Source organism: Paramisgurnus dabryanus, chromosome 9 (assembly GCF_030506205.2).
Source record: "Paramisgurnus dabryanus chromosome 9, PD_genome_1.1, whole genome shotgun sequence".
Lineage (NCBI taxonomy): Eukaryota > Metazoa > Chordata > Actinopteri > Cypriniformes > Cobitidae > Paramisgurnus > Paramisgurnus dabryanus.
In genome coordinates this window covers 18,818,454-19,062,246 of record NC_133345.1, presented here as the reverse complement: position 1 = coordinate 19,062,246, position 243,793 = coordinate 18,818,454, and the positions used below count along the sequence as shown (strand labels likewise).

Below are 243,793 nucleotides of genomic sequence, written 5' to 3'. Positions count from 1 at the left end.
TGACCGCTTGCGGAGGTAATAAATAATTAATTAATATCCACAGACATTTATTTAGATATTTTAGCAAAATAATGTCTATCTGGGAAATGTTAATATAACTTAGGGTAAATCTTGTTAAAAAATGTGGCTGTGCTTTAGCCTTCAACCCCGGTAAGTGAACAGCAATATAAACGTGATTTTACGATTCTAATGATAAGCATAAATAACAGAAAAACGAATTTAATTTAGCGGTTTTAATTCCACAAAGAATTAATTCATGGCTGTTTCATTCATGCAAAGCTACGTCGTTATTGGGACCGGATTTTATGGAGCAGCCAGCGTGACTCTGTGAGTTCGTCTCTATTCTTGGACAAGCTGCATACATTGCTTTTAATATATCAACTTATTTAACATAACACACATTAATGCACAAATAAGATGTGTTATAAATGCCTCGTATGCAAAGAAAGTATACTCAAAGTCCTTTAAATGAAGTCGCATCACTCCGCCGTCATATGTGCTGTGCACGCTGCTTCTGCTGCTGTGAGCTCCTCTCCTCAGGATGCGTCCGGCGCGCAATTCTCAATTCTCTCGTTTATCGGTCAATCCGATATTACAAAACCGATATCCGATCATCGGAAAATTCTCACATATCGGGGAAAATATCGGAAAACAGATATATCGGTCGATCTCTAGTAAGGGGAATAGAATATACAGTTTGTGCAGCATAAAATGCATTACGTCTATGGAATGTCCCCACAAAACATGGAAACCAGAGTGTGTGTGTGTGTGTGTGTGTGTGTGTGTGTGTGTGTGTGTGTGTGTGTGTGTGTGTGTGTGTGTGTGTGTGTGTGTGTGTGTGTGTGTGTGCGTGTGTGTGATTAAAATCTTCCATGTTAAGTGTGGCATACAGTAAATATGCGTGATACATACTGACAAGGCCGGTTTCAGTTTTCACCGTAATATTATACGTAACTGATCATATCAGAGCTTTGAGCAATGTTTAACAGCAACAGGTGACCTGTCACACTCAATGGAGTAGTATGTTTTACATGATTGTTACGGTGGAACAGGTTTATCTTTCTGAAAAGTCTATGTTTCGATGTTGGCGTTGAAACGAATTTGCATTCTCAAAACAATGTAGTTTAATATTTCCCAGGGTCTTTTGCATGTAATTTGCCCTTAATCAAGCCATTTTGTTTGCGACATGCCTCATCATCTTTGCAGGCGCACAACCGCTGATATACAGGCACATTCCTGTCAGTGTTAAGCTGTTTTTGTTGATTATGATTAGTCTGTTTTTGAGCATAGTTGAATTCGAGCTCCAGTTTTTAATTAGGCATTGGTTTCAAGCCCTAAGCCTCTACTTCCTACGAACATAAAGCAGTCACACACAACTATATAAATCATGTCTGGTCAATATCATCTCACTGCAACAGGCAAATGGGAATATAAAACAGTCTAAACAACATTCTATTATTTTACATACTTATCTTTATTTTACTGCATCATTTTCAGTTTTATTACACTTCGTAATGAGAGAATCTTAGAATTCTGAAATAAACCCATTGTTTATAAACACAGCCGAGCATCTGTAATTAAAGCACGGCTAGAAAGTTGCCATACAACCCGTCCAACAGCAATAAAACGACAGCTCCGCACAGGGACGTGAATGTGGGGGGAATTAAAAAATTCTTCAGTTTTTTCCATTCAAGGCTTTGTTTACAGATCATGAGAGGCTTCTTTTGTCTTAATTCAACTGCTCAGTGCATGCAAAGTACACTCAAACATAAATGCATACACATGCATGGAATTCCGGTGACGCAAGTAGCGCAAAACTACGTTCCCTCACTGTTACCGTGACAACCTGCCTGGGCTTGTACCGTGTATGTGGAATGAACAATGCTCTCGATGCGAGATCAGTTGTGGGGAACGGGCAGCCGACGTTTGTTCTCGTCACCTGTTACTTCCTCGTCTCCCCTCCATCATGCCGACATACCATCTCACATGTGTTTTCCTAGCAATGTGTGGTCCCTGTTAGAGAAAATGACACAAAAGCAGACTCTTTATTATTTCTCTTTGTCGACCACATCTCTCAACTAACTCCTCTGAGAGGAAAACCTCAATGATATTTTGGAAATATGATTATAGGATTTGAGGTTGGAAGTTGGAGACGGTTGACTTAGGGCCTTGGGTGTCCTGGTTTGTCCTTGATTAAATTAGTGGTCTGTTCCTTTTTTCAATGTTACTGAACACACTCAAGATCTCCAAAGGGCCTTTTAGAGTGACAAAAATATGCCACAATCCAAACCATGTCATGTGTTTTCTTCTTGCTAAGGGGTTTAAATAGTGCTGCCTGTGTGTGCCTCCATTGAAAACTGTTACCACTGACTCACACTGAGGAATGTTTGTCAATGTTCAAGGCTGAACTGAGATCCCTCAGGTTAGGGGAAGTTGCAGTAATAAACAACACCCAGACAGGCTAACACTTGACATGGCGTACATTGTGCACAACACAGGCCAGGAATATATTTAGGCTTTTGAAAGGTAGCTTAACCCTGAAGCTTTTGTAGGAACTTCCATCATTAAGTATCCTAAACATACACTACTTCATAATATAGGGAACGATAGATATAGAAAGTTTTACTATTGCTGTGAGAACAATCAGAGATTGATTTCAGTTTCATTTAAATTACAGAAGTCAGTTGACCTAAATAAACATCAATAAATAATACATGAATGACTGCAGACAGGTGCTTCGAACACTGGAAATATTATTAACTTTTAAAATGACTGACAGAGGTTGCATTACTAAAACATTACGTTCAAATTAAATTTATGCATTATGCAGATGCTTATATAGAAAGTGACTTACAGTGCTATACAAAGATAAAAAAAATTGTCAGTGTGCGTGTTCACTGGATTCAAACCTGTAACTTTTTGCGCTGCTAATGCAAAGCTGTACCCTTGAGCTATACAGGACCACTGCTGTTGCTATTTTAATAAAAAACATTTTTTTTAAAGCTTCTGTAATGTAAAATATTTTTGAAAATACATACTGAATCAGATCAAGTACCTACTCATCAACCATTAAAACTAGTATGACTATGGGTAGTGTGTATGAAATTCGGACGTACTACATCTGGCATGTTGATACATCACGTGACATACGTCGTCATACAACAATAATTGAGACGTTAACTTGGATGATGTTAAACAATCGCATTTTAATGACAAGGAACAGCTGTTCACCTTATGTATTTACATTTGAATAGAGTCACATATTCTGACGTTTTTGAATATTATGATGCCTCTCCTTCTTATTCTTTTTTGGGTGTCTCCTCTCTCCAGGGCTCTGGGAACTTTTCGCCTACTGTTTTTCGAATACTATGAATTCCAACATAGTTCTCGCCTACTGCTTTTCGCCTACTATATAGTATGAAAGTGTTGAAGAGTGTTTAAAAAGTTAAAAAGTATTCCAGGTGGCCACCATATGTAGTTGGAAGAGAAAATGAGTGTGCAAAGTTGTTATCAAGGCCTAAGATTGCTACTTTGAAGAATCATAAATATGTATAATTTTAATTTATGTAACATTTTTGCTTGCTGCCTTACATATTTTGTGTCGTAATGACTTAACGTTCATTCTAAAATGTGAAAAAATTATAATCATATGTAGGTGTAAAAAAGGTGTGTCCGGATGTTTGCTTGGTAGTAAGTGTATAAGTAGGAGGATAAAGTAAGTAAGGCTACTATTAATAGCTCTAAAGAGTTTTTCCAAAATGTGTATATTTTTTCAGTAAACATGCACATTGTGGTGTGTCTCGTTGATTTACAATGTATGTTAATACGTCACAGATTCTTCTGAATCAGTCTGTTGGCATGTTTATCATCCCTGAATCTTCTTAAAACAAGAAGCTGTGATGTAACAGCTGACTGTACCCTACAATTTTGTCTGAAGAGATCATTTCCTTTACAAGAGATGCACCAAGACACCATAATCCTCTTTCTGTTTGACCCTCCCTTCTCAGTGTCTCTCTTTAAATTTTTTCCCATCTCTCTCTCTTTTTCTTCAGCATGTGCAGGGGTGGGAAAGATGAGCGTTATGTACAGTGTACGGGCGTATACATTCCTGTAGGGCTCAGCATCCTGTTCTAGTCTCCACCTCCAGCACCAGTTTCAAGCTGTGCAGCACGTACACCGGCCCCAGCTTCCCACCCACATCTTTGCACCCTTCCTCTGGGCACCGGGCATATTGCAGCACCTCCCATTCCTCCACTCAGGAAATGGTACCATCGGGCTTGTCGCAACCAGCAGCCCACTACAACTACAAGCTAAGTGTTTGTGACGATGCCCAGATGGGTCTAGCTTCTTGAAGGTGGGACCTTTCTTAAGTTTGACCCTTTTTACCACTTTAACTTTCTAATCTAAATTTGTTTATGGGCTTTTGCCTTGATTTGAAAAGATAATGAAGGTAGAAAAGAAATCAGAGAGATTGGAATCAGGACATGGCACATACTAGACTTACACGTGTCCCCATGAGCTCAGTTGTGTTAAGCATGCTGGTGCATATAATCATTGATATGATAAAGAAAGTTTGATTTATTTTGTATTTCACCTATTCTCCTATCATTTATCCATATGCCACATATATCAGTGCCATTGTTTTGTCTCAAAATGCATACCAGTATGGTAGATTTGTTGGCAAACGACTTAAATGTCCGATGATAACTAAGGTATAGTCCTGGATTAATCTAAATCCTGTCTGGGAAACTGACACAATATGTTATTGATGATGTCAAATCTACACACTGTTCGAGAAACCTATTTTAGAAATGTAGTAGATCAAGACACTTCCAGGTAAATAATTATATATAACTTTATGTTTATATCATTGCATTATGCAGTGTAATGTTTTTATATAAAATTACTTTTTTGGGCATGACTTAGACTGGATATTAAAGAAAATCAGCTATGAAGATCCATAAATAAAAACTTCTTTAATACTGTTTAAAATTTCAGGGTAAAAATGTAGGATAAAAAAATGTAGGATAAAATGAAAGAATATTTTTACAAATTTTATGCAAACTTTAAAGATGCTACTTTAAAGATGCATTACATATAACATAGCTTTTATTTACATTACTCTGTTATTCCATAGGTTGGATGAGTTTACTATTATTATAAATGTGGAAAAATATATAAAAAGAATGAGTCAAGTAGAATTTATGGTCTTGCGTAGGTTCTACACCGTAGGCTGTGAGTAGCTCTTTATAGCCTGACACACACCTCTACAAAAATGTGACAGCACGTCGATTCTACATGGACCACAAGCCCTGTGATTGGTTCGCTAGAACCCCTCCCGTCACGTCTTAACTAATACCAGAAAATGGATCATATAATGCCTGCATTAATATCTCTTTAAAGGTTACCTGTTAAAAACAGAATACAATTTAATGTCCGTTTCTAAAGCATTGCACGATCAGGCGCCTGAGTACTTAAAGGACATGTTAATTTCCTAGCAGCCTCAATGTCTTTTCGCTCCTCTCAGACTTTGTTCCTAAACGGCCCACTATCTCGGCTGAGGGGTGCTTTTTTGTTGCGGCTCTGGCACTGAACGTGCAACCACTTTCTATGAAATCATCTGCAAGCAAAGACATTTTTCAAAAGAACTTGAAAAACAATTTATTTAATCAAGCTTTTAGTGTTTGAATAGGTTGTGGAAGTGTGAAGGATTGGGTATGTTTTCTTAATGTTATTAATGCATGTTTCCATCCGTTTTGAGTATGCCAGGCACTCTGGTCCATTTTAATGGTTTGGAAAGTGCTTTATAAATAAGATTGAGTTGAGAGTTGAATCAAAACAAAAATCGGCATTGCATTTCCTAATAAGGGTTTCTGCTTACGATGGTAAACACCAATGTAGCCTTTGCATAGAACTTACGCAGAACTATAATAAGCCCTTAAGTGGCCCTAAACTTTTGATCAGTGGTGCATGTATCCATAGGTCTTCAATATAATTTTGCCCATGCAGCATTAGACTTAAATGTAAGCCATGGATATGTTGAGTGAGCAGTCACCATAAAGCAGGTAAATGGAAGCAAAGCTCTGCTCTCAGAAGAACTTGATAACCCATTGGCCTGTGGATAAAGCAAAGCTATATATTCATCAGTCTACACCCTCAAAAAGAGTCCTTTCTTAGATAACCCTGCTCCTAACCTCCCAGCCATTCTTACCCGCCGACTGACCTCTTCTGAAATCCAATTAAAGAAAGACACAGTAATAGGTAGATAGGTGAAAGAAGGGCCAAAATCCAGTATACTCATCTTCGGAAGAAGAAATGAGATAAAATAGAGTAAAGGACACTAGATAAGGAGGGAATGCAAGATGAATCGGAAGTGTGCAGGGCATAAAATCCAGGAATTTGACCATGCGTGGAGAACTGGACCTTAAAGCTATCTTCAGGACAGAAAGCAGAGGTCAAGCGGAGCAGACTGCTTTTAAGGTCACTCTAAGTTCACCCAATCTCCCTTCCCATATTTGGTTCGCCCCTGTTGCTCTTAAGGGCTTATGGCAGAAATTTGAAATGATGGAAAAAGTGAGCTGGAATGTTCATTGGTTGCAGCTGGGCGTCATTGGAGCAATATGGAACTGGGTTAAGCAGGAAGTACGGGGATTCAACATTACCGAGCTCTCTGTGTGCTCGTTCCTGGCTTAACCCTCCCTGAAGCAAACAAGAAGTCAAATATTTAAAATCAACACAAGAACTCAAATATCTTAAATCACACACATTCTTTGCTTGTCTCTTCAAGACACACCTTACACAAACACGCGTCTCTCCAATGCGAGAGATTTAGAAGTCATTTAACAAACAGGCGGCTGGATAAATGTTTTTAAGGCATGCGTGTCACATCATCAAGTGAAGTTCTTCAAAGCTTTGACCAGGAACTCGAGTGCTTTAGGAGGACGAGATAGGACAGCAGATAGGTTGGGGGAGAGAGGTGCACGGTAGGTGTCAAGTATCTAAAAAGAGAACAAGCATAGGAGGAAGTTAGGAAGAGTAGAAGACCTAATTTCACAAGTTCCTGTTTGCAGGGTCACATCCCAGCAGGTTGTAATCAGTGATATTCCTTTAGGGGAAACCCTATTTGCTTTTCCTTCACTGACTGTCCTTTTTCTTTCCCCCACCTCAGTTGTTCCAGCCCCGGGACACAAAGCGATAAGGGCTGTATGCCAGTGATAATTCCACATGGGCAGTCAGGCAGACAAACAGCACCTGGCTTTTCTATGGGTTCCAGAGTTGGTTGTTAAAACAGCTGACAGCATACAAAACTTGCATATCAAAAACTAATCCATATGAAAGGACCAGCATAGCTTGTCACCGGCATCTATTGTGTGTCAGATGCTGGTGTGCCCCACTAAGCTGTTTCACTAGCTTAACCAGGATGACATCACAGCTTTGCTGGTCTACCAGGAAAAACCAGGAGCATATGCACAATGAATTTAATCTCGAGAGTAACATATTGCATCAGAAGGTTGAGCGGTGTGCAGAATTCAGGAAGAGAAATGAAGCATGGATTGGGAATTGGGGAGGGTTTTAAAGAGTACATCAACTGAGAATTGGGAACCTGTGCAATGCCCGCAGTTGTTTCCTAAATTGGCTGATATTAGGGTTGGGCGTGTGTTCTCTTGCTGCCTTCACGCTTTGTCTGCTGCTCTGGGATTCATTAAACATGAACCTTAGGAACCCAGAACCCCTGGAGAGCGAGTGATGGTGTTGGTTAAGACAGGTGGGACACATACTTTTTCCTTTACAGAAAAAGCTTGTAATCAAGTATAATTTGGCCAATAACGGCAAACTGTTCCCCCTATAACAAGTAAATCGCTGCTATTAAATGTTAGCATCAAACATACCAGTTGAGCCCCTTTTACGTGACTTCCTCAAAACACCACTTCGACTTCCACATGAAAAGCTTACCAAAAGACTTTACAAGGTAGTCGTGTATGGAGCTTAAATTATATGAACTGTTATGTCTTAAACTTTAAAAGAAACTTCCGCTGAACATGACGCAAAAATAAAGCTCACGTTTAATGTTTTCTTTTTATTGTTTTCAGTTGCTCATTGTTACATTGACTAACATAAATAAACAATTTATTTATGAACAAAAGGCACACAGTTCAAATATAAACAAGAAAAATCATATTTACAACTTTCACAAATTAAGTATGGAACGCGGATGGCAGCAATAAAAGAAACGGTGAGTCTTTTGGAAAAAAAAAACAATGTGAAGCTGTAACAACAGCCCCGAGTCCGAGTGGCAAGCCATTAACAGGCCTTTAACTAACATGGATTTGAACCCGCTGTCAGCTATGGAAGCCACGTCAGATACACACGTTCGCACACAAGATTCACACACTAAACTGTCCAGCACAGAGGGACACCATGCACGCACATGCACGCACATACATACAATCCCCATTTGTATTCACAGGGGGATGCGAAGACGGGCACTAAATGGTCACACATTAACCCTCACACCAGCGAGGGTGGGAAACTGGTTGTTGCTCCTATGCTCTCCATTGTCGAACGTATCCCATACGGTCCATGAGTTCCATTCGCAGTGCAGGAGCACAACCCTCCTCTTTTCGTTTCTATCCGTGCCCGCAGGTTTAGAGTGCAGCTATCCACATGTACGTCACTCTTCAAATAGCTACTGTATTTCCCACCTCTTCATATTGAATAATAAAATATGGATAACTCTGATCATCATTAAAGATAACAAAGATCTGTGGGTCCATCCAGTTATCCACGCACGAGTCGAACAGGTCACTTGAAAGGTCTCTTGGATTCAGCGGAGGTGGTCGGCGCATGGAAGGGTTGCCCACCGTGAACTTGCCCGTCAAGACTTTGGCAAGAAACATGTAGTGCACGCCACGGGGCGACCGTTTGGAAAAGTTATGGGAATAGACGGCCTTGCGTGCAAAGTAGCTGCCCTGGCCAAACATGGTTGCGTGCTTCCCGCAGACACGTGGATCGAAGTTGTGCTTGCAGATGCCCTCCACCACATCCTGGGACGTGCCATGGAACAGGTGGCGCTCGTTCAGCATGCGATCCATCTCCGACATACGCCGTGACATGTACTCCTTCTTCCTGTAATGAGAAGAGAAAAACAGATGCTTTAATGAAACATGTTTATCAAATAAGGGCAGACAAAAACAAAGACAGAAGTCGAGTTCTGGGAACAGACAGATAGTGTTTGACTTTGAACATCAGGATCTAAAATTAGCATAGAATAACATTGGCTAACCCAACCGCAGCATAATATGTGGCTTACCTAACTGTAAAAATGAAAATGCGACATGAACGATTCAAATTAAATGAGAATTACATCACAATTATGCATTTGCCAGATGCTTTTATCCAAAGCGACTTCAATCCATAAATTGTTTATCAGTATGTGTGTTCCCTTTACGCTGCTACCACAATGGCCTGCTACAAATATGTGCAAAATTCCTCACATTAAGCCTCCAAAACCACAATATAAGGAACATGAGATTTAACTATAGGTCATATTTGTAACAAGTGCAGTTTTAAAGAGAGATGAAGACAAGCAATTCGCCTAACACCCAAATTTACATTTTGATGCCAAGAGTTACCTTTAAGGGCTTAAAACTACTTTCCCTTCACAATATCAGAGCACACCAGCTGTCTTCGAACAAAAACAACACAACAAGCTGAACTCCCGAGTGCTTAGCTTGTCATCTGGTCGAGTTGAAACAGAGAAGTGCAAGGGTACCAAAAGGGTGAATGAACAGATGAGCACCAGGGACCCGAGTGAACCCAGTCAGCTACAAGGCTCCATTAGCCCAAATCTGTGCCTCTGGTGTTTCAGGAAGGGAACGTAAGGTCATCTTGGCTGAGAGAAAGCCTCTGATCAGTAAGAGTACCCATTGTGACACTGCCTGACCTCCAATGACCCTACAGCCCTTCTATAGACCCGGTCGTCATGGCCATTGCTTTATTTCCAATGCGCTGTCACGCAGGACCTGCAAGCAGTGACCCTATGAATATCAGTGTCTGTGTTTTTTTTTCAGTTTCTCCCATCGTTCCCACTGAGCTTTCCTCAGATGCATACAAATCATCATTCATGATCTCCACACCCAGCTCATTGGCAAGCAAATTAGTAGTTTTTATCAAACTACTACAATATGAATGTGCAAAAAAGATTAATTTGATTTGCTATAGTTTGACAGCTTTATTGCATTGAATTTGTTAATGATTTCTTAGAGACCCATAGGAAATAAACAAAATATACACCTGTATATATGACTTTGCTTTGTATTTTTAGATGCTTTTGGGTTTTAGTTTTACATGTTAATCAGACAGAATATGCTGAAATAAAGCTGAATGTCAGATGTCCGTCTCTGCTCGGCCACAAAGACAACTCAAATACCTTATATTATTTTTCCGAACATTTATACATTTCCAAACATATCTACACTTCCCTCATAGACCACAATCGCTGTAGTAATGCATTATTAGACATGAGGAACTTAGAGATATGCAAGGATTAGCTAATCTTCGGCATGCTTGAGATAACAGCATGTGGCACGCACGCACAAGTACACAAACACACCTCAGTGAGTCAGCAGCGACTCTTTCCCCCTGACTCACCCCTTTTCTTGTCCTTTGGTTCATAACTGATGGTATGAAACCTTGTTTCTATGGCAATAGCTTATTAAAAAAACAGTAGCACCCCTTTGTGCACTTCCTCTTTACATGATCGACATTTCACACGCTACAAGATCACCTCATCTATTCACCACAATCACATCTGTTTCCGACCAACAAAAACTTAGTAGGAACCGTTAGCGTGGTTGACACCTAACAGTGTGCAAACAAACAACATCAAAGCCTTGAATCTTACGTATGGGTGTGGCTAAATTAAATTCTTTTACAGATGTTTAGAAGAACAGATTGTCCTTGATAGCCTTTTTATTGTCCGATTCAGCCACTTTGTGATCTCACTGTTTACTAAACATTGCTCTGGCTCCACATAACAAGTCAACCAAAAGCATTTAGATGGAGAATTTGCTACCGTACCGTTTGTACTTCTCCCAAAGGAAAGGGTTTTGGACGCGGAGGATCTTGAGGATGCGGAATTTGGTCTCAGAAACGGTCTTGTGGAAGAGGCTATACACGGTCCGGTAGCTGCGGTCGTCCCGGGACACGGGCACCTGCAGAAAGTCTTGACTGGAGTTTACGGGTAACCAGGTCTCTGGGTACAATCTTGAGGGAGCGCCTAATGTAGGAGACAGAGGCTGGTTTCCAGAACTTTCCAGGGAGGAGAGAAATGCTGAGGAAAGGCCACCGAGAGTCCTAGAGAAGACGGAAAAAACATGATGCTATTAGGATATTAAGCCATGATGTGTAGACATTCACAAAGATAAAAAAAATCAACAGTTAGCATTCGTGACAATTTAAACTAATTTTATGGTTTGAAGAAGGTGAAATGTTTAGAAAAACAAATTCATATGTTTTATAAATGAATTCATATTTTTTGCCTTACTGAAAATGGAAAATGACGATAGTAAAAAAGAAGATTTGATTTAATATAAGTGATCAATGTGAGATAAATACAGTCCAAAAAGGCAAACACATAAAACATTTTGGTATGTTTTAGTCTAATTTACGAACAAAGAATGTTTTCGATAAAACTTGTTTCCCATTTTCTTTCATGAAATGCTTTTATGGAACTTTAGAATCTTAATGTCTTTTGATATTTTTTGGTATTACTATTTTTATAATTACTATTTTCCATGTTTAAAATAATAATAATAATAGCCCTAAAGGTCATAGTGATTTGAGGTCAGGGTTACAGAAAAAGTTCACCCAAATATTAAAATTCTCACTTATCGAAAACATGAATACTTACTACTAGTCACGAGACAAATGATAACCAATTAGATTTGGTGTTGTTGATGTAAAAAAGCTTAAAACAGGAATCATATTCTCTCACAAAAATATTGCTTTGTTTTAAAAGAATTCAAAAGCTTTGTGCTTTTTGAGCATCACCACCGTATAAGAAGATAACATGACTGCATTTTAATATCATATACATTTGGGATGACATGAGGGTGAATAAATAATGAGAGAGTTTTCATATTTGGATGAGCTATCCTGGTGACCGGACTCATTTCATTTCTATTAGGTAGACATGATCCATTAATGACTACTACTGAATCATCTTACAACTTTCATGTGCTATATTTGCTTGTTCTCTCTCTCTCTCTCATTACTGGAACTATAGCAGTTTATTCATCATATATTTCTGAGAATCACTAAGCTAATAAATAAAGCGAGCTGTGAAAGAGATAGCATGACGGCTAGATAAGCATACACTTTTGGGAAACCAACGGTTAAGGGTCTGTTTGTTTAAGACTGTTTGTGTGTATATGTGTAGGAGGGAGATTTATGTTGCTTGCTGAGCATTACTCAGCTGGAGCGGGCAGCGGTTCGGCCAAATTGTCAATCGTACAAATGAGTTCCACCCCGTGCTAAGGACAATGTGTTCCTGACGCTGCAGGAGACTTTCAAATGGCTGGACCAGCATTGCTGTGGCCTACCTGACAACATGAACCAAACGATAGGAATATGGGGCCTCATTTATAAAGCAAGCGTACGCACAGATTTGATCGTAAAGTGTGCGTACGCAAAAATCCATGGCAAAGTCCATATTTATGGTCAGGTCAGGCTCTGAACAGATGTACGCACTTTTGCTTGTCGGATTGCTTTTTTTGGAAGACATTCTTGCTGCTCGAAAAGGATTTAAACATTGAGAGGTGCTCTTTTATCTTTTATAGTTTATATATATATATATATATATATATATATATATATATATATATATATATATATATATATATATTTATGTACGCACTTTTGCTTGTCGGATTGCTTTTTTTGGAAGACATTCTTGCTGCTCGAAAAGGATTTAAACATTGAGAGGTGCTCTTTTATAGTTTATATATATATATATATATATATATATATATATATATATATATATATATATATATATATATATATATATATATATATATATATATATATATATATAAATAAAAGAATGCATATAATTTTTGGCTATAATTTATGGAAGACATTCTTGCTGCTCGATAAGGATTTAAACATTGACATAAACAGTGACATTAGTCATAGGCACACATATACACATATAGATATACACACACATATAATTTTGGCTATAAACTATTTTACTTTATACAGTAAGCATTATTTACATATTAAGTTTTAACTATTTAAAAAAAAATTGGTCATAATGGTGGTGCCTCTCATTATAATAAAAAGCAAATCTGTAAAATCAAGAATTAAGTTTAAAAGGCTAAAAAACAATGCAAAAAATAGATCATTTTACTTTTATTGACAGAAAAGTCAAAACTGCGCAGCACAAAAAAGTACTCACAGCTTTAGAGACGTGTAGACATAAAATGTTCATACATCTCTCAAACTTCACAGGCAAAACTGATTCAGTTCATGAAAGACAGGACAAAAACCCTAAGCTAGCCAGAAATCTGATTTTCAAATGGTCACTGTTTGACAAGTCTGGAACCCATTTTCTTTTTTTTTTAATCTGCTGCTTTCTAGATTAACTTTTTACCCCGTAAATAAGCACACGTCACATTCCAGCGGACAATGGATGATAGATGTAACAGAGCATTCTCTCCATATGATAGATTTATGAGATTTATGATAGACTGACCTGTGACTTTTAGTTTACAAGCTGGCGTCGTAGAGTAAGATGAGCAGGAATATTATGTTTCAGAAAAGTGTTTTGGAGGCACAAGCAGTACTCCGGGCAATTATAAAGAGATCTCTTTAAACCCTTCACTGATGGGAATACTGCAATATGTCCAATATGTTCTTTGTACGCATTGAATTCGTCTTTCTAAAATTCAAAGGCGTCAAGGTTTCGGTGAACGTTCAGAGGATTTTTTGTAATGTTGTGCTCCTATATATATTTAGTGAGAAAGCTGGGGTGTCTAACAAGAGATCTGGGACATTCTGTACAACCACAGGTCATAATGAACCTTGAATATCCATCTGAAGAACTTTCAGTATGTCAGATGTGGGGATGTATAAGGGGCTTTTTTTAAAAGATACTCACTGGAGGTAAGGTGTGAGCATGATGGAGGATCTGAAGAGCGGTCGTTTTTTGATTTGCCGACGAAAACCGAACACGGCGTTTTGCTGGAAGCCCTCACGAATGTTCAGGATGTACTGATTCTGCAGCGTGATGAAACGGACCTCCTTTAGGCCGCGACCACTTGCCTCTTCAATCAACCGAACCACTGGCTGTGAGATGGATAAAGAAAGGAAATGAGTTAGTCAGAGCACGGAAGAGAAACAGCCCACTTCAATGTGTTTCGATTCCCACTCAATTCATCCGGTCAGAATGTATCCATCAGAAGAGATTTTCAGAGGAAATAAAGAGCTCGATTTTCAAAGGCACGCTTACGTAATGTTCTGATTTCAGGAGTTTGTGAGCAGAACAGGACGTCTTCGACTGTTAGCTCACACCAAAAATGAACACAAAAACAAAAATACAGTCTAACTCCATAAACCGAATACCTGCCACCAACATTAAGCTGAACGCTTTTAAAGAAAAGACTAAACAAAACCTACAGTATCAAGAAAATAATACTGTCATTGAGAATAATGTAAAGTAAATCAAATGTAATGTGAATTTGATAGAAAAATATAAGTGATTTCAATGTTGGTTTTGAGGTTAAATGTAACATGGACTTGTGTATAGTGCAGCTAACTGTATCACTCCTGAATTTTTATTAAATCCTGATTTTTTATTTGATCGAGTGCTTATTACAAAGGAAGAAAGCGAATGAAAGGATTGGCATGCCTCACCTCCGAGTACTCCCTCCAGCCAAAGTTATCTCTACAGTAGTACTTCCACATAGTCAGGCAATTGGGGGTGGGGGTTGTATTTGTGGGTGTGGCTTCAGAGCTGGAGGGCGTGGATAGACGCCTGATGAGGTCAAACTCCAGGTCCAAAACTTGCATTTCACCGAAGTCCGTTGTAAACACTCGACCCCTGTACATAAAACAAAATGTAAACATTGTCAAATCTAAACATGTGCGCTAACAAAAACATCCATTGTATAGCACAGTAAGTCACTTTGGATAAAAGCAAATGCCAAATGCGTAAATGTAAATGTAATTTAAACAGAATATGTTATTCCAGACAATAATAACAAATTTCCAGGCCCACTAAAACAACCACCCAACCTAATTTCCACAAAATTCCTTCGGCTTATTGGAAAACTCCCTGCGTTGGTCTAGGTTGCTCTTTGTTGCCTGACAGTGCGTTAATGTTCACTGAATCTTGAAAAGCCCAATGAGGGGTGAGAATGTCCAGCAGACAGGGGATGTATAGAAAATGACCCCTAACTTCTCCGTATGTGCAGACCATGGCTGTTTTAGGTCACCCTCCGGGGGTGGACGGGTCACTAATAGCAGTCTCATCGATCACACTCATTCTCTTATACAAAGAGAAGTCAGGTCAAAGGTGAAACGTCTGGGCAGGAGTGGGGCAAGTAATGGCAAACACAATGGGCGTTCCACTTATTGACCTAAACTCTAAAGATAATCAGGCAAGCTTTAAAATAGACATGGCTTTTAAATTTATAATATCAGAAATGAAACATCTAATACAATAGTAGTCCTTTACTGACCTTTAAATTCAAATAATTGACATTGAATTATCCATCCATAACAGTTTGTACAGACACGGCTTATTATTAATGTCCATTAGGGAACCGAATGGGTCAAATGAAAGACAAAAATAAACAGAAGAGAAGCACAGATAACTGGTAAAAGATAACTGATACTGCTAAGTGTACTGAACCCAAACTGTCAAGAACACTTAAAAGCAATACTTTGTATCATACAAGCAAGTTTGGATGGATAATCTCAGAAAGACAGCAGATAGATGGAGAGCTCTGACAGGATGGGTGGACTGAAGCCTAAGAGAAACACTTGCAAGCGAACAGACGTGATGTAGACTAAACACAGAGTTCAGAGCAGAGAGAGGATCTCAACAACCTCCCTGATACATACACACTAAATACAATTAACTGCATGAGACTTTAACCACCCTTCAAAACATGACAATAGTAGACTAAACACAAGTACTGTTTGAACAAAACAATCTATGTTGCAATAAATTAAAAAAAAATGAGCTCTATCAAACCTCCAGGATTTCACTCCTTTTTATGGACTTTGCTTGGATGTTAAAATATGAAAGTCAAAAGTCGGTACCGAGTCATATTTCACACCAGAATGAATAATATAGATATTTTAGATGAAGCAATAAAGCTTTGAAAATTTTGAAACCATGATGATTAGTTACACTGTGGTAATATATTTATTACTTTTACCCCTCAATCTCACCATCTAATCCTGATACTCAATAGTGCAGGGTGGAAAAATAATATTAAATTTTTATTTATTTACTTTCATTTAAATAAACTGTGTATAAAAACACTATTTATTATACAGAAAATATGCAAGTTTAATAGGAACATTTATCTGCGTTAAAATGCAGCCTGATCTCATGGGAATTCATCATTATTTTACAATATGGTAAACTCATAAGAATTTGCATAATGTGAATCATACAAAAACGTAAAAATATTAAAATAAACCTTTAAATCAATAATGAAGCCCCACCCCTAAACCTCTGAATCATACAAAAACGTAAAAATATTAAAATAAACCTTTAAATCAATAATGAAGCCCCACCTCTAAACCTCTGGGCGACCGCAGATCCTGCTTAAAGTCGCCACCATTGTTTTGGAATATTGTGTTATTATCTGTGAGCTTCCTTATTTTTTAAAAATTCATGTGCCCTCATAATCTTTAATGAAAAACGCAAATCTCCTCCCCTCCTCAAAACAATCTTTCTTTACTTCTGGTCATATGGTATGGCAGGTGGGTGGGGCTTGGGAAAAGATCGCAGTGATTAGCAATTAGCAACACGACACAACGTCATACGATTCAATCATTCAATCTCGATGCACGAATTTAAATCCAGCCCTGCCTTATTTAATTTCAAAAGCCGATTTCGCTCGGATATACATCACCACGGGGAAAATAAGAAAATCGCTACTTCCATTTCATGGTGACTTTAACTGTTTGAATAAAACAAATTCATAAATCAATGAGTACAAATTCATATGATTTAGCATAAAATAGTTTTGAATTGCCATGAGATTCACAAAAAAAATCATTTTTATGGTGAAATATATCCTAGACATTTCTTTGTCACATAAATCACCCTTTTAGCAGGTGGGATGATGGGAAACCTGTGGAGACTGATGATAAAACACTCCTCATATTGCAAAGATAAAACCAGAGTATCTGGGAGAACAGACTGCACATGAGCTGCCAAAACAGGCATGAGAGACACAGAAGTGAGACTGTGAAGAGCAGATAAACAAATGAGGGTTAATCATGTTCCCTCACTCACTCGCACAGTGTCTTTCAGGCTTTGAAATCCTGCCAAGAGACACCAAATCTGATCTAAAAAAATGCATGACAAACAAAACCAGGCCCAGACTTCACGTACGTGAGAAACAGAGACAGAGAGAGACCAAGAAAGAAAAGAAAAAGAGAAAGATGCTTATCAATGCTTAACTGACCTACTGAATTGAGTCAGACCAAAACACGCGTACAGTATGAACCAGCCAACATTGACACACAGCCAAAGTGGACTTCATGAGTCTCTCACACACACATATGATGATGACGTCTGATGGCTTCCCAGCAGCCGTTGCCAAGATAAACCCCAGTGTGTTAACAGGTTAAGAACCTTCCAGAAATCCATCCAAAAACTTTTACCATCTATCTGAACCCCTTCAATTCTCTCTTTCATACACAGTGTCCTCTCAACTGGAACGCTACAGGCTTACACTCATACACGTCCAGATCCACTCAAAATCAGCATGTCCGGGACACCCTGTATTTTACAAACAGTCCTGGGCACAAAAACACACATTCTGCTCTAGGAGAAGCAGCTTTGGGTTCAGCCATCATAACCCAACAGAGACCATACCTCTACGCAAGACACCAGGACGCATTACAACAATTTCTTTCTTTTCCTTTAAACGCCATACCAGCTATATTCATGGCGAGAATAAAGTGTAATTAAATAAAGTAAGACTAGAAAAGATGTTTAAAATTCATTTCCTCTAAAAATCTTAGAACTTTGGATTCACTTGATTAAAAAAATATTTTCAAAAGTATCAAGAGAATAAAAAAGGTTTCTCACCATTACGCCAATTTAATCAAACCATCAGGCCAAGGAAAGATAATACCAATCTAATAGACAAACGTAACTTTGAGGCATTGACGTTCTTTTGAATGCTAGAGAGGAGACTAAATCCAATCCAAATCCAAAATGTATACACACCCAGTCACAGGAGAACAAAATGTGTCTAATTTGTGTAATGTTGTGCCTGGAAAAGTTTTATTATCACAGGACTGCAAGCAAGCATGGGGAAGATCAACTGGGAGCTGTGGAAAACTAGAAAGCGCAAATAACTTTGACAAGGATAAACACATGCATCTTTGAAGCCTGAACCTTTCTGGAAAGTTAATGGGAGTATATAGCTTTCGTAGCTCAAAAGCTCATATTTTATACAGGAAAAAGTTTTTGCAGGCTTTTCTAAGAAAAATAATCTAAGAACCAGACAATAGAATCTCATTGGTGTCTAGTATAAGACATTAAAGAGATCTCATTTGTGATTTCTCTTTATATGGGAAGCGCTAAATATAGTCGTTTTTTAAGATGAAAGTGCTAAGCTGATTGAAAAGGTTTATTTAAACTGTTTCAGGATATTTAAAAAGAAATCTGCCAATTTTCCACAAGAGCTGGAACTAATGTACAACCCATACGTATCATTCTCTCTCTGCCACATCCCAGAAACAAAAATGATCTCGCTAGCAAAACAAACTTTTAGATATTCAATGATGCGAAACTCAAGATGGGGCAGGGCTTTCATGTTTCTTTACTGAAATGCTGCCAGTCATTGGTTTCACAACCCAAATATTCTTCAGCGGGAATCGTTCTGTTGCTAGTTTCACTTCTGATTCTTGATGACTTGCTGAGTAATGCCAAATCATCTGCACCCAATACAGCAGCAGAGTCTAAATTTCTTCAGGGCTCAGCAACTGAAAGGTTCACTGGATGTCACTCTTTTGCACCATCTGCCCTTTTTCATATGATGCAGAATCATTTCAAAATTGCCTGAGTGCCTAAAAACCTGTCTTGAACAAGAAGCCATGTGTAAATACAATGGTTTCAGGCTCACCTGATCCTGATCTGAACTGTTTATTTTGAGTGCTAAGTAAAAATAATATTGCTGACGGGCCGTTAAATTAAATTATTCTAAAAAAATTGCACACCCAAGGTAGTAATGCGGCATGATGTGAAGCAGGTGTGCATTAATTTTAAACAATTCAAAGGACCGGAGTTAATTATTCAACTTATATGCTTAACACAGACATTGCTAAGACATCGCTCTGGGTTTTTTTGGAGACATTTGACAGGTCAGGTGTGTGTTTATTGAAAAATAATAAATGCATATAAATGCATAATATTTCTCAACCAATCATAACAAAGCGCCATGGTATAACAGAGTGAAATGTGAGTCTCCATAAAAAATGGAGGATAAAGTAATGGAACAAAATTATTTTAAAATGTTGGACTATAGTTTAACTCAGCAAACTTGATGATCAACCAGTCAGTTGTTGGACGACAAGCTGACCATGCACTTAAAAATGGCTGGGTTATTTTTGACCCATAATGGGTAAATATTGGACAGAACACATGCTGGGTTAAAAATTACACTAGGTTGGGTTTAATGGGGTTTAATAAACCAGTAGTTGGGTTAAAACAACCCAGCATTGGGTCAATTTTAACCCAGCTGTGTGTTCTGTCCAATATTTACCTATTAATGATCAAAATTAACCCAGACATTTTATATTGTGGTAACCCATCACTAGCTATTTACAGGAACAATCACTTCTAGTGCCAAGGAACAAAATAACAAAGACAGCCAGAGAAAGAAACAAAAAACAATAAATGGTTTGGGAAAATTTTGAGGCTCTTTATAAAGTGTCTTTGTGTTCTTGCTTTCCGCAACGCTCGTTCTTTGTCCAGAACTCTCTGCTCGTAATCCGGTACAATAAGGAAAGAACAGGGCATTCTGGGATTAGGGAGGAATGGGTGGTTATAGAAGTGACTGCACAGTGAAGTAAAGAGCTAAGACAACATGAAATAAGAGAGCTGAGAGGATTACACAACATATCAGAACTCTTTCTCTCTCCATTCTATTTAAAGTGACAAAACCAGCAAAGCCGTTTATGACGTCATTTCTCAGACGCCGATTATCCAGCAGTGAGAAGCAAAACGGCTTCAATTTCACAACACGGTTCGCTTTAACACAAACACATGCACGTTTGTGTGACACTGAGATTGTGTTACCTTTTCTCTTTTGGGTGTGCATCAACACACACACTCATGTGAGGTATGCGATACCTCGCGCTTGGTGTTTTCGCACACACAGGTTTCCTGACAGACTGGATTTCACAGCGGCTCACCCACACACACTTTTCATTTTCAAGTACTCGCTTCTTTTTCAGGCCTGGCACGCTGAACTAAAGTCGGGCCACCTGTGCGCAAGGTAACCATAGCGACCGTTATCCGAGAAGGCGCCTGACGGGCCGAGTAATAGCTTGTTGATAACAATAGAAGACCCGGCGGCCCCTTACCCTGCCTCGCAGACAATGCTCACTCATCCTACACCATAAACCCCGAGACAGCTTGAATCCTGTCATCCTCCAGGGTATAAAAATAACATTCCAGACGTTAAATTAAGTGCAAAGACTTATTCACTGGGCTCATCGGCACGGCGTACTTATCAAGCCTCCAGATTTTCTAGTCCACACATGCACGCGCACATTTCTGGAAGCGAAAACTACTGTGAAATGCAAAGCCGCTGTAGAGATAATGTGCGAGAGAGGACAGAAAGATCAATAGAAAGAGAGAGAAAAAGAGACAATAAGCAGGGCGAAAGATAGAGAGGCTGTAATTAAAGCCATTAATGTGCATTGAGGGAGACAGAGAGAGAGAGAGAAGAGCGGTTGATAAGCCAGTTTTATCTCTCTTTATCTTCCTCTCTACCTATGAGGTGGAGTCATGGGTGAATAACCTGTTTTGCTCTTCCTGTTAGCCCTACTGTTTCTTTTATGTCCCCCTGACCCAATCACGAGGCTGCGTTCATCGTCACGGTGACCGTGACCTGTAACCGCTTGATGATTCAGTGGTGTCAGGTGCTGAGATCAGCTAATGTACACACATAAACTCCTTTGACCCGACTCGGTAAGGGGTAAAACGATTGAGGCAGCTTCTGTGACTAACTACTGTTTCTGTAGCTCAAATAGTGGAGTATTGCATTAGCAGGACAAAAGTCATGGGTTCAATTCCTAGGTAACACACAAGTCGCAAAGGATAAAAGCTTCTGCCAAATGTATAAATGTAACGAAACAGGCAAATTTATATTAGAAAATGTAAAACTGGATATTATTCAGATATTGCTGAATATAAACATTTGGACAAGTACAGAGCGTGTGCTACTTACTGCTACACTCCACCTGAAAGATAATGCTGACAGAAGATAAAGTGTCTTCCTCAGCAGTGTACACTTAAAGAGATAGTTCACCCAAAAGCAAAAATAATGTCATTAATGACTCACCCTCATGTCGTTCATCTTCGAAACACAGTTTAAGATGTTTTATATTTAGTCCGAGAGCTTGTTGACCCTTCATTGAAAATCTACGTACGGTATACTGTCCATGTCCAGAAAGGTAATAAAAACATCATCAAAGTTGTCCATGTGACATCAGTGGGTCAGTTAGAATGTGTTGAAGCATCGAAAATACATTTTGGTCCAAAAATTAAAAAAATGACGACTTTATTCAGCATTGGCTTGTCTTCCGCGTCTGTTGTGAAGCACATGCCAAAGACTAAAGTCACGTGACTGCAGTGACGCGGATGACGTGTTATCCTGAGACATGTTTGCAAAGTTTTTTTTTTTTACTTAGAGGGTGCGTCTCCCTCAGACTGTAAACGAAGCATGTGCGCACAAAAAAAAACAGCTGGGGCGCACCAGATAACACGTCAGCCGCGTTGTACATCATCTGCGTCACTGCGGTCATGTGACTTTAGCGTTGTGCATGCACTTCACAACAGAAGAGAAGACAATGCTGAATAAAGTCGTAATTTGTATTATTTGAACCAAAATGTATTTTCAATGCTTCAACACGTTCTAACTGACCCACTGATGTCACATGGACTACTTTGATGATGTTTTTATTACCTTTCTGGACATGGACAGTATACCGTACATAGATTTTCAATGAAAGTACAAGGTTTCGGACTAAATATAAAACATCTTTAACTGTGTTTTGAAGATGAACGGACGTCTTACGAGTTTGGAACGACATGAGGGTGAGTCATTAATGGCATTATTTTCATTTTTGGGTGAACTATCCTTTAAGCCTGGAGTATAGTTTTTTTTTTACATGAACGTATTTGCATGCTCGAACGCACATCCTTTCAAAGTATAGTTTGTTTGACTGGTACGTCGTGTACAAAGACTGTGTACTATGCATCTCCTTGGCTAAATACTACATTCTCTGGTAGGCACATAACCTATGCGTGCAATGTACGCATGCACTCTTCTGATTATGAAAATTGCGTAAAACGCACAACACACAGACCCTACGCGTAAAAGAAAATGACAACAAGCTTGCTTTCACATAGTGTAATGTGTGGTATTAATTATTATTGGCAATAGAAATATTACTGACCACAAACGTATTAATGTGTGGTATTTTCTTAGTTAACCAGTAACCACCATGTGCTGGTGGGAGCAACAATGTTTGAGGGAAGGTATCAAAATCTACAACATGATCTAAATCTTCATCTAAAGATGCAATGTGTACAAGGCCAGTCAGTCATTATTGACTGGCAGTCTCATTAACACCGGTTCAACTTGATCAAATGGTTTCAACTCTTCTTTGTTACTGAAATGAGCCGCTATCTAGACTATCTGCAAAATCATGGGAACTTGAGCCCAGCTGGCAGACCGAAAGGCTATACAGTTCTGCTTTTCTGAAAGATCAATCAGTATTATGCAGATTTCATCAGCTTTAAATGCACACACGCACAGCACGCTTAAGATCAAATCAAAATCTGTCAAATATTTCCCATCCAATATATCTATCCATACAGATATATATGCAGTATACCATATAAGTTTAAAATTTGTAAATTAACAATCAGTAGTATTTTCAAATATGTTGAATATATGTACAAGTATGTGCAATAGTGGAATCAATGTAAAAGGGAAAGAAACAACAAAGGAGAGAGAGAGAGAGAGAGAGAGAGAGAGAGATCACACACACGAAGTGAGAGGGATTAGCAGCTGTTTAAAAGCTTGTGCGTCACTGAGCGTGCCCAAACCTAAAGCTTCCATTGGGACTGGCTTGTTTCACACACTGCAAAACATAAGCTGCATTTTTGTATTGTTTTCAGTAAATACATAATCATCCATATAAATATCCTTTTAACACTATATTGGCAAATTGTTTTCCAGTTCATAAACTTCACTAAGTTAGTCTAGATTTATATTTCACCTAACAAACAACAATTAACTTATCAATAAGAGAAGAGCGACAAGAAAATAAACTTCACTCTGAAAAGTCGTCTTAATGTCTCATGATTTTTTCTTAAGGAAGCTTTGATATTTTTTACAAGATAACAGGACAAAAATAGTGTTGTTTTCCAGTTCATGAAAGACATCTGAGAGACACACACATGCTCCAGACAGCAGTAAAATAACACCTCTGGCATATCTGTGGTCTCAAACGCTCCATTAGGAACAGACAGTTCTAAATCCAAAAGAAAATAGAGGCGGTAAAGAGATATTTTATATTTGTATGCTCTGCTGTCCCTCATTCCAAACGTCTGTATGATCGTCTTACCTACTTAATGACAAACGAATACAACAACTGACTTCTACGTGCTCAGCGTGAGCTACCCGCATGCCAGCATTATTCACACCCAGCGCGAGCGTCACAGTCTGAGAAGAATTAAACACACACACACACACTCACATATGAATGCATGCACCTGATCACACACTACTAACTCTGAGATAAGACCTCACCTCTGCGGGTGGTAAATTAACTCAGCAAACAGATACTTAAACACACACCAAACACAATGACAGCTGTACTAGTATCGATAACATCTAACTAATGTTTAAGTTATGTATTATTTATTACACATAGGCTACTAAAAATAGACAAAGACTCTGACTATAATGCTGATGAATGACAGTAATGGTTAATGGTAAAACCAGGTGACTTTTGGACATCCTGTAAGTTACTTGGCTTATGAGTAAGCACTCATGATGCACCACTGACATCACCAGACTCTCAGCCAAGAATAACTATTTAGCAAATGACTGTTCTCCATCAATGATCTTTATCCGAAATATCTACAGGGCCATGGCAAAAATCCACAGTGCCAAATTTGTATAGACTTTACAACCCTCCTAGTTTCTGGATGTCTACCTCGACCCTTATATGCTTTAAGTGTAATTTATAGTTCTGCGTAGGAACTACTTTTCCTGTGATGGCGGTAAATAGACTTGTGTTGCAGCTAGGGATGCTGAACGATTAATCGCGAATAAATAAAAGTTTTTGTTTACATCATACATGTGTGTGAACTGTGTATAATAATTATGTATATATAAATATGCACACATACATTCATAATTTTAAGGAAAACATATATTTATATTTTAGGTATTTATATTTATATATAATAAAAATTATACATAAATATACAAATGTATATACACATGCAAACATTTCTTAAATATACATGCATGTGTCTGCATTTATTTATACAAATTTATTATATACAGTTCACACACATATATCATGTAAACAAAAACTTTTATTCTGCTAAAGATGAATCGCGTTTAACCGTTAAGCATCCCTAGTTGCAGCTTGAGTTGTAAAAAGCGCTCCTCAACTTGGTCCATGAAGGAGCAATACGTATGAGAGCATGCGACAACGGTTTTTTGACCAGAGGAAGGGGTTTTAGCAGACCAATCACACCCCTTGCGGTCCGCATAAAATAGACACGTTGTTACATTTTTGGAGAGGTGCGCGTACGTAGTAGGTTTGTGTCTATGCGTAGGCTATGCCGTATAAACGACATAGAAGTATACATTGAACTTAAGATGCACAGACTAACTCTAAATGGTGGTCAAACTCATTTTCACATAAAAAAAATGTATGTAAAAAGTTTAACTTGTAAGGTAAGGTAAAATACTGCAAATCATTGAAATATCGAAATTTCCCCCACTTCAACTAAAGATCTTTGTCTTTTACAACACTACCTTAATGAGTGAGAAGTAACATTCAGCAGTAACACAATACTTATAAGAAAATTCAGCTGTAATAAAATCATCTGATGACAATGACAGCAATAAAGTCTCTGGCAGTTCAATATGAAGTACAAAGGGCTTTCCATTCTTCCTCTTCAAGGGAATAAATCAACCTCAATCAATGCTCTTGACTTCCCATTTTTTGGTTTTCGTTCGTGGCAGACATGCTCAGAGGAGCTGAGGACAGTAAATGCTCTTGTTTCCCTCCTGCTCTCTGAACAAGAAGTCTCCAAAAAGTCTCAGGATGTTCTGGAGGCCACAAACTAACAGGACGTGCACTACGGTTGCACCATGCGGGACCAAGAACGAACTGTTTGTTCAGACAATCCAGCCTCTATTTGGCTTTTGCTCTTTGTCTCTCTCAGCAAGAGAAGAACACATAAACATACTTCAGCTGCAAATTTTTGCAGCTTTTGTTTATGTTAGAGAACACATTTGAGACATACAGAGAGGGGGTGGGAACGAATAAACAGAACAATGAATAAAATAAGAAAATATGCTGAGATTGTATCAGTTTGTACTCGGTATATATATATACTATGGTTGTACACCATATATACACACCATACTCTAACTTTGATATTCCAACGTACGTGTTTAGGAAACACACAATTTCTTGTTTTTGGTTTAAGTGTAACAGAGACTAAATAAGGAAGGGAACCGCATGAGTTAATATGACGCTAAAGAATGAGAAGTCAATGAGACCTCACCCATGAGAATAACTTCACTGCACGAGATGTTATCTCCATTCTCACACACATGCAAACACCTTGGTTTCATGTCACCGTGCCCTTGGTGCAGTAAGATTGTGTGACAAACACAATCATCTCACCCTCAGCTGCTTCCATAGAGACCAAGCCTTCAATATCAAGAGTCACAATTCTCATACATTGTGGCACAATGGCACAACAATCCCAAATTTACTAGCACCTGCTTACACATTTGTTATGAACATCTACAATGATGAATAAAGATTCTGCTTCATAGATTACTGAAAACCACAGTAAAAGCCTGACCAGTCATCACATGTTGCCACAGCATTCAAGCAAACAGCAGACCCAGCTAAAGTCATTTAGTTGAGATTTACTGTTTTACCCAAAATCATCTTACAGTACATAACGTAAAGAACATTCTGTGAAATATAACCTTGTTATCTTTTATATTGACTAAGGTCAAGGGTTAGCCTGGTTAGCCAGACCTACATCAAGATGTAAGGTCTGGCAACTCTTCACACAAACGGCTCAATGCAAGGGGCGGGATATAAGGTTGTCCCTCAAAATGCCTCTGCACGCAATAGGATAGCGCTATGATGGATCAGAGCAACGAAGAAGGTGACGTAGTTACCGTAACCAGTCGGCAAAACTCCAAACACATCTTTCTTGCTTAAAAAGGACTTCAGTAGGGTTTATTTGCCCTTCTCTCAAAGAAAAACATAAGTCTAAGTCCTCCAGAGTCGCGGCCAAAGCCGCTTCAAAAGATAGCTGTTCGCCAGCAGCAGCAGCCATTCTCTGTTTTCAAGTAGGAACCGTTGCAGCTCTGTCGTCATCATGTTAAGCCCGCCCCACAGACGCTACACACGATGTAATTGGCCTGACCAAATTTTGGTTTTTGGAGCTGTTAAGTGTATTGTGAGTGCCTAGACTAAACCCTGGCAGCAAATATATTTTGCGGCCGCTAGGGTGCGTCTAGATTTCTAGGCTAGTCAAGGGTTGAAATAAAGTAAAACCAATGACTGAAATGAAACTGTAATGCCTGTATTTTACAGACATGGTCACAAATATCAAACCAAGTGGCATCTTCAAACAAGCGATGGTTGGTGTTTTCTTAGAATTAAAGGCACTTTTCTTAGCTATTATTTCAACTACTCCCAACTAGTGAGTTTTCATGTCATTCCAGTGTATGTATACACCATGCATTAGTCAGTTTTCCTCAAAATCACACAGGTGTTATAGCAAAGCAACCACAGGTGCAGTCAGTCACGTTTCACTAAGCCTGACTATAAAGAGTGTACCAATGCATTTGTCTTCATTTTCAACAGTGTAAGCTCCATTGTTTCAATTTTTTTACCTAACAGACCTCTTTTTGTGCTGTGTTTCATTAAAAAAAACCTTGGTTACATTCATGCATGTTTACAGGTGGCTTAAGCCTCGGCCATCTGTCATACAGGTATACACGTCTGTCCTAAAACATTATGTACGGGCATCATTTGTATACAGTCATCTACAGACAGAGCTGGGGGTTCAGCAGATATGGGTGTGGTTTTACAGGCTCTCTGTGGGTCCGAAATCCCAATCAGCAGGGGGTAAATGGTTGGCTTAAGCTATTAACATAAAACAGGTTTTTGTGAGCCAGTTTCTTTAGAGCAGCCTTTAGCACACATGCTAAACCAGCCTGCCCTGCAGTGTAATGCATGTGGCCATTCGATCTTTAAAACTGAAAGATCCTCTAAGTGGACCCTATCCATTTTACTTCTAGGCCCCCCATTGTCGACAACAATATTTAAGAGCCCCATCACAATTTCTACCGAATAAAATATTCTACAACCTGGTATAACTAGAAATATGTGTTAAAAATAACTTTAACTTTTATTTGAATGCATGTTTTGTTTTATTCTAAATAATTACAAGTAATCTTGAGACTCCTTTGGAAGTCTATTGGGCCCCGGACCACTGGTTGAGAAACACTGCAATAAATAGGCAGCTGTCATATGGGAAAATTTAAATGACAAATCAACAATAGTATTTGTCTGAGGAAGTAGTCATGATCTGTGTCATGGTGAGCATTAAAATCACTAGGTCATTTTTGCTTTGTCATGACCAAGTTCACTTCCTTTTGGAAAGGACTTTTGCATACACATCGCGCTATGGACCTAAATGGGAGTCTGGCAAACAAAAGGGCCCTTTTTGTTTAGGCAAAAATCCTCCTGGGTCGAAACTTCCACAATTTCCTCTGACACGTAAAAATGTGGTAATAGAAAGTGCAGTTGGTAGTGGATAAATCTTCCTGTTCCTGTATATCAACTGGCATAGCATTGCGTTAATAGCACAAAGGGCATTCAAGTCCCAGCTAATGCACATACTGATAATAATGTATATCTTAAATGCACCTTTGGATAAAAGCGTCTGCGTGTGCATAAATCAAATAGAAAATGTATTCTTGAATTTGCATGAGCTGGCCCGGTACGTGCATGAATAGTTCTCGTTTGCGCGTGAGTGTGGGTGGGTGCGTGTGTATAATCGTGCGTGTGTCTCTGCAGCTAGTTCATTTGCGTGTCTCTGAGCAAGTCTGCGTGTGAGCCCTTCTCTGTCTCTGCAAGAAGTGCGTGTGACCGCCTGCGCGCAAGCCGCAGTGAGTGGGAGCGCGCGTGCGTATGTGTGTGCGTAGACCAAAGTGACGGGTCACGCAAGTTCAGGGTTTACAGCTGTCAGTACGCTTCCACATGTCAGCCTGGCCAACGGAAGGCTTATGTGAGAGAAGCAATCTCTAGTCACATATATACCTCATCCACAAACACGCAAGTACACACAAAACTTCCTGTCACGTACTGAACTTCACTATCAATGCATCCCTAGTGATTATAGCAGCCTGAGAGATCTCAACTGATATAAACATTTAGGCCTACATTTACGCATTTGGAAGATTGGCCTTACAATACCAGTAAATTATAGTTTTATCGGTTCCTGTAACTCAGTTGGTAGAGCACAACGCAAAGGTCATGGGTTCGTTCCCCAGGGAATCGAACCTATAACCTAATGCAATACTATTGCAATTGAGCTACAGGAGCATAACAAAACCAAACTTTGTTTCCTTTTCTTTTTATAAATGATCATAACCCATTATTGTATCATTGTTTATAGTAAGGAAGGGAAACCCAGAAATACTTACAGAAACTTAAGTCTGACATGTTGGTTGTCAGGATTGCAATAAAGCCTTTCCAGTTGTTCTTGGGAATCATCTGCTATGCTCTGCCAGACTTGCGTGTCTGCTCTGCGGATCTGCCAGTGGTAAGGTAAAACGGTGTGATGATGCGCGCAGTCGCTACCATAGACGCAGACGCCCTGGAGAAAATCCACGCAAATCGATATACCGTCCCCTTGATGCGTGTGATACTGGAGCTGGGTCAGAAGTTCAAACACTAGATCCAAAGAGGCCTCCTCGCTTTTATCCTGAAAGATCTCGCCTTTCAGCGAGCCCTCTTTGATGGCGAGGCAATTTGCACCCTGCAAGGTCTCCGCGGTGTAGATGTCATTTAACTTCGACCCCGAAACGTCGGAGGAGGGCGCCGCCACGTCGCGCTCCTGGGGCTGGAAGCGTCCCTCATTAGCGTCTATTGTAACGCGCTGAATATCCGTCACCTTCTGCTCCCCAGGGAGCTCGCTCGCGGTCACATCAGCGTCCGTGTCCACAGCCATGAGCCCGGACACGGCGCCCTCATCCTCCTCCTCTTTCAAGCACACCTGACCGATCCTAGATTGCTTCTCAACGGCTGCCGTGCATATATTCCGCTGTGGTCTCGAGGGGTTTCGCGGAACAAACACGCCGTCCACTGACATGAGCGCGTCCGTGTTTAATAATGTACTTAAAACAGGGTCCTCTAAAGCGCGCAAGCATTTCGCGTCCAGTTTTCTTTGCGCGTGCTTCTTTTTAAAGTAGGGTTTCCTTAATGGGATCTTGTCGGAGAGTCCCATCTGGTGCTCCGTGAAGTCTCCGCTTCCCACGGGCAGAGCTAACGCGGGATCGGTGGTGTCCACAGTCTCCTGCATGGCTCAGAACCTTTACTCCACCGACACCTATTCCAAAAACAAAGAGACATGCGTAAAACGACACATCAATCTGTCATCAATATGTTTGGTGTTTTGCTCAGCTTACTTATTGTTAGGTGACCAATCAATACGTTTAGCTATAGGTGTAAGCTGAAACCTTTCCTTTCTCGAGAAAAGAGAGGAGGGAGGGAGGTGGCATACAGAAACAGAAAGTTTCTTTCAAGACCCCCTCTCCCCCCAAATCACCAACGGGAAAGGAGCATAGTGATTTACATAAATCCATTATTCTAAACCAACATGTAATCTAGTAGTATCCTCGCGTACAGCATAGTTTAAATGCCCCCTTTGCAATTACATCTATAACGCAAGCCAAACGATCTCTCGGGAGTGTTTTGATGCCTTGATCTAGATACACGGAGTTGGGAGCGTACGTGCCAGTTGCCAATAGCTGCTCGTTCCAGTATGCACGTACTAGCTGTGTTAAAGCGATCCCGGCGAGAGCGCGCCTGCCCACTGCGGCGCCTAACCCCCATTCTTCCACAAATACACAAGTAAGCTTATCTTTCGCCGAAACACACACAAACACACAACCACACAAACATAAAACGTTAAAATATTCTCCGATTTCAGCATTTTCCCATGCGAAATGCAACAACACCGCTGATCTTTTTCCGGAGATTGAGGTTAACGTTCCATAATTTCGGAGCTATTCCGAATATACCTGTAAAACGTCCCGACTTTGATGGTCCAGTGCAAGCCCGTATCCTGTCCCGGTGATCCCGTGCTCCTCTCTCATACAGGACAGGGCAGTGCGTTAACAAAGCGCTCATTCACAGCGCGATGCGTTCCCGTCCGTCTCCAGTAGCTTCTGAGCGGCTCGCAGCTGTTGCGGAACACAAGCGCGATAAGACTCGCTCGTCCAATCACTGCGCGTCTCAGCGCTGAGGGGGCGGAGCTACTGCCAGGAGACCGGAGGAAAAAAGCAGGAAGTTGTGCGATGCGTGCATGTGTTTTGACTCACCCCACTAGTTTGCTTACGCCAGAATTCATCAGGTGTTGTAATTATAGGACACGGGCTGGTTCGTGTTTTTAACATGCAAAAGACTTTCAAAGTTACCTTAGTGCAGTGTTTCACAACCAGGGGCCCACTAGGGGGCCTTAAGAACCTCACAAACATGTCTCTTAAACATAAGATAAAACAACCATGAGCTAAAAAAAACCCTTTAAAAAAATAAGTGTTTGTTTATTTAAATATATATATATATACACTCTAAAAACCGTTGGGTTAAAATTAACCCAACTTGGGTTGTTTTGCAACCCAACGTTGGGTTAAATATGGACCAACCCAACACTGGGTTATTTTAACCCAACAAGTTGGGTTGTACAATCAACCCAACCAGTTGGGTTGATTTTTTAACCCATCTGTTGGGTAGAAATAACTTTTTGTTGGGTTGAAACAACCCAACGTTTGGTTAATGTGTTTAAAGCTGAAATTTTGTGGTTTAAATTGCTTTCATACCTTTCATTGTGGTGTCTATAAATAACAAAGCATAGATTTAATTGAAAAAGCATATTTATTGCACATGAACAATAAAAGAGTACATAGCCCTACACAAACAATCAACTTTCTAATAAAAAAAATATATTAGTATTATATCTCACAATCTAAAATGACAGATACCCGGTTAACATTACAATTAGATCAAGTAAAAAGTTGTACAAGTAAGGGATAATGTATTGGCAGCATGTCATCACAGAAAAAAGCCCCAACAGTTTCTTCAGGAGAAATGTCACAAACACATTGGTTTAATCATTTGTAAATTTAATGTCGGATATGTTATTAATAGACATTGATATTTAATTTTTGTGTAATATAAAACTGTACCTGTCAAAATGATTTGCAGCATTGGAGTTTTTAGTTTTGAGCAGTAGTAGAATGTCACGACTGGCCAATCAGAATCTAGCATTTTAGAGAACCGTGTAATAAGAAATGGTTAATGTAACACATAAGATCAACACTAAGTTGCACAAACAGTCAATATATGATCAACATGAGTTATCACCCTAGCATGACAAATAACTACACAGACTTCTTATAGAAAGGGATTCCGTTCTTGGGAGTTCGTAAACAACAGTCTTCAAAAACACCCACACTGATGTGCACTGCTTAGTAAAATGAATGTCCAAAACATAAAAAAAAGTTTAAAGCATGTCAACATCACCAAGGAGGGTGTATTGCTGGAGTGACTGTCTGTCAAAAACAACGAAGGCTTGATGGCAGAGATCGTCGTCTTCCAATCCAAGGACAAATGGGAATGGTTTTGTCACCTCAGCCTCTCAGAAGAATGCAACCATGTTGGTCCCAACCTGTTGAAAACAGACAAACACTTGTTAGAATGCAGGCAAAGACGCTAAATGCATGATGCAGCATTATTATACAAAACCAAACAATTCATATTTCATACACACAAATGTAGTATCTAGTTTAATTGTAATGAAATGTATACATTTCTGTTTTATTTCAATAACCTTACAATATACTCTTTGTTCATGCCAATAACTCAGATTCACAGTAATTTCAGATTCTGCCACGTCACTTTACCTGGCAGTAAGCCCGATTTTTTAGATTTTGCAACAACCTGCATACTTGCCCTTATTACTTAATATAGCCAACACTTTATTAGCATATATTATGTAATGAATACAGGGCTGGACATTAAAGGAATAGTCTACTCATTTTCAATATTAAACTATGTTATTACCTTAACTAAGAAAAGTTGATACATCCCTCTATCATCTGTGTGCATGCACATAAGCGCTGGAGCGCGCTGCGACACTTCGATAGCATTTAGCTTAGCCCCATTCATTCAATGGTACCACTCAGAGATAAAGTTAGAAGTGACCAAACACATCAACGTTTTTCCTATTTAAGATGAGTAGCTATACGAGCAAGTTTGGTGGTACAAAATAAAACGTAGTGCTTTTCTAAGCGGATTTAAAAGAGGAACTATATTTTATGGCGTAATAGCACTTTTGGGAGTACTTCGACTCGCCTGAAAAGTCCGCTCCCCTTCTCCCTCTCATAATGGGAGAGGGAGGGTGTTATTGTGCCGGGTCGAAGTACTCCCAAAAGTGCTATTACGCCATAAAATATAGTTACTCTTTTAAATCCGCTTAGAAAAGTGCTACGTTTTATTTTGTACCACCAAACTTGCTCGTATAACTACTCATCTTAAATAGGAAAAACGTTGATGTGTTTGGTCACTTCTAACTTTATCTCTAAATGGTACCATTGAATGAATGGGGCTAAGCTAAATGCTATCGAAGCGCCGCAGCGTGCTCCAGCGCTTACGTGCACGCACACAGATGATAGAGGGATGTATCAACAATTCTTAGTTAAGGTAATAACATATTTTAATATTGAAAATGAGTAGACTATTCCTTTAACGTTTGTCCCTAAAGTTAATGTTTTAGAGTTGCGAGTAAAAGAACATTTTCCTTGGCCGAGTTTTAACTCTATTCCTACTTGTAAACATGTCTTCTTGCTAGTTCACAAACAAAATATTAAATGTTTTAGGTTGCTTGCAAAGCAAAGTGTGCAATACTTCCATTACTTACATAAACTTAAGATTTTCTTCCCACTTTTGTAGACATGAGTTGGAATATCATCATGGGGTTCTGTAGAGAAAAATGTTTAGGTTAAATTAGTAACTTTACTGTCATAATACTCAGCAAACAACAATTGTATTCCCAAGTGTACCTGTAGGTGATTTGTTGATGCTCCTGGTTCTTGGCTGGGAAGTTGCAGGATTCTGTCTGTAAAATGCAGTGCCCAAGTTTCAAATAGCTTTTCGGCATGGTCAGGGAATAACACAGAGAAGTCTTGTGAACTCTGAAAATGACAAATCATGCATTCATTTTCAATAAAACTTTAATGTAAATTTATGCGATAATGAATGCTATATGGGCTAGCTTGTCAGTGAACTACGGCTGCGTGTAGTAAATGGTACTTCACCTGTTTTCAGATGATGGCAATTTACTTCTAATCACAGAACCGGCTTTACCGATGAGATGGGCTTGACAATTGTATACAATTAAAGAGATAGTTGGGCCAAAAATGATATTAAACCCATGATTACTCACCTCCAAGATGCATACGTCCATCATTTTTCAGACTAACACATTTTCAGTTATTTTAGAAAATGTTTTAGATCTTTCAGTGAATCAAATGTAAAGTTATGGGATCCACTCCTTCAAGTCCAAAAATATTTGCATCCATCCTTCACAAAATAAATCCATATGGCTCCACGATAATAAACAAAGGCCTTCTGAGGGTAATCCGTGCAGTGTTGTTGTAGAAATATAACAAAAATAACTAGCTTCTGCTAATGGCGCCATCTTGGTCGCGTCCGCATTTAAGATTAGAGCTGTCCTGAATACAGAGGAGTCTAAGATGGCGGTATTACTGGAAGCTAGTTATTTTTGTTTATAAAGTTTAAATATAGATATTTCTACAAAAAAAACGGCACGGATTACCCTCAGAAGACCTTTGTTTATCATCGTGGAGCCATTTGGATTTCTTTTGTGAAGGATGGATGCACATTTTTTGGACGTGAAGGAGTGGACCCTGTAACATTACATTTGATTAACTGAAAGATCTAAGACATTTTCTAAAATATCTCAAAATGTGTTTGTCTAAAACATGATGGACATATGCATCTCGAATGGCTTGGGGGTGAGTAAATCATGAGTTTAATATAACTTTTGGGTGAACTATTCCTTTAATCGTGCAACCTTACTACTTTTGAAAATGACATACTCACAGCAAAATAAGCAGGGATTCTTAATAAAGAAATGCTTTGATATGCCTCATTGTATTATAAACATATCACTTTAAATAATAAAAAACAAGTGCATTTTCATGTTACCTGTAAATAACTTTGTAAAAGCTGGTATCAGAACCTCAAAGTGACATTGTTTTAGCTTCTCCAGGAGAAAATATCCATCTTTTATCCATCAGGGTCTGAGGAAAAGAGCCAAAACTGTGATTTAAGTGGGCATCATCAAAAACATTTGAAAAAGATAAAAATGTCTGTAACTTACAGACCAAATGAGAGTTCACACCCTGTCTGTGAACTCAAGGCTAAAGTTTCATGATCTAAACATGATATTAAAAGCATCAGTTTGATTTCAACTTTTACAACAAACGATTATTTATTTAAAACGTACACGTTTCCTCCTCATATTAACTTTATCTGTTTTAAACTGAATTTCTAAACCATTAGAATACGTTACATTCTAACGTTTCTAAAATTATTAAAAGAAGCCATTTTAGACATATTTCATAAAACGTTTGATCAAACGAAATATTTAAATCATTTAAAAGCAAGCATATAGATTTACTGAGCATTACAGACTAGCCAACGGACGCTAATAAAACTTTTAATAAGAGTTATGTCTTGTGAACCATCATTTTGCATACTTTTGCATTCAGAAATAGTTTAAATGATTAAAAACAATGACACAAACCTTTTCCTTCAAATAAATCAAAGAGAAGTCGATGAAAAACCGTTTATGAATCCTGAGGTGATGTTAAATTCCCGCGTCAGGTAGCGTGCTGTGGCAGGAGGAGTCTGACGTGTCTGTGTGGGGGAAGGGAGAAGTTCTCTCTGGGGAAGAACAACACTGACACCCGGTGGTCGCGCCGGTAACATTCCGACTGTTTGAAATTAAACTTTAAAATTGGCGTTCACTTTACAAACCGACTGCAAATTTGAACATTATACATATATATTCTCGCCTGAACTTATGTTTAAAATACATTTTGTGGACTAGAGAAAGTAATATTGAGAAACAGCTATATGTATCTATTAAGTTGGCTCTGCTTCAAAATTACCCAACATATAACCCAACAAGTTGGGTTACACAAAAACTACCCAACACTGATAAAACAACCCAACAAAATAACCCAACTGGCTCAACCCAGCAGTTGGGTTGAAAAAACAACCCAACGTTTTTTAGAGTGTATAAATAACATATTTCTAGAATACTTTATTGGGTAGAAATTAGATGCCGACTGTTGGATAAAGAGGGGCGTTGGAGTCCAACAGGTTAATATTCATTGCCTTAGTCATTCAGTATCAGTTTGTGAGACTTGAAAACGCAAGTGAATTATTGATGTGCTTTTGAGATAAACATATGTATCACCATACTGTGACAATGACGTGACTGAAATTAGGTGAAAGGTTATCCACTGCACTATCAACCCAACCTGTATTCACGGCAAATAACACACTCCTGTTTTACATGCTCACGCATACAAACTGCAAATGAATGCCAAAATGATCACCCTACGCAAATGAGGACAGTAAGTAAACATACACCTGACCTGAGGGTGGTGGAACAAGTACAGACCAGTCAGACAGAGGATGGTATCAGACAGAGAAATGTGTCGTCACTTTATTTAAACAGATATTTGCTGCTCTGTAAAATTATATCTGCCATTGAAAGGGAGTAAAAAGACACGAACGTATAATTGGGTGGCTACGCCTCTGTGGCCAAGTTCACATTGTACCTCGCCCAAAACACGTTGTGTATCTTGTGTATAGACATGTCGGTGCGAGCCCTCCCTCACAGCGGAATCTACAGTGACGTGTGCGCGTTCCCATGGCTCTGCCCTTGAGAGAATTGCAGGAGGATACGCACTCTTATTAATGATCATTCGTTTCCCCTTTGGGATTTTATTTAACTGCTAACCTGATATATAAAAGCACACAACAAAAAATATTACCACGCAACCCATATTTAATCACAAAAACAATGCATAACGTTTTCTAATACCATAATTAAACAGTATAGACGGGAATATCTTTAATCAGAGTTTAATGGTTGATTCACAAATGATACACAATTACTACACACAAAAATGGGACAAGCACTTAACTTGTAGCTATTAATTTGGGACTAAAACCACTTAATGTGAGGATTTCTGGCCTAGTACCGTTTATGTTGTTCATCCTCATTTAAGGCTTTATAAACATGAGGTTTATATACCCGTGCACGCTATGCCACAGAAACATACAGGCCTCTTCTTGTGGATTGGTGTTTAGGGCATTAAGGAGTATAGTTACTTGCCAGAACACTCAGAGAAAGCCATTATGTTGCAAGACGTTGCTTTTGTGTTAATCTCTTTCAAGAACCTGGGCTTTTTTAAAACCTCAAAATAATTTTTTTTGGCCTACACGTATAATTCCCCCATCTGGACTCTGTAAGTGTTGTGTGAAAGAGTTTTTTCTAAAATCTCATATTACAGCTATGCTTGGAGTATGTCTGAGATGTCGACCTAGTGACCTTGTCTGACTCGAGTGTCCGTGCGTCTAAAAGCAAATGAATGACTGTTTGAAGGCATTCTACAAAGAGATTTTTTTCAAGCCCGTGAGTTGCATGGGATTGCAGTGGGGGGTTTATGAAAAGAGGCGGAGATCGAGAGGCAGGTGGTGGTGGCAGAGCTGACCCAAACAAAAAAGCTTCCGCAGTGATTTAGCCCAGGGAGGACAGGAAAGAGGGAACAATACCCTGTTCACCCTCCCTCTCATTGCCCTCTTCTCTCATCTGCACATGACCAGGTCACCTAGTGTGCACTCACAATGTGCTGATCAAAGCCCTAGGTTTGCTTGTTGAGGCCACCAGGGATGCAGGAAAATTGAGGGTAGAGGTCACCTGAAACAGCATCAGAGCCAAAGTCATCTAGATCTATTCTGTTTCTTCCTCAAATGACGTTGACTTCCCCTTTGGGGCTTTATCTCTTTATCCTCTAGCTGAAGGTTTCTGCTTTGCCCTGATCCCAGAACGGTTTCTGTCGCCGGCATTTTTATTGAAATTTTAGAGCAGAGGTCTCAGATCAGTGGAAAAGGGCACATTTTTCCAGCACCAAAGAGGGGAGATGGACATGAGCCAACATGTAGCTTTTAGTAGCAGAGGAGAGAACAGGAATTTTAATGACCCCACAAAAACCTGCCCAGCAAGTTGTCATCTCACAAATGCCACAGATGTCTCCAAAGACAGCTCAGAGAACTAAAAAAAGGTTACCTGGCTTCTGCTCGAAAATTTTTTTGGGTGTTTTAATTCGCTATTGAAGTTCTTAATGCCTATTGTTCAAAAACAATTCATTATCTTTCAAAATGATTTTAAGAGTTAAAATGAACTGCATATCTGGAACATCAGGTAATGGAACAGACATGAGGAAAAAAATGCTAACAGAATTCCCAACGTAAACAAAACAATTCCTGATGACACATTAACCCTAGCGAACATGTTGACAAACCTCCTCTGTTATCTCTAAACCTTTACACCTGCAACAAAATGTACACACAACCCCATAAACTGGAGTATATCTGAATAATACTGAGACATGTGTGATATTAGGCAAATATTTAATCAGCAGTGACTAACTGTCTGGGTGGCACCCGTAAAATACTCATTGTTTATGTTTGGGCAAATGCCATGGCACCTTGGTTTTCAATTTTCCATATGTCATGAACCATTAATAGGAACATTTTTAGACTCGCGATGACTACAAGCGTTGACATGAACATACGTCCATTACTTTACTTTGACTGCAATGAGGCTAAGCTTCGGGGTCTTAAGTTTCCTTTTCGGTTCTGCCTTTCCTTTCGGGCCCCTAGATCCTTCTCTTCTACTTTCATTTCACAACAGTCCCCCTGTGATGGAGGTTACCATAAGTGGATCCTGTTTTTAGTCATTCAAAAGAAACCGTTCCTTAACTCCACCCATCAAAGCCACGTGAATAATGAGCAGCTCAGTCAACACAAACACAGGCTGTGCTTGCAGTATACACAGTTCACTAATACTTAATTTGAAAAAATGTTTTATTAAGCAAATAAAAAGAAAAAGAAAAATGACTAAAGTGTTTTTTTCTCTTTGTTACATTCACCTGTCTTGGATTCCATGAAATAGAGCTGACAGACACAGCAGCGTTCAGGGACTAAAATGTCTCTCGCTTTAGATATCCGAGGAAACTATTTCTCACTCAGTATATTCCCTGGACCTTTGTAGGTCACACCAGGATACACAGACATGAGCTGTCTGCTCTTTAAATCCACAGCAGACTCTTTCTGACAAGAATGATGGAATGGGAACAGAAGACAAGGATAGCACCGGGCAAAAGCGAGATAGGGATATACTGTAACAAAGAAAAATGGACAAACAAGACAAATAGATAACTAACAGAAGCCAAATCTGCACTTTCAAAAACGCTGGTGGTTCCCTTTAAAAACATTTACTTTTGTACCTACACTGAAAAAAATAAATATTGGATTAACTTAAAATATAGTGCATCATTTTTGCATCCATTTTTTAAAGTAAGCATTACATGGAATTTTAAACAAATTATACAATTGCTTAAATTTTCAAGTAAAACTTACTTAAAAAAGTGGATGCAAAAATGATGCAATATATTTTTAAGTAAATCCACTGTATTATTTTTTACTTTTTACAATGAAGTGGGTGTATTTTAGTACCTTAACAATATGTAATGCAATGTGAAAAGTAAAAATAATATTATTTTATTTTATTATTTTAATCACTTAAAGTGAGAATTTTAGGTTAATTTTAAGTTAACTCAACTTCTACGTTTTACAGTGTGATTCATATCTCCCTTTTTTAAGGGAACTATCCCAGAGACAGCTTTAGTACCTTTATTTCCAACACTTGACTGTTAATAACAAATGGAAATTAAGGATGACTTTGGAGAAGATTCAGTAGATAGAGCCAAGAACCTATATTTCCTGGAAGGAAAACAGATTCATGGAATGGTGGGTAAAAAGGAAACTGAATGAACCCCAGATGGTGATTTTAACAAAAATAGGTTGTTGCCACAGCAAAGTGCTCTGGTTGCTTTCCTAATCTCTCTTCGCACTGACTGCAAACTTAATTTACATTTTTACTAAAATTTTTTTTTTTTTTTCAGGACTTGTTTGTACAGAGACCCATGTTATGATCCTAGAGTTTTAAGTGGCATCATTGTAATGATCACAGGATCAGTACAACACATCATTGCCTGATGCATCCTGTGACTGGTTTTGATAAGGTCTATGGCTTTATACACTCAGAGCAACAGCCAGGTCAAGATTGGCGTAATTTAATAATGTTGTACATTTAACATCAACATCTTGCCTCCTGAATCATTACATCACACAAAGCTTTAGTAACTTTCGCTTATCTAGTTGAAGGTCAATCAGATGTCTTCCAGGAAACCCAACTGAGAAAACAATCCTGCCATCTATTGGTGACTTAGGGTTATATGACATTCAAATCTCTGTTCTGTCAGTGTTATTCCTTTCAAGGGTGTTCTGGAGATTTTTCTAAATGGTTCAGTTCCAACCCTGCTCTGACCCACCAGTTTGTCATTTTTAAGACAACCAGAAAACATCGATTTGCTGGTTATTAAACTCCTGTACTATCCTGGAAGCGTGTTTATTATTGGTTGGATTCTGAAATGAAACTCCACAGTAAAGCATTCCAAATCTCTATACCCTTAGGTCGTAAGCAACCCATTTCAACCTGCAGAATAACCTGTTTATAGATGAAAGGAATATCTGCGTTATTCCAAGAACACGCTAACGCGATAAAGATGCCGCAGCTACTGGCACGTAAAGAAAGTGTACGATATACAGCTGCTTATGGCTTGACTGAGCCATATGGCTTACAGATGTAAGCTTGGATGTGTTATTTCTTGTTCTCTATTTGCAGGATAACCGTTTCTCAAAGGGGCTACAGCCAACAAAAATCATGCATTTCTAAAAAAAAAACCATAATCTAAAGTGACTTTTATTGTGTCATAACAGACCTGATTGGTTTTGGAAAATTCATTGTGATTTTCTTGTAAAAGCATACATGTTTTTTTCTGAAACGAAAAGGGCGTCCTGTTGTAGGTTTAGCTGAGGAAAAGGTCAGCCTCATCGCTCTGGCCAACGTGCATTGTGAGGTGCTGGGTTGTGTGTGAAATGTCAGGCCTACCGGTACTCACAACTCTTCGAACCTCATGTCTTTGTAGCGTTCTGTGGGGTATGGGTTACCCAAAATGTACTTAACCCTATAAAATTTCTTCTCTGCCCACATAACTGACATTCCATATTTGGATATGGAAACACACCTACACTTGTCTTGTTGACACAAATACTCATCACTTTCTATTTCTCAGGCACACCAACATTGAATCGAAAGAAATACTGATGGAAATACTGAACTACTCAGAACTGACTCATATCTGGCATGTACAATGTTAAAACCTTTTGTACATAGGAGCTCAGATGCAAAACCCTCAGACATGTTTTCTTGTAAATTAGCATTTTATATCCATCTCTTAATGGATTCTGCCAACAAAACCAGTCATTTTGAATTGCCTGAGGCCATAAAATATTTGATGAATGTATAATACGTGCCTAGAGGGTTTGGTTAATATCTCATTTTTGACGGAAGTGGCATTTAGAGACTTTTACATCTGAGGATGTTAACATACTATAATAACAGCCATTACAGTTACATTAAGATAATTCTGAGCTGTATTTACCGGGTATATCATATTGCATTTACTGTCTGTATATACGCCATTTATATACCATTTACTATATGGCTGAGGCTCTATATTATAGAATAGCGAAAAACAAGATATGGTGCTTTATAGTATCAATGATCCAGTTGCAAAATGTAATTTTGTCATGGAATAAGTGCAAATATAAACATTATAGTTTTTAAATATTTGAAAAATATTTTTTTCTGACCCATATACACCATATAAATATAAATAATAACTGAATAAATATAAATGTCCCTATAAATACATTTAAAAATGTGCTCACATGAAAATAAAAAATAAAGAAAATAAAAATACAAAAATTTAACGTTCACTCTAAAAAATGCTGGGTTACTTTTCACGCATTGCAAATATAAAAATTTTCTAGGTACTTTAACCCAGCAGCTAGGTTTGTTCCTTCTCGACCCAACGCTGTGGTGAAAATAACCCAGCATTTTTTAAAGGAAAACACCACCGTTTTTCATTATTTTACTATGTCCTTACCTCAACTTAGACAAATGAATACATCCCTATCTTTATTCAATGCGTGCACTTAATTTTTGTATGACGCGTTGTGAATGTGTTAGCATTTAGCCTAGCCTCATTTATTCCTTGGGATCCAAACAGGGATGAATTTAGAAGACACTTCCATGTTTTCCTTATTTAAAGACTGTTACACACACCCCAAAAAAATTATTCATTCAATTTACTCATTTTTTTTTAGATAAGTGGTTGCAATCAATTCATTTAAGCTACATTTAAACAATTTTTTTTATTTTACTTTACTAATCTATTTGTTTAAATGTAGCTTAAATAAATTGGTTGCAACCACTTATCTAAAAAAAATGAGTAAATTGAATGAATAATTTTTTTTCAGTGCATGAGTAGTTCATGAGTAAGTATGGTGGCACAGAATAAAACGTGATGATTTGGATAAAAACTGAGAACTATATATATTTTGTGCTAAGAGGCTAACAAACGACACACTGTACAAAGATTAAGTGCATTGAAAAAAGATATTTCACTGAAAAAAATGATTCATTCAATTTACTCAATTTTTTTAAGGTAAGTGGTTGCAATCAATTTATTTAAGCTACATTTAAACAAAAGTTTTTTATTTTATTTTACTTAACTAATCTTTTTTGTTTAAATGTAGCTTGAATAAATTGATTGCAACCACTTACCTTAAACAAATTGAGTAAATTGAATGAATCATTTTTTTCAGTGTAAGTTGAGGCAGGGGCGCCGCTAGCAATTTTGGGCCCTATGAAAGAATAGGGGGTCAGGCCCCCACCATACCCATTTCGCACCAAACATACAATCCAACCTACTGTAGCTATTCAAAATCTTTGTCTGTAATTTAATAATACAGAACTATTTATTCTGCTATTGTTTTGACCACAGTTATCAGTATTTATAGACACCTACAATGTCTGCAGCTAAGATAATTTATTGTGCAATGTAAATGTAATTGAAAAATACAGTACATTAAATCAAATATTCAGAGAAAATGCAACATTCTTAAAGATTAAAGATAAATGTGACCATGCCTGTGAAAACCCAGCTGAAGTATTTCTTTGTGATTTACTGTTTTCCACATAAATTCATCCTACATAATGTAAAGAACATTTTGTGAAAATATAAACTTGATATCTTTAATATTGACTGAGTAATGTCATGTCAGCGATTGAAATCATAGTGAAATTAATGTTTGAAATAAAACTGTGATGCTTTTTATTTCACAATAAGATTTGAGACTTTAGTCTGATTTTAACAGCCAGTCTCAGTGACATACTGTATACTTGAGCTGTTACACACACCAATAACATTGTAACATTTAAAAATGGCGAACAACAACAATGCATCTTTTCTATACATTTACATTATGCCTCAAATAAGACTGGGTCAACAATGCTTGACCAAAGCTTGTATTATAATTATTAGCATTATTTATAAGGTAAAGAACAAGTTTCACACACCAGCAGCTTCAGTAAAGCAAAAATAACGACAGATCATTGAAACTGTGAACTTGAGAAAACAGCTATACTGTTATTAAATGAGTCTTCAGACTGTTTATTAATCAACGGGGCTCTAAAATGAAATGAATGACAACTATAACAGATTACGACAGATTTCCATTGATTGCTTAAACCTGTTGTAAGGTGAGAAGCTTTAATATACAAAACTGGACTAGTTTAGCCTTAGTTGCATTTCAGTTTTATCACAATCAACTCGATTCACGACTGCATAAAAATCCTTCCTTGGCATATTGCGTTATAAAACATTGGAGTGTTTAACCGATTGCATTTCTAGTTTATGTTAATTAGCTTATACGGGCAACGTTAATTAAAACAGCTTATAAGGGCTGACTTCGCGTTAGAATCATAACATAAAACAGGGAACGTAAATCACCTTGTTTATTTTTAAACTGAGGTGAACAGAGCGAAGACTTTACAGTGGAAAGAAAACTGCATTGCTCCAGCGTCACATTGTGTAAACTGCATTTATAGTAAGGAAGCGCACATATGCAGATATCATAGCAAAAAGCAATAAATACACACACCTTGCTCTCTTGTGAAGTTCACGCGCACTGTGAGACCGTGGGTTGAAGACGGCGCTAACACGCAGAGAGTAAAGACGGGGCGGAGCTAAGAGGGCTCAGCTTAAGGGGGTTGCGTTTGCGGCACAGTCTTTGGCTGGGGCCCTCAAAAGTTCATGGGCCCTTAGAATCGTCCTAACTTTTCCCCCCCTTACGGCGCCCCTGAGTTGAGGTAAGAACACAGTAAAATATTGAAAAATGGTGGTGTTTCCCTTTAAAGTGTTTTTTAAAACTCCTTTAAGATCAGATGATTGACATCAACCTGTTTACAAATAAATGCCATATATTTTAGTTGTTCATGTTTTAATTCACAATTCATAATTTTTTTATGTAAGACTTGATGGACATTAAAAACGTTTTTAAATTAAAGATTTAAAATTCGATGTTGGTAACTAAATATTTGATTATAAGCTCCCATCATAACGCCGTCTCTCTCTGTAACTGGTGAGATTTAATTTGTTTTACCAGAGGGAGGTTCCCAGCTTGTTTCAAAACAAAGTAAACAGACAGCAAACCCACCACTGTTAAGAAGGAAGGGGAGGCGCTGGAAGTACAAGTTCATAATGAGGTTTGGGCGGAGAGCTTTCAGAACTCAAGAACAAGGTCAATAAATCTATGACATATATTGATTGTGTAAAACACATCAAATGTATCTCTCAAAAGTAGACAATTCAAGGTCTTCCCATAGATCCTCAGAGCAGATAATGAAGAGAACACTCATTCATCTCTTTCATTGTGGTCATGCCAAACTGCATTCATTTAGTGTATTTAACAGTCTAAAGCAGTGGAGAGGGAGCGGTACTTAATCCGCTTATTACAATCCAGCCAATCACAGAGAGAGGGAATGTGACACACAAGCATGGTCACACACCAAAATAGTAAATCCTTAAAAAGTTTTGAAGGGATTTCCAACCACAATGTTGAGTAAGTGGTGGATAATGAATACATAATAGTTTCTATATAATGAAACTGTATTTATGTAATAGCATTTGGTAATAGAGGTGATATGAAGCAGTTACTATAAATATGTCTTGTTACATCGCTTACATTTGCGAAACTTAAACATTTTAAGTAAGACAAGTACCATCTATAATCAGAATTAATCAGCATTTTATTTTATTTTATTTTATTTTATTTTATTTTATTTTATTTTATTTATTTTATTTTATTTTATTTTATTTTATTTTATTTTATTTTATTTTATTTTATTTTATTTTATTTTATATATCTTGATATTATTCAGATGAAACATTAAAGGTTTTTTATTTTATTTTATTTATCTTGATATTATTACGATGAAACATGAAAGATGGGAGAGGTCTCTAAAATAAGAATACTATATAGAGTTACAACACTGTAAAAAATTATATTGCACGTAAATTTGTACGTTTTGTCAACTTACAGTTTTTGTCAACTTGTCAACTTTCTTGCCTAGTGAGTTGCTATACACAATAAAAATAAAGTTATTTCAACTTTATTTTAATCCAGAAATTTGAAATAAATTGTCATTTTTAATTAAGTTTAATTTAACTGCATGCAACAAGGTATTTTTACAGTGTACTTTTTACATGTTACTTCATATTTTCAGAAGTATATGTTAAGTATTATCAACATGTTGGTCTGTAGCTTTTTCTTGTACCTTTCGTTTTCTTGTTTCCTTATCACAGTAATTTGGTTGTTATACAAACTCTTATACAATGAGCCACACTGGATGAGTCAACCAAGAGACTCTTTGTATCATACTACGGTATCTTAACATCATAAAAAACTATGTACACATGTGTGTGTGTTTGGCCACATAATCACAGCTCACACAAAACCATGTGTTTATCTATCTGCTAGTGTCTTATGTGAATGCACAAACAGTGAAGTCTTTCTGGGCACACAGTCTTTACTGGTCATAATGTCTGGCTAACTCCTTTTAACTCTGTGTATCCTCAGTCTTTGTTCTAGTGTATTCGTCATTTAAAAGCTAAAGAGCAGAATATTTATTTTTTATTTTACACCCCACGCTTTTTGTTTTTTGGGTGGGGGTTTGATCTTCCTGCTGTGTTGTTTCTGGTTTTTGAGTGGTCACACCAAGTTTGTTTTTCCATCTCCCGTGTTCATCACACGCAGAGTTGACGCTACAAAAAGCACGGTGACCTTTCAGATGCAGATAGACGAACGCGCTTTCCTCTCCTGCCAAAATGTCAACATCTACTCTTTTTTCTTTCCCTCTCTTTTGGTGTTTTTTTAACAGCCTTGGCAGGTTGGTCTAACCCTCAATCCTTTTCCCTTTGGCTAAGCATGTAACGTGTACTTCTGAAGAACATTATGACCCCTACTGCAAACAAAAAGGGCTTCACGCGTTCCATTTATTTTGTATAGAACTCCATAACAGGACGTAGTTCCTGAACAACATCACACTGTGCTTTATTAATGGTGCTTGCTATTATAACCTTATTTGAATATAAACCACTAACTATAATTAATAACGTTAGGCATGTAACTTGTGCCACACTGTTTGTGTTCTAGACACGAATCATGCAAATTATCAAGGAGAGCTGTGCTAGGGTGAATTGAGGACAACTGGGCCATTTTGTGCCCTTTATTTCAATGACAAAAGGTAACCTAATTTACCTAAATTTACTTTTCTACATGTCAAAGCTTGTGATATTTGCCATGCAGATGGCAAAACATGCAAAAATAACTAAATATAATCCCACAGACGTACAATAGGTGTGCCACAAGCCTTATATAGAGACCAGAATGTAATGATTTGGGTTGGGATTTTTTGGCTTAGTTCTGTAAAAATCCACCTGGCATTCACATGTAACACCCTCGCAATGTTGTATGAATGTGCAACTAACTACTCAAAACTCTCTGTGAGTCTTTTCTCAGTAAGCAATAACCATTTAACCGCTTAGGTTAACCCAATATTTTGGCTATGGGTAACACACTTTTAGCCAAAATAAACTTGAATTTGGTTACATTATAACTTGCGAGATGATATTTCATCATCTAAACAAAGTCGACAGTGATTACAAGTTGTTTAGTTTTTAATAATTTATTTAATTTCATTTATTTTGTCAGCAATTTTCACTGACGGCCCAATATGTTGCCTTGTTTAAGCCTACATGCATAGGCTGTAGACGGCTATTGGATGTCTTGTAAACACAAAATTGCTTTCCTGGGTTTCACTCATTGTGTCTGTCAAATGCTATTAGTAAATTGATCTAATGCGCAGGTGCACTGCACACATACAGTAAGTGCACACATATTTAAGCAAGCTTAGTAGTGTACACCTGTGCAAAACATTGTATTATTGGCTTAACAGATAAGAGAAGACATAAGCTTCTTCTTCGCTTTATGAATGTTTTCCTTTGTCTTTCTAAACCGCCCACTACAGATCTCTCCTTTAAAATAAACAGCACATTTATCTTTCCTTATAATGCTTACAGGGCCTTTACAGGGCCACATTTTAAAAAAAAGAGAACAAAGGGCGAATCATATTGACATTATGCAGCATTGTCATAAGTGTCATCATATGTGACTATGTAAAGCTGGCGGTGATCAAAATTCTTTTGCTTTCTAACCTAAACATGATGCACATGTACTACACTGTGACCAACATGGATCCGCCCATTTACCACTAATAGCTGCAAATGTGATCGAACAGGATTGAGGACTGTCCGTCAGTTTGACTGCAGATACAGTAACAAACCCTGAAGGTTTACGCCCATGTTATGGCGTAAACGGCGTTCTTTGAATGGGGAAACCCTTTCACCTGACACGTCAACTTCATCCTCACTGGGTATTTTCTGCATTCCTTTATTATTCACAGACATTGTGTAATTCAATCCCCATTTTGCTCACATTCTCATTTCTTCATCTCCACGACTTTCGCAATTTTTCATCTGTGCTTCATTGCGCTTTGATGCTTCTGCTTTCAACACCTACACTGTAAAAAATAATATGCCCCATCTACTCAATAAAATTGTGGCAACAGATTACAAGCAATATCATTAATTACATTCAACAAATCAAAATTGATTTAGATTTACTCTATAAACTCCTTAATATTAGCATATTCAAAAAGCCAAACTGCAATTTGCAATTAAAAATTTTATTAAAATTGAAACAAAAATATTGGGTATACTAGACAAAGATCTCGCACTATACAATAAAAAATATTATGCCATATCTACTCAATAAAAGTGTGGCAACAGATTACAAGCAATATCATTATTTAAATTCAACAAATAAAAATTGAGTTAGAATCATACCATAAACTCTTTAATAGTAACCCATTCAAAAAGGTTAACTGCAATTTGCAATTAGAAATTAATTTCAATTTAAACAAAATATTGGGTATACAGGACAAAGACCTAGCACTATACAATAAATACTATTCAATTATACTATTTTAATTTAACATCATCCATTAATAATATTATTAGTAATGAGTATTATATCTGATTTCAGAATGACAGACAAAGATGAATCAATTCTTATTTTATTGCAGTCAAAAGAACAGGAAAACATCTCATTTTTAATGGTGTATTTGTAACAGTGTACACTTCAAAAAGTATTTTACAGTCTTTAAAGAAAACTGTCCACATTTCCAGACGAAAGGTTCCATGTTTGTGTTCTGTTACTTTGATTCACACCCAGAAAATCAGACAGCAGTTTAGACTTACTGTACTGTAATCAGTTCATAAACTTTGAAGAATCCAGCTCCAAGAAAAGTTTCTGAAACACCTGAAAAGATGCCTGGGATACTGGAGATTCAATGCATAGATCCAATCCAATGAGGATAAAGCCTGCCCTGGGAACAACTTTAAGGCCTCGATAACAATTCCAGCATCCCTTGGGCTTCCACTCCTAGAAGATCCATTCTTTACAATTACAGCCATCACAAGCTGCCCAAGTCCCGCCTCTTCATCATTATCCTGCAACATTAAACAGCAATTATTTCTTAAAACCTTTATACATTTATACAGCTTGAATACTGAAATAATCAACACATTAAACTTGTATATTAAAATGCTTCGAAGAAAACTGATAATAAATTCTCATTAGAATTACAAATAATATCAAAACATGTTTGAAAAGATATATAACCTATATAATTAGGTCACACCATAGGATGCAGTCACATATTTATTTGTTAACCAAGTTACTCATGTGTATATACAAACACATACACTATATACACAATATAATATATACAATACATATTTTTAATAATATTACTCACCTTTTGTTGTGAATATAGTTCTCCCTCAGCAATGTTTCACGTTGCCTGCAGGAAATTGCAGTAAAATTTTGTTAATAATAATGTTAATTTTACATTATGTAGAAAGCTTAAACATTTTAAAAAGATAACGAATATCTTCCTCACCTTTTGTGGAATTAAATGAATAACGTTGCATTTCCCTTCAGTTTTGCTTCAAGTTTCGGAGGGCAGCAGACAAATCCAGTAAGACGTCTTTGTCAAACAATTCAGTCAGCCACGCGAACTTCGCAATTGAACACACAATTAATATACAGCGGATAATAGTTTTACATTAACATTTGAATCGAATACTTTGTGTATATAATTAACACAAAACTAAATAAACCGAAAAAGACCGCAGTAATGTCCAACTTATCTTTAAAACACGAAAGTCCTCAGAGCGAGCGAGTGGATGAAGAGAACCCACCCATTCAGATGAACAATATGATTGGTCAGTTTTTCTGTCACTTAAAATGAGTTACAGCTGGACAACCAATTGCAGGCCGTTTCTGAGTTCGAAGGTTCAGACTGTGCAGACGGCATTCTCCATTAAGCCTGGTTTGTTTAAGTTAACTAAGTATTACATTCGCAAGTCATACGCATATTACAACAATTTACGATTAACTAAGAATAAAAGTCAACTTGTTAATATGCTGAAATAAGACAGTCTTGATGACAAATGCATCCTAGATATGCGACCTCCTAAGGTCCTAAAGCTGAAGTTATGTCCAAACCCAGTTCGTATTAATCCTTTTGTAATTAATATTTACGAATTACAAACAAATTATACATAGAAACACTGCTTATATACTTATAAGACCAAAGATTGCCCGTTAAATTTACCCGAAATGAATTTTATCCACAGTTTAAACACTACATTGACGTCACAGCCAGCTGTGATTTTCAGCCAGACTGGCCGAGGTGAGGCGCCGTTGTCCGGTATATATGAGCCCTAAGCACCGGCTGATTATCTGGAGCTCCCGTCGCCAAAAACTCGAAGGAAATGTTTAAATAGGCGATATCTTTATGAACCAACTGCATATTCTTGTTTAAAAAACATACATTCTCGACTGAAATGTTTTCAAAACTTTGATTTTTGGCACATTAACAGAAATATTTCCTAAATCCGTCTGCTCAGCTCTCACAACCTACATATTAACTTGAACTGGTTTTTCATTTAAAACAGCTCATTTGTATTACGTTGGATTTATTCAGTATTCGCTACATGCGCAGATACACAATAAGAATAGCTAAATCCTTCACAAAAACAATAAGTTGTTTTTATTCCAGTTCTTTTTAAAGAATTTTAACACAAAAAAATTACCAAACTACATGAAAATAATTTTATTAAATAAAGTTTACATATTCAATTTCATCAAATCTACAAGCCTGCAGAATGACTTTTTACAGTGTAGTGTGTGAAGTGTAATTGGGATGAAGACTGGATTTCAAAATTGGCTTAGTGGTAAAAAGTGTTTTTTTAACAAAAGCAGAACGCAGTGTACATACCTAAAATCCTTATAACTAAGAACATGAGCAAGATAGTTGAGAGAGAAAGAAACAGCAGGCCCGTCTGCAACCTTGCAAGCTGAAGTTTCTAAGCTTTTTACAGCATCAGGCCAGATTCTTATAAGCCTGCGTTTAAAATAAACGTTAACAGGTTAGGATCAGTCCACAGTTTGTGTGCTTGGGATGCAGAGAAGGTTTATTATAAAATATGTTAAAAACATAGACCTGATGATAAACAAAATGCTATCTGAAGTACTACGAAACACAGGCCATTTAATGCATTTATTGTATATGGAGAAAATTTATAAAATTTTAAGTTGGAAGGAAAGATTTCTGATTTTTTACATGAATAAAGTTTCTCTGAATTTGAACTGCACCTATCAAATATTTTATTTCATCACAAGATTCTATGGATCAAAGACAACCCAAAACTTGTATGATTTGTCTCCACCTGGTGGTCATCTATTCCTAAATGTCTTAAAAAACTAACAAATATATTACCTAGAAAGGCATTTTCACATTTGCTAGAGTCAGTAATCTGTTTATATAATGACATGCACACAATTTTTCACTTTAGTTTTTGTCTTTCTCCTTCTGTACTTGTTATACACAAAACGCCGATCGGTCTTGCAGCGTCAGACTTCTGTAAAATGACTATAAAATTTATAAAACACGTTTATTATTATTATTATTATTATTATTATTATTTGTGCTTTAATGATTCCTTACCAAAGTTCTTATTCCAAAACTGTTCTTTGTTTGTTGAGATTAATATATTGTTTCATGTTATGCCTTTGATACTTTTGCCTTATGTAATTATATAGACCATTTTGCAAGTTCACGTTTCAGTTTTTTTAACACTACATAAACGTTGGGATAAAATACAACCAAAAGAACATAAAGAACTGAATATAGAAGTTAAACAAACATTTTTAAGACATATGTCTTATGCATTTCGTCTTCCGCACAGTAGAGGGCAGCAGCTCTGTGAATCGCTCACTGCGCTGCCAGCGCATCCATTCTACGTCATTGATTGTGCTGACGCGGCGTAAGCGCTTCATCCATTCGGATCATATACGTGTCTGTCTCTATTCGCCCGAGCCCAGGACCCGAGAGGAGGATAGACTACAACAATGCCACCAAAAAGCAACAACAAACAGCAGTCAGAAGAGGATCTGCTTCTGCAGGACTTTAGCAGGAATCTTTCGGCTAAATCCACGGCGCTTTTCTACGGAAATGCTCTCATTGTGTCCGCAATCCCAATCTGTAAGTCCAGCTCGATGTTCTGTTCATATCCATCTCAGTCGTCTTTATTACTTGTTTATCTAGACAGCACTTTTGGTACTGTGTTTAGGACTAGGTCGTACTTGCTTCTTGCCATTCCCCCCCCCTTTTTAACGATCCATAATATCGTGTAGGGTTGTGCAGATTTGGTCCATCCTATGACATGTGTGACGTGGTGTACAAATATGATCTCATACACAGAAAGACATGACCGAATTATTTCATTATAGTCAATCTTAAGTATAAAAACATAATATTTTTGTATTTAGCTCAGCTTGTGGGTAATTAATTAAACGACAGAATAATCTTGAAGTTGGTTTATAAATCCCATTGGATTGCATCTTTGTCCTTACCCGACTGTTTTTTTTTAAACAGGGCTCTTCTGGAGGATCTGGCATATGGATTTGGTCCAGTCAGCAGTGCTGTATGCAGTCATGACTCTTGTCAGCACATACCTGGTTGCCTTCGCTTACAAAAATGTCAAATTTGTCCTTAAGCACAAGTAAGACTTTTATACAGTGTCTATGCAGATTGGCTATTTTCATTCGACCTGTCGTCTTTGTCCGCTGATAAATCTCAGTTGCTAAACCTCAACTCTGGTACTTAAAGGGTCGCCCAGAAACGTGAAGATGCTGTGTCCAAGGAAGTGACTCGCAAGCTTTCTGAGGCCGACAACCGCAAAATGTCCCGCAAAGAGAAGGATGAGAGGTGCATATACATAATAGTCTTTTACATATCTTTTTGTTTCGCTTTCTAATGTATGGCACAGGGTTTGCTTTAAATTGATTTAAAGGTACTTTATTGGTAACAGTGAGTCTTTCTCGCAGGATCCTTTGGAAGAAGAATGAGGTCGCTGATTATGAGGCCACAACCTTCTCCATCTTTTACAACAACACCCTGTTCCTCTTGCTGGTCATCGTTGCCTCTTTCTTCCTGCTGAAGAACTTCAACCCAACAGTGTAAGCTTAGTATACCTTTATATCAACCTACACCCAGTGTTGGGTCAAAAAGAGACAAAACCAACCATTTAGTTAATTTAATCCACCAGAACATTTTTATATTTGACCCAACAATGGATTCAAACACCTTAGCAGTGGGTTAGGTTTGTCCTTTATGGGTTAAAGAGAACTGAGTGTATTGATCACATCAGGCGTTGTTGTTTTTATCTAATGATTTCTCTGTCGTGTCTTTCACAGGAACTACATTCTGTCCATTAGCGCCTCTTCTGGTCTGATTGCCCTGCTGTCCACAGGGTCCAAATAAGAGACTGATCACATCAGGAGGAGATGAACAACAAACAAATTAGAGGATTATGGGATTGGGTGGGTGAGGGAGGGGTGGTAAGGAATTAAGAGGTTTGTGATCTTTTGGGAGGAATCCATTACTTCATCTGTTAAACTTTCATGAAATTCATGATCAGTAAATGCTGAACGCTTTTTTATGTCTGGTCTTTTTGTTTTGTATCAATAAAAGACAGTTTATTCATCTCTCTCTCTCTTATGTTTTACTAAAAGGAAACACATAAGTTAAGCAAACACTGTTTTACTGTCCATATGCATTTTATTGTAAGCATATAATCTACCTCCATATACTGTTTACATATTTATATTTACAGAAGTCACTGTGGTCATACAGGGAAGGAGATGCAAGATTTGACAAAATACCCTGATGCAGTTTCATAACATCCTGTAAATTTAACACGCCATATTTTCTCTCAAACAATGTTATAAACAGTCATCACATGGTGCAGTCCTAGTTTTTTGTTGTTGTTAGAGATAATTTACAATGAAGTAATGCTCACAGTATTACACTCATGGACCCATGGGGTATATGGGCCAGCCCTAATGCTCATGCAGGTTAGAATCAAGGCACTCTGCACAGAGATAGACTAAAGGTAGCACTATGTACACACATATCATTATTTAAAAGAAAAAAACCACCTGCATTTTATTCAATGTAACATCCATGTTTTCCTGATTGGCTGTGTATATGGAGCCATCAACACTTGTGTTTATTTGCTCATGCCTGATTTCTAAATGCCTGTAAAACACGCAGTACAAGTCACAGCTCTTCTGTGTTCAAATATTAAGGGCATGATAGTATGGCTTTCAAAGAGGTCAAGCTGAGCTATAATGAAAACAAACATGAAGTACACGCAGACTTAATTAGATTTAATCCCATTATATTTTATGAACAAGTCTTAAATCGAAACTTTGGACTTAAAAGCAAACTGAAGAGAAGTTTACAAAAAAGTAATGCATCAAACTGCTGGCATATTATACAATAAGCATGTTTAATTCCAATACTCTAAAATGTGAATTGAGGTCTGTTTATAATACTTTTGCATGTTCAGTAAGAGTTATGATGCCCTCAAATCACTTCATGTCAACTAAAGTGTCCACCACAAAATGTCCCTTATTAAAATATATCAACATTTTTTTTTCCACCAAGTCCTTGCTCCGAGTGTGGTAGCAGACTTGCAGTTGCTGCATCTGAACACAAGAGGGTGACAGATCACACACATCATGAGACACCCTAATTGATGCTTTCTAAAACAGAGGCCATAGTATGGACACTGAGAAAGTTCACAGATCACACCAAAGGGCTCAGCAGCTCAGCCATCTGTAAATAAAGCTTTCCTGCTAGGCGCCATTATTAGATGACACCCGGACACCAATCATAGAGATTCTTGCTGTAGGGTTGATGTGCGAAAGGGCACCAGCAAAGACGGAGGGGAATGCAGGTACACGTTATGGAGCGTAGCACTCTAAGGCTTCAGAGAGGCCAGAACAATGATGTAAAAGCCTCGAAACAGGAACCACTTAGGGCATAGGAACTGTGCACATATCTCTGTCTCCACCCTCGGCATGAACAGAGGCCCTAGGACCGGTAGTCTTTCTTGCCGAATGGCCGGTTTCCAAGTATATGATCGATGTCTGACACTACATGGGACGTCATCTTTGGAAGTACCTGAATGTGCAACAGATGAAAATGAAATTATTCAAGACTTTTGGTACTGTTGTATGGGTGATTCTCAGAAAACCATTGAAACACCACGGCACTAATAATTTAAGCTATAAAATGTGTAATATAGTAATATTAAAAAGCATCAGAATTAACACAATACTGTGTTCTACCTTGCACAATGTGTGATTTCAACATAAGAATTTATAATTTGTCAATTTTATCTCCTTTTCTGCTGAAATTCTCATTACCGCAATGTGTCCGGCTGTGTTTGAACATCCGTTATGTTGTAATTTAATCAAATTAAAACAAAAATATTTAGAAAAAAAATAAATGGATGTTTTGCTAGACTACTTTAGATGACAGAAAAAATATTTACTGAATATTCATGTATAATAATAATGAAGAAAAATTAGGAAAATGATGTGTCCATGCCTGATGTTCTCATCCTCCCAACACTTTTTGAGAACAGTTTAAGCACACATACAGAATTTTAATAAAGTTTGATTTTGAGTGACCAAGCACATGGACCAGTTACTTCAAGATGGCTACCAGGTAAGATCATTTTTTTACAGTTAATTTGAAATATTGTCTTGTCAGAATGCTTACACGACATTTTGATTATCATTACCGCAACAGATGCTTATTAAATGTTAATTTAAATAATAGAAGCATAATACTTTGATTTTAAATGCATGTGCAGAATCTCCAAATTATGTTCTTTCAGGTTTGTTGTTTTCTGACTGTTGCGGTAATGAGATTTTTTAGGACTAATTTTTTTTAATTATGTTACAAAAAGTGTTAAATGATAAGTAAAAGTGTTTAAATTAATGTTCCCATTTACTCCAGACTTTGTTTTTTAATGTCTGGTGGGAAAAGAGTAAATTTAAGCAACTTTTACATTTTCATGCTTGACATTTTTAAAACCAAGTTTCGTGAGAATCACCCGTATATAGTATGAATAAATCTGTGTGTGATGAAATGTTACAATTTCCATGCCTACCTGTATGGCTCCCAGGTTTTCAGTTAACTGTTCTGCATTGGAGGTTCCTAACAGGACAGAGCTTACACCCTCGTTCCTCAGACACCAAGCTAGAAAGTAAGACAAACATAATCTTTAAAAAAGGTCAGTGGATCACAAATGTGCTAGATATTAGGTGGTAAAATAGAGCTAAATTAATCTGGTTGTTTCCAAGAGGTAAGGGTTTGCACCATTATACAAGCAAATAGTGTACTGGCTATACAGTATGCATCCCAGTTTCATTGGTAAGGAGTGTGTTTGCTATCTGTATATGGTTTTGACAGGAGCAGTCTTACCTACAGCAAGCTGAGGCAACGTGCAGCCCAGTTTCTCAGCGATAAGGCTGAGTTCTTTCAGTTTAGCTTGCTGTTTTCGTCCATCTTCGCTGACAATCTTGTCTTTCAGCCACTGGTATGACTTAGAAGACACAAAGCGTATAGGTTGGAGGAAGTCTGAAAGAAAAGCTCTATTTCTCATTTGGTATTTATGCTTGAGAGTTCTAGTCTGTAACTCTGGGTACCTTCAAAGCTGCCCTGGAGGATTCTGGGATACCATTTTCATACTTCCCAGTGATGATCCCGCAGGCTAACGGTGACCATGTCATAGCCCCCACACCTACAGTCATATGCAGATGATAGTATAGCATGTCAGCTATATATAGCTACTGTATATATGTGACCCTGTCTCTAACTGGATTTACTGTTTTCTACATTAAGTTGACTGTTTAAGGTAAATGAAATTGAAAATGTGATTGTGATCAAACTATAATGCTCCTAATCTCATAATTAGATTATGAGACTTTATCTTGGATTTCACAGACAGGTTCACATTTATGATCATTTAAAAAATACATGCTTCATGCTCTCAGTGAAAGGAATATGTTTTTATTTATATAAATGTACAGACTGATGATTGACACCTGCCTATCTTATGGTAGAGCTCAGGCAGCTGGACCTCCACCTTTTCTCTCTGGAAGAGATGATACTCAGCCTGTTCACATACTGGAGGAATCAAGTTAAACTGCCTTGCCACAGAATACGCTTCCTAGAGAGAATGAGAAAGAGAGAGCTGAAAAGGCAATGTATAACATTTGCAAGTTTTATTTAAAAAATAAAAATAGAAAGAAAAAAATGGCAGGGTTATTTTTCAGCCATGTTTGGGTAAATATTGGACAAAACACATGCTGGGTTAAAAATGACCAAATGTTGGGTTGTTATGAACCATGCAGTTGGGTTAAAACAACGCAGCACTGGGTCAATTTTAACCCACCGGTGTGTTCTGTCCAATATTTACCCAACATGGGTGAAAAATAACCCTGCGATTTTTACAGTGAACTAAAAATAAAAAAATATCACCTTTTGTAAAAGCCCTTGGATAAACAGATTTTAAAGATGTGTAGAATATAAAGATTTTTATTAGAGGATATACATTTTAATTAAAATGTTTTCATAATCATCAGGCCAGGGTGTCAGTTTTTGTTTGCATTTAAGTCAGTTTAAAATGAATTGTAACTGTAATTAATTTACCTTGACAACAAAACTATAAAATTTTGTTGGTATGCTTCTATAAAACTATGATATTTTTTGTACTCTACAGTAAAACTGTAATATTTTGGTACGCTACTGTAAAACAATTTTTGTACCCTACTGTAAAACTAATATTTTTTGGTATTTTAACGTATTTTTTGTATGCTACTGTAAAAAAGTTTTGGTACGCTACTGTAAAACTGTAATATTTTTAAAACTAAAATATTTTTGGCTACTGTAAAACAAATATTTTTGTAAAACTGTAATATTTTTGGTACGCTACTGTAAAACTGTATTTTTTGTACACTACTGTAAAATTGTATTTTTGTACTCTACTTTAAAGCTGTAATATTTTGTGGTATTTTAATGTAATTTATTTAGGATGCTACTGTAAAAATTTTTTTGGTAGGCTACTGTAAAACGAATATTTGTGGCTATTGTAAAACTAATATTTCTGGCACATTACTGTAAAACTGTAATATGTCTGGTACTATACTGTAAAACTTTAATATTTCTGGCTACTGTAAAACTGTTATATTTCTGGTACGCTTCTGTAAAACTATATTTTTGTATGTTACTGTAAAACTGTAATATTTCTGGTACATTACTGTAAAACTGTAATATTTGTGGCTACTGTAAAACTAATATTTCTGTTACATTACTGTAAACCTTTAATATTTTTGGCTACTGTAAAACCGTAATATTTCTTGTACACTTCTATAAAACAAAATTTTTGGTACATTACTGTAAAACTGTAATATTTTATACGCTACTTAAAAACTGTAATTTTCTTGGTACACTACTGTAAAACTGTAATATTTTGTTGTATTTTAATGTATTGTTTTGGTACCCTACTGTAAAACTAATATTTCTGGTACATTACTATAAAACTGTAATATTTTTGGCTACTGTAAAACTGTAATATTTCTAGTACATTACTATAAAACTGTAATTTTTAATGCTACTGTAAAACTGTTTTATTTCTGGTACATTACTGTAAAACTGTAATATTTTGTACGCTACTTTAAAACTGTAATTTTCTTTGGTACACTACTGTAAAAGTGTAATATTTTGTACGCTACTGTAAAACCGTAATTGTCTGGTACACTATTGTAAAACTGTAATATTTTTGAATGTTACCTTTTTCATTATTAATGTCAAGATCCCATTAAAATTTTAAAACCATGCATCCTTGTTCTTGGGCAATAGTAGAAACGTCAAAAAATAGCTTTTTTGTAGTCGCAATGTGCCTACACAGTGATATAAAATAATTACAGTATAAAGTGTAAATTAACATATGACCTCTAAGTATAGCCTACTGTATATATAATTATGATATAACTTATGAATACAACACCTGGCAGGTACAAAAATACATACAAAAAACACAAAGCTCTCATGATCCATATATAATGGTATACGTTACTCATTGCACACTGTAATGGCAGCTGTAGGAGGTTGCCCTGTGTCATGACCACTGAACATGTTATTATCACAGTCACGCAAATTACAGGTCATCACCACATCTCCTCTCCAACTGTTTCTGTAAAAACCCTCATTAGGCCAACATTTATCATCCATGAAATAATCCTGTCAGTGCTTAATTACAACATGTCCATTTGGACAAACTTGCCTTTTGCTACACTGCAATTACAGCAACACACAATACTGACAAATCACAGAGGGTTAAAAATATGTGATGTGAGCAATATACACAAGAAAAGAGGACATACAAGAATCTTTCCGGTTTTCCACCAAAGGCGGGTTTGCTTCTTGCATTCTGTCCCTGTTTTCAAGATCTGTGATGTGTTCAGCTTCTTTTCCAGTGCTTATTGCATAGTTAGACATTAAAGTTAACACCTGAATCCCTTGTGTGCCTTAAAACTGATGCTACCAATATCTGTCGAAATACAGTTAATGTCTCCCACTCCACATGAAAGTAATTTCCTTATTCTCTTGGGTTTGATTGCCATGTGCAGGATCCCCATCACAACTGAGCTTTATGAAAAAGCTGTAACTCACCATTATCTCCATTGCTGTCCACCGTGACGTACCCCAATACATGGACATGCCTTGGTTTATGACGTAGGTCATGGCTCTAACAATCTCTAGAGAAACAAAAATTCAACCCAGTGCGGTTAGCAGACATGCAGTAAAAACTTTACTATTAGATGTCTGCTTACAGATATTAAAGTGACATGAACACAAATACACAACTAATAAAACTGGGAACAGGACAACCTATTCAAACAAATGGACACTCATTTTGCATTGAGGAGCTTTATTAACAGTAAAGGTGACTCAATGTATTCAGAATTTGGGTTGAGGAAAGCATGGAAGTATTCAGTAAAATAAAAGAACAGACTTTATCTGATGTATTTGAAATTTTGTTAAAATTTGGTTCAATATAGCTTCATTTGAGAAGCCCCAGCAAGTTGATTAAGGTCTGCTTCACCTGCTTATATGTGAAATCAGTCGATTCAATAAGTGCACTCGTGAGAAATAATGGATGATAAACTACAGGGTAACTTTATATTCCCTTCAGCGTTTACCCTTCAGGTTGATGAAATGGTAATCATGCTCCTGTGCTGCAGGTAAGTAACAGATAAAGTATTAAAAAGTTGAAAAAGAGTACAAGAAGGACAGAGAGAGTCAAGAAAGTGATGTCACAGAGGAACTTTAAAATGCACTGTACACACAGTGAGAATCCACCAAGTCTGGACATTTTACGCATTAATGCAGCAGAAAAAGACTGCATAGCTATCTACCAGCCAATGCCTATGAGAAAAAGAGGCTTTAACATAGCCATGTCATGACATAAATGCAACCAGAGAGAAGTTATGCCACTATGTTCACAAAGATAAAGTACAAATGTACAGTCAGGAGGGTCTTTTAAATTTGTTGGTATTAGATTCTGGTTTACGCACTGGTCCTTAGAGAGATACACTAGACCAGGATAAAATGTACATTAGCATATGAGGTGCATAAACGTTTACTTTATCACCATGAAGATGTAAAACTAATATAAAGAAGTCACGTTAGAATAACTCTAGGGGTACATTGTTAGAAAAAATGGTTAGAATATGTACCCCAGTTGTCACTGGGGCAGTACCCTTTAAAAGGTCTTAATATCTACACTGAAAAAATTAACTTTTTGGTGTAGTAAAATATATTTGATTAACCCTCATAATTTATACATAGTAATATTAACATTTATTTAAAACTAGATTTTCCTAAGTAAATGATAATAAATACACAATTAATTCATGTAAAAAACAAAACTGTGGAATAGTAATTCGTATTATATATTTTCTTGTATTATAGTCACACACAGTCCTAAAATAATTAAGTAAATTTAAATAAAAAACTTTAGCGAGTTCATTTAACTTAAGCGTATAAAATCCATTAAACTAAAACATTCAAGTGAACTGAACTTAAATTTATTTGCATATGTTGTAATACCCACAGTACTTTGCGCCTGAATATTATGATTTTTTTAAAGGTGCAGTGTGTAACTTTTAGAATAATCCCTTGACAGAAATGCAGTATAATCTACATAACTATATTATCAGTTGTGTATAAAGACCTTACATAATGAACTGTTATGTTTTTATTACCTTAAAATGAGCCATTTTTTATCTATATCCATTGAGGGCCCCCTTACATGGAAGTCGCCATTTTGTGCCGCAATGTTTCACAGAAGACCTTACTGGACAAACTTTGTTTACAAGTTGTCCCTGACGCTGACGTGTTTGTCCTGTGGTGGCTACCTTAGCTTCTCCGAAGCCGTGGACCGAGCCGTCCACTAGATGCTGCTAAAATTTACACAATGCACCTTTAAGCTTTTTCACAGAATATGAACTGATAAGAACTTAAACTACTTAAATATTTGTTATTAAAATGTCATAGAGGTTTAAGCTCTTATATTATTGATGTTGTTTTGTTGTAAATTATAATTTTGTAAAGTCACCATTAAGGTGATCAGTTTATTCTTACATGATTTTGTGTGTGTTTTACATGGATGATCCAGTTTATTCAATGACTGCCTTATTTTCAGTCATGAATTTTGTGTTATAATGCCATTTTTAACACTAAGAGTAACTAATCCATACAACACATGTTAAAGAAAATAACAAACAGCAAATACAATCTACCGTACAACAGTAAATAAGATTTATTTAATATTTTTAGGACAGCAATGCTTCAATTTTCAAAAAAAGTAATAGACTTTACCTAAACAATTAAAATAAATCTAACTTCTAAAATAAAAATAATTAAGTGACATTTACTTAATTATTTAACAAATGTTTCATGCATTATTAAGTAGAATTTATTTGATATTAGTAGGTAATTACTTTAAAAAAGCAGTACATTTTACTTAAAAAAGTTTGTGCAAATTGTTACAAGGATTTTTCAAAGTACATTTTATAAGTTTTTTTTTTTTTTGTATAGGTACAGATATGTATACATTTTGTACCAATATAAACCTTTGAGATACTTATATGTATCTTTGAGGTACTAAAGCCCTATTCGGACAGGATTAGTTTTACTGGTGTAGATGGAGTAATGTAACTTTACCACAGGACGTCTGTAATATAATGGTTAATTTGCACTGGATTAGAAATCTCAGTAAAATGTTCAAAAGTGGGAGGGGTAATTATGCAGCGCCGTCACCTCCCTCATCGTCACGTGCACATTAACTTTCTCCCTATCACATTTGCAAAGTCGGCAGACATGCAACAAGGCGCCGATGAAAAAAAATCGACATTGGACTAGGGAGGAAACACTAGGATTGTGTTTCATTTCGGATTGGGGAGAACGTTAGTTTCAGAAACAGATTTGTGCCTTTTTTGTTGCCGCGAGAAAGCAAGTGAATGCTTTTTCAAGCGCGTCCATATTTGAAAAAATATTAGCAAAATGACAGGAAATAAATTAAATTTACATGTATATTTACAGCTGGTCTTTTCGCATGGGATTAGTATTACCTGAGTTCATTTCTCCAGACCTTTTTACAGAAAGTAAAAGTCACCTCTCTATGTAATACTAATCCTGTCCAAATAGTACTTTATATGAACTCCTTATGTGCAAATCTGTACTTTTTGAAAGGGTACAGCCCCAGTGACAGCTGGGGTACATATTATGGCCATTTATTCTGACATTGTACGAGGTTGGCAAACACTGCCAAATTCTGTGGTCGAACGATGTGCTGGGACCTAAAGAAGCGTGTGAAGGGAGGCTTGGAATAAATGGTTGAGTCAGGGTGACTGTGAAAGTACAGTCAGTGAGGTTTTGAAATATAACTAAACCTTGAATGCTTCACAACAACACAGCTCTAAGCAGTACACAGATTAACAGTGAAGCATGCTGATCCTCTTTGAAGGAGTATGACTGAGCTCACAACAACCCAGAGGATGTCAAACGCTCGCTCTGTAATTTTGCTAACCGGCTTCATTTTGCTAATTTCAAATCTCCACCCTCCAGCCAACTCATCAGCATTTCTGATTGGCTAGTTTTTGACTGGTTTCCAGACTCTTCTGCTGTATAAAGAGTTCAGGGCTGTCAAAAAGACGTTCAACGCATTTTTCTTTTTCCTAAGAAACTCTACATTAAACAAGATCATTCTTTCTTTTCAATCTCTCCAGCTTTCTGTACTTCCAATTTATTTATGAAGCACATATTTAAACAACAACAGTGTTTCTCAGTATAATAAATTAATCACAAAGTAGATTATTTCTCAACTATCTCCATCACCTCTGTATATGTTACACATTTAGAGATAATAAGATGAGAACTGAATGTAATAGGAGGCTGATTCAATTACCTTTCTGTTTCCTCATTCAGCTCTTCTGAGAATTAACCTCTCACAATTCATAATTTATCTAATATCATATAACAATTGATGATATACTTGTCTCTGGTACTTAAATCTATTTGAGAGTCTTGGGTTAATGGTCAGGGCTGTAAATAATGTAGAACGACAACCTTGAAATGTTTTGCAAAGCCCATCTATTATTCCCACACTTACAAGTTTTCCCACCCATCCATACGAATGTTGTCCCGAGTCCAAAAACACATTATAACAGTAGATTGGATTTTCAGGTTGACTGCCCTTGAAACTTTGAGAAGAACAGAATCTTAACAAAACCCTGTTGGCTGTATTGTCTACCTTGGGTATGAGTAAAAAGTGAGATTATTCAGTGTTGTTATTGTGATGGTGTCCTGGGGACTGCACTTAATCATAACCCTGTTATCATGACTACATCTTTCAAAGTATTTCAGACCCTAGATGAACACTCGCCTGCAGGACACAAACCCTTTTAGTATGACACACTTACTCATTTGTGCCGCTCTGACTTTTGATGCAGTATAACTTTTGCATGCATACCAAAGTGCTTTAGTTAAGGTCAAAAAAAATTTTTACTTATTTTTTTCAACCTATATCACACAGACAGTGTGTAAAGAGATGACATGAATGTACAGAGTGGAGAAAGAGGAATGGGGATTGCAAAAGACCTTTAGCTGGCAATTAAACATGGGTCACCATACACTGTAAAATGTAATTAGTTGACCTTACTTAAAAAAAGTATGCAAACTCGTTGCCTCAAAAAAATTAAGCAAAGTTAGCTTAAGATTAGTGATTTAGAAAAGCTTGTTTATTTTAAGTGTGCAGTATTAATCTAGTAGTACCACTAACATGCTTTTTTTAAGTTCATGTAACTTTTTTATTTTGTGTGGATTGCTTGATATAAATTTAACCCCACTTAGAATTACTAAATACCTACAACTTAATACTTTTAGTTCTGCTTACTCAAAGAAACCAATTTGGGTCCTTGTTTTGTTGTTACAATCTAATAAACACATCCCAAACATATAATTTAAAAGAACACTCACTTGATTCAGCTGCATTACAACATTTATTCAATGCACATTCATGTACATAACAGCAGCTAAACAAAGTTGTGGTTGATTTAACTGTAGAGAGTTAAAATGTAACTTTTTTTACATTAAAAAAATTGCATTCAGTTAAAAATTGCATTTTAAACTGAAAGTACAACAAATGCTTTTGTGTCCCAAAGTGAGCAGTGAAAGGATTAAAGCAACAAACAAAAACATCACTCCTTGGGGTTTGTATTTGTACTACATTACAACTATAAAAAGCTTTCCTAAAACACAAATGTAAACAGGACAACCGTGGTAGGTTATTTTCTGACATTATCATCTAATAACAACTCTTAATAAAACACGGTGGCTCCATTTCCAACATTAGCATACCTGGATAACATTACAGACTTTAATGGAATTTCTTTTATTTATTAAGATCAGAAGCAAATAAAGTTGCATGAAAGCATCAAACTGTATCTAACAACAGGAGAACATTAATGGCTGCAAAGCTTACAAAGTTCTATCGGACAGCTCTTTAACCCAGAAGACTGTTCTTCAGAGTCAACGGTTTTGGTGGGAGGTTTTTCTTTCCCAGTCCAAGCATCACAGTCTAAATAAAGTTGAGTGTAATTGCCATGCATTTTGGGTAATCCCAAACAAAAGACTTGAGGCAAGTTCTTAACATTATCCATAACAATACCTCCCTCCAGAATGATGGCAGTGGAGATGGGCTGGAGGACCACTAAGCTTTGACCCTCGTGAGGACTATCTTCACTGACAACCATCAGGACACCAACAGTGATGCATTCTAGAGCCTGGTGTCTAATGATACACAGAGAAAGAAAAGATAAGTTAACAGAGTAAATTGCAAGGCACAAGCAGACAGGAAATAAAATAGGTTGGTCTGGATTGTCTCATTTAGAACTTGATGAACTAACATACAGATCAAAAGCAAAATGAATCTACTTACCAGCCAGCTCATGTGCTGCATCAGCTCCTTGAGTTTCTGGCCAACAGTTCCCTTTTTGTTTTGAAAAGTTCGATGAAACGTGGGGCATACTGGTCCAAAGCCTCAAGTCTCCCTCAAGATTCTTACTGGCGATTCTATTAAACTCAGCAAACACCTAAAAAAGTAGAGAGGGGTATTAACATTCCAACAAGTGTTTGGATTTCTAGCCACACACCTTGAATTCATTTTTGATTTGCATAATTTTATTGGTTGAAAACAAAAATAGGTTACCTGTCTCTCTGTGAAAAGTGCTGGCCATCGTTCAACCATGTTCTGTACAGCAGGCCCTTGTTTTTTACAATTTCTTGTCTGCATAGTGGGAATGATTGGTCCATCATTTGTGAAATGAGAGTGCCACGTTTGGTTGTTTTTTCTTCATTTCTTTCACTAAAACACAAAGAAGTGACATTATATGAGGATGATGGGAGAAACCCACACAAATAAGCTCTGGTTAAAATAATAATAATAATTTGGGTTAATGTGTAAGGTAGATTTAAAAAAAATTCTCTCACATCTTAATGGACACAACAATTAATGTTTTAATATTTTTCCTTGTAATAATGTATGATTAGAAAAAATGCAAATGCATTCGTGTAGATGAGGGAATCAAAGTGTATGCTCGTTGTGCACACTCTACATTATGGCCAAGCATGCTCGCTAAAAATAGCATCGGAATACCACAAGCAACACTTAAAACAATTCCACCACTGACTTTAGACATTAGGAACTGCAAAATAGCATCAGGGATTGTTTGCGCCGGAACACGCCTTCTTTTTTTGCGCTGAAAAGCCCAGGGAGCACAAGTTCATTCCTAGTTTACTAACGTGCGTCTGTGGAGGGAAAGTCCGCTGTGCATCAGGTGTAAGATAGGGCTGGCTGCATTATCAGACTTTAAATACCAGAGCTATAGGAAAAAGGAAATCCTTGCAAAAATCTAATTATCAAGCTTTTCATCATTGAACTTCAAGACAAGTGAACAGAGCAGTACAAAAGGTAAATTACTCACTTTTGTGGTTGGCATCTAGGATACTGTAGTCCTGGGTATGATGGACTGTCCACAGTATCTATAAAGACAGTTCAGAAATACTAATTACATCAAATATTTGAAATTCAACATATGCACAAAATATTCTGTATGATGAAATGTACTATAATGATAAATTCATTTAAACACACAAGATATTTACTTTGAATTTCTTAAATTGATTTGCTTTTGTTGTAATCCAATTGCTCTGATGTAAGAATAACTTTTACTTTAACATGCAATAATAACAGTTATTAGTTGAAAATACCTTTTATTGCTGGGATTATGGAATGTGAGGAGGATTGATTACAATTCTGCTTGAGCCTGAAAGAGGACAGTTTAAAAAAAAATACAACAATTTAATACAACCAAAGTTCACCACAACTCACAAACAAGTAACGTTACATGTGAAAACTAACATAGCCCTATAACCCACAGACAGTTCCCCTTATTAAAATGTGCATATTATGTACAAGATGACATTGAATAATAATGTAAGCAACGGAGTATGCCAGCAAATACGTTCCCTATCATAACTGTGTAAAAAAATTTCAGACAGGGAGACACTCTTGTCTGTAACGTGTCTGATCTGGGTACTACACGTGGTAACCATGGAAACGGCACAGCTACGAATATCGACCAGTTTTAAGTGCGAGTGTTAAATAAAATAACATTGTGGGGATATCCCCAATCATATGTCGACACACGTGGTAATCTTGTCTTTGATAAGCACAGACTGTTATTATTGGTAGCTAAATTAGCATTAGTGCTAACTTTACAGCCTAGCTTAAAATAAAATGATACATACATACTTGTTCTGCCTAAACTTATAAAAATCAGTTAAAAGCTCAGAAAACTCACAAACCATCGGGATCAGTCTGTCATCATGCTAGTCAGTACGTTACTTGACAAAAGTTACCTTACTAGGCTTGTTCGACTTCATGCGGCGCCACAAGAACCGGCAGCTGGATGACGTCAAAGTACCGCGAGAATGATTCAAGAAATCTTATTTCGTCTCGCTCTCGCGATACTTTGACGACTTGCGGCGCTGCATAACACTGAAGTTATTCCTGAACTTTAACGTGTCAAAAGTCTTTAAAGTTTCCAATTTTCAACACCGAGGAAGTTGTGGATTGAAAAAATAATAAAGTATTGACCAAGTTTCAGCAAAATATAGCCACGTTATGTCTATAATATAGTTAGCCAGCGTAAGCAGACATTACTACACGCAAATCAAGCGCAAAATACTGGCGCAGACTTACAGATACAAAACGCTGTGCACACAGGTAAAATAGTTACTCACCAAATAAGTGTGCCAAGTACAAGAATCTCGGCTGAAGATAATCAAAAGTGCCGTAGAAGCGATGTATAGGTCCAGCTCCACCTGGTCAGTTGCGGCATGTGGTGAGGTGACTTGTAACGACCGTCTGCAAAATTATGATTCCCGCAACGCCAAGACCCGCCCCACGAAGCACCTTGATTGGTTGGGTTTAGGCATTTCAGAGAGGACTGATCTGCGCATGTCCACATGTCATAAACTTACTTTTTCTATATGAATCCAGCTTAAGTAGACTGAGCTGGTAAGATTTTTCAACCTCAAAGTACAAGTAACTCACTAAAAGCAAGTGTCAACAGCAGGTTGATAAAAAATGATTAAGGTCAATTTACTTTTTTTAAGTAAGTACCATGTTTGCATTTACAGTGTATATGCCACATATTGGAGCATCAACAAGGTCAAATACTTTTTTAGTAAAAACTGTGAAAGATCATGTGTGTCTTCATGCTGTACCATGCACTGCTCTATAAATGCAAAGACTTAATATCTGACAAAAGAATCTCAATAACTCACCCTCCATTGGTGTATTGCTATCCGGCCGGTTGGCAAAGACTACATCTACGTATTCCAGCTGCATCCTCTGCAAGGAACCCTTGAGACCTAAAAAACAACAAAGTGTATTTGTTTGTGTTCCTTTACCAGAGCTGTTGTTGTCATACAATCATAAAAACCACAAGTACTGAGGACTGGGACCAACGCAAGTACCTAAGTACTTAGGAACCTTGTAATTGAAGCATCAACCCTGGTGTTTACCCAACACTTGAAGGTCCCTGTTAAGAAGTCAGCATATTATTACATATCACAGAGGGTTTTTTGAAGGTTCAAGTCCTTGTGACATTGAGACAACTTTAATCAAGCTCCACAGATGAGGGACCCACAGCTGCGTGAGTCTGGTGGACTCTGAAATAATCAAGTCCTTCCTGTCTGATGCACCCGAGTTCACTCATTCTCTCTCTTTAAGGCTGTTACCCTGTCAACATTCATTTGGTGGGAATTGATCGTCAGATTTAATGAAGAAAGTTTGGGACTGATTTCCTTCTTTTCCCATCTCCAGAGATTTACTCTGATGGGGTCAGCATTGTGAGGTTAGCAAAGCCTTCAGAGTCATTTCAGACAGGAAATCACAGTGCTTTCCAGCAGTCAGAGTTACAGGCAAGCCAAAGATCTGAGATTGATCAATACAGCAAAAGGCAGCAGTTTGTGCTAAAAGCATATTTTCCTGTAGCATAAGATCAGATACAGAACAACAGTATACCAATATACCTCTTAAACACAAATAACCACTTTTTTTGCGATATGTATCTACTGGGCAATTTTATTATTTGGTGATTTTAACCGTGACACAAAGTTCACACATCCCAGAAGTTTCACATGATACCACGGTTGATAAAATTCACTGTGAAAATCACGTCATAAAAATTACGTCAGTGGTTATGTAAGTGTGACTGAGTCTCAAAGACTTGGAAAATAATAATAAAAAAATTAAATGAATCAAATCTAAGTGTGCATGCATTTATGTTTGTGTGTGCAGTACAGTCCAAGCAGAACGATGACCGAATCCAATCCAGTGGTAATAAGTATATTTTTGTTTCCATTACAGATTTCCACCAAACCTTTGCAATATTTTCTAAATGTCAATAAAAAAACTATTGTGAAATGGAAGTGTTTCCTTTAATCGATGATATGAGACTAAACATATATTTTCCTCACAATAAATCATGACAACGAATGTTGGATATATATCGCAGCCACAGCACTAAATGTAGTTCTAAATGTAGGTTTGGGAGGAGCCTAAACATTCGGGCCTGTCAATCATCATTATGTGCGTGTATATAAGGCAGCCTACAGGCCTCCAGGTCCAGCAGCAATTTTTCCGGCATCCCTCCTCCTCCCCATGTCCTCCTTCACTGCCCTCTTTCTTCCTCTGTGCAGTTTCTGTTATGGGGGTGTAGAACTTAGGGCTCAAGCCCCAATTTCAAACTGGCCTCTGGTTCGCAAGGAAGGCCCCTTAAAGATCCACTGTGGAGATTTTTGGCAGCATTTAGTGGTGAAATTGTGAACTGCAACCAACGGCTCATTCCACAGCACAGCCGTCCCTTTTAAAATGCATAGAAAAACTACAGTAGCCGCCACAGGACAAACATTTCGTTGTCTGAGACAAAAAATGATGATGGTGATTTCCATGTAAAGGGACCCGCAGTGTATGTAGATAAAAACAGCTCATTCATTTCAGGTAATAAAAACAATGCAGTTCACTATGTAAGGTCTTTATATACCACTGATAATGTAGTAATGTATATTATATTGCATTTCTGTCCAGAGATCCTTCTTAAAGTTACACAATGGACTTTTAAACTTTTTAAAGGCTGATGAAAACGCAACTAATTCAGTAACATAATAATAATATTGTATGTTCACAAACATGCTCCAAATGAAGTCAGCTGTAGGTGGAGAAGTGCAGTTCCCTGGTCTTAAACTAATGGCATGAAAGAAAAAATAAAAGCCAATGGAGAACAGCACAACAACCAATCATTCATCTTCTACCCCCTGTAAATCCTATAATATCTAGGCCGGTGTGCGTATTAGTTCAGTGGCTTCATACAAATATAATTCTCACCCAACAGTGACAATGTCGACGCATTATAATGTAAGCATTTAAAGTTAATACTGCAATGTTAATGGCTCCCATAAATCTCTTCTCATGCATTATTTTGATGTAATGGATGGAGTCAGTACTGCTGGAATGCAACATCACTCTTGTGCCCCATTATTATAAATCTGTTTACTCAGAATTGAAGGCGCTGTGTCAGACGAGATTGAGTCACATTATGCAAAAGAGTTATTAAAGAGAGGGAGATTTATTTTGGAAGGTCAGATGTGCATGACGTGCTTCACATCCTGACTTTTTGCTGCCTCATTGTGTCCTGTGTGCGAGTTGTGTGATGATGTGTTAAATTAGATGTGTGTCTTTGTGTTTCCTTCTGTTAGCTTAGCCTGCCAGAGCGACACTTACATGAAATGCACTTAATTAATGCCCAAGTGTGAATTCAAGCATGTCTCTCTCTCTCTCTCTCTCTCTCTCTCACACACACACACACACAAACACACACGACATTTAACGGGACATGATAAAATCCACTTATATGTGCTTTGCAGCGTACACACCTTTTTATGTAAATTAGCCCTCTAAGTCACAAAGCCTAGAGCTGTTCGCCACGCTGGAACTGAATTTGAGCTATTACTGCCCAAAGTAAATTGATTTCTATTAGGAATAAATGTCTAAGTACATTTTTTATTGGTCATTGCACCAGTAATTTATCAAATGATTATCGAATGATGAAAAGTGTTATAGCCCGGCACAAATCCAGATTCAGTAGATAGTGCAGTTAAATGCACTTTCAGAATTTCAATGAGTCAAACCAGGTAGGTGGATTGCAATGATGTACAGTCACAGTAAAGTACTCCAGATCACAGCATTTTTCACAATCTAGCATTTCCAACTGATCCTTCACCGTGCAAATATTTTTTATTGCTAGTTTTTAGCCTGTTTCGGCTATTAGCTGCCAGCTGGATTGAATACCAGTGTATCAGGAGGTAAAACAATACAGACTGCATGTGCAAATAAGTCGCTGTTAGCAGCAGCCAGGCCCGTATTGGCCATAGCGAGCACTGGGAGAATTCCTGGTGGTCCAGACTGTTTTTTTTTTTTGGCCACGAGGGCCGGTGTTGTCATGCCACTGTGTTGAAGGTTGCTGTCCCTGGGCTGTCAGCACTCACAGTTCCCACACGTGATACGAATGGCCTCTAAAGGAAAATGATCTACAAATCGTATTTTTAAATACATTTAATTGAATAATATTAAAGGGACACTCCACTTTTTTTGAAAATATGCTCATTTTCCAGCTCCCCTAGAGTTAAACATTTGATTTTTACCGTTTTGGAATCCATTCAGCTGATCTCCGGGTCTCGCGCTAACACTTTTAGCATAGCTTAGCACAATCCATTGAATCTGATTAGACCATTAGCATCGCGCAAAAAATAACCAAAGAATTTCGATATTTTTCCTATTTAAAACTTGACTCTTCTGTAGTTACATCGTGTACTAAGAACGACGGAAAATTTAAAGTTGGCTAGAACTTTTATATGGCCGATATGGCTAGAAACTCTCTGACTAGCGTAATAATCAATGACTTTGCTGCTGTAACATGGCTGCAGCAGGTGTAGTGATATTAGGCACTGCCCAAAAATAGTCCACTGCTATTGAAAATAACCAGGGGGAATATGTTCGGGCAGTGCGTATTATCACTCATTTTGAGAGTATAGTTCCTAGCCATATCTGCCTAGAAAATCACAACTTTATTTTTCCGTCGGACTTAGTACACAATGTAACTACAGAAGAGTCAAGTTATAAATAGTAAAAAATATCGAAACTCTTTGGTTACTTTTGAGCGTGATGCTAATGGTCTAATCGGATTCAATGGATTATGCTAAGCTATGCTAAAAGTAGTAGCGCCAGACGCAGAGATCGGCTGAATGGATTCCAAAACGGTAAAAATCAAATATTTAACTCTAGGGGAGCTGGAAAATGAGCATTTTTTTTAAAAAAGTGGAGTGTCCCTTTAAAATACCATATGGTAGGCGATTATGGCAAAAATCATAATTGTTGTATTTGCACTGAATTGGAAATGATATGTTTGAAAAATACAATGAATTGCAAGGCTGCTGAGAACAATGCACTATTGCAGACTTATGTAGGCTACTGAGGGTTTAATTCTATTATAATACTATAGTCAGTCGTGAACTAAAGTGGGCCAATCTAAGGCATGAATCTCTAGGGTCGATAATGAGTCTCACTCCGGCCCTGGAAGCTGCAATTCATTTATAGTGAATTTTCCTGATGAAAAGGAAAACGTGTACCTTCAATAATGTGTTTCCTGGAGAGACCTCTTTCTGTTTCAGCTCTGGGGTAAAAACAAGCAGACACAGGCAGAAGTTTAGAAAGATGTGCTATGGCAAAGTTTTTCTCAGTAGTTGTTCATTCAAGCTTCAGAGCGCCTGTCCTATTTCTGCTAGAACTTCAAATTGTGCAAAACATTCACTCTTCAACTTAACGTTTGTAAAAAGCGCAAATTTTTTGCTGGCATGTTTAAACACCATTTACTATTCATGAGAGAGGATTTGTGAAGAAATGGCTTTTCTTTAGTCTTATCTAACTACCCAGCTGCACCTGCGACGAGACACAGGCTGAAATACTGGAAGATGCTGGGTCAGCTCTTGACCTGAGCTAAGCTTTATAATTGCATTTTTAAAACGCGGAAATCTACAGATGTCAGCTGTAAGTACGCTGCTCTTTAAAACGTGACAGTTATTAAATATCAAGCCTTCTCTCTCAACCAGAAGTGACATTAACCATACAAATGGGGAGTTTACTTACTTTCCACCCCAGTAGAGTTTTGTGGTTATAACCAAACTAGATCGCCTTGAAAACAGAAGAAAGAGAAAAACAAAGGAGATGCATAAAAAAACCCAAAATATACACTTATTTATTATGAGGAAATAAGAGATTGATTAATAAATCGAACAGTCATTCATTACTGTCCAACAATTGTAGTCCTGTTAGTACTGAAGGTCTTTCATTTGTGTTTTTTTGGTTTAACAGTAAGCACAGAACTGTATAGATACCATTACTCTGTGATGACATTTACTGTACATAATGTTCGCCTGGAGCTGGAAGTTATCAGATTCTGGGCCCTATTTTAACGATCTGAAACGCAAGTGCGAAGCGCAACGCGCAAGTGAGTTTGTGGGCGGATCTTGGGCGCCGTTGCTATTTTCCCGGCGTGAGAAATAACTCTTGCGCCGGGCGCAAATCAATAAGGGGTTGGTCTGAAGTAGGTTCATTATTCATAGGTGTGGTTTGGGCGTAACGTCAAATAAACCAATCAGAACGCTATCCAACATTCCCTTTAAACGCAAGGGCGCAAGTTCCGTGGCGGGTTGCTATTATTATGAAGGATTTACCAGGCGCACGCCAGGAGCGGTTCACAGCCGAGGAGACCGACGTCCTTGTACGGGGGAATCCCAAGCTTGCCAGCATAAATCGGGCACGCCGTGTAACAGGAGGTGGATCTGCCTCAGGACCTGACGCCAGCAGATGACATCGCTGCGTCCACCCTCACCGCTGAAAGGGTTTGGGGGCTTTGAAATCGGACCCAAGAAACGCAAGGTCCAACCCCAAAGTAGACTAACAAATCAAGTTCATATACATTAAGGTATCTTATGAAAACATTTAAATTATTATTTACATAAAATAAACGTAATACAGCCACACAACAAACTTATGAAAATATTTTTATCGTTATTTGCATGAGAATTTTTTAACGCAGCCACACAATAAATAAAAACTATCACCACAATGCTTACCACTATGATTCCCCTTATCTCGTGTATTAATATTTTTTAGTGTAACAATTTATGATTTGCTACAATAACTGTTGCATCTGTGTAGATTAGATGCAAAGTGTGCGCGTTGTGCACGCTATACATTATGGTCAAGCATGCGCCCTTAAAATAGCATAATGAACAATGCGCAACGCGCCACTGACTTTAAACTTTTTTTTCTGGTCAGTGGCGCAATTGTTTTTTGAAACTGCAAAATAGCATCAGGGATGGTTTGCGCCGGAACACGCCTCTTCTTTTGCGCTGAAACGCCCAGGGAGCGCAAGTTCATTCCCTAGTTTGTCGACGTGCGTCTGTGGAGGGAAAAACCCGCTGTGCGCCGTTGCAAAATACGAATGATACATGCGTCACTGACAAAGTCAATTGCGCTGGGTGCAAGATAGGGCCCTCTGTCTCTTATCAGTGGAAACTCTTGCTGTGTCCTACATTCACTGTTTGCAAAAAATCATAAATAAATAAAATGGAGCCATAGATTTCATTTGAATAATAAGGAGCATCCTTATGATCAAAGCACCCATAACCTTTAAATTAGGGAACCGTCTGACTTATATGATGTAATCAATGCTGGAGTGAGCAGGTGGACAACATCACTACAAAAATAACAAAGAGCGCCAATTTCATTTGCATCTTGATCTTATATCACAGTGATTGCTACTTCTTTACACACATGTATCAGCCATACCTCCAACCTTTCTTTCTGATGATGTTTCCCAGTATGACTTCAGCTCTGTAACGGACACAGATGTTAATTATGAGTCATGCAGTGAAGTGAATTATAGGTAATTTTGTTGGCACTGAGTCATACTCACTTTCCTGCAGCATACACCTCTGCTGTGTCAAAAAGGTTTACCCCGCTCTCATAAGCTATAGTCATCAGCTGTTCGGCCACCTACAGGACACACACAGAGATATAAGCCTGGCATAGCACCACAGAAAGACTGGACGATTGACTTGACACAGACATCACAGTATGAGTTTTGCTGGTTTACTGGCTACAATATGAACAAAGGCTAAAGGCACATATTAATACCTCAAAGGGATATTTTGGTACCAAATGTATACAGACAGGTTTAAATCACACTGTCTAATGCACACAAGTAAAATGTCATTTAATTTATAATAACTTAACAGTAAATGTTTTGCTTTAATGTTTATTACAAGACCAAGCCAAATCTGGCTCTGTTTTCAAATAAACACTATTAAAAAGATTTATATGGCAGTTTCAAAACCTTTGTGTAACAAATGCTCGCCATCAGGGAGTCTGTGTTGTTTAGAGGTGATTGTTTTTTAAATAATAAAAAAACTTTTAGCAGGTTTAAAATTCTTGCTTGAGAGGCAGGGACCATTCATTCTGACAGCTGACCATTTATCAAGGTTAGAAATTCATTTTGGCTGTTTTAAGCGTTTGGTTATGAGCTGAACTTAAAGCCAATATGGACATTCTCATATTATGTTCAGGGTCAATTTGACCCGTTTTGATTTTTAAGCTGTCGGATAAACCAGTTAACCTGTGATTTTATTCTTAAAATGTTGTGAATTTTTCTCATTTATAGCCATGAACATGCATGCAAAGTTTGGAGATGCTGATATGTTTTGAAGTGTACCAAAATAATTTTGTAACGATTTTGAGGTTGGCGGGTCAATTTGACCCGCATTTTGATTTGTTCCAAAGCAACTGCATAGACCTAAATTAAATGTATATTTTTAGCGTGTGTTGCTTTATTGGTGTTTTACTATCCTGAAATAGGGGTAAAATGCTTCTCCAGACTCTTTTGAGTACTGAAAAAGACTTTTACAGACACAGATGGTAAAAGTGAGCAATAATTTCTATTTACAAAATATATGAAATACTACTTTAGTTACTGTTTTCTTCCAGACATTTTGTCACTTTTTCTCATTTGGGGCCATGAACATGCATGCAAAGTTAGGATACACTGATGTGTTTTGATTTTTTTTTAGCACAAATAATGATTTTTGTTACAATTTTGATGTTCACGGGTCAATTTGACCCATATTTGTTTGTTCCAAGGCAACTGTACAGACACAAATGAAATACATTTATTGTGTATCTGTTGGTGTTTTACTACCCTGAAGAGGGAAAAGTGAGCTTTTCCTAACTATTTTCAGTACTGATAAAGACTTCCTCAGACACAGGAAATTAAATGTGAACTATCATTTCTATTTTCAATGTATATGAAATACTATTTAAAGCAGATTAATTCAGACCCACAGAAAATCCAGAGGTAAATACAGGTGATGCCCCAAATAATATGACACCAAAATAAGCACCATTTGTGTAAAATGCAAGAAGTCAGAAAACACATGTTTGATGTGTGCACTGTATGTAAACAGTGATTTCTTTCAATTTGTACAATGAGCCTCAAGAACAAAAGATGAGCCTGTTTAGGAAAATAAAAGCTTCATTTCATTTCATTTCATTTCACAGCAGTATTAAATTGTTTATTTAGGATGTTTTAAACATAGGTATGTAAAAAACATGTTGAATTAAAATGTATTATGTATTCCGTAAATAATCTCTATTATCACTTTTTGATTTTATTAGCTGAGTCATTTGAGTCTCTCTTGCTTTCTTTCAGGTCCTGGTATCAAAGCAACACATCAGCCAAAACTCTAAACCATGAAATACAATTAAAAACAGTGGAAAGCAAGTCTAGAGATAAGGGACCTTCTTAAATTAATCACCTTGGTGTCTTGCAGAGACACATCATTGGTCAATTCAGGAGTTCACATAACCTTTTAGAGTTATAATGTAAAAAGATTTGGCTTTTTGCCCACAATGCAGAGGTTAGCCTTGAGATGACTTTAATTTCTCTATCCCAGACTGATTCATTAGGTTGGCTGGATAGAGATGCTTAAAGCATTAAGTGAACTTTGTGATTCATTTTACACAATCCATTACATAAATGTCACACAATAAACATTTTTGTCAAGTTGTACAAATTGTCCAGCATATTATTATTATTAAAAATCAAAAACAAAATCAAATGTGAGTTAGTTTCAGTGTTGGTTTAGCCGGTGAACCAAGATATTTACTGTGAAGAAGGTTGATTATCATTAACTATCTGACTATGCTGCTTGACAAAAAATCTTCCAAAGCACATATTCAGCTCTATGACCAATCACTTTGATGCTTCACCTCAGCGCCCTGTGTGATCTTTTGGAATCAGAAGAGCAGTTTTATATCCTCCAGAGTTTATACAAGCTCAACTGTTTATTTAGCAGAAGCAAAAACCTCTTTACACTTCCTTGAATCCACCTACTACTACCGCACACAAACACACACACTTATACACTCTAAAAAACGTTATTCACACAAAGTGCTACCATAAAGTCCTGACGTTGCCCACTGACATCCCAAAAGCCTGGAGAAAGCAAATCTCCTCTGACTGCAGAGAAACAAACTGCCCTGTCACTCAAATGGTTGGACTCAGCCGGCAGGACTCGCTGAGTCATTTGACTGCCACGAGAGAGCGAGTGTTTGGTGTGTGTGAGTGATGATGATGTAGGACAGGGTGACAATGTTCAGTGTTTCAAGCTCTTTCTCCTGACAACCAGCATAGAGTTAAAGGCTGTTTGACTGGAGAGGTTGAGGACTTGTTAACCCTTCCACTGAGGCAGAAGAACAGCAGGGGCTTTTGTATAAACTTACATGCCCTCAGAAACAAATTACTGTCCCTGTTTGTCCAGTGAGTCTTGTTTGTCCTCTGGGTTGGTTTGACTGTCCCTTCCACATTATATACATGCCCATGCACATTTTACACATCTTCTAGAACAAAATGGCTTTGCATTCTGCAGGCTCCTCTTGTCAATTTTGCTACTGTTCCAACTGTGATCTAATGCATAATTTTCATATTTATATACATTTTGTGGTTTCACAATGTTTATTTAATTCTGGTAATTCTTACCTCATCTGAAATCTGGCCTCCGAACGTCACCCAAGTGCCTGTAAAGGACAAAAATAAGCTTTTACTTAAAGTTTTTATGGATCACACTCTCTTTATTTCCAAAAATTAAAATCAAATTATGAAATTTTGTATAATGAGATTTGTCCTCGCTTCAAATCGTGTAATAAGCCAATACATTTTTTTGTGCCGAATGACTGCTTAACACTGCAAAATAATGGGTGCCAAATGTAAAAGGAGACAGTGCTACAGATAACTAACATATAGACGGTTTTATCGGACGCACGTGCGGTGATGCGATTAAACAGGGTGTGAAATGTTTTGAGCTGGTCTACTTTCGACCACATTCAGAGGTAGTCGAAAACACATTAGACGGAATGCTTTTGTGATGTAGACGTTCATGTGGTCGAATATGTTCGAGCAGCCACAAAAGACCGCCTACTCTCCGTCTACTGATATAATGTGTACCGAGCACAATGTTTTTCCACTGGACTTGACTTCTGACTTAAACCCAAAGGGGTGGTTTCCCGTACAGGGATAAGACTAGACCTAGACTAAAATAAATGTAAGAGCTGTCCCAACTGAAAACAACTTGCACTGACATATCTTGAAATTCATCAGTGCCCTTTGTTTTGCCTGAAAACGCACAGGTAATATTTTTGTAAGGCATGTTTGTTAAAACTAGTTATATTTCCTAATTAAACTAAGGCCTAGTCCTGGCTTAAACTAATCCCTGTCTGGCAAACCACCCCACAGTGTTCAGGGTGATCTTTAGGCTTTCACAGATAAAACTGAAGCAACTGCTCTTCGCCTCTTTCATTTTTGTTTCATTTTGCAAGCGTGTGAAAGTTGCATGAGCTTATTTCATAAATTTCTCTGAAATATCTTACATATACATGTACACAATGTTCAGCATGTTCAATAACATGTGCAGCATGTTTAATAACAACACAAGCAGCTGACTCTGACCTAATATTAGTCCGCATCAATTTAAACCTGTCATTTCTCCCGCTCATGTTTAAACGAAAGCAGAAGTAGTGGCCCGTAAACCATCCCCTTGAAGTAATCAGGACAAAAGCGGTCGAACGTGGAAAAAAGAGACAGATTAAAACCCAAGGGGTGAACGTGAATGTGTCTCTTTCATCCACGTGTGATCTGATCAACCAAAACGCATCTTAATACCAGGTATAAACCGCCCCATAATGAAGTGACATTAGGCCAACTATGGGCTACTTCAACTGAATTATGGATCTTCTGTTTAATGACAGCAATTATGTCCAGCAGTGAGAACTTACAGCAAGAAGCTTTACCAAATCCTAACAGCTGTGGATTTAGAGAAAATACTCCCAAAGTGCTGTAAATTCAAGCCAGCAGAACAGAAGTTACAAACTCAGCCAACAGAGCTTATAAATAGCAGCTGCTGTCTGACTCACAGATGTAATGCTGCTGTGGACTGACAGTATAGAAGACCATGAATTTCTAGCACTTTGCTTATGAAACATCAGGATAATGAGAAATGTTCTTCACCACTGAAGCCGATACTCTCTGAAATCCACTGAGTTTTAATGAGCGATTGAGATCTGAACCACAGAGAATTCATCATCAAAACCCACTCACTCAGTACTGATGTGAGGTCACGTAAAAGTGTCTTACATTTAATCACGCTCTTCTGCAAAATCATGCTCAACCAATGATTTGGGAAGGAGTCTTGTCATGTGTCCTCTAGTGGAGATACTGTGATCGAAAATCCTATTTTAAATATTGGCTCGTCCCTTGTCATCTTCACCATATCAACGAAGTAAAAGCTCACTATTCTTGGTTTCTGTTTGTAGAAACTGTGGAAACATGTGTGGACAAAGGTGGAAGTGTTGGTTTTATCTAGCCTAGCTGAGGTGCCTTGCTGCTAATTCATTAAGATGGAATAAAATAATGTGATCACTAGGGCTGTGACGGTCATTATATAACCGTGAGACCGACGGTTATAGTTGAACACCGTCATTAGAACTGTATAACCGGCAAAACCGTGTTATTAAAATATTTTAAAAAAATTTATCATAAAGAATGTTTAAATACTAATTAAAAACAATTGTTAACAGTCTGTGTTATACGCCCCACCGTGTTCTCACGCAGTGAAAAATACAGAGCGGAGCAGACACTGACAACGCGCTGACATACAGGACAGACCAGGTTACTTTTCGGTTACTCTTGAGATTAAACATATTAAACAAAGTCTCACCTTTCAAATCATCTCTTCCTTCTAGTTAATTTTTAGCATCAAATAAACATGAATGACCATAAGAAGGAATGTTGTTTTAACCGCGGAAAGGCGTCAGTACACTCCGCTTTTCAAGTACAAATCCTCCCATGCTAATCTACTAACTCTCCTGAAAGCAAATTCACTGCTTGTCTTGCTGTTAATTTTAAATAAACGTAGAGCAAGTAGCTAATCAGTGTCTTGTTTATTCAAACGGCGTTTACTTCGCAAGCGTGAGCCGTGAACACTGCGTACTGTATGTGGAGAGCGTTTGTCGCGCGAGGCCATTGTCGGCTGCGTTTGCAGCGCATACTGTGCAGTTTAATAACAGTATAAAAATCTCAAGTTCATATTACTTTACTTTAAATGCATTTATGAGCAAAACCTCTTCAAGACGCTTTTTAATCCACATTCTGGTCCATGTAATGACAGATATAGACACAATTAAATCTGTTTCTCTGAAGATTATCAAAATAGATGAGAGAGGATTCATTTATGCTGAGCAGAGAGTGACAGCGCAGTCTTCTGTCAACAGTGTGTTTTTTTAAATATTTCATTGCTTTCTGTTAAATTGCTTAAAGTCATTACTGTTTAAAACACCTGGCATCACATTCATGATTTTATGGTAAAATTACACTTTCGCGTCAATCCACAAGCATTTAAACGAGCAAAACGCCCCCCACAGACGGTTATGTTATGAACCGTCACATTTGACTCACGTCACAACCGTCATCACCAATTCTGAAACCGGCACAGCCCTAGTGATCACAGTTAATAAAAAATCAAGTCATATTAACCTGATCTGTGAACATGATTAGGAAATTCCATACGTCTCTGGATGGTGAAAACAACCCATCTCTCATCGTTCCACTTTCCTTCATAACGTCATATTTCGCCCACCTATGGTGAAATTCTACATATTGTGCCTTTAAGCTTGGCGCACACTGTGGCATGAAGCAAATGCATTTTAAATATGCAGCACGAATCACCACTGTGCTGTGCTTTTCACCCCATTCTTTTAAAAATAAAAAAGACTTATATAGAATAACTATTTCTGGCTGAATGTTTCCATTAAGAACCTTTAACATTCGAACCTTTCTATTTGAATAAGGTTATTTTTGATGGCACAATTACAATTTCTCAGAATCTTTCTTTCGTGTTCCATAGAAGAGCATTTAACTTGTTTAGACTGATATGAGGGTGAGCCAAAATGACAGAGTTTTCATGTGTAGCTTCTTTAACACACGCTTGTGTGACCTTAAATTCTGTTTCCTCCATCTATCTGCAGTATAGAGTTAATCCTAATAGTTTAGATCAGGGGCACTTTAGGCCATTTTTAGGGGGGCGCTACACAGCACATTGTAAAGAACAAATATTAAGAAAATATTCACGTACGTTGCAAATTTTACATAATGATTTCATCATCGTCTGAAAGAGGTTGCATAGTATTTGTCTTTCTGTGGACTGAATAAAGTGTATGCTTATAGACTGGGCTTTCTTTTTCTATTTGCACTGATCTTTTTACTGTGTTGATGAGATTAACTGTGTTGGACTGGACTGCCTTGAACTTGAAAACGCATCTTGTGCGTGGCATGGCACTTCCTTTCCAACAATAGCACGCTTGCACAGAGCTAAATGGGTTAATGTTCACATCTTTTAGGTTTATGGACAAATAGATGTCTTAGTGAGTATCATAGTAAACAATTGATTATCTTAAACATTTTATTGCATTCGGTCTTATAGGCCTCCCTGTTGAAGTCTATGTCATTAAAGTTAACTAAATAAGAAAACAAGAATAGAAAATCTGTCTAACTATAACTTTGCAACAAAGATAAATTCCAATTTATCCTAAATAGGCCCCATTACTTTTTTGCCAAAGATGTTAAGTTTAAGGTGTATCATGGAGTTAGATTTTACAAAAGTTACTGCAGTTAACATGAGGTCTTTGAGATCTTTTGTTTCATTAACATACAGTAAATCAGATGTGGGAAATAGAAAAGTTTCAAATTCAGCCTTACATTATGTTTAAATGCCAGTAATCCATGCAGTCAGTGCATTAGCCTATAAGAATATTTATCTAATGTGGGGTAATATGAAGTTATCAGCATCAGTCATGAGATTCATGCTTTTTGATGCTTTTTGCACATCGTTTTCTTTCATGGACTATGGACACCGTAAAGTAGCCTTGGTCACCCCCTGGCAACCCCATTTATTTCAAGCTCTGCTACTCTTTTTATATAGACCTAATTTATATATATATACACACATTTATTCTATTATACCCCCCCAAAATGAAAATCCTAGAATCGCTCCTGGTTTAGATAATAAATAAATGCACATTTTAATATTTTTTTAATAATTTAATAAGTGCCCTTTGTTTCTATTCTTTGCTTGTCTTTAGCTGAGGGCAGAGATGCCAGTATATGCAGATTCTAAGGAACGGAGTCATTTAAAGAGGAAAAAAGTATGAGAAAAAGAGAGAGAGTGGCAGAAAACCAGCAGGTCAGTGATATGGAGCCACCGTGCTAACGGCAAGAGCACAATTTTAAAAAACAAAGAGCTTTAAGCACACAGAACAAAACAGCACAGAGTGACACACAGTCACAATATAAACACATTTCACACAGATTACTCTCAAAAGATTTGAATAATGCCTTATTTTATAAAAAGCAGACAATGCATCTGAAGGATCTGAATGAACTTTTTGGCCAGTTTCATTTTTTATCCTTGAATTTGATAAAAGCTCAGGTTGCACTTTATTTTACAGTATGTATACTTACCTTGTATATGTTGTACTTACAGACAAATGTGTGGTACTTACTTTTGAGTACATACATGGTAATTAAATGGTATCATTACTGTACTTACCAGTGGTACATACTTGGTAGTTATAATGTAACTCTAGATACAGTAAGTACTTGTAAAGTCAGTAATTTTTGTTATTAATTATCATATATGTACACTATAAGAACCTGCCATTAACCCAGTACTAAATATTTATATTGTATATTCATTTGTAAGTAAAGTAGAGTTTCTTGTTAGTTACAGTACTGTATACCTACACTATAAGTATATATATGGCATTACCCAGTATTTACCTAGAGTTAAATAATAACTACCAAGAATGTACCAATGGTAAGTACATTAATGATACCATTTAATTACCCTGTAAGTACCACACATTTATCTGCAAGTACAATATATTTACCATATATGTACGAGGTAAGTACACATACTGTAAAATAAAGTGCTACCGAAACTCGCATTATAAATAAACTTCTATAACGCTTGCTGTAGTAAAAATGTTAAAGGCGAGAGTTAAGCAGCTCATCAAAATGATTGACATCATAGCTCTCCTCCATCTGCTGTCATGCATAAGGTTTATAAGAGCAGGAACTCTTTATTAACGCTAAGTGCTATCACTCACTCACTCACTTACTTACTCACTTACTCACTCACTTACTCACTCACTCACTCACTCACTCACTCACTCACTCACTCACTCACTCACTCACTTACTCACTCACTCGACACATTACAGATACATTTACTCAGATGTCCCACAGATGTCTCTTGTTTACAGTGTTAACAGTACTTTGTTATCCTCCTTGTTTCTGAATCGCCTCTCGATACAAATGATTTTGATGGTTGAACTTTGAACATCTAAATGAAGTTTCTTCTAAATGGCCCAATAATAGTGCAAAATAATGACATTCATATCATGTATTAATACTAGATTTTGCAATTGACTAATGTCTGATGAAAGCAATCATTTGGGTTCCATTGCATTTTTGCCTAAATAAAACATATTGTTTGTATTTTCAACATTTATTTCATGATTGGTATTGTGAAACTGTTGGCAAAATAAAATACACTAGCTGGATGAATCAAGCTTTTCATGACTCTTGATGTTGTTTCTCATTTAATTACCACAGTAAATCACATTGATCCTAATCGAGCTGTGGATCCAGTCCAGGGCATAAGTGGGCTCGCAAGCTCTTTATCATGTTAAAATCCCTTGCAGCTATGCAGTTTCTTTATCAATGTATAGTCTATCAATCAATTAACTCTATTCCAGAAATAAGCAGTTTAGATAAAGAAATAAATGACTTGAAACTTGAAAACCCTTATAATTTTAATTTGACAATGTATTGTTGTACTGCCCTACAAATGGCTGTTGTTTTGGCTTCAGCTTAAGGGATTTGACGGCATAACAATAAACTTTGAACGATGACATTTATGAAGTGTTTTAAGAAATAAATGTTTCTCGCTGAGCCTTTGGAGCTGAAATGAGCGACATTTAAGGTGAGTAGGTTTTCTCTTAGGGAGTGGGAAATGATCCAAAGGCCAATGCAGGGGAGGATCAAAAGCTTATTCATGTGGACAAAAAGGCACACACATTTACCAAGTGATCTAATTCCTAAAAACACAAGCTGTAGTTTCTGTACATTTGAATTTACAATTTTCAACTGTTAAATTTTTTTCTGATTCAATCAATAAGCAGATGACAGCAAGGAACAAATGTCACAGTAACAAAGAGAAGTAGAAGAGATAAAAATAAGAAAGACAGCATTTCCAGAGAACTATGGTGAATTCTTCTCATCTCATTAGTCTGTACCTGCACTGCTGTTCAACATCTGGAAAATGGGACTAACAATGCCAAGATCATAGGTTCGCTTCCCAAAAAAAGTTGCATACTGTATAATAATAAATTGACTGTAAAGCGTTAAGTGTAAATCTGTATGCTGAGAGCCCTGGCTTTCCCTTACCATCCGACAATCTTTACCGCAGTGTGAACACATGAAGCAATTCCTGACTCTGGCACCAGCAACCTATCTGTGGAAACAGGGGCTTAAAAGTTTTCTCGGGTGTTAAAAACGGTTTGGAGAGAGGCATGCTAGGTATTTTTATGTCTGGATGATTCAATGTGCTTTTTAATGGTGGTTGAGTGTGTGTGAAGTGATCCTTGAAAACAATTTGAGTGGGTATGAAATCCAATCGTCCTGCAGGCTAAACAAAGTTGCTCATACTTGTGGTGTTATAAAGCTAAAGATCAACCAGCCAAATATGGTAAAAACAAAGATATATAATATATATATATATATATACATATATATATAGTACAATTTAAATAGACTTTAAAATACTAGGTAAACATTTGCATAATATGCTTTGCAGTGTTATTTAATATTTAGTGAACATTTTCAGTATTAATATGTTTTCTGCAATGGGACAGCCTTTGTCTATAGTGGGGTTCTTACCCAGACTGGTATTGGTAAGAAGGTATTGGGTTGGTAAATCATCTTATGTCAGACACCTGTTGCCATCCTTGCAGACCGTTTAAATGAAGCCAGACGAATGGCCGGACTCAGATATGCTTGTTGAATGGGGTTTTGTTTGCGGTTTTAATTTCTATTTCTTTTGTGCAGCACTGCTACACCACATTACGTATACAGTACATCCATTCAACCCACATTACACTACTGATGACTGAGCGCTGTATTACATAAATTTTTTTTGTAAAGTTTTCTTTTGTTAATTAATATTTTATTGAACTTCAGCTTTTTTGAGTCTCCCTATTATTGTTGCGTACCTTTTGAGACACATGGTGTAACAGTAAATCTGCTATGCAACAATGCACACTGATAAAAGTGCAATGAAAATAAAACTGATCCAATATATGTGAAAGTTTACATTTTGCATAATCATTTGAATTTTGTTTCTGGATAAGCGAGCAGTGGTACATTACTAAAGCAAAACAAACGGGTTAAAATACATTTAGATTTCATTGTTTTGTTTTTGCTATGAACTCCTCTTGCATCTCTACGGAGAACTGAGTGAAGCTGTCAGCATGTTGGGTTGAAACCCTTCTTAGCTTAATGTAGATTGACAGGATCCCCGGTGTGCTTTGACTAAACATTAGTTTTGCACCAGTTTTGTGCACTTGTGGCATATAGGAGATAGCCAGTTGGCAGTACGATGACCTTTGGATGAGACGACTACCTGGGTGGCTGCTCTATATGATGATACACATATTCTCCTGGACAACTACCTCTGCCAACCTCTAAAGCAACTATCCACTTCATTCAAACAACCCTTCATTGATTAACCGGATTCATGATAAAATTATTTATATTTTATAATAACATACCTGATGATGGGCTAAGCCCGAAACGTTTGTCCTTGTGTTTGTTATGGCCTGTGAACACTATTCGGTATTTTAATACAGTTTTTGTATTTGATTGTCTCTGAGTGCGGTCTCTTTTCTACCATTATACTCATTTACCTTGGAGTTACGCACCGGGCATACAATACAGACATTAGGCGCAGACGCCACTTTTTCTCACATAATAACACACCTGAAATTAGTAAAGATAAATATAGCAGAAATGTGTTAATTAATTAAACAATCATTTTTTGTGAGTTTGCATAATTGTTAGTATACACTCACCTAAAGGATTATTAGGAACACCTGTTCAATTTCTCATTAATGCAATTATCTAAACAACCAATTACATGGCAGTTGCTTCAATGCATTTAGGGGTGTGGTCCTGGTCAAGACAATCTCCTGAGCTCCAAACTGAATGTCAGAATGGGAAAGAAAGGTGATTTAAGTAATTTTGAGCGTGGCATGGTTGTTTGTGCCAGATGGGCCGGTCTGCGTATTTCACAATCTGCTCAGTTACTGGGATTTTCATGCACAACCAATTCTAGGGTTTACAAAGAATGATGTGGAAAGGGAAAAACATCCAGTATGCGGCAGTCCTGTGGGCGAAAATGCCTTGTTGATGCTGGAGGTCAGAAGAGAATGGGCCGACTGATTCAAGCTGATAGAAGAGCAACTTTGACAGAAATAACCACTCGTTACAACTGAGGTATGCAGCAAAGCATTTGTGAAGCAACAACACGCACAACCTTGAGGTAGATGGGCTACAACAACAGAAGACCCCACCGGGTACCACTCATCTCCACTACAAATAGGAAAAAGAGGCTACAATTTGCACGGGCTCACCAAAATTGGACAGTTGAAGACTGGAAAAATGTTGCCTGGTCTGATGAGTCTCAATTTCTGTTGAGACATTCAGATGGTAGAGTCAAAATTTGGCGTAAACAGCATGAGAACATGGATCCGTCATGCCTTGTTACCACTGTGCAGGCTGGTGGTGGTGGTTTAATGGTGTGGGGGATGTTTTCTTGGCACACTTTAGGCCCCTTAGTGCCAATTGGGCATCGTATAAATGCCACGGCCTACCTGAGCATTGTTTCTGACCATGTCCATCCCTTTATGACCACCATGTACCCATCCTCTGATGGCTACTTCCAGCAGGATAATGCAATATGTCACAAAGCTTGAATTATTTCCAATTGGTTTCTTGAACATGACAATGAGTTCACTGTACAAAAATGGCCCACACAGTCACCAGATCTCAACCCAATAGAGCATCTTTGCTGGATGTGGTGGAACAAGAGCTTCATGCCCTGGATGTGCATCCCACAAATCTCCATCAACTTCATGCTATCCTATCAATATGGGCCAACATTTCTAAAGAACGCTTTCAGCACCTTGTTTAATCAATGCCATATAGAATTAAAGCAGTTCTGAAAGCGAAAGGGGGTCAAACACAGTATTAGTATGGTGTTCCTAATAATCCTTTAGGTAAGTGTATAAACAAAACACATATGTTATGTTATGTTATAAAATATACACCCACTGGTCTACTGTATGTTTGTTTAAAAAAGAAACAGAAAGATGAAAAAAGAAAGAATGATACAGATTACGGTAAATATGACTTATATAAACCTGAATATGCCATAAGCCTGCGCTTTGTTGTCTACACAGTCTTACTGCTGGGCACTTAACTTAATTGATGCAATATAACTCATTATTTCCCTTATCTGCAAGAGAGAGACATACTACACTTTCTATTGTGTTTGCATCTCACATGACAGCTGTTTTTTATAGGATGTTAAAAATAAATCTACTGTTTCGAGGCTGTTGTGATGGGACATGAATTGGGGGAAAGAAGATTTAAACCTGATGTAGGCCAGACTAAAACCTGTGCATTTTGGATAAGTAGCAACTATTCATCTTCCTAGCTATTTTTAAATACACATGCACACACAGAGGTGTACAAAAAGATGTACACAAGCATACTGAGTCCCTATAGTACTGTCCTGCTTCATTTAGAAAGCTGAGTCTGCCTTTTGTCGTCTCTGTGGTACTGTAAGCTGAATGGCCTAAAATGGTTACAAAAGTTCAGCTTGTGTTATTTGTAGGCATATATCACACTGTACAGTTCCCAGTCCTCCTTATGCCGACATCAAGAGCCAGATTGTGTGTGTGTGTGTGTGTGTGTGTGTGATCGTGAAAATGCAAGAAAGAGAGTGTGTGTATGTGTAAATGCACTAGGCAGATATTCTGAAGCCAGCATGGTGCTTGACATGATTAATGAACTGTTACACAGAGAATTAAACTGAATGCTCAAAATCTGTGCCTGCTGCTATCTGTCAATCTATTGTAGCGTACAAAGACAAGCAGAAAAAAATACATTTCTTGAAATGAATAAACCAATACTCACCCAGACCGAGGCATGATACTCTCAATCCAGATTTCCCAAGGTTCCTGACAGTTAAAAAGGGAGAGGGAGAGAAAATAGGACATTTTTATCAGGATTGAACATTTCTGTTCTTTTGGGTCAAACTGGTCAATAGAAAGTAATTGATTAGTTCAAACTGTGGAGTTAAAATCTGCAGAAACAATTGCTGCAAGTTGAAAAAAAAAATCCTGTACAGCTTTAAAGGAATGCACACTTGAAAAATGACAAATTGCAATTCTCAACAACCGGGGTACACATTGGTGAAGTTAATGGTTTCCTTTTAATAGCAGAACAGTAGTTTAGAGAATATTGGTGCACATTTGATAAAGTTAGACAATTTCGACTTGTACATAAAGAGCTCAGATGCAAAAGCTGCTAAATGGCACCTCCAACAGAATATAAACCGAATGTTAAAGGAACAGGCCCATAGAGTCACAGCACGCACGGAGATGAGAAAGGTATGTATCGACTTATTTTACTCTGGGGGATGCGGTGAATAAGCTAAATTCCCAAAATGTGGGCATGTTCCTTTAAGATGGTGAGCATCTTAAGACAAAATAATGGCACTGATATATGTTAAGATATGTCAATGCAAGTTGTTTTTAAATTATGCCAGCTCAAACATGCATTTTAGTCTGGGACTACTATAAACCCAGTTCGGGAAACCGCCCCAATGAGTTTTATAGTTTTAGGATTAGAGACAAACTTTGGCAGGAAGGTGCTGACAGAGAAAGAGGATGAGGATGAATGAAATGTAGTGCAGTGCATTATGCAGTAAAAAGTGTATTGTGTGTTGTACTATCAGTGTGAATGTATTCCTCTGCATCAAGGCTAGACAATGAAGGTGCCGATGCCGAATAATAACTGTGACTCGGTGTTGTCAATAATAAATCTGCATATATGACAGATTACACGCACCTACGGTAATGCACAACCGTGTCCAGCAGATTAAGATTTACACAGCACGTTTTTATTTCATATAGTGCCTGCCATTGCCATTCGTTTCCAAGAATCTATCTGACACTTCATAACAACGCTGTTGAAGAGCGTGACCAAAAACATTCAGGACTGCAGGTAAAGAGGTGAAAGGTGGGATTGATTTCCCAGAACCATAATAACTTTTAAATTGTATTTTAGTGACCCCCTCAGAGAGCTATGGAGATACCAACAGCAAGATTGCTAATAATAGAAGCAGAAACAAAGGTGCAATATTATAAACCAAAGAGATTATTTGTCCCTTCTATGTAAATCAGATTTTTTTTCCTAACCAGCCATGCCTGCAAACAAGCCACAGGACATTTTGTTGTTTGCCAATCTCCGTTACATTAAACAACAAATATTTCCTGACTGACTGGGCTCTTTGTGGGCGCAGAAATTGCTTGTCATCGGAAACATGTCACATCAGTCTGCACTGGACACGGCGTGAAAGTGTAAGCAAATCTATCTCAGTAATTTGACGGCAATTTGTCTGTTTGTGGTACATTTTGTGTGCCTTTGCAAGTCTCTGCTTCTAGGATATGCAGGCATTTCTATCTTTATGTATGTGTTTTGTATGACAGGATGGTAGTAGAGAGCTATCAATCATTTAGACAGCGAAAAGCCACGATAATAATATGTTCCAGTCAGAATGAATTAAAACACTGTTTAAATAAAGATTGATTATAAAGGATTGCCAAAAATGACTACACCAAGGACAAGCGAAGCAAAAAACACAATGGTCCTATAGCATAAAATAGATAAAGACATTGAGTTCTAGATAAAGTAATAGCAAGAGAGTTTGGGGCAGCCTTAAATGTAAAATTCTGTGTATTTCCACAACGTAAGGGCCAATGCATACAGACAGCATTAAAGTGAACAAGGTTAGACAATGGTGAATTTATTCAAGCTTTGGAGAAAAATATGAACCCTGAGCATTTAAATCTGACAGTGAGACAGATGCTTATGTTAGCAACTATTAATCACCATTATCATTGCAGTGTCTGTACAGATCTGGTATTGAAGATGTTACTGCCCTAGCAATTCCTTTCAGTGGGACTATACTGATAACTTCACATGTTTCTCAATGGCTATGTTTAGGGGGTGCCACCTACCAGCAAACCATCTCAATGGACATTCAAAACTAGCCCATAGGCATTCCAATGACTATTACCAATACCTAATGAACAAAATCCTTTAACCTGTGGAAAAAAATAACCTTGTGGATGACGGTAACCCAAATTTGAACTCAAAAAAAGCAGAGGACTTGGCAACACTGTACACACCATCTCTCATCGAGTTCATGCTTTATCTCTGGATAAATGTATAAAGTCAAAGCGGAGTTGAAGAAAGTGTTCTTAAGAAGTTTTAGATATAGGCAATTAAAACACAATTTTCAAAAGGCACGAAACATTTTATTGCTTTATGTATCCTAATGTTATAAACGTACACATAAACTCTGCAGAACGTACAGCGTGTGACCCCATTACAATGCGTGTTGCCAATGCTTTGCTATTGCATTTTTCTGTGATGAGTATCATGTCAGACATAAATAAGAGGTTAATATAAGACGTAAACTTAAGCACAATTCTTCTATGAATGTGCACAAGGTGTTTTGCATTCAATTTAGAAAATATAACAATGCACGCGTTTACATGCATACTTTTCTCCTGATGACCGGATTACAGATCAACTACACCACACCTTTTAATACGTTCAAAAATTGCACAATCATATTTATAAAGGTGTTTACATGAATGCTTTTCAATCCGATTGAGCCATTTTGGGATTATTTGGTTGCATGTAAACGTAGCTAGTAAGTACTGATGTCAAACAGCATCAGAAACTAAAAGAGACTGGAGGCATTTCTAACACTACTACTGTAAAAAAAATATCTATACAGTTACTTTTGGCACACATAAATATTGAAGTTTGCAGATAAAAGTTTGATTTGTAGAAGTCTGTGAGTTGGTACTGTGTAGCATATAGGAAAAAGTTTAAAACAGAATTGCATAACTGATCAATAACAGTGTGTCTTTGTGAGCTGCTACTATGAGCAAATAACATGATGTATGATGATGTAGCAAGAGGACAATATTTGGGTCATGGTGAACCTGACCATCCTTGTATTTACTGCAAGCTGGTGTGTGGTTCTGTGTGTGCACATTTGTATATACTGTGTGTGTGTGTTTGTGTGTAAATGTGCCTATTTGCTTCTGTGCCCTAGCATCTGTGTTTGTATGCATGATAGCCACTGAAAATTGAAGTGCTTCTTGAAAAACACACCAGAGTATCTTCTGTACTTAATATGTTTACAGCATCAAGCATTTTATGGTTAAGAACAGCGGGGGTTCTTGACTGCTCATCCGAGGAGCGCAAATTAAAAATATGTGTTCGGAGTGTCATGTTTGTTGCTCATGTTTTTAAAATATGTGTTTTTTGCGTCATGTTAACCATGTGCATGCACTTTTATCATAAACCCTTTAAAGGCGTCTTCAGCAGCAGGCACTTATTTTGACAAGACACGTTATTTACACAGGATCACTCGATGCGCAGAACACATATTTGTTGTGACGAGTGCCCTCGAAGAATATACTTTGACAAGAAATGTTGTTTGAGGACCTAAAAGGATCTTACATGGCAACACTATGGCCACTGGTAACATGGGAGAGAGAATGGTGAAAATCATCCGAAGATGATACTGAGTACTAATTAAAAAAAAAAAGATTGAAAAACAGAAAAATCAGTCTGAAGAAGAGTACATATTTCATTTCAGAAACAGACAGAGAAAAACATAATCATAAAAAGAGGGGGGAAAGCGTATAGGGAAGATTGTTTTGCTCTGCCAGCATTTTGATTTATCAGGGGAGACCCCATCTGTGTCATCAACACAAAAAACTGTAAGCATGTCTCCTATCCGCATTGCAGCTTGTTTCGGTCAAGAACTGCCTATTTAGACAGGAAGAGACTGAAATTTCAAGCAACCAGCTACAGTTTGTTTAGTTTTCATGTGCTACCTGTAGCAAAAGAGATTTAACTACAAAAATACAGACAAGATAAACTGAATCAAGCCAGTTCCATTGAGTTACTTGTTTTCAGGTGGACTGATCAAGAAAATCTTGGCTGGTTGGCATTTTTCCCATATGATGGTCAAAAGGTCTGCTGCTATGATGGTTTTTGTACAATGCATTTTAAATGTTTCCAATTCTATAGATTTTCAGCTATAGAATGACACACATAATATTTCTTGCTTTCTGACGTAATTACGTAATAAATAAACAGCTATGCTAAATTAAAAAGTAATTTGATGCCACTCTTCTTAATTACTTGGGCTTTTACAGAATTTAATTAAAGTTCTGTTTTAAATAACCAAAGCTTTATGCCTAAGTAAAACACTTTAACATCATGGGGAAATGAAAATTTCATTATACTGGGTCACAGAGGTCTGCCTTTAAACCGCACACTACTAAATTAAACCCATATTACTTTGATATTTACTCTGCGGCAGAAAAGATGCTCAGTAGGGCAGATGTGCACCTGTGCTGGGTTCTATAGCAAACATCAATTCATTTGATTGACATCTTTTCATTAACGTACTGATAACCAAATACTATGAGACAGGTTTGTGTTGCCGGCTAAAAGTATGATATCTGGAGTATGATTTTAAGTTACAAATCAATAGGTTTGTCTGAAATTAAAGCAGTAATCCTCAGTGTGCGCTGACTGGATTTGACTGTTATAATCTGGTATAAGTCAACTACATTTTTTTTTATTTAGTAAAATTAATTCTAATCTTGATCCTTAATTCAAAAAAGAAAAGAAAAATAAGATCGAAGTGTGCCTGGGGGGTACCTACCGGCAAACAAGGGTACTGCAATTCTGAGGGATTAGCGAGAGAGTGCGGCTTCATGTTTTTAAATATTGCTTAAATTAATTCAAACTTTTTTAGCCTTAAGTTACTTAGTCTACATATATATATATGAATTCTTATATTTCTTTTTCATTAATAGCTCAGACAAAATAATAATTGCCTCTGGTCTTTATTCAGTGAACTATCAGGTCATGTGTTCTATATCTAAGCCAAATGATGAAGAAAATGTGGATGTAACTATACAGCGCAATATCTTTCCTTTGCAATATACAATATCCTAAAAGGGAAAAATAAGTTGGCATGCATTAATCTTTAAGAGAGATATAATTTCTCTTGGGTCTCATTTACACATTCATATGATGAGCTGTAGTTTCTCTCTCTATGATGAAGGGATGTAGCTACCCTGCCATTACCTCCTTCTACTTCTGAGAGAGTCAGAGCTTCAAACATCACACACATCCAAACTCTCACATGCGTGTGAATGCCGATACACGCGCTGATACATACTGTACTTACAATTCTGCAAGCAATCATAATTAAACTCTGAACAGGACACAGAGAGAAAAAGAAGGTAGCCAAGCAACGTGGGCAGAGGAAGAAAAAAACACTTTCGTGTGGATTTTGTGTTGGCTTCCGGCGAGACTTCAGCACCTTGTGTGGGCGAATGAGTGAGTGAGGCCACTGTAGTTGTGTAAACATCACACACTGGTCATCACATGAATCTGAATGAAAGTATAACACCAGGAGAAAGAGCGAGCGAGCGAGAGAACATGTGTCATGCGTCATGAAATGAGTTTGACTCATTCGTATATATGAGAATGTTTGCAATTAAATCAATTTCTCATTTCTTCTACTGAAACTAATACCAATACATTTGCATGTTTCCTAAAGTCATTCATTTTCTTTGTTTTATGCCTGTGACAAAACCTCATTAATGTGATATAAAATAAGGATTGAACGTATGTGTAGTGGTGCTTTGTAATAAGGTAATGAAATTCATTTGGTTTGCCAAACTAAAAATGTTCAGAAGCATCACGCCAATGTAAATGTCCCCAAAAAGTCAATTTTGTTTCAGTTTTGAGATGTCTTATCAATTAGGCAGTATTAGACACCACTTTGTTGCTATACAGCCTCGTGAAATAATGCTTGAATTGCAGACATTAGACACGTGTCTGTTGCTATTATTTCTTATTTTCACAAAGCAGACAGTTTAACTGCGTATCCAGTCCAGTCCGTTTACGACACTGCGTGACAGCTGATATAAATGAAGGATTGGGACAATACACCCAGCCGATTCCAAGGTGTTTAACAATGTCTTAGTCGGATTTGCATCGGGACATTCCTATTTTCATAATGTCAATGCAAAAAAATCCAAACACCTAAAATGCAAGGTCATGCCAAATTCGGTTCAAAATATGTTTAGTTTATTAAGAAAAAAAGCAAAAGTCAGCATTTGAACCCATGATTTTAACAAGGGCTACCTTGCATGCTAGGTATTATCATACAGTATTACTATATGTTATGCTATTTGAAATCTTGCACAAGAGTAAGCAAAGAGTTGTAACCCTTAAAAAATACAGGTCCATGACTGACTTCTCTTTTTAATTTTGTTTGTTTATTTAAAATTTGCACTGATTTTTTAAAGACAGGGACTAACAATGAATTCTCAATAAGCACTGCTAGCTACAGGCTCTCTGCAAGATAATTAAAAGTTTAGCTGCAGGTTGTCTTAAAATTGATTGATGATGCCTCCTACAGAGACAACGTTCCTCTCAGGTTCAGCTGTATGTAAACAGGGCACGGAGAACTTAAAACTGAACACAGCAAGAGCTTAATAAAAACGAAACTTTCACAGCAAGAGAGGCTGTATTTGACGTCAGGCCATTTATAACTAGGAACTGTTTGTCAAAGTTGATGGCATCTTATAAATATGAAACTTCATGATCTGTGGTGAAAAGCTTTCAAAGTGCTAACCACAAACATTCAAATACAGAAGATCAAGATGATCTTACATGACACAACTGTTACATTAAATTTAGGTATTTAGCAGATGCTTTTATCCAAAGCGACTTACAAAGATTAGAAAACAATAAAAGCAATGTGTCACAGGGAGGCAATAGTAGGGGTGCGCGGGGCAAAAACTAACGCAAGGTTAGTTGTAACACAGACTGTTTACATTGTTGCACAAGGTTGAGCGTTTTGTTTTTCTGGTATTTTTTTGGAAATGTAAAACGTTTTTTAGAAAGTTATAGATGAACGAGTGTTTGGGTGGCATGTAAGTACAATTTTTTATAATTAGTTTTTTTCTGATTCTGAGTTGGGTGTGTAAGATACCAAATTCAATGCTATGTCATATTAATCTGTGTCTTGTTGACTAAAACATAGCATCGGTTTGAAATATGTCTGCAGCTCTTAGCAACTTTTTCTGGTGGGCTTAAAACTATTTTGACCCAGCGGGGTTAGTTGTAACGCTGTGTTACAACTAACCCCTTAGCACTTTCGATATGAAAACCGCTAACGTTAGCGTTATTCTTGTCTTATTTTAAATAGGCTACACACTAATAATTGCTGCTGCCAACAAAATAAATGTGCGTGTCTTATCAAATGTGTGTCAAATTTTTTGTTCATATCTTTAATATTGATTGAATAATGTCACGTCAAAGATTGAAATCATAATGAAATGAATGGCTAAAATCAGACTTTGATGCTCATTATCTAAGAATTTGATTTTTTAAGTTGTAGTATGGTTATTACAGACTGGGTCACATCTAAAAATAAATTATCATAATTGTGCTATTTTTTCTCACATATTTAGACATTTGTATCCATTTATAATTGAACTATTGTTAGAAAAGGGCTGGATGAATGAATACAGTGTGGATACTATAGACATATATATAAACAATATCCACTTCTAAAATTAGTATTGAAATATTTGCCTGCAAACTTAATTTTTAGCAAGTGTTACAACTAACCCCCTGCCTGTTACAATTAACTCCACCTATGGGGTAAGTTTTAACGTTTGCACTTTTGTCACGTTTGAAGAATTTGTCCAAGAATGGTAAGTACTAGAAACAAACTTCAAATGTTCATTTATAGCAGAGATGTGTGTGTTGCTTGTGTAAAAATATCAATAATCAAACTCAAATATTTTTTGAGTGATTGAGCCAAAACCAAAAAGCGTTAGGTTGTGCCCCGCTCTCCCCTACCAAAGGTTTCACTATTCCAAAACAAAACCTGTTGAAAAAAAAGAAAAGAGAAGAGAAAGAAATGCTGTCAATTTCTCTGTCAATTTATTTGTATTCCCTGTTACACCCAAGGAATACATATACTAAAATATATAGCTTGAAGAAACTGTAAATCACATAAAGCCCGGACTATAGGCTGTTTTTTGTGTGCACGCAAACGTACGTGCACAGTCTATTGCACAGCCTTGCAAAGCATAGTTTATTTGACTCGTATGTGTTCGTAGTTGTGTGATGCATGCGCATTGCAACAAAATGCAACAAACCTCCTGGGCTACATACTACATTCTCCTGTACGCGCATACGTGTACAATGTATGTGGGGTTTAATAAATCCAGTAGTGAACATACAGTTAACTGTAACTGTAAACGTTAACATGGAAAAAAATACAGAAACGGACCCTTGTGTATGCATAAAAAACATAGACCATACTGCTGCCCTTAGATAAAAGTGTCTGGCAAATGTATAAATGCAAATGTTAAAATGACACATCCTTAATTTTTTTTCCAAAAATGAATGTACAGCAGGAGACGCCTCTTCTGAAATCAGTAAAGATCACAACATGCTTTAATTTAGAGAAAAACATCTGAACACTCCTGTGGAAAATGTCAAACTGGCTTAGGATATTTATTGGCGATAAGAATAATCTGAGGATGTTGTAACATTGGATATCCATTGAATAAAGAACAATATGTCTTTATCTCCAGCAAGAGCCAATCTTTAATTACATTCTATGTGTTTCTATACACTCTTATTGTGTTGCTGAAGCCACTATAATGAAAAACAGAGGCTCTGGAATACTAAGATTCTCTAAGATAAAAATGATGAGAAAGAGAAAGAAACTGTGTCAGAGGGAAACAACATAAAATAGGCCAGGCCAAATATGTTGTGCAAATTCAGCACATTTCTTTTATCTGCAGAATACACAAGCAATAAATAGTGACAAAAACAGGGTCATGAAGAATGTACTGTAAAAAAAAGGTTGTAAAAAGCTTAACGTATGAACATTTATTATCTACTTAGAAACTTAAAATATCATCAAAAGACAAAAAGAATTGAGAGAAACTCAACTAAATGCTGTCTCATCTGATCATTTCCAAACGTAGTGTTTGCAAACTGTCCGTCTGTTCTCACACAGCCTGACAATGTTTAGCGTTTTGTTGAGTATGCTTTAAATAAAACAGGATAAAAAGCTGAGGTAGCAGTAAATCATATGAATGCTGATTCTTCTTCAAGGTTTAAATAAGTACAGCAAGTTTTATTCAACAGAATGCAAGGTTTTGTGCAACAGAGTAATAAGCCCCTGTGGATCACAATGAGCCTCCTGATGAGAGAAGCAATCACCTGTTTTATCCAGAGCTGTTTGACACTTTGATAATCCTGCAGTTCCTGACAATCTGTTGAGTAATTTTCTACCGTATCTAGCTTAAATCAATGCTACTTATTACCGAGTCAATCAACAACTGGAAAAACAATGATTTTATTGGAGAATTAGCAAACACAACCTCTCATTAGCCTAGAACAAATCTGTCTTTAACACCAATGGTCTTTGGTTTTGTTAAAATCTTTATTTTTCTTATTGGGTCTAAAGGCATTTGGCTTATAAATGTGAACATGCATGTATTCACAAGAGCAAAGAAAATTTTCAAGCTTTTCATTTTGCAATGCACTTCTATATTCCCATTGGGCCGCTTTTCACTTCAAATCAATAAAATGCCATTTAATTAAATGTTGGATCTGTGGAAAAGCCAATTCGAGTGTGACAGGCAACTAAACTGCCAAAGTATAATATCCACAAGCACATATCTAAAAGGAGGAAGGGGAAAATGAGAACTAGAAGAATTCCAGCCATTTATTATTGGTGAGTTTGGTGAATATGATGGGGTCGAAACAGGTCAGGGGAATAAAGCTCAATAAATCAATAGGGGGAATGAAAGAGAAAATGAATGAACTCTGTGAATCTCACTTTAATAGATTCTGTCAGCCCCAAACACGTGGCACAGTACAACGGAGACGGCAGGGTCCCCAAGGACAGAAGATCAACATTCCATAGTGATGAACATCAAGTACATACTATGACCATAGTATTTGTACTACATAGATTTTGTCTGACATCTTTTCTATTTGATTATATGTCTTAAACCCAATACTGCAATTTAGTTTGACAAATCAATAAAATGACCCAAAGGTCATTTAACACATCAACTAGCACATCAACATAATGAAGCTGACATAAGACTTTTCCACTTTTAAGTGTATGAATAGTGGTAAAGCAATGTGTAGTGCAAAAGGTCATGGGTTCAATTTCAAACACAGGTAACACAGATACTGATGAAAAAAACATTTTATTAGATGTGTCAATGTAAGGTAAATACACACTTGTACATGTACACAGATGTTGACGCATGCGCATCTCCTAGGCCACATACAGTACTACATTCTGCATTGCACAGTTTAAAAAATCCGGCGGTGCACATACAGTACGTGCACACTCTTCTGATAATGAAAATTGTGTCAGCACCAGCAGCTTAACAAAACTTGTTTGTTGCAGAAGTGTTCAACAGCAAAATAAATAAATGAACTCATAAATAAAGAAAGAACTGAAATTCGCCCAAAGGAACTTGCATTATTTACCACTCTGCACAGTTGTGAATGCAGTGGTGCTCAATAGACACTTGGACCTGATATCAGCAACATGCTCGCCAATGAGAGTGATGTCATTAATTATTCACAACACTGCAAACATAATGACAACCGTTTTCCAGGAGTTTATTACAGCGATATGACAAGAACTACAGTAAAAGAAACAGCTGCATTTTCAACAGATTCAGCATGTTTAAGTGTGGGTCTGGATCTAAAACAAAACTTTCTGGAGAGATGTTTTCCTTACAGTATTAAATGTCACCCCAATTTGCCCCAATACGGCTCTGGAAACAGTTTATAATAAATGAGGTTGAGGCTAAACTGCTTACCTGGGCTCTAAATAAAGAGGTGTGGGACATTGGGAAATACAAGTTAGCAATATTCATCTACAGAATCAGCAATAACTCACCTACACATCATTCCACCTGGACTTTAAATGAGATTTAAAACATTAACTCTTGACATGTAAAATATATTTTACTCCACTGCCATTTCAGGCTTGTTCAGCTGCTCAGGTTAACACAGGCTGCTTTTTAAAGGAGTTTTACACATCAAGTACTAATATTTGAAGCTCACAGTATGTTTGAAGAACGAAATGAAGCTGGGTATGAGCTTTCCTAACATAAATCCTACCATGTCAAGCAGTGCAACTATGTAAATCCCATAGATGGCCTTCTGTACATTAAAGGTAAATGACTTCCATGTGTCAATCAGACATATTGTATATCAGTGTGAAAATCTTCTCAGCCATATCATGAAAAATATGGAAAAACGGGATGAGTGATTGATGATTTATATATGAGTCACGTGGAACGTATGTACATGCTGGATACATGTGTGTCTTTGTCTGTCTGTCTGTGTAAATGCATGGCGGGTGATTCTCACGAAATCCAGAATTAGAAGGTGTCCAGCATCAGAATAAAAAAAAAACACTTGAAGCCCATGCAAATATAAGATTAAGGTCTGAACATACTATAACCATTATTTTTAGAGGATTTAAAAATATTTCCTATAGAAATATACATTACATTATCATAATCAAAAATTATAATTACAGCAACATTATATTAAATATATGCATTTACAAACTCATGTTTCAGTAATGAGAACTAAAAAGTTTTCTAGGTACTATGACAAACAAAATTTCAACTTTTATCTTGAGAGAAAAAATAAGAACTGCTTATCTGGTTGCCATCTTGAGTGTCACAGTCAATTATGTCACTTCCCAATTTTTTTTTAATGTTAGTTCCTTGAGGGCTTAAACAATGATTGAAAATTGTTGCGGAAGATGAGAAAATTGATCTTGGACACATTTATATTCCTTACTATTGTCTCTACATTTACCAATGATCACCAAATACCACATGTTTCTTTACTGTAAATGTTTATAGTATAACATGCACTGAAGATTTTTGATTTTTAGATTTTTTAATTATAAATATTTCCATGTCAAAGAACCCAAATCCAGTCATGGACACGTTGCGGTAATAAAAACTTTCCCCTTAAATGTGGAAAAAACAACAAAATTGGTTTGTATGATGTCATTTCAAATCATGTGCAAAATAGTACATGAAGAGATGTTTGTAACAGTATGCTTCTTATTTGGACAGCATTTACTTTTTTATCAAAATGTTTCATGACACCGCATAAGTCTGATTTCGTGAGAATCACCCCTTTGTTTTTACTATAAATGAATCATATGATATCTGTTGAAAGATCTATTATTTAGAGCTCTGTGATATTGTCAGCATGGCCCTTAAATGTGTTTGTGTGTGTCTATGTTCTTTGAGGATATTAACACTCTAACCTAATCTAGTCAGCTGTGAAGAGAGTAATGAGTGGAATCTGTCAGGCAAACATGAGTCTAAAAACAGAAAGCTTTTTTCACACTAGCTCTGTGCTGTTTTATGCAAAAATCTTTTTATAATATTAAATTTGACTCTCATTTTTTTTTACTTTTTGGCTATTCTGTATATCACGGGCTCACTACAGCGTTTATTTATATAATATACTTTCCAGTAATTGTGAACCCTCTGTACTTAGGTTAATCTCTGCATTGATTACTCATAAACTGTTGTCTGATCTTCAGAATCAATAGTCAAATAGTGTTTATCTATAAATGTGACATTTACCGCCGTATTTACTATCAGCTTGCATCAGCGTAAATGCCTCTTTTGTCTTTTAAAAACTATTGGCAGTGGCAGAGTTTACTAAAGATATTAGTGAAAAATTTGTGCTGAAAAGAGGTGGACTCAAGTTGTTTTGCGGCTGACCTTATTGCAGCTTCCTTTTTAGACACAAAATTTATGGGAGGAGAGTATTTAAACACGGGGGCTATAATGATATTTCATGCATTTTGACTTATTAACACAGTTAAAGAGTTAAATTTCTCATGCTAAACATGGGCAAAGGTTCAAAGAAAGTACAGTGGAAGTCCTTAAATGGGCACTTTACCCGGAATAGCGCACACACCAACCAAGAGCTTACATGTGTCACCAGAGAGGTGTGTCGTTGTTTGTGAGGAAATTTAAAGCTTGTTTAGCTTCCCAATGAACACAGCATTATAGAAACAATGGATTTAGTTTGGTTTTTTCACAGTAGAAGTGGAGTTATGCAAGTGTGTTTGTTTAACTTCGTTTTTTTTTTTTTCATTAAAATGGGGCGGTCCCTGCGATAAAACAACCGTGTCATGAGTCGCAGACGTTAAGTAAAATGCCATAAAATCTCTGTTTTGTTGGCAATCAACGTGTAAGTGCATATAATATAATGAACATGTGGTGAATCGTAAGTTATCCAGAGATAGTGAGATAATGTTTTGTGTATTTTGCGTGCTCATGACTCGCTAAGCCCACGGTACGCATCAAGGAACTTGGCTTTTTTCGGAAATTAGTGGTACAGCTAATCTGTCTTTTATTAATCCGACAAAACTTAAGACTTTTCGGAGATACGAAGGATGCAATACTACTCTATAGGTGCTCAAGACAAACATAAGATTAGCAGAAACAACGTGTTATGCAACATGATTTGCTAACATCCTAAAAAAAACATATCTTAAACACTTCGCTATTGTTGCCACAAAACTATTGGTAATTTATATGACATTCATGACATTTATAATGTCTGAAGAAAACCAACTTTTCCAGTTTTTTTATAATATTTTGTGGTGCACATTTACAAAAACTACTCAATAATAGCACATACATATCTTACTACTGTATGTTATTTTGTTAACACAAATTGTTTTATATTTCCCAGTGGAGCCTATGTCCCTAAGCCAAAACATAGATTGTCTGTAACGTAGACCTAAGAGATGCTGTAAGCTATTTATTTCTGGAATAGCATGCAGAACCTGTCCCAGCTACCTGACAGATGTCACTGAAATAGATGTCATGAGACCTGTCTCTGTCACAGCCCTGGGCTCAGTAAACAGTAAAACAAATGTGACTTCAGGATGCTATTATTCAGCTGATCAGATTTAGATGCTCCCCCTGCCTGTCAGTCATTTTAAGCATTTTGATTGGCTGACATACCTTGGCATTTTAGAAGTTGGGGTGATATAATTCAATAGCAAACTTTGGCAGAAGTTAGCAAAATAGCTAACGTTACACCCAAGGTGCTAAACTCAAGCACTAAATTTGCACCAATATCACCAGGGGGTTAAAAAGACAGTACAGAAATACTGAGAACTATGACATCTCCATGCAATTATGTTGAGGCGCTAGACGCTTTTGAAAGTATAAAAAACACTGACAGCTTTAGTATGTTAATGCCCAATTAGGTGTAGGATAATGAATGTGGCCCAGGATAAATGTGTGTACTGTATGAGATGTGGATCATTATAAAGAGCTCCGCTCATTTGTTTGTGCTCCTGTCGTTAACTTAGCAAATGCATGCAGAACCGCATTACAATGATGACCATGACGGCATTTGCACTTTGATAAACTATGCTCTTTATATATGGAAATACTTCTATTCATATATTATCTTTGAAGTCTAAATACAATAACTACACTCGGTGCTATATACAGTAGCACCAAAAGTGGTTCTTTGCTTGTAATCATAGAAGAACCATTTTAAGTGCCATATAGCACCGGTGAAGCACCTGTGTAGAACCATATAGTGCTTTGTAGAACCATATGTGGTGCTATAGTGTTGCTATATGGCCCCTATATGGTTCTACACAGGTGCTACACAGGTGCTTCACCGGTGCTATATGGCACTAAAAATGGTTCTTCTATGGTTACGATCCAAAGCAAGTGTTTTGGTGCTATATAGCACCGTTTGTTTTTTTAGAGTGTACTATTTTAATATATAATCGCCATACTACTAGAGTCTATTGGAGCTGACTTAACAATTTTTTTGAAGAGGTTAAAAAATGAACTTTTATAATATTTTAAATCTCCATTATTAATATCATTCATTAAAATAATGTAGGGTCCCTTTTCACATCTTATCATTAAATGCATCATCTTTCATTTTAAAATGAATTTGTTTTATGCTTTTTAAAGCTGGCCTGTCACCATGTAAATTTAAATCCTACCATATATTATGCACAGACTGCAGAGTATTGTTTTAAACGTTCAAGTAAAAGAGCATCATTATTGATTGTTTTGTGTTCCTTTCTTTCATAAAGACAAGAACGAGGATCTATTTAGGTAATGTACAAGTTAAGTGTGGCTCTTTGCACTGTACATACTACTTACAGTAATGATGCTTTTAGAAATGGCTGTTACTTTACAGATGAAGTTGTTGGGGGAGCCAGCTTCAGTTATTTCTATCATCAGCTGCTGCATTAAAGGAAAACGTAAATAAAGAGTTTGGTTCCAAAACGCAATAAAGCAATTTTGACTAACTTCAGTAAAAAGTGTATTATATACCAAGAAAGTGACAAGATGAAAACTACTATTTTCCAAAATCCATAATTAGATTTTCAAAGATTTATTATAAAAACGTATATCTGTTTACGCAAAATGTAATAAACCCATGACAAGTTTTTTTCAAAATGCTATAAATCTATTGAATCAATATATAAATGTGCATTTATCTTTGCCATGTTATATTCAAATAGTTGACTAGTGGTATACACTGATTAAACATTATTACAGTGCATTGAAAATGCGCAGTACTGTTCTTACTAGGCTTTTTATTATTATTATGTTGGCTTGAAAAAGCCAACATACTGTTATTGCTATTAAACTTATTATTATGTTGGCTTGAAAAAGCCAACATACTGTTATTGCTTTTAAACTTATTATTATGTTGGCTTTGAAAAAGCCAATATATTGTTATTATGTTGGCTTTGAAAAAGCCAATATATTGTTATTGCTATTAAACTTATATCTTATTATTCTACCCCAAAATTTCTGACACTAACTCGTCCTAGGGCTTTCAAGCTACATGCACCAAATTTTCCACAGACCTTCAGACTGGTCTGACTTAGTGTGCTATATCTTTTCTAACTGATGGGACCTTCCAAATTCGTAAACGGGGGGCTCGAACACCCCAAAATTTCCATTGATTTAACATTGAGACAAACTTTGACGGGTCATAGCTGTGAGTGAGAAACTTGTAGAAACTTGTGGCTTATCACATTTAAGGAGGCTGACAGGCTGTGTAAGAACATACCTCACAATGGGGTGTAAGCTGTACCCCTGGGGTGTAAGAGGCCCCCAAAATTTCCCATTGACTTATAATGGGGCAGGAAACATGCCCATAAAAGGGAATAAAAACGTCCCAGATTGAATATCTTCACTTTAGAGTGTCGTAGAGACATGGGGGTGGGCTCATTATACTTAGGCATCCAATCAGTCTCTTAGGATCACCCCAAAGCTATTAAGCCACGCCCCTAGCAACAATTTTGGGTACCCTAGCAACATCTCCCATAGACTACCATTATAAAAAGCCCAGATGGATATCTTTGCACCAGAGTGTCATAGAGACATAGGGGTGGGCTCATTTTACTCAGGCATCCAATCAGTCTCTTAGGATTCTTATTGAGGTATTAAGCCACGCCCCTAGCAACCAAATATGAGCACCTTAGCAACATAATAAACAAAGCCTTATATCTCTGGATCTGAACATCATAGAGACATGGGGGTTGGGTCTTTGGGTCATGTTAGCTTCATGCTAGCTCCATGCTAAGTCATACTAGCTACATGCTAGTTTCATGCTAGCTTTATGCTAATTTCATAATAAATCTTGCTAACTTCATGCTAAATCATGCTAACTTCATGTTAAATCTTGTTAGCTGCACGCTAAATAGTGCTAGCGTCATGCTAATCATGTTAGCATCATGCTAATCATGCTAGCTTCACGTTAAATCATGCTAGCTTCATGCTAATCATGCTAACCTCATGCTTACTTCATGCTAATCATGCTAGCCTCATGCTACCTTCATGCTAATCATGCTAACATCATGCTAGCTTCATGCTAATCATGCTAGAATCATGCTAGCTTCATGCTAATCATGCTAGAATCATGCTAGCTTCATGCTAATCATGCTATAATCATGCTAGTTTCATGTTAACATCATGCTAGCTTCATACTAATCATGCTAACATCATGCTAGCTTCATGCTAATCATGCTAGCAACATGCTAGCTTTATGCTAATCATACTAGCATCCGTCTAATCATGCTAGCAACATGCTAGCTTCATGCTAATCATGCTAGCATCATGCTAGCTTCATGCTAATCAATGCTAGCATCATGTTAGCTTCATGCTAATCATGCTACCATCATGCTACCATCATGCTAATCATGCTACCATCATGCTAGCTTCATGCTAATCATGCTAACATCATGCTAATCATGCTAGCTTCATGCTAATCATGTTAGCATCATGCTAGCTTCATGCTAATCATGTTAGCATCATGCTAGCTTCATGCTAATCATGCTAGCATCATGCTAGCTTCATGCTAATCATGCTAACATCATGCTAACAACATGCTAACATCATGCTAATCATGCTAACATCATGCTAGCTTCATGCTAATCATGTTAACATCATGCTAGCTTCATGCTAATCATGCTAGCATCATGTTAGCTTCATGCTAATCAATGTTAGCATCATGCTAGCTTCATGCTAATCAATGCTAGCATCATGCTAGCTTCATGCTAATCATGCTAGCATCATGCTAATCATGCTAGCATCATGCTAGCTTCATGCTAATCATGTTAGCATCATGCTAGCTTCATGCTAATCATGTTAGCATCATGCTAGCTTCATGCTAATCATGCTACCATCATGTTAGCTTCATGCTAATCATGATAGCATCATGTTAGCTTCATGCTAATCATGCTAGCATCATGTTAGCTTCATGCTAATCATGCTAACATCATGCTAGCTTCATAATAATCATGCTAGCTTCATGCTAATCATGCTAGCATCATGCTAGCTTCATGCTAATCAATGCTAGCATCATGCTAGCTTCATGCTAATCATGCTACCATCATGCTAGCTTCATGCTAATCATGCTACCATCATGCTAATCATGCTAGCTTCATGCTAATCATGTTAGCATCATGCTAGCTTCATGCTAATCATGCTAGCATCATGCTAGCTTCATGCTAATCATGCTAGCATCATGCTAACATCATGCTAATCATGCTAGCATCATGCTAGCTTCATGCTAATCACGTTAACATCATGCTAGCTTCATGCTAATCATGCTAGCTTCATGCTAACCATGCTAACATCATGTTAGCTTCATGCTAATCATGCTAACATCATGCTAGCTTCATGCTAATCATGTTAACATCATGCTAGCTTCATGCTTATCATGCTAATCATGCTAGCATCATGTTAGCTTCATGCTAATCATGCTAACTCATGCTAGCTTCATGCTAATCATGATAGCATCATGCTAGCTTCATGATAATCATGATAGCATCATGCTAAATCATGCTACCTTCAAACTTACATACTAACTGCCAGCCAGCCTACTAAACTAAACTTTTGTCAAACCGTTTTAAATGTTCAGGCTACGCTTTTTCAAGCCAACATAAAGTTTGTCTTCAAACTTTAATATCTAGTTGCTATTAAACTTATATCTTATTATTCTACCCCAAAATTTCTGACACTAACTCGTCCTAGGGCTTTCAAGCTACATGCACCAAATTTTCCACAGACCTTCAGACTGGTCTGACTTAGTGTGCTATATCTTTTCTAACTGATGGGACCTTCCGAATTCCTAAACGGGGGTCTCGAACACCCCAAAATTTCCATTGACTTAACATTGAGACAAACTTTGACGGGTCATAGCTGTGAGTGAGAAACTTGTAGAAACTTGTGGCTTACCACATTTAAGGTGGCTGACAGGCTCTGTAAGAACATACATCACAATGGGGTGTAAGCTATACCCCTGGGGTGTAAGAGGCCCCCAAAATTTCCCATTGACTTATAATGGGGCAGGAAACATGCCCATATAAGGGAATAAAAGCGTCCCAGATGGAATATCTTTACTTTAGAGTGTCGTAGAGACATGGGGGTGGGCTCATTTTACTCAGTCATCCAATCAGTCTCTTAGGATCGCCCCAAAGCTATTTAGCCACGCCCCTAGCAACAATTTTGGGTACCCTAGCAACATCTCCCATAGACTACCATTATAAAAAGCCCAGATGGATATCTTTACACCAGAGTGTCATAGAGACATAGGGGTGGGCTCATTTTACTCAGGCATCCAATCAGTCTCTTAGGATTCCTACTGAGGTATTAAACCACGCCCCTAGCAACCAATTTGAGCACCCTAGCAACATAATAAACAAAGCCTTATATCTCTGGATCTGAACATCTTAGAGACATGGGGGTTGGGTCTTTGGGTCATGTTAGCTTCATGCTAGCTCCATGCTAAGTCATACTAGCTTCATGCTAGTTTCATGCTAGCTTTATGCTAATTTCATAATAAATCTTGCTAACTTCATGCTAAATCATGCTAACTTCATGTTAAATCTTGTTAGCTGCACGCTAAATAGTGCTAGCTTAATGCTAATCATGCTAGCATCATGCTAATCATGCTAGCTTCACGTTAAATCATGCTAGCTTCATGCTAATCATGCTATTCTCATGCTAACTTCATGTTAATCATGCAAGCCTCGTGCTAGCTTCATGCTAGCTTCATGCTAATCTTGCTAGTTTCATGCTAGCTTCATGCTAATCATGCTAGCATCATGCTAGCTTCATGCTAATCATGCTAGAATCATGCTAGTTTCATGCTAATCATGCTAGCATCATGCTAGCTTCATGCTAATCATGCTAGCATCATGCTAGCTTCATGCTAATCATGCTAGCTTCATGCTAATCATGCTAGCTTCATGCTAATCATGCTAGCTACATGCTAATCATGCTAACATCATGCTAGCTTCATGCTAATCATGCTAGCTTCATGCTAATCATGCTAGCATCATGCTAGCTTCATGCTAGCTTCATGCTAATCATGCTAGCTTCATGCTAATCATGCTAGCATCATGCTAGCTTCATGCTAATCATGCTAGCATCATGCTAGCTTCATGCTAGCTACATGCTAATCATGCTAGCATCATGCTAGCTTCATGCTAATCATGCTAGCATCATGCTAGCTTCATGCTAATCATGCTAGCATCATGCTAGCTTCATGCTAACATCATGCTAGCTTCATGCTAATCATGCTAGCTTCATGCTAGCTACATGCTAATCATGCTAGCATCATGCTAGCTACATGCTAATAATGCTAGCTTCATGCTAATCATGCTAGCATCATGCTAGCTTCATGCTAATCATGCTAACATCATGCTAGCTTCATGCTAGCTACATACTAATCATGCTAGCATCATGCTAGCTTCATGCTAATCATGCTAGCATCATGCCAATCATGCTAACATCATGCTAGCTTCATGCTAATCATGCTAGCTTCATGCTAGCATCATGGTAGCTTCATGCTAATCATGCTAGCATCATGGTAGCTTCATGCTAATCATGCTAGCATCATGCTAACTTCATGCTAATCATGCTAGCATCATGCTAGCTTCATGCTAATCATGCTAGCATCATGCTAGCTTCATGCTAATCATGTTAGCTTCATGCTAGCTTCATGCTAATCATGTTAGCTTCATACTTAAACATACTAACTGCCAGATAGCCTACTAAACTAAACTTCTGTCAATCCGTTTTAAACGTTCAGGCTACGCTTTTTCAAGCCAACATAAAGTTTGTCTTCAAACTTTAATATCTAGTTATGTTGGCTTTGAAAAAGCCAATATATTGTTATTGCTATTAAACTTATATCTTATTATTCTACCCCAAAATTTCTGACACTAACTCGTCCTAGGGCTTTCAAGCTACATGCACCAAATTTTCCACAGACCTTCAGACTGGTCTGACTTAGTGTGCTATATCTTTTCTAACTGATGGGACCTTCCGAATTCCTAAACGGGGGTCTCGAACACCCCAAAATTTCCATTGACTTAACATTGAGACAAACTTTGACGGGTCATAGCTGTGAGTGAGAAACTTGTAGAAACTTGTGGCTTACCACATTTAAGGTGGCTGACAGGCTCTGTAAGAACATACATCACAATGGGGTGTAAGCTATACCCCTGGGGTGTAAGAGGCCCCCAAAATTTCCCATTGACTTATAATGGGGCAGGAAACATGCCCATATAAGGGAATAAAAGCGTCCCAGATGGAATATCTTTACTTTAGAGTGTCGTAGAGACATGGGGGTGGGCTCATTTTACTCAGTCATCCAATCAGTCTCTTAGGATCGCCCCAAAGCTATTTAGCCACGCCCCTAGCAACAATTTTGGGTACCCTAGCAACATCTCCCATAGACTACCATTATAAAAAGCCCAGATGGATATCTTTACACCAGAGTGTCATAGAGACATAGGGGTGGGCTCATTTTACTCAGGCATCCAATCAGTCTCTTAGGATTCCTACTGAGGTATTAAACCACGCCCCTAGCAACCAATTTGAGCACCCTAGCAACATAATAAACAAAGCCTTATATCTCTGGATCTGAACATCTTAGAGACATGGGGGTTGGGTCTTTGGGTCATGTTAGCTTCATGCTAGCTCCATGCTAAGTCATACTAGCTTCATGCTAGTTTCATGCTAGCTTTATGCTAATTTCATAATAAATCTTGCTAACTTCATGCTAAATCATGCTAACTTCATGTTAAATCTTGTTAGCTGCACGCTAAATAGTGCTAGCTTAATGCTAATCATGCTAGCATCATGCTAATCATGCTAGCTTCACGTTAAATCATGCTAGCTTCATGCTAATCATGCTATTCTCATGCTAACTTCATGTTAATCATGCAAGCCTCGTGCTAGCTTCATGCTAGCTTCATGCTAATCTTGCTAGTTTCATGCTAGCTTCATGCTAATCATGCTAGCATCATGCTAGCTTCATGCTAATCATGCTAGAATCATGCTAGTTTCATGCTTATCATGCTAGCATCATGCTAGCTTCATGCTAATCATGCTAGCATCATGCTAGCTTCATGCTAATCATGCTAGCATCATGCTAGCTTCATGCTAGCTTCATGCTAGCTACATGCTAATCATGCTAACATCATGCTAGCTTCATGCTAATCATGCTAGCTTCATGCTAATCATGCTAGCATCATGCTAGCTTCATGCTAGCTTCATGCTATTCATGCTAGCTTCATGCTAATCATGCTAGCATCATGCTAGCTTCATGCTAGCTTCATGCTAATCATGCTAGCTTCATGCTAATCATGCTAGCATCATGCTAGCTTCATGCTAATCATGCTAGCATCATGCTAGCTTCATGCTAGCTACATGCTAATCATGCTAGCATCATGCTAGCTTCATGCTAATCATGCTAGCATCATGCTAGCTTCATGCTAATCATGCTAGCATCATGCTAGCTTCATGCTAATCATGCTAGCATCATGCTAGCTTCATGCTAATCATGCTAGCATCATGCTAGCTTCATGCTAGCTACATACTAATCATGCTAGCATCATGCTAGCTACATGCTAATCATGCTAGCTTCATGCTAATCATGCTAGCATCATGCTAGCTTCATGCTAATCATGCTAACATCATGCTAGCTTCATGCTAGCTACATACTAATCATGCTAACATCATGCTAGCTACATGCTAATCATGCTAGCATCATGTTAGCTTCATGCTAGCTTCATGCTAATCATGCTAGCTTCATGCTAGCATCATGGTAGCTTCATGCTAATCATGCTAGCATCATGCTAGCTTCATGCTAATCATGCTAGCATCATGCTAACTTCATGCTAATCATGCTAGCATCATGCTAGCTTCATGCTAATCATGCTAGCATCATGCTAGCTTCATGCTAGCTTCATGCTAATCATGTTAGCTTCATACTTAAACATACTAACTGCCAGATAGCCTACTAAACTAAACTTCTGTCAATCCGTTTTAAACGTTCAGGCTACGCTTTTTCAAGCCAACATAAAGTTTGTCTTCAAACTTTAATATCTAGTTATTATTCTTTCTTATCCCCCCAAAATTATAAACACTAACTCGTCCTAGGGCTTTCAAGCTACATGCACCAAATTTTCCACGGACCTTCAGACTGGTCTGACTTAGTGTTCTATATCTTTTCTAACTGATGGGACCTTCCGAATTCCTAAACGGGGGGCTCGAACACCCCAAAATTTCCATTGACTTAACATTGAGACAAACTTTGACGGGTCATAGCTCTGAGTGAGAAACTTGTAGAAACTTGTGGCTTACCACATTTAAGGAGGCTGACAGGCTCTGTAAGAACATACATCACAATGGGGTGTAAGCTATTCCCCTGGGGTGTAAGAGGCCCCCAAAATTTCCCATTGACTTATAATGGGGCAGGAAACATGCCCATATAAGGGAATAAAAGCGTCCCAGATGGAATATCTTTACTTTAGACTGTCGTAGAGACATGGGGGTGGGCTCATTTTACGCAGTCATCCTTTCAGTCTCTTAGGATCGCCCCAAAGCTATTTAGCCACGCCCCTAGCAACAATTTTGGGTACCCTAGCAACATCTCCCATAGACTACCATTATAAAAAGCCCAGATGGATATCTTTACACCAGAGTGTCATAGAGACATAGGGGTGGGCTCATTTTACTCAGGCATCCAATCAGTCTTAATAGGATTCTTATTGAGGCATTAAGCCACGCCCCTAGCAACCAAATTTGAGCACCCTAGCAACATAATAAACAAAGCCTTATATCTCTTGGTCTGAACATCATAGAGACATGGGGGTTGGGTCTTTGGGTCATGTTAGCTTCAAGCTAGCTCCATGCTAAGTCATACTAGCTTCATGCTAGTTTCATGCTAGCTTTATGCTAATTTCATAATAAATCTTGCTAACTTCATGTTAAATCTTGTTAGCTGCACGCTAAATAGTGTTAGCGTTATGCTAATCATGTTAGCATCATGCTAATCATGCTAGCTTCACGTTAAATCATGCTAGCTTCATGCTAATCATGCTAACCTCATGCTTACTTCATGCTAATCATGCTAGCCTCATGCTAGCTTCATGCTAATCATGCTAGCATCATGCTAGCTTCATGCTAATCATGTTAACATCATGCTAGCTGCATGCTAATCATGCTAGCATCTTGCTAGCTTCATGCTAATCATGCTAGCAACATGCTAGCTTTATGCTAGCATTATGCTAGCTTCATGCTAATCATGCTAACATCATGCTAGCTTCATGTTAATCATGCTAGCATCATGCTAGCTTCATGCTAATCATGCTAGCATCATGCTAGCTTCATGCTAATCATGTTAACATCATGCTAGCTTCATGCTAATCATGTTAGCAACATGCTAGCTTCATGCTAATCATGCTACCATCATGCTAACTTCATGCTAGCTTCATGCTAATCATGCTAGCATCATGCTAGCTTCAAGCTAATCATGCTAATCATGTTAATCATGCTAGCATCATGCTAGCTTCATGCTAATCATGCTAGCATCATGCTAGCTTCATGCTAATCATGCTAGCATCATGCTAGCTTCATGCTAATCATGCTAGCATCATGCTAGCTTCATGCTAATCATGCTAACATCATGCTAGCTTCATGCTAATCATGCTAACATCATGCTAGCTTCATGCTAATCATGCTAACATCATGCTAGCTTCATGCTAATCATGCTAACATCATGCTAGCATCATGCTAGCTTCATGTTAACATCATGTTAGCTTCATGTTAATCATGCTAACATCATGCTAGCTTCATGCTAATCATGCTAGCTTCATGCTAATCATGCTAGCATCATGCTAGCTTCATGCTAATCATGCTAACATCATGCTAGCTTCATGCTAATCATGCTAACATCATGCTAGCTTCATGCTAATCATGCTAGCATCATGCTAATCATGCTAACTTAATGCTAATCATGCTAGCATCATGCTAGCTTCATGTTAATCATGCTAGCATCATGCTAATCATCCTAGCTTCATGTTTATCATGTTGGCTTCATGATAAATCATGCTAAATCATGCTACCTTCATACCTAAACATACCAACAGCCAGATAGCCTACTAAACTAAACTTCTATCAAACCGTTTTAAACGTTCAGGCTACGCTTTTTCAAGCCAACATAAAGTTTGTCTTCAAACTTTAATATCTAGTTATTATTCTTTCTTCTCCTCCCAAAATTTCTGACACTAACTCGTCCTAGAGCTTTCAAGCTACATGCACCAAATTTTCCACAGACCTTCAGACTGGTCTGACTTAGTGTGCTATATCTTTTCTAACTGATGGGACCTTCCGAATTCCTAAACGGGGGGCTCGAACACCCCAAAATTTCCATTGACTTAACATTGAGACAAACTTTGACGGGTCATAGCTGTGAGTGAGAAACTTGTAGAAACTTGTGGCTTACCACATTTAAGGAGGCTGACAGGCTCTGTAAGAACATACATCACAATGGGGTGTAAGCTATACCCCTGGGGTGTAAGAGGCCCCCAAAATTTCCCATTGACTTATAATGGGGCAGGAAACATGCCCATATAAGGGAATAAAAGCGTCCCAGATGGAATATCTTTACTTTAGAGTGTCGTAGAGACATGGGGGTGGGCTCATTTTACTCAGTCATCCAATCAGTCTCTTAGGATCGCCCCAAAGCTATTTAGCCACGCCCCTAGCAACAATTTTGGGTACCCTAGCAACATCTCCCATAGACTACCATTATAAAAAGCCCAGATGGATATCTTTGCACCAGAGTGTCATAGAGACATAGGGGTGGGCTCATTTTACTCAGGCATCCAATCAGTCTTAATAGGATTCTTATTGAGGTGTTAAGCCACGCCCCTAGCAACCAAATATGAGCACCCTAGCAACATAATAAACAAAGCCTTATATCTTTGGATCTGAACATCATAGAGACATGGGGGTTGGGTCTTCGGGTCATGTTAGCTTCATGCTAGCTCCATGCTAAGTCATACTAGCTTCATGCTAGTTTCATGCTAGCTTTATGCTAATTTCATAATATAGCTTGCTAACTTCATGCTAAATCATGCTAGCTTCATGTTAAATCTTGTTAGCTTCACGCTAAATAGTGCTAGCTTCATGCTAATCATGCTAGCATCATGCTAATCATGCTAGCTTCACGTTAAATCATGCTAGCTTTATGCTAATCATGCTAACCTCATGTTTTCTTCATGCTAATCATGCTAGCCTCATGCTAGTTTCATGCTAATCATACTAGCATCATGCTAGCTTCATGCTAATCATGCTAACATCATGGTAGCTTCATGCTAATCATGCAAGAATCATGCTAGCTTCATGCTAATCATGCTAGCATCATGCTAGCTTCATGCTAATCATGCTAGCATCATGCTAACTTCATGCTAATCATGCTAGCATCATGCTAGCTTAATGCTAATCATGCTAGCATCATGCTAGCTTCATGCTAATCATGCTAGCATCATGCTAGCTTCATGCTAATCATGCTAGCATTATGCTAGCTTCATGCTAATCATGCTAGCTTCATGCTAATCATGCTAGCTTCATGCTAGCTTCATGCTAATCATGCTAGCTTCATGCTAGCTTCATGCTAATTTCATGCTAATCAATGCTAACATCATGCTAGCTTCATGCTAATCATGCTAACATCATGCTAGCTTTATGCTAATCATGCTAGCATCATGCTAGCTTCATGCTAATCATGCTAACATCATGGTAGCTTCATGCTAATCATGCTAACTTCATGCTAGCTTCATGTTAATCATGCTAGCATCATGCTAGCTTCATGCTAATCATGCTAACATCATGCTAGCTTCATGCTAATCATGCTAGCTTCATGCTAGCTTCATGCTAATCATGCTAGCTTCATGCTAATCAATGCTAGCATCATGCTAGCTTCATGCTAATCAATGCTAGCATCATGCTAGCTTCATGCTAATCAATGCTAACATCATGCTAGCTTCATGCTAATCATGCTAGGATCATGCTAGCTTCATGCTAATCATGCTAGCATCATGCTAGCTTCATGCTACGCTTTTTCAAGCCAACATAAAGTTTGTCTTCAAACTTTAATATCTAGTTATTATTATTATGTTGGCTTTGAAAAAGCCAATATATTGTTATTGCTATTAAACTTATATCTTATTATTCTACCCCAAAATTTCTGACACTAACTCGTCCTAGGGCTTTCAAGCTACATGCACCAAATTTTCCACAGACCTTCAGACTGGTCTGACTTAGTGTGCTATATCTTTTCTAACTGATGGGACCTTCCAAATTCCTAAACGGGGGGCTCGAACACCCCAAAATTTCCATTGATTTAACATTGAGACAAACTTTGACGGGTCATAGCTGTGAGTGAGAAACTTGTAGAAACTTGTGGCTTATCACATTTAAGGAGGCTGACAGGCTGTGTAAGAACATACCTCACAATGGGGTGTAAGCTGTACCCCTGGGGTGTAAGAGGCCCCCAAAATTTCCCATTGACTTATAATGGGGCAGGAAACATGCCCATAAAAGGGAATAAAAACGTCCCAGATGGCATATCTTCACTTTAGAGTGTCGCAGAGACATGGGGGTGGGCTCATTTTACTCAGGCAACCAATCAGTCTCTTAGGATCACCACAGAGCTATTAAGCCACGCCCCTAGCAACAATTTTGGGTACCCTAGCAACATCTCCCATAGACTACCATTATAAAAAGCCCAGATGCATATCTTTGCACAAGAGTGTCATAGAGACATAGGGGTGGGCTCATTTTACTCAGGCATCCAATCAGTCTCTTAGGATTCTTATTGAGGTATTAAGCCACGCCCCTAGCAACAAAATATGAACACCCTAGCAACATAATAAACAAAGCCTTATATCTCTGGATCTGAACATCATAGAGACATGGGGGTTGGGTCTTTGGGTCATGTTAGCGTCATGCTAGCTCCATGCTATGTCATACTAGCTTCATGCTAGCTTTATGCTAATTTCATGATAAATCTTGATAACTTCATGCTAAATCATGCTAACTTCATGCTAAATCATGCTAACTTCATGTTAAATCTTGTTAGCTGCACACTAAATAGTGCTAGCTTCATGCTAATCATGCTAGCATCATGCTAATCATGCTAGCATCATGCTAATCATGCTAATTTCACGTTAAATCATGTTAGCTTCATGCTAATCATGCTAACCTATGCTTACTTCATGCTAATTGTGCTAGCCTCATGCTAGCTTCATGCTAATCATGCTAACATCATGCTAGCTTCATGCTAATCATGCTAACATCATGCTAGCTTCATGCTAATCATGCTAGAATCATGCTAGCTTCGTGTTAATCATGCTAGTATCATGCTAGCTTCGTGCTAATCATGCTAGCATCCTGCTAGCTTCATGCTAATCATGCTAGCTTCATGCTAATCATGTAAGCATCATGCTAGCTTCATGCTTATCATGCTTATCATGCTAACATCATGTTAGCTTCATGCTAATCATGCTAGAATCATGCTAGTTAGTGGTGCTTGCATTTATGCAAGGCATCACTATTACTATTGCTCATACTTATTATTTATTTATATCTTTATTTATTATTCTTATATCTGGACACTTTTTCGGCGCGTAACTCGTCCCACACGGTTTGTCGTAGACCAATAAAACAGGGCTCAAAATGACCGGCTTATTGAGGACACGTCTGCTATGACTTTTATAAGGGATCGGGTGCAGGATTTCCGAAAGGGGGGCGAAAAACCACCCGAAAAATCCCATTGACTTAACATTGCGCCCAACTTTGACGAGTCATAGCTCCGCTCAAGGATTTTATAGAAACATGTGGGTTACAACATTTGAAGAGGGTGGTAGACTCTGTAACAACATGGATCACAATGGGGTGTAAGTTGTACCCCTGGGGTGTAAGAGGTGCCCAAAAGTGTCCCAATGAAAAGTCAATGGGGCAAAATCCCATAGACTTACCATTGCAAAAATTTTGACGGGTCATAGGTCCGAGCCAGGATTTCATAGAAACATGTGGGTTACTAAATTTGAAGAGGGTGCTAGACTCTGTCAGGACGTCCCCCACAATGGGGTGTAAGGTTACCATAGCAACCATTTTGGGCACCCTAGCAACCTATACCATAGACTGCCATTATAAAATGCCCGGATGGATATCTTTGCACCACAGTGTCATAGAGACATGGGGGTGGGCTCATTTTACTCAGGCATCCAATCAGTCTCTCAGGATCCTTACAGACTTACTAAGCCACGCCCCTAGCAACCACTTTTGAGCACCCTAGCAACATAAAATACAAACAGTTATATCTCGGCATCAGAACATCGTAGAGACACGGGGGTTGGACCGTTTTACTTGTGACTAGGGGTGTAACAATTGGGCACATCATTGGCCACTCCCAAGCCACGCCCCTAGCAACCAAATTTGAGCACCCTAGCAACCGAATAAACAAAGCCTTATATCTCCGCATCAGAACATCGTAGAGACACGGGGTTTGGACCGTTTTACTTGTGACTCGGAGTGTAATCACTGGGCACATAATTGGCCACTCCCAAGCCACGCCCCTAGTAACCAAATACAGTACCCTAGCAACAGAGTAAACAAAGCCTTATATCTCCGCATCAGAATATCGTAGAGACACGGGGGTTGGACCGTTTTACTTGTGACTCGGAGTGTAATCACTGGGCACATAATTGGCCACTCCCAAGCCACGCCCCTAGTAACCAAATACAGTACCCTAGCAACAGAGTAAACAAAGCCTTATATCTCCGCATCAGAACATCGTAGAGACACGGGGGTTGGACCGTTTTACTTGTGACTCGGAGTGTAATCACTGGGCACATAATTGGCCACTCCCAAGCCACGCCCCTAGTAACCAAATACAGTACCCTAGCAACAGAGTAAACAAAGCCTTATATCTCCGCATCAGAACATCGTAGAGACACGGGGGTTGGATCGTTTGACTCGTGACTTAGAGTATAATCATATATTGTTCCCCGAAATTTGCCACGGCAAGCACCACTTCACATTTTCTTCAGGAAATGTACCTATCTAGTTATGTTGGCTTTGAAAAAGCCAATATATTGTTATTGCTATTAAACTTATATCTTATTATTCTACCCCAAAATTTCTGACACTAACTCGTCCTAGGGCTTTCAAGCTACATGCACCAAATTTTCCACAGACCTTCAGACTGGTCTGACTTAGTGTGCTATATCTTTTCTAACTGATGGGACCTTCCGAATTCCTAAACGGGGGTCTCGAACACCCCAAAATTTCCATTGACTTAACATTGAGACAAACTTTGACGGGTCATAGCTGTGAGTGAGAAACTTGTAGAAACTTGTGGCTTACCACATTTAAGGTGGCTGACAGGCTCTGTAAGAACATACATCACAATGGGGTGTAAGCTATACCCCTGGGGTGTAAGAGGCCCCCAAAATTTCCCATTGACTTATAATGGGGCAGGAAACATGCCCATATAAGGGAATAAAAGCGTCCCAGATGGAATATCTTTACTTTAGAGTGTCGTAGAGACATGGGGGTGGGCTCATTTTACTCAGTCATCCAATCAGTCTCTTAGGATCGCCCCAAAGCTATTTAGCCACGCCCCTAGCAACAATTTTGGGTACCCTAGCAACATCTCCCATAGACTACCATTATAAAAAGCCCAGATGGATATCTTTACACCAGAGTGTCATAGAGACATAGGGGTGGGCTCATTTTACTCAGGCATCCAATCAGTCTCTTAGGATTCCTACTGAGGTATTAAACCACGCCCCTAGCAACCAATTTGAGCACCCTAGCAACATAATAAACAAAGCCTTATATCTCTGGATCTGAACATCTTAGAGACATGGGGGTTGGGTCTTTGGGTCATGTTAGCTTCATGCTAGCTCCATGCTAAGTCATACTAGCTTCATGCTAGTTTCATGCTAGCTTTATGCTAATTTCATAATAAATCTTGCTAACTTCATGCTAAATCATGCTAACTTCATGTTAAATCTTGTTAGCTGCACGCTAAATAGTGCTAGCTTAATGCTAATCATGCTAGCATCATGCTAATCATGCTAGCTTCACGTTAAATCATGCTAGCTTCATGCTAATCATGCTATTCTCATGCTAACTTCATGTTAATCATGCAAGCCTCGTGCTAGCTTCATGCTAGCTTCATGCTAATCTTGCTAGTTTCATGCTAGCTTCATGCTAATCATGCTAGCATCATGCTAGCTTCATGCTAATCATGCTAGAATCATGCTAGTTTCATGCTTATCATGCTAGCATCATGCTAGCTTCATGCTAATCATGCTAGCATCATGCTAGCTTCATGCTAGCTTCATGCTAGCTACATGCTAATCATGCTAACATCATGCTAGCTTCATGCTAATCATGCTAGCTTCATGCTAATCATGCTAGCATCATGCTAGCTTCATGCTAGCTTCATGCTAGCTTCATGCTATTCATGCTAGCTTCATGCTAATCATGCTAGCATCATGCTAGCTTCATGCTAGCTTCATGCTAATCATGCTAGCTTCATGCTAATCATGCTAGCATCATGCTAGCTTCATGCTAATCATGCTAGCATCATGCTAGCTTCATGCTAGCTACATGCTAATCATGCTAGCATCATGCTAGCTTCATGCTAATCATGCTAGCATCATGCTAGCTTCATGCTAATCATGCTAGCATCATGCTAGCTTCATGCTAATCATGCTAGCATCATGCTAGCTTCATGCTAATCATGCTAGCATCATGCTAGCTTCATGCTAGCTACATACTAATCATGCTAGCATCATGCTAGCTACATGCTAATCATGCTAGCTTCATGCTAATCATGCTAGCATCATGCTAGCTTCATGCTAATCATGCTAACATCATGCTAGCTTCATGCTAGCTACATACTAATCATGCTAACATCATGCTAGCTACATGCTAATCATGCTAGCATCATGCTAGCTTCATGCTAATCATGCTAGCATCATGTTAGCTTCATGCTAGCTTCATGCTAATCATGCTAGCTTCATGCTAGCATCATGGTAGCTTCATGCTAATCATGCTAGCATCATGCTAGCTTCATGCTAATCATGCTAGCATCATGCTAACTTCATGCTAATCATGCTAGCATCATGCTAGCTTCATGCTAATCATGCTAGCATCATGCTAGCTTCATGCTAGCTTCATGCTAATCATGTTAGCTTCATACTTAAACATACTAACTGCCAGATAGCCTACTAAACTAAACTTCTGTCAATCCGTTTTAAACTTTCAGGCTACGCTTTTTCAAGCCAACATAAAGTTTGTCTTCAAACTTTAATATCTAGTTATTATTCTTCTTAGCACCCCAAAATTTCTGACACTAACTCGTCCTAGAGCTTTCAAGCTACATGCACCAAATTTTCCACAGACCTTCAGACTGGTCTGACTTAGTGTGCTATATCTTTTCTAACTGATGGGACCTTCCGAATTCCTAAACGGGGCGCTCAAACACCCCAAATTTCCCATTTACTTAACATGGAGACAAACTTTGACGGGCCATAGCTGCGAGTGAGAAACTTGTAGAAACTTGTGGCTTACCACATTTAAGGAGGCTGACAGGCTCTGTAAGAACATACATCACATTAAGGTGTAAGCTGTACCCCTGGGGTGTAAGAGGCCCCCAAAATTTCCCATTGACTTATAATGGGGCAGGAAACATGCCCATATAAGGGAGTAAAAGCGTCCCAGATGGAATATCTTTACTTTAGAGTGTCGTATAGACATGGGGGTGGGCTCATTTTACTCAGTCATCCAATCAGTCTCTTAGGATCGCCCCAGAGCTATTAAGCCACGCCCCTAGCAACAATTTTGGGTACCCTAGCAACATCTCCCATAGACTACCATTATAAAAAGCCCAGATGGATATCTTTACACCAGAGTGTCATAGAGACATAGGGGTGGGCTCATTTTACTCAGGCATCCAATCAGTCTCTTAGGATTCCTACTGAGGTATTAAACCACGCCCCTAGCAACCAATTTGAGCACCCTAGCAACATAATAAACAAAGCCTTATATCTCTGGATCTGAACATCATAGAGACATGGGGGTTGGGTCTTTGGGTCATGTTAGCTTCATGCTAGCTCCATGCTAAGTCATACTAGCTTCATGCTAGTTTCATGCTAGCTTTATGCTAATTTCATAATAAATCTTGCTAACTTCATGCTAAATCATGCTAACTTCATGTTAAATCTTGTTAGCTGCACGCTAAATAGTACTAGCTTAATGCTAATCATGCTAGCATCATGCTAATCATGCTAGCTTCACGTTAAATCATGCTAGCTTCATGCTAATCATGCTATTCTCATGCTAACTTCATGTTAATCATGCAAGCCTCGTGCTAGCTTCATGCTAGCTTCATGCTAATCTTGCTAGTTTCATGCTAGCTTCATGCTAATCATGCTAGCATCATGCTAGCTTCATGCTAATCATGCTAGCATCATGCTAGCTTCATGCTAATCATGCTAGAATCATGCTAGTTTCATGCTAATCATGCTAGCTTTATGCTAGCTTCATGCTAATCGTGCTAGCATCATGCTAGCTTCATGCTAATCGTGCTAGCTTCATGCTAGCTACATGCTAATCATGCTAGCATCATGCTAATTAGCTACATGCTAATCATGCTAGCATCATGCTAGCTTCATGCTAATCATGCTAGCTTCATGCTAATCATGCTAGCATCATACTAGCTTCATGCTAATCATGCTAGCATCATGCTAGCTTCATGCTAATCATGCTAACATCATGCTAGCTACATGCTTATCATGCTAGCATCATGCTAGCTTCATGCTAATCATGCTAGCTTCATGCTAATCATGCTAGCATCATGCTAGCTTCATGCTAATCATGCTAGCATCATGTTAGCATCATGCTAGCTTCATGCTAATCATGCTAGCATCATGCTAGCTTCATGCTAATCATGCTAGCATCATGCTAGCTTCATGCTAATCATGCTAGCATCATGCTAGCTTCATGCTAATCATGCTAGCATCATGCTAGCTTCATGCTAACTTCATGCTAATCATGCTAGCATCATGCTAGCTTCATGCTAATCATGCTAGCATCATGCTAGCTACATGCTAATCATGCTAGCATCATGCTAGCTTCATGCTAATCATGCTAGCTTCATGCTAATCATGCTAGCATCATGCTAATCATGCTAGCATCATGCTAGCTTCATGCTAATCATGCTAGCATCATGCTAGCTTCATGCTAGCTTCATGCTAGCTACATGCTAATCATGCTAACATCATGCTAGCTTCATGCTAATCATGCTAGCTTCATGCTAATCATGCTAGCATCATGCTAGCTTCATGCTAATCATGCTAGCATCATGCTAGCTTCATGCTAATCATGCTAGCATCATGCTAGCTTCATGCTAGCTTCATGCTAATCATGCTAGCATCATGCTAGCTTCATGCTAATCATGCTAGCATCATGCTAGCTTCATGCTAATCATGCTAGCATCATGCTAGCTTCATGCTAATCATGCTAGCATCATGCTAGCTTCATGCTAGCTTCATGCTAATCATGCTAGCATCATGCTAGCTTCATGCTAATCATGCTAGCATCATGCTAGCTTCATGCTAATCATGCTAGCATCATGCTAGCTTCATGCTAATCATGCTAGCATCATGCTAGCTTCATGCTAATCATGCTAGCATCATGCTAGCTTCATGCTAGCTACATGCTAATCATGCTAACATCATGCTAGCTACATGCTAATCATGCTAGCTTCATGTTCGCTTCATGCTAATCATGCTAACATCATGCTAGCTTCATGCTAATCATGCTAGCATCATGCTAGCTTCATGCTAATCATGGTAACATCATGCTACCTTCATGCTAATCATGCTAGCTTCATGCTAGCATCATGGTAGCTTCATGCTAATCATGCTAGCATCATGCTAGCTTCATGCTAATCATGCTAGCATCATGCTAGCTTCATGCTAATCATGGTAGCTTCATGCTAGCTTCATGCTAATCATGTTAGCTTTATACTTAAACATACAACTGCCAGATAGCCTACTAAACTAAACTTCTGTCAATCCGTTTTAAACGTTCAGGCTACGCTTTTTCAAGCCAACATAAAGTTTGTCTTCAAACTTTAATATCTAGTTATTATTCTTTTTCTGAGACCAAAATTACGAACACTAACTCGTCCTACAGCTTTCAAGCTACATGCACCAAATTTTCCACGGACCTTCAGACTGGTCTGACGGAGTGTGCTATATCTTTTCTAACTGATGGGACCTTCCGAATTCCTAAACGGGGGGCTCGAACACCCCAAAATTTCCATTGACTTAACATTGAGACAAACTTTGACGGGTCATAGCTGTGAGTGAGAAACTTGTAGAAACTTGTGGCTTACCACATTTAAGGAGGCTGACAGGCTCTGTAAGAACATACATCACAATGGGGTGTAAGCTATACCCCTGGGGTGTAAGAGGCCCCCAAAATTTCCCATTGACTTATAATGGGGCAGGAAACATTCCCATATAAGGGAATAAAAGCGTCCCAGATGGAATATCTTCACTTTAGAGTGTCGTAGAGACATGGGGGTTGGACCGTTTTACTTGTGGCTTGAAGGTTGATTATTATGGGATGCCAATTTCCTCCCTAGCAACCAAACTTAGTACCCTAGCAACGGAATAAACAAAGCCTTATATCTCCGCTTCAGAACATCATAGAGACACGGGGGTTGGACCGTTTTACTTGTGGCTTGAAGGTTGATCATTATGGGATGCCATTTTTCTCCCTAGCAACCAAACTTAGTACCCTAGCAACGGAATAAACAAAGCCTTATTTCTCCGCTTCAGAACATCTTAGAGACACGGGGGTTGGACCGTTTTACTTGTGGCTTGAAGGTTGATTATTATGGGATGCCAATTTCCTCCCTAGCAACCAAACTTAGTACCCTAGCAACGGAATAAACAAAGCCTTATATCTCAGCATCAGAACATTGTAGAGACACGGGGGTTGGACCGTTTTACTTGTGGCTTTAAGTGTGATCATTATGGGATGCCATTTTTCTCCCTAGCAACCAAACTTAGTACCCTAGCAACGGAATAAACAAAGCCTTATATCTCCGCTTCAGAACATCATAGAGACACGGGGGTTAGACCGTTTTACTTGTGGCTTGAAGGTTGATCATTATGGGATGCCAATTTTCTCCCTAGCAACCAAACTTAGTACCCTAGCAACGGAATAAACAAAGCCTTATATCTCCGCTTCAGAACATCATAGAGACACGGGGGTTAGACCGTTTTACTTGTGGCTTGAAGGTTGATCATTATGGGATGCCAATTTTCTCCCTAGCAACCAAACTTAGTACCCTAGCAACGGAATAAACAAAGCCTTATATCTCCGCTTCAGAACATCATAGAGACATGGGGGTTGGACCGTTTTACTTGTGGCTTGAAGGTTGATCATTATGGGATGCCAATTTTCTCCCTAGCAACCAAACTTAGTACCCTAGCAACGGAATAAACAAAGCCTTATTTCTCCGCTTCAGAACATCTTAGAGACACGGGGGTTGGACCGTTTTACTTGTGGCTTGAAGGTTGATTATTATGGGATGCCAATTTCCTCCCTAGCAACCAAACTTAGTACCCTAGCAACGGAATAAACAAAGCCTTATATCTCCGCTTCAGAACATCATAGAGACACGGGGGTTGGACCGTTTTACTTGTGGCTTGAAGGTTGATCATTATGGGATGCCAATTTTCTCCCTAGCAACCAAACTTAGTACCCTAGCAACGGAATAAACAAAGCCTTATATCTCCGCTTCAGAACATCATAGAGACACGGGGGTTGGACCGTTTTACTTGTGGCTTGAAGGTTGATCATTATGGGATGCCAATTTTCTCCCTAGCAACCAAACTTAGTACCCTAGCAACGGAATAAACAAAGCCTTATATCTCCGCTTCAGAACATCATAGAGACACGGGGGTTGGACCGTTTTACTTGTGGCTTGAAGGTTGATCATTATGGGATGCCATTTTTCTCCCTAGCAACCAAACTTAGTACCCTAGCAACGGAATAAAAAAAGCCTTATATCTCCGCTTCAGAACATCATAGAGACACGGGAGTTGGACCGTTTTACTTGTGGCTTGAAGGTTGATCATTATGGGATGCCAATTTTCTCCCTAGCAACCAAACTTAGTACCCTAACAACGGAATAAACAAAGCCTTATATCTCCGCTTCAGAACATCATAGAGACACGGGGGTTTGACCGTTTTACTTGTGGCTTGAAGGTTGATCATTATGGGATGCCAATTTTCTCCCTAGCAACCAAACTTAGTACCCTAGCAACGGAATAAACAAAGCCTTATATCTCCGCTTCAGAACATCATAGAGACATAGGGGTTGGACCGTTTTACTTGTGGCTTTAAGTGTGATCATTATGGGATGCCAATTTTCTCCCTAGCAACCAAACTTAGTACCCTAGCAACGGAATAAACAAAGCCTTATATCTCCGCTTCAGAACATCATAGAGACACGGGGGTTGGACCGTTTTACTTGTGGCTTGAAGGTTGATCATTATGGGATGCCAATTTTCTCCCTAGCAACCAAACTTAGTACCCTAGCAACGGAATAAACAAAGCCTTTTATCTCCGCTTCAGAACATCTTAGAGACACGGGGGTTTGACCGTTTTACTTGTGGCTTGAAGGTTGATCATTATGGGATGCCATTTTTCTCCCTAGCAACCAAACTTAGTACCCTAGCAACGGAATAAACAAAGCCTTATATCTCCGCTTCAGAACATCATAGAGACAAGGGGGTTGGACCGTTTTACTTGTGGCTTGAAGGTTGATCATTATGGGATGCCAATTTTCTCCCTAGCAACCAAACTTAGTACCCTAGCAACGTAATAAACAAAGTCTTATATCTCCGCTTCAGAACATCATAGAGACATGGGGGTTGGACCGTTTTACTTGTGGCTTGAAGTGTGATCATTATGGGATGCCAATTTTCTCCCAAGCAACCAAACTTAGTACCCTAGCAACGGAATAAACAAAGCCTTATATCTCCGCTTCAGAACATCATAGAGACACGGGGTTTGGACCGTTTTACTTGTGGCTTGAAGGTTGATCATTATGGGATGCCAATTTTCTCCCTAGCAACCAAACTTAGTACCCTAGCAACGGAATAAACAAAGCCTTATATCTCCGCTTCAGAACATCATAGAGACACGGGGGTTGGACCGTTTTACTTGTGGCTTGAAGGTTGATGATTATGGGATGCCAATTTTCTCCCTAGCAACCAAACTTAGTACCCTAGCAACGGAATAAACAAAGCCTTATATCTCCGCTTCAGAACATCATAGAGACACAGGGGTTGGACCGTTTTACTTGTGGCTTGAAGGTTGATCATCATGGGATGCCAATTTTCTCCTTAGCAACCAAACTTAGTACCCTAGCAACGGAATAAATGTTAGCTTCATTCTAGCTTCATGCTAATCATGTTAGCTTCATGCTAGCTTCATGCTAATCATGTTAGCTTCATGTTAGCTTCATGCTAATCATGCTAGCTTCATGCTAATCATGCTAACTTCATGCTAATCATGCTAACTTCATGCTAATCATGCTAACAGCCAGATAGCCTACTAAAATAAACTTCTGTCAAACCATTTTAAATGTCCAGGCTACGCTTTTTCAAGCCAACATAAAGTTTGTCCTCAAACTTTAATATCTAGTTATTATTATTATTCTTCCAACCAAATTTCCGCAATTAATACGGCTCGAACCGCTTAACTTAGAAACTTCATTCAAACTCTCAAACGTGCGGACTATTCGGGAATAGTGTGCTATGACTTTTATAAGCGATCGGGGGTACGGTCTTTGCCCCAGGGGCGAAAAAGCAGCCGAAAAATCCCATTGACTTAACATGGAGACAAACTTTGACGAGTCGTAGCTCAGACCTAGAATTTCACAGAAACTTGTGACTTGCCACATTTGAAGAGGCTGGCAGGCTCTGTAAGAACATACCTCACAATGGGGTGTAAGTTGTACCCCTGGGGTGTAAGAGGTCCCCAAATTTCCCCATAGACTTATAATGGGGCAGGAATCATGCCCATATAAGGAACTAAAAACGTCCCGAATGGGATATCTTTGCAGCGCAGTGTCATAGAAACATGGGGGTGGGCTCATTTTACTCAGGCATCCAATCAGTCCCTTAGGATCCTTATTGAGCTATCAAGCCACGCCCCTAGCAACCATTTTGGGCACCCTAGCAACATCTCCCATAGACTGCAATTATAAAATGCCCAGATGGATATCTTTGCAGCACAGTGTCACAGAGACATGGGGGTGGGCTCATTTTACTCAGGCATCCAATCAGTCTCTCACCATCCTTATTGAGGTATTAAGCCACGCCCCTAGCAACCAAATATGAGCAGCCTAGCAACATAATAAACAAAGCCTTATATCTCTGGATCCGGACATCATAGAGACATGGGGGTTGGGTCTTTGGGTCATATTAGCTTCATGCTAGCTTCATGCTAAGTCATGCTAGCTTCGTGCTAGTTTCATGCTAGCTTTATGCTAATTTCATAATAAATCTTGCTAACTTAATGCTAAATCATGCTAGCTTCATGTTAAATCTTGTTAGCTTCATGCTAAATCATGCTAGCTTCATGCTAATCATGCTAGCATCATCTTAATCATGCTAGCATCATGCTAATAATGCTAGGATCATGCTAATTTCATGCTAAATTCATGCTAACTTTATGGTAATCATGCTAGCATCATGCTAGCTTCATGCAAATTATGCTAGCTTCATGCTAATCATGCTAGCATCGTGCTAACTTCATGCTAATCATGCTAGCATCGTGCTAGCTTCATGCTAATCATGCTAGCATCGTGCTAGCTTCATGCTAATCATGCTAGCATCGTGCTAGCTTCATGCTAATCATGCTAGCATCGTGCTAGCTTCATGCTAATCATGCTAGCATCGTGCTAGCTTCATGCTAATCATGCTAGCATCGTGCTAGCTTCATGCTAATCATGCTAGCATCGTGCTAGCTTCATGCTAATCATGCTAGCATCGTGCTAGCTTCATGCTAATCATGCTAGCATCGTGCTAGCTTCATGCTAATCATGCTAACATCGTGCTAGCTTCATGCTAATCATGCTAACATCGTGCTAGCTTCATGCTAATCATGCTAGCATCGTGCTAGCTTCATGCTAATCATGCTAACATCGTGCTAGCTTCATGCTAATCATGCTAGCATCGTGCTAGCTTCATGCTAATCATGCTAGCATCGTGCTAGCTTCATGCTAATCATGCTAGCATCGTGCTAGCTTCATGCTAATCATATTAGCATCGTGCTAGCTTCATGCTAATCATGCTAGCATCGTGCTAGCTTCATGCTAATCATGCTAGCATCGTGCTAGCTTCATGCTAATCATGCTAGCATCGTGCTAGCTTCATGCTAATCATGCTAGCATCGTGCTAGCTTCATGCTAATCATGCTAGCTTCATGCTAATCATGCTAGCATCGTGCTAGCTTCATGCTAATCATGCTAGCATCGTGCTAGCTTCATGCTTATCATGCTAGCATCGTGTTAGCTTCATGCTAATCATGCTAGCTTTATGCTAATCATGCTAGCATCATGCTAATCATGCTAGCTTCATGCTAGCTTCATGCTAATCATGCTAGCATCATGCTAACGTCATGCTGAATCATGCTAATCATGCTAGCATCATATTTCATCATGATAACTTTTTTAAATCATGCTAGCTTCACACTAAAACATGTCAACAGCCAGGTAAACTACTAGACTAAATTTCTTTTACATTTCTGTCAATCAACTTTTTGCATTTTCATGCACTGGTAATTCCTTGGGAATTGCATATCTAGTTTTACACTGTCATATTAAGAACACTCTCATTGCTGCTATCATCCTTGGGATGTCGTCGCTGAACTTTTTTGACAGCGATCAGCTGTAAAATGTTTTGGTCCTGCTCAATTTTCGTTGACTTGGAGTAAAATAATGTAAAGTTTTTCATAAGATCCCCTGGGGTCAATGTGTTAGCATGACAGAAGCTTAAAGCCGTCGTGTGAGAACAAGCAACAGCCGGCATTTTTCCGTCGCCAAAGTTACTTTGCCACAGAAAAAAACACCACAAGTTTATCAATGCCATCAAAAGTATTATTTTGTTTTTGTTTGTTTGTTGATCACGAAGTACAAAGTAGATGAGGAAAACCAGGATTTTGTTTGTATTCAACTCGCCGCTGTTGTTTACAATGCGTGCAATGGTGCGCTGTGATTTGTTGAGCGGATTTATTGCATTCTGCAGAGAAGGAGGACTGGCATTTATTACGTTTTGGGAAAAAAGGGAGAAAAGATGACAGAATAACACGATGGATATCAGATATATTTACTTTTAAATACTGACTAGATACAATACTGATTTTGGCGGTTACTAAAAAAAGGCATTTATCGCGTTTTGGAATCAAACTCTTCAAATATAGATGGACTCTACAAGAATTACTTTATTAAAAAACAGAATTAAAATAGCACACACACCTCTCTGGATGAAAAAGCATTATAAGGGACGGTTCACATTTTGTGTCTAAAAGCAACGCTTTCCTCCTGTCCTTCACCAGGCACTCTAAAAAGTCAATTGGTTGCAGTGCCTCTGCGCCTAGAAAAAAACAGCAATACATTCAAAATACTATATTTCTGCATGCAAAAGATGGAAAATGTGAATCGCCCCTAAGAGAACTTTAAATTTAGGAATCAATCTTTCCCGTTGGGAATCTAGAGGAGTTCTTGTGCACAAAAAGCTAGTTTAAATGCCTCACTGAAGAAACTGGAGCTGATAAAATTTTTGATAAAAAACACATTTTAAACAACTCTATTGAACTCTAACTCGGCCATTCCCAAACTGTGGTCCGCCAACCACTAGTGGTCCGTGAGGGTACTGCAGGTGGTCCGTGTAAATGCAAAATGAGAATATTTATATTTTAAGAATATGTATATAAATAATATTGATATAGACCGTTTCAGCGGTAACAACATAAACAAGCCGCTGTCACGGTCCGCACGTAACTTCCGGTAAACTCCGCTAATAATAAATAACAACAAATTCTTTAAACATAGTTTATTTATATAACAAGCAAACAAAACAACACATAGATTACCTAGGAAACCAAAACCTTTGTTATTTTCGACGAGGCATTTGTTCAAGAGATCAGTTTAGCAACCAGTCAGACCATTAAAAAAACGAAACCGGAAGTAAGGTTCGGATCCAGACGTGTATCACGTGCGTCCGATGAAACCATCTATAAGAATATTGATATACATTTTTAATTAAATTGTCAAGTTATTGTGTGATTACTAAAATAGGCCAGTGGTGCTCAGCCGTGACATTCAAGTTCAGTGACGTACAAAATGGATCAGTGTATGAATGTGGCAGCCGTTTTGTGCAGTAAACTTTCTTTTAACAAACCTGTTGTACTGATGTGATGACCAGTTATAGTTTTAGTGCTATTAAGCCTATTTAGAGGTGCAGATTAATTCAGGACTTTGTGTAGACATATTTTATAATGAGTATTATGAGGTGGTCCGTGAAAAATTCTTGATTACAAATAGTGGTCCACACACACAAAAAGTGCCATTGAAGGCATGTTTATAAAAGATGCTTTAACATCTTGATTTAACAAAGGCCTAGTCCTGGCGTAAGATAAGAGCTTATTTTTTTACAAGAAATAAAAAAAAATATATAAGTAAATGAGAAGCACATAGGTGAGATTTTAGGTTGGGGAGGATCTAATTAAGAGATGCTTTAAAGCAGCAAAACACACACATTGAACCATATGAACCCCACTCAAACTTATTAGCCATTTTTCTGTCCCTTTCTCCCCACTGTAAGACTTAAATATCCACCACAATATTTAGAGACCCCTAAGTTCTTGTTGGACTAAATGCAGCTCTGCATCAGCAAACAGAAATTCTCTCATCCAATGCCTCGAAAACCCATCCATTCTCATGAATACAACAGCCTCAGTTCTTACAAGCCTTTCATTTAATATAAAACCCTCTCTTCCATGTCTCTGAGAAAATTATATACACAGTCTGGCTTTTATTCTTTAAATCTGTTCAAAAGTGTTCAGTCAAAAGTGTTATCATACACATTCTCCTAATGCACTGTATAAAAAGTATAAAAAAATAAAATACTAGAGCCATGTGACAATCTTGGTGTGTAACAAACACATTGGCACTAACAGACACCAAATGCAGCTCTGTTTGCAGTCAACTGCCTACACTTGCCTATGGCAGCATTGTAACTAGAACCTCATAAGTGAATTATTTGGAAGACTGTACAGAAAATCTATGCACCGCACAGATAAAACTCCCTACACTCAGTGCACAAGAGACCTGACTCAGAATTTAATACAGGCCATCAGAGAGGAACTATGCAATACTGTAACAAGCATGAATGCATACCACAACCAACTTTATGCTATTAATCTCCTTATCTGTAAATGATACATGCAATGCAGCATAATTAAGCTTTGGAGAGATCAGTCAATTAGGTATAATGTTCACTAAAATGTATATTTCCTCATGCCCCTGGCAACCAATCCTTCATTGGTTTCAAGTCTCTCATGTCACTCTGAGATTTCTTTCTTCTCACAACATTAACTGATTAAAACTTCAATCAATATTTCACCTTCATTGATTTATTCACTTATTTATTAAGTAAGCAGGCATGTACTGAAGAGTAAAGTGTATATTTAGTTAGCCATTATCATAGGATGAACTCTTTTAGGATGATCAGAATTACCATTCACTTTCTTATCAGGGTCTTGTGCATTATTTTAGAAATAACTTTGCAATAACAACACTCACCTTACATGATCTCTTGCTTATTGTGTAACTTTTAGAAGGATATCTTGACAGAAATGCAATATAATATACATAACTATATTATCAGTGGTGTATTAAAAACTGTATTGTTATTAATACCTTAAGGCCGAAGTATAGTCAATTTTGTACATGTTCAAGAGGGTAAGCGTACAGTGCATGTGATGCAATTTTTGTCATCAGAAGAGTGTGCGCGTACTGTACACGCACCACTGGATTATATTGTGCACGTGGGTCGTGTATGCGCTTGCAGAAGTATATTCTGCTGAAAATACCAGCAAAGGCCAGCATAATTCCTATGCTGGTCCATGCTGCTTTAGCTGGCGGTCATGCTGTTTTTTTCCAACAGGGAAGCCACAAGAGGTATTGCAATTTGTTGCAATGTGCATGAATCTAACGCCAATGCACGTGTATGAGTCAAATGAACTATACTTTGTAAGGCTGTGAGTTTGACTGTGCAAGTACGCTTATATGATTAAAAAAACAGACCCAGGGCTCTAAAATTAGCAGTTTTATCTAATCTACATACACTTTAGGTCCCTTTCATGGAAGTCGCCATTTCGCGCCACCATGTAGCCCCAAATGGACAAACTGTTCTATAGAGCGCGTTTTGTAACAACGTTGTCTCAGACGATGACATGTTTGTCCTGTGGTGGCTGCTGTAGCATCTTTATGCATTTCAAAAGGGAAGGAAGAGCTATACGGTACATTGAAACGTCGGTTGCAATTCACAATCTTATCGCTATGCTGCTAAAAATCTACACAGTGGGCCTTTAAATATATTGTTTAGCAATATTTCATTGGATTTTGCTCTCTGTATCTGTGGTGAAATGCAGAGAAAATGCATAAAAACAGGCGCTTACACTGTTATACGCCCGATCTGCATTAGTGAAAAATTTAACATCATATCATGAGTTTTAATCCAACATAAATATAATTTCACATTAGGGTGAAGAAATCTGAGAAATCCTGCTTACGGATGACAGCGAATGGATGGGAAATAAAGAGAGGCATGCAGCGCTACGAGAAAATAAACATGACAGCCTAACATCGCCTCCAGGAGGTGTGAGGGACATGTCCAGCAGACCCCAGGCTGCATCCTGTCACCATCCATAGCTTTAAATTCATTTTGTTTACCTCATTCTAGTCAGGCAATGACAGCTTGGCACCCTTAGTGTATATGTCAGGAAATCAGAGCCTCAGAGAAATGTGAGGACATGAAGAATAACCCGGACAAATCTGATTATGTTTTAGATTAAAACTATCAAACGTTATTAAAACTATAAGAGAAATGATGTTGTAAGCATGTCTTTGAATACTGAATTTCAATTGTACCTAAAATTGCATCAATAAACAATCTGGTCTCTAATATATTTCTTATGTGTTATATATTCAAGTGTTCATTAAAGGAGAAGCTGTGCTACATTATTGTTTTTTTCTCACAAGTGAATTTGCATAATACCGTATGGCTTGGCGTAGTAAACAGAAAAAAACAAAAAACAAATATTGAGCGAAAATATAGAAAAGAAATACAAAACGGAAAAAAAATGTTGGCATGTTGATCATCATAAAAATTTATATTAATTGAGAACCCTTAAGACATTAAGACAGATTTCTGTTTTTAAAAGATGCAATAATGTGTAACCAAGCAGTAAAATTACAACCAAGACATATCAAAGTCTAAATGTTGTCATGGAAACTACTCAGGCTAATTTAAGGTTTTAGCTGCAGGGACATTGGAGGCCACCAAATAACATGATGTTTTTCATTAACATGTTGGTAAATGACAGTTAACAAATGACCCCGTTGCTTATTGGTCTTCATCTGCAGCCAGTTCCTTGAAGTAAATAAAGTGTATCTCTGCACAGCACACACTCGGGACAATCCAAATCAATAAAGAGTAGATACCCTGCTAGTCTTGCAGTTTTAAAAGTGTTTGTAAGTTATTAATCATTTCATAACCAAACTTAAAAGAAATACCAAAAATTACAAAACACCAAAGAGCTCTTACACCAGAAATGCCAGCTGTTCTATGCTCTGTTTTTGTCTAGACGCTTAGTTAGGTTTCTCTACATGTACTACATCATTTAGGTCTTTATATAATCAGGTGTTAAAGATGCGCTAGATGATTTTAACAAATGACAAGAAGACTAAGTGGAAATAAACTGTCATTAATCACCATTTTATATTTGTGTGTACAATTATTTATTCATCTGTTGGGCTATTGGTATGAGTTTGGGTCTTGGTGCCTCTTATTTTAAGCCTCAAGTGCTGCAGTGGGAGGTCAGGTGACTCTGAGTGTTCATGCAGAAAATAAGACCCTAGTGGCAAACAATTTGTGCCCACACATGCAGAGGATCTTGTTTCATATACATTAAGTATAGAAACTGTATATTTACGTTGACAGCATAATCCAGATATTTCGGTCTTGAAGGTATTCAATGAAAATTGATGGAGTTCAAAATAAATCCTCTGACTTTAGACTGCAGGTACATTTACATTTATGCTTTTGGCTGACGCGTTTATCCAATGTGACTTACAGTGCATTTCGAGGTATATATTTAATCATAATGTGTGTTCCCTGGGATTTAACCTTTTGCGCTGCTAAAGCAGTGCTCTACCACTGAGCTATGTATCTTGTCAAGTACAAAAATTTGACACATTGCAAGAATCTCTTATGCAACTGTACAGGTAAGACATGAGATGAGAAAAACATCTAAAATACACTCAATCAATCAATCAATCAATCAATCAATCAATCTGCTATTTAAAGACAAACAGCATTTATTCATAAGAGGGTTAGTAATATGAATCTGATTGGATGATTCTCACAAAATCCAGATTTAGGAGAAAATTTTAAATTGAAGGCAATTTTCTGTACAAATAAGATTAAGGTCTGAACTTACTATAACCATTATTTTTAGAGGATTAAAAAAAATCCTATAGAATTATTTACATTTTTTAGATTATCATTGTTAAAAATTATCATTACCGCAACATCATATTACATTAAATATATGCATTTACAAACTCATGTTTCAGTACTGAGAACTAAAAAGTTGTCTAGGTACTATGACAAACAAAATTTCAACTTTTAGCTGAAGAGAAAAAATAAGAACTGCTTACCTAAAAAATTTCATTTTAGTTCCTTGAGGGCTTAAACAATAATTGAAAATTGTTGCGGAGGATGAGAAACTTGGTCTTGGACACATTTATATTCCTTATTATTGTCTCTACATTTACCAATGATCACCAAAAAACCACATGTTTCTTTATGTTTATAGTATAACATGCACTGAAGCTTTTTATTTTCTACATTTTTTTATTATAAATATTTCCATGTAAAAGAGCCCAAATCCAGTCATGGACACGCTGCGGTAATGTGGAAAAAACAACAAAATTGGTTTGTCTGATGTCATTTTGAATAATGTGCAAAATAGTACATAAAGAGATGTTTGTAACTCTATCCTTCTTATTTTGATACTCTTACTTTGCATTTACTTTATATATCAAAATGTTTCGTGACAAATCATAAGTCTAATTTCACGAGAATCACCCGATTGACTTTTCCTTTCAAATAATTTATTTTAAATGTAAATACATTTTTTTTTTACTTTGTGCAACAATGTGCTTGTGTTAAACACTTTGCATACAAAACTGCCCATCTCTTCAAACTAAGGCCTGTTAAACGGCTCTGTAAACAGCACAAACAGCTGACATCAAGTTGTCTAATATGACTTTGAAGGCTGAGATTTCAGAGAAATGGTATGTGCTTAAAGAACCTTTAAAAATGAAACTCATCTTTGCTCAAGTCTGTTTAATTTGACCTTTCAATAGCTTCTCAGTGAGCCCAGACAAGCTCTTTATTTCTTCATACCAGGGGACTGTGTTTTTTAAGATCTTTGTTTCCTCAGAAGCAATTTAGATAAGGAAAGAATTAGGGGTCTATTTATCTAAGTTTGCCTGATCTGCATTCACTGAATGTCACAGGAAATAGGATCTTATACAAAAGTCCTATTGTTACCACAAATCCTATTAAAGCTTTGTGTATGGTGAATTGAAGTTGAATGTTAACTGTAATCCTTCATTTACAATGTCAAATTAACAAACATACAGACAACACAAACTGATCCTGTTCTGCCTCAGATGTGACTTGATTTGTCTCTGGATCAGTACCAACTTATGAGCTTCATTTGTGTGGACTGAGTCAGAGCTGTTTATAAAGCTGTTAATCCAGTATTTTCGGGAATATTTGTAAAATCTGTCTAATTGTAAAGTGATGAGAGGTTGAAAGTGTTCTGGATGTTATGCACATTCAACTAATAGCGTTTTTTGGTTTCTATTGCAGGTACAATGAAGCCTCTAGCCTATTGGCCATTGTCAATGCAATGTTTACCATGAGTGAGCATGTATGAGCGTGTGCGTGCTTGTAATGAGAGCAGTCATAGAAAACTTCGGCCCAAGCAGATCGCTGTCAGGGCTTTACAATGAAGTCATGATGGACGTGAAAGCTATAACTTCTAGAAACACAATCCTTGTCTACCTGCTGCTCACTCATAGACTGTATGTTGCATCAGTTCGCTCTCCTGCACTTTTAATGCTGTCCTCCTGATGGGCTGTCACTAGCACAGAGATCACTATAAACATACTTTAGAGAGAGAGGGAGAGAAAGAAAGAAAGAGAGAGAGAGAGAGAGAGAGAGAGAGAGAGAGAGAGAGAGAGAGAGAGAGAGAGAGAGAGAGAGAGAGAGAGAGAGAGAGAGAGAGAGAGAGAGAGAGAGCAGGGACAATTTCATATGTTTTTATGTGGTTTTGCTTTATTGCAGCAGGGATTCATAGAAACCCTGGTTTGATCCGATATCTTGGATTCCCCCCATATTCTGCAGTTCATTACATTTATGCGTTTTTATCCAAAGTGACTTATTTGCATTTAAGCTATACATTTTACAGTAGGTATGTACATGGGATTCACAATGTGTCTGTAAGAGCATGCTTTTGACTATATTGGGTATTTATCACAGGGGTACTTTTTTGACAGTCACTTTAAAAACATTAATATTATTCTTGTACCTTAATCGATTTTAATAACCTTATGATTACATTTTCATATGTTTTGATATACTAGCAATAATAATCTGAGCTTTTAGAAGAATTGAGCTTTAATTGTTGTCTAGGGGATTGGTAATCATGGGCTGATCTAAGGTCACAAAATCTCAAGGGACTACTGCAGAGGATCAGAAGAGAAGCGATTACAGCCTTTACGGTCAGATACACGTCACCAACTTCACCGCACATACACAAAAACTCATTTACTCATTCAAACTCATTACATTTGACCTATTCTGTCAGCCAACAGCACAAAGTATGGTCTGATTATGTCTGATTTACTGTTCAATGGCTGTTTGAACAACATATTCAGTGAATGGATCATATTATCTCAAATGTAAGACCCTAAAAATGTACTCTATTTGCTTTAAAAAAAAAAACACCTACTTACACCTACTGTACAAAAACTATACATTTCATTGATCTGTGGGTACCTGTTTTACAGAAGAAAACAAGTGTTTGTCTTTGAAGTTTGTATAATATGTAGAATAACTTGCTCCACCCTTAAATTGGTTTTCATTTTTCGCTTACACCATTGGGTTACTTGTTATAAAGAGACTACTATTCAAACTCTATTCAATTTTCAATGAGCAAAATCAAGTCCAACCTTACATCCTTATTTCTTTGTGAATATCCTGTTTCCCAGTTAGAATTACAGTACAACACATCATGCAAATAAAATAAGTTATGAATGCCGTTTCATGTTGACTTTAAAATAAATCTACAGTACAAATTGGTGTTGTCACTTAGGGGCCGTTTACACAACATTTTTTTCCAAAATCGATGAAGATGTTATGTGGTTTGGCTGTTTGTTTACACAGTTGAAAACGCAAACTTTTAACTCTTTCGCCGCCGTTGACGAGATATCTCGTCAATCAAGAGAAAACGCTTCCCTGCCAATGACGAGATTTTCCGTCTTTCCGCAATACCGCTATTATCCACCAGATGGCGCCCTTCCGCAACTTTTTAAACCCGGAAGTATTGCCCTATGGCAAGCGGCTGCATGTCCGTGTCTGTTTTAAAGATCGCTCTGAATGGGATCTCTATTAAAAGTCCATCACAAATATTGAATTACCTCTGCTTTTTGCTCAAAATGTGGTGTTTTTGTAGAAACCTACCCATATTCAAAAGCTGATTACAAAAGAACCACTGAAGGTAGGATGAAACGTTTTTTTTTTTTGTTTTTTTTGAAAGCAGAGGGTCTGTTCTTTCATTTGGTATATTGTATGTTTATATATTTAAAGAAGACCATTTTCTGGAAGGCATTAAACTTTGGTGAAAATCATGAAAAACGCTGGCGTTGGCCGGCAACTTTTTTTTAAAACGCTGGCGGTGAAAGAGTTAAAGACGCATGTCAAAGTGCACATTTTTTATAAAACTGCTGTCTTCAGTGTAAAATGTATAAATGTGAATCATTGATAACTGTGACGTCACACATATGTCTAAATTTAGTCTACAGGCATGCACTAGTACAACCAAAACAACAATGGTGGCCTACAGGACTGTATTTGTGTCGCTTAAGGCACAATATTTACGCTATGTTTGCAAAATGTTGCGGCATTATAGTCAAGGGTTACTCATCATCTGTCTAAACAAAACTGCTTGATGTTTTCATTGTCTTGATTGTTTGTATTTATTGCTCTGTAAAAGAATGTGTATGTGCACAGACGTGTAGTGTTTCTTTACAAAGTAACATCGCCCTCTAGTGGCCTGGCATAGGTTGAGGATCCACGTAAAGACACAGCATTAGGGGGCGTGCAGACCAAAGCTTTTACGCCCGCGGCCAGCGCATGTTTTCATTTGTTTCCAATGGAAGCTTGGTGTTTTTTCAAATAAGCCAGTAGCTAGCGGGTTTTTCTCGCGCTGTGCTCAGCTCTGAGCGCCGAGAGTTGAAAGAGATTCAACTTTGGGTGAAAAGCTCGGCTTGTCAATGTCAGTTCTCACACACCTGTCCAATCACAGTGAAGGAGGGGCGGGACAAGTATCACAACAACCAACTGGCTCACATTTCAAGTATCACAGCTACCAAAGCGCTCGGCTGGGGAAAGCTTGCGTTCAGCTGAAAACACAGCTGGCATTCGGCGTCCTCCAGCCGTTTTCAGCCGCGTAAAAAGCTTTGGTGTGTCCTGCCCCTTAGACTCTTTAAAGAAGCAGTCCTTCTTTAACTTCAAGGTCTGTGAACATAGTGCATTTTAAATTGTATTAATTTTGTTATTAATACACACAATTTTACACACCTTGGTGTCATGAAATATCTTGTTGTCCATACTTGTTATAGGGTCTGAGGTAAATCTGCATGTCAATTGCTTAGTCAACAGCTGACCCCAAGCTCTGTGTGTGATGTGCTGATTCAGGACATCAGGTGATAGACACTAATGTGATTCACACATTTGCATTAAGAATTGTTTTATGCTGTTGCAAACAGAATCAGACATTACAGACACCTTGCGCATACGTGTCACTCATATACAAACTATACCATATTCCACCAAGATACAAAACACATTCACTGTAGGTAGAAAATACACTAAAATCATTGCAAATAATGCATTAACTAAAGCAACCAAATGTTTGACATAATTAAGATATGTGACTTATTACATCTATATGTTTTTCTTTTAAAGAAAAGAAAAAAAAAATCAAATCAGCTCTACCAAAAGAGGCAGAGAGGAAATGATACAAATGATAACCTAAAGATTCTCTGCACGTAATGATGCATCAGTCTCAGTACTGTCAATAGCAAACAAATATGATTTGTATAACTCTGGGAGCTTACAGAAGGAGCTCATGGTAACAAAGACAGAACAGCGCAAGGGGAATCCTGAGTGGGTCTTTAGTGGGTCAAACCCACATATCATACTGTACACTGAACACACACGCGCACCTTACTGACACTGATCTATTAACTGCAGTAAGTAACAGAACCTGTACTTGCAGTGCAGTGGCAAATTAATCACACAGACCACTGCAATTCAACTCAAGCATCACATGAGACCCTAAAACTGCTTCTGGAGCTAACCTCAGAACAGTTTTTAACAGTTTATTAAGAAACAGAGCCATTGATGAAAAGATCTTTTGACAGAGGTGCAAAGAAGAAAAGAGATTAGAAAGTCAGAAAATAGGAAAGATTTGGGGTAGACATACCGGTACTTCATGCCAGTGTGCTTGCCGGTAGACTCTTTGAGGGAGATGTGGTGACGTGGGGTAAAAGAGCCAAAGCTCCGGGCGATGATGGCAACAGTGCGAAACTTTGCGCGTGCAGCGTTCACCACATTGGGACTGGTTGTGTTCTGTTTCCCATGGTCCCCATTCCGACCCTTCAGATTATGGTCCGTGCAAGCGATTGAGACCTGCATGGTGGCACTTGAGGATGAGGAAGATCAAAAGACGCAGTTTAAAACTCAAAGAGGACTCGTTGAGAGATCATGTGGAGGTCACCGGTCTCTTCCCGTAGATGCTGTCAGAGCGCCAACAGAGAACCTGCATCAATTATTGAGCAATAGGAAAAAGGAGCCGTCTACACAGTCCAAAAGTTTCTTCGCTCTTTGTTTTGGAAAAGTCAAAGATGCGCCGAGGTCAGCAAGCCAGTGAACGAGCGCTGCAGAACTATCCGGAGAAGATGAGGAGATTCCCACAGCACTGAGAAGATCCTCGCATGGTCAGCCACCAGAAGCCCGCCTGCTGAAAGGGTGGGGGGTGAGGGAGGAGGATGAAAGGAGGTAGTGATGTCAAGACCAGTCAGGATACAATGTCATCTTCAATCCATATCTTTGAAGACACTTCTATCCTCTGAGGTCCACCTCCTTACACTCTTACATACACATGCATTCGCTCACTTCTTCCTGATGATAATGTCACTAATAAGCTTCTGCCCTGGTTTTGCTCTCTGTTAACTCCTCTTTGCTTCTTTCATGATTTTTGGTAAGCTCAGCAGCGATGCTTTATCTCTGCAACACCTCTGGGGGAATGAGCAGCAGGCAGACGTCCACGTCTGTTTAAGGCGCTCTCTCTCTCTCCCTCTCTCTCTTTCTCTCGCTCTACCTCCCTCCCTCTTCTCTTCCACTGAATCTCACTCTCGCTGCACTGTGGAGCATTTGGTCTCCACACACACCAAGCGCAGTGTAGCCTATCATTTCTCACACCTGTGTACACACACAGACGCTCAACACGCTTTCAGTGCTAATCTTATAAACGATGAATGCAAAATGAAAAGCTGTTGAAGTATCTGAAGCAGATGAAGCGGAACGGAACAGAGAGAGCTTAACAAAACAAAGCTTTTTAAGAGTGAAGTAATTAATTTTAAAAATACTTTTGATTATTATACTTTTTTTGCCCAGCCTTATGTGGAGATCCAGCTAACAGTAATCCATAAGGTAGTATAAGTTCATTCCCTTTGTATATAAAGCCGCAGCAAAAAATTAAGAGACTAGTCCAGTTTTGATTTTATAGATGTATCATCATTTCTGGATGTATTGTGACCAGTTCAGTCCAGTGTCTGTTGAATTTCATCAAAAGCAAACCTCGGGAGTGACAAAGTCACACAACAGCAAATGTAAAAGACTGAGAGCATGACAAGAACCATAAAAGATGTAACAAAAAATCAGGGTTTTTCCTAAAATACATGTTAAAGGTGTAGCGGAGGATTTTTCTTGAATTTTAGAAAAGAACGGTCTTCTCCACTTTTTAAAAAAATGCAATTACGCAACACTCCTGATTGACAGCTAGAGGACCAATAGTCTAGATGATCCACCTGAAAAAAAAATCCTCCGCAATACCTTCAAATCATTAATCGTTTGTTGAGAAATTAATTTAAAATTTGTTTTCTGCAGTATTGAAGGTCATTTATTGTTATTTTGAATTTTTTTTCCCCATTTCAATTTACAGTAAATAAATCCAAAAAAAATTAATTTTATTAAGAATTTGACTCAGAAATTTTGTTGGTAGTTGACAGAATAAATAGTTGACAGGATAAAACAAAAATTATCTTTTTACATACATACCTATAAATAGTTAATCAAAATACCATCAAAATAGTCTCTTAATTTTTTACATTGCTTTATATTGGCTCATATTTTGTTGTTTTGCTTTTTAACATTCAAAATGAAAAGGACATTTTTTTTTAGAAAATCTGTTTAAAGCTGTCATTATTTTTAAATGTCGCTAATGGGACAGAGATTACACGCTTACATTTTAAATAAAACCAATAGAGCTAAAAAAAAATACAATAAGATCCTACTATATAAATAAATGGGGTAGAAAATAAAGGGTGTTTACACATCTAGGTCATTTTAAAAGAACCAAACCCAGTTCACTTAAAAATCTGACTTTTTCCATGTTTTAGTGCTATAATCATCATCATTCTTTATTTGCGCTTACACAATTTCATAAAAAAATTGTCCCAAGTGCTTCTAGAAAATGTAAAAAAAAAAGATACACCCAATAACTTAGTTTTGGTAAACCATTCTCTGCAAGCATGTAAAAAAATAGGTAATTGAAACTCGGCTCCCTTTGTGATGTTAGAAGGGGATAATACCGCCCCTTAATCTGCACTATCCAACACCAGCACTGCCATTTAGTGCAGAGATCAGCTCATTTGCATTTAAAAGGACAAACCCAAAAATGGCACATTTTGCTCACACCTACAAAGTGTCAATTTTAACATGCTATAATAAATTATCTATATGGTATTTTGAGCTAAAACTTCACATACATACCTTGGGGACACCAAAGGTTTATTTCACATCTTAAAAAATCTTGTGAAATGTCCCCTTTAAAGTAAATCAGAAAAGAAACTAGCCGAATGTGACCTCAGTCCGTTTGATGTTCACAATAGGACAAAAGTAGGTTAAAAGAGGACCCAGTTCTTTTTTTGGTCCTCTTCAAAACTGAAGTGATCTCAGTCCCTTTGTTCACATCACAACTTCATAAGAGCTCAGAGCCCAGCTTTCTGTGCAGTAGTTAATTTTTGATACGTCAAAATTGCAAGCGAAGCAAACTGGGACCTCATTGCTTCCACATGTAAAAAAAATGGAACCACAAAAGAACCCATAAGCAATCCGTACTTAAGCCACTCAATTTCAATTAAGCTTAATTTAAAAGCTGAAATGCTAACTGAACTGATGATCTGAAATGTGTAGAATACAGTATATGACTGCACAGTGCATGCACATTTTTTTTTTCATAGAGCTGAGGAAAAATGTAACCTCACTGAATAAAGCTGTTATTTCTGAGCCTACAAGCCTTCTGACACTATATGAAAGTCATGCCAGCCTTGAGATTAAATGCAACAAATTTTTAGAAATCTTTTCTTCACCTTGTTTTTGGATCTGCTAATATTGCCTACCATAACTCCCTTAACCATAATGTCCAGCCCTCTGCCTCTCATATCACTAGAAAGATCAATACAAGATCATGCACAGCATATGTCGACATCAGATGCTGCTATCCATTAAATCTTTATGCTTGGTTCTTGAATCAATATTAATCAATGGAGTAGTGAACATTTTATGATTCTTACCATTCGCACAAAGTTCACTCATTTAACCAGGAAGCTCTGTGAAATAAACGAAACGTACTCATGGTACCCAGCCGTGTCTATGGTAACCGTGGAGAGTGGAAATATTCTTCCAAAAAGGTCATTTTTTTCCAGCTGCAGCATCTAAAATCTGTTTATTGCTCTGTGAAATTCAGTTAAGCTTCAAAATGTCTTTATTTCTTAAACTGTGTGCTAACTGTTTAAAACTTACTATGATTAAAATGTGGCATCGTTGAGGCATCGTTGCAGTGCATCTAATTTCTCAGATCCAATTTTGCCGCCCCCATGAATCACGGAACAATTACCACACAGGCCAATGGTCTGTCGCGCCCCCAATTTTTTGGATCGTTCTATACACACCATCAAACACCTTTTAACAATTTTGGCACCCAAAACTGAATATTTCCATATTTGAGCATTGCCTGTGCCAGTGACTGGTGGCATTGAGTGGCTGCAGTGTGTTTCGGTGTCTTTCATGTGTCTGTCAGTGTGTTCTGAGCTTCAGGCTGTTGTGTGCTGTTGCTTTGTGGTTGATGGGTATAAGCTGAAAAGCGACATAGAATAAATGAATGGGGACTACAGTAAAATGCTGGATTTTGTTCTGTTATGTAGTGACCTCTACAATTTGTATAAATTTTGGTAAAATGTGGGGGCCATTTTAGTACGGTGAACTCATTGTCATGTTCATGGTGGTCATAAAGGGATGGACATGGTCAGAAACAATGCTCAGGTAGGCCGTGGCATTTAAACGATGCCCAATTGGCACTAAGGGGCCTAAAGTGTGTCAAAAAACATCCCCCACATCATCATACAACCACCACCAGCCTGCACAGTGGTAACAAGGCATGATGGATCCATGTTCTCATTCTGTTTACGCCAAATTCTGACTCTACAATCTGAATGTCTCCACAGAAATCGAGACTCATCAGACCAGGCAACATTTTTCCGTCTTCAACTGTCCAATTTTGGCGAGCACATGCAAATTGTAGCCTCTTTTTCCTATTTGTAGTGGAGATGAGTGGTACCCGGTGGGGACTTCTGCTGTTGTAGCCCATCCGCTTCAAGGTTGTGCGTGTTTTGGCTTCACAAATGCTTTGCTTCATACCTTGGTTGTAACAAGTGGTTATTTCATTTAAAGTTGCTCTTCTATCAGCTTGAGTCAGTCGGCCCATTCTCCTTTGACCTCTAGCATCAACAAGGCATTTTCGCCCACAGGACTGCCGCATACTGGATGTTTTTCCCTTTTCACACCATTCTTTGTAAACCCTAGAAATGGTTGTGCGTGAAAATCCCAATAACTGAGCAGAGTGTGAAATACTCAGACCGGCCCGTCTGGCACCAACATTCATGCCACGTTCAAGATTGCTTAAATCACCTTTATTTCCCATTGTGACATTCAGTTTGGAGTTCAGGAGATTGTCTTGACCATGACCACACCGCTAAATGCATTGAAGCAACTGCCATGTGATTGGTTGATTAGATAATTACATTAATGAGAAATTGAACAGGTGTTCCTAATAATCCTTTAAGTGAGTGTATTATAGTTATATATATGATATTGCAATTATGTCAAAAGATCCTTCTAAAAGGTCATATATAAAATATTTGATAGGGACATGAACATTTACTTTAATTTGCATAAAAAGAACGACCCAGCCAGTGTCTCTTTCATGCCATTGAATACAAGGCAGAATAATAATGATTATCTAATGTATTGCTCATGCTTTGGACCACTGCCACACTAAGAACTAAACTCAGTGATGCTTTAAAACATACTGCTGCCCCTTTCTGACAGTGTACTGTACTGCACACACTACTGATTAAGGAGTGAAGCATCCAGATGTACACTTGTGTTAGATAACACATTTTGAGTGGTGTAGGGCTGTCAACTACCTACCAACCACATTATATTCATTCTACAATTGCCATTGATTTGCATCAGGACCTGTAATGATGATGATAATTACTATGCAAGGCATAAGAGACAGCCTTGAGTAACTTTATCAGTGGCACAGCAGCTTAGCACGATAAGATTTTGTTTCTCTTTTCTGAACCTGCACGATAACTGGCCAGTTTTCCTCTATGGTAGTGCCACCAACGGAAGGGGACAAACTTTGCACTGAAGGTTGAGCAGACTGGATTCTGATAAGGCAGAAGTTTGTATTCATAAATAACATCATGGGAAAAATACAGGAAAATAAAGCAGGCAAGCTAAACATCGACCTTGACCAAAGATGTTCTCTCCCCACAGGAACATGCTGTATATTTTCCATGGGCTGGCATTATATGTACACTGTCTGTCAGAAAGAATGGTATCAGCTGTCACTGGGGCAGTACCCAGAACCCTAAAGTGTTCATATTAGCATCTCAAATGTACATGTGGTACTAAATGTTTACAAATACTGCCCCAGTGAGGTGAGGTGATGGGGTGGAGGAGGGATGCTGCAAAAAAAATTTGTCACAGGACAGAGGTGAGGGACTGCCATTTATAGGCACCTCTTTGCACTGATTGGTTGGATCACATGACATGCTCCTCCCGAACTTAATTAAATAAACTTCATTAAAAATAAAGGTGCTTCACGACGCGATGCCTTTTTCAGTTCTTTAAAGAACCATGTAGTAAAAGGTTCTTTAAAGAACCATTTCTTTCCTACATTTTATAATCTAAAGAACCCTTTTTCATTTTAAAAAATCATTTCTGAAACAGGAGCTTTAAAAAAAACATTTAGACAAAAATGGTTCTTCTATGGCATCGTGAAACACCTTTACTGTTGAGTAATTGCAAAAACGTAAAGAAAAAGCTGACATGACAGAAGATTAAGTCTCTTTTGTTTGCAGGTGCCACTATAATGTTTTATTATCCAAGACTATTTTAAAAGTGAATTCAAAATACTGTATAAAACACTGTGTCTGTTTAAAGTACACAAGAAAAAAAAATGCTTTTCTACTCTGTAACATATCTGCGTGCCAGCATCCTCTGTGATGGTCACCTTGACGTTATTTCAAGGATGGATAAGAAACCCATTCAATTTATTTCTCAAGGCTGCTACAGCCATTCATTCAGCACGGGAATTCTCACAGTAACTACCAGCTGAACATCAAGGGGTTTATGGGATTTGTGAAAATGACAGCATAGGGCCTTGAAAATGTGTCATCTTAAAAAAGTGAAGTCTTCTCGTACATACAGAGTCATCGTGTGGTGCCATGACACCATAACAATTTTTCCAAACAGCAACAACTGTCTTATTAACAATATTCAGGGACAAATATAAACCTTAGAGGGACAACATTACCCTGTCAGTCCTTCTGAGTTCTGGAAAGCCAATTTATTAGCAGACAGCCATACCTCAATGCTTGACTAAACTAATGGGATTACTGAGCAATATTGAAGCTTGTATAATTAAAAGCTCCTTGTGTAATCCCATGGGCTGATGCGGTATTGACTTTTATGCATTCTTTAATTATTATAGATCAGTGGGTATATTGAGTATCCAGTCAGTGACTGCATAAACAAGAAATTATTGTCGGTAAATTATCTTATAATCAATAGGGTGAGTGTTAGTCATTGAAAAATTTGTTTTTGAAGAGACTATGCCTTTTAGTAAAACCAGAACATCCAATAACAATACAAAACGGTTCAAAACGGTTAAATTACACAAACCATATTTCCATAAATCACTGATCTATTCCTGTTAACATATTGTGATATTTGTGTTCATTGTGATTTAATGAAACATTTATGAGACAAGGAAAGGTCATGAATGGTGTGATCATGCATAAATATGCTCTCTACTGCCGCCTAGAGCAATAAATAGAATTTGCACCAGTTATCTAATCAACTTTAGCTATAAACACCCTACAACTATACAAATGCACACTTCTGCAGAACTAGCGGGCTTAGTTTGCTTGCAAGCTTGGACCATTGCACTGTGAAATGAGGAAAAAGAGACAAAAGGGCAAGCAGCATCTCTCTCAGCTCCCCACAGTGTGGGTGGATGGAGAAACACTCAACAGCACTGTGTGATCCTCTAACGCACATTTATATATAAGCACACGCACACTGACACACTAACTGTGCCGTAGGACATGCACGAACATTAAACTCCACGGGAAACGATGTGAGGTGAGCAATGGAGTTCATTTCTGTACAATCTGGGCAAATTTTATTCATCCAGGCACCTCTCCGATGTGCAATATTAGCAGACACTAAATGCTAAACAGCTAAAAATTTCAACTCTTGGCATTTCATTAAACAATTCACAAAATTTCACTTGTTTCATGTGATATTTATGCATAAAAGTTTCCATCTACTGTATGTACTGTATGTGCTAGTGAAAATCTTCACAGGACAGCTACAAATCTTGACTGCTAGTTGACTGAGCCAGCAAAAATAGAAATTGAGTCCTATATCATCTTTATTTCTTGTATATTATGTTTATCGTATTATAAGAATTATTTATGCATAAATGGATATGATGGTGAATTTAACAGAACTCTTTACATCAAAGTCAGCATTGAAAAAACTACCATTACAGTCTATAGACAACACTAAATTCAACCATGTTCCCTAAAGCTATATGGAAGATGCCATAGCATAGAAATCATTTAGGTTTTACTTGCTTATTTTAAATAACCGTGAAAACCTGAAGAAAAAGGAAAGAAGTTAAAGTGTCTGTTTATTCGCCTGGGGGAATAGTTTGTGTTAAACTATTGTTGGAGTGAAACAGTATCGATCAAAAGTGTGGTGCTTTGCAGTAATAAAAACCATTGGTTTGTGAGAAGTGAATTAAAATAAAGACCTATGTATAGAGAAATATACCAAGCTTTATCAATATATTGCTTTGGGAGCTGTTTACCTGCTATTTGACCTTGCATAACTTCACCACCTGTCCCCTGAGACCATTTTCTTTCCTAATCTCTCTCTCTCTCCATCTCACTCCCTCTTTGATGTCACTGATTCTGCAAACACAATCCTTCTCTCGCCGTAGTTAAAGCATTAACACTATCCATTACCAGAAATTCATTATGCAGCTGCGCTGGCATGTTTAAGATCAAAATGGCTTTTTTCATGAAAATAAATATGCACGACAAGACTACAATAACAGTAAAAACAGAGTAATAGAATTGTTGGAGGCCACCATGAAAAAAATGGCCACAACAGCACAAGCCAAATAGATGCAAATAATCTCTTTGGCATCTGATTAGTTATTGTTTATTGGTAACAGATTGTTTTGCTTTGGCTACAGTGTACTGTTGACTGAAATGAACAGCACCTGCACACTGTGTGAAGGTTGCACTCTATAAATTATTGCTATATTTGCTTTCCTGTTGCATGGCAAAACTGCCAAATTGCTGTTACTGCAAATCGCTTACATAACACAAAAACAAATCGCAGCATGAAATTAAGACAGATAGAACAATTTTAACTAATTTTTATGAATAGCTGCAATGGCAGGTGCTTCACATTCAATAAAAACTGTAAAGTGGTGTGTAAACCTTTAAAGGCTGCATATCTGTGTGAGATTATACATTAAAAAAATACTTTATTGCACATTTAAGATTCAACACTAACTGAAAGCACACATAACTGTGTTTCTCCAGAGACTAAATGAATGAGATACAGTAACAGGTAGATGCTTGATGACCGTGTCCTCTGCTTCACACTGCATACTGAAGTAAATCACTCATCAGGTTTGCATTCAGGGATCCTGTCAACCATATCCCATAAACGCACCGCGGTTGAGCGGAGTAAAAAACACAGACTGACGAGAGGTGTATGTGATCTCACTGAGCAATCTCGTGAGTGTAATTACTGATAATGGAACACACAGTACTATAACACACACACACGCACACGCACGCACGCGCGCGCGCACGCACGCACGCACACACACACACACACACACACACACACACATCCAGAGAGATGTGGAGATGTGTAAAACAACACCTGGATTTGCTACAGAAATGTAATCAGAAGTAATAATAGCTGAAAATCATTTACATTGTTCAAATTATACTGAACTCTCAAAAGAGTAATCAGAGCTGTGTAATATGACCACATTGTAAGATATCCACTAAACCAATTAAAACCATCCCCTGCATTTTTTCCATAAGAGCTCTTGTGCTATATTACATTTCTTGTTGTTGTTTTGAAAGTAAAAGCATCTATGTATGAGTAATTATGTGCCGCATTATTATTTGCATTGCAATCTGACACATAACCACAAAGATGATTCACAAAATACACTGCAATTGTAGTGACCTTTAGCTGTTTATGTGCCTTGTGCCAATCTTGCACAAATCTTAATGAGAGTATCACAGTAGGGCAAGGAACAGAGTGTGACAGAAAGAAAGTCAATACAGGTCCCACTATTATAAGCATTGTTGACTTAAGCCCTATTCAAACAGGATTGGTTTTACATGTAGAGGTTGGGTTAAACAATTATCATCCAAGCTTCTTTAGTTCTGTTTGCATGTGCCTTCTCTGTAATCATTATGGACAATATCAGTAAAGATTCAGGTGTCCTTTACCTTCTGTAAAAGGTCCAGAGAAATTACCTTAGGTAATAGGGGGGCGGGGGGAGGGCAAAGGCTAACGAAGGGTTAGTTGTTACATGGACTGTTTACATTGCTGCACAAGGTTGAGCATTTTGTTTTTCCGGTATTTTTTTATGCTGCCAAAAGACGATCTATTGCAGATTATTGGAAATGTATAATGTTTTTCCAGACAGTTATTGATGAGCGAGTGTTTTGGTGGCATGTAAGTTAATTTTTTCATGATGGTTTTTTTTAGGTTTCTAAGTTGGGTGTGTAAGATACCAAATCCAATGCTATGTCATATGAATCAGTGTCTTGTTGACTAAAACATAGCATCGTTTTGAAATATGTCTGCAGGTATTAGCAACTTTTTTGGTGGGCTTGAAAATATTTTGACCCAGCAGGGTTAACCCCTTGGCACTTACTACTAATGTTAACATAATTCTTGCCGTTGTTTTAAATAGGCTTCACACGAATGATTGCTGGCTGCCAACAAAATTAATGTGTATCAAAACTCGTGTGTCAAATATATTTTTGTTCATATCTTTAATATTGATTCAGTAAGGTCAAGTCAAAGATTGAAATCATAATGAAATGAATGGCTAAAATCAGACTTTGATGCTCATTATCTCAGAATTAGATTTTTGAAACTGAAGTATGATTATTACAGACTGGGTCAAATATAAAACAATGTTTTGTCATAATTGTGCTGCTTTTTCTCACATATTTAGACATTTGTATCCATTTATAATTGAACTATTGTTAGAAAAGGGATGGATGAAAGAATACAGTGTGGATACCTGTCTATTAAAGACAGATATATAAACAATATCCACTTCAAGTATAAAGACTAAATAGTATTGAAATATTTGCCTGCAAATTTTTAGCAAGTGTTAAAACTAACCCCCTGCCTGTTACAATTAACCCCACCTATGTGGTAAGTTGTAACGTTTGCACTTCTGTCACATTTGGTGTAATTGTCCAAGAATGGTAAGTACTAGAAACAAACTTCAATTGTTCATTTGTAGCAGAGATGTGTGTGTTGCTTGTGTAAAAATATCATTAATCAAACTCAAATATTTTTTGAATGATTGAGCCAAAACCAAAAAGCATTAGGTTGTGCCCCGCTCTCCCCTACTAATCCCATGCGAATAGATCTGCTGTAAATATAGGCTATATGTAAATATTAATTCATTTCCTGTAATGAAGCATTCAGTTCTGTTTATATAATGTATGTATGTGTGTGCGTGCATGTTATATAGGTCCCGTAAAATTATTTATTAATTACATATTTCCATACAATGATTTCCAGTGAGCAGTGCAGGTCAGGATTATCAATAATTTTGTCTTATTTCCAAAATACAAGATTTGAACCTATATTCCGATAAATAAGGACTTGTTTTTGTCCAAGATCTGGCAACACCAAAAGTGATGATGGGAAGCATGAGCATATAATTCAACAGTGAATGTAGGACAGTCATATTACTAGAGGTCTGACTGTCTCTACCTGCTCATACAGTAGATTTTGTCTTTGAGCATGCATTTGTGTACTAGACAGAAGAGGATGGGTGTATAACCTAATGCAAAATCCATGACGTACCTCAGTAAAGCGGGGCGTGTGTGTTTATCATTCCGTGCAGAGTTGCCAATTTTGCTTTATCATTTGCTGCTAATGTATGTTACACATTAGTAAAATTGGAAAAAACACATACATCACAAAAGTCACTGAGCTATATGATTTTGTCGCAAATCACTGTGCACCCATAAAAAAACATAACCCAGCTTTACCAGTACCAGGGATAATTCCTTTAAAAGTAGCATCTGATTATTATTTTTTTTTTTTTTTTTTTTGAAAGTGAATGCTATACATCTTGCTGGTTAATGTTTCCCTTTACAGTTTTTATCAAATGAATGCGTAGCAAGCCTGCCATAGCCATCTGTATATTTTAATGCACCCACTGCATGCACTGTACAAATAATATTACATTAAACACACACATGCACAAACACACACACACACACACAAACACACACACACACACACACACACACACACACACACACACACACACACACACACACACCTTTACAGATTTACGTGCATATAGTTTTAGGCTCTGCAGCTCTCCTTCAGATGCAAAATAAAGAGATGCATCCATGTTTTACAGATAAAAAAAGTGAGATTGGGTTTGTGAGAGATAGGTGAAACATACTGTACTGTCAAAGGGGACGGAAAGGGCTCAATGTGACGTTGCCACGGCAATGCAGAATGGGGCAGATTAAGTGTCTGTGCATGTGTGTGAGTGGGCGATACATATTTCCTTTCGCTGCATGCTTGACTCACAACAGCATAAATTCTGCAGGCGCTCTCAAAGGCAATGCTCTCATCTGTGATTTGTATCCCAGTTGTCCCTCAGGTCTGACAGCAACAGCCACTGTCTCATACACATACACACAAACGGCTTTAATAGGACAGTGGCTGATAAAAAGAGAGAGGAAAAACATATTGCTCAGTTGATAAAGATGGAGACCTCCCCCTTTTCTAAACACATTTTGCTAGGCCCCTTAATTCTAGTGAAAGCAAATCTAAACATTGCAAAATAATAAAGCGGACATATCATGAAAAAAGGACATATTCAAAAGGACATATAGGACATATTCATGTTTAAGTGCTATAATTGGGTCCTCAGTGCTTCTATCAACCTAGAAAATGTGGAAAAGATCAATCCAGTAACTTAGTTTGGTAAACCATTCTCTGCAAGCATGTGAAAAAATAGCTAATTGAAATTTGGCTACCCTTGTGATGTCAGAAGGGGATAATACCGCCCTTTAATCTGCACTATCCAACTATGGCACTGCCATTTAGTGCAAAGATCAGCTCATTTAAATTTTAAAGGACACACCCAAAATAGCAATTTTTTTCTTACACCTATAAAGTGGCAATTTTAACATGCTATAAAAAAATGATCTATATGACATTTTGAGCTAAAGCTTCACATACATACCCTGAAGACACCAAAGATTTATTTTACATCTTAAAAAAGTCTTTAAAAATGTCCCCTTTAATATGTTTAAAGGAGTTGCATGCTTTTGAAATTCATGTCAGCATTTTGTGGACTCTTGCAATGTGACAGGTGCAAAAAAGCGAGCCCTGAACCTCACTAAACAACTTTAGGTTTCATCCAGTGAAGTCTTGTCATGCAGCGTACAAGCTGTTTTTGTTTATTTGCATGAAGAAAGTTTTAGTTTTGTTTAGTGTTGTTTTAGTATTGCTTTAGATACGAATCAGACATTTTTTGTGTCTTTTTAAGAGAACAGACAGATGGTCTACAGCTTGAGAGATGTTTGGAAACTAAAGTCATTTTCTCTGCAATTTTACTAAGGTTACGTTCACACTTTAGTACACATTTAATTTTACTGCTAGTTAAGTCCTCAACAATACCTTGGGCCAAAGTCATTCCTTCAACATTTTCTTTCCTTTCTAAACATGTTTGTTAGATAAATAATGGTATGGTGATCCTTTCATTTGCTATTTTCTTTCTGTATAAAGACCATACATACAAAAATACAAATATTTAAGAGTGAACATACACATACTCTTTTTTCACTATACATAACCAAAAAATTTAATTAGCATGGCTACTAAGAGTCAGAGGGCCCCCTGTTGGTAAAGGCTAGTATATACATCACTCTGCACATATATTATCACTTGCATATACCTGCTGCTGTTTGCACACAGGCCATTACTATAGAGATATAGTGTTACCTACAATCCTTCTATCAATTTCCACCTGCTCACCTACAAACTTTCTAATGAGTCTAAATGGACACTATTTGCCTCAAGAGGACATTGATGGAGGGTGCTGATCAGACAGATTCTTCAGCCTAAAGCCTTTCAATATAAAAGACCACCACTGATCTCTGATTTCGGTCTGAGCTGCTTTGACAGTTTGCTTGAGGTGAACTCATTTGGTGTGTCATGGGTGTGTTAACATCTCTATTACCATGAGATGGTCAGGCAGTTTATTTAATAATTTAAACGCATAACACACACCCATGCAAACTGTGGTGGTGTGATTGAGGTTTGAATGTCAAAAAGCACTGATGATGTTGAAATAGTAATGAGCTACAAAAGAGATGAATGTAAGATACCACATACACAGAGAACACAGAAATCTTTAACTGGGAAACTACAGCAATGGCTAATTTTAATAAGCAATTGATTATAATTGTATTACATCATATCTGCGCATCTGATGTCTGGTTAGTGTCAGAAGTTACGTAAATAAAATACTAATCCCATGGTTTCATAGTGTGGGAGAGAGAGACTGTAGAGAGGCAGATATATTGGGTGAGAAAGAAAAACCCCTGCAGGTTTGTGCGATCTGAAGCTGATGGTTGCACTATTGATCGTGTTTAAAACCCAATGCCATGACGCTGATTCACATTCCTTTATTACTTATTAAATGACATCTAGCCAGCATTGTTAGTGGACAAAGGCATCTATAATTAATTTAGTCAGAATTAATTAATTTTTATGTAAGATCATTCACATCACCCAGGCACCCACCCATGTGAGAGCAAAGCAAACACTAAGCCAATGTTTCTCATTTCTGTTTAATGACTAAAACAGCAGTTTTTCAAGGTTTACAGAGATAAGTCAGCTACACATATTTTAGACGTATTACCCTGAGGATTGTAAACACTGTAAATGTGTGTGTTTATATGAAGAATCTTAAAAGCTAACTTAAAAATTCTTGAAATTATTTGATATATCATTTATAGTGCCTGCCATGTGACTCAGTTTGCATGAACAACCTAAAGTGTCTCAAGTAGGCTTAAATTTGGGACATGACTAATTTGCTATGTCCCAGTTTGCCAGTGTAGCAAAAGAGTATGCAGGTACTGGGACATTCAAATACATAACAAAAATGACTGTTGTTGAATAGAAACAAGCTGTGGCCATTAATAATTACACATATCTAAATAAAAGACCTAGCAATTTAGCTATTTTTATTAATTATTTTAGGCTGTGTAATTTTTACTCTATTATTATTAACTAACATATTGCACCACACTGAAAAAAATTATTCATTCAATTTACTCAATTTTTTTAAGGTAAGTGGTTGCAATCAATTTATTTAAGCTACATTTAAACAAAAGTTTTTTTCTTTTATTTTACTTTACTAATCTTTTTTTTAAAATGTAGCTTAAATAAATTGATTGCAACCACTTACCTTAAAAATATTGCGTAAATTGAATGAATCATTTTTTTCAGTGCACAACCCATGTATTGTGTGATACTTATCGTGCCGCAAGATTCCTGCCGATACACAGCCCTAGTGATAACACACATTAATTATAGTACATACATGTACTTCAACTTTTTAAGTGCCATTTGTTAAAATTTTCTAAGCCTAACAACTGGATTGAGGAAATTATTGAATCTTTAATTATGACTAGTCACTCTAAAGACAACTACAACATAGTGTGTTTCAGCAGGACTGAATCAGCATTTAAACTTAGTAACTCTCCCTTCAGTCAGGGGTGCAGAGTGACACAGAGTCATGGGTTTATCCCTTATCTAATTGCGAAGACAATTAAGTATTTAATGGAAACACCTGGTGATCGTTCCTCAATCATTTATCAGCTTTCCAAGATAAATAAATTATAAGTGACTGGCACTTTCTGAAGGATTTTAAAAGTGCCTCACGTAACCGGCCCATTTAAAGCATTGTGTTGAGGTAGTACTAGTAGTAAAGAATCTTATAGAATAGATTAGATAGAAATTTAACCGGTGCTGAGGAGACTGAAAAGACATTGTATGTATAAGTTACAACAGTTCCCTTGTCTTTTTATGTGTGCAATAAAGGAGTGAATAAGCAGGCAACTTGATACGACTGTACATCTGGATTATAGTATTATCAATATACTCTTCTGCCAAAGGGTTTATGTGAGAAACAAATTAATTATTGATCATTGGTGCTGAAATCATGAGGTTCAATATTTTTATATATTGCAATTTTATGATATATATCAAAGATCCCAAATTGGCACAGTCTAAACCATAGTAAGACAAAGGTGACCAAATTTTAAAAAACCAACACATTGCTTGTCAAAAGGCAAAAGTAGTTTAGTCTTCTAAGGACAAAAAACTGTGCGGTGGGTAAATTTAGCATGGCCATCTTTTTGACAAACATTATTTACTGACACGGTGTAGTAACAACAACAGCGTTCCACTATAAATGTCTTCAATCGGAACTGTCCTGTCAGTATCATAAGTCAGACAGTAATGGTGCCTGGTCTCCAACTAAAAACCTGCAGCTTGAGCAGAACTGAGGCTGTAAATAAAAACCAGAGAAAGCAATGACAAGAAATAGATGAAATAGATTACACCCTGAAGTTTACTCCAGTCAGTATTAATCTGTGTACTCCCTCAGCTACCAACCAGATATTAATCACAAGTATCACTGGTCCATAACATTATTTAACAACAGGGCCCATAAATATACAATATGTATGTTATGATCCTAGAAAAGTTTTCCCACAAACTTTGTACTGCCTCAGAACATAATTCATAGCACTTTGCACCCACAGAGAAAGATGTGAAATGCTTTTCTCTGAGATCAGCTACATATAATTGAAAAAAAAAAACTGTTTTGTATGCTCCTTTCACATTATTTGTGTTATATAACACTCTGTTTTAATACATACAAGTTGCAATAATAGATCTGCAACAACTCAATAAAAGTTGTGATATAATACAACAAATAAGCTTTAATATCTTTACAGCTTCTGTGTATCTAAAATTCCTTATAGTTGCATAACAAGCATAGCTACAACAACTGTTTCAGGTCATCGACATGTGTAACAGGATGAGTCATTGAACTTATTGGGTTTGAAGTCAGTCATTCACAATCCAATGGCTGTCACTGACTGATGTGGCTCCAAACTATGATGCTCTTATTGCCTCGGTCAAATGCCTGGATGTGACCCTCACAGTCATGAGACACTGTATACGTGTTTATTTGTGTGTAGACAGAGCTTTTAAATAATGAAAATTTACCTCCATGTGGCCCAAAAGAACAATTTGGTAATTGCAATAGACAACTCTTATACTCTGCCATTGATTCAATATTAGAGATGCACAGATATTACATTTTTCGCCCGATACCTATAGCTGATTATTCAGACTGATATCTGCCGAAACCCATAGTTTTGTGGTTATATTAACTTGTATTGAAGATTACATTTTCTGAATGTTATTTATTCATATAATGACAATTAATATTGAACATTATGGGTAGTGATGTGTCTTTACATTTTCTATAAACAGAGTTTAAATTCAGTGCATTTTTCTGTTCTCTTTTGATTGACAGGATATATCAACCATGACAATTTAAAATATCAGCCGATAGCCAATATAGTTTAAAAAAAAAATTTGCAACCGACACCAATTATTGACCGATATATTGGTGCATCTCTACTCAATATGCCCCCCCAGCATTTGTTAATGGATAATTCCGGTATTTAACACTTTGAGTCTCATTATTGGTTTGTTTTGGATGAACTACGGTGATGGACACAGAAATTTTAACAATGGGTCGTGTCTTGAGTTTTTGACTCATTTAGAAGCGTCTCTTGACTGCTTCAGAATGGAAGTCAATGACCATGCACAAACATGTCATTAAAACAACACTTAACGTTCATTTTCAAAACTGTGCTACTCACCGAGTAATTCGTGGTGTTCGTTGAGGATTAAAAACAAATATATTGGCGCAATGTATGATTTCAATCCGTGTTATTTGCTATAGTGGAACTATTTTTTCAGATACCTCACAACCGCGTATATACTTCCGCTCTATTTGATTGTGAAGCGTAAGCACACTCCCAACCACTTGATGGAGACAACCACTTTGCCATACAAGTACGCTCGGTGTCTAGCGTATAGACCGTTTCAGCAGTAACAATATAAACAAGCGGCTGTCACGGTCCGCACGTAACTTCCGGTAAACTCCGCAAAGAATAAACAACAACAAAGTTCTTTAAACGTAGTTTATTTATATAACAAGCAAAAAAACAACACATAGATTACCTAGGAAACCAAAACATTTGTTATTTTTGACGAGGCATTCGTTCAAGAGATCAGTTTAGTAACTAGTCAGACCATTAAAAAAACGAAACCGGAAGTAAGGTTCGGATCCAGACGTGTATCACGTGCGTCCAATGAAACCGTCTATAGACAGTCACAATCGAGCTCAACTTCAAACCTAAAGCTGGTCACTGAACCATCAAATATGGGGAAAATTTCTTCTGAGAGAAACCGAGCGTAAAAACTACAACCACACGTAAACAGACTCTTTTCGGTTTCCCGGCGGCGGAGTGATATATCAGCGAGCAATGAGTCTTTTAAGAGAAGTCAATGGAATTTTACAAAATGCCAAATAAAACACGACAGAAACTGTATTTCGCTACACAACTTGTTTTTAATCATCAACGAACACCACGAAATTTCAGTGTCCATCACTCTAGTTTATCCAAAACAAACCAGAAATGAGACTCGAAGTGTTAAAGGAATAGTCTACTCATTTTCAATATTAAACTATGTTATTACCTTAACTAAGAATTGTTGATACATCCCTCTATCATCTGTGTGCATGCACGTAAGCGCTGGAGCGCGCTGCGACACTTCGACTCGCCTGAAAAGTCCGCTCCCCTTCTCCCTCTCATAATGGGAGAGGGAGGGTGTTACTGCGCCGAGTCGAAGTACTCCCAAAAGTGCTATTACGCCATAAAATATAGTTCCTCTTTTAAATCCGCTTAGAAAAGCGCTACGTTTCATTTTGTACCACCAAACTTGCTCGTATAACTACTGTTCTTAAATAGGAAAAACTTTGATGTGTTTGGTCACTTCTAACTTTATCTCTGATTGGTACCATTGAATGAATGGGGCTAAGCTAAATGCTATCGAAGTGTCGCAGCGTGCCCCAGCGCTTATGTGCACGCACACAGATGATAGAGGGATCTTTCAACTCTTCTTAGTTAAGGTAATAACATATTTTAATATTGAAAATGAGTAGACTATTCCTTTAAATACCGGAATTATCCTTTAAGACACCATGCAGGTATGCTATATAAAAGTAGCTCTGTTATAACAGTCCTATTTGACTGTATATTTATATGCCCACCTACCACCTGTAGCATCAACATCAAGAATTTTATGCCTTATCTATCATCTCTGTCTTTCGAAAACATGTAAGCCAAATCTGGCTCATGATGTCATTTGTTGTCCAGCAGAGTGACCTACAATTAAGTATTTGAAGAATGCAGCCCAGAGGACACATTGTGATAAACAGCCAAGACCCTAAGCTAAGCACTAATAAACGAACAGTAATAAAAGCTAGTGTAAATACATGATTTTGGCAAGGATAGGTGAGAGACCACAGTCATGCTTGTAAATCAGGCCCAGAAAATATATACAAAGATTAACAAGTAAATTCTAGATCACTAGAAACCAAACCCAAACAGAAAATCTCTTTCAAATCTCTCAAAAAATCTTCCTCTTCTTCCATTATTAACAAATTAACGTGCTCCTGTATAGCATTAACAGCGCAAAAGATCATGGGTTTGAACCCAGAAAACACACATGCCAATAAAATGTATACCTTGTAAGGCACTGAAAGTCACTTTGGATAAAAGTGTCTCCCAAATGCACAAAAAAATGTAAAAAGTAAAGGATTTAAAAAAATCTGTAATTTAAATAATATGAAATTCCAAACATAAACTTAATGGATTTTGGGGTAAGCATACACTTCTCTAGCCCTCACTTACTACGTACTGTACCTGTAGGGCATGCCAGTCCTGGTTCGGACAGAATCCTGTAATGACAGTGTGTGAACGTTGAGAAACTCCTCCAGGTGTTTAAGCTCTAGATGGGAGTTGGTATGCAGGCCTCCCCAGCACATAATCGGAGGGTAAAGCTTTACTCCAGAGGTCTGTTTGCTGATGCGCGGCTGCCCCCTCTCCCCGCCCGACTTTTGCCCACCCTTCTGCTTTGGAGTGGGAATCTCAGGGCAAGTGGCTTTGTACAAGTACATCTCTTTCTTTCAATCACGTCCTCTTGTGCCTGAACATGCACAGTCCAAATGTGGGCCCCCAAGAAACAAACTTTTCTTAGTCCTCTAGAACCAAATAGACCTGAATGTCTCCTTCAGCCAGTAGCTTATCACACAAAACAATTATTCCAGAATCCTGTTGTTCTTGTCTTTCAATGAAAGTAAATATCCTCTGGTATAATTTTCTCTCTCTTCACCGTCTTGTCAGCCACATATCCCACTATAGTTCATCGACTTAGTTTCACACTGTAATAAACACCATGGGAATCTGGGACATTTTTTCTGCCTGTATCTCTCTCTCCCTCCATCCCTCCCCCCTGCTCACCCACCCTTTCCATCTTTGTCGCTCCACCACTCTCTCTCCCTCCCTCCCATTTTCATCCCCTACTATTTTCTGTTCCGTTTTTTCCATGCCTCCTCACGTACAGTAAACTGTCAACATTCGACCTTTGACCCTTGTGTACTGTTGGAACTACAACTATGACATCATGTCTGTTCCAGGGAATTGTGGGAATGAGAGAGAGACTTACTTTCCCATATCTAGATACACTGTATTGGCATGATTGTGCATATCTGTCAGCTTGCACCCCTCCAAAATGGAAATCAGCCAACATAAACACAAAGGAGAACAGCAATCTATACACACACTAGTGAAAGACCTAAAAGTGAAAAGCTGTGGAGAAATCTATAGAAAAGCCAGTCAAGCTTTTGTAATCAGTTATGCCTTTTATGTTTATTTTTAGATGACGGACAGGGGATATAAATAACCAAATGAATTTTCACACTTGCAGGCCTTGACTCAAAAACACACTGAGTTCAAAGGGCACACACAAATCACAGATGAGCGGCACGTGTTATTTGTCTCGCTATGTCACTATTCCGAATTGATCATAATTGACAATGTTATAAAAACTAATAACAAAATAATTGACATTTTAAACCTCAATTAATGTACTTTACATGCACAATGATTCAGCATGCTTTAAACAATAAATGTGCACAAAACTTACAATGGTTTACCTAGCTAGTTATTTCTCAAAGCTTTCATACAGGAAACACTTCTCTCGTTTTGCTTTTTCAAATCAAAACTATTTATTGTCTTTTTAATATGCATCTTGGTTCCTTATGCTGTGTTCACACTGCCAGTGATTAGCACCGGACCTAATCTCTTTATTCTATTGAAAGCTTGCGAGTGAAAGTGACCACAGAAAGTTGGCGTGTCCAACTAAGCGACAAAGTTGAGAACAGTTAAACTTTATTAAAATGTTGAGCGACTACCAACGTCATCCGTTTTTTTTTTTTGTCATTTACTAAGAGGATACTTACTTGTTTGTTTAAAGTTGTAACTAGGACAAACAGAATAAGGAACGCTACCTAATTATCTCATTAAAAATATAAGCGACCCTGGTGGCAGTGTGCGCACATCATTGCATTTCTAGAGGATATGAAGGACTTAAAATTTATGAGTGAGGCTATTAACCTTAAAAAATCCCCTGAAACTGATCAACACACAACAGACCAATAAAGCTTCTGCTGAAACTTAGGGAGCATTGTATCTCAAAGATCTCATGTCATTATTTCCATTAAAGATAATGATCTGAATATGGAATGCTAATTGGATTAATATCCAGAACACTCATGGGAGAGAGTTATCATTATCATTTTAAGAGTGAAGGCTGCTGATGTCCCATAAGGTTTGAGACTTGCAGCTCAAGCTGCTATTAAATCTGAACTGTGTGAGACTAATTATTATTGCACACTTCAGTAAACTCAGTTAAAAAAATAATGTTAAAGGGGAAACGTGAAATTTGCAAGAAATGTTTCCCTATAATAAATTATGAAAAGTAGCAAAAATAAGCAGAAATCTATTATGTAAAGTATCACCTACACTAACATTAGGGGTGCAACGGTTTAAATTACTTATGGTTATGGGTCACGGTTTCGGTACAGTTCCATGTGTGTATGTTTATGGGGAAAATGACTTTACAAAAAACCTTCAAAATCAACATTTTCACTTAAGAGTACTTGCATTATTATACTACATGTACCAACATACAGTGCACTTAAAAATGAACATAAAATAGCTTAGAACACTGGGTTACTTTTTATATTTAAGTTTCTATCCAGTTCCTATCTAAGTTATATATTTGTTAACAGAAGGCAATGTGTGCTGTTCCGGTCTCACCTGCGATCGCGTGCTATCAACAACACCCTGATGATGACGGCGCAAGTGACTCGTCATATTAGATGTATTGCCTTGAGCATATGGCACTCGTGCCATGCAAATTTTACACACTTTGGGCCCTATCTTGCACCCAGCGCAATTGACTTTGTCAGTGACGCATGTATCATTCATATTTTGCACCGGCGCACAGCGGGTTTTTCCCTCCACAAACGCACGTCGGCAAACTAGGGAATGAACTTGCGCTCCCTGGGCGGTTCAGCGCAAAAAAAGAGGCGTGTTCCGGCGCAAACCATCCCTGATGCTATTTTGCAGTTTCAAAAAACAATTGCGCCACTGACCAGAAAAAAAAAGTTTAAAGTCAGTGGCGCGTTGCGCGTTGTTCATTATGCTATTTTAAGGGTGCATGCTTGACCATAATGTATAGCGTGCACAACGCGCATACACTTTGCATCTAATCTACACAGATGCAACAGTTATTTTTGCAAATCATAAATTGTTACACTTAAAAATATTAATACACGAGATAAGGGGAATCATAGTGGTGAGCATTGTGATGATAGTTTTTATTTATTGTGTGGCTGCGTTATAAAATTCTCATGCAAATAACGATTAAAATATTTTCATAAGTTTGTTGTGTGGCTGTATTACGTTTATTTTATGTAAATAATAATTAAAATGTTTTCATAAGAAACCTTAATGTATATGAACTTGATTTGTAAGAGTACTTTGGGGTTGGACCTTGCTTGCGTTTCTTGGGTCCGATTTCAAAGCCCCCAAACCCTTTCAGCGGTGAGGGTGGACGCAGCGATGTCCTCTGCTGGCGTCTGTTTAGAGACAGATCCACCTCCCGTTACACGGCGTGCCCGATTAATGCTGGCGCAACGATGGGGATGCCAGCTGATGAGACTGTGGCTATTTCCTCTCACGCCTGTTTAACCTACGCTGATTTGGGCGGGTTTCTCCTATCCCCATACAAAACAACTTCTCTATCTTTGACTGCTCTTACAAGAACGTCGGTCTCCTCGGCTGTAAACCACTCCTGGCGTACGCCTGGTAAATCTGTCATAATAATAGCAACCCGCCATGGAACTTGCGCCCTTGCGTTTAAAGGGAATGTTGGATAGCGTTCTGATTGGTTTATTTGACGTTATGCCCAAACCACACCTATGAATAATGAACCTACTTCAGACCAATCCCTTATTGATTTGCGCCCGGCGCATGAGTTATTTCTCACGCCAGGAAAATAGCAACAGCGCCCAAGATCCGCCCACAAACTCACTTGCGCGTTGCGCTTCGCACTTGCGTTTCAGATCGTTAAAATAGGGCCCAGTGACAGTTTTGTCCACGTTTTTTGACCATCGCTGCTGTAACGTATTGGAAACCCAAAATGTTCCCAGACAGCATAATGAAGCTGGTAGTGGCTCTATAAAGCGGCTTTTCTCCTTTGCTTGCCATGCTGAACAGTGCCGCAACACACACATGTGAGTGAGGTTAGCATTTGCATACTAAGAGTTGATTGGACAGGTACTCTCACGTAAACACACGCAGAGCTTATTCAGAATGCATTAGCGGTATATGCGTTGTTTTATTCACCAAACTATATTAGAGATGCGTGGTCGGACACACGTGGTGCACACGGGGCACGTGCGTGCCGAACAATGGGAAGATAACGGCACTGTTCGATTAAAAATTCAAACTTTGGCTAAATTCTACTGTAGTGTAAAGGGGTCACATGACATTAGGAATCAAATGTTCCTGGATCTTTTAACACATAACAGGAGTTTCACAGTCCTCAACAGTAAAGAAAGCATTTATGTGCTTAAAAAGACTGTTGAGAAGCTGTATTTAGTGAAACTTCCTAGTCAATCATAGAAGTTGAAAGGACACTGAGCCAGGCCGAACGCTTAAACAGGAAACACAAGTCAGACTGTTTCAATTAGATGATAGAAAACAGTATGGAAAAAGGTCATAAATTACTTTAATTTGTGTTTTACAGCGAAACACTTGAGTAATATTGTAAGTACACCTCAGAGAACATAGTAATATAATGAAAAGAAACATGTCATGACCCCTTTAAAATACAAAATAGAATGAATAAGTACATATTAGGGTGGTAGCTGTATAATCAGACACTCATCTGCTTGCTTTTCAGTGTTTCGAGGTCACTGCAAATGATGAGTAATGCATCCAGCACAAGCTCTATTACAGCCCATAGTATAATCGAGATCACGTTTAGATACCGTAATTATCTCTTCTGAAAAAAAAGAGGCTAGGCACGTTTCAAACCAACCTTGTTCTGTAAATGCAAAAGTTGAAATGAGTGTTAATCTGTTTTTGAATTTTGGATACCATGTGTGGTGTTTTATGTTCAACATTTTGTGTTTTATTTGTCATGTTAATTTTTTTCACAGGTTGTAGTAGACTATTAAGCTGAGTAACATCTGAGCACACATGGCATAAAATAACACGCACAAACAACAAATACAGTATAAAAACTGCAGAGTAAAAACTACTATTATAGATTAGAAAAGTACTTAAGTATTATAGTGCAGTTTTGATATGACCACTTAAGATTCAAGGTGAGTTATTCATAAAAAAATGGAGACTTCAATTTGAATAAGTTTATTCTTACAACCTTGCCTCTCCCTGTCACTGCAGGCACATAAATAATAATTATTGATCTTACTCTGTATGTATAAGAACTTAGGTATTCAGATCAGTATGAAAATGTCTCATGTAGAATACAGATTGAATAACTGTGTGCAAAAACGCCTAATATCAGAGTTTCTTAAACAGGAAAGACTAAACTGTTTACAGTATTGAATTTAATTGAATTGAATTAAAGAAAGAGAGGCTGTTTTTCTGGCAATACAATTGAAATTGGCTTCCTGCCTGAAGATATATACAACAATATCACCTCAATAAAAGCAGTCCATTACAAAATGCTTACTGATATTGTAAGAACAGTGCCAACCTCAAAGCTGAAATTAGCATAAAACATGATATTGATGTAATATCCATCCTTCTGGGTTTCTCTAATTTCTACTTTTGTGTCCCTATTTTTTATCTACAGAAACACTTTCAGCTTGAGATGGAGGAGAGTTAAGAGGAGCAAAATTCTGGCATCTAACAGCTGCAGGGTACTGGCTTTAAACTCTTCCATTAACCTCCTCTGCATGCTTCATTTTCCTTACGACATAAGAAGCAAAATCAGTTTGAGGGGAGACTGCTGAAGTTGGAAAAAGTGAAAGAGAGAAACACACAAAGGATGAAAGGATTAGTTGTGGGATTATGATGGAAAAATGACTTGCAAGAAATGCACAAAATTTTCACATTGTAAAACAACTGCAACAATTTCAAGTTGTTTGCATTATTTTAAGGGTGTTTTCTGAATCATCATCTGTTGTATTATGAACTAAGAAAACTGTATATTTCTAAAGTGTCATGTGTAGGTGCAACACACACACACACACACACACACACACACACACACACACACACACACACACACACACACAAAATCATAATTAAATTTGCTGAAAAATGTTTGCATTCATATTGAAATATCTTACATTTGATCGCAGGCTTTAGCATTGTGACAATTCTGAACACAGTTTGTGACATTGATCTTTTCTAAAATGAATGTTAAGGTCTTACTGATTTTATTTATTTTTTTTTCAGAAGAAAGGGCGTTGTGCAATCTCAGTATGAGCATAGATAAGCATGCTGGTTATGCATGAAACGGGAGGGTCCAAGGCCTAAAAATGTAAGGTTCTGAGAAGTGCTGAGAATGATTTCTTAATTTACTTTATAAAGTGAAATAAACTGTTATTAAATAACACCATCCCTAAGAACAAACCTATGTACGTATATCCATTCGGCAAACACATCCAATAGCTCACTGCATAATGTTTTTTCATTATCACAACCACAAAATTATAAAAACACATTGCCGGTTCATTACTTGTGTGTTACTCTCCAGCACACACACACACACACGCCAAAAGCAACAAATAGTGCCACTAAATTATCATCTCAGGAATAAGAAGCCTTGCGGTCAAACCCACTTTGTGTCAAAAACATAGATCTCTAAAATGACATGGACCCCATAACTTCACCTTACTCTACATTCAGGACTCACCGGTAAGGCATGCCAGTCTGATAAGCTACGCTATCTTCCTTGGCTCGGCCACACAGCTTCAAATACCAGCTGGTCTCCATCTCCATGATAAAAAATGCTTTTCTCGCCCGCAGCAGCGCACCCTGCCGGTTGTGAGAATGGACATCTCGTGTGCTCTCTTGAGAGTTGCGGTGCCCACGGTGCCCTGCCAAAGAAGCAGCTGACTGTCTGCGATGCCTGGAGGCTTCCTCAGGGCCCCCCCGACCCACCGAACTGCTGCGAGCTGCAATCATGGCTGGCAGGGCATCCTCCCCCCAGTAGAGGCTGGGGGAAGTCTGGGTAAAATCAAAGTACGCTGAGACTTCTGAACAATTGAGGCGCTTTCTAATTGAGTTAACTTGAGTCAGTTATTAAGCTCGATCTCTTTCAAACTCTTCATACATTTATCTCTTCTTAAGCTTCTCTTTCTATGCGCGTGAAGTCTTCTCCAGCCTCTCTTATAACCTCGCTGTGTGCTGAGGATGAAACCAGATCTGGCTGAGCTCTTGGGTCTGGCTGCAAGATTGGGCAGGGCAGGGATGGGTTGGGCATGGCAGAAGACACAGCCATCAGACTAGGGTTGGGTGTAAGAAGTTTATTTTTCTAATCAAGTCACTTGCCTTTGAGACCACCTACAGTAGCCGATTTGGGACTTTGGAAAAATATTTGTCTGAGTAAAAAGTCTAAGTATAAAAAATAGAGTTTAATTAAAGCATATTTTACTTAATGATAGCACAACACAGATCCCACAAGTTTTAGAAAAACCTTGATACATGTTATTCAGCAAACTTGTGTTCATTTTTTTCAGATTTCTAAAATGTGTAACTTCCAAGTTTAAATGACATTGTGAATCCCACATTCTCTATGTGGTCTCAGTTACAATATATGCTAGTGAACGACTAAAAGCTGGTGAATGTTACATTTCGTGAATGTTTGCATTCAAAATGCACAGCCTTTCTCTTGTGAAAACAAGCAGCAAATCCTTTAGTAAAAAACTAAAAGCTATTTACTATTTTTCGATTTCCTGTTTCAACAGGAAAAATGGCAATGGCGAAAAACTGAGCTTGTTTAGCCATTTCATTTGGTCCTTAACACATAGTAGACCCAACAGCCATATCATAAACTATTTCTGGGTTAACTGCAGGTGCCCTGAAGCTTAGCAAGACTCACCAAACAAACAGACTATTAAACCTTTATATTTTCAGTTCACCTGACTGCAACCATAGCTGTAATGAGCTTTTTGCAAATATTGCTAGTGTAGTAATAGCAGGAGTTTTACTACTGAATATATAGTCTACCTAATAGTGCACTGTAGACTGGTAGCATAAATAAGACTCCTATGTAATCTCTAAAACAGCAATCATATTTTATACACATGCATTCACACACATACACATACACATATCTTAACATCTGTTTCCAAAATTGGTAAATTAATTGGCTAATTAGCATATTATAAAATGGCCAGTTTGAAGCAATTAAAAAATGAGAAAGCAATTAAGCTATGTAATATAATCTTAAAATAATTTGCCTAACCGATGTATGCTTACCTCTTTCCTTGCAATCAAAACCAGTACAAAAAAAATTCCTTTCTTCACTGTCAACTACAGTAAAACTTTCCTCGAAAGTACTTTAAAAAGAATTGAAATCTTATTTCCTGCTTCAGTAGAGGAGCTTAAAAACAACCTGATGACTAAAAACCTCAAGGTTACTGAAAGGACGTCCCAAGACAGGCTCACTTTAATCAGTTTCAGCAATCTGCCAGCATACATGTCAATGGGCGCAAAACATTAGCCCATCAAAGCATTTGTTTAAATTTAGCATGAGCCTCTGCATTTAAACCGGAGACGTGTACTAATTTTAAATAAAATAGTATTTAAGCAGAAAAAGAGTTCAGACGATGTGCAACCCCGCACCTTCATATCTCCAAATATGCAATTATTCGCAGCTTTAGTGCAACCTTGACTCTTATACACTTCACACAATTGCTTAGGAATTAATAAGTAATCAAATATGAAATTCAAAGAAACTCAATGCCTTTCTTTCAGATATTCTCAGAAGTTCACAGGCTCTAAGCTTAAGGGTCACATTTCCAAAGATGGGTGCTATTCTCAAATCTTAATAATTGATACAGGTAATGTCTATCTGGTCTGGCCGTTGATAGTGGATAAGAGTATATGCGTGTGGGTTTAGTCTGGGCAAAAAGGTTTGTGAGATGGAAAGTGAGAGAGGTAAGACAGCCGAAGGAGAAGCTGGCTGAAGAAATTAGACTCGGCTGTGCAGACCTTGGACGTGACACGGAGGGAAACCTGAGTACAGGTTGGTCAGTCTCTGGCACAATGACAAAGGTGAGAACTTCATCGTTCGAGTCTTAAGCAGAATGACTCCTCTCATACTACGGGCGAGAGCGACACTTTAGTACTAAAATGCAAACTTAAGACACTCAAACATGTCATGGACACCCAAATATACAAGGGCAGAGGTGAGAGTAATCAAATGACCATTTAAGTTCAAAGTAACTATATACATCCTCCACTTGAATCCCCAACACTGGTGACCAATGCATCCATCAACAGAGGTTAGGATCGTCTCTGCACCCATTTTGCAGAGCAGATGCCAGTACAGTTGGCGTCCCATAGCTCGAACGCTACAGCAAAGCATGTTACTAAGCAGCAAACATAATATAGATCAAAAATACACACACATATACAAACAGTCAACGGTAGACTTAAAATGCTCTAAATATGTATGATGCCCTAGGCACAAATTTAAAAAACAAGTCTCAATAAAACAAAAACATATCGCGTATACAGTTTCACTAAAGGGGTGCAAAACAATCAAATTCACTCATGCTCATACAATTCCTCCACACACAGATGCACACATTTTTTCATAAAGCACTTAATGAGAAGTGTTGCCCTTGAGACAGAGATAAAAAATGCATGGCTTGAAGTTATTTAATCTCTCAGAGGAGCAGATGAGGGGTAAAAAGGAGCTTGACTTTACTGCCTAATAATCATAGAGGAATTTCAGGTCCCTCTCTTTATCCACACTTGTAAACACTGGAGCGGTAGTTTCGCATACATCATGCAAGACCTATTGACGTGATTACGTAATACATAAGGTCGCATTGGCGTGTCACACGGCTAGTGCAAGACAAAAAGTTGTGGTTTAAAACTATATATGTATATATATATATTTTTTTTATGATCGTTTTTCTAGATAAGACCTAGGGATGTTAACAATTAATCGATCTTCGATTAATTGTCGATAAGAATTCACTCGATAAAACTTAACGATTGTTGAAAAACAAGATCATGCACGTGTGTGCGGCGCCTGCGCAAAACACATAGGCCTACAGTCGGAGAAAAAAAAAATTAAGCGAGCGGGCAAAAGTTAAACTACTAGCTATGATCACAACGATGCTCGATGTCAAGCACACGCATGTGCTTTTTAACGTCATGCGAGACGAGGCTGGCTGGCTGCCAACGCAACGAAATTACATCCGCAGTGGATCTGAGAGGGTCTGATGCAGAAAATGCAAATACGTTTAGGATACTGAAAGCAAAGACCCTCTTAAGGGAAGCCTGCAAGATTAGCATAGCAACGCTGCTACATACACAGAAGGAGACCAGAAGCCGTTTTTAATGAACAGATTAAAATGTAATCTTAAATTATGGCAAAAAACTGTCAAATGTAAACTGTAACTGACTGTCGTTACACCCTGAATGCCCGCAACATATATCACTGATCATCATTATTGACTGGCTGAGGCGCTGCGTGTTTTCTAATGGAAGGTTGCCGTCTCCGTAATATAAGCATCTTTGCTGAAAGTACGTCTAACCCCTCGTTCAGACAGCCAGCGACGTTATCGCTGTGTGTCGCTCGTCTCTTTCAATGAGGCGTATCTAAATCTTGTTGTCATAAACAAATGAGTACCATCCACGCCAGTAACTGACAAGAGAAGGGTGACGTGAACTCCACTGCTTTGTTCTCATTGGTAGTCGCTCCCGAAAGTCGCTCGACATTTGCATAAAGTTAAACTTTTCTTAACTTTCTCGCGTCGCTGGACACGCCCATACGGTCGCCAACGGTCACTGTCGCTCATGTCGTCGGAAGTCGCCAGGTTTCCATTGAAATGAATGAGATCGCGTCGCTCTGCTACTGCTTGTCGTTGGCTGTCTGAACGAGGGTTAAGCTGAGGTGACAACAAGAAAAGTGCCCTTCGTGTGCTTCTTGGATAATTACAAACAGTGTATCAACGACTCGGAAAGCCAGGTAAACAACTTGATAAATAACACTTGATGATAATAAAACTGTTATTTTGACATGGACTTTCACAGTGTATAACTCAAGGCGGAGTTATACACTGTGTCTATTAGTCATTATATTTCATTACGAGATAAGATTAAATTGATGATTTTATCAAAACAACAACTACATTGGCCTCTATTTTAACGATCTGAAATGCAAGTGCGAAGCGCAACGCGCAAGTGAGTTTGTGGGCGGATCTTGGGCGCTGTTGCTATTTTCCCGGCGTGAGAAATAACTCTTGCGCCGGGCGCAAATCAATAAGGGGTTGGTCTGAAGTAGGTTCATTATTCATAGGTGTGGTTTGGGCGTAACGTCAAATAAACCAATCAGAACGCTAGCCAACATTCCCTTTAAACGCAAGGGCGCAAGTTCCATGGCGGGTTGCTATTATTATGACGGATTTACCAGGCGCACGCCAGGAGCGGTTCACAGCCGAGGAGACCGACGTCCTTGTACGGGGGAATCCCACGCTTGCCAGCATAAATCGGGCACGCCGTGTAACGGGAGGTGGATCTGCCTCAGGACTTGACGCCAGCAGAGGACATCGCTGCGTCCACCCTCACTGCTGAAAGGGTTTGGGGGCTTTGAAATCGGACCCAAGAAACGCAAGCAAGGTCCAACCCCAAAGTATTCTTACAAATCAAGTTCATATACATTAAGGTTTCTTATGAAAACATTTTAATTATTATTTACATAAAATAAACGTAATACAGCCACACAACAAAGTTATGAAAATATTTTAATCGTTATTTGCATGAGAATAAATAAAAACTATCACCACAATGCTCACCACTATGATTCCCCTTATCTCGTGTATTAATATTTTTAAGTGTAACAATTTATGATTTGCAAAAATAACTGTTGCATCTGTGTAGACTAGATAAGCAAAGTGTATGCGCGTTGTGCACGCTATACATTATGGTCAAGCATGCGCCCTTAAAATAGCATAATGAACCACGCGCAACGCGCCACTGACTTTAGACTAGTTTTTTTTGGTTAGTAGCGCAATTGTTTTTTGAAACTGCAAAATAGCATAAGAGATGGTTTGCGCCGCAACACGCCTCCTTTTTGCGCTGAACCGCCCAGTGAGCGCAAGTTCATTCCCTAGTTTGCTGACGTGCATCTGTGGAGGGAAAAACCCCGCTGTGCGCCGGCGCAAAATACGAATGATACATGCGTCACTGACAAAGTCAATTGCGCTGGGTGCAAGATAGGGCCCATTGACTCATTTTACAATCCCACTAACATGTTATTTAGACAAAATAAAATCTTTTAATTCGCGTGAGGAAGCTGTCGTTTTTATGCACACTTTTATGTCATTGGCTATATGCCACTGCAGTGAAGGCTTATTGCACTATTACTTTTAACGATTATTCGATTGATTGATCGTTAATTTAAATGATCATTGAATATGGGAAATTGCATAAATTGACATCCCTAATAAGACCCTTAATACCTTGGTTGGGATCGTTTAGAGCCCCTCCATTGAAACTGCTATATTAAAGTGCAACAATTTTATTGCTAAAAAACAACGTTATTTTGTGTATTTGGTATAATACAATGTGTTTGCGTAGTTTATGGTTAAAAAACACATTACATTCCACATACTGTACATTTTTGTAGCTCCAGATTTCACTCTCTTCCTGAAACGCACAGATTTTGTACAAAACTCATCAATTTGAAAAGCTCTGTGTCCCTGATTGGTCAGCTAATCTGTACGTTGTGACTGGCCTGAAAATCTTTAGCCATAAATAAGCCATATTTGATGAGAATCCTAAGCGGGAGGAATTATGATAATTTTGGTCTTGTCTACATCACCAATCCCAGGAAGTAAACTGTTGCCTATAATCTGTGTGTTTGTTGTAGTCCAAGAAAAGAGATTTACATTGGAAACGATATCTTGCGTCATTGTTTGGGGTGTGTACCTTTTGCATATCGTTAACATGTACTAATACAAACTTACACACCAAAGAAAATGTAAAACCGTGAATCGGACCATATGTGCCCTTTAAACTGCATTGAAACTGTAAACTGTTGAGGTCCACTAAGGTTGACTATATGGAGAAAATCCTGAAATGTTTTCCCTTAAAAAACTTTATTTCTTTCTGACTGAACTAAGAAAGACATAAACATCTTGGATGACATGGGGGTGAGTAAATTATCAGTATTTTTTATGAATGTAAAATATTCCTTTAAAAATGTTATTTTTTAACCTTCTGTTCAGCTTTACCAAATAAGGCAGGCATAAACACCCTCTCAGTTTCGGTGGGGGTTAGATAGGTTACTTAGCCTGATATAAATCATCAACCCAAATGCGTGCAAATACTACTGACTCATAGCCAGGAGAGCTTGGAATATAATTGTCTTGGTCCCTGGAGCTCTCATTTATTTCAATTGTGAAGGGGAGAGATTAAAACGAAAGGGGGAGAAAAAAATGGAATGACAGCCTCTTATCCGACAGAGCCTGGGGAACCGTTTTATCTCTGGTGAATATGGCTCAGAACATGCACCAGAGATAGTAAGAGAACAAAGAGAAAAGAGACAAAAAGGCAATGTCCTACTCTCTGAGTACACAAACGCCAAAAGCCTTCCATGCTGAAATGCCTGTCATTCAAAGCCAAAATCACTCACAGATTCTTTTAAGCCAATGGGTGGCAGAGCTTTCATGACAACATGGTGTCTAATTACTTCTGTGCTCCATTCAGGCCCTAAAGAACAGCTGTTCTCCAGATCTTTCCACAAACAAATTTATTCTGCACTCTTTCTCACTTTCACCTACTGTCTCAGAAAAGCCTGCTGAATGTAAGCGATGTACTGGTTAAGTTAGTAAGACATTTTAATTTTGAACTAGGCTTTGTTTGCACATCAATTTTTGAAAATTGTACTGCTAGCAAACAAAATGGCAAAAATAGGCACTTAAGACTTTTGCATATTTTCTTGTCAAGTTTTTACCTTCCTTTTCACATCTATCTCACTGTGTTCCAAAGCCTCATTACTTTAATATGCATCTAACTGCTTAACATTCTCAAAGAGATAAAATAAAGTGTCTGCCATCTGGCTGTCACATCACATCATTTAAGCAACAATGTGGGAAGTGAACCTAACCATCGTTGGGCAGCTCCTCCTACTGGACAAAGACAAACACTCTTTACCATTGATACACCATGACAGGTAACTGAATGTAATTACCGGCTCTACTACTCATCTGCCTCTCTGTACAATGAAAGCTTCTCAAAGTATTTACTAACATATGAACATCAAAGGAACAAATACTATACATATTTCAGATCAAATACTAGAAGTAAGCAAAAGAGCCAGAATGCAGTTATATTAAACTGCTTATTGGCAAAAAAAAAAAAAAAAAACGTTTTTATCACATAATTGTGAACTACAACAGAACTTAATTTCCAGTTTCAGATTAATCGATGAATATAACATACATCTGTGTAAAAATAGCAAACTGTCTGTCAGCATGTTAGAGACCTTTGACAATGCAGTCTCTTTCTGGATCAATGAAGACAATTTATCACCTCATTGTATGAATCATCAGGATTAGCCACATGTATTTACAACACAGTTCTCTATCTGTGCTAACAGATGGTCTTCATAGCTCTGACTTACTGACTATAGAATAGAAGGAATACATTTGCTCACCTGTAGGGCATCTTTAAATTTTTGTGAGCTCTGTCATTTATCATATCTCGTACTCCGACTGTTTTATCTGCCATATTAGATATCCAGCCCACCTGTAAGAGAATGAAATTCAGTGTTGAACATTTTCTGAGGAAAGCAGTGAATCATTCAATAAAAACGTGCTGAATTAGTTTGTATTATTATTATTGTTAGGGCTACTAGTAATAGGGCTCTTTAGTGTAGAGGTTTGTTCTGTCCGATTTAAATAGCAAGCTTTTTTCTTTTAAAATGTTGACTATCTTCTCCACTGGAATAAGCAATTGAAACCATCACAAAATTCAATGGTTGTAATGGTGGTTTTGATGGTTGCAGTGTGTCTATACCCATAGGCTACTAGCTTCTATTTGTGGTATGTTATTTGGTGAAAGGAACCAATAAAACACAGCTGTTGAAAGCATACTTTTAAAACTTCTGAATCCTACTAAATAATAAATACTACATATATTAATTTTGTATTGGTTTTAATTGTAATACACCTAATGTTCATAATATTATTTGTAATGGAAACATTAAAATAGAAATTTTAATTGTTGATTTAGCAGGGCTTAAACAAAACATTGCTTAAGAAAAACACGCGTAATACGTCATATGTAAATGCAACAGCACTACATGTTGTAGAATGCAACTGATGCAAACAGAGATTTATATTTCATGTTTTCATAGCAAACGATTTTAACCAAAATTGAATATTTTTTATCAAAAGTGAGAATAGTTATAATAAGACAAAAATATGAGAAGTGTAAATATTGTTAAAGATATATACCTGCAAGAGACGGACAAAGAGAAAAGTGGTATTTTTAAAGTGATTCAACATGTTTCCGTTGAGTCAAATCAGAGTTTTTGCTATATAGTAAACTTCCTCACTCCAGCAAATGCCGTTTTCTGTTTGTACGCGTATTTGGTGCCGTATACAAATAAATACTAGCTAACTTGTAATCTAATCTTTGTGGTACTATTAAACGTCGTGGCGTATACACTGACTCGTTTGACTCACCGATTGAAGCGTTACTTAATGTGTCGCTGCGCAGACTAGTCGGTGTATGACATCAAACTCCCGCGAGAGCGGTTGGAAAGCTGCGCCTTAAATTTGCCATCAGTTGGTTTAATTGTGAATGACGCGTGTAAATTTTTTATAGGTAACAAAATTTGATTATAAAGTCAAATGTATTTGTATCTGATTTGCGATCATGTTCATAAATGTTTTATAAAAATAAAACTGCTGTCACAAATAAGATTGCCATGTATACACACTTTAAAACGTTCAACTGGCATTGGCTACATATTGTGTCAATCACAAAGATCATATCCTGCCTAAGTGGGCAGTTCTTACAGTTTTAAAGAAGCTGTATGTACGATTTTGACTGTACTAAATAAAAAATACTATAATATATTTGCAGATATTTAGGAAACTAAGTTCAGATCAGTTTCTCGGAAAAGTAATGTGTGGCCAGTTATTATCTTTTTGAAATGCACCTTACTGGTCGGAAGTCTGTTTTTATTTTGGTCTGTGTGATCCTGCCAACTGCCAATTTACCCAAGTGTATTTTGACAGCTCGGTTGCCAGTTATCATGGTTGCTTAAATGAGACTGCAGTGTAGGTCGTCTTGGGTCCAAAGAAATGTACCCGATTCGAAATGACCCAAATTACTTTTTACTCGAACCCGACGTGCATAAATGATTTTTTAAAGAGAGACCAAACCCGAGACTAACCCGAGAAAATTAGACCCGAGTACGACCCGAACCAGTGGAAAGTTTTTTTTAACCCAACTGAATGTAAATGGCACCATGTGTGTGCAGTCAGCAGCCCCGCATGCACCAGTTAGACAGAAGAAAACCCTGGTGGCATCACAACCAATTTGGCCAGCTGCTCCATTTATTACTTTGTTCTCAGACGACAACACCTAAATGTACATTTAAAATGTGTCTCAATGAAAATTTACCTACAGCCAGCCACGCGATGTCGCAAGCGCTTTTGCCAGTGGAGGGGTTGGAAAAGGACATCGACTTAAATGAATTTGATTTGAATTTAGAGTGTGATATCAAGTTCAGCAACTGGCTGCATCAGACTCAGGATATTAGACCCTAATAGTCCCAGATTTTTTGTAATTCACACTTTGTACTACATATTATTGTTAATCAGTTCATATATAGCATACACAATGAAGCTGGAGGATACACCAATATAAATCAGACCTTCTAAAATAGTAGCACGCATATACTTTCTAACACCAACCATTTGCCTTCTGCATCTATAATATGTATTTCATGTTGTAAACACTTCACAAAGAGCTGATGACTCAAGTAAAATCATACCTTAACAGGCCTGTTAGTTCAGCTGGTTTCCGCTCAGTGTTGTTAGTGGTCAGTCCACTGTTGAATAGCCACTTAGCCTTTCTGCCAAGACCATATTCAGGCATTTTGTTTACCCCAGATACACTGTTACTCAGACACACACCCATATCAACTATAAAGGTCTTCCTTAGGCATGCTAGGCTATCCCACGTAGAGGGTGTGTTGTTACACATCCAATTATAGAAAAACATCATCACCACACAAAGCATCTAGAGTGGCGACTGGTATCAAGTGATCCATGCACAGTCATTCTCTCTTGCACACTGTTGTAAAATATTGTTTCAATCACCTACGCTCTTTAAAAATAAAGGTTTTTAAAGGTCACATTCTTCCTGATTCCATTTTCAAACTTTAGTTAGTGTGTAATGTTGCTGTTAGAGCATAAATAATATCTGCAAAATGATAAAGCTCAAAGCTCACTGCCTGCCGATATATTTTCTTTAACAGAAATGCCCTTTTAAAACCTACAGCAAACGACAAGTTTGGACTACAGCCCACTATTTCCCGGTTGAATGATGTCAATAAAAAGTTTTTGACTAAACTCCGTCCACAGGAATACGTCAGTCGCCAGCTTTGGCTCAAACGGCTCTGCTAAGCTAAGCTGCTGTCTAATCACAACACACTAAACAAACTACACAATCAGAACTCGTTATGTATTTCTGAAGGAGGCATTTCATAGGACAAGGAAGACATCAGCCCGTTTTTAGGACAGTGAAAATGGCGCTATACAGATAAGTAAATTGTGTGGAAAAATACAGCGTTTTTTACATGTGAAACATGAACAGATGTTATTGCGCACTGTAAACACAATCAAAGCTTTAAAACACAGGAAGAACTGGACCTTTAAGGGTTCCTTGAAGTGATGCCACAGGAGAACAATTTTGCTTCTCCAAATGTCCTTTCAAGATAAAGGTTCTTAAAGGAAGCTTTCTTTCTTACATTTATATAGCACGTAGAAACTTCTTACATGACAAAGAACCTTTTTTTGGGCAAAAAATCTCCTTTTTAGGTTGTATGGTTTCATAAAGAACTTTAAACATTCACAGAAACCTTTTACAAAAGATTCTGTGTAGTGGAAAAGGAAACTACATACAAAAAAAAAACACAAAAAAAGATTGTTTGACTGTAAAAGTTCTTTGGAGAACCTATGGCAAATAAATAACCCATTATCTTTAAGAGTGTATATTTAACATTTTTGATCTGTGCATATATTTTGAATTGTTTATCAGTTGTTCAGAAAACTTTCTTTATATGTTATTCTCTGCTTTCTCTAAACTCCAGATTAGTAAAGCTAATATATTAAAGCAATAAGCCCCAAGAAGCAGTGGGTTACCAATGCATTTTTTTACAGCTAAGGGGCTAGACCACTGCTTCGTGGGGCATATTGCTTTTATAAAACGGTCACTTCATATGCATAGCAAGATTTAATAAAATAAAAGACAAATAAGTTGTTATTACAATGATAGTACAAATATTACTCTTCCGCCAAACAAAGTAGTTCCTCAGAATCAAGTGTGGCTGAAACAGAGCGCAGTTCCCAAGCAACACAGACACAGCAAAGACAGAATGAAAATATGATTAAAGACTGTTGTGTTTATTTTCATAAATCAACATTTATCTAATTTATACATTAACATTTATATTGTGCAACTGTTTAATTGATTATCAAATATGCTTGGAAGCATGCTTAACTCTTTCCCTGTCAGCGATTTTTTTTTTAAGTTGCCACCCAGTTTTAGTTTAATGCCTTCCAGAAAAATGATCTTCTTTAAATTAACATAAAATATCAAATGAAAGAACAGACCCTCCGCTTAAAGAAAAAACCTTTCATCCTACCTTCATTTGTTCTCCTATCACCTCTGAAATTTTCTGGGAAAAGCTCAGATAATTACATTTTTGTAACTTTTGTAAGAGATCAGATTCAGACCGATAATCAAAACTTACACAGTGCTGAGTGAATGTGTCAGTGTTTAAGTTGAGTAAGATCGCCATCCAGTAGATAATAGTGGAAATGTGGATTTGAGGTAGAAACTCGAGGGAACGTTTTCTCTTTATTGACGAGATGACTCAACAATATTTATTGACATTTATCTGGATATCGCCATTAATTGTGCAATTGTAGAAAAAATAAAACTATTATTAAAGACTGTGATTCTTTTCATAAATCAGTACGTAGCAAGAGTGGCGCAGTGATACTTGAAATGCAGTCTGAACCGTGGGGTTACCGGGGTATTTGATCACGGCTTAGAACACGTTTCAGTCAATCAGAATGAAGAACCAGAACCGGCCGTTTTATAAAAGAAAAAACAAATCACCAAGAAACAAAAATGTTAATTCATGTGGGTGTTTTAATCGACACTAAAGTAAAAATTATAAACAAAGCTGTGTCTGATAAACACTGTCACGTGGTGTTTGGTGTCTGAGAGAGTCATTTTTCTACACTCTAAAAACTGCTGGGTTAAAAAACAACCCAACCATAACCCAACTGCTGGGTCACTATTGGACAGAACACGCGCTGGGTTGGCTTGACCCAACTGCTGGGTTAGACCATTTAACCCAGAATTCTGGGTTGTTCATTTGACCCAACCATTTGGGTACAATTAACACTCTTGCTGGGTTAAATGTTACTCAAGTGCTGGGTTATTTAATTTGACCCAGCCAGTGGGTAAAATTAACACTCTTGCTGGGTTAAATGTTACTCAAGTGCTGGGTTATTTAATTTGACCCAGCCAGTGGGTAAAATTAACACTCTTGCTGGGTTAAATGTTACTCAAGTGCTGGGTTATTTAATTTGACACAACCAGTGGGTAAAATGAACACTCTTGCTGTCCCATTCCATTTGTTTTACTGGACAGAACCTTTTTGTTTTCTAAAAAAACATCCCAAAAATGTACATAACTTCACATAATGTAAATAAATTGTTACAGATTAAGAATATGTGAATAACTGAATTTTGACAAAAATGTCAGATTGAACCTTAAAATTCCAATGTGACAAATTGTTAGATATAAAATAAATGTAACAAATACCCCCTGTAAAACAAAACTGAGAGGCCCCTGTAAATGTGATTTAAATTGCATTTAATTTTTTTTTACATTTAATACAATGTTTTAATTACATTTTTGTATATTTGTATAATACAAAAGTTACAACCCCCATATGACATCAAACAATCCCCACAGACTTCATAACTCTTAATATTTAAACTACTATGATTACCATTTCATTTACTTTACATTTTATTTATCAAAAATGTTCTTAAAAACAAGAAGCCCTGCAACAAAACTTTTTTTTAAAGAGCAGCTATGGTCCGATTCACATTTTTACATTTCCTTTGGTGTGTAATTGTGTATTAGTTCATGTTAACGATATGCAAAAGGTACAAACCCCAAAGTAAACAATGATGCAAGTGATCTCTTTTCTTGGGCTACAACAAACACACGGATCGTAGGCAACAGTTTACTTCCCGGGATTGGTGACGTAGACAAGACCCACATTATCATAATCCCTCCCGCTTGAACTCACAGCCTGTAAGTAAACTCCTGTTGGCATTGCATTGTGGGCGAATCTTTCAAACATAGCAATGAAATAGGTGCTCTTTAATTATTAGTGATTAAATGTTGTCCTCAAAATTTTTACAGATGAGGCATGTCCATCAATCTGATGAATGGCATTCTGGTGAAACTCCCAGGTGGGAAGACATTGCTTTGTGTAGTTAACATCAAAGACAAAAAAAATTAACAACATCTTTCACCATAGAGTCTGTCTCAAAGGCATTGCCTCCAACAATGGCAAAGGTCTGGCAGGTCCTTCTTGGCTCGTCCCCAAGGCACAAAACATGCAACAGTGCTCCAGTCATCTCTGATTTTGAAGATATTCCACCATGTTGGTCCCCACCTGTTGAGTACACACCACAACTTAGTGTTGCCATACACCTGATGATTTAAGTTAAGCATTTTTGTGAAAGTATCAAAAAAATACAAATATAGTAAAAAAAAACTGCAAACATTCATTCTAACTTTTTTTTTAAATAGTTCTAGTAATTAAGTATTATATTTCACTGCTCATATTATGATATTATGGATTATTAATATAATCACAATACATATAATATTATGTTAATATTACAGTGAAACTATAATTAGAAGACAATTAAAAGATTTTAGTTAAAACACCTCATTCAAGCCTAAAGATTGTGCATCCATCCTTTACAAAAGTAATCCAACCGGCTCCATGAGGATAAACAAAGGCCTTCTGAGGGTAATCCATGCGGTTTTGTGATATGGATATTTCTATTTAAAACTTACAAACTAAGATAAATAGCTTCTGGTAACACCACCCCTCTTTCAGGAGAGAGTATTTGCGTAGTCTACGCACTTTTTTTGTGAAGTATGACAAATGCGGAGGCACAGAGCAGCAGCAAAGACTGCAAAGTGCGTACACTCTCAAAGCTAGAACTTTTAGAATTTTCTAAAAATAAAAATGTGATCATCCGATAAACAGATATATGCATCTTGGATGGCTTGAGGGTGAGTAAATCATGGATTTATTATAATTTTTGGCAGAACTATCCCTTTAAAATATACAGCAGGCTATTATGCGAAACATATCAATAACTACAAACATCCACGGGCTGTAACGATAAATCGTGCAAATGCGCGTTTTTTCAATGAATGAATTTGAATGAATTACGGTAAAATGCCGCCACATCCAAAAGCCAGAGGGCGCTCTCATGCAGAAACTCCAATTGTGCCACAGAAGAAGTAGCATTACAAACCCTATTCCAGGAAATGTCTAAAAGAATATTTATAACACCTTTCTTCAGATTGTTTCAGGTATTTTCATGATAATAAAGAATATTTTTAATGATTTTGTAATGCACGTTATAAACGACTCCGACTCAAAATGATTTTAGATTGATGAGGACTTCCTACTGACCAAAACGCCATAGTACACGCACAAGCTGCACATAACACAGAATCGCTGCCTTGCGATTCAGAATCGATTTTAGACAGGTCTTTTTAATAGGACACGCAATTTATTGTTACAGCCCTAACATACACCCTTTTCAAAGTAGAAACACTTAAGCAAAAACTTACAGGTTGCATGTCAATAAAGGACCTCTGGGCCTCCACAGTGGTAGGTCTGAAGACTTTTCCTCCTCCCCTGTAAATGGATGGAGCTAGCAGAGTTGGCATCTTCAGTGCTGTTTCCCCTTTAGCAGCTAAATAATTTTGAGCAAATACAGTGTTTCAATAACATTTAAATAGTTTGCTGTATATAACAATTCATATTTATGAGTAGTAATACTGAGACAACCACAGGCATTATTCAACCAATCAGAAAAGAGAAAAAAATAAAGGTGCATTCACACGGGGCGAAAGGGTCAACGCTTGACTCAAGGCTTGTCTGAAGCTTGGCCAACAGCCAATCACAGTGGCCGCAACACATGCTCTGGTCTTGCATAAACATAATTGGCTGGCTCGCACTAGGTTATTTGCAAAAGGTGATCTGATTGGCTGACACACGCGTTGGCGCTTAAGAAGTTGAGAAATGTTCAACTTCTGCCGTGAGTAACGGCAGTGATGCGAAGTTGGTGGATCCACAATTCAGTTCGGCAAACGCATGACGTAACCCATTAAAAGTAAATGAGAAGCGTTAACACTTTCGCCCCGTGTGAAGTCATCAGGAGCCTTATTTGATAGCCCGCCCTCCCAATCGCACTTCCAAACTCAAATGAGTGAGAGAATCGTGACAAAACTGTAAGCACAGAGGGACCAGTAGATGTTGGGTTATTTCTAGGGGTGGGACAAAAAATCGTCTCTTAGATGAATCGCGATTCGGACATGGGCCGATTCTGAATCGATTCACAAATGTCAAGAATCGATTCTTAAATGTTAGTTTACAAAATAATAAAGTGACGTCATCAGAACCAAAAGGCGGAACTCAACTGGGGGAGCGGTGATGCACACGGACAACTTAAGAGAGCGCGCACTGCAAGAACACATAGCGGAGCTTACAAGAGCAGAAGAGAAAGAACACTTGTAGGACTATACTGCATATATCTCTACATTGAATTTAGGGCTGTCACCATTACTCTATTCTTTTTGAGGAGTTTTAAAAAAATCCTTGAGTACATGTCGAGTACTCCTTAAAATAGCGGAGATGCGGTTTAGTGAAACAAACTAGAAAATTACAACAGTATCAGAAGCATACAAATCAGCGCTACGCTGCCTCTCTCATTCTCTCTCTCTCTCGTTTGCTCGCTCACACACACAGTGCGCGTGCATCAGCTCCTGCGTGAGGCAAGAATGCGCATCCTTGTGAATTTTGGAAGTTAAACACGACTGAGCTGCAGTGGCCTGGCATAAGATTTATAAAAACACATTTGAGAAGAAAGGCGCAGCAACTCAAAAAGACCTGCGTGTTTCACAATTACTCTAAAAGACCATAATGACAATTTCGCGCGTGGAGCAGCAGTTAACTTATGTGCGATCTACCAGCATTGCCTTTGCGATCGACGTATTGGACACCCCTGCCCTAAACCATCGGCTGACTGTTTAGATATAACATGAATATACTTCTGTAAAAATATGCAAATAGTTTGTTATTCAGTCGCTGGGTGCGCTGCATTATATAAATACAGTAATGCTGCCAATCACTGTGTATAATGATGATGATTAGACGCTTAACGTTAGTCAGTTCGTGGAAGTTAATGGCGGTTAACATATAGAATTAATATGTCACGTTTAATTACTATTTTTACTGGTTTTAATGTCTTACAACAGAAACAGGACATATATGTATATAAGAATGACATTATTTATCCCTTAGTTGCATTAAAGTACAGTATATGACAGTTCAGAGGCTAGTAGCAAAAGCGCAAACATTAACCTGGCTTTGAGAGCAAATGTGACGTAATGACGTCACAGATATGCAAATTAGTACGTCAAGAATCGATTCTGAATCGAATCAGGACCCTAAGAATCGATTCTGAATCGATTCATGAGGGTCCAATCGATTCCCCCCCCCTAGTTATTTCAGAAAATTGTTTTGCCCTCTGTACGCAACAAGTCATTTACACATTTAAAACTGGTTTATTTTACACAAAGAAACAGATTATGCGCAATTAATTCGTATTTGCCGCTCATGAAACTGTGTTTTGCACGGCACTGTTTGCAGACCTGCAATGCTTTTGGCTGTATTTCAGCGCAAAAACGTGCCAAAAGGGTAAGCGTAAATATTAAGTGTAAATATTAAGTTTCAGTTTTACCTGTATTATCCTTCAGGCAAGGAAATTCATACACCAATGCCTTGTCACGGGCCTTCTTAGTGTCTGATGATGGCCTGTTATGTAGACAACAGCAGTTGATGATGAACTTTTGTCAAAAAAGCAGCAATATGGTAAGCTATTGCAGAAGCTTGTGTGATCTTACTTAGAATTTACTTAAAAATAATGTTGGTATTTTCATGTTCAAACACTAATGCTGCATACACACCAAACTTGAAGCATGGCGCTCCTAGCTCTTTACTCAAGATTACTTACAAGATTTAACTTTGTGTCCTGCGCATTTTCCACTTGAGTTGAATATATTGTGGCAGATAAGTTTGAAACAAATAGAACATGTTTGCAGCAATCACGCGCAAGTTTGTGTCTTTGCATTGACTTTGTATGTAATTTACTTGCGCAAATCTTTGAATTTGCGTTTGGTGTGTACGCCCCCATAAGACTCGCTATAAAAAAAAGAGAATGGTCAATTATGTTTTCTAAGCATTTGCTAACTACTATATGTTTGCAGGCTTATTTAAATGTAGCTTACTCACGTTTCACCATTGGTTTCCAGCAGATGGGATGCAAGGAGTCTCACAAGGAGTCTTAACGGTTTAATACGGATTTCCTCTCAGGGGTGCTTTCCAAAATCTGACAAACTGCCTATAAAAACAGAACAACAATCAATGTTTTTTATGGTCCATTAGAATTGAAATTTTATTCAGTTAATACCCAATACAAATAAAGTTGATACTTACAAATGCTAAAAAAAGTTCCACTGCCATGGTGATATGATCTGTTGGGGTCAATTCAGTGGATTCTACTGAACCCTGTTGGTGGATTGAACAAAAATCAAGAAAGAATATTTAAAGGGACACTCCACTTTTTTTTTTTTGAAAATATGCTAATATGCTAATTTTCCAGCTCCCATAGAGTTAAACATTTGATTCTTAATGTTTTGGAATCCAGCAGCCGATCTCCGGGTCTGGCGCTACCACTTTTAGCGTAGCTTAGCATAATCCATTGAATAGGATAGGAACTATACTCTCATACTGGCGTAATAATCAAGGACTTTGTTGCCGTAACATGGCTGCAAGAGGCGCAATGATATTACGCAGCAGCCGAAAACAGTCCCCATAGTATCTTTCAATAGCAGGGGCCTATTTTCGGGCACTGCGTAATATCATTGCAAACATGCAGCCATGTTACGGCAGCAAAGTCCTTGATTATTACGCCCGAATGAGAGTATAGTTCCTAGCCATATCTGCCTAGAAAATAGCAACTTTTAATTTTCCGTCAGTCTTAGTACACGATGTAACTGGAGAGAAGAGTCAAGTTTTAAATAGGAAAAATATTGAAACTCTGCTTATTTTTGAGCGCGATGCTAAATGGTTTAATCAGATTCAATGAATTGTGCTAAGTTATGCTAAAAGTGGTAGCGCCAGACTCGGAGATCGGCTGAATCGATTTCAAAATGGTAAGAATCAAATGTTTAAAGCGTCATGAAACACTAACCAACATTTTTAGATGTTTACAGAGTTAGTTGTGTTGCACATCATAGAAGACAATGTTAGTATCTGTTAATTTTGAACATTAGGTCAAAACTAGTTAATTTTTAGCTTTTTTGTGATATTTTTGTCTTCCGGGTCTAAACTCCATATTGCATAAACATTTTAGTACATTTTGACTGTCGGTGTCTCATTATAATTTATAAAATAGCATGTTCTTATCCAATGCAAAGACGTTTTGCTTTTGTGTGCGCGCGTGCATGTGCGCCGTGCGGCCAGTCAGTTGGGGGAGGGGTGTCTGGGGCTCAGGATCGCACATGGATACGGTTCTGTATAGTAAAGTAAATGTGACTGCGCCATTACGCACACTCTGTAAATACGTTGGATGATTTTCCCCGCGATGCTGTCCGGGCTAGACTCACCACCAACTGAATTTGCTCAGGAAAGCTTCGGGAGGCAGGTGGACTTTGATATGTCCTGAGGACTTTTGCTTATCTTCAAACACGCTCTTATTTCAACTATAACAGTTTTACTTAACCTTTGTTTAAATAAAATATTATATTTTCGGGGTTTCATGATGCTTTAACTCTAGGAGAGCTGAAAAATTAGCATATTTTTTAAAAAGTGGAGTGTCCCTTTAAAATCACATACTCTAGCGTGCAGCCGGTGTAACTCTTACTCTACTTTGTGGTTTGATTATCGGACAAAATGGCGCATTGCAACGGGGGCAAATAATATCAGTGTTATGATTGGCTTAAAATAAGTAGCTACTTGTGGATTTAATACGAAACGTGTTTTCGCCTTGTAACTAAATACAAACCAAAACTATGGTGAACATGAACTTCAGTGTATATTTCTGACTGTTAATTTACCTCAGGATTTAACGTGTGACGGCTAAGGGGTAATTTACAGAGCTCCGTCTGGATTTAATATGAAACACGAATTCCCCTTTTACTTTTTTAATTATTCATAGATAAATACGATTTTGTAGTGATTAATTTATAACGTATAACATAACTTACTGAATATTTCAAAAGAATGCAGATATAGCTCGGTCAACTACGACTTAACGATGAGGCATGTTTCTCATAACTGTTGGCACAGAACAAAAAACATTAACCCCACTCCCCCACATCAAAGCATTTATTCTGAACAATAAAATATGCTTTGTACTACGACAACTTATTACAAAAATAAGTAAAATTTCACATTAACTCACCATGAAATACCACCTCCGAGTAGCGTGATCCAGTCAGAAGCGAAGAATCCAGAAAGTGCGGGAATTAATAAACCAATTGCTGGGTCAAAAATAACCCAACCAGGTGTTTGTTTTTTAAAATGATCCTGGCTTTGACAGAAACAGAAAACACTGTCATTAAACGTGCCCCAATCGCTTCCTCTGACAACTATAAGATGTGCCAAAATACTTTCCACACACAACTGTAGTGAATATTATGTTTACCTCCGGAATTACACGTGTGCTAACGGGACGGTTTCGTTTCAGCAACAACATAGGCCGTTTCTCAAGGTTGCAGCCTGCGGAGGTCGCATATGCAGGCTGCATACGTCATCAAGCCTTGTTTATTTAAGTTAACTGAGCATTACGTTCGCAAGTCATAAGCATATTACAACAGTTTACAGTTAATAAACTAAGAATAATAGTCAACTTTATAATAAGACAGTCATAATGACGTATGCAGCTTACAAATACGACTCCAAACACTAACAAATGCGGCCTCCGAAGGCTGCAGGCAGAAACGGCCATAAACAGGCTTTTGTGATCCGAACTTTTAAAACTTCCGGTATATAATTATTAACAAAATAGTCAACTGAGAGTAGATTATGTCTGATAACAAGCAAATTATTTAAAAAATAAATTACCTTAGTTCACACCATGAGTTCACACCACGTAGCTAAGCGTACTACGCTGAAATTGTGTTACTGTGACAACGCGCTTCCGAAACCATATACTATGGATCAAACTTCTGGATTAAATATGAAACGCACTTTATCAAACATAGCCTACATACAGTAACGTTACCCCCATATCTGTGGAAAAGCGAATTAATATAGCAATGCGCTTGCCCCTACCACAACTACAACATTTATAATATAAAAATTGACATGAACTTACCATAAAATACTGCCCGCTTTGAGTGGCGTGCACCTCGCTTCAGAAGAAATGAAGAGTCCTCCAGAAAGTTCGACAAAAAATGGCAGAACTTGCATCCTTTACAGTAATGTAACTTAATTCGAACTTGGCAAGGAACAAATAATAGATTTATGAGACCCGAAATAAAATAAATCCGCCGTTCTAAACACTACAGAGACATCACAGCCAGCGGTGATTTCCAGAATGACTTGCCGAGGTGAGGCTGTGTTGGACGGGTACATCAGCGCAGAGCGCCCAGTGATTGCCTGGATCTCGAAGCTTCGACATCGTCGGAGCACATATTTAAATATACGCTATCTTCAAAAACCGATCGAAGTTTTGAACTTTACACACATACATTGTCGCCTAAAAAACTCTTAAAACTACATTTGGTAATATTTAAATGATAATATTTTAAACATTGTGAAGGCTGCCTTGAGAAACGGCCGGCCAATGAAAGGAAAATAAACCATTTGCTGGGTCAAATTTACCCAACCAGGTGTTCATTTGTAAATTACCCACTACATTTCATTTGACCCAGCATGAGCAACCCAACAGTGTGTTTAAAGTACTCCAAACAACCCAGAATTTTGACCCAGCATAAACAACCCAACAATGTGTTTACAGAAACAACCCAGCATTTTTTAGAGTGTATGTAAAAGATAATCAAGACTAAATGTTTTTATGTAAATGTTTATTTTATGTATAGGATAAAGTAATGCATGCAAAACATGAGACCTTCACAAAGTTTTGCTGTTCAGACCTTCGCATACTGTAGCTCTAAACAGCATTTGAAGCAAAATGATCCCAAACACAACCAGTAATTACTACTACTACTAAATTTACAATTATTTGAAAAAATTATCATTTTTAAATTCAGAAATAAAGTCAACAGCATAGTTTAAGAAATTTCATAAAAATATACTTCATTGTATTATTAGCAAAACTATTAAGAGTAAATCTTTTATTCAGCAAATAGCAACAAATTATTTATATTTTATCTGTTGTGTGTCGCCACAACTGAGAATATTTCTAGTTTGACTAAAAAAGTTTTATTGCTCCCACCTGCTGGCTCCCGCATTATGTTCACCTCTCCAAGACATTTCCAAGACTAAAGATTGCCACTGAACATTTTTACTGAGTGCAGGTTACTTGTAATTTGAACAGCTATATTTGTTATAAAAACATCCCTAAGTACACTTTCACATTATTATGAGGAATCCAATTTTCCTTAATAATTTCCTTGATCAAACTTTGCAAAAAGACTTATTAAAGCATGGGGCAGTTGAAAACAAAATCAACATAAAAGCAAACAATTTTTTTTTGCACTTACATTTTTCAGTATAATTATCTTGGACTTAACTTAAATAAAAATTAACTCGCTTTATTTGTTTCAACTTTATTTTATAAGTTACAGCACCTCATTACTAGTAAAGATAAAAAATCTAAGTTAAAATGACTTAAAAATCCAAGTTGAATATACTTAAAAATGTAAGTGCAAAAAGATTTTACAGTGTACAATTTGTGGGTAAAAAAATATGTTACATTATAGTAAAAAAAAATAAAAGAAATGTATCAATAATGTATGAAAAGACCTCTTCAAAGGACCCGTTTTGGTATTTCTATTCTGTCTTAGATCTGATTAAATTTTTTGTTGAGTATTCTGAAAATATGAAGTCCAATTGTACATTCATCATGTATTATAGCAGATGGATGTTTTCAGGGCCTGTTTTCAGTCCAGAGACACAGTAGACACTGTGGTTCCATTGCCATTAGAAATGCTGGCAATCGATGCAGCGCTTCCAGTGGCAGGTTTATTGCGAGATATTGGTCTGGGAATCATCATCTCCTCTGTGTTTCTATCAGGCTTGATAAGCAACACATAAACCTTCGGGATAAAAATACAAGCCAGCAGGCCGAAGCTGGATGCCAAAATGGCAAAGATTTGCACGGCCACCATGAACTTCCCCCGTGTACTCAGGTAGGCTGGCACAAATGAGATCCAAACGATAAAAAAGACCATCATGCCAAAAGTGACACACTTGCCCTCACTGAAGTGGTCTTCCAACTTGCGTGACACGAAAGCAAAGGCAAAAGTGATCACGGCCAAAAGAATGTCATAAGCAAAGATGGAGCAGATGAAGATGATGTTTCCAGGGTCACATTCCAGGATGATCTTGATGTTCTGGGCGGCCGTGTTCTTCACCGGGTGGGGTGGAATCAAGATCAGCCACACAGTGCAGGCCACCGCTTGAATCAGGGTGCACACCAACATTATCGCCCTCTGGTGCCTGGGATGTATGGGGTCAACGTCATTCTTCTGCGGCACAGCCGGGGCAATGACGGCAGTGTCGGGACTCTGCTCGGAAGCTGCAGCTGCTGCCTTGGCTGCTTTGGCGGCAGCTTTGACGGCTTTAACTGCTCTGGCTCTCAGCATGAGAAGAGCAGATTTGCCCATGAGTGAAGACAGGACCAAAGCAAAGCCGACAGCAAGTGCCACCTGGCTGGTCATGCAAGACCACATCTGAGGCCTTCCCAGGAACACAATAGAGCAGAGGAAGGTGATCACCAAACCGAACAGCAGGCTGAAGCTAAGCAGAGGGTCATTCACCTGCACCAGAGGAGTGTTAAGGTGCATCAAGAAGATGATCGCGACTACGATAGTCGCAAGAGCACCGAAAGCAGAGATGGCGATTAGTGTGATCCCAAGAGCTTCGGAAAAGTCTAAGAACTCAATGGTCTTTGGCACGCACTCATCATGATTAGCATTGGACCAGTAGTCTTCATCGCATTGGATACAACCCCTTGCATCTGTTGGGAATGCAAAAATGGTTTTGATGATTTTCATGCTAAAAAGGTATTTTTAATGTGTTGGTCTTTGTACAGCACTTAACAAATTTATTAGACCACCTGTCTTAAAGACCATCCAGCATTGTGAAAGTGCTTTAATACTTACTCTCTTTTTCAGAGAGTTCTCGACATTTCAGCAGTAAAGTGAGGAACAGCAGTGAGGAAGGTTAAGTTGAATTTGCGTTTTTATACCCAAATTTGATTCGGCACATTCAACAAGTCAGAAATTAATCAAGTGTAACATTTAACCATTAAAACTGAATTGGGCATCTGAACCAAACATAATAAAGTGCTTCACTATTTTGTCTGCCTTTCGTGTAAAACCGTAAATTTGAAAATGTATATATCAACAATATTTATATTTTGGCATAAGAAATATTCAATATATATATATATATATATATATATATATATATATATATATATATATATATATATATATATATATATATATATATATATATATATATATATATATATATATATAGCATACTGCTTTATTAACCATTAAACAAACATTAAAAAATGATTTTTGTAATCACCAATATTGTTAGGGCAGTTGTGATAAACCTTACATTGTGTGATGGTCCAATAAATTTGTTCAGCTCTGTATATGATACAGGCAGATGTACTTGACCAGAAACCATACTATAACTGAACAGATACCCTAAATATATACACAATTGGTTTAAACTTAATTTTAGTTATTACTGAATCTGTTAATATCATTAAGTAATATATTTGTTGTGGAAAAAAGTAAAATCAAACTGTTTTTGTTTTCACAATGCAATCACATTCGAGGAACTCCTCTTGCACTTCCCTGAACAGGTACAAACACACACAATGTTTATAATGATAAACCCGTGACCTGTTGTGTTAGAGATCTCGCCATCTGCACAGGGAATGCAGTCAAAACAGCAAATAGGTTCTCCCTGACGAATACCCATCCTGGTTCCCGGCTGGCACCTCTCACTGCACACAGAGCGTGGTGGCTGTAACACAACAACAGAAGTCTGCAAGATGGCTTCATGATGTCAGGAGAGTTCAGAAACCAACCTGATCTCACAAACTTCCGCATTATTTTGCTTAGCTTTGCGTGGCCTTGTCACGTATTTCCACCATTTTACGTGCTCGTGCCATGACTTTCTTTTCCATGTCAGTTTCACGTATTGGTTACTCAACTGTTTTTCCTATTTTTAAACAACTGTCGCTTCGTTTGGGGTTAGATTTGTTGTTTGCGTTGTCACTTTAAGTATTGGTTTATAAAAAATTTTCGTATGCTTTTTAAACCATTGTCGTCTGACGTTAGGGTTAGAGTTGGGTTTGGGTAAGGATGTCATTTTATGTAACAGAAAGTTGTTCTAACCCCAAACCGAAGCGACAATTATAATAAAATAGGAAAAACAGTTGTGTAACCATAACCAATACATGAAACTGACACGGAAAAGAAAGTTGTGGCAAGACTTTACATGCAGCAATGAGAAACAAGAAAAAAAAAAAACACTACCTGTACCTTTAACTGTTAGTTATAAAATCTAACCCAGCCGTATGATTAACAAGTTGTTTTCATTCTTTGTAAAAATGGTATGCCATCATTATTTAAAGAGCACCTATTTCATTTCTAAAAAAACAACGTTATTTTGTGTATTTGGTATAATACAATGTGTTTGTATGGTTTATGATAAAAAACACATTATTTTCGACATATCGTACATTTTTGTAGCTCCAAATTTCACTCTCTTCCTGAAACGCATGGATTTGAAAAGCTCTGTGTCACTGATTGGCCAGCTAATCTGTAAGTTGTGATTGGCCTGAACAGCCCCGCCGCTCCCATAACGCGCATCACGCGCTGTGCGTAGGGCATCACATGCTGAGGGGGCACCAAAAATAATAGCCTAATGAAAAAAAATTATAATGCTGAAATTATTTCATTAGTCTATAGAAATATTATTAGGCACTTTGCATGTATATGTAAAAAAAAGGGGGAACGAGATAATTTAATGGCTCTAGTCTAGAAAGTATGCCCCCAGCCTTTGACGGTCCGTGCCGGTTGATCGCGCGGGCGCCTGACGAAGTTTGACAGAGGCCGTTTCTCAATCCGAAGGCTGCAGTCCCCAGAGGTAGCATTTAGAGGCTGCATACGTCACTAAAACTTTCTTATTTCGTAATATTAACGATTATAAAGTGAACTATTATTCTTAGTTAATCGTAAATTGTTGTAATATGCTTATGACTTGCTAATGTAATGTTTAGTTAACTGAAATAAACCAGGCTTGATGACGTATGCAGCCTGCATATGCGACCTCGCGCAGGCTGCAGCTTTCGGATTGAGAAACGGCCAGTCAGAAGGCAACTTTTGGAAATGGTCCCGAAAAGACAGCAGGAGTCAGGATCGGAAAAAAGAAAAAGGAAGAAACTGCGGGATGATGCCCGTGCATCACTTGCAGGTAAATCCATCATGTTTTATCATTCACTCCTATTAAGGGAAATGCGCATGGGCTGCAGCTGCTGCTAATCGTAATGCGCCTCGAACTTGCTGTGCTGATATTAATGTTTAGCAAACTATGTTGTTATAATTTATAACTTCAGTGCAAGCTAAATTGAGATTTTACTGTAAAACATTACCTATGCATATTCACTTTACAAATAACTGACGCAGCTGTTACTTTCTTTTACGTTTCTTTAGATATTGAGCAGCAGTTTATTTTGTGGTTTATTTTGACGTGACGGTGGTTAATACTTTCTCAGTAAAAGTTAACATTAGCAGTCAGTGCACATGTTACAATTCATCACTTTAAATATATAATATAAATATAAAACGTCATGATATGAAGCAAACATTACTGTGACACTTAGTTCTCTGAATCTTTGTTTTATTTAAGAATATTGAGTATTCTTGTTTAGTAATTGATGTTTATTTAATGTAATTTATTTAAAGTGACATTGTACTTGGGAAAACCATGTCTGGATTATTTTGATAATTTAAGTTTGGTAATTTTTTCTGTTTTGCTATTCTATAAAAGTTTGCACTTTCAAATGTGTAGTGTGTGTTGGCTAAAGCTGTGAAGATTTTACTTTCTGCTATTAAGTTATATGTTTGTCAATAAAAAATTAAATTGGCAAAAACAAACATTGTTTTTCTCAGGGTCGGGGCATTATAAAGGAATTATGCTTAGGGCACCAAAATGGCTAGCAGCGGCACTGGGCCTGAATACCTGATGTCAGCCGGAAATGTAATGCTCCTTACTATGTTTGAAAGATTCAGTCACATTGCAATGTTAACAGGAGTTAACTTACAGTCTGTGAGTCCAAAGCGGGAGAAATTATGATAATGTTGGTCTTCTACATCACCAATCCCAGGAAGTAACTGTTGCCTAAAATCCGTGTGTTTGTTGTAGTCCAAGAAAAGAGATTTAAGTTGGAGACGATAACTCACGTCATCGCTTACTATGGGGTGGGTACCTTTTGCATATGGTTAACATGTACTAATACACACAGACCAAAGAAATGTTAAAACGTTAATCGGACAATAGGTGCTCTTTAAAGTTAAAAATAGTAAAATATCATCCATGAGCGAAATTTATTCATACAATAATATCTGAATATTAAATTATTGCATAATTCTTCAAAGGCATTAAGCTACGTATTTCATGCATTCTGACTTATTTACACTGTTAAAGAGTTAAGGTTAAGATTCCTCAAGCTAAACATTGTTGGATGTATGACAGAGTATTTCTGTGCCAAATGCACTTTGCCATGCTTCGTACAAGTTTCAGAATTTTTTTTATAAATACAAGAGATTTATAACATAATCGTTACATAACAATCTTGCTTTTTTTTGTTTATGGGCAATTTCAGTGCTGGAAGTACAGTGGAAGTCCTTATATGGTCACCTTACTCGGAATAACGCACACACACCAACCAAGAGCAGACAAGTAATCAACGTCACCATTGAAGTGTGTTTTTGTTTTTTAAATTTAAGCAGCTTCCCAGTGAGCCCTAGCCTGGCTTCGCCCTCCTACGTGCTTCCGCTTAATTTTCATTTCGCTTCAGCAGTACGTCTGGGATTTCTCTATAGAGTTTCGTTTTCTCCTGCAAAAATCTGCAGGACCAATCAGCGAACAGATGGGGGTGGCTAAGAACGATGACGTTGAGGTTGTGCATCAGTTTGAGTTGTAGTTCAGTAATGGCAGCGGAGAAAGACGTGGGAAAAGCTATTCGGTCCGTTGTTGCAAAATTGTTGAATATACACAAGTTAAAGCCGGAGCAAGAACTAGGTTTGCTAAGTTTTGTTTGTCTGATTATTCTGACTTGTTGTTTCCGGACGGTTTCGGTGCATGATATACGTCACGACCACACGTTAGCGATTGGCTTTGGCAGATCCTGAGTGACTCTGGGCAGATCCAATAGTTTTAAACTTCAACAATGGACCCTCCTTAACGGAAGTAACGCTTTGCAATGGAGCGTGGCCAGACTGTGTGTACAAATGAAATGAATGTACGAGAGTCTGGTTGGACCAGGCTAAGTGAGCCCAGCATTATAGAAACAACGGATATAGTGTGTTTCTCCATGAAGCAGCAGATTGTGCAAGTGTGTTTGTTGTTTAAAGCTGGATTTTGTTAAAATGGGACAGTTCCACACTCTAAAAAAACAAACGGTGCTATATAGCACCAAAACAATTGCTTTGGATCGTAACGATAGAAGAACCATTTTAGTGCCATATAGCACCGGTGAAGAACCAGTGAAGCACCAGTGAAGCACCTGTGAAGCACCAGTGAAGCACCAGTGTAGAACCATATAGGGGCCATATAGCACCACATATGGTTCTACATAGCACTATATGGTTCTACACAGGTGCTTCACTGGTGCTTCACTGGTGCTTCACTGGTTCTTCACCGGTGCTATATGGCACTAAAAATGGTTCTTCTATCGTTACGATCCAAAGCAACTGTTTTGGTGCTATATAGCACCGTTTGTTTTTTAGAGTGCAAAGTAAAACTGCATCAAATATCTGGGTTTTGTTGGCAATTGTTGCGTAAGTGCATATAATGTAAACGACATGAACATAAATCAAAAGTTATCCAGAGATAATGTTATGTGTGTGTTGCTTGCTCGTGACTCGCTCCACCCATGTTACACCTCCAGGGCTTTGTTTATGTCTGGGAAAGTAGCAGTACAGCTGATCTGTCTTATATAAATCTGATAAAACTAAAGACTCTTTGGAGATTTGCAATACTACTCTATAGTCTATAGGTACCCACGATTACGATGAGATTAGCAGAAACACTGTGTGTAAATAATAATAATAATAATTCTTTACATTTATATAGCGCTTTTCTCAGTACTCAAAGCGCTTTACATATGAACGGGGAATCTCCTCAACCACCACCAATGTGCAGCATCCACCTGGATGATGCGACGGCAGCCATATTGCGCCAGAACGCCCACCACACACCAGCTTATTAGTGGAGAGGAGACTGAGTGATATAGCCAATTAGTATGAGGGATGATTAGTAGGCCAATGGGCAAGTTTGGCCAGGATGCCGGGCCACACCCCTACTCTTTTTCGAAGAACATCCTGGGATTTTTAATGACCAGAGAGAGTCAGGACCTCGGTTTAACGTCTCATCCGAAGGACGGTGCTTTTTGACAGTATAGTGTCCCCATCACTATACTGGGGTGTTAGGACCCACACAGACCACAGGGTGAGCACCCCCTGCTGGTTCTTATTAACACCTCTACCAGTGTTATTTGTCTTTGCACATTAAAGTGCTAACTATGAAACTGTTATAAGATGACAGTCAAATGTTTGACAGAATTATTATCATATGGTTTATTATGTGCGCCCATAATACAGCATAACATAACCTTCTTACCTCCAGAATGTCATTGTTCCATATGATAGATGTGTTGTCAATCGTGAGCCTTTCATCGAGGGCCAGTGTGCTGTTATAGTAACCAATGGGGTTATACAAAACTTCACCCTCCGAATCACTCTGCCAATTTAAGATTTCATAAAACCCATTCACTTCGCCATTATTGAAGTATATCTCCTCTCCAGTGTGAGGAACTTTGAATCTGAGATTTTTCAGATAGTACATCAGCTAAAGGAAAATCAGGATTAGACATAAATGAGACAAGTACTCTATCTGTATGTGTAATGCTTTTAACTTTATAGCGAGGGAACTAATGTCCCATTAATTTCATACAAATATACATCATCCCTGCGGCACTCTATTCTGGGCTATTTTCAGCCTGACATTGGGTTAAAAAAGAGACTAGCCCAGATGTTGTATTTGACCCAATAATGGGATAAAACCCCCCAGCATAGGTTCAATTAAAACCAAGCAGATTGGGCTTTCATTTTTGACAAAATACTGCGTTGAAAATAACCCATCATTTTTAAATGGTGTTATGTATATTGCACATTTTATGTTTTTGGCGGTGTGTTCTCTAAACATTTGCAAAATTGACAAAAATATATCAAAAAGTCTATGTGACTTACTTGCCAAGGTTCAAAACTGTTAATGTCAGCACAGCTGCCGCCATCAAAAGGACCTTTCCCCGGCATACAGTGCTCTAGGTTATGCAGGGCATGTGCCACAGCATATACAGCCTTATACACGTTGTACGTTAGCCTCAACTGTGACACATCTGTAAATGTATTATTTAACTTGCCTAACATCTCATTTCCATTGCAGAGGCTTGTTGGTGCCAAACTAGAACCCTGAACAGCCGTTTGATAACTTAGAGTACAGTTAAAGGCTTTCTCCCAAAACTCTTCGGTCAAAGGGTCCTGATAGGGATCGATTCCCAACAGGTGCTCTTCCAGACCGGGTATTTCTGTTGCCCTCCTGACCGCAAACCCTATTGTACCTCCCAGAAGAGGCAGAATATTTGGTTGACGTGAGACGGCAGCAGATGTCACCCAGGCCTCGCTCGCAATCCAAGTGCGATTGGTGACATTGTTCAAAAGCAGTTCGTTCACGAGGGGGCTCAGATCCACATCAGACGAAAACACCACAATGATCTTAGCCGTGGAGTCCAGCACTGTCTGCACAATGCGCTGGATGGCCTCTGGGTTGCTGACTTTGGGGAGGGTTTCAGAGAAGGATATGCAGACCCCTGCTTCCTCTACGACCTCCTTGAACCTCTTGATGCCATATTTGCCGTAATCGTCGTCAGCGGCGATGGTACCCACCCAGGTCCAGCCAAAATGAAGCACCAGTCGCGCCATGGCCACAGACTGATGCTCGTCGCTGGGGATGGTGCGGAGAAAAGTGGGGTACTGAAATCTGCTTTCTAAAACTGAGCATGAAGATGCGTAACTCATCTAAGGGATTGGAAAGAAAATTTGGATTAAAAACCCAAACTGAGATACATTTATTCTTGGCTTTCTGGATAACATATTTAAATGCTAAAATATAAACAGAGGATTGAGTATTGAGATCTCAATGCAAAACATGCTAAACACCAATAAGTCATTTTATTTGACTTTTTTACATCTTGAAAGTTAAAATACTATGAAATAACACTCTTTGAGATTAAAATGATTTTAAGGTCATGAAAACACAATTGTGTCCAAACACAAAAATTTCATATACCAATACAATAACAACGAAAGCAGTGGTTCTCAAACTTTTTAGCGCGTGGCTTCCCTTGTGTACGGCGCATTCCTTCGCGGTCCCCTCAAAGAAAATTTATGACAAAAAACTGTTCTAAAACTCAACTTTTTATTAAACAAAACATATTGAATGATAGAAAGTAGTGCTGTTGGTTAGTAGCCTTATTTTTTTAGGTTTAATAGGTAAATTAATTAATTTTATAAAATGTCATAAACTGGGGCCCCTCTGGCACCATCTCGCGGCCCCTAGTTTGAGAACCACTGAACTAAGGCATACTTGTGGGAAATAGTAGAGTCCCAGGATCCTAGCTGTGGCAATTGACAGATCAGATCCTCCAGCACCGACCAAAGCAGAGAGGGGCGGCCCATTCCCACAGCGATAATTGGGTACAGCCTCATCTTGTCCCGTCAAGAAGGTGAGGGTTCCTTCTACAGCTTTGGAAATGGTGAAACAGGAATCATAGATGACATATCCCAGATCAGTTTTGGGTAATATGTCTACCCTGTCGTTGATCTCTTTAATGGCAAACAGCATGGTCTGAGCCCAGCGGAAAGTACGGAAATTAAAGCTGAGGGGGAATTCACACATTATAGTTTAACATAATGGATAGGTGTTAGATATAAATAATAATAATAATGCTGGATTACAATATGTAAAGATTGTATGGTGTTTTTCTTTATATCCAACACATTGTTTGTTAATGTGAGGAGAGTGTAAAGAATCAGTTTACCCCAAAATAAAAATTCTGTCATTATTCAACCACATAGCAACCTGTATGTTAGTTTATTCTGTTTAACACAAATGGACCAAATGGAAATTTTCCATTCAATGTTCATAGGGACTACAATTTTAAAGGAATAGTTCACCCAAAAATTTAAATTCTGTCATCATTTTCTCATCCTCATGCTGTCCTAAACCTGTATGAATTTCTTATTTCTGATGAACACAAAATAATCTATTTTGATACATGATGATAAGCACACAGCTGATTGACTTCCATAGTAGGAATTGGGTTGGCAGTTGGGTTAAAACAACCCATTATTTGGGTAATTTTAACCCAGCAATGTGTTCTGTGCAATAGTTACCCAGCCCTGGGATTAAAAACAACCCAGCAAATTTTAGAGTGTATTTTCCAGACTAAAAGTCACATTAATTTCATAGACTGGCAGGTCCAGGAACTTATAGTCAGGTGCGACTTACATGTATATGTCAAAATTATTTTATATGAACCAAGAGAAACTAACCATTACCGTCTACAGCCGCTAGAGTCCACTCTATGCTTCTCCTGTATTTATGTAATTCAATGGATTAAGTGATGCAGAATGACTTCATTTTCTAAATAAACGTGACGTATTGTCCAGTGCGACTTAAATATGTTTTTCCTCTTCATAACGCCTTTTTGATTGATGCGACTTATACACTGCAAAAAAACTTTGCTGCCTTAAATTTTTTGTTAAATCAACTCAGATTTACAAGTCATGTCAACAGAGATGAGTTGTCACAACTAATAAAATATAGTTGAGAAAAGTAAACTTAATTTTATAAGTTATAACAACTCACCTGTAGTTATAACATCTATAGTCAAGATAAATAATAGTAAGTTGAATGACGTAAATGCGAGTTGATTCAACAAAAAATTTTAAGGCAGCAAAGTATTTTTACAGTGTATTCTGGAGCGACATATAGTCCGAAAAATATGGTACAATGGAATTCATTGAGTACCATCAACTGTAGGCTTACTATCATTTTATTTGTGTGTTTATCATTCAAAATATCTGCTTCATCATTTATCACAATACTTACATCATATTTGTTTTCCTACTATGGAAGTCAATGGTTACAATCAGCTGTGCTCTTACCATCATTTATCTGAAAAAATCTTCTTTTGTGTTCATCAGAGAAAAGAAATTCATACAGATTTACAACAACATGGATGAGAAAATGATGACAGAATTTTAATTTGGGGTGAACTATCCCTTTAAAATTGTAGTTACTATGAACCTTGAATGCAAAGCTTCCATCTGGTTCATTTGTTTCTAAATGTTATTCATTCATATAATGACCATTGATATTGAACATTAAACTAGTGATGTTTCTTCACATTTTCTATACACTAAGCTCAAATTCATTGCATTTTCCTTTTCTTTTATGATTGATAGGTTTTTAAATTATCGGCATATTTGCTTTTATCAACCAATACCAATTATTTGCCGATGTACTGTACTGAAAATAAATGGAAAATAAGATGTTGTTAAGATGTCTTCAAAAATAAAATAAATGACAGTTTATGTGGTTGGAACAACACAAGGGCATAGGTAAAAATGGAGGTATAATAGCTAATAATAATCCTGCATATTTAGATTTGATTTAGTCTTCAATTCCATGAAAATTGTATGCATATTTTTGACTTTTTAAATCATTACTATCATCCTGTTAATGTCTCATGCTTATATTTCTGGAAATGTATGAATATAAATGTTAAGTAACTGGGGAATAACTCTAGATGTAATACCACCAGATACCGCAGAGTCATTGTCATCGCAACAATCTTTACTGATAAGCTTATGGAAAACACCAGTGGTCTCAAAGGAGAAAACTACACTTTATGCACACAGATTAAAAATGATGACAAAACCACAACATGATGACAATCAGAGGTCCTGGGCCCATTAGGGAGCCTCAACAAACTTTCATGAGGGTCTTAAAATGATCTTAAATAAGACAAAACAACCATTAAAAAAAGCTAAAACAACTACAAATCAGGATTATTTTAGTGTTTGGATATTTGATAACATATACAGTACATCTTCATAATGCCAAACTCTTGAATATTTTATTTGGTATAAATTGTGAGTGTGTGTGGGGGGGGTGGTTAATTCAGTTAATGTTGTGGAAATGACGAAGACATTAAAAAGTCTTTAAATCTATTTTAAGACAAACTTTTTTAATTCTTCAACAGCATTAGTTTCAAGTAAAACACTTTAAGAATGCAGTTGTGTAAAGGAAATAAATCATCATCGGTCCATCCACAAGATATTACACAACTGTATTCCTCTTAAGATTTTCTAAATTAAATTTAAATAGTCCAGTCTTACCCCTCACATCCAGAAGAATCTGGAGCGTTTGTGGTGTTGCTGTCAGTTGAAGCCAGGCGTTGGTGAACGGGGAACATACCACCAACAACCACTGTCTTCTTTTCCACATCCTTATATCCACTCAGATTAAATTTGGCCTTGAGTTTGCAGCTTGCCTCGGCATCCGTTGACACGCATAGGCAAGAAATAACACATACAACTAAAAACAAGCGTTCTCTTGAATTCAGTCCTGCTAAATCCATTTTAGTGTAGGAAGATGCTGAAGACACTGCTTTGATGTGCATGTGTATGGAGATGAACAGACAATATGGATTACTAACGCTTGACTTCCCATCATCTCCCCCAGGGACTCAAGCGATTGCATAAGACATCTAAATAAAAGCTCCTATGTATTCACATAATGTATGTTTTATAAAATAATATTTTTTTTATGGTTTCGACAACATGACAAATAACTTAGAGCCCATGATGTCCCTGCACATTACAAATACCATTAAAACCATTACAAAATACCTTCATGTAGTGCATTTTTGGTGCTATTCCAGTAGGATTTTTTCATTGCAATAAAATTGCATTTTTTGGTTTCCATCCATCAAATAAAATCCCACCACCAGGTCCCTACATATCACCAGCAGACCATTATTTTTGTTAAAACCAATACAATTTCCTTAATAAACATCACATTTTACACTCTCTGGAATGTTTATGTTTTATTTTATCCCTGGGTTTAATGTGCAATTTATCTTAAATTAACTGGTAAAAACAGCTTTATAATTGACAGACAGGTGAAGGTGATACAAGTGAACCGTTCAAGCACCATTATAGGTGTTGAATTAATTGTGAATGGTGTGCAGTTTGTTTAGCAACAGCACCAGCGCTTGAACCTCCCCTGCTGTTTAACTCCATAATAGGCCTGATACTGTATAATAATTTACCTTTGGGATGTTGCTGTTTTTGAATGTGCTTGTTACTACATGTCCTTCAATAAGCACACACCTGAACCCCTTTCCCAGGTGAAAGAGAGACGCCTGCACATACTCACTTCAGTGCAAAAACAACTGTTACAATACACAACCGCTTTTTAACACTTACATGCTACACATGGTTCTATAGCACAGTTGGTAAAGCGTCATGTTAACAGCACAAAAGGTCATGGGTTTGATTCCCACATATACCTATCAAATCTATAGATTGAACGCACTGTAAGTTGTAAAACGGTCTACCAAGTGCAGAAATGTATTAAGCTAGCTGTATGAAAGTACATGATAACTTCAAACATCAGTTGTGGTGTACAGAAAAAAGGGACGCTATGTTTGCTGGGTTGTTTCAACCCATTGTTGAGTCAAACGTAAACATTTTCTGGACTTATATAACCCAACAACGGCTTAGTTTGTCCCTTTTTTACCCAGTGCTGGGTTGAAAATAACTACATTAAATAGTAGAATTTAGCTAAATATGAAATCCAATTGTTTTAAATGTATGTATTTTGCAGACTTTTTACTTAAAATGCATTTCCTCTGTACATTTATTTTATAACTATTTGTGTTCCATGATCGAACCCATGACCTTTGCTTTGCTATCACAATGCTCTACACCAGGGGTCTCCAACCTTTTTGTGAGTAAGGGCTACCAAAATGGCTTTCACAATCTGGAGTGCTACTGTTTGGTATAGTCTACTCAAAACATTTTTATTTTACTTGTTGATATTAATATTTTAGTATTGTTTAAAATGTTAACGTGCAATAAAAAAGCCAAGCTAATATAAAAATATGTAATAAATCAACTATTGACACTATTAATAGAATGTGCCTTGGTGGGCACCTCACAAACAGGCACCATGTTGGAGACCACTGCTCTACACTATACCCAGCCACTGGGTTAAATTCACTCAGAAAATGTAAAGTTTGCAAAGCTTAGCTCCAACCCTAATCAAACACACCTGAAAATCCCAATCAAAGGCTTCAGAATGACTTGGAAATGACATTCAGGTGTGTTTGATTAGGGTTGGAGCTAAACTTTGAAGGACAGTGGCCCTCCAGGACCAGGAATGCCCACCCCTCACTTAAAAGAAGTCAGCATAGGTAAAAAAAATTTAGAGTGTAGAAGTTAGGCTACATAAACATTATTTATAATGACAGTAAATATAGTGACGTCAAAAATAATGCTGTTTTTCTGGTTATGAAAATATATGCTAACAATATCTAAAGAATGTATGTGAAAATGTTTTAAAGACAGTACAATTAATTGCATACCACTGATCACTGCCAACAAAGACATTGAATATACAGTTGCCTGCAATACTGACTTTGGCCACCAGCTGGTGCTTTTTTGTTTTTCTATTAAAGGGATAGTTCAACCAAAAATAAAAATTCTGTCATAATTTACTTACTCTCATGTTGTTAAAAACCCACATACATTTCTTTATTCTGATAAACACAAAGAAATATATTTTAAGAAATATGTAACCAAACCATTCGTGGACCCCATTTACTTCCATATTATTCTTTTTTCTACTATGGAACTGAATTTGGTTACAAACATTTCTCAAAACATCTTTCTTTTTTAAAAGAACAAAAAATTAGACAGGTTTGAAACATGAAGTTCACTGACAAAATCATTTCTATAAAGAGAGAAATAATAAAGCACATGAAATCACATCCCTGGAAAAACAAACTAATTAACCAATGAAAAAGGATAAAGCAGGCACAAATTCCAAGAGCTCATAAGTGTTTGGAGTTTAACTGTGGCATGCAATACCGACTAAATTCAGTTATTCAGTTAAGTTGGTGCATTTGTGTTTCATGCTTGTCAAGACACTTGCTACACATTTACAGAAAGCCAGTATCCTAAATGCGGAAATGACTCCTCTATACCAATATTCCTTTCAGGAACACAGCGAAAAGGACCCACTTGGAAAATAAAATGGCATTCTTCTTCTCACATCGATATATTTAGATTTTATTATAACATTGTCCACCACGGGTCTCTGTAATAATAATACTAGTGTTGTAGTACTTGAGACCAGTATTGGTCTCGAACTCAGACTTAGTGGTCTCTGGATTTTATTTTAAGACCAGTCAAGACCACAACTGAGAAATGACACTAAATTGCTGGTTTACTTATTTACAGTATGTATTAACATCATTAATGTCAATTAATGTAAAACGTATGGCTTTAAAAACGATCAATGACTCATTTCTTATTTGATTTCTTTTGTTATTGTTGTGCCAGTAAGAGATGAATGGGGGATAATCTAAAAAGAAATCTGTCAACAAAATTATTACAAAGGCCCACAATCTCAATATCAATTTTTTATGGTCTTTGGTCTCTGTTTAGATGGTCTCGACTACAACACTGGCTGATACTTATTTGCTCATAATATCTAAATGTAAACAATTAATAAAAAGCTTTTTTGTAATTTGGACAGCAATTCTGAACACAAAGTTCTTTATTAAAGCTCATTTTTTGCATTATACAAATATCAGTTTCAAACTGCATGCGGTGGCTTGGTCTGAGGCACAATACTAAAATAAAACAGCACGGTTTCGTTTTTAGACAAACAAGAGAGGGGGTATGTCAACAAAATTGCATAAATTAAACTGAATTTCATGTAAAATTGCAGTTTACCCACTATGAATCTGAACTTGTTAGATGTATTTAATAGACAAGTAAAATATACACTATGAAAAAGATGACATAAGAGAGAAAAGACATTAAGATTTTGCATTTAAGACAAGGATGTTTTTTGCTATCGTTACAACGGAAGAAATGAAAATCTTTAAAGACAATAAATACAGAGTATGTTACATTTATCATAACAATTCTCTACATCTTAAATTAGACCGAGGGCTGAACATTGTTTTCCACTTGTGCCCAGTCAAAGTCCCTCTCTCTCTATACATTTATATATAAGACCAGGCGACTGTTAAAAGATTGGAATATTAACGTGACCACACTTACATTGACAGCAGTTCATGGTCCAATAACTGCTAATCTGACCTATAGAAAGGGTTTCTGCTCTTCATGAGTCCCCTCGATCATCTCTCTCTCTCATATTCTCTTTTACTGTGCCTTTTGAAACACTATTGCTCTGCTCAGCACAAGAAAATACCAAGGCCTTTATTGGTGAAAATAAGTACACTATTCATCCTACTAAAACAAAAACAGAAAACATTTTTAATTAGTTGTTATCCAGTAAAAAATACCTAAACGTTTTTTAAACAAGATAAATTTGCCAGAGAAGCCAAAATTTCAAGCTTTCAAATAAGCCTAGTGGAAATTTCTCTCATTTTTACCATAGATTTATGTTTAAAACAAGACAATAAATAGGCCAATGGGATGAAAAGCATATTTATGCCCTAAACAATTATGCAATTTTGCTACTCTGGTAAATTTGTTTGAGGTTTATTGAACTGTAAAACAATACAAAATTAAGAAAATCCAGCCCAGGCGAACTTAATCACGTTGACGTAAAAGCCAGACATCAGTTATTTTACAATTTTAATTTTTTCTTTTATCAACATTCTAGAAAAGAGAGAGAGGAAAATAATGCAAAATAAAATCACATCCCTGAAAAACAAAATAACCAAAAAAGATAAAACAGGCACAAATTCCAGGAGCTCTCCAACGTTTAGAGCCTCTGTTAAACCAACCATGCTGTGACAGCAGCACTCGTAAAACTCTGTATTTGGCAAATAATATTGAAAACACTGATTGGTCACGACTTTTTGTGTGAGTGAGTTATCACCTGCCACCTCCATCAGAAGGGTTCAGGTAAGAAATCCAACCAAAAATCAACACTGCGCAAGCTGGGTTAGTGAAAACAAACTGAACTTGAAGGTGGCAGAAAACAGCACTAGGACCTTAGCCCTTGACACAGAAGTCTTTTTTTTTTTTTTGAAAAAAGCTGCTTGTTCGTGTCATGCTGCACTCGGACAGTCAACTGCCCAAATATGACCTTTGACCTTCAGTGGCTACAATAGCGAATATGAAGAAGTGACCAGTCACAATGCATGAAACACAGAGCCGATATATATATCTATAAAAAAACTAAATCCATGTATCATGATCATCATCAATGATGAAGATAATGACAACAGCAATATTAATAATAATAATAATAATACCAATATTACAACCGACTCCAGAAAATGAGGCGGAAGTGAAGTAGCAGTTTTGCGCCAATCACAGTACAACCTGCCAGTGTAGGGAATGTTCGTCTCAGTGGGATAATGACAGGGCAGGCGGCGAGCCTAAAGGGGGGTTGCGGAAGCGAAGATAAGGGGTTTGGGGGGAATGTAGCAGTACTAGGAAGGGGGGAGGTAGAGAAGGACTTTAAGAGGATACAAGGATAAGTAAGATGATAAAGTCCACTGTTTTACTCCCACTCTGTGGTTCCCGGTGGCTTTGATGTGAGGTCATACATCACCCTCGATATACCCGGGATTTTCTTGATCTCGTTGACCATTTTGAGAACCACCTGTGACATAGGGCATGGGTTAGTGTATAGGAAAGTGTATATTTACTTAGGAAACATTACTGCATATCATTCAAGTTTTAATATATATGTTAATGCACGGCAGATATTTGTCCTAAGACAACCAATGTCCTAAGTGCCGTTAAAATGCTATAGGAAAATATTCAATATTTTACTATGTTCAACTTAGGTCAAATTAATACATACCTATCTTTATTCAATGTGTGCACTTAATCTTTGTACAGCGCGTCGTGAATGTGTTAACATTTAGCCTAGCCCCAGCACTTCGACCTCGGCGCGCAGTAAACTGAGAGCTGCAAACCAAGTGCTCTTCTGCCATTCAATATAGTTCAAACATTTTGAATGTTTTATTTTGTGCCACCATACATACTCGTGTAACTACTCATGTAACAGTCTTTAAATAGGGAAAACATGGAAGTGTTTGGTGGCTTCTAAATTCATCCTGGTTTGGATCCTAAGGAATGAATGGGGCTAGGCTAAATGCTAACACATTCAAGACGCACTGTACAGAGATTAAGTGCACGCATTGAAAAAAGATGGGTATGTATTCATTCATCTTCTAAATTGAGGTAAGAACAAAGTAAAATATTAAAAAACGATGGTGTTTTCCTTTAAGCAGTGAAAGGCTTAGTTTAAAATTTACTCGAACTCATGGCATCCAAGATGTAGGTGATTACTAGTTATAATACTGTAAATAAATATACATTTTTTGCACAACACTCAGGGTAACTCTTCATACTGAAGGTTTTGGAAGTATGGCAGCTTTAAATGGCAAAGGACCACCAAGAAGCCAAATGATTGACACAAAGCAACCAATGACTTTCACTTTGTGCCACGTCATGTTTAGGGGCTTGGAGATGCCACCACAATAACAGACCAATGTGAAACCATCATTCACAGGTGTCTCTAAAGTTTATAACAACAATAGCAAACACCCATGTTGTTTCACGACACACACATCTCCTGGAAATCAACCAATCAGAGGACGACTTCGAAATCTGCTGAAGTGTTTCCAGAAAAGTTTCACATATGCATCAGACGTTCAGCCAACGGTCCATGGGTGAGACTAGAGTGACCCCAACCAAACCCTAACCCAGATGTTTGTTTCATTTTAAAATAAATTGTCAGGAGCTGCAGGGATTAATTTAGTAGTGCCTGTATCTCCTTTTTTAACTCTCAAAGGTTTGGCACCTGAGGACTTTTATTTTATAATTCACCAAGGACCAAAATATTCTCTAGCGTTTAACTGAAAAACCAATATCACCTACATCATGGATGGCTTGAGGGCAAATAGTCAAGTCAATTTAAGTATATAGATCAATTTTAATTAGTGCTGGGCAAAGATTAATCGCGATTAATCACATACAAAATAAAAGTGATTTTTGGCATAATATATGAGTATGTGCTGTGTGTAATTATTATGTATAAATAAATACACACACATTCATGTATGTATTTAAGAAACATTTACATGTTTATATATATTTATTGATATTTTTATATATTCTATATTAAAAATAAATTAAAAAAAATTATATATAAGCAGTGTTGGGTAAGTTACTCAAAAAAAGTAATTAATTACTAGTTACTAATTACATCTTTAATCATGTAATTAGATTACTTTACAAATTACTCTCTCGCAAAAGTATTACTAATTACTTTCTAAATCCTATTTAGTACATGATACAAGGATAGGCTTGAAATGGCTCGAAAAAATAATATATAAAAGTACATCAATTATTCTGGTCCCACTTTAGGGTCCAATCATCTCTATTAACTAACTATTAACTACTTTTGCCTCAATATACTCCAAATACTGCTTATTAATACTAAAGAAGTTGTTAATTTTAAGTATTGGTAGAAATGGGGAGGGTTAAGGACGTAGAATAAGGTTTTGCAGAATCAGATATGTGCTAAGCATTAATAAACAGCCAGCATCTCATTAATATTAATGCTAATAATCAACCAGTTAATAGTGATAATTTTAAACTTAAACCATGTTAAATCCACCTTTGTATTACTGTTAACATAATAGTTTTAGAGTCCATACACAGTATTTAGTTACATCAAAAGTAACTGTAATTAGATTACAAGAAAAATAAGAGTAATCCCTTACTTTACTTTTTCAAGGGAAAAGTAATTTAATTACAGTAACTAATTACTTAGTAACTAGTTACACCCAACACTGTATATAAGTAAAACAATTCTGAAATGAATATATGAATGTGTGTGTGGTTAAATATACACAATAATTAGACACAGTACACGCACATATATTATGCAAAAAAACACTTATTTTGTATGCGATTAATCGCGATTAATCTTTGCCCAGCACTAATTTTAATTTCTCTGTAAACTAATCCCTTAAACATTTAAAAATGCAACAAAAAAACCCCACTGGATTCCCCTTTTTTGTACCCCATCTAGCTGTTTTCGACCTACATGCATTGTAGGATTTAAAGTTTTTAACGACACCTATTAAGTCACCTAGTTAGTAGGGCTGCCTTATGATTAGTCACGACTATTCGTTTGCAGAATAAAAGTTTTTGTTTACATAATTGTTATACACAGTACATCAACAAATATTATGTATATATAAATACAAACACATGTATGTATACTTTTAAGGAAAAAATATATTGATACAATAAATATTTATACTTAAATATGATATAAATTATATGTAAATATACAAATGTTTATTCACATGCAAATACACATTACACACACATTTAATATGTAAACAAAAACTTTTATTCTGCAAGCTCTACCAGTTAGTAGTTTTAAATTAGTTTGAAAACACTTCAAGTCAAACTATATCCATAACAAAACGTTGATTATTGGTTATCACCCTTAACCTATCAGTCCACATGAATGATCTCTCACCTCTTCAGGGATTTGGTTGTCTGGTGTAGCGGCAATGCCCGTCATGAAGTCGCTGGTGATAAAGGTTCTGATGACGACGGATCGTCTGCAAGACGGCTGCTTCTGTAGCGGGTCACGGTCAAAGTGCAGTGGAGTGAGAATGATTGGCATTTGACTGATCTTGCCAGAGTAGCCTGGAAATAAAGCACAACATAACAAATCACACCCTGAACCCAATGCCCAAGTATAAACAAATAGAGCACTTTATTACACGGCTCTCTGGAATGCTTGATTCTGATTGGTCAGTTGAGACATTTGCAGGTTCGTTCTTTTCGAATAATAACCGCTCCAAAATAATAACGCATAGCCGGTACTACTTTTCAGTAAGATCGCTCCGCGCCAATAAAGATTACTGTTTGTTTGGCGCCATCTTGTGACAAACACTGGACAACCACGACAAGACACAGACAGCTTACTGAGACTGAACTTGACAGCTACGAAGCCAACACACAAAAAAATACAGAATGGGGATTAAAACTTCTCAAAGACTGGCTAAAAGAGAAAAAATGGAGACAGACAAGTATGAAGCAGAGGATCTTAATAAGGTATTACGATCATTTTATGCATCTGTGCAAAGTTTCGCGGAAGGATAAAAATGTTAATTTAAAACAAATATGCCAATAAAATGTTTCAAATTCATATTCATGTCCAGTTTTTTTTCTTATGTGACAAGTAGCCGTGTAATAAGCGGGATAATGTAGAGTCAGCCGGTAGTTATCGGGAAATAAGCCCCTTCAGTGTGATACAAGACCCTCCGCTTCGCGTCGGGTCCTGATCACACTGTCGGGGCTTATTTCCCGATAACTACCGGCTGCCTCTACATTATCCCTTACATAACAGACCAGTTACACTCCTTCAGCAATCTCTGCACTGCAGTAATTCAATAAACCACTAGGTGTCCACAAACCCTCAATTTTACTTCACTCATGTTGTTAAAACTGTATTTTGTTTTTGGGTTTAAACATTGCTTTAATCAGTTGTGCATACACGTACTGCATTCTCCTAAAAATACAATATTTGTGAAATTTCAAGCTGTATGAAGAACAGAAGTCAACAGTTGCAACAACATCAGCTGACATCTAACCAGCCACATTTTGACTGAGACATAGTTGTGGTGAAAATATTTCCTCAGCTCGTGCAGTAGCCATAGCAGTGCTGGGAATGTTTACGCATATAAAGGTTATGACAATAATGAAGTGGACAGTGAGCTCTTACCAGACTCTCTCAAAATGGAGTGTGCTACAAAGTCAGCCTGTCTTAGTGTGCTCAGTACACCAGTTGTCAGGAAGGTGGGTGTGATGTCAGTGGGCGGCTCTTTTACGTGTGACCCAAAGACGTAAACAACTCTGCAAAGTAGATGAAAAGAACATTATAATAGGTTTCTATATACTTAAAGAAATGTTACTTGAATCCTTATATCTGAGAGGCTTTGTATGAAAGCGCCTGCTAAATTAATAAATGTAAAATGTTGTTTGTTACTCAATGCCTCAGCTTTAGCTTACCATAGCTATGCATGGGTTGCATGCCAAGCTCATTAACATAAGGATCAGTATTTATGAGGTGCTTTACACGGTTAAAAATGAGCGTGTATGGAGCGGGATTTGAGGCTGATTCATGTACGCACACTTGCAGGTGATCTGCATTTTATAAAGAGAACATTGTTTACAGGTGTGCGTACACACAGCTTTATTAGTCTGAATATTTTTGCTGTACACCATTTTTGGCATTTGGGTGCACGTACACTTTAGTAAAGATCCTAACGCACCATTTATAAATGAGACATGAATAAAGCTGATGAACACAAGATGAAGTCTGATGATATTACCTGTTGATGGAGTGACAGATTCGAGGGATAAGTCTGGCCAGGAACATCAATGAATCCCAGTGAGGGGCTTCTTTACTGCTCACCCCACAAACATAACTGTATGAGCGGCAGTCACCCTGTACAGATGAATGACATTGAATCTGAGTTAGTACATCATCTGACCGCCAAGGCTCTTATAAAGGTACACTTCACAAAAAGCTAAAAATATTTATTTCAGATTTCATTTCAATAGTGTAAAGTTTCTCCTAGGTCTCAAATGTTGTGTCCTGTACACACAGTTAAACATACCAACAAATTTAAACACGTGTATAAATACAGAAAACGGCATGTAGAACTTTTTCCCTCCTCATGAGTCAGCATGTCCCAGCTTTTAGTCTGAAGACTGTGGTAATTTTAGCACAGTGTGGTACAGTAGTACTCAGTCTATAAGGGGAACACCCAACCATGCATCATTGAGCTATGTGGTGAGACACACGGTCTGGACTGGTTCTGTCTAATGGCTTCATCTCACAGAGAAGTAAACCACCTTCTTCTGTCCAATCATAAATCTGTCTATAAATACAAACGTCATGAGACTCGCACACGGCAGCACAGTAAGGCAATGGAGGGGTGTCAGTCGATGTGCTGATATAATATAGTCTCCTTGACATTAACAACTCCAAATAACTATACAACTACATCTGATCCTTAACATTAACAAAGGGAGCGGGCAGGAGAAAGAGAGCCAGTAAAACATGTGCATCAACAACTAACCACAGAACTGTGGGCATAGGAAAATGTGTTGTCAGACAATGAATGAAGCTATGAAGGCTGGTTTAAATTTAACTTAGTTTCCCTAAAATGAAAATTCTCTAATGTTGTTACAAACCTGCACTATAAAAAAAATACTTAAAAACATTTTGTCAAATCAATATAATTTTTGTTGATGTAAGTTGATGTAAATTAAAAATGTAAGGAAGGAAGAGGAGATATTTTGAGGAATGTTTGTAACCAAACTGATCAAAAGACATATTGACTTGGATGTCAATGGGGCTTTTGATTGGTTTGGGTGAACTATCCCTTTAACACAGATGAGCAGTCAAAGTAACCTAACAATTAAAAAGAAAATAAAGAAAAGGGATGAAGGCTGTTTTCTTTACACGTTTACGAAGTCAATAAAATACTGCATGATAGGATGTGTACCATTTCTGAACACTGCGCATTGAATGCCAAAATAAATGACACTTATGCTGCTTTAAATGCAGTAAGACCATACAGTAGTTTAGATGATGTGTGTTTTTTTTGCCAGTTTTTGCCTTTATTTAACAGTGAGTGGACAGGAAAGTACAGGGAGGAGAGAGAGGAGTATGGGACTGGCAAATGACCATGAACCGGGAATCAAACTTGGGTCCCCGAAAGGTCGAAAGCACCACATGTCGGAGCGCTGCCAACTACACAATCTGCTCCGACAGATGATGTGTGGTTGACAAAAAACTTAATTTTCCTACTTTTTTTTAAAAACAAAGCACTTGAACATGACAAATTCACAATTACAATTTTCGAAGTGGAAGTAGGAAATTTCCAATGGCATGTGAAGACATGCAGAAGAAGCAAAAGCTTACCTGGACGCCAACAGTTTTGATTGGCAGCAGGAAGGCATTAAGTGAATGAAGGCTGGTGATCTGCATGAGTTTTTCCTCCTCCTCATCTGATATGCACGACTTCACTCTCTGAAGAAGGGTGTGTGGCTGAACAGAACATCAGACCGTTTGAGATTTTATGGCATGTGACCAGGCTTGGGAGGGTTACTTTTAAAATGTATGCCTTTACAGTTACAAAATATTCAGTATTGGACAGTATTATTACTTCACTAAAACACCCCCCAAAAAAATAAAAGTAATGTAATCTGATTACTTTTGGATTCCTGCAAGGTCAAATATATAGATCATTTTTTTTTACATAATTATAGTATATACAACATTTAAAAAGTCTACACAATCTATGGGTACATATTAGTTTATTTTAAAATGCTTTCTTAATTTGGCCTGAGACGTTGCCGGTGGTAGCTCCCCTACCTATACAGCTAACTTTTTTATAACTCTTCAAGAAGAGATTGACAAGGGACATTGTGATCAGTGTTGCCAACTATTTTCAATTGAAGATAGTTAAGCTTGCTTGAAAAGTCGCTAAATGTTGCTAGATTACATTATTAGCAAATCAGTGATGTCACCATATCGTAATTGCATTCTAAATACATTAGCACTTCAAATTCCCTTACTTTTTTGGACTGTCACAAACTATATTTTAATACAGCCGAATGCCTAATTTTTCAATTGTATAATATTTGTTGTCAGACAACAAAACAAGTATGAAATAGGTGACTGAACCCATTAAAAATACTTGTTAATGTAAACGTTGTTAACCAGCAATCTTGCTACACTGTTCTCACTGAAGTCCATCTAGGTGTGCAACTGAGATATGTTCATCTTTATTTGTCCAAATAGTCCAGCTTCAAAACAAATTTGGATCAAACATGATCCAGATAAATGATTAAAAATGCTGTTTTGCAGCTCATTCACGCATCAGCTTCATGCAGTCTCATCTGAATGTGTCAAAGTTGGCAACACTGATTGTGAGTAGACTACTCGTGTGCTAATTTGTACGGCTTTCCGGAAACACAAAACTTACAACTGCAATCATACAAACAGCAGAAATATTTGTGTGTGTTATTTGCGCACCACAGTGTGGTTTAAATCCGTACCTTTTTAACACTGGCAGAGAAGTCTGTGATGATTTTTAGGACGTTGTTGGTTTCAGCAAAGTCTTTACAGATGTAAGGCTCATCAGCACATATGACTCTGATGGCCAAACCTGGACCTGCAGCACAAAAAGCATAAATGAATGATCATACACCAAAGTCAAGTCATAACAAGATTTATATAATGCATTTAAAAAAAGTGTGGTCACTGTAATTTACTATGTTGTTTTAGGCCTTTGGCACTATGGATGGCAATAAAATGACAAAAAGACAATTGTGGGAAAGAGAACAGGATTAGGAAATAATGTGAACCAAAATTAAACTTGCATGGCCCCCACAAGCACCACAGCTCAATGTTTCAGACAACTACACACAATTCAGTGTTTAAACAAAGCCATTGCAGGTATACACATAAGGTCCCAAAATATTTAACAATTAATAACATTTGTTTTAACAGATTATTGGTTGAATTTAAAGGATTAGTCCATTTTCTTAAAAGAAAAATCCAGATAATTTACTCACCACCATGTCATCCAAAATGTTGATGTCTTTCTTTGTTCAGTGGAGAAGAAATTATGTTTTTTGAGAAAAACATTGCAGGATTTTTCTTATTTTAATGGACTTTAATAGAGCCCAACATTTAATACTTAACTCAACACTTAACAGTTTTTTTCAACGGAGTTTCAAAGGACTCTAAACGATCCCACACGAGGCATAAGGGTCTTATCTAGCAAAATGATTGTAATTTTTGACAATAAAAATAACAAATATACACTTTAATCCACAACTTCTCGTCATGTAGATCCGGTCGTGATGCGCCAGCTGACCCCACGCAATACGTCATGACGTCAAGAGGTCACAGAGCACAAACGCGAAACTCCGCCCCAGTGTTTACAAGTGTCTTGAAAGAGCACCGTTCCTACGTTGTTGTATGTCAACTGATACTAATTAATGTCTTTGTGGCAGTTTATTGTTTAAAATGGTCCACAATTGTGCGTTTTATATATGTAACACGTGACCTCCCTACGTCACTACGCATTTACGTTAGGTCACGCTGGAGCGGACCTACGCGAAAAGTTGTGGTTTAAAAGTACATATTTTTTATTTTTCTGGTCAGAAATGACAATCGTATTGCTAGATAAGACCCTTATGCCTCGTTTGGGATCGTTTATAGACCTTTGAAACTCCGTTGAAAAAAACTGTTAAGTGTTGAGTTAAGTATTAAATGTTGGGCTCAATTAAAGTCCATTAAAATTAGAAAAATCCTGCAATGTTTTCCTCAAAAAACATAATTTCTTCTGGACTGAACAAAGAAAGACATCAACATTTTGGATGACATGGTGGTGAGTAAATTATCTGGATTTTTCTTTTAAGAAAATGGAATATTCCTTTAAGTCAATTTAAAAAATGAGTTATGTTCTTACCAGGGAAAGGGTGTCGAGAGACGATCTCTTCAGGGAGCCCTAGTTCTCGACCCAATGCTCTTACTTCATCCTTATGGAAATCTTTCAGCGGTTCGATAACTTTTCCCTGCAGGGAGCAATGTCCACAAAAACCACCAAAAAAACTGTTAAGATGGAGGCGTAATTGTGTTTCTTTAACATTAAAAGGAAAAGCCTCCCTGCCGTGCACCTCTATTCTGTTACACCGAAAGGCAATCCAAAACCTATTTCAGCCAAATAAATCACAAAATCCTTTTATTGCTCGAGTTCACTAATATTGACAAAAGAAACATTATGGGCCAGTTTCCTGGAAAGGGTATAGATTAATCCAGGACTAGGCCTTTTTTTTACAAACATACCTTACAAAAAACAATACTGGTGTGGTGTGCTTCTAGAGACTAAACACTGTTAAGATGTGTCAGTGCAAGTTGCTTTTAAAGTAAGGCAGCTCAAACATGCAATTTAGTCTGGGACTAGGATAAACCCTGTCTGGAAAACCACACCTACAAGTATTTCTCTCTTTAAGTATGCCAACACTGAAATAACATATTAGTGAAACAATACTACCATTACAGTAAGCAATTCCAGATAAAAGAGGACAAAAATATTTTAACCTTTTGCATTATGTAGATATAGTAGAGTCTGAATCAAGGAATCAATTATAACATCACAGATTGGACTCAAACTTGTGCCATCTGGTGAGCACCATGGATCAAAATGAACCTGGTCGATATTGATCTTTACCTCATCTCTGAGTTTGCGGATGAGCTCTGTGTCGTTGTGATGCGTTTTAATAACTTCTGCTTTCCCACTAGCGAGATGAGAGGCGCTCTCAATCAGGTCCGGTCTGAGCGTGCCTTGTGCCAGGAATACATCCTCCGGCTTTAGATTCATCTCTCCGATCACCTCATTCGCCACCTGATAGAGACAGCACAATAATATAAGCCTTTATATTATAGCACCACTGTCTGCTACACATCCAGATCACTTTGCAACTCATAACATTTTAATGCTCTGTAATTTGTTTACTCTCCAGGTAAACTCTAGTTGATGTGTACTCAGGATATTTAAAGGGAAATCAATAACAAATTCAGTTCTGCATCAACATCATCACAGCGCCATCTTAAAATATTGACAACATCAATTCGGTTAATGGGAGATGTCTGGTAATGGCTCCAGCATGAAGCAGAGAACAAGATCGTAGGAAGCAATGCAGAACAAAGCTACTCACTTTTACAAACGTATCCCCAATGATCTTCCTCTTTTCTTCTGGATTGGTGGTCATGTTGAGGGTTTTGCTGATGCGTTTTCTAGGTGTGCGGTCCTCCTCTGATATTGGCAGGGTAGTGGTGCCATTGTAAAAGGTGTGTGCTGCGTTTACCACTGAAAAAAAAAATGAAACAAAAAAAGCTCATTGGGGAAATCCAAGAGAGCTAAAATTTATTTTTTAATATTGGAGAGATCTGATCAAACTGATATAGCCAAAGTTTAGTGGTGGGAAACTAAAGTAGTCAGATTATTTTATTAGATTCCATTTAGGACAGACATATCACCAATAGCAGATTTTCATGATGATAGTTGGCGATGGCTATTAGTATTATTATCATCATCATAGTTTTACATTAACATGTGCATTGCGTGCTTTTCTTCGCATGAGAGGGTTTGTGGGCTTCACTTTGCAACACGCGAATAATCTTTCCCGTATGCAGCTAGACTTAATGCGCGTTTTGCACGCTTGCTCGGACCTGAATGCGCGCAGGATGGACTCCTTCTAGCACCTAAACTTGTAATGCCCATGATTCGGACTCTTCCTTGCACATGAGCTTGTAATACGCACAGCTCTGACATTTCCTTGCACTAGAGAAGTTGGCACGCAGGGGTTTAAAACCAGCGAGTGTGCTGTTCCGGCTCCTGGCACACAGGAATTTTTAGAGCGGATGGGATTTAATGACGAGCTCAGATTAATGGCATCAGTTTTAAGAAGGTTAAGGTCATGACAGTGTTGCCATTACTTCTTTTTGTCCACCAATCAAGTGACTTGTCAAGAAATGAGTAAAAAATGGGGCGTATCGCCCAACACTAATTCCATTAAAAAAAAATTTTAAAGAAAGAAAAAAAGAAAAAACTGATCCCATTTTATTTAAAAATATTAATTTATGAACTAATATATAAGTGTTATACAAGTAGTACATTGCACCTTCAGGAACCCATTTCACTAGCCTGGGTTTCCCCATGCTGCCTTGCGCGCAAATTATTCACGCTGCAAGTCTAGCATGGAAACTATGGCCCTTTTTTGCCCCTGAAATAGGGAACCAATCACAGAACGGGGAGGGGGCAGCAAGACGATGACAAAGTCTATGCGACACACCGAAGCAGTTTTGTTATTTGTTATAACACAGCACAGACGCGAAGTTACTTTTCAATGCCACCTTAGATAGTGTTCTAAGTAGTTTTGAATGCAAGTTTATTAAAAAAAGAGCAACTTTTGGCATTAAACAATTTCATATCCAAGAAAGATGTTTGCTAGGCATCTTCGTCGACTAATTACAATTAACTTATAAATGGTAAGTGATATTTATTAATATCATATTGTCTCTATGTCTGTACTGTGGTTGTCACAGTGCCACTAACAGTGCTTTCACACCGCCACCGGCGAGAGCGTCAAAGTGGCGGAAGTCATTCATTTTCAATGAAAGCCAGCGGCGAACTCGGCTGAGCAGCGGCGCGGCGCGTCATGTACGGCGTGAGCGTCTAGGAGAGTTGAAATTAGTTCAACTTTATGGTAATGAGCTATGACGCGGTTCGGCGGCAACCAATCGGAAGGCGGAAACCTCCGCTTGAGGGAAGTTCATAGAACTCTAGGCATTCGTAAACCACGCCTCAAATACGAGAAAATGAGCATGGTTCCCAGACGACGTCTCATTCTCTATGAGACTGTTCTGGTGTTAGCCAGGCTACCATTTCACTGTCATAAAACTTTATTTCTAAGAATTTGGGATATTCATTTGTTATGATTTAGCTTTTTATAATCACAGAAATCCTTTTCATATTTTACCCATCCAAAAGAAATATTTCTAAAAATTACCTTTGAGATTGATGCCGAGTTTTGTCAGTGCTTCCTCAACGCTCTGACTCTCTTTTTTCCTCATGAACCCATTGTCAATATGAACAGCGATGACCTGCTCTTGAATCAGGGCTTTATTCAGCAGAGCTGTGCACACAGTCGAATCTACACCACCACTTAATAAAACCTGCAAAAAAAAATTACCATTTACACACACAAAACATACAACAACTCTGTGAGACCCTGCCTGTAAAAACCAAGCTAGTCATTTTTTTTTATAATTTACTGTTTTCTAAAACTAAACCTACATAGTATAAAGAACATTCAATGAAAATATAACCTTAATATCTTTAATATCTTGAAACTTTGATGCTCTTAATCTCAAATTAGATTACGAGATTTTGGCCTGGATTTCACTTGAAGGGTCACAAATTATTAAATATACATAGAAATACTAAAACAATGTAATAGTGCAACGGCTTGGGGGAAGCAGGTTCAATACACAGAAAGGTTATTAAGCCAATAACACCCTCTGATCTATACTCTAGAGAGAAGACCCACTTTACAGAGTCAATCACCTTGCTTTAGCAAAGAACGGCGCTTAATTGGAATTTTTTTTAATTACTTTCCCTCACACACTATACACTCAGATCCCACCCAAGCAAAGCCTAGAGCAACAACAATTAACAGACAAATTAAAGTACTATGCTCATAAGCAAATATGGCTTCAACTAAACAAAAAATATGTCGTAGATTAAGGTAGATGCATATTGCATTGATTCCACAATAATAGCCGCACATGAACAAAGGTGTTTAGGGATTGGCTGCTTAGCACCGGCAAGCTGGTCCCTGTTAGAAGATACCATAACTAAACCATTTGGTTGTCAAAAACATCTCCATCAATTGACAGCCATTATTGAAGGGCTTGGGGCTGTGTGAGTTCTTGTAATGCCATCATCATCAGTGCAATCACAACTCAGGTGATTGGCTGAATATCAATCTGAACCCAGAACTGAATGCCCACAAGCACGGATGCAAAAATGTACATCATCTGAATCCAGAACTGAATGCCCTCAAGGCACAGATGCCAAAATTTAAATAAGTGGTGGCAAGTAAACAGAAATTCTAACCAATAGATTTCTCCTGTCATTCCTCCCTGCTTTAAATGCACGTGCTTATAAATAGCATTATACCCTAATAAATCCATATATCTTTAATTGATGGTAAATGCAGGGTCGTATTGTACTCACCAGAACTTTGGATTTGTCCACCTTCTCTCTGATCTCCCTGATGCAGGTGAGCTGACGGTTCTGGACAGTGAAGTTATTGCTGCAGCCAGCAATCTCAAACAAGAAGTTGCGTAGCATATCCATCCCTCTTTCTGTGAGATCCACTTCGGGATGAAACTGAGTCCCATACAGCTTCTTTTGTTCATTAGCAATACCTGATATACAAAAGACAAAAAATACCTTAACTTCAACATTCAGCAGCAGACACAATCAACCTATTTAGGATTTAGGACATTTATGCCACAAGCTGTGAAAACCTGGCTAAAATAATTCATTTCATCTGTGTGATTTACCGCTTTCTAAATAAAATTATCCTATATAATGTAAAGAAAATTGTGTGAAAATATAACCTTGATATCTTTTATATTGACCAAGTAAGCCCAACGATTGAAATTAATGTAAAATCAAACCTTGAAGACGCTAATCTTCTAAACTGGATGATGAGATTTAGCCTGGATTTCACAGGCTGGGACTAGAACAGTCTAGAACAATCAAACTTATATCAAAAACCACTATAATGGATCCAGGGTCTGACTATTTTAATGCGTTAATGATTAATAAATTAATTGCATGTGTTAATGCTGACAGCCCTAGTTTTAACATTAAATGAAGGTCTAAACGTAGGTTTGTGAGGACAGAAGATTTAGTCCCGTCTCTCTCTGCGCTTCACTGCTCTTTTTCCCTTCATGCAGTTATGAACTTGGGACCATGATGAGCCTTTCAGTTCAATCTTCTTTTGAGCGGAGCAAGCCAGGTTCGATTACCATTTAATGTTAAGTCTATATGAGCAGGCGAACATACATTTATGTAAACCACTGGTCTAAGCAACCTGCTGTTTTCTGTTTATATACCTGCAATAATACTTCCGGACTGGGCGACAACTTTAAATCCATCTGCAACTTTGTCGACACTGTCTCCATGTGTCAACAGGACAGCTTCTTCTTTCTGCAAGCCCCTGTAAACACATAAGAACGTGTGAGCGTAAATGTAATTTTTTCATCAACAGCTACGAAATGCATTATTCATAACAAATGAAATACTGAATGAGATATTTCTACCTAAAGAGAGAGCAAGAGTTGTCCAAAGTAATGTCGAAAACACCGTCCTCTCTCACACACTTCCTGTGAACTGTGCCTCCAAAAACTTTATTCATCATCTGAGGAATGCAAAACACATATATTGTGATATTTTATGGGTCTATTTGTTCACAAAACTGACACTATGATGGATTATGCTTATAAAAAGACTGTGTGATACATGGCTACCAGATGTAAATGTTAAAAATGTTAAATGTAAACAGAAAAAATCTGACCTGCATCCCATAGCAGATGCCGAGAACGGGTTTTCCAATGGTGAATATGGCCGGGTCAAACCAGGGAGCATCCTCTGCATAGACAGAGTTTGGGCCTCCAGATATAATAATGGCCCTAACATCATACAAAATGTTTGTTAGGCAATATGTAAACCAAAATACAGTTATAAAATCTCTAGTGGCTAAAACAGATGCATTGAGGCGGTCTCAACTTGAAAGCTACAATGCAAGGGCCAGATAATAGTCAGCCCTGACCCAAGTTGTGAGTCTTCTATTACACACAATCTGAGTCCTTCACTGTTCAACTATTTAAGAAAACACAACTGCTTTGTTTCCTTTTATGTCCACACAGGTGGGTTGCACAGCACTCTATGTTCTCGCAAGCACAGAATAACATAACAAAATAAACCAATCCTGACGTTTATCTTCACCGCTGACTGGTGTTTTGCAAATGTTTAAGACATACAGTATTACACCATTGTCACAATTTATACAGAAAAATGAATTCCTGATCTTAACATATGTCATTCTTTAGTCTTTACTGCATGATGCAACTACTGTCTTCACAGTATACATTTACATTTAATACTGAGCAATTCAATGATGCATCTTTCTTGCTTGCTTACTGTCCCGTTTCAAACATTTCTAAGAGTCTTCCCTGGTGCTGTTTAACATCTTCAAACACCATCTTTATGCAAAATAAACAAAACTTGGTTCCGATGGGCTCACCTGAAACCCTGCTCTCTGATGGCAAACGCTGGCGTCTCCAGAGGCAGAATCTCAGACTGGACGAAAAGTTCTCGTACCCGCCGGTCAATCACTTTCCCATACTGTGCTCCTGCATCAAGGATCACCACGGCACCCTCGTAGGAACATAAACCATCTTTGGGTTCTCCAACAATATCCAGCTGCGTACACACATACAAAATACCGTGAAGGCACAACTCTCATAAATGCTTAAATTAAGCATGTAAAATGTGACTAATTAAAGCTGTGATGCATTTTAAAGACACATGTGCGCATGTGACTAGAAATGTGCTGTCATGCGAAACCAAGGCAGGCAATAGATGTCACATAAAAGCGCATATTTCTGTCAGACCCTGAACACTGGGTGTTGATGTAACACAAATTTGCATATATTCCATTAAATATATTGTTTTGATCCAAGATGTTTTCAAATTAAGGCAGCTTAAACACAAATTTTAGTCTGGGACTAGAATAAGCCCTGTCCGGGAATCCGCCCCAATATCCTTTAATGCGTTGCACTCTCTGTAAAACACCACACAATTACAGAGGAAGTAAACATGATAAAATGAGGTTAAACAACCCTTCTGGGATTTTCTGGATTGAAAGTATAAAACAGACGGAAACAAAGTGTTCATTTTTATTAATTATTAACGGAGCAAGACGATTTGAGTTAAAATGTTTGACTAAGGAGGATCATGTAAAAATAAAGGCATTTTAGCAATAGATGGACTTTACCCCACACATGGGCCCCCATCATGGAGAACAGGGCCCAGGGAAAAGGGGGTGTTATAGATATGGGAGTAAAAGTGACAGGGAAAATTGTCACCCACCATGTATTATTAGGTGTAACAAAATTTGTGTAGTAAACACTTTGTGTAATATTTAAAAGTTAAGCGTTTCATCTCATCTGTATTCAGCTTGTAGGTGCCCATTGCAAACGTTCAATAACACTACCAAAACTTTCATGGCTCAATCAAAAACGTAAAGTTGGGAATTAAAGATCATCAGAGGCATCTGAAACAAAGTTAAATTTTTACTACAATGTAGTTATTTAACGCATGTCCTGCAAAAGCGGTTATCGCTTGTTACAGTTTATATTATGAACGTTCCCACGTGGTTTGTGAGTGCAAGAAAACAGCACTACACTCAACTCCAACAACTCTAAGTTAAAGCATTTAACAGCTGGTAAAATTTTAAAAACAAAGTTTGTTGACGGGTATTTGAACCATGCAAATGTTAACTAGCAGTATATGTCCAAAGAAACGGTAACAACAAAACAGCACTCAATATCCAATGTGAATATGCATTGGCCTGTTTATAATATCGCTGCGTTGGTAATAGCATGAGTAAGTTTACTTACACAGAACATGTCAATTTGTTATTTTTGAAAATGTTTAAGTTACAACGTTAACTGCGCGATAGCACCAAAATCTTGTTAGCAACGGAGCCTCAGCATTGCCTCACTGAATGTGCAGCTAACTAGCATTAGCTTAGCCTCGTGGACAGTGCTCGCGAGTCGCGAGCCCAGCCGAAGTCAGTGCGCGAGCTTTTATTTCTCAGGGCTGCGGTCGTTGAGCCTCTAAACCTCGCCCGGGGCACCCAATGCTTTCGCTATCACTTTAAACACCCCGAGATCACGCGGACAGAGTGCTACATGCATGTCCAACGAAGATAAAATGTCTACAATAGTGTTTTCATAGATATACAACAGTCACCAAAAGCAATAAAACGGGTGCCCTAAGTTTCCCCGTACGGGCAAGGCCGCGTGTGAGAGGATACTACCGGAGGCACCCCGAGCCGGTGATACAAGGACGGGAGACTCGTTTTTACTTCTGCGCACGCTTAGGCCGGTTTACTGACCTTGGTATCCCCGTTACACAGCGCCATGGATGTGTGCTGTGGAATGGACAACCCAGTCCCGCGTGTTATTCTGTCGTGAGCGTGTTCGGTGATTTTCTCCTCTGCCGCTTCCGTGTGATCGCAGACGGTATCAAACACTCGCCTGCTTGCCGCTTTACTAGGACAGCTCCGCAGCTCAGTCAAGCTCAATACAAGTGTCGAAAGGGAGGAGTTTGACGTTTAGACTCAGAAAACTTTCTGTTGGCTGGGAGATCACACAAGCAGGGGCTCGATATCAAGGGCAGAACTTTATTTCAGAGTTTCAGGAGAGATTTATTTTTTTCCCCTAAAGTTAAAAAAAATACGATATGAATGGTCCTGGTTTAAATAAACATGTAGATCATAAAACGGGTCATGGCCTTATAGTTACCGTAAACATTTAATAACAACACGAGGGGCTGTTATTGCAGAAATAACTTGGCACCAAAATGATACTACATACACAAGTTATTATAATTTTAATATACGTTTTTTGTATGATTGTATGATTTTATTATGATTGTATGTACTTACAATATTGGCAAACATACATAAAACAAGAAACCCATTATAACAAGCTAAGGTGAAAATAAAGTGCTAGGTGAGTGAAAATATAATAAAATTATAATATGTATAAATATAAAATATTCTCTTTCTCTCATTTACGGCAAAGAATGACAGGGTCAATATCACCATAAGTGTCTTTACTTCATAATTTCCAAAATAAAATTTGTGCACTGACAAATCATGGATCAGTGCCATTGTTTTATCTCAATATGCACAACAGTAATATTTTTGTAAAACATATTTGTATAAACAACTTAAAATAAAGCCTAGTCCTGGATTAATCTAAACTCTTTCTGGGAAACTGTCCCAATATGTTTTAACCTCCGGTGAACAAAGACAGACGGGGGTGGGATATCACTGAGTACATCAGTTGTGTATTTCTACAGTGTTATTTACTCTATAATGGTAGGGTGGCCACCAATTTACTGAACACATGGAAAATGTTTAATATTATTATGAAAATAGAATATAAATGATAAAAAATGACAAAATGATATATCATCAAATAACTTGAGAATAATAACATTGAAAGAGTAGTGTAATTGTATTAATTCATTTTTACACTAATTGAAGTTAGTTGAGCAGAATACATTTTAAGATATTTATCATTGTACTTATATGTGTGTAAATGTTTGACCATTTATAAAACCTTAAAATTGTATAAGTTTGCATTCTGTCCAAGAGAACTGGGTGATTCTGATGAGGACACCAAATTCACTTTAAAGTGATTTTGACCTGACAGATTGCTACAGTACAAAATCAAGCTTGTCCATTACTCTTCATGGAAGTTTTCTTGTTTATACCTGGTTTGAATGAGTACCATTCACTCCAAACACCCAAAAACCAGCATTCACTCCCTGCTAATGGGAAGTAATTGATTTAGTTTACTCTCACGCATCTTGTCACATGCCTTTATTTAACATGCTCTGTCACATGCATTTAAACCTTTTCGCCGAAATCATTAGGCTCCACATCGTCCTTCATTATCTCTGCATAGATGAGAATGAGAGGGAGGGGTCTGGGTTGTCATATATGACACTATTTTCATTATGAATAACACTATCTTTATCATAATAAAGTATACATAGACAATTATTAAATTTATTATTTCTTTCTCTTGTCTTACAGTTTTGTTTACTATGTGGTTTAATCACACACTGCAGCTGTGGCCTTGGGAGAAAAGGACAGCTATTTCAGGGTATAGTCATGTGTTTAGTGCATGAGTTTGTGATGTAAGTTGATCTACTTTTTATAATCTTTTAGATATCAATATATACCCACGTAATATGTTTTAAAATCCACATTTACTAAGCATGCATACAGACAAATCATAATTCAACAAAAAAATGGAATGAGATAAAGCATATTTACCGTGCTGTCCGAGGAGAGGGCTCCGAGCTCGGAATTTTAGCCCGAACCCAGAGTACTCCCCCCTCTTTTACTGTGATAAATTAATCTAGATGAGAGTGAGGTGCTGGGGTGGAGGAGGGATGCTACAAAAAATCTGTCACGGGACAGAGGTGAGGGACTGCCATTTATAGGCACCTCTTTGCACTGATTGGTTGGATCACATGACCATGCTCCTCCCGAACTTAGTTAAATAAACTTCATAAAAAAGCAAGCACAACTTATACCACATGTATACAATAATCACATAGGCCTTTGCTAATCACATACTAATTATAATCTGTATAATAATAATAATATAATAATATGATTGAATATAATGAACATGACATATATTTTACATATTATACATTATCTATATTAAATATATTATACATTATTATAATTTTCAACATATACTTTTTCGTGTAATGACCATTTTTCACTCTTTGCTTCTTCACTTTTTGTAAATCTCTTTAAAAACATTTGCTTAATGCCTAAAGCGACACTAAAGCTGCTTATTGCATAAAGAAAATATAAATGTATTGAAAAGTCGAAACATCAATCACTTCCTCCGCCCACAGCATATAAAAACCTTAACTCCAAAAATAAAAACAACGCAAAGCAGAATTTTACCTATAATGAATATGATAATGGATTACTTATTTTAGCTCTTTTGCTTCGGTGACATTCTTCTCAAAACTTTTCTGTGGAAAAGCACTGTGTTGAGGAAAGCCCTTATATGGAGCTGGTTTGCTAGTGTATTATGCAAATTACCTTGTGCATGAGGCTGCTTATTCAGAACACACCAAATTCATTAAAAAAGAGTTTAAAGGGCACCTACTATACCCATTTATACAAAATGTAATATAAAGCTATAAGTATAGTTCAGTTTTTACACATACGCGAGGATCCGCATATAGTGTGCATGATGCCAAATTGCTAATATCACTGTACTATGCTTCGCAAGGCTATGCATCCGACTGTGCGCGTTAGTCCGGTGCACGTAAAAAAAACAAGACTATACTCCAGGCTTAATTCTCAGGTGTGCCCAGTATGTATCTGTGACATTTCAGCTCAAAATACCCACATCTTATTTATTATGGCATGTACAAAATGCCCCTATTTGGGTGGGAATAAAAATGTGCTGTCTTTGTGTGTGTACCTTTAAATTCAAATGAGCTACTGCTCCTCACTCCCTTACTTAGAGATCTGATTTATGCGAATACAGTCTATTTAAGAGATTGCAGAGACCGTACACGCTGAGGGTGAAAACTATGGTAATGCAGGACTGTCAGTCAGTGGCCATGGGCGGGGCTTTATCAGTGTGACATCACATTAAAGATTAGAATCAAAAGGCATGTGTAATGAGACTGCTTTCATTTAATGGGGATTTAAAAAGTAGGAGTGGGTGGATTTTTTTATTGTAGCGTGGTTGTGTTCACAAAGTGTCAACAAACATTTATGTCCAAACACCTTGTAAAAGTGTTTTCTGCATAATAGGTACCCTTTAAGAACAAATTCATGTGCGCACATGTTGTGACAAATGTGCGTATTAGTCAATAAGACCCAGTGATTTAGTAGCTTTATCTCAAATATATATTAAATAATAATCCAGAATATGTCCATAATCTGTCATTTACTTATCTATGTTTATATAAACATTTACATTAATTTCAAACACAGTAAAACCTTTTGGTTGAAAAGCACTGCACTTGAAAAGTGGTTGAAAAGCACTGCACTCATTGCACTTGAATGTATGGTTTTATCAATAACTGCTATAACAATCAATTAATTTAAAAAATTTGTTAAATGAGTATTGAAATGTATGTATGCATGGTCAGAATATTTATTATCTTCCACCATTCTTCGATTCTTCAGCAAAGACAAATGAAATTAAAAACCAGACGGAACTTAAAACAGAAGAAGTAAGACACGTCAGCTGAAGCGCACGGACACATTTTAACGACGCACCGCTCCGGCTTCCTTCTCATTACAGCGGTCCAGTGTACATACAGCGCTTCCTTGTGTCGAGTAAACATTAGGTATACTGTATTTGTGTGGATGTTAATTTCAATAATATACTGCTCATCAGAAGTAACGGAACAACGGTCTCTTTTTCCGCGTCTTATTTTTGTCACATTTTGCTTTTTCCATTAATTCATTGATTCTTGACCTGTCATGTGTTATGTCATCATAGTGCAAGGTAATCATGAGTCAGTGTATTTTTTCTGTTTAACATCTCATGCATGTGCTTTCGTCGCGTTTTTAGTTTGAGAATTGTCATTTCTATTATTGAATAACTTGTCTCTGTTATATATTTGGTATGTCATCTGTACTTTTTATTTATTCAGTATGATGTGTTTTGAAGCAATTGGCAAATTCTGATTCTTTTGTTGCTTATCATTACTATGCGGATTTTTCCCTCCTAGTTGTTTTTACATAGGAGTTTTGTTTTAAAGATACCTGTGCCCACCTTTGTGGTTTGAGGGTACGTTACATGGTTTTAGGGTATGCTATCACCCATGTGTTCATTGATTGTTTAAATTGCAAATCATGGACATTAGTAGAGATTTTCTCCCTTTACTGTTATAACATCTTTTGCTCTTCTGGAAAGGCTTTCCACTAGATGCACCCATTCAGACACAGGAGCATCAGTGATGTCAGACACTGATGGTGGGTAACAAGGGTCTGACCCACAGTCCTGTTCCAGTTTACCCTAAAGGTATTGAGTGGGGTCTATCTAAGTGTGATTTTCCCCACCAGACACCGTAAACCATTCATTATGGACCTCTCTCTATGTATTAGATGAGGGTATCATAGGACTAATCATTTTTATTTGAGGAAACTGGATGATTTTATCAGTTTACCTCTCAAGAACAATATAAGGTTAAATAATATATATATTTTTTAGAAATAATTAAACAAATAAACTTATTTCTTATAAATTTTCTATTTATAAATACTTCTTTACACCAACTGCTGATTTACATGTAATTCTGGGATATCATCTGAGATGCTTTTTTATTAACTTCTCAGTTTATGATTGTATTTTAATTCATTGCTTCTGTTCTACATGCAGGTCTTTTTAGGATATATCTGGATTGATGCCCAGCATATTAAGATGGAAATGTCTAAATCTAACGCGCACAAGAACGGGAGGAAGCGGAAACCTGTGGTGTTCAACTCGGACATGAGTGACAGGGATACCAAGCTATCAGACTTAGAGGTGGACGGTGATGAAGAAGCTCTTTTGCACAACTCGGACAGGAATGACAGACATCCTAAAGTTCGTAATGGAATCCAAGGAGAGCTGGGCAACGTGGCCCTCTTGCTCTTCTTGTATGTGCTTCAGGGCATTCCCTTAGGCTTGGCTGGGAGCATCCCTCTCATCATGCAGAGTAAGAACGTCAGTTACCGGGACCAGGCTTATTTTAGCTTTGTCTTTTGGCCCTTCAGCCTAAAACTGCTCTGGGCCCCTCTGGTGGACTCTTTGTACCTGAAGCAGTTTGGCAGGAGAAAGTCTTGGCTTGTACCCACTCAGTACCTGTTGGGGTTTTTTATGCTCCATCTGTCATTCACCGTTGACTCAATGCTTCAGTCAGACGGACAAAAGGGGCCAGATGTGTTCACCTTGACTGCAGTCTTCTTCTTTTTAGCTTTCCTCGCAGCCACACAAGATATTGCTGTTGATGGCTGGGCTTTGACCATGCTGTCCAGGGAGAATGTTGGTTATGCTTCAACTTGTAACTCTGTGGGACAAACAGCTGGATATTTCCTGGGAAACGTCTTGTTTCTTGCCTTGGAGTCTGCTGATTTCTGCAACAAGTATCTTAGGTTTGAACCTCAGGAACAGGGCATTGTAACTCTCTCAGGTATATGGAAAAATTAATTATTGATTATTATATTAATGATTGATTGTTATTATATTGATTATTAAATGATTAATTAAAGAAATGCATGGGTTCATATTAAAATGCATTTGGTCTTTGTTTTGTATTACAGACTTCCTATTATTTTCTAACCATTTATACTGTTCTGTTCTGCATTGTATCTCAGATTTCTTGTTTTTTTGGGGGATTGTATTCTTGGTGTCAACCACTCTGGTCGCTATCCTGAAAAAGGAGAATGGTAGAAAGCATCATAGCAAGAAGAAGCCCAAAGAGGAGGCACATAGTGTTATGGAGACCTACAAGCATTTGTTTTCCATTATTAAAATGCCAACAGTCTTTACCTTCTGTGTCCTACTACTAACCGCTAAGGTCTGAAGCGTCATTATTGCTATTGTCATTTTCCTATTCTCTTTTAATCATAGCAACCTTTTAGCATTAAGCAAATCGATCTTACCTCTCTGTCTTCACCTCTCTTTCAGATTGGCTTTTCTGCTGCTGATGCTGTGACAGGGCTGAAGCTCGTGGAAGCTGGAGTTCCTAAAGAGCAACTGGCTCTGCTGGCAGTTCCTATGGTACCTCTCCAGATTCTGTTGCCTTTAGTTATTAGTAAATACACAGCCGGTCCTCGTCCCCTAGATGTCTTCTACAAGGCATTTCCATTCAGGTACAAACAGAATCCATAAACATAAACAAAGAGCTCTAATGCAAAACCCTTTAAGTGCATCTGAAATGTTTTATTGTAAATTTTTACAATCACATTTTTATCAGGCTCTTATGTTTGGTTTCAGTATTTCACTTTAATGGCAATGAAAAGGTTATTAGTCAGTAAACTATGAAGCGGTTCAACCCGGCGCTCAGGTAGAATAGTTTGTGATAGGTGCTCTAGGGGTAGGGAAAAATCCAAAGACAAAATAAGCAGGCCCCAGGTACTCAGTCAAATATAAAAAAGAGGAGAAGGAGCCTTTATTAAGTATGGCTTACATCATGTTAAAATAGAAAAGCCAACATGTTTCAACCAACAAGTGGTCTGCTTTGCCCTGCAGCAAACCACTTGTTGGTTGAAATTTTTTTTGACTGAGTGCCTGGGACCTGCTTTTTTGTTATTAGTAATTGAAAGGCTTAATTTTAACAAATGTCACTTTTGTCATTTCATTGGTATTAGCAAATTTGACTGTTACTGCAAAAACCTCTAAGTACATGTAAAACCACTTTACTGTCCTTTCTGAATAAAGCTAAAAGGCAAAAAAATTCTGTCAATATACTAATATATTCTGTAAACCTCCTTTATCCGGGTAAAAAAAACCATAGGATTAAGCAGAATTAAAGCAAAAGTATTTGAATTAACGTATAACACATGCCAGGAGCATTCGTTAATATCATTATATTGGTGAGGTGCCATTTAGCGGCTCTTCATATCTTACTGCTTGTTATTAACAGTTGTGATGTCCACAGAATATGGCCAGACACTTTCTTATGTGTAATCATAATAAAGAATTGTATAGTTATAGTGCACATGTTTGACGTATTTCTCAAAAGGCTGCTGATTGGTCTGGAATATGCTTTGCTGGTCTGGTGGACCCCAAGCGTTCGGCAAGAGGGGGGCTTCCCTTTGTATTATTATGCCGTGGTGCTACTCAGCTATGCTCTACATCAGGTTAGTTATATGTAAACTAACATAAATAATGTGAATGTGTTTTGTGCATTCTTTTCTATGTTTTGGTATGTTCTAGAAATAAAGTAGGGATGCTTAACGATTAATCGTGATTAATCGTGATTAATCGTTAGCAGAATAAAAGTTTTTGTTTACATCTTATATGTGTGTGAACTGTGTATAATAACTTTGTATAAATAAATGTACACACATGCATGTATATGTTTTAGAAATGTTTACATGTGTATATACATTTGTATATTTATGTATAATTTATATTATATATAAATACTTAATATATAAAAAAATTTTTCTTAAAATTATACATGAATGTGTTCATATTTATATATATGCATATTTATTATACACAGTTTTCACACATATGTGATGTAAACAAAAACTTTTATTCTGCTAACGATTAATCGTGATTAATTGTTTAGCATCCCTAAAATAAAGGTTAATTTTATTTTGTTAGCTTACCATAAGCTTACACTTGATAATGTACAAATACACTTGGAGTTGATTTGTAGTTTGGTTAATTGTGAAATTTGTTTTTCCACTAGGTGGCACTATATAGCATGTATGTTGCCTGCATGGCCTTTCATGCTAAGGTCAGTGATCCTGTCATAGGGGGCACTTATATGACCCTTTTAAACACTGTGACTAATCTAGGAGGGAACTGGCCCTCAACTTTAGCGTTATGGCTGGTAGATTCTCTCACCTTTAAAGAATGCCAGGGAGCCCCTGGGCAGACATGCGGTTCAATTGAAGAAGCAGGGGTTAGTTAATTTTCTCTTTTCCAATTCAAGTTATCTGCTATGTATGTGGTCACACAATGCATTTAACCTCTTCTTATATTGTTTGCAGCTTTGTGTCAGAGAAGGTGGGACGTGTATAACAACATTGGATGGTTACTATGTAGAGTCTGTGGTGTGTGTTCTGATTGGTCTCTGCTGGTGGATCTTCTTCGGAAATAAAATGAAGCGATTACAAGAAGAAAGCCCTTCAGCATGGCATTGTAGAGGTGCCAAATAGCACAGTCTCTGTTGGACTCTAATGAATCTGGAACTACTGTTGTTGTTTTTTGTTGTTTTGTTAAAATTATTTCATGATGTGCTCTCTTACACCCCCTGCCTTTTACACATTGAGTGACATCTTGTATTTTTACAGCAAGCCTGTGAATGGGCTTTAAACAGTTTAAAACGTAAAATGCTAAAATATACTGTAACATTAAACCATTATGTCTGATTGATTATTCCCCAAAACCACAGCTTTAAATCCTGAAGATTTATACAGCTAGTGATTCAGCCATACTTTATGTATAAAAGTAGATCATAAATGAGATTATCAAACATCTGGATTACGATTACTTGATTTGTCTGTGCCTTGTTTCCATTTCCAATATTAATACAACATTTTCAATATGAATGCAGATCTTTTGATATTCTACAGGTAGTAAATATACTGGACCACTGTTTCAAGGTTTATTATACAAAATGCACAATTTTAGCTGCTTTGTCTTTACTCTAGAAATACTTAAATATAATTGAGCTGTTCAGATTTTGCATTGTAATATTGATTTATTAGGCATATACTACCCAGTCACATGTATACTGTATATATTGTCAACAAACAAAATGCAGTATACACCCGTTTCACAAAAAGAGGTGTTACAAGCAAATCCATCTATATTTACAGCAAAACCTTTATAAAATGTACAGTTTTGTTGTCTTTACGTTTTTCATCTGTCTTCATCAACATAAATTTAATGCCAGTACTTGCAATGCAATCTTATAGTATGTGTCTGAACAGTTTGTGCAACCAGCAGTGTCCTTTGAGGAAATGTTTTTGGCTGAACCAAAAATGAATGTTTAGATCTTTTATAAATAACGTAGACTTTGTAGACTTTTTCTACTGTAGATGTCCATTTACTACAGTAATATCTGCTATGGAATCACCAGCTCTTTTGAACAGGGTATTTAATCCTTGGTGAAAAGGTTGAATTACTGTAAATTCCATTGTACTGCGTCTTTACAGATCAACAATATTTCGTTAAATTTTTTATAATTTCTTCACGTTTTTGTTTATTAAGTGTTCAGACAGGTTTGAAAGAGGGTACAGTTGCATTGTGACACTTGACCATTGTAAATTCTTGTGAATCGTTCCGAGGAACATTTTTACCAACATTCCCAAGGTGTAATGTTAATTAAATGCATATCTTATATGAAAATAAATTAAACGAAGATTTGAGCCTGTAGTTTTCAGTTTTTCCCCGCTGTTTTCTGGAGAAATAAAGAAGTACTTTTTTTATTTGTCCTAACCTGCTATCCGTTATCAGGGGGCGTGGTTTCATCTGTAGTTTTTCCTCTGTAAACAACATGCCGAGTCTGGATCCTGAAGATGTGAACGAGAGAAATGACAAGCCTTCCCAAAATATCATTGCTGTTATATCACAGTTTGCCGACGACAACTTAACTTTTGTCCGAGTAAATAATTTAGAATAGCATTTTTAATTTGTTGTCAGTTTGAAGTTGCAGAAATATGTGATTGCTTGATGATTGACAAAATGAAACAAAAACCAACTCAACATACATTAAAATATTATTCATAGCATAATACCTTACATTACGTCTCATAAGTTTCATCATGTCATGTTTTGTGCGCTTCTCAACAGAATATCAGCCCATGTCTCGGCCTCGCTGGTCTTCTCATCATAACGAGGAGCATCTGGCTGGTAAATGTTTAATGCGCGTGCTTTTATTTCACGTGGCTGTCATGGTGTCAGAGTAAAACATTCATAGTAATGCTTTTATTTTGGTTGACTGTAAATAGTTATTGAACGCAACATTAAGATTAAACTGCTGCAAGTATAATTTCACCAAACAGTGAACCGTCCTTCTTACATGAAAGTAGTCCCGCCCACAACCACGTCATTGGTTAAGGTTGGAAGACAGTCACCTCTGATTTTTCTGATTGGTTTCTAAAGCCATGCTGTAATCATTTTATCAGACATTTATTTCAGTCATAGACATTAATATCTGCTACATAAGGGGTCTCCAACCATTTTATGAGCAAGGGCTACCACAATAGATAAAACAATCTGGAGGGCTAATTTTTTATATGGTCTACTCAAAATTTTGTTTTACTTGTTTATTTTATTTTAATTGTAAATATTTTTTATTATTGTTTAAAGTGTTAAAATAGATAAAAGAAGCCAAGCTAATATAAAAAATTGTAGCAAATAAAAATTGAGGCTAATAATCGAATGCTTTGGCGTGCAACCTGGCGCCTGTGGGCATCATGTTAGAGACCAATGTGCTACATAATCGGGGCATTTTACATTAGATATTTATTTGTCATGTAGCTCAGTGGGAAGAGCATTGCAATAGCAGTGGAAAAGGTTGTGGGTTTGATTCCATGGGAACACACACTGATACAATGTATATGTTAATGCACTGTAAGTCACTTTGGACAAAAGCATCTGCCAAATGCATAAATTTAAAAAAACACACCTACAGCAGCTATAGTTAGAAATACATTTTCAGCTTTTTCTTTTACCATAACTGTAAAAATAAAATATTTTACTTATGTTCTTACCCTGGTAAAATTGTCTTGTCTTTTACTCTGCAGATTACAAAATTTGGATATGCCTCTGATATTCCAGCCTGGTTCATTGAGAGAAACATCAGTATCAGAGGAAGAGTGAGAAATATAACCGAGACCGGGCTTAAAGTGGAACACCAACCAATTTATGTCCCTTTGCTCAGTCCCCTACTTACTAAACGTGAGGAAACACCCCAGTCTTGCATTCATTAAAATGACTTGAATCCCCTATGCAAACCCCCAGGAAGACCCTCCTTACATATACAGCATTTAATTAAAGTTTTATCAGTAGGCCTGCACATTCATTTCACTGCTGTTATGGGGACCACTGTATTCATCTGAACAGCTGGTCCCGATTATGACTCAATCTTTACAAATCCTTTTCTCTTAGAAAGAAAGAGTAGACAATTTTCATAACTTTGTTCTTCCAACTGCGCATTTTCCCCCCTGCCGTCTTGCCTCATAGTAGCACTGTCTTTGAACTTGGATTGAAGCCAAGTCATTGAACACGAATGATTTCTCCCGCCTGTTGTTCTATTGTTACACCCCAAACCTAACTGTTACTAAATGATTTATTTCATTTCAGATTCAATTTTGCAAAGCAGTTAATGGAGGGAAGCAGCCAATGTAATTTCATTATGGACCAGCGATATCCTTAAAATTAATTACAAGTGTTTAAATGTGCTTTTTAGTGCTAAACAGGTCACGGATCAAGTCCCTTAAGTTTGATTATTGGGGGGACAAGAGGATCCCAATCCCAATGGGATTCACAGATGGCCTTGTCAACCCTGACCCCTTTGGGCTTGTAGGCCTACCATATGGGAAAGGTTTCTCTCATATATTGTATAGTGACAGACCGTTACATGTATCAAGATAGGGTCAGCCTTAATGATCTTGCCCTGTAGACAACAGAAAAGGGACTTTTTTAAAAAATCCATTACAAGTCATACTAATATATACTAGCCCCCTAAACTAGGTCTTTTAAACTAGGGTTCACTTCAAACACAAAGCACTTTGAAATACAGTCTTGTTTATCTAGTAGTTTTAAAGGGTTACTAGCTGACTCATCATGGTCTTAGCAGGTCAGTGCGTGACCCTCCTGGATGTGCGTCTGGCTGGGGTGGAGCTGACCTCAGAAGGGCAGAAATGGATCAGTCAACAGCTAAAACCATCTGAGACGGTGTGGCTCCGACTGATCGCTCGACAAAACGAGACCCTCCACTGTCTAGTGTCAGTTAACAGGGTAGGTGAGATACACCAGATTAGCACAGGGTCAGATACCACCATGAAAGTTGTAAGCTTGACTAACAAGAGGCTTTTACACTTCAAGTGAAAATAAACAATGTAAGAAAATATGTTGTGATATTGTAGATCTATTACAAAGAACATTTTAACACCCCATCACCCTGTTTCTACTACTATTACTAGGGCTCACTTTTAAACATTTGTGTGAATGAGGAGCTTTTGAAGGATGGTTTGGCCAGGACGTCTCCCCTCGTTGGTCTGGATCCTCAGTCTCGCATCTACTGGAGACTCTATAAGCGCTTGCTGAGGGCTGAGAGCAGAGCGGAAAAGAAAGGAAAAGGCTTGTGGAAGGAAGAGAGTCGTTGGGAGAGAGCTGCTAATGTATTGAAGAACAATATGTTGATCAAGTCAATTAAGAAACTTTATAAATGGACATCTGGTGCCAAAGAATAGTAAACAATTTAATTTGCAAAAGGACAAGGGTGGTTTTAGATTATGCAAATTTTTTTGGGTTTAAGTATTTTTTGAGATGCATTTTTATATTTATTCTACTTATAACAGTGTTGATGTCACACATGCATGACTACAATAAAACTTTAATTAAAAAGAAACGCGAACTTATTTTGGAAAAGTGTGTTTCTGTGCCTGATGCTTTTTAATACTATGACATGTTAAGTGGGCGTGGCACTGTTGCCGGATAGCAAGAAAGTTCCTGCAGTTTGAGCCTCAGCTTGGTTGGGATGCTTTTTTGTGTTGAGTTTGCATATTCTCCCTGTGTCAGCATGGGTTTACTTTGGGAACTCCCAGGCCATAGACATGCCGGTTAGGTGAATGTCTTGTGTATCTAGAGATGCCAAATTGCCCTTACTCAACTTGTGTGTGGATTAACTTGTGTCTAGATTGACATGTATGTGGATTAACCAGTTCTCACCATGAAACTAGCAATTGATGCTGTAGTGGCATTAAGAAAAAATAAACAAACATGACCTGTTAAGCCTAAGAATGTGTCTCTTCACACATGTATTTATACAAACATTTCAACACCATCCCTGATGGTGGCTGTGTAATCACATTATCACGCTGCCTTACACCTGTATCACTAGAGCTCCCATCATCATGGTTCTGACAACCGGAAAGCCTTTGTACTTTCCCTCCTCTCATAAATCCATATCCAACAGACCACTTGGTTTTCTCTTACCCTGGGGAGATGGGGGAGTACTTTGTCAGGATGACATGGCAGTGGGGGTCTACCCATGCCCCCACTGGGACAGTGAGGAGGGGGGACCCCATCACTATAGAAACATCACACTCTGAAGACAAAGTGCATTGAGGGGGGACACCATCCCAGGGTCCTAGAGGCCTTAGGACTTGGAGATTGGAAAACATTGCTTAACAGGGATAAAATGTGGAGTGGGAGTTTTTTGAGCTCCAGATATTTACAGCTGTGTCTAAATTTAAGAAACCCAATAAAACATTTTTAAATCTGAAAATATTGAGTTTAATTGCTATTAGCTTAGCTATTAGTGATTTGACAAGTATTAAAGACCCTATTTACTAAAGAAAACAAATATGGTAGAATAAAGCTTGTTAGGCTGTAAGCAAGGGCCTAATGGACATAAAATGGCCCTCCCAGTGGGTTTCTCAAAAGTGAAATCTTTGGTCCTCTTGCAGGGGTTTAGTTTTTGTCTCTATATGCACAAAGGGGAGGAGGTGACTGTCAGCACCCCTCTTACGCCTTTGTTGTGCAAATGTCCCTTGCGACTACGGCAGAGTTACTGGACTCTTATTGGACAGGCTGTTTGAATTGTAAGGTGCATTACTGTGATCATTGGGTCTGAGTATAGCAGACTTTGAACTGAGACTCAGCACATGGGCGGTTACGCGGAAAGAACTGTGGAAACTGTGGAAGGACTGATGGATGAGAGATGTGGGAGTTAATTCTTGGGAAAATATGCTCTTTGTGTTTGTGCAGGAGCGAGAACAGAGCTCCTCTCTCCTCGTTGTATCAAATTCTACACTTGGAATTTTGAGACCCTCAACTGATTTTACAACTCTCACTGTGATGATGTGACAATAAAGAATTTTTTAATAACACACAATATCAATAAAGATACACTACACTTTTGCAACTTGTCTCTTTATAGGTCTATCAATTTTTGTGTGTTTCTATTAAGACATATTTGGGTAGCATTGCTGCACATGGCATATTTCAGTCATGTGCATCCAACTATGGTATTGGAATAAAAATCTTTAAATAAATGAATATGAGCAAATCAATTTGTTTAAAACGTTAAAATAAATAAACAAATAATTAAACGAATGATAGTGTAAGAATATTAACTGTCAAAGTTTAAGTTCTTTCTAGTTGCACGTGATTGACTGTCGGTCCATTCCGAATGATCCGCGCCAGTGTTTGCCGCTGCTCGTGCTTTAGCTCCGGTCAGTTTATCGGTCCTGAGCGTTTGAATGAGAGCAGAGACTTACAGTTAAACAGTAAACACTGCTGTTCATGACCTTACTTTAGGAAGGAGAACCCTGGAAACCCTGTGGCCTTGTGTAGAGGAAACAACACACAATGTTTTCATAAAAAAATCATCAGCACGAAAGCGGAATATTAAGCACACACTGTTGAGTGTGAGAAACTTAGGTGAGTGATTTGTCTCTGTTCTTTGTTGAGAGCAGGTGCACGTTTGTACCGGACAGACATATCGTTTTTTTAGTCAGTTTCTAGTCCCTTTTCAATCCTTTTCGCTACTTTTAAGAACTTTGTCAAGATTGTTTGCCAGTTAAATAACTGCAATCAGTTTAAACTCTCAAAACGCGGAGTTTGGCTTGAACACGTATGGGGGCATGTATGATGTATTTACATATTTGTAATGACAATTACAGTACATATTTATTATAAACGAAACTGTGAGGCGCTGTACTATGAAATTTGAAGTGTTTACTCACAACGAAAGGAAACTGCTTACCTTTCTTGTTTGGTACAGGTTTGACATTTGATAGATTTGGCATGGCATTACAGACGCAATCCTAGGAAAATTAACAATGGCTTTATTGTAGCAGTAACCAAAGTGTAGTAACCATGTTTTTTTGGCGGATTGCCATTTATATTTTACTACCAATAAAATGGTTACTGTACGTTTACTATAATGATACAATGGCTAATTTCTGGATACACACATGCTGAAATATAACTTACTTAAGTTACTGTAGTTAACTGTATGAAATGTCTAGGTACTATATTATTTTTCATACACTGTAAAAAATACTTTGCTGCCTTAAAATTTTTTATGGAATCAACTCGGATTTACAAGTCATTTCAATTTACTGTTATTTATCTTGACTAGAGATGAGTTGTTATAACTACAGGTGAGATGTTATAACTTATAAATTTAAGTTGACTTTTCTCAACTATATTTTATAAGTTGTGACAACTAATTTTTGTTGACATGACTCGTAAATCTGAGTTGATTTAACAAAAATTTTTAAGGCAGCAAGGTTTTTTTACAGTGTACTGAAAAAAAGACCATCTAAAAACAGCCTATGCTGATTGGATGTTTACCTGGTACAGTCTAGCAGGCTGGTTTTAGAGGGGTTTTGGCCACTTTTTTTACTGACCCACCAGCTAAAACCAGCTGACCCACCAGGCTAAAAGATCAACTTAACCAGCTTTGCCAGGCTGGGAGGACCAGCTTAAACAAGCTACTTTCATCTAAAATCAGCACACCAGCAAAGCCAAGTTTTTAGCCTGGGCAAGCTGGTTTATTGGTGGGTCAGTTGGTCTTCCAACCTGACCAGTTAAGACCAGCTAAAAAGTGGCCAAAACTCCTCAAATTAGCATGCTAAACCAGCTAAAACCAATTTGAGAGACCAGCTAAACCAGGCTAAGTTGGTCTTTTCCGTGTGGATTTTTAAATTTAACAAATATTAAAGTACTACAGTGTTTACTATAGTTATCAATTCACTATAGATGATACAACAGAATACTGTAGCATACATTAACAAAGTGTCAAATAATATAATATAGCAGGGCTCAACATAAAGGACTGCCCGGTGGCCCCAGGCAAGCGTGAGAGACGTTCGGGCCAGTAAAAAGTATTTTCACTTGCCCGATCGGGCCAGTGCTTCACCCTCAGTCACGAAAATATATCTTGGAAGCAGACATTTACTTGGGTAAAACACAACAAGTTGGGAGCCTTTTTTTGTTGGAACATGTCTGTTGTATATGTATACAATTATATTTGACTTTTGAATTATTATGTTTGAATGTGAGAGTGATATTTTTTTAATTGGGGCCAGTGAAAATTTTTGCAGGGCAAGTGAAATTCTGAACCACTGGCCCGGTCGGGCCATATACTACAATACGCTACAATTTTCTATAGTAAATATTAAAGTATACTCTAGTATTTTTTTACATCTGAATATTGCTGTGTATTTCAAATGCCTCAGACAAAGTAGTAAAGCCATGGTTGATTTTTCGTAAAAAAAAAATGGTTGGTAGTTTTTATGTTAGCTGGGTTGGCATTGAAGAGAGTTGACAGGTGGTCTTAAGGGGATGTAGACTACACTTGTTCACATCACAGTTGGGATGTAAAGTTGACATCTCTGGGTGTATGTTATATTCAGGAAATATGCTAGCACATTCAGACATGTTGGCACAAGGTGGCGGTTGGTAAATTGATCCAGGTGTGTACAAGGCATGAACGCTCATAAATCACTGTTACTCATTTTTAATATTTCCCCAAATTCATAGCCTTTGTAATAGATTCATATACATCTTTATTTTAGCAGCCAACCAATATAATTTTTTCCCAAAAATTTAAATACAGTGTGTGGTTGCAGATATTAACCGAGTGATTCGAAGACCTGTGTTTGGATGCACATGAATCAAATTATAAGTAAAATATTTTCTTTCATTTCACTGTGCCCACATAGATGCATTATGATAAAGGTTAATGTTACCAAATATGAGATTGTAAGAGGAGCATTGTGTTTTTTTTGTCACTCTAAAGAACTTCTATTCAAAGTGTGTGCATACTTTTGTCTATTGGAACGTGCGGGGTAAAATGACTCCAGTGTTTTCCAAGCACAGTGTATCAGTTTGCTCCCTTGCTCGGGTGTAGCGTAGGCCCGCAAACAAGCTTCTGAATGGAAGCGGAGACTCGATGAATTATTTAGCCTTTATTCTCTGGGAACAGAAGACGTGTTAACTGTATTCTGTATGTTCTTGGTGTGGCTGCAGTAAAGTTAGTCCTCCGTGGTCTTGTGATGTAACAGATCTGAGTGTCTGTCACTTGTTTTGGGTCATGGGCTCTAAAATGTCCCTACCACTCCTACATGGCTCAACAAAAGCCAATGTGTCAGACTGTATTCCCCAAAATTTGGCAAATATAACAAAGGCTGTCTCTATTCTAGCATTGTTGTGAAGGAATGCTCATGTTCATATAAGAAAGTCTTTATACAGTAAACTTTCAGAGAATTCAATGCATAATAGATGAAGTGGGGTGCTGGGAGGGTCATGCGGGCAGCATGGGAAATTGAAAAGGTT

At 37.6% G+C, this 243,793-nt stretch overlaps 7 protein-coding genes and 3 long non-coding RNA genes across 21 annotated transcripts; 3 read left to right on the top strand and 7 right to left on the bottom strand.

Annotated features, from left to right (window-relative positions):
- Positions 1-8,057: 8,057 nt before the first annotated feature.
- Positions 8,058-31,246, bottom strand: tiparp (TCDD-inducible poly(ADP-ribose) polymerase). The gene is made up of 6 exons (XM_065282989.2): positions 31,086-31,246; positions 29,487-30,391; positions 14,920-15,106; positions 14,165-14,352; positions 11,080-11,355; positions 8,058-9,126 (listed from the first exon to the last, which is right to left on the bottom strand). The coding sequence occupies exons 2-6, from the start codon at positions 30,362-30,364 to the stop codon at positions 8,679-8,681; spliced, it is 1,977 nt and encodes a 658-aa protein (XP_065139061.1). The 5' UTR covers positions 30,365-30,391; positions 31,086-31,246; the 3' UTR covers positions 8,058-8,678.
- A 1,412-nt stretch (positions 31,247-32,658) lies between these two features.
- LOC135773190 (uncharacterized) lies at positions 32,659-36,379 on the bottom strand. 2 transcript variants are annotated; one of them, XR_010543464.2, is made up of 5 exons: positions 35,894-36,379; positions 35,293-35,387; positions 34,125-34,256; positions 33,983-34,042; positions 32,659-32,731 (listed from the first exon to the last, which is right to left on the bottom strand). It is a non-coding gene; the product is annotated as an uncharacterized lncRNA (long non-coding RNA). The 2 variants fall into 2 exon arrangements; XR_010543463.2 differs by having other exon boundaries at positions 35,293-36,379.
- Positions 36,380-48,763: 12,384 nt separating this feature from the next.
- Positions 48,764-50,655, bottom strand: LOC135773189 (uncharacterized). Its single transcript, XR_010543462.2, has 3 exons — positions 49,943-50,655; positions 49,799-49,843; positions 48,764-49,490 (listed from the first exon to the last, which is right to left on the bottom strand). It is a non-coding gene; the product is annotated as an uncharacterized lncRNA (long non-coding RNA).
- A 1,711-nt stretch (positions 50,656-52,366) lies between these two features.
- ssr3 (signal sequence receptor, gamma) lies at positions 52,367-54,096 on the top strand. The gene is made up of 5 exons (XM_065279238.2): positions 52,367-52,591; positions 52,985-53,111; positions 53,219-53,317; positions 53,437-53,568; positions 53,806-54,096. The coding sequence occupies exons 1-5, from the start codon at positions 52,459-52,461 to the stop codon at positions 53,870-53,872; spliced, it is 558 nt and encodes a 185-aa protein (XP_065135310.1). The 5' UTR covers positions 52,367-52,458; the 3' UTR covers positions 53,873-54,096.
- Positions 54,097-54,167: 71 nt separating this feature from the next.
- Positions 54,168-178,770, bottom strand: kcnab1a (potassium voltage-gated channel subfamily A regulatory beta subunit 1a). Of its 4 annotated transcripts, none has more exons than XM_065282986.2 (15): positions 178,643-178,770; positions 176,291-176,382; positions 89,587-89,630; positions 78,757-78,794; positions 75,640-75,719; positions 75,513-75,557; positions 73,806-73,850; positions 73,289-73,332; positions 68,885-68,971; positions 60,143-60,228; positions 57,518-57,638; positions 57,115-57,209; positions 56,891-57,011; positions 56,577-56,665; positions 54,172-55,579 (listed from the first exon to the last, which is right to left on the bottom strand). In XM_065282986.2, the coding sequence occupies exons 2-15, from the start codon at positions 176,362-176,364 to the stop codon at positions 55,490-55,492; spliced, it is 1,059 nt and encodes a 352-aa protein (XP_065139058.1). In that variant the 5' UTR covers positions 176,365-176,382; positions 178,643-178,770; the 3' UTR covers positions 54,172-55,489. The 4 variants fall into 4 exon arrangements, with proteins under 4 accessions (XP_065139056.1, XP_065139057.1, XP_065139058.1 ...); XM_065282987.2 differs by having other exon boundaries at positions 176,291-176,379; positions 178,641-178,767; XM_065282984.2 differs by lacking the exons at positions 176,291-176,382; positions 178,643-178,770 and adding an exon at positions 168,305-168,737 and having other exon boundaries at positions 54,168-55,579.
- Positions 65,645-66,479, bottom strand: LOC135773188 (uncharacterized). The gene is made up of 3 exons (XR_010543461.2): positions 66,243-66,479; positions 65,973-66,126; positions 65,645-65,824 (listed from the first exon to the last, which is right to left on the bottom strand). It is a non-coding gene; the product is annotated as an uncharacterized lncRNA (long non-coding RNA).
- An 11,499-nt stretch (positions 178,771-190,269) lies between the features above and the next one.
- On the bottom strand, positions 190,270-203,593 carry vmn2r1 (vomeronasal 2, receptor 1). The gene is made up of 6 exons (XM_065282672.2): positions 203,182-203,593; positions 200,363-200,654; positions 198,967-199,794; positions 198,338-198,565; positions 193,330-193,453; positions 190,270-192,422 (listed from the first exon to the last, which is right to left on the bottom strand). Exons 1-6 carry the CDS (start codon positions 203,463-203,465, stop codon positions 191,344-191,346), a joined length of 2,835 nt encoding a protein of 944 aa, XP_065138744.2. The 5' UTR covers positions 203,466-203,593; the 3' UTR covers positions 190,270-191,343.
- A 3,018-nt stretch (positions 203,594-206,611) lies between these two features.
- Positions 206,612-226,080, bottom strand: gmps (guanine monophosphate synthase). The gene is made up of 16 exons (XM_065282982.2): positions 225,880-226,080; positions 224,002-224,180; positions 223,273-223,387; positions 223,019-223,116; positions 222,812-222,915; positions 221,922-222,115; positions 220,693-220,858; positions 218,839-218,990; positions 218,352-218,525; positions 217,590-217,695; positions 216,169-216,284; positions 215,030-215,155; positions 213,429-213,544; positions 212,819-212,949; positions 211,565-211,737; positions 206,612-208,660 (listed from the first exon to the last, which is right to left on the bottom strand). The coding sequence occupies exons 1-16, from the start codon at positions 225,904-225,906 to the stop codon at positions 208,559-208,561; spliced, it is 2,079 nt and encodes a 692-aa protein (XP_065139054.1). The 5' UTR covers positions 225,907-226,080; the 3' UTR covers positions 206,612-208,558.
- Positions 226,081-229,808: 3,728 nt separating this feature from the next.
- Positions 229,809-235,644, top strand: slc33a1 (solute carrier family 33 member 1). Of its 7 annotated transcripts, XM_073815727.1 has the most exons (9): positions 229,820-230,056; positions 230,283-230,341; positions 230,468-230,575; positions 230,933-231,725; positions 231,910-232,112; positions 232,223-232,407; positions 233,280-233,397; positions 233,958-234,173; positions 234,262-235,644. In XM_073815727.1, the coding sequence occupies exons 4-9, from the start codon at positions 230,975-230,977 to the stop codon at positions 234,427-234,429; spliced, it is 1,641 nt and encodes a 546-aa protein (XP_073671828.1). In that variant the 5' UTR covers positions 229,820-230,056; positions 230,283-230,341; positions 230,468-230,575; positions 230,933-230,974; the 3' UTR covers positions 234,430-235,644. The 7 variants fall into 7 exon arrangements, with proteins under 7 accessions (XP_065139053.1, XP_073671828.1, XP_073671827.1 ...); XM_073815726.1 differs by lacking the exon at positions 230,283-230,341 and having other exon boundaries at positions 230,468-230,526; XM_065282977.2 differs by lacking the exon at positions 230,283-230,341.
- Positions 235,645-235,699: 55 nt separating this feature from the next.
- Positions 235,700-238,863, top strand: c18h3orf33 (c18h3orf33 homolog (H. sapiens)). 2 transcript variants are annotated; one of them, XM_065282671.2, is made up of 5 exons: positions 235,700-235,880; positions 236,069-236,128; positions 237,025-237,178; positions 238,080-238,240; positions 238,426-238,863. In XM_065282671.2, exons 1-5 carry the CDS (start codon positions 235,773-235,775, stop codon positions 238,693-238,695), a joined length of 753 nt encoding a protein of 250 aa, XP_065138743.1. In that variant the 5' UTR covers positions 235,700-235,772; the 3' UTR covers positions 238,696-238,863. The 2 variants fall into 2 exon arrangements, with proteins under 2 accessions (XP_065138743.1, XP_065138742.1); XM_065282670.2 differs by having other exon boundaries at positions 238,077-238,240.
- Positions 238,864-243,793: the final 4,930 nt, after the last annotated feature.

Bases quoted from the DNA above. Each gene is read 5' to 3' on its own strand.
- gmps (XM_065282982.2), bottom strand. From the start codon at position 225,906: ATGGCGCTGTGTAACGGGGATACCAAG. The intron at 222,116-222,811 runs GTATATAAACAG...TTTGTATATCAG, and splicing joins GTCCGGAAGTATTATTGCAG to GTATTGCTAATGAACAAAAG. The intron at 212,950-213,428 runs GTAATATCATCA...TCTACTTTGCAG, and splicing joins ATCTGTCACTCCATCAACAG to AGTTGTTTACGTCTTTGGGT.
- vmn2r1 (XM_065282672.2), bottom strand. From the start codon at position 203,465: ATGCACATCAAAGCAGTGTCTTCAGCATCTTCCTACACTAAAATGGAT. The intron at 200,655-203,181 runs GTAAGACTGGAC...ATTCCCCCTCAG, and splicing joins GATTCTTCTGGATGTGAGGG to CTTTAATTTCCGTACTTTCC. The intron at 198,566-198,966 runs GTAAGTCACATA...ATTTTCCTTTAG, and splicing joins ACAGTTTTGAACCTTGGCAA to CTGATGTACTATCTGAAAAA.
- tiparp (XM_065282989.2), bottom strand. From the start codon at position 30,364: ATGCAGGAGACTGTGGACACCACCGATCCCGCGTTAGCTCTGCCCGTG. The intron at 15,107-29,486 runs GTAAGTATTTCT...TTTTATGTACAG, and splicing joins CATGTCAGACTTAAGTTTCT to GGGTCGAGTGTTTACAACGG. The intron at 11,356-14,164 runs GTGAGTATCTTT...CGTCTTCTCTAG, and splicing joins ATGCTCACACCTTACCTCCA to GACTCTCGGTGGCCTTTCCT.
- kcnab1a (XM_065282984.2), bottom strand. From the start codon at position 168,576: ATGATTGCAGCTCGCAGCAGTTCGGTGGGTCGGGGGGGCCCTGAGGAA. The intron at 78,795-89,586 runs GTGAGTATTGGT...TGTCCTTTACAG, and splicing joins AGTATCATGCCTCGGTCTGG to GCACTTGGGTGACGTTCGGA. The intron at 57,012-57,114 runs GTACCCAGAGTT...GTGTCTTCTAAG, and splicing joins CCTCCAGGGCAGCTTTGAAG to TCATACCAGTGGCTGAAAGA.
- slc33a1 (XM_073815726.1), top strand. The intron at 231,726-231,909 runs GTATATGGAAAA...ATTGTATCTCAG, and splicing joins GGGCATTGTAACTCTCTCAG to ATTTCTTGTTTTTTTGGGGG. The intron at 232,113-232,222 runs GTCTGAAGCGTC...CCTCTCTTTCAG, and splicing joins TCCTACTACTAACCGCTAAG to ATTGGCTTTTCTGCTGCTGA.
- c18h3orf33 (XM_065282670.2), top strand. From the start codon at position 235,773: ATGCCGAGTCTGGATCCTGAAGATGTGAACGAGAGAAATGACAAGCCT. The intron at 236,129-237,024 runs GTAAATGTTTAA...TTTACTCTGCAG, and splicing joins TAACGAGGAGCATCTGGCTG to ATTACAAAATTTGGATATGC. The intron at 238,241-238,425 runs GTAGGTGAGATA...TACTATTACTAG, and splicing joins GTCTAGTGTCAGTTAACAGG to GGCTCACTTTTAAACATTTG.
- ssr3 (XM_065279238.2), top strand. From the start codon at position 52,459: ATGCCACCAAAAAGCAACAACAAACAGCAGTCAGAAGAGGATCTGCTT. The intron at 53,112-53,218 runs GTAAGACTTTTA...TGGTACTTAAAG, and splicing joins AAATTTGTCCTTAAGCACAA to GGTCGCCCAGAAACGTGAAG. The intron at 53,569-53,805 runs GTAAGCTTAGTA...TGTCTTTCACAG, and splicing joins AAGAACTTCAACCCAACAGT to GAACTACATTCTGTCCATTA.